A 288358-nucleotide genomic window follows, 5' to 3' on the forward strand; every position below is an offset into this window, starting at 1 on the left:
GGCGTTAACCTCTGATGTGCCGATAAATAGCCCTGTTTACATCAGACCAGCTGCTTTTATCTAAAACAATCGGAGCTTCTTCCCCCAGTTCCAACACCAGTGGCGGCCGGTCCATTATGGGCGGTGGGGCGCCGCCACTCCTATCAATTTTGCAAATAAAAAAAAATACTGTAGGGAGGGGGAGCGGAGGTGTAGGAGCGTGTCATTTTGTCTGCCAGCTTCATCATGTGCTGTAACAGCATCATAAATGTGTAGTTTTGTGCTTGGGGCGGCAGGAACAGCGCCCCGAGCATCTAATCTAACCAATGGCGCTCTACTATGGTATAAAAACGTCACTACATATCATTAATTCAACCAATCAGAGACGCGCAATAATAAATCCCCGATAGGCGCTTGGCCTCAGCGCCATCGGGGAATAAACAGGTGAAAGAGAGGAAGCGTCTCCTGTAAACAAACTCGAGGAGCAGCTCTGAGCTCACGGACGATTGGAGGAAAAACTTCTCATTTGAGAGACGGAGAAGCTTCGTGTTGTTTCCTGAGAGGAGGTGAAAGGATTTAGTCAAACCAATGAACTTGGGACAACTTTCTTCAGTCAGAAGTCACGTCTAAATGGACTTTCCTGGAGGTAGCATGACGATGCTAACTAGCTCGTCTGCTTTAGCTGCCGCTTGTTTATCTCACACTTTGGGACAAACACTCGCTGACTTGGACAGACATGTCCCAGGACGTGGACATTAGATGGAGAGAAGATTCAGGACCATGAGGAGGAGCTACAACAGGAGAGGGGAAGGTCATTCATTCACTGAGGGAAACAGAGGTGGAGCTCCAGGTGCTACAGGAGGAGCTCCAGGTGCTACAGGAGGAGGAGGACTCTCGTCTATACGTGAGCTCCACATTATTTCTGACGGATCATTTGTCTGACGGTTTATACAGGTTTAAACCTATGGCTCTGAGGCTCATAATGGAACCACAGCAGGTCTGGGACTAAAACGGCACATGAAATCAAAGAGGAAACACCTCCTGCCTTTGTTGTGATTCTGTTGGTACAAAACACAAATCAGTGGTGCACAAAACAAATATGTATAGTGTTCAAATGAGGCATTACACTGTTGCTCTCCAGTTGAGAAGTTAGATTTGGGGAATACTGAACTGGAAAAAAGTTGGTTCAGACGGGGATAAGACCTTTGTGTTTTGAGGGGTCAGACAAAGAGCAGTTGAGAAGCTCCTTATGAGAGACAACAGGCCCGGACAAGTGGAAGAGGGAGGATCGTCTGAAGTTCGCTCTCATCATAAATCTGGTTGACAAATACTTTACTGACTTGTACACGGTGCTTAATTTGATCCCCCGCACCTTTCAGTTTTTCAACATAAAGGATCCGGGAATTATTTTGGAAGATCCGACAAATATTTGAGATGATATAATAGTGTTTACTGAGAGTGTCCTGGCGTTAAGCACTGCCCCGTACACAGGGGCGGACTGACCAGTGGCCATATGTCCATCCTGGAAGAGCACAGAAGGGCTAATGCTCCGTCCACACCAAACTCGTTTTGGCGCCTCCAAAGCGTCAGGTTTACATTTAAAATACATAGAGGACGCGCCTCCGGGGGGCGTCAAGATGTCCCGCAGCGCGTCACGCGCCTCCTCCGCGGCGCGTTTTGAGGTTTTTCGCGCTTGGTGAGCGTTTGACGCGCCTCCAGGGCGTCGAGCGCGGCCGACGCTCGAGTTGGGAAATGTTGAACTTTTTGGCGAAATTCGCGAGCGTCGACCAATCAGGAGCTTTCTCCCCATAGTGACGTACGTTGTAGCTAAGCCACCGGGGCAGATTCTACGCCAGCCCCACAGATGTCAACAAGTCACAAGTTACGGACGTAGCTTCTTTGTGAACCGGAGCTACAGCAGCTCTGGGACTTTTTTTTTTTTAGAAAGACACATCAGTGCTTCTTTATCTAAACACCAGGATTAAAAGCGGCGGAAGCTCCTGGAGCAAATGGTGAAACTCGCCAAACTGAGAACGCCTTCGGACGATCTCATGAATCCAGACACGGCGCCGACGAGCCCGTAGACAACGTTGTCTGGCTTTATGAAGCAATAAAAGCCAAGCCACTCTCTCTATGTCATCCATGTTGATAACTGATAACTGACAACGGCAACAGAGATGCTCCTCCCAACGCGCTCCACGACGACGCTCTTCTCTTGACGCGCGTCGAGAGCGTCTTGACGCTTGGTTACGAGCGTCTGACTTCAATAAGCACAGGCATCCAACAACGGGCGTGACGCGCGTTTTTGACGCCCAAATTGAGTTTGGTGTGGACGGAGCATAAAGGTTCTAGGGCCACTGGTCTGGCCTCTCAGTTTTCTCCTGAAAGGGATATTTCAGGATTTTTGACATAGGGCCTCATTTCCTAGTTATCCAGAGTGTTGCTGATTTCTGGAGATATTTTTTTAAATTTATGCAGTTCTTATATTTGAAGAGTTTCGTGGTGCCAGGCTAGTGGAAGGCTAGCGCATGTCTATGGTATCAGCTAGCCTGCATTAAAAACAGCCTGACCCGCTACACAGAGCACCTGAGGCAAATCACTTATAACACCAGACTAACCATATAAATGTCTGTGTTGATAGAGTAATTTTAACCATTTTGCATTTTAAATAACTTATATTTGAGCAGCATCAGCTTCGTGGTTGTATAAGCTACGCGGCGGCGGAGTGATCTGCTAGAAAATAGTCCCTCAAAATGCGATCATTCATGTGATGCAGGTCAGTTATATTCCAAACATGATTCTATGGACACAGACATGTATATGGTTAGTCTGGTGTTATAAGTGATTTGCCTCAGGTGCTCTGTGGAGCGGGTCAGACTGTTTTTAATGCAGGCTAGCTGATACCATAGACATGCACTAGCCTTGCATTAGCCTAGCACCACGGAACTCTTCAAATATAAGAACTGCATGAATTACAAAAAAAAAGAAATATCTCCAGAAATCAGCAGCACTCTGCATAACTAGGAAATGAGGCCCTATGTCAAAAATCCTGAAATATCCCTTTAACTTCTAACCCCACGCCTTAACCAAGCTTTACCCAAATCTAAAAGCTTAAAAGCATTAAAACAGCAACGGAAATTAGGATGAAATTGGAACAAAAATGTGCCGGAAAAGCAACAAAAAAGTGACAAAAACACAACGGCAAAGCAATGAATAAAGCAACAAAAAAAGACACAAAGAGTGACGAAAACACGACAAAAAGCCAAGCAAAAAAGAAATGAAAAAAATAAATAAATGTGGCAACAACGTGACAAAAAGTTACAATCACTTTTGTAGGCCTTAGCTTTCAAATGAGGTGAAGCCTTTAGATTTGGGTAAGAGGTTAAAATATATCTTTGTTGAAGTGCGCATTTACACTAATTTGGGCCAGGCTGGTCAGAGTCCAGGGCCGTTTTTCAGTCCCAGTCCGTCCCTGCCCGTACAGATGTTTGTTCTCTGCATTTTGACGCATCCTTTTAGGCGGGCTCGGTTTGGTCAGGAGGGCTGGAGGATGAGCCTATTGAGCATGTTTTAGGTTTGGGAAAAAAACTAACCAGCCAGAAGACCCCGAACACATGAGGAGCAGGCAAACCCCACACAGAAAGGTCCACACAGAAATCAAACCCCTCCTCTAGCTTTCATCTTGTATTGAAAGATTCTCAATGGGGTTGAAAGATCTGGACTCTGGCCAATCCATGTGAGAAAATTATGCCTCACGCTCTCTGAACCACTTTTTGTCATCTTGGAATCGGCCCGTGCCATCGGGGAAGAAGAAATCCACTGATGGAAGAACCCTGGTCCTTCAGGATGTTCAGCCGGTCTCAATCTTTGGGCACACAGTAAACCAAGAAATCCTTTGTTTGCATCGAAGACATATTAACAATTAAAACACCCAACGATCCCAAAGTCTTTATACGCGGGAAATATCAGAAAATTGTAAGTGGAATCAGACAGTAAAAGTCTTTATAGAATGAGTGTTGGCTAAAAGTGTCCTTGTAAGACATTGGAGCGATGCTTTAGGCCCTAATTTAAGTGAACGTATGGATTAACTAATCATTTTTTGATTCTTTACCTGAAGCACAGAAGCCGCTGAATTACGCATGAAACTATAAATTGACCTGGAAAAGCGCAACTTAAGACAAATCCATTATTCAGAAACTTTTAACTGAAACGACTTCTTTAATTGTTTTCTTGTTCCGTCTCATTTTCCTTCTGCCATTTTTCGCCGGTCACGACTCCGGCGGCTCCATTCTTCTCCGGGCGCGGCGGCTCCGGTCTATCCATAACCATGCAGCACATTCATCAGACACTCACACCAACGTTATGACATGAGTTTGACTGTTGCCATGGAAACAAAGGCCTTTCTTCACAGTCAGCCCGCGGCTACTTTCTCTTCAGCGCTACAAAGTCAACCTCTGCATAATGGATGTGTTCAGTCTGCGCTTTGGAACTTTCTCTCGCTCTTATCTCTATATATTTATATCGTTCCCGTTGTTTCTTCTTCTTGGTAATGGGACTTTTTAAAGGCTGCGCTCACATGACGTCGCCACAACAGAGAGACTGTGATGCCGATACGATGCAACAGGAGGACAGGAAAAATAATAATAATAAATTAGAGATATCGATCCCCTCCCGGAGCCGCCACCTTAACGTGGTGGAGGGGTTTGAGCACCCGCATGATCCTGGGAGCTCTGTTGTCGGGGGCTTCGTGTCCCTGGTAGGGTCTCCCAGGGCAAACAGGTCCTATAGGTGACGGGTCAGACAAAGAGCGGTTCAGAAGCCCCTTATGAGAGACCAACAGGCCTGATTAATCGTGAGGACCCACCACCTGCAGGAGGAGCCATAAGGGGCTGGTGCAATGTGATTTGGGCCGATCCAACAGCCGCCCCCATGACCCGGCAATGGACAAGTGGAAGAAGACGGACGGATGGATGGAGGATGGATGGATGGATGGATGGATGGATGGATGGATGGAGGATGGATGGATGGATGGATGGATGGATGGATGGATGGATGGAGGATGGATGGATGGATGGATGGATGGATGGAGGATGGATGGAGGATGGATGGAGGATGGATGGATGGATGGATGGATGGATGGACGATGGATGGATGGATGGATGGATGGATGGATGGATGGATGGATGGATGGATGGATGATGGAAGGACGATGGATGGATGTCGATATCAATCTGATGGTCATTTCTATCACTCGTGGCGACATACAGTGAGTCTGACACTGAGACTGAGGAGAAATATAGACTTAAATCAGCACATGGAGGAGAGACATACCTCGCTGATATCAGGTTTATCCATTTTGCCTCCGTCCTCTCCTTTGCTCACAAAAGAGGTATGAAAAGGGAAACGTGTTCTGCCCAAGGTCGACCCAGAGTGCGTGAAGAGCCGCTCCGAGAGTAGCTGGATCCACACGGACTCAAAACTCATGCTCGGGTCTGCACAGTGGCTGTAAGAAGGTCCTGGGTTTGATTACCGGACCGCGCAAGGCCTTTCTGTGGGGAGTTTGCACCAAAAACATGCACAATAGCCTGGCTCCATATATGGAGATGGGTCCAGGGGTGTCTAAGGATGGGTCAAGTGTGAATTTTCCAGGGACAATAAAATATACCTTAACCTTAAAGGGACTATACAGAGTTTAAAATGTTAAAATGGTGTATTTTCCTTCCCCTACATGTTCCAGCCATGTCTAAAATCCTGCACTCTCACTCAAAAACGTGTTACTTCGGGTCTGAAGTTCCCTCATGCACGAGCTTAATACAGAAGGTGCAGTTACGAGCAAGACCTGAGGTGGCAGTAGTGAGTATAAAATGGCCAACTTGCATCTAGCCCCTTTAAAGGTGCATTATGCAACTTTTTTTGTGGAAAAAAAAAAAAAGTTGATGTTTGTTCTCATTTGACCTTGTAGTGACCCAGCAGCTGTATGAGAGGTCAGCATGGCACCTTTACCGTATTTTCCAGACTATAAGTCGCACTTTTTTTTCATACTTTGACAGGTGGTGCGTCTTATACTCCGGAACTTGCTTTTTTTAAATTCAAATATATAATTTCACATGCCGCTAGAGGGCACTGCAGGCTAATCAAGCAGCAGAGAGAAAGTTTGGAGTGAGCCAGAGAGCGGAGGTTACTCTTGGAGAAGAAACCAAAGCTAATCACTCACTAAAAGCTCGATGGCCACATTTAGAGGAATGGGTTCGTAAATGAGAGCTTGAAAAATGTGCTGCCGGGAGAGGCTTGTCAACGGTGCAGCTACGCCTCCGTGTACAAGTATTTGCCAAGGCGATTGATCAGAAGTGAGATGTAGAGTTTGGTTTGTTCTTCATGCTATAGTTATCTGAACTACTTATGTGACGCTAACATACCCGACACCTATTTAGTTTGTTGTTTATGCTTCATGTAGCTAACCATCAATGTGTGACGTTAGCATACCGTACGGCGTACGCCTATTCAGCCTGTTGTTTTTTTATTCATTAGGTATATTGTGACTGGTGCGTCTTATACTCCGGAGCGACTTATAGTCTGGAAAATAAGGTACTTTCCATCACAGTGGTCTGTAGGACGCTCGCTCTCACCAGAAAACTTACAAAACAATTCATCCTGGAGCTTTGTAGAATCAACTGTTGTTCTCACATCCATGATGGAAAGTAAAGACGCTGGGTCACTACAAGGTTTGATTCACATAAAAAGTTGCATCATGCACCTTGGTCAAAATCTCAGAATGGGCCATATGCACAGACGGCACCTCGTCATAGAAGGGGGCGTGGCTTCGCCGAGGGGAAAAAATGTTTCACTCTTTTTAGCCATTTTCTGGTGGAATATGAACTTATTTCTGACACATAAAGAAAGTCAAGTGTAAATCTGGTCCATATGGATATTTTCTCACAGCAGATTGTTCAGTAGAAGCGAATAAACGGCAGTTGTAGCTAGCGCTAGCTAACCGTTAGCACTAGCCCGATGCTAACATGAAGCATGGTATGGTATGGTATGGTTTTTATTGAGGCAGGGACAGTGCACAATTTAACATTGACCAAAAGGAAAGATGCACTGTGCCAGGTTATAGCAAAGATACTAATTTCCACCCGTAGTCCCTGGGCAGGTTGATGTTACAGTACAAAAACTGATTTTAAAAACATACATTTAATTTAAACAAGTTAACATTCTGTTAGCATTCTCTGTTATTTATGTATTTATGGGCTGTTGAACCACTTTGCTCCTCTCCATGTCTTCGTATCTTTATTTAGTAAAAACTATATTCATAATTCAGCATTTGTTAAAGAAGTTTTTGAATAATTAGAGACATTTTTTCCCCCCTTAACTGTTTTCTAGCATGAACATATATGGGCGATTCCAGAGATGCCGTCTGTATCTATATAACCATCGACTCACCACAATCCTATACGGAGACAATAGACTTTCATTAGACGGAAATTATGTTGGAGCCGTTATCCAACTAACAACTTGCATTTGATAGATTGAACATAGCTGTTTTACATTATGCATACACAAAGGAACCATGGCAAAGTAGTTAGAATGTGTGTGCAGTTTGTGCCATGTGACCCAGGAGGCGAAAGCTCAAATCCAAACTCAACCCTGCAAAATAAATATGCCACTGAGACAGAAGACCGGGGAGTGTCCGTTCCCTCCATGTGTACAGAGCAAAATGGATTGTCTATATGTCTTTGACGCTCGTGGAGAGGGAAGTGTGTGCCGGCAGGAGGTCCAAAGCCCTGCGCACATATCGGTTCATGTGAGCGGAGCTGCAGTGCACAGTGTAATGTAGTGTAATGTGTGATCCGGGTCCAGAGCGCAGCGGGACGCCTCAGAAACACTTCCTCACACCAGCCTCGGAAAAAGAAGAGTTTCCTGAGGACGTATTAAAGACAGTGTGCACTTAAGTGACCTCAGGAAAACAGGGTTGGAACTACAGCGTGAGACTTTTTTGTCTAGTTTTCCCTGGTTTAACTTTATTTTATGTTGTTGATTATAGTTCTTTGGGCACAGGAAGGGACTGAATTTCCATAACTGCTGTCGTGCAACTATATTTCCGGACTTTTCTCCACAAAATTGCCGCTTCACTGGTGGAAAACTGTGATGAACACTCGCCAGACGCAAGATCCAACCAAACAAAAGACATTTTTTGCAAAGAAAACATGAAAATATGTGAAATACGTGGAATGAAACCTTGCTTTTGCTGTATAACTAGTTCTTTATATTAAACCGATATGGATTCCAGCAAATGTCAGGCGGTCTCTCTCCCTCAGCGGAGCCGGAGCGCAGAAGGGTCAGCTCCCCACTCACATCATTAACCTTGCAGGTGTCCAGAGCCCTCGGCTGGGGGGGCCCACAGGGGGGAGGTCTATGATTATTGCTAATGTGGGTCTAGTGCTGGACCTCAGATCATTACTGACCCCGCAGGACTCAGGGAGGGGGAGGGAGAGGGTCATTCAGGGTCTATGATCTGATGACGTAATGTGGGGCTTTTCACTGTGGACTTTGTTCTAATGTGTCTGAGGGTTTTCTGTCCAAGAATAGCTACACTAACGAGAGATCTGAACGGCGTCTGTGACTTCATTCACACTTATTTTCTCAGATTTAAGGACACACTTCACAAATAACTCTCGACTTCATCTGCTCACCTGTTAAACCAGTGACAAAAGTGCAACAAAAAGCCCTAAAAGAGCAACAAAAAAGTGACTAAAAGAGAAATGTAAGCTGTTACTTCGGCTCTGTCACCTCTTTCATTCTTTCTGCTCTTTTCTATTATTTGTAAAAGGGCCAAAGTCGCCTCCACCTTCTGAGGAGACTGAGGTCCTTCAGACTGAGCAGGCCTCAGCTCAGGACGTTAATGACTCTGTGGCACCGTCCGAAACAAGCAGATTGGTAAGAGGTCTTACGCCAAACCGGATGTGCGTCAGCGTCCGCCATGATAAGAAGCGTCTGAATTGGTCTGTCAGTTAGGAAGGAGTTAGGGAAAGGAGCCTCAGTGCTAACTATCATAGCCACTTTAGCATAGGGACCTCTGGTGCTAACTAACCGGTGATTAGGAGCTATGTGCCATCCCATAAGCCACTGCGCCGCCAATAATAAAAAAAAATATTATGATTCTGCACAAGCCAAACTTTATAAAAGTGACAAAATCCATGTTGTCGTCACCACAGCTCAGTCACATGTCAGTGTTAAAGAGTAAACACTGAATGGTTTAAATGAAGACAGTTTGTGCTTTTGTTTTCATTTAGTAGAAACTTAAGCCACATGGATCATTTGCTGCTGTAGCTTTAAGAAACTGCTGTTAAGATAAAATAAGACTAAAGGGAAATGTGAAGGATCATTCTTATTTTTTTCTCCTTAAATGTCTTTGTTTGGACACTATGTTGTTGTTGGACACTGTACAGTAGGGGGCGACGTGCGCTTTTGTTTGGCCTGCTCCACCAATAACTTTAAAGAAGAAGAACAGCTGTTGGTGATGTCACTTCCCCTGGGTAAGGACGGTCGAATTGAGCAAATGCTGCTGAAGCTCTAGTTCACTAACTGCAGAGATCTGACAGTCGACCCCATGAAAGGTTAAGGATGAGTTGCTCGTGTTAGCGCTTAGAGGCGATAATTTGATGGTTTCGGACACAGCCTGTGATGGCCTCTGCTCTCCGCTGTGCTGCCGTGTGCTGGGCCCCGGGCCGCACAGAGCGGGACAAGAACAGACTGAACAAGCTGGTCAGGAGGGCCAGCTCTGGACTCTGTGGAGGAGCTGGGGGACAGGAGGGTGTTAGCCAAGCTCACCTCCATCATGGACAACACCTCCCACCCACTGCACGTGACTGTAGAGGAGCTGAGCAGCTCTTTCAGTGGTAGACTGAGACACCCTCATCCCCACTGCTGTCAGACTGTACAACAAGACTGTAAAGTAACATATGCAGTAACTCCTTTGCAGAAATACACACAATAATCCCTGTATTTAAGTCACTTTATCAACAACTTGCACTATGATGTAAACCTGCACTGTTATCGTCTGTTTCCTTAATTATTTACTGTTTATACTTTTGTCCCCACAAAGTCCTTGGTAGTCATTGTATATAAGATACCACTATTTACTATTTAACTGTTTTTTCCTCACATTTCCTGCCTGTTTGCACACACGTGTTTCTAAGAGCTGAATGTAACAAGTACATTTCTCCATTGTGAGATCAATAAAGGCTCATCTTATCAATGCCACAACAACACAAGGAAACGGATCCGCTTAGATGAGTTTTGTGGGTCTTAGCGTTCAAATGAGGCGTTACTCTGGCCTATGCAGGTAAATAAAAATGTTCATTTGTTTCTGTAATTCAATTTCAAATGTGAAACGAAAATGTGTGTAACAGATGATCACAAGATGCCTGAGGAAAACAAGCATAATACGTCTCCTATAATAAACTCTACACTTCCCATGGTCCAGCAGCTCTCTCCGCAGACCCCCCCCCCCCTGCGACCCCCCCCCTGACTGACAGTGCCCTCCTACACACTTAGCCCTGAACGGGTCTGTACTGCTGTGGCCAGTTGAGTGCCGCACGCGATGGCTGAGCGAGCCCGGGAAGACGGCTTTAGACTGAGACATCAATCATCTCACCCACCCTCCCCACCCTCGCCACAGCCCCCACCCTCACCACAGCGCACTACCTGTCCCGCTCCTGTCGGCTACTCCAGACCTGCCGGGGGGTAATCAATCAGTCACACTCCACCAGCTCCCGGAGACCAGGACGGGGAGAGCAGAGGGCGCCGGGTGAAACATTCATTAAAGGTCCCGCGTTCTGCTTTATTCAAGCTTTTACAATTAAGTTTGACTCCTTAGCCTTGGTATTTTCTCTGGTATAACTTTAAATATTGTAAAAATGAAGCCGTAATAACCCTCGTACAGGAAGCTGTGTAATCCAAATATGGTCATTTCTGAACTGAAGATAAAAACATGGGGCAAGGACCAACTTTGACCTCACAAAAACGAACTCATCTCAGTCCTTTCGTTTTGAATGTTTCCTTTTAAATTTCCTTCGCGGGTATTTTGCACTTGACATCAATTCAGTCCTAGATGTTTTTTTAATTTGTGCTGCCTTATACACCAAGGCTAAGGTGCTCAAAGAAGTTGAGGAAGGTGGAATAAAGCAGAATTGATTTTTTTATTTTTGAGTCAAAATGTTCAGTAAAATGTGCAGTGTGTCTGCTCACCTTTGTTAGTTATTTAAGATATGGAAGGACTTTACTGATCTCAACCTGGAGGAACTCAGCTCTTAGGAAAAGAGTCAGGAAAATGTGCAATCAAACCAGAACAGGATCATGTACAAGTAGGATTAATCAAAGGACTAGATCAGGGGTGGGTAACGTCAGGCCCGTGGGCCAAATCCGGCCCTCCAGCACAGAACCTCTGGCCCTCAAGATGATTTTGAGAAACATTATGGGCCAGATCTTGGGGTTCATAGCACAGGCTGTAGAGCAGACGACTGCGCAGACGGTGTAGCTCCTTGCAATCTTCAGTCTCATACCTGGAGCAAAAAGTGGGCAGGACAGGCGGGGGGGGCAGACTCGCATTGCGATGTTGTAGCGCCGCCCCCTCCCCATGCTTTCCCCAGACCTGCGGAAGGCGGTGGTTTGCGAGGGGGGGGTTCTCTTATAAACGCGTAACATGCATGATACAGCGCACAATGTTTAATAAAGATTAAAGAAATAAAAGTGTCCCTCCGCTGCTGCAGATCCAAGCTGAGCGGGCGGGACAGAGAGGCAGCAGCCTCACGCTGGACACCGCTCGAATGCGCAAAGTTACGAAATGTACAGGATTTAACTGATCAGAAACTGTCATATCGGCTGTGGAGGAGTTGCAGAGTTATGCAGTAGTTGCAAGAAAACTGTAGCGTATTGGAACATTTGCGCTACAGCTGCAGGATTCTTGGAGCGGCTGAATTGGAAAAAAAAAGTTGCTCTGCACCCTGTAAAATGCGCTTCTTTCTTTTGGACTGAGCTGTGGCTACACAAGGAGCAACATCAGGAGGTAAACACTGACACATGATGGAAATGTCTCCTTAAAACGCAGATTAGACCTGGTGTTGTGGCACTTGAGGGATGTGTGGTTTATTTATGGAAAACTATTGTTTTGGTGTTAGGTGCGCGTTGATCTACTGTATCAAAGTAAACCCGTGCGTAACCGACGCTCAAACAGACTTTTCAAGGCAATTTCGCTTTTGTTTTCAATGTGACGTCGATTCTAAGGAAGAAGACAAGGCAGCGCGATGTAAAGAGGAACATAATGTGAAGGTTGCCACAGAAGAGCGGCTCCAAGTGCTGCTTGTCATGAACCTCTTTTTCTTAAATAACGCCCTCTCCTAGAGGCGCAAAAGAGAAAAATTGGCCCTCCATTAAGAAAACTTGCCTACCCCTGGACTAGATGTTAAAACCCCGGGTGATTCAGCTCTGCCTTGAATTTGGAGAAACTCTTGATCCTGCTCAGGGTGTCATTACCTCTGCAGCTCATCGTCAGTTGTGAACCTCAACATCATACGGTGTTTCGGCCTTTTATCACAGGACACCCTCCGCTGAGGCAGGCCCACCTCAGGGTGATCAGACCTGGGCATGATCATTTTACCCCCGATGTCTCTCTCCTTCTCAACCAAAGCCAGTGACTGCTTTTTTCTGCAGCAGCGGCGAGTTCTTTGACTCTCTTCCTGTGAGCGTGGCCTCTGACACCCATTTCTTTCAGGAAACGAGTAAAACCTAGAAACCTAAAAAACCTAGAACAGAGTGAAACACAACTTTCATCACATTTCCACACTTCCCATAGCACGGACTCCTTGATTAGGTTCAAATATTGACACTGTATTGTCCAGTCTTTTAACCTCTTAACTCCCACCTGAACGGATCCCATTTTCTCCAGTTTGGCTTTACCCTAATCAAAAAGCTTCTTGGGAAAAAAGCACCAAAACAGCCACAAAAAAATGAGAAGAAAACAAGGATGTAAACGCAACAAAAAACAGACAAAAACTCAACCAAAAAGTGACAAAAATTTAACAAAAATGTGACAAAAATCAACAAAAATGTGACAAAAATTCAACAAAAATGTGACAAAAACTCAACAAAAATGTGACAAAAACTCAACAAAAAAGTGACAAAAACTCAACAAAAATGTGACAAAAACTCAACAAAAATGTGACAAAAACTCAACAAAAAAGTGACAAAAATTCAACAAAAATGTGACAAAAATTCAACCAAAAATTGACACAAATTTAACAAAAATGTGACAAAAATCAACAAAAAAGTGACAAAAATTCAACAAAAATGTGACAAAAACTCAACAAAAATGTGACAAAAACTCAACCAAAAATTGACACAAATTTAACAAAAATGTGACAAAAATTCAACAAAAAAGTGACAAAAATTCAACAAAAATGTGACAAAAACTCAACAAAAATGTGACAAAAATCAACAAAAATGTGACAAAAATTCAACAAAAATGTGACAAAAACTCAACAAAAATGTGACAAAAACTCAACAAAAATGTGACAAAAACTCAACAAAAATGTGACAAAAACTCAACAAAAATGTGACAAAAACTCAACCAAAAATTGACACAAATTTAACAAAAATGTGACAAAAATCAACAAAAAAGTGACAAAAATTCAACAAAAATGTGACAAAAACTCAACAAAAATGTGACAAAAACTCAACCAAAAATTGACACAAATTTAACAAAAATGTGACAAAAATTCAACAAAAAAGTGACAAAAATTCAACAAAAATGTGACAAAAACTCAACAAAAATGTGACAAAAATCAACAAAAATGTGACAATAACTCAACAAAAATGTGACAATAACTCAACAAAAATGTGACAAAAATCAACAAAAATGTGACAAAAATTCAACAAAAATGTGACAAAAACTCAACAAAAATGTGACCATATGACCAACATAAAAATAGTGACACAACACAGCAACAACGCGAGGAAAAAGATCAGTTTTGTGGGTCTTAGCTTTCAAATGAGGCGTTACACAGACCTATATAATAGCCAAAGAGGACAGAATGCATTTGGTTCAGGCGGGTGGTAAGAGGTTAAAAATGTCCTAACTCTAGAATGTGTCCACAACGCTCCTTGATTTTGAACCATCGTATAGGGAGGCCCATCTATTGAGTACTGTTACTGATTATTCTTACTGGTTTTCCATTACTCCTCTGCATCAAATGGTGTTGATGACTGAGTTACAGTATTATAAAAGGTTGGGTTGGATAAAAGTAACTTGTTGCTGTACAAAGTAATTACTAAGTTACAAAAATACTGCAAAGTAAGTAAGTAAGTAAATGACATAGTGTTCAGGTGTCACGTCCTGAGCTGCCAGACACTCCTCCTGTCTGTTCAGAAGAAGAACTGTCTGGACAGCTCCTCGCAGCCGATCATTTCACGATTTTACCCACATCGGTCCAATCACGCACCGAGAGGCGGGACTTCATTCCCCCAAGAGGCCGAAGCCGTCACCACACTCTACCAAAACAATAGACATGGCTTTTTCTTCTGCGTTCCTCGTAAATAAGGACGTTTTTGGACAGGCTTCCTGCCGCTCTCTTGTCTCCTCTGAAACGGTGCGGCGCCTCCTGGGATTGTTCATGTTTCAGAGCGTGGTGTCCCGCACTGGTCAGCTCCTCCTCCTTCCTCTTCCTCCTGCAGCTCCCTCCGCTCCACAACAGTCTTTCATCATCTCCTCGTTTGTTCTTTTTTTGTTTCCTGTAGCTCCCCCTGTGACACCTCCTCTGTCCCAGGCAGTGTTAATTTCGTCGACTAAAATATTTAGTCTTAATTTTAGTCAAAGTGATATTTTTGATGACTAAAATTGGACTAAAACTAAATAAGAAGTTTTTCATGAGACTAAAACTATGACTAAAATGTCCAGATATTTTAGTCGACTAAAATAAGACTAAATAAAAATGAAAAGGAGAGACTAAAATCATCCAAACTTCTATTGAGCGTCTGAAAGAGCCTCAGATCATGTAAATTCTCTGCCAAAGGATCAGCTCTGAGCTTTGTTCATGTGGAGCAGCTCCATGAAGCAGAGGAACAAGATTAAATATGATTATAATTAATATTATCAATGCAAAGTCGACTAAATTAGTCTTAATTTTAGTTGACTAAAACTAGACTAAAATTGAAAGGTTTTTTTGACTAAATCTTGACTAAAATCGAATTACGTTTTCGTCAAAAGACTAAGACTAAAACTAAATTAAAATATGTTGTCAAAATTAACACTGGTCCCAGGAGGAGCTACAGGAGCTGCAGGTGTGGGGGCTTTTGGTGTCCTATAGGTGACGGGTCAGACAGAGAGCGGTTCAGAAGCCCCTTATGAGAGACCAACAGGCCCGATGGATGGATTAAAAAGCTGCTTTCTTCAGGAACATTTTGGACTCTGAAAATAAACAAATCCACCAAACCTCCACCGAAAATAGACGTACAAAAGCATCCAGAAAAAACAATGTGGAACAGAAACCACGGTGCAGTTTGCAGAAAAAGGTAAAAAAAAAAAAAAACTGTACCAGGAGAGAGGGAGGCCGCTTCCTGTTTTCACATCGCCATGACAACAGGAAAAAGCGCTCATTCAGAACGTTGGAGCAAACAAAGGCCTGTTTTAGCCACAGAATCACTAAAGCTTCAGAAAACTGCACTGTGACTGTAATAATGTCCATAATTGTGCTGTCAAACAGGCCCTGGTGTGTGTCATGAACATGTGTGTGCGTGTGCGTGTGTGTTAGTGTGTTAGTGAGCGTGTTATGGCGACATGTTTCCACGTCCTCTGAGCCCCGGCTGCTCCAGCGCTGGGGCCCCGGGGCCGCTCATCTGTCATCACGGCGGTGTCTGCATGAGTCTGCTGGGCTGATCGTGATTGGCTGTCACGTCAAAGGCCCGGAGGAGGTCGCGCCTCATTGGCTCAGAGCGGGTCTGAGAGCGGCTCAAGGACATGATAAAGTGCTGACTCTGGATTCTCTGCAGATACTCACCCGCCGGAGCTGAAGGATTCACGGCTCTTCACGGGGAGACCGACCTTTGACCCGTAACTTTACACTGATTGTTTTAAAGCCACACTGCGGAACATTTCTATTTGTTACAAGAGCTGCTACTACATGACATAAACAAACATGCTGCCGGTAACAAGCCTTAAAGATTTAAAATTGTTTTAGAAAAAGAAAAGGAACTTCTCGGATGTCCCGCCCCCAAAACAAGCTACGAGTCAGGTGCTAGGAGAGAAAAAATGCAACAAAAACCATGAAAAAAAACATGATGAAAATGTGGCAAAAATGTGACGAAACATATAAAAAGCAATAAAAAGGAAGGTTTTCAAAGATTACAGATGTGTTTTGCAGGTCTTAGCTTTAGCCTACACAGGTGCTCGTCATATAATACTAGAATATCATGAAAAAGTACATTTATTTCTGTTATTCAACTTAAAATGTGGTCATACCGCCTTTGCGATGCCCAATCCCGTCTGACCTTGGAAGCTAAGCAGGGAAGGGCCTGGTCGGTACTTGGATGGGAGACCGTTTAGTAACACCAGGAAGCCTAGCGAATGGAGTGAGTGAGTGAGTGGTTGGTGGTGGTCGGAGGGGCCGATGGCGCAGACTGGTTGCCTCGCTTCCGTCAGTCTACCCCAGGGCAGCTGGGGCTACAATAGTAGCTTACCACCACCGGGTATGGAGTGAATGAATAATGCAATGTAAAGCGTCTTTGAGTGTCCAGAAAAGCGCTATATAAAACTGATGCATTATTATTATTATTATTATTATAAAATGTGAAACTAATATATGATATAGACTCACTACATGCAAAGTGACATATAAGACTTTGTTATAATTTTGATGATTCCATTTTCAAAATATTTTTATTTTGCATTTAATGAGTTTCATATATCGTAAATTCTCTAATACTGGCCTGTATTCCATTAGCGGCCGGGTCTCTAACAGTGCCCGGGTTCGTGGCTGGCGGAGGCAAATTAAAGCCGGTCTCTAAAACAGGCCGGGGCTTTTATTAGAAACTATAGCGGTAGAAATATTCCCCATGTTAGGAATTTGTCTCATACTCGTGTAAATGAAAACTCACGTGCAGGAAGTAAACAAACGGGAACCCGGGCCGAGGGGGGGCGCTGTGGAGGAGCTGATCCGAGCGTAACTTTGACACAGATTTAGCCACTTTTCAAACCTTCTGTGACTATATTTGGAAACAGGGCAACAAATGTTGTGTGACCCCCCAGGGTTTTAATAAAGTCACCATCGCGTCTTCAAAGCACGTCCAGCTGCTCCGTGTGCAGGTCAGTCCCACGCCTCAAAATAACTCCTCCCATCAGCGCGAGCGTCTCGTTTTCTCTCGGGTCCGTCTCATGATCGATCACAAACACAAACGCTCCGTCTAAACTCGCCTTTTACACAAGATAACAACAAATAATCCGGTCCGCAGTAAAAACGAATCAGAAACCTGCAGTGACATTGATGTCAATGCTCCGCTAACAGCAACGAAACACTGGCGTCAATGTTCCAGCCGCTGGGAGAGGGTTTGCAATGTTAATTAATAAATGAACCTAATATTTTAGGTGCAAATGGACACAAATCTCGTTTTTCTTCTTTTTCCTGGTCGTCCGTTTTGCTCAAATAGAAATAAAGGCCTGTCTCTAATTGTGGCCTGGTTCCAATAAAGGCCTGGTCCTAGATGCCCTTGAGTAAATAAAGGCCCCGGCCGATATTAGAGCATTTACCATATAACTTTCACAGTTTAAGTTGAATAACAGAAGTAAATGTTGGGGGTAAAGCTCTCGAGTTACCGATCGATCTACGTTCCCGCCCTCACCTATGGTCATGAGATTTGGGTAATGACTGAAAGGACAAGATGTCGGATACAAGAGGCCGAAATGAGTTTCCTTCGCAGGGTGGCTGGGCGCACCCTTCGAGATCGGGTGAGGAGCTCAGTTACCCGGGAGGAGCTCGGAGTCGCTGCTCCTTCACGTCGAAAGGAGCAGCTGAGGTGGCTCGGGTATCTGTTCTGGATACCTCCTGGTCGCCTCCCGCGGGAGGTGTTCCAGGCATGTCCTAGTGGGACAAGGCCTCGTGGAAGACCCAGGACACGGTGGTGGGACTATGTCTCCGAGCTGGCCTGGTGTCGCCTCGGGGTCCCCCCAGAACAGCTGGAGGAGGTCGGAGTCCCCTCAGAGCAGCTGGAGGAGGTGTGTGTGGATCGGGAAGTCTGGGCATCTCTGCTGCGACTGCTGCCCCCGCGACCCGGCCCCGGATAAAGCGGAAGAAAATGGATGGATGTAAATGGTAAATGGTCTCAAAGCGCTTTACAGCAAAGATCCACTCACCCATTCATACTCTCATTCATACACCAATGTACGCAGACACTGGGGGCAATGTGGGTGAAGTGTCTTGCCCAAGGACACAACGACAGTGTGCACTTTCAGGAGGTGGGATTCGAACCCCCGACCTTCCGATCATGAGACGACCCGCTCTACCATCTGTGCCACTGTCGCCCCTATTTTTCATGATATTCTAATTATATGACGAGCACGACAGGCACCTTTTAAATTTGGGTAAAGCTACACTGGAGAAAATGCACTTGGTTAAGGCGGGGGTTAAGAGGTTAAATAATGGACAGGCAATAGAGTATTATTATTAGCCATAATAATAACAATAACAATAATAATAAAATAATAATAATAATAATATAAAATTGAATGTGTTCACAGATCTTCTATAATAAGATATTCCCTCTGATCTGTGTCTCATAAACTCACAATAATTACAGTTCCTCAATAAAGGATCAGCTGATTTCCATCTGCTTACCCTGACATCAACGCAGAGCTGCATATGGTTCTTTTGGGACTCTTCCTTTGGCAACACACGCTGTCAAACAACGTTTTCAAATAAAAGATGGAGGTCGTCTTTTACATGACGTGACCATTGCTCCCTGACGGATGTGAAACCTGCTCACAAACCGCTCGTGAAGAGAATGTTTTCTTCGTGAATGAACAGATATCGCTCAGTCCGTGATCCTCTGTCTTTGATGAGTCAGTTCGGAGCCACAGCTGCCCTGGGAAAGCGTTGCTGAGGCAAAACAGAACAGTATTACTGCTGAGTCAAAAGCCACGCGCACCTTTGAGTAATCTCAGGATCTTCTCCAGTCGTTCCCAAAGTGGGGGTCGTGAAGTGGGAGTCGCAAGATTACAATATTGAGTTTGAAGTATTTTTGATTTGGGAAACCACTGAGTTGTGACAGTGACGTTTTTTACGTCATAGTGTGAAACAGGAAGAGCCCGACGTCTGCAATGTAACGTATTTTCATTATTTCTGTTGTAAGAAAGAAATAAAGTCCTGAGCCGCTGCACCTGAGCGCGCCGCCATTTTGGGCCGACCTGAACAGCGTGTTTTTGGAGGTCAGGTAAACCGGAGTACAGCCTTCAGTCTCCTCTGAAACGCTGCACCACCTCCTGGGTTTGTCCCTAATTCAGAGCGTGGTGTCCTCCTCCCTCCGCTGCACAACATCTTCTCTTTTGTCCCGTCCTTGTTTCCTGCAGCTCCTCTTGTGGCGCCTCCTCTGTGCTGCAGGTGTGGGGGCTCTTGGTGCCTCTTCAGTGTCTCAGAAGAAAAAATGTCTCTCTCTAAGCTGTTTGTTTACTGGATCCTTCATGGTTAGTACAGCCTCTCTGCAGTAAAAAAAAATCCACTAAACCTCACAAAAGCACAGCAGAAAAAGGCTTAAAACGCTGCTGCACCAAGAGAGAGGGAGGTGGCTGCTTGTCAACGCAAGAAGACCAGATGAAGAACAAACATGAAGCTCAGATCCCTCTCCCAGTATAAACACTAAAGCTCCTCACAAGTGCACCGCAAAGGTCCCCAAAGCAGGAGTAGTTTGGTCTTAAAGCAGTACTAAGTAACGTGTTTACCTTAAGAAATCCTTTCCGTAGTCCCTGTGGGGGTAATACAAGTGTTTATGGGATGATTGGAGGGTCTTTCATCTCCCCCTGGTGTCTCTGGCCAGAAAACCATGTTTGCAACTTGACTGCCACCGGTCCGGAGAAAGCAATACACACTAATGTAATCACGAAGAAGAAGCTAACATGCTAACGGGCAAAGCTAACTACTAACGTCACTTTAAACAGTATTTACAGCCAAGTTTGAGTGAAAAAAATATTTCCGTTGTATAATTGGATGCAAAGTAACCCTCTCTCCCTTCGCCTTTCCTGTCAGCGTCGTATTTACTCTCCAAGACAATTAAAAATCGTAACTTGCTACTACACCTGCAGTTGCGCTTATGGCCTCTAGGGGGAAGAGTTACTTAGTACTGCTTTAAAAGTACCGCACAGAGGCTGGCAGCGCCATGTGACGTTCCGAGAACCAGAACCACCGAGGCGAGAGATGTTTCCCTCACATCTGGTGGCACAAACAGGTCACCTTATCAGCCACGTTTAACTCTCCTGTCCCCTCGTCTCTGCCGACTCCCGCGGTGTGGATGTGCCTCCCTCTCCCTCCCGCCGCCGCCCGGCCACTCGCCATGGAAATGCACTTGACATTTAGGAGGAGATGCAATCAGCGCCCATTAGGAAGCAGCTGATTTCCCTCTTCAGAGCCCGCCGCCCCCCCCCGTCCCCCGCCTCCGCTCCATACCTCGCTTTCCTCACTCTTCTGTACGATCTGAAAATGAAACAACATCCACCCCTTGGTCTTTGTCGATCAGAAATAGACGCGTGATTTCTGTTTGCCCGTGCGGTGCAATCAACCCCCCCGCGGATCACAGCGGCGCGGCTTATTACGGCGAATCATGCAAAGCAGGCGGGGGCTCGGGCCGAGGGCGGCTGGTCGAGATGGCAACAGGACAACAAGGGGAAATTGTGAAAATGATGAAAATGTTGCCCCCGATTGCTTTAAGTAAGAGGTTTCTCAAAGACTGAGGTTCAGACAAAATGTAGATTTTTTGCCCGTAAGCTTTGTGGGACAGGACAGAGTGAAGGGGGCGCCATGTCTCAACTTTATTTGTTTGTTAAATGTTGAGCAACAGCCTGTGAGAGTTGTGAAAGAAAGACTACGAAGGAAAACTCACTGCTGGGCATAGGCGACCCAGGCGGCGAATAGCACTTAAATTGTTGAACCCCCAAGCTCCCGCCATCGACAACATCGAGGATTTTCGGACATAACAGGATCCCTCTCCAATAAAACTGTAGTAAGCACGTTTCATGATGTACATGTTGCTTTATTTAAATTAATGGATAATCACAATAAAATGTGTGCCTCGTCACGAGAACCAGGGACACAAGTCGGCAGCCCAAGTTTAGAGAAAAATGCAAAAGAAGTTTTTTTTTTTAATTGGTGAAAAATTCAGCAAAAAATGACAAAAATTCAGCAAAAAAAAGACAAAAATCCAGCAGCAAAAAAAAGACAAAAATCCAGCAGAAAAAATGACAAAAATCCAACAAAAAAATGACAAAAATCCAACAAAAAATGGACAAAAATCCAACAAAAAATGACAAAAAATCAGCAAAAAAAAGACTAAAATCCAGCAGCAAAAAAATGACAAAAATCCAGCAGAAAAAATGACAAAAATCCAGCAGAAAAAATGACAAAAATCCAACAAAAAAAGACAAAAAATCAGCAAAAAAAAAGACAAAAATCCAACAAAAAAATGACAAAAATCCAACAAAAAATTGACAAAAATCCAACAAAAAATGACAAAAATTCAGCAGTAAAAATGACAAAAATCCAACAAAAAAAATTACAAAAATCCAGCAGCAAAAATGACAAAAATCCAGTAAAAAAAAGACTAAAATCCAGCAGCAAAAAAATGACAAAAATCCAGCAGAAAAAATGACAAAAATCCAGCAGAAAAAATGACAAAAATCCAACAAAAAAGACAAAAATTCAGCAAAAAAAAGACAAAAATCCAACAAAAAAATGACAAAAATCAAACAAAAAATTGACAAAAATCCAACAAAAAATGACAAAAATTCAGCAGTAAAAATGACAAAAATCCAACAAAAAAAATTACAAAAATCCAGCAGCAAAAATGACAAAAATCCAGTAAAAAAAAGACTAAAATCCAGCAAAAAAAGTGACAGAAGATGATCCCAAGTGTCTCTTGGAGTCGGCCCTGGCCACCAGGGGGCGGTATTACAGCAACGTCAGCTCCCGACCATAAGGACCATACAGAAGCATGTTCCTCGCCCATGGGCTCTATATGCACAGTGACCCCACGTGTTTTCTGCCTGGACAGTAAACCAGACGCCGTCCTTTCTGTCCGCTCTCTCTTTCCATTGAAAATGAGCAGGTCCCACAGAAATGTAATCTGGTAAAGGACAGCGAGTAAAAGTTCAGATGTGACTAGAGCAGGTTTAAAGGGATATTTCAGGATGTTTGACATAGGGCCTCATTTCCTAGTTATCCAGAGTGTTGCTGATTTCTGGAGATATTTTTTTTTGTAAGTCATGCCTTTCTTATGTTTGACGAGTTTCGTGGCGCTAGGCTAGTTCTAGGCCAGCGCATTTCTATGGTATCAGCTAGCCTGCATTAAAAACAGTGTGACCCGCTCCACAGAGCACCTGAGGCAAATCACTTATAACACCAGACTAACCATATAAATGTCTGTGTCGATAGAATCATGTTTGGAATATAACTGACCTGCATCACATGAATAATCGCATTCTGAGGGACTATTTTCTAGCAGATCACTCCGCCGCTGTGTAGCTTATACAACCACGAAGCTGATGCTGCTCAAATATAAGGTCTTTTAAAGGAATAGGCCACCGTTTTTACATACTGAGATATGTTCTCACCTAACCTTAGTCGAGTTAATATATCCCCGTCTGGTCTTTGTCCGTGCGCTCTGTCACGCAAACAGAGCACATACGCAGCCTCTCCCACATGTCACATAGCTCCAAAAAAGCTCACGATAGAAGCTACCAAGCTCTTCCACGTGTTCCCTATTTAAATAAAGTTACGTGAAGTGTTTTCATGCGAAGTATATTTACACAGAAATGTAACATGTCGATTTTATAAGCAGATAATAAGGGGTACTATATTGTGAGGCGTAATGATACAGGAGCACAACGTCCGCGCAGTAACTCCTAAAGACTTCCCCCGCTCACTTCCGTCAATAGAAGCTGCGTGACTTGTACAGAGCCTTTTACAACAAGCAGAAAATATATTTTGGGAAAGTGCTGCGCATTCCTACCTCATGGTCGAGGTCCTGAGTCCTGTGTCGTCGTCCGGGGTGAGTTGGAAATCTGTGAAACATTACTACACTATATACTTTCTGCTTGTTATCACAGCCCGGTGTGATGCACGTAAAAGGCATTGTTCACAAGTTATCAACGCTTCTTCAACTGTTCTCTGCTAGCTCTCTACAAGTCACGCAGCTTCTATTGACGGAAGTGAGCGGGGGAAGTCTTTAGGAGTTACTGCGCGGACGCTGTGCTCCTCGTATCATTACGCCTCACAATATAGTACCCCTTTTTATCTGCTTATAAAATCGACATGTTACATTTCTGTGTAAATATACTTTGCATGAAAACACTTCACGTAACTTTATTTAAATAGGGAACACGTGGAAGAGCTTGGTAGCTTCTATCGTGAGCTTTTTTGGAGCTATGTGACATGTGGGAGAGGCTGCATATGTGCTCTGTTTGCGTGACAGAGCGCACGGACAAAGACCAGACGGGGATATATTAACTCGGCTACGGTTAGGTAAGAACATATCTTAGTATATAAAAACGGTGGCCTATTCCTTTAAATGCAAAATGATTAAAATTATTCTATGGACACAGACATTTATATGGTTAGTGGCAGAAAAGAGAAACCTCGGGGAGAAGGAGAAAACCACGAGGCCACCAACTCCCCCACTCACGAGGAGCCTCTTCGACCCAACCCCCACCTGATTGATCACATTGTATTGTGAGAATAGAACTCTGATTTGATCATTATCTCAGAAATAAAAGGTATCGGGGCTTCAACAACGGACGATTGTTCTAAATGAGCAAGAATGATCTCTATTTCTCTATTTCTTTTTATTTGTGTGCGGAACAATGCAAAATAATGAGCATTGTTTTCCTCAACAAAGAGATCCGCACGAAGAAAGTTTAGCAAAGAAAGTTCGATGTGGTTTCTGTGTCGCTTCCCTTTTCGCCAAGTGGAACGTGTCGTAGTAGTTTTGAAAGTCTGATTAAAGTACAGTACATCACAGGGCCTGTAAGAGAAGTGAGATTTGAAATTGCATACTGCACATAAACAGGCATTAACAGACCCGGGACGCCACAAACTCGTATTGATCTTATTGATTGGGTTCTTACACTGGAGCTGAAACACTCACCATCAGCATTTCCATTGAAACGTTATTAGTGTCTTGTTGAAGGTCACGTTTTTTTCATAGATTTTACTTAATGTAATATTGCATTAGTTGATTATATCTCGTGTCTTACATTCTACACTGGACGCATCATTTGTGGCAAACTTTGCAGTAACTTTGTGCTCCTCCTCTTTAGTGTGTTTGTATTATTTCCAGGCATAGGTTCTCACACTGTGCTAATTATCACTTTGTTTGGTGGATGAAAGCTGTGATATAATGTGTTTTAACGGTTTAACACATGTGTAGTGGCAACTGAAGAAACATGTAAGTGTAACACACCTAAAATTAGCACAGTATTAAGTGGTTGTATGCCTTTAATTTGAACGTACACGTGTATTACCGAATGTGCCCAGTAGTGGGTGCTGTAAGTTTTGCTGTGAGCACACCTCCATCTTGTGGAAAAGCCAAGACAGCACACGTAAGGCACTCGGTGAAAAAATGTGATAAAATCATTACTCAATGGTGTTCATAACCGTGTACTTTGGGTTTATAGAGGAAAGCTAATTGCCAGATGTACTGGAGGAGAGGATTTGTCCCGTTTTGTTTTTATTTTCTCTCCGGTGAGTGACATGTTCTGCTAAGCTATGCTATTTTTCTGCTAGCTAATGTGCATTGTGAGTTTATTTTTCGAGTGTCAAGATAGAATTGTTGAATGTATTTTCAAGACGATAGTGAACAAACAACAAAAAAACAACAACTGGAGAGTATGTACAACTACCGTAAATGCTCTAATATAGGCCGGGGCCTTTATTTACGCAAGGGCATCTGGGACCAGGCCTTTATTGGAACCAGGCCACAATTAGAGACAGGCCTTTATTTCTATTTGAGCAAAACGGATGACAAGGAAAATTTTGCACCTAAAATATTAGGTTCATTTATTAATTAACATTTCAAACCCTCTCCCAGCGGCTGGAACATTGACGCCTTTTATTTTGTCGGGACAACAGGAAGTGTTTCGTTGCTGTTAGCGGAGCTTTGACATCAATGTCACTGCAGGTTTCTGTTTCGTTTTTACCGTGGACCGGATTATTTGTTGTTATCTTGTGTAAAAGGCGAGTTTAGACGGAGCGTTTGTGTTTGTGATCGATCATGAGACTGAGCCGAGAGAAGACGAGATGCTCGCGCTGATGGGAGGAGTTATTTTGAGGCGTGGGACTGACCTGCACACGGAGCAGCTGGACGTGCTTTGAAGACGCGATGGTGACTTTATTAAAACCCTGGAGGGTCACACAACATTTGTTGCTCACCCTGTTTCCAAATATAGTCACTGGAGGTTTGAAAAGTGGCTAAATCTGTGTCAAAGTTACGCTCGGATCAGCTCCTCCGCAGCGCCCCCCCTCGGCCCGGGTTCCCGTTTGTTTACTTCCTGCACGTGAGTTTTCATTTACACCAGTATGAGACAAATTCCTAACATGGGGAATATTTCTACCGCTATAGTTTCTAATAAAAGCCCCGGCCTGTTTTAGAGACCGGCTTTAATTTGCCTCCACCAGCCGCGAACCCGGCCCCTGTTAGAGACCCGGCCTCTGTTAGAGACCCGGCCTCTGATGGAATACAGGCCAGTATTAGAGAATTTACGGTACACAGTCTTCCTAATGATTTTGGTGATGCAGTTACAACATCTCTCCATCAACGCTGAGTGGCGCTGTTCATCCCCATCCTGCTGCTGCTTTAGTGAGTCCTGGTTCCCTAATGTTAACTTATAATGAGCAGTGGACAAACTTTTTTACTCATGGCTCCACCAGATTATATTTCTAAAGTGAAACCAGTTTATTGTAACACTCTACATCAGTGTTTCCCGACCAGGGGTACGGTGACCCCTGGGGGTACTCGAGGACCTAGCAGGGGGTACTTGAAACTATTTCAGATTGAAAAAAGGGGAAAATTGAACATAATCTTTATAGGAAAAGCTATATTTTTCAGTAAAATGTGTTGCCGTGGGAGAATTTTAGGTTTATTTTGACTGCAACATTGTCCTTTTTCTTACAAATACCATGTTTAAGTAATTACTTTCTAAATAAACTGCAACACCCCTGAGGTAGGGGGTACACGGACGCCCATTGAAAGGCCCAAGGGGTGCACAAGGCAATAAAGGTTTGAGAACCACTGTCCACGTATGCAAAACACCAAAATAAAAAAATTCATTCATATTCATTCATTGTAGACTTTGGAAGGCCTAAAAGAGCATGATATTGGCTCTTTAACCTCACCCAAATGTGCTTGACAACAGCTGAAAACATCTGGATCGTTCATAATTTGCGATGTCTGATGGCTAATGCTAACGGCTATAGGAAAAATACAGGCTAATGCTAACAAACGCTAGATGGGGATACAGTCTGGAATTGTGTGATTTGAATCTCGCCGACTCAGGCAAAACCAAGACGAGCCAATCCCAGCACGGGAGGCGGGAGTTAACGGTATCTTCCGCTCTAGGATTACCCATCAGCCACTGCTCTTCAGGGCCGTAACCAGAACAGTGAAGATGGCGGCAGCGACAACGATCTTTTACCAGTGCCCTTTGTTCTGTTTTAAATGAGCTAGATTTTCTTATGTAGCATGTATAGAGTGAACCACTAAGCTCAATACAAGTACCCAGGAATCTAGGTTCTAAAGGAGGAATGAAGGTGAAATAAAAATAGAACACTGTTTATGATAAAGATGAACAAAGCCGGCATTTATTTTCCATTTCCACAAGTTCCAGAAGTTTCTTTTATTTACCCCTAACCAGTCCCCACAGTCCTTCGATCCTTGATCCAATTCACAAAACTCAAAAATACCCAAGAGGGCTCAAATGTCCATAAAAATAAAATAAAAAGAATGCTCAGAGCTCTGATTTACCACTACCCGGGTAGTATGACCTTTCTTTGTGCACAATATCTCAGCTTAATGGTGTACGATGGGACCCACGTCCACCAAGGATGTTAGAACGTCCAGAACGTCCTCGACTGAGGATCCAGAACTCCAGTCCAGGCTCACATCGAACGGTCCGACTCGAATCAGGTCAATCAAAAACCAACTTGCCTGGCAGGTAATATTAATCCCTATTCAGTATATGACAAAACATTCAATTCTGGTTTTACATCATTCACATTCAAAGTTAACAGTATAGTAAACTACATACCGTAAATTCTCTAATACTGGCCTGTATTCCATTAGTGGCCGGGTCTCTAACAGAGGCCGGGTCTCTAACAGTGGCCGGGTTCGCGGCTGGCGGAGGCAAATTAAAGCCGGTCTCTAAAACAGGCCGGGCTATTTTTAGAAACTATAGCGGTAGAAATATTCCCCATGTTAGGAATTTGTCTCATACTGGTGTAAATGAAAACTCACGTGCAGGAAGTAACAAACGGGAACACGGGCCGAGGGGGGACGCTGCGGAGGAGCTGATCCGAGCATAACTTTGACACAGATTTAGCCACTTTTCAAACCTCCTGTGACGATATTTGGAAACAGGGCAAACAACAAATGTTGTGTGACCCTCCAGGGTTTTAATAAAGTCACCATCGCGTCTTCAAAGCACGTCCAGCTGCTCCGTGTGCAGGTCAGTCCCACGCCTCAAAATAACTCCTCCGATCAGCGCGAGCGTCTCGTCTTCTCTCGGGTCAGTCTCATGATCAATCACAAACACAAACGCTCCGTCTAAACTCGCCTTTTACACAAGATAACAACAAATAATCCGGTCCGCGGTAAAAACGAAACAGAAACCTGCAGTGACACTGATGTCAAAGCTCCGCTAACAGCAACGAAACACTTCCTGTTGTCCCGACAAAATAAAAGGCGTCAATGTTCCAGCCGCTGGGAGAGGGTTTGAAATGTTAATTAATAAATGAAGCTAATATTTTAGGTGCAAATGGACACAAATCTCATTTTTCTTCTTTTTCCTGGTCGTCCGTTTTGCTCAAATAGAAATAAAGGCCTGTCTCTAATTGTGGCCTGGTTCTAATAAAGGCCTGGTCCCAGATGCCCTTGAGTAAATAAAGGTCTATTAGAGTATTTACGGTATATCAAGCGTTTACTGCAGGCTTCTGAATAACGGGTTGGTACATGGGGGCCCTTGACTGTTGGGGGCCCCAGCAAGCTACGCCTCATACACTTTATCCCACACCTGGGATGCCTTCCTGGAGAAGGCGTCAGTCAGTCGGGGGCGTAAGCTCTCCCTACTGAGCTGCCTACAAACACGTCAACACAGGAAGTGATCGAAACTAGTAAAATAAAGTTTCTGTCTCAATAAAAGAACAATCAGTAATAGTTTAATCTAAGACAGCATGAACCTTCTTCAAAGACACAACATTATAGTTTCACATTTGGCAAAATTCAATACTAATTTATTAAGAAATATTACTTATTATCTTTCATCCTGGAAGTTGAGACGCTCAGTTCCTCTGAAACTCCTCCACCCATTGCATTTTAATGCCTCATCATTAAACAGGCGAAGAAATACTTTTACAGCTGAACGTTACAGAGCCTTTGGTTTTAGAGGAAGTGTGGGAAAAAAATGTCACGGAACGTTCTGCATGTCGTTTCTACCTCTCGCTCCTTTGATTATCGAGGTGCACACGTTAACCACAGACAACCGCGCACGGCAGAAAAGTGTTCATGAATATATTGTACTTCATGGCCGTTCCCAAAGATGCCGCTTCTAGAATGGATTTGAATAGAATAAAATAATGTAATAACCGTCTCATTCACAGCAGCATTAGCTCGTAAACCTCCCCTGTATTCCCGTCCTGCTCTGCTCCCCTTCTCTCAGATCCTCACACCTTGTCACCGCGGCTTGTAAAGACTCCTGCCCTTTTCCTCCAGAACATCTCCTCTTCGTCTGAAAAGGCTGTGAAGGTCAAGAGCGTCTAACACTCAGCCCACGTCACACACGGCGCCTCCTGCCTCTGATGAGTCCGTCTCCGCAGCCGTCACTCGGACACGGTTTCCTCTGCTGTGACATCCAGAAAGCTTTGGTTTGTGGATTAGCTGTAAGTAAACAGGCTCTGAGTCAGAATTACAGGCGGCACGTGGCACTTCACACAGAGCGCGGCAGTGATGGGGACGGCTTCACTCAGATCTCAGGATTGATTGTCTTATTTCTGCTCCTCCTCTGAAAGGCTTTGTTCCACTGACTTCAGACACCAGAGGACAGGGCAGCGTCCCCGAATCAGCAGTTTTCCTCATTGGAATAGTTTTCCAAATACCTGAGAGAGTTCCTAGTAAAGAAATGCTGATATCAGGACTGTACACATTGGGGATGAATGTGTGGCATGTCTGAGATTGATTTTATAGAGTATTCAGACGGCAGCAACACTGTTTATGATCTGGTTACATATATTCATTAAAACATTTATTTATTATTAATCCATGTACAACTGTTAAAGAGGGGGTATTTATGCTTTTTTCAATCACATAGCACCAGTCTATATCACACTGCAATGATGACCAAACCTTCTGTTGGTCTGTAAATGCAGTAAATTAGAATAACTGCCTTGTATAAAATTGCTCTCTCAAAATGGCTGTAGTGAATGTCTTGAAATAGGCCTCTGTTTCTTTAAGAACCTCTGACCCTTTCAGACACGCCCCCCCCACACGCTGTCTGTGGCATCAGTGGGGAGGGGGTTCTGCTGAGGAGCAGTGGTTGGTTACTCGGCTGGTGACGAAAGCTTGGAGGCGTCTCCAGGAGGTGGGGGCGTTCCTAGGAGGACTCAGGCAAACCTATCCCTAAAATGGCCGCCATCAGAGTCTTTACAGATTACTCAAAAATACGTGAATGTGCCAAGGCAACACTTCAGGCATGTTTTTAATGAGGGAATGACATGATAACATGATGTAAAGCTTGAAAAAGTTGATTTTGCTTTAATACTTGTAGGTACTGCTAGTGATTCCTCAAGTCTCCATATTCACTGTAGGGGCAGAGCCTTTAGCTCCAAGCTCCGGTTCTATGGAACAAACTCCCAGCTGACGTTACAGAAGCAGACACAGTCCCTACATTTAAGACTAGGCTCAAAACATCCTCCGATCCTCCCGCGCCGCAGCTTCTTTATCACATCCACTGGAACCAATTAATCACCATAATGCATTTACACAATTATGCACTATCTGATCAGGCCCGGCGCTAATTCAATACAGATCCCCTCGTGATTTATGACGGGGGCAGCACAGTTATGTGGGGATGGAGACGAGAAAGACATGGAACATACTGGGGAGAGTGAGACGATTTTTAATGGTCTCATTATGTGTCAGATTTTCTTCAAGACGTGAAAACTGTGACTGTTTCGAGTGCACATCCTGGCTGTCAGAGGAGATCAGTAATAAAGTAATGTTTATGTGAAGCACGGTTAGAAACAGCAACATGGGTGAATATAGGAGCAGAATTTAAATACATTGAAATTGCTTCTCCTGAAGATACTTCAGAAACACATATAATTACAGCCTTACAAGTCGATTTGATTCACGAATCAAGTTCATTTATTTTTGATTCAGTTCAGGATGTCACGCGGGACCAATTTTACTTGGATATGGAAAACATTGTCAGAAGATCTAATGCTGTAGAGCAGACCTGGGCAAAATATGGAGATGATTCAGTCTGGCCCACGACTTGTACGGCATCATTTTTTAAATTGTTTTTATTTAACCTTTATTTAACCAGGAAAGTCCCACTGAGATTAAAAACCTCTTTTCAAGGGAGTCCTGGACAAGAGGAGAGAGAGAAGATAAATCCATAAGCATGTCAAAAACAAAAGAAAGTCTCTAGTCTAGCCCAATCCTGTGCAGAATACTCACTCCAGCCACAAGGGGGCACCTTAAACAAAAATAAAAGGGAAGAATTCCACAGGTGTCCAGCAGAGGGCACTGACAGAATGAAAGATCAGGATTTAAACAACACAGGAAAGATCTCAAAACGCCGTTTACGTGGCTCCGTTGTTACATTGTTTCCGCAACTTTTACTGAAACCATGACATCACAGCTCCAGAGTCTGTGATCCATAATCTACTGACCTTATAATGAGTTTTCCTCCTGGATCTGTGATGGTTTGACTCCGCCCCTCTTTGCTCCACTGCCGTCCACAAGCCACAGGTGACAAGTACAAAAACACGAGTCAGTCTATGTTTTTGGACCGACAGTAAAAGTCACTGACAGGTTTTTTACGTCTGAAGAATAAACTCTCCTCCTCGTCTCTTCTGTAGATCCTAAATCCTTCAATCACTTTCATTTTCTCTGTTTACATTCCACAAAACTTTACTGCACATGCGCCTCTACATCTGGTTCTATTATCTGTGTTAGCGTCACAGCGCCTCACACAGGCCTGGAAGAGGAATTGCGCCGTTTTCACAGACCTGACTAGACCCATGTGGATGCTCACATACTTACTAAACTGGCTTCAGGCTTGCAAAGGAAGTTTCTGAAAACATAAGCGTTTTGTCTTCGTGTGGATATAGTCAAAGTGTAAGTGTTTTTATGAGGCCACAGTCCCATTTATTGAAATTTATTGGAAAAAGAGGGTTAGGGTTATGAAATGTTAAGAAATGAGGATGAAAACGCAGTAAAAAAGCGACAAAGACTCAGCAAAAAACATGATGAAAAAGGTGACAAAAGAGCGGCAAAAGTGTGACAAAAAAGTAACAAAAGTGATGATTTAAATAAGTCAAAAAAGTGACGGCAACAATGTGAGAAAAAAGATCCGTTTAGATCAATATTGTAGCTTTGAAATAAGGCGTCACTCTGGTTCTCTCCAGTCGAGAAGTAAGAGGTAAATAATCGGTGCCACATCTACAACGGTTAACCTCTTACCGCCTGAATCAAATGCATTCTGTCCTCTTTGGCCATTATATCGGTCTGTGTAGCACCTCATTTGAAAGCTAAGACCCACAAAACTTTTTTTTGGTCACATTTTTGCTGAGTTTTTGTCACTTTTTGGTTGAGTTTTTGTCACATTTTTGTTGAATTTTTGTCACTTTTTGGTTGAATTTTTTTCACACTTTTGTTGAATTTTCGTCACTTTTTTCGTTGAATTTTTGTCAGATAGTTTTTGTCACTTTTTGGTTGAGTTTTTGTCACTTTTTTGTTGAATTTTTGTCACTTTTTGGTTGAGTTTTTGTCACATTTTTGTTGAATTTTTGTCACATTTTTGGTTGAGTTTTTGTCACATTTTTGTCACATTTTTGGTTGAGTTTTTGTCACTTTTTGGTTGAGTTTTTGTCACATTTTTGTTGAATTTTTGTCACTTTTTGGTTGAGTTTTTGTCACTTTTTGGTTGAGTTTCTGTCACTTTTTGGTTGAGTTTTTGTCACATTTTTGTTGAATTTTTGTCACATTTTTGTTGAATTCTTGTCACTTTTTGGTTGAGTTTTTGTCACATTTTTGTTGATTTTTTTTCGCATTTTTGTTGAATTTTTGTCACATTTTTGTTGCGTTTACATCCTTGTTTTCTTCTCATTTGTTTGTGGCTGTTTGGTGCTTTTTTCCCCAAGAAGCGTTTTGATTAGGGTAAAGCCAAACTGGAGAAAATGGGATCCGTTCAGGTGGGAGTTAAGAGGTTAAAAATGACTGTCCTAAACACTGTACTGTCCCCGTGGTCCCCGAGTGTAAGTGCTGTATTATAGAGTTTTTGATTCTATAACCTCATCATGTTCAGGTGTCCTCCCTCATGGATCCCGCCCCCCCCCTCATGGATCCCGTCCCCCCCTCTGGGCTGTGAAGGCGCTCGTGAGCAACATCTGACACACAACATGTCTGTCTTTATCTCCCGTGTCATGTGACATCACTGCAGCTCGGGGCCGTCCATGAGGGATGAGAGCCGAGCGCCCGAAAGGCTCCGCTCGGACATCCATCACCTTTACGAGCCCCCCTCTGTTTGCATATTTCAGCCACATAAGCAACATGAGTGATGGGCCGTGTAATGCGCCATAATGGAGATTTACCCAGCGCCGTGCAGAGGGGTGCGGGCGTGTTCCCAGGCCCCGCACCCGGGCCACAACCTGATTTATTTCATTTAATTAGAGCAGCCATGTAAAACAGCTCGCAGGGAAAAGGTAAGTGTCCACACGGGCATAAATAAACCGCGCTCGCCGGCTCTTTCGCTGCTAAAAGGGAGACATTATGTGAGGGTTTTAGTGAAGCTGTAATGTGTCCAAAACGGGCCTGGACATGTTTAAAGCAACACTGCGGAACATTCCAGGTCAGACAGATATGTACACATGTTTTTACAGGGTGTCGTCAAAGTAAATCACCTGGAAGAGGTAAAAATGTACGGAAACTTAAAGGGATATTTCATGCAGTTCTTATATTTGAGGAGTTTCGTGGCGCTAAGCTAATGCAAGGCTAGTGCATTTCTATGGTATCAGCTAGCCTGCATTAAAAACAGTCTGACCCGCTCCACACTAGGGCTGCACGATTATGGAAAAAATAATAATTACGATTATTTTTGTCATGATTGAAATCACGATTATTCAAACGATTATTTGTTGCCTATTTGTTGTTTTATTTCTAGATTCATTAATAAAACTGTTTTCTGAACAGTCATAAAAGTATTTCAAAGTTTGCCTCGATGAAGGAGAGGTCTCTGTTTCACACCTGCCCCCTGCTGGCCAGCTCTCACACCTGCACAAGTAAACTGAGCAGCGCGGCCTGATGACATCATCACACAGCGCTGTTTGTTATTATGTCAGTCAAAAGCATGAGCCATGGCACGTGAAATGCGAAGGGGAAATAATCCCAGCGCCGTGAAATAATGCAAGACTGCTTTGCAAAAAAAAAAAAAAAATCAAAATTAAAAATTAAAAATATATCGATTATGCTCATTTTGTAATCGTTTAGTGTAATAATCAAAATCACTTATAACGCCAGACTAACCATATAAATTGGAATATAATATATAATACAATATAATTTTTGGAATATATCTGACCTGCATCACAGGAATGATCGCATTTTGAGGGACTATTTTCTAGCACATCACTCCACCGCTGCGTAGCTTATACAACCACGAAGCTGATGCTGCTCAAATATAAGTTATTTTAAATGTAAAATGGTTAAAATTATTCTATCGACACAGACATCCATTTTCTTCCGCTTTATCCGGGGCCAGGTCGCAGGGGCAGCAGTCTCAGCAGAGACGCCCAGACTTCCCGATCCACACACACCTCCTCCAGCTGTTCTGGGGGGACCCCGAGGCGACACCAGGCCAGCTCGGAGACATAGTCCCACCAGCGTGTCCTGGGTCTTCCACGAGGTCTTGTCCCACAATCGACAAACAAAACTCTTCAAATATAAGAACTGCTTGAAATCTCGAGAAATCAGCAACACTCTGGATAACTAGGAAATGAGGCCCTATGTCAAAAATCCTGAAATATCCCTTTAATACAAAGTATCGAGATCCGGCCAAAAACCAATGGTTCTTCTGATGTTTTGGACCTTTCACTTGGAAGGAAAGAAATGGCCTCATCTGCACAAACTGGGCTATTTCTCATTTCAACATGAAATGACGAGATCTGACCTCAGCGCATTCAAACTGAATAACTTGTAAGTGTGGAGGTTGAAGCAAGACGAGACGAGAAGATACGAGTCTCGTCTATAACTTGTGAAAATGACCACGGCCCTCGTTAGTTCAGCGTGTATTTTCAATGCCCCGCTCACTGGCCCTGTCCATACAAAGCTGAGGACCAAACACAAAGATGTTTTATCAGTCCAGTGTATCGTCCATACGAGCCCGGCGTTTTGGGGGTCTGTAAACGAACATTTTCCAAACTAGGTCCCAGAGGAAAGATCTCAAAACACCGTTTACGTGGCTCCGTTGTTACATCTCCGCAACTTTTACTAAAGCGATGACATCACAGCTCCAGAGTCTGTGATCCATAAACTACTGACCTTATAATGAGTTTTCCTCATGGATCTATGATGGTTTGACTCCGCCCCTCTTTGCTCCACTGCCGTCCACAAGCCACAGGTGACGAGCCGAAAAAACTTGTCACCTCATTTTTACTGTTTACTGCACCCTCTACATCTTGTTCTATTATCTGTGTCAGCGTCACAGCGCCTCACACAGGCCTGGAAGATGAATTGCACCGTTTTCACAGACATGAGTCAACCCACCACCGCATCCTATTTTTGTCCCAATATTTCAGCTCTATGTTGTACGTGAAACTCACGCCCAGACATTCTCAATAGTCGATGTTCTTTTCTGAAGCCCCTGTTTTCAGTCACAGCTCAGTGAAGAGAGTGAAATGAGGGAGACAGTAGTGTTTCATAAAAACATTCAATATCTCCATTTCTGGAAAAACAAATCTTGATCAAAACTAGCCCCTGTTTAGCTTAGGATTTCTCAGGAACCGAGGAACATGGAATTAAGCAAAGCCACAGCATGTGTCCATATATAACATAGAATACGCTGTGGTGCCACAAATATCATGGATCGTTGGCACTCCATAGCCGAATCCACTCAGTGTGTTAACTTAACCCCCACCTGAACCGAGCACATTTTTTGGCTTTACCCAAATCTAATAATAAAAAGCATCAAAATAGCGACGTAAATGAGGATGAAAACACATCAAAAGAGCAACAAAAGACGTGCCAGGAAAGCAAGAAAAAGTGACAAAAACGCGGCGACAATGTGACAACAAAGCTACGATCACTTTTGTAGGTCTTACGTAGCTTTTAGATTTGGGTAAAGCCGAACTGGAGAAAATGCGTTCGGTTCGGGGTGAGGGGTAAGAGGGGAAAACCTCACGTTACATGAATGTTTCAGAAGTGAGTGGAAACAAACGTACTGACCAATAATAAAGGCTCACAACACTAATTCTTTTGCTAAAGTTGTTCCATTTGAAGTTCAGTTCATTTATTTATTGAGCTACATCAACATAATCCAATATGCGACACAAGACTGCTCTCCTTCTGCTCTGGAGGAGTGGGAAGACACAGTCAATGTTAGCACAGGATGATTAGAATTATTTTTGACTGATCCTAAAAAGTCCTTATTTCTTGCACGACTAGACATTTTGAGTCATATTCAAATGTAAACCTGGCTTTATCCAACTCTTCTGCCTTTCACACATTATTCCTGTATGAAAATATGAACTCACGCCGTACATTCCCCTACATTTATGTGAGTAATCCACAGGAAACGTTTGAATTCCCCTGTGTGTGGCCGTAAATGTGCCAATTCAATCACAGCCCATTGTGCTCCTCTGATTTCCTGCTGTACGCCTCGCGCCTCCCCGTGTGCCGTGCCTCACCTCGCTGTGGGCTCCCTGCAGAATAATGGGGAGGGTAAACACCTCATTAGGCTAAAAGGCCCACAGGAACTATCAGAGACGGGGAGGAGAGGCTGCGCTGCCTGTACAGGACGGAGAGGAATGATGGGGCTGCGTTTCAGAGCTACAGGTGTGTGTGGGGACAGATGTGTGTGGGGACAGATGTGTGTGGGGACAGATGTGTGTGGGGACAGATGTGTGTGGGGACAGGTGTGTGTAGGGACAGGTGTGTGTGGGGACAGATGTGTGTGGGGACAGGTGTGTGTGGGGACAGGTGTGTGTGGGGAAGGGTGTGTGTGGGGACAGATGTGTGTGGGGAAGGGTGTGTGTGGGGACAGGTGTGTGTGGGGACGGGTGTGTGTGGGGACAGATGTGTGTGGGGACAGGTGTGTGTGGGGACAGGTGTGTGTGGGGACGGGTGTGTGTGGGGACAGATGTGTGTGGGGACAGGTGTGTGTGGGGACAGGTGTGTGTGGGGACAGGTGTGTGTGGGGGCAGGTGTGTGTGAGGACAGGTGTGTGTGAGGACAGGTGTGTGTGAGGACAGGTGTGTGTGAGGACAGGTGTGTGGGGACAGGTGTGTGGAGACAGGTGTGTGTGGGGACAGGTGTGTGTGGGGACAGGTGTGTGTGGGGACGTGTGTGTGTGGGGACGGGTGTGTGTGAGGACAGGTGTGTGTGAGGACAGGTGTGTGTGAGGACAGGTGTGTGTGAGGACAGGTGTGTGTGGGGACAGGTGTGTGTGGGGGCGGGTGTGTGAGGACAGGTGTGTGTGGGGGCGGGTGTGTGTGGGGACGGGTGTGTGGGGACAGATGTGTGTGGGGACAGGTGTGTGTGAGGACAGGTGTGTGGGGACAGGTGTGTGTGGGGACAGGTGTGTGTGGGGACGGGTGTGTGGGGACAGATGTGTGTGGGGACAGGTGTGTGTGAGGACAGGTGTGTGGGGACAGGTGTGTGGAGACAGGTGTGTGTGGGGACAGGTGTGTGTGGGGACAGGTGTGTGGAGACAGGTGTGTGGAGACAGGTGTGTGTGGGGACAGGTGTGTGTGGGGACAGGTGTGTGTGGGGACAGGTGTGTGGGGACAGGTGTGTGGAGACAGGTGTGTGTGGGGACAGGTGTGTGTGGGGACAGGTGTGTGTGGGGGCGGGTGTGTGAGGACAGGTGTGTGTGGGGGCGGGTGTGTGTGGGGACAGGTGTGTGTGGGCCAGGTGTGTGTGGGGACAGGTGTGTGTGGGGGCGGGTGTGTGTGAGGACAGGTGTGTGTGAGGACAGGTGTGTGGGGACAGGTGTGTGGAGACAGGTGTGTGTGGGGACAGGTGTGTGTGGGGACAGGTGTGTGGGGACAGGTGTGTGGAGACAGGTGTGTGTGGGGAGAGGTGTGTGTGGGGACAGGTGTGTGGAGACAGGTGTGTGTGGGGACAGGTGTGTGTGGGGACAGGTGTGTGGGGACAGGTGTGTGTGGGGACGGGTGTGTGTGGGGACAGGTGTGTGTGTGGGGAAGGGTGTGTGTGGGGACAGGTGTGTGTGGGGACAGGTGTGTGTGGGGACAGGTGTGTGTGGGGACAGGTGTGTGTGGGGACAGGTGTGTGTGGGGACAGATGTGTGTGGGGACAGGTGTGTGTGGGGAAGGGTGTGTGTGAGGACAGGTGTGTGTGGGGACAGGTGTGTGTGGGGACAGGTGTGTGTGGGGACAGATGTGTGTGGGGACAGATGTGTGTGGGGACAGGTGTGTGTGGGGACAGGTGTGTGTGTGGGGAAGGGTGTGTGTGAGGACAGGTGTGTGTGGGGACAGGTGTGTGTGGGGAAGGGTGTGTGTGGGGAAGGGTGTGTGTGGGGGCAGGTGTGTGTGAGGAAGGGTGTGTGTGAGGACAGGTGTGTGTGGGGACAGGTGTGTGTGGGGACAGGTGTGTGTGGGGACAGGTGTGTGTGGGGAAGGGTGTGTGTGGGGAAGGGTGTGTGTGAGGACATCTGTCCCCACACACATCTGTCCCCACACACACCCCCACTTCCTGTGGGGAAGGGTGTGTGTGGGGGCAGGTGTGTGTGAGGAAGGGTGTGTGTGAGGACAGGTGTGTGTGGGGACAGGTGTGTGTGGGGACAGGTGTGTGTGGGGACAGGTGTGTGTGGGGAAGGGTGTGTGTGGGGAAGGGTGTGTGTGAGGACAGGTGTGTGTGGGGACAGGTGTGTGTGGGGAAGGGTGTGTGTGAAGACAGGTGTGTGTGGGGACAGGTGTGTGTGGGGACAGGTGTGTGTGGGGACAGGTGTGTGTGGGGAAGGGTGTGTGTGGGGAAGGGTGTGTGTGGGGGCAGGTGTGTGTGAGGACAGGTGTGTGTGGGGAAGGGTGTGTGTGGGGAAGGGTGTGTGTGAGGACAGGTGTGTGTGAGGACAGGTGTGTGTGGGGAAGGGTGTGTGTGGGGAAGGGTGTGTGTGAGGACAGGTGTGTGTGAGGACAGGTGTGTGTGGGGAAGGGTGTGTGTGGGGAAGGGTGTGTGTGGGGAAGGGTGTGTGTGAGGACAGGTGTGTGTGGGGACAGGTGTGTGTGGGGAAGGGTGTGTGTGGGGAAGGGTGTGTGTGGGGGCAGGTGTGTGTGGGGACAGATGTGTGTGGGGACAGGTGTGTGTGGGGACAGGTGTGTGTGGGGACGGGTGTGTGTGGGGACGGGTGTGTGTGGGGACAGATGTGTGTGGGGACAGGTGTGTGTGGGGACAGGTGTGTGTGGGGACGGGTGTGTGTGGGGACAGGTGTGTGTGGGGACAGTTGTGTGTGGGGACAGGTGTGTGGGGACAGGTGTGTGGGGACAGGTGTGTGTGGGGACAGGTGTGTGTGGGGACAGATGTGTGTGGGGACAGGTGTGTGTGGGGACGGGTGTGTGTGGGGACGGGTGTGTGTGGGGACAGGTGTGTGTGGGGACAGGTGTGTGGGGAAGGGTGTGTGTGGGGACAGGTGTGTGTGGGGACAGATGTGTGTGGGGACAGGTGTGTGTGGGGACAGGTGTGTGTGGGGACGGGTGTGTGTGGGGACAGGTGTGTGGGGACAGGTGTGTGGGGACAGGTGTGTGTGGGGACAGGTGTGTGTGGGGACAGGTGTGTGGGGACAGGTGTGTGTGGGGGCAGGTGTGTGTGGGGGCAGGTGTGTGTGGGGACAGGTGTGTGGGGACAGGTGTGTGGGGACAGGTGTGTGGGGACAGGTGTGTGTGGGGACAGGTGTGTGTGGGGACAGGTGTGTGTGGGGACGGGTGTGTGTGAGGACAGGTGTGTGTGGGGACAGGTGTGTGTGGGGACAGGTGTGTGTGGGGACAGGTGTGTGTGGGGACAGATGTGTGTGGGGACAGGTGTGTGTGGGGACAGGTGTGTGTGGGGACGGGTGTGTGTGGGGGCGGGTGTGTGTGGGGGCGGGTGTGTGTGGGGGCAGGTGTGTGTGGGGACAGGTGTGTGGGGACGGGTGTGTGTGGGGACAGGTGTGTGGGGACAGGTGTGTGTGGGGACAGGTGTGTGTGGGGACAGGTGTGTGGGGACAGGTGTGTGGGGACAGGTGTGTGTGGGGACAGGTGTGTGTGGGGACAGGTGTGTGTGGGGACAGGTGTGTGGGGACAGGTGTGTGTGGGGACAGGTGTGTGGGGACAGGTGTGTGGGGACAGGTGTGTGTGGGGACAGGTGTGTGTGGGGACAGGTGTGTGGGGACAGGTGTGTGGGGACAGGTGTGTGTGGGGACAGGTGTGTGTGGGGACAGGTGTGTGTGGGGACAGGTGTGTGGGGACAGGTGTGTGTGGGGACAGGTGTGTGGGGACAGGTGTGTGGGGACAGGTGTGTGTGGGGACAGGTGTGTGTGGGGACAGATTTCCAACACTTATTTTAACCTATTTTTTTTAAATGAAACTGACTAAAGCTAGACTGAAACTTTCTCATTTAGAAATAATAAAAATGTGACTAAACATCGGACTAAAGCCTTGAGCTTTGGACGGGTGTGTGTGGGGGCGGGTGTGTGTGGGGGCAGGTGTGTGTGGGGACAGGTGTGTGGGGACGGGTGTGTGTGGGGACAGGTGTGTGGGGACAGGTGTGTGTGGGGACAGGTGTGTGGGGACAGGTGTGTGTGGGGACAGGTGTGTGTGGGGACAGGTGTGTGTGGGGACAGGTGTGTGGGGACAGGTGTGTGTGGGGACAGGTGTGTGGGGACAGGTGTGTGGGGACAGGTGTGTGTGGGGACAGGTGTGTGTGGGGACAGGTGTGTGTGGGGACAGATGTGTGTGGGGACAGATGTGTGTGGGGACAGGTGTGTGTGGGGACAGGTGTGTGTGTGGGGAAGGGTGTGTGTGAGGACAGGTGTGTGTGGGGACAGGTGTGTGTGGGGACAGGTGTGTGTGGGGACAGGTGTGTGTGGGGAAGGGTGTGTGTGGGGAAGGGTGTGTGTGGGGGCAGGTGTGTGTGAGGAAGGGTGTGTGTGAGGACAGGTGTGTGTGGGGACAGGTGTGTGTGGGGACAGGTGTGTGTGGGGACAGGTGTGTGTGGGGAAGGGTGTGTGTGGGGAAGGGTGTGTGTGAGGACATCTGTCCCCACACACATCTGTCCCCACACACACCCCCACTTCCTGTGGGGAAGGGTGTGTGTGGGGGCAGGTGTGTGTGAGGAAGGGTGTGTGTGAGGACAGGTGTGTGTGGGGACAGGTGTGTGTGGGGACAGGTGTGTGTGGGGACAGGTGTGTGTGGGGAAGGGTGTGTGTGGGGAAGGGTGTGTGTGAGGACAGGTGTGTGTGGGGACAGGTGTGTGTGGGGAAGGGTGTGTGTGAAGACAGGTGTGTGTGGGGACAGGTGTGTGTGGGGACAGGTGTGTGTGGGGACAGGTGTGTGTGGGGAAGGGTGTGTGTGGGGAAGGGTGTGTGTGGGGGCAGGTGTGTGTGAGGACAGGTGTGTGTGGGGAAGGGTGTGTGTGGGGAAGGGTGTGTGTGGGGAAGGGTGTGTGTGAGGACAGGTGTGTGTGAGGACAGGTGTGTGTGGGGAAGGGTGTGTGTGGGGAAGGGTGTGTGTGGGGAAGGGTGTGTGTGAGGACAGGTGTGTGTGAGGACAGGTGTGTGTGGGGAAGGGTGTGTGTGGGGAAGGGTGTGTGTGGGGAAGGGTGTGTGTGAGGACAGGTGTGTGTGGGGACAGGTGTGTGTGGGGAAGGGTGTGTGTGGGGAAGGGTGTGTGTGGGGGCAGGTGTGTGTGGGGACAGATGTGTGTGGGGACAGGTGTGTGTGGGGACAGGTGTGTGTGGGGACGGGTGTGTGTGGGGACGGGTGTGTGTGGGGACAGATGTGTGTGGGGACAGGTGTGTGTGGGGACAGGTGTGTGTGGGGACGGGTGTGTGTGGGGACAGGTGTGTGGGGACAGGTGTGTGGGGACAGGTGTGTGTGGGGACAGGTGTGTGTGGGGACAGATGTGTGTGGGGACAGGTGTGTGTGGGGACGGGTGTGTGTGGGGACGGGTGTGTGTGGGGACAGGTGTGTGTGGGGACAGGTGTGTGGGGAAGGGTGTGTGTGGGGACAGGTGTGTGTGGGGACAGATGTGTGTGGGGACAGGTGTGTGTGGGGACAGGTGTGTGTGGGGACGGGTGTGTGTGGGGACAGGTGTGTGGGGACAGGTGTGTGGGGACAGGTGTGTGTGGGGACAGGTGTGTGTGGGGACAGGTGTGTGGGGACAGGTGTGTGTGGGGACAGGTGTGTGTGGGGACAGGTGTGTGGGGACAGGTGTGTGGGGACAGGTGTGTGTGGGGACAGGTGTGTGTGGGGACAGGTGTGTGTGGGGACAGGTGTGTGGGGACAGGTGTGTGTGGGGACAGGTGTGTGGGGACAGGTGTGTGTGGGGACAGGTGTGTGTGGGGACAGATTTCCAACACTTATTTTAACCTATTTTTTTTAAATGAAACTGACTAAAGCTAGACTGAAACTTTCTCATTTAGAAATAATAAAAATGTGACTAAACATCGGACTAAAGCCTTGAGCAAACGAGACTTCAGTTCAGGATTCGCTTCTGTTGCAAGTTCTTGATTTCATAATAAAAGCAGTTTTTGAGGAGCTGCATCGAACCACAGCTTCAGCCTCACATTTGAACTTATTTCAACTTTATTCAATCTGAAAAGTCTCCAATTGTTGGTTCGTGGTTCTGTGCGAGACCCACTTGGGAGTCAAATCCAAATTTCAAAAGATCCTCATTGATTATGTTTTGACAGAAAACGCCGCGGCCTTCGCTGTAAGAAGTGAAGGAGCGCCTGGACAATGCACTTGAATGTGAAAGCTTGACAACGCCGCGGCTGTGGAGCTAAGTGGAGCATATGTGTAAGCGATAAAACAGCGGAGGAGCGGCGTGTGCATGGGGGTGGGGGGGTTTGGTGGGTAAGGGGGCACAGGGGGCCACGCTGTCAGATAAAGCACTTTTACAGCCTGTTACCTCCGCACGGCCCGATTTACGGCTCTCTCCTCCGACAATCACTCAACATAAATCTGCCGGCGGTGGACATGTGAGCGCGCCGGCCCTCGGGACCGGAGCTACCGCGGCCGGCGAGAGTCTTCAAGCTGAGGTCAGTTTGGAGAGTGAAACAGCTGAGTTTGAATGTCACTAAATATCAGTAAAAAAAATAGACCAAACTCACCCTTTACATCGTAGACCATTCACAAATGCTGACACGTTTGGTATCCACGTGACACACGGAATCCCCCCGACAACACTGTAATGCAAATGTGGTCATTCCCTTTGTGGACGACGCCTGTGCAGAGAGCTTTAGGTTTAAAGCAGAACTAAATAGCTCTTCCCCCTAGAGGCCATAAGCGCAACTGCAGGTGTCGTAGCAAGTTACGATTTTTTAACTTATTGTCTTGGAGAATAAATACTACGCTGACAGAAAAGACGAAGGGAGAGAGGGATATTGTACATCCAATTATACAATGGAAATCATTTATTTCACTCAAATTTGGCTGTAAATACTGTTTAAAGTGATGTTAGCCCACAATTAGCTTTGCCCATTAGCATGTTAGCTTCTTCTTCATGATTCCATTAGTGTGTATTGGTGACTCTGACCCGGTGGCAGTCAAGTTGCAAACATGGTTTTCTGGCCAGAGACACCAGGGGGAGATGAAAGACCCTCCAATCATCCCATAAACACTTGTATTACCAAGATCACCAGGGTGTGTAAACCTTTGGTCAGGGTCATTTTGGTTTCTTTCTTCAAATACTCTGCCAGGGGTATGCAAACTTTGGAGCACTTGTATATATTGCAGCCCACAGAGCACTCACACAACCTGCTACTTGAACCCACAAACTCAGAACACGAGAGACTTTTAATGTTCTGCCACTTAACCACTCGACCACTCGACCACAGTCCACTTCACTTCGCCCGGATCCAACACTGTGGAGCCAAAGTTGTTTTAAAAAGTCTGTATAAAGCATTAGACTTTGTTTTGTTTTTTTCTCCCTGGAGTCACTAATATACGGTGTTGAATTGCACATATTTGAAAGTAATAAGCAAAGAGAGAAGCGCACATGATGAATGAGCAGAGCAGTGTGTTTAAAAAACAACAACAACCAGATAAATAATGTTTTGGTGTGTGACTTAAAGACCTATTGTTCGGTAGTCAGCACAAAAATCAATAGTGCTGCGTTCATGCAAACGAGGCAGTAATTCTATTTTCATTGGCACAGCTTCTGCTTCCATTTTTCTAACTTTGTATCGCCCTGACTCACTGGCACCGGCCCCAGCTGTGTTTTACCGTGTGCACTTTTTAACAAACGTCACCTTCTTATGTACTATGGGGTCATTTACTGAGCACCTTCTTATGTACTATGGGGGTCATTTATAAACACCTTCTAATGTACTATGGGGGTCATTTATAAACACCTTCTTATGTACTATGGGGGTCAATTACTGAACACCTTCTTATGTACTATGGGGTCATTTATAAACACCGTCTTATGTACTATGGGGGTCATTTATAAACACCGTCTTATGTACTATGGGGGTCATTTACAATTTTGCACAGCAAGGTAAATGAGAGACACATACTAATATAGTATTACAGTAAAAAGTACTGTTGTAAGACCACTCTGAAGTACAAATACTTCAAAAGGTAAAAACTGAATAGTTGTTGTGCAATAACCCACATGCAAGAACCTTGCTTGCTTCTTGAAGTTATTTTTCCTTGTGCATAAAACACCTTTATCCTATTATTATTACTTCTTTGTAGAGCTGCACGATTAACCTTTATCCAAGGTTTGAGCTACTGCAGTAACATAACCTCGAGAGGCTGAGGTTTTTATTTTTGTTTCCTGTCTTGTGCCTCCACTATTTGAGTGAAAGACATGTTCACCAATCACAATGATCGAGTCTATCAGACAATCAGAAGAATCATGTTTGTCTGGTCTGCCGTCTTTACAAACAAAGGCCCCGTCCGAAACCAGTAAATTGGTAAGAGGTCTTGCGCCAAACCGGATGTGCGTCAGCGTCCGCCATGATAAGAAGCGTCCGAATTGGTCTGTCAGTTAGGAAGGAGTTAGGAAAAGGAGCCTCGATGCTAACTCAGAAAATCATGGCCACTTTAGCATAGGGACCTCTGGTGCTAATGAACCGGTGATTAGGAGCTATGTGCCATCCCATAAGCCACTGCGCCAATCCCCCCACCCCCCTCAGCCCCACCCTGGAGTGATTCATGCACAACCACTGTTGACTGACAGGAGCACATTTAATAATAAAAAAAACAAGATTCTGCACAAGCCAAAGTTTATAAAAGTGACAAAACACATGTTGTCGTCTTGCTTCATTTGGTAGAAACTTGAGCCACATGGATCATTTGCTACTGTAGCTTTATGAAACAGCTGTTGAGATACAAAAAAAAGGCTAAAGGGAAATATAAAGGATCATTTGGATTTATGTTTTTTGCCTTAAATGTCTTTGTTTGGACACTATGTTGTTGTTGGACACAATACAGTCGGGGGCGACATGCCCTTTTGTTTGGTCTGCTCCACCAACAACTTTAAAGACAGCGGTTGGTGATGTCACTTCCCCTTCCCCCGGGTAAGGACGGTCGAATTGGGAAAATGCTGCTGAAGCTCTAGTTCACTAACTGCATAGAGATCTAACAGTCGACCCCATGAAAGGTTAAGGATGAGTTGTTAGTGTTAGTACTAAATTATTCTCACTGCTTGTAACAAACGAGGATTAGGTCACGGTGTCTCCGCTCATCACCATCCACACAGATCATTGTATTAAACAGCATCTAACTGTAGCATCTTCTGACGTTAATATGAAGCAGATATTCATAAAACAAGAAGCGTTTTGCAGCTTGTGTTTCGGAGAGAATGCTTTAGGGAGAAAATGAGAGTGTCACTTTTTTATAAGATTAAAACCAAGGATGTTTTTCTGACAACTCCATGAAATTCCTCTTGTCCCGTTTCTACATGAAGCTGTAATGTATTATATAAATACCATGATGTTTACCAGCACTTTTAGAAGGTTATATGCAGCTCAATTGCATGAAATATAAAACATATGTAACCTGGTAGAGCTGTATCCCCCACCTTCTCCTCTTTGTGTGTCCATTTAAGCAGCAGACTGTTCATGTGTGCTGGATCTACGGGCGTGGCTCTGGGAGGAAAGTGGGTCCCAGACAAAACCAAGGTCTGACAAAGAACCACAGTCACCGCTGCACGGCCTTGCCACTCGGACTGAAGAAATTGACCCAAACTCCTCCACCGACTCCCCCCCCTTGCCTGACAATTGCGCACACCTGCACTTTTGGATAAACCCCCCATTTTTAACAATACCTTTTTAACATTATAAACCTTTTGCAATAATAAAACTTAATCTTGTAAAAGCAGAACCTGGCTCTGCATTTTTGTGCACTACACTGGTTGGTCAGACAGAACTCTGGGCGTTTCACATATATTAATAGAATCACTATCACAATAGTAGATAGGTTTGCAGTTATGTTTCAGCCCTACTTCTTTACACATTTACCTTGTTTATCTTTTAATTCTCTTGCTATCTGCGCCCTGCTGTGTGCTTTAAGAGCCGCTGTCAGACACAAAGCCACGTCTTATCTGATTTCTACTCGCCTACGCACGTGTGCTTCATGCGGTACAGTACGACTTCAGACAAGGCCACTGCCACGCGTGAATCCCATTACACTTGGATAAAGCTGAGAAAAGAAGCTTCATTTTAGCGGGGCTCGCTCTTTCAAGTCGGGGAGCAGAGTCGTGTGAATAATCTGAAGCTATTATCTGGGGCTCGACAGTTCTTTTAACCTTTGTGCCGTTCTGAAAAGGATGAGAGTGAATCATCACGGGGGCTATTTTAGAAAGTGGCACGCTTTGGAAACTCATCAACCACTCGGAACGCTAATATCTTTTTAATAGTGTTTGATTAAATACGGCTTTGTAGTGGGGGCCGAGCGATCCACAGGAAAAGTGCAGAGTCACCGCGTCCGGGCACGTCATGGCGGAGCCGTCATCATGGCGGCCTCCGTCGCCGCTCGCCACAATCATCTGCAATAAAGAGAAAGAAAGAGTCGAGCCTTGAAAAAGTCACACGTTGTAAAGCAGCTCTGATTAGTGAATTAGCTGTGAATGAACTGAGGGATCGTTTAGCGCATTAGGAATAAATAGGAAAATGAGCGGCTTTTCAAACATCTGTGGAAGGAAAGATGAGGCTGTGAAATTAGCAGCACAAAAATATCCAAATGCAATTTATTCTTTCATAATTTGTGTATTTTTTTTACGATCTTATTTATTTGTTTATAAACTTATAATTTATTAACTATCCATCCATCCATCCATCCATTTTCTCCCGCTTTATCCGGGGCCTTCCGACTTCCCGATCCACACCTCCTCCAGCTGCTCTGACCCCGAGGCGACACAAGGCCAGCTCGGAGACATAGTCCCACCAGCGTGTCCTGGGTCTTCCACGAGGCCTCGTCCCACTAGGACATGCCTGGAACACCTCCCGAGGGACCAGGAGGTATCCGGAACAGATGCCCGAGCCACCTCAGCTGCTCCTTTCGACGTGAAGGAAACGTTACAAAAATGAGTTGAATACCCAACAGAAAAATGATGGGAAAAAAAATCTGATGACGTCAGGAAAAGGATCTTCTCGGTTCAGGCGGGAGTTAAGAGGTTAAAGAACAAGTAGATTCAAACTCCTTCTTACCCTGGAGGTCGTGAGCCGTGCGACTTCTGAACTTCGACCCTGCCGGACGCCTAGAAGATGCTGGGAGGGGGCGTGTCCACAGTGTTGGGCGGGGCGCGGTTCCACGGCTTGAGTCCGGACGCGGAGGCCATGCCGGGGTCCAGGGCGTTGCTGGACGGGGCGCGGGGCGTGGGCCTGTGGGGGCAGTGTCCCGGGCCGGCGCCGGTCTCCAGGGGGTTGTTGAGGGTGACGTTGAAGGTGCCTCTCAGGACGGTGTTGAGCAGACCCGGACTGAGCTGCGGAGACAACAGAGATCTGTTTTCTGTCACGTACTTCTCCCAAGGATCGGCTTCAGCTCGCTCGGATAAATTGCTTTTTAAAGATTACATTTTTTTTTAAACCTCTCGTCGCTCATCAAAGAGCTGAAGGAAGGTGCTGACACAAGCCAATTTATATATAGGGAGCGCCGCAGGGTATAATTAGATCAGCAAAAAGGGTATTATGCTTGAGGTATTACAGGTGGTAATGATCTCAAACACATCCTCATCACTATCTTAGACTTTGCTGGTTAGAAAATGCGATATTGATTGAAAACAGCTATAACAAACTTTCTAGTAGTGTATTCCAGGTAAACAGACTCTCATTGTTAATCGTGAGTGCAGATTTGATTTTCCAGAAGCAATTTTTTTGTTAAATACACAAATGTTTTGAATGTGGTGCAAGCAATGATCTCTGTTGGCAGTGTGTTTCACTGAACCCGAAAGCAGTTCTACTTTTTGAGACGCTGGATTCTCCCCTCGAAGTAGATCCATTTCATCAGCAAATAAAGTTATATAATGTGACCCATCAAGAGAACGGGGCGGGACAGAGCTTGTGAAAGTGTCGCCTCCAAATGTATAGTTTCCAACGATGTGTAGTGCATGGAAATCTGATCATATTTGGAGAAGATGTGGCAAGATGAATTTAGGAACTGGAAATATGTCAAAGAGAGGAATCGGCCTCTAAACTTTTGGGCTGTTCTCACCTCTCTGGGAGTGCCAATAGGGCTCATTTACATCTGATTTTTTTTTTAAATGTATTTATTTATTTGAGCATACATTTTGCTCAAAAGGAGTAGGCTGAAGCAAAAGCTTATGAGCGCCTACCCCCAACTCAAAATGATAAAACCTTTCATTTCTCATAGCACAATCAATGTAAACAAAACAACAACAAGGAACAATAGCAAAAAGATGAAGAACTCGTTTTTTAAAGCAAACCAAACTTACAACCACTGTTCACATATCAACCGAACGAAACACTATTACAAGAACGGTCTTGTTTCCTCTAAGATCCCTACAAAGCAAGTAACAAAGCGAGCAATAATATATTTCTTTCAGATGTTTACCAATGCCAAATATCACCCATACTCACTAGCTTTTATGACATAAGGGCACATTAACTCCGTGTTCTTGTTGCTCCAATTGTCATTACCAGGCTCAACACAATGTTAATCTATGTGCATTTTTATTGCATTATTCTTATTTATATATATTTTATTATGTAACTGCCTTGTATAAAATTGCTCTCTCAAAATGGCTGTAGTGAATGTCTTGAAATAGGACTCTGTCTCTTTAAGAACCTCTGACCCTTTCAGACACGCCCCCTCCACACGCTGTCTGTGGCATCAGTGGGGAGCAGTGGTTGGTTACTCGGCTGGTGACGAAAGCCCGGAGGTGGGGGCGTTCCTAGGAGGACTCAGGCAAACCTATCCCTAAAATGGCCGCCATCAGAGTTTTTACAGATTACTCAAAAATACGCGAATGTGCCAAGGCAACACTTCAGGCATGTTTTTAATGAGGGAATGACATAATAACATGATGTAAAGCTTGAAAAAGTCCATTTTGCATAATACCCCCCCTTTAACCCACAGAGGAGCCGTTAATAGCCAAGCTAAATTCCTGCCAGTGATCTATATCTAGTCTGCAGGCTGAGCTTAAACTTTAGTGTCGCTGACGAAGCCTTTTGGACGAGGCAAAACGTAAGATAAAAAAGTAAGAAAACATTAGCGTAGAAGATTAGATTTGTAGAATTCAGAATATATAGTTAGTATTTGATCATGGTGATAATGCCTGGATTTCTTATCACGGATCTTGAGCACATGTTGATTCAAGATGCCCCAGAACCGTTTCCCAGCCGATATAACGCACAATACAATAAATGTGACATCATAGAGTTTAGATACAAATTAGACGCCTTAGTGGGAAGATTTTCAAACGATCTCCCAATAAGTCCCTCCCACCCCCTTCCTCTTGCTCCCTTTAGCCTTTATTATGAGAAAACAACATTGTAACTTAGTAAAAAGCTCTAAAAAGCAGATTTAAAGTGATTCTATTGTAAATGTGTTGGCTCCGTTGGCTTTGTAGCTTTAACATAGACAGATGTGCGGCGGCGACTTGACTTTGGCAAACGTAGCGTGTTCTGTTTGGTGTCATGTCCGAGGAAAGCAACAGAAAAACTTAAAGTCTCAAATGACCCTTAAGTTTAAGATTGAAAGTCAACCCTTTACAGAAATCATTGAACACAGTGTGAAAGCCCGAGTTCATGTGTACATACGGCGTGTGAATCACCTGTCCTCCGCACTCGGCTTTAGAGTCCTCTTCAAACAAACAGGCAGTGGATAAATAAAGCAAATAAACCTAATGAACAAACAGCGGGAGTCACGCAGCAGTGGGCACGGTCCGGGAGCAGAGACACGTGCAAATAACCGGCGCTGCGGGTCAGTGAGCGCCAGAACTACTGCTCTGAGCTGGAAAAGTTGTGCATAAGTGTCATTTTAACCGACCAGGATATGATCTGTGATGTAACGTAAGAAGTGAGATATCAAGAAAAGAATGTAATGTAATGTAATGGTCAAAGACTGAAGAAAAATCAAGCGTCCATTATCATTGTCAGCAGGCCTTGGTGGCTCGTGTTATGTCAAGTTGTCTTGTCTTTCTTAAATCAAACTAAATATTTAGTTTGTGACTATAGATACAGACGGCATCTCGTCATAGAAATGGGCGTGGCTTTGCCATGGGGAAAATAAAATCTTTAGAGCAACACCATTTTTCACTCTTTTTAGACATTTTCTGTTGGAATATGAAATTATTTATCACACATGAATAAAGTCAGGTGTAAATCAGGCCCATATGGATATTTTCTCACAGCAGATTGTTCAGTAGAAGTGAAAAAACAGTAGTTGTATCTAGCGCTAGCTAACCGTTAGCATTAGCCATGTAACATGTAGCATGAGGTTAGCATTCTCAAGAAGTTTTTGAAAATTAAAGAAAGTTTAGATTTTTCTCCAAATTGTTTTCCCCTTAAATGTTTTCAAACATGTCCATATATGGGCGATTCCAGAGACGCCGTCTGTATATAGATACAGACGGCATCACGTCATGGAAGGGGGTGTGGTCTCGCAGAGGGGGAAAACGGAATCTTTTGGGAAGCACAGCTTTCCACTCTTTTCAGCCATTTTCTGGTAAAATATAAACTTATTTATCACATACAAATAAAGTCAAGTCTAAATCGGGTCCATATGGATGTTTATTCACAGCAGATTGTTCAGTAGAAGCAGAAAAAAACGATGGTCGTAGCTAGCGCTAGCTAACGTTGGCATTAGCACGATGTCAACATGTAGCATCATGTTAGCATTCTCCGTTATTTATGTATTTATGGGCTGTTGAACCACTTTGCTCCTCTCCATGTCTTTGTATCTTTATTTAGTCGAAAACTATATTCATAATTCAGCATTTGTTAAAGTAGTTTTTAGAGGAGCAAAGTGGTTCAACAGCCCATAAATATATGAATAACGGAGAATGCTAACACAGTGCTACATGTTAGCAGTGTGCTAATGCTAGCAGTTAGCTAGCGCTTGCTATGACTGCTGGTTTTTCACTTCTAATGAACAATCTGCTGTGAGAAAATATCCATATGGGCCTGATTTAGACTTGACTTTATTTGTATGTGATAAATAAGTCCATATTCCACCAGAAAATGGCAAAAAAGAGTGGCTTGCGTCACACTGACATACATTGTTATGTTGCTTCCTGTTGCAGACGGCATCTTAATCCAAGCATTTCAAATAACACATTTTCCAAACATTTGAAAGTTATAAAACTATGAAATACCAAAGCAGTTTTCAGAAGTATAAAGACAGAGTAAAGCTTTTCAAGGCTGCTCTGCTTATTTCCTCGTCGAGAATTACTGGCAAACACAGCAGAAAAAGACAATGAAAGCAAACCCGACACATACGTATTCTTCAGAGGCTGACCTCAACTTCACCTCCGACAAATGTCAAGAGCAGAGCGGCGGCAGTCTGACCCGCACACACAGGCTCCTCTCCCCGGATCTGCTCATCAGTATGCCAAAGACGGGCCGCCAGGATTTAGGCACGTCTGCGGGGCGCTCACATCTCCCTATTGATCCTAATGGGAACGGGGTTGGGGGTTCAACTCCGGGTCAGCCTCGGGGTTGCCCGTGAGGTCGGCGGGATAAGGAAGAACCCTTGGAAGTGGCGTCGGCAGCGGAATGCCAATGATAAGTGCAGCTTATGGGATGTTCCCGCGGGTCGGAGAGGGCAGGAGCGCCGCGTGGGAGATAAGAGGCTGTGTGTCAGACGCAGGCTAGCGGTGAGTTAGCGTAGCGGCGCATTAGCATTAGGAGAGGGCTTTCCCACGGCACACATGCTACATGTGCCACATACGAGGGAAGGTTATTTGGAGAACGCCATTCTACAAATAACATAAGGATATTCAAAGTAACATCAAATTACAACAAGGAAGATAAAACCAATCCATAAAACATTCATCATCCATTCAATACATTAACCTCTAACCGGGCACATTTTCTCCAAATTAGACCCAAATCTAAAGGCTCTTTGACTACAAGCCTATAGGCCACTGTAAAGGTGCTTCCACAGCACGCTTTTCGGGCGTCAAAAACACGCCTAAAGCCCCTAGTGTGTTCATCTTGGAACTACCTGCTGTTTGGGACAAACTAGTCTCCCTCTTTGCTACTACCATGTCCTATGGATCTTTAACTATGACCCCATGGTCAACGCGAAATCTCCCTAGTATCTAAGCCTATATCCAGCCCATACGATTGAATATGGGACATATTTTGTGCCTGTAGCAAGTGGCTATAGGCCCGGTTAGCCCCGTTAGGATGTTACAATCGTCAACAGCTCATTGCTGATTAAAAGTCTGCAATAAACCACAAATGCGTAAAGCCCGGCTCAGTGTGTGATCGTCATAAAGACTGCTCTGTAGTTACGGCTTTATTGACGTTATTAGTGCATAATGCTTTTCACGGGAGAAAACCAGAGCTTGATGCGAGCTAACTGAGCTAACAAGCTATGGTTTTCTGACAGAGCTAATTGTAGATGATGTGAGCAATGAACTACAAAATCAGCTCCGTGTGTGATCATTGTTAAATTGATGCTTTATATAGATGGTGGTTTTATTGACTTTATTTGTGCATATTTCTCGTTTTCACGTGAGGCCCGGAGATTTAGCTTGTAGCATTAGCTTTCTCCGGTGCTAATGCTACAACATGCATCCTCGAGGCCCAAACACATTCCCAGTGCAGATTCAGCCACTGAAATAAGTTTTCTTGTCGCCGCTTTTAATCCTGGGTGTTTAGATAAAGAAACACTGATGTGTGTCTTTGTAAAAGTCCCAGAGCTGCTGTAGCTCCGGTTCACAATGAAGCTAAACCTCTGTGACCTGTTTACATCTGAGGGTCGGCATCGCGTCTGCACCGGTGGCTCAGCTAAAGATCTCTAAATAGCTCTGAGATCAGATTGGATTTTCGGAAATTTGGAAAAGCAGCAGCTTGCAATGGGACCCCACTGCTGTCGATTGAAATTAACAAGCACTTTGGAGCTGGGAGTGACAGAGTGATGGAATTACAATGGAAAGTAACTGTTATGTACGACCTGGCAGCTCACTGTGGAGAAGGACAAAAGATGGACTGTATCTTGGGAGGAAAAGGGATAAACTGTGAAGGAACTACCTGCTCTGGAGAACTGAACTGAAGAAAAAATGCTCATTCATTATAAATGTATGAACTATTACTGGAACAATTTTCTTCCTCCTGAAGGTGGGGGTTTGAAGCAGCTGGACCTCTTATCTCTCCTATGCCGTCAACACTTTCCCTTCAAGGCCAAGCCAATGGGCTAAACCAGAGAAGGACTGAGCTCTCTGGGTCATATTATGCATAACACTGACTTTCAGGAGGCACATTGAGTTGCCTTGTGAACGAAATGCACGGTATAAATAAAGTTGCTTTGCCTTGGAGAAAATGTACTTGGTAAAAGTGGGGGTTGAGAGGTAAAAAGTGAATAATGCAGTTTAATAATAACTGTTTTCAGCCTGGATTTCAACTTTCTCAGAGTTAAAGGTGCATTAGGAAACTTTTTATACGAAAAAAATAAACTTTTGTGCATAATTGACTTTACTTTAATCTTTATTAACGGGACATAGAGACAGAGATGTACTGCACCGGAGTTTAGCGAAATCGCTAGTTTCCATCCGTAGTCCCTGATCCGTATTCCCTGACCTTTGTGTGACCCAAAGGCTGTGTGGGTGGTCAGCGTGGCGCCTTTACTTTCGATCACAGTGGCCTCTACAACGTTCCAAGATTGATTGATTCGTAGGTTTTCTGGTGAGCGGGTCCGTCATTAGTGAAAATTCGAAAAACAGTTGATCCTGGTGGTCACTGTGATGGAGAGTAAAGGCGCCATGCTGACCACTGGGTCACTAAAAAGGCCAGTACGCACTTATATAAGGGTTTATAATATGTAATGCACCTTTAAGCCCTGACTCAGATTCCAGATTCTTAACTAAATAAAACTGAAACACAGCCTTACCGTGTTTAGTCCAGGTTCTCAGAGCTGAAATGGTTCATATGGTCAGAGATGGGCTTTGGTGCTCGGCCATGAAGAGACTGTTTTAAAGTCTATTCTCTGAGTGACAGGAAGCCAGTGCAGATGCCTGAGCACTGGACTAATATGGCCTTATTTCCTGGTTCTCGTCAGGACCGAAGCAGCACCGTTCTGGATGTTCTGCAGCTGTCTCACAGGGAGCAGCTGTAACAGAAGTCTAAACTGCTGGAGACAAACGCTTGGATACGTTTCTCTTAAACGAGGGACACATTAGAGGAGATTTAGCCCGATCTGCCGTCTCTGTGTTCAGGAAGGCGTGGCCGGATAATCTGGTGTGGAGTCAGTGCGACTGTGTTTCAGCTAACTGTCAGACCGCCTCCTACCAAAAAACTACAATCAAAGTTCTTTTTTTTGGTCTCAGAATAAAATGTAGGATAAATCAGCATGACAAAACAGGGACCGTCTGTACCCACATGGGCGGCACGGTAGCGCAGCGGTTAGCGCCTCCGCTTCACAGCTAGAAGGTCCCGGGTTCGACTCCCACCAAGGACGGGGCCTTTCTGTGTGGAGTTTGCATGTTCTCCCCGTGTCTGCGTAGGTTTCCTCCGGGTACTCCGGTTTCCCCTACCACTAAAAACATGTGCAATAGGTGAATCCTCCAGCCAGGTGATTCTGACCATCAGCCTGGCTCCACATCATGGAGATGGGTCCCCGGGCGCGGCACTGCCGTCGACCACTGCTCCTTACGGGTTGCCCCAGCGGCATCGAAGGATGGGTTAAATGCAGAGAACAAATTTCCCTACGGGGACAATAAAGTTAACAAACAAACAAACAAACAAACATAGCCTACAACTCATAACATTAACCCACACCTGAACCGAGCACATTTTCTCCAGTTTGGAATTACCCACATCTAAAAGCTTCTTGAAAAAGTGTCAGAGTAGCAACGAAAATGAGTTGTAAACAAGGATGAAAAAATCAACAAAAAAGTGACAAAAATGTGACAAAAGAAACAAACCTTCAGTCTGACTAAAAGAACAATCATAGTTTAATCTAAGAAGATAGTATGAACCTTTTAAAGGAAATGTAGCTTGTGTATCGCTGCCTGTTTTGCCTCAGCAGTCTCCCAGAAAGGCAATAGCCATTTCATCTTTCGTATACTCTGACATCAGAACTAAGACGTTAAGGGAGAAACGGTAAATCCTGTGTAGTCTCGGGGGTTCAAAGTCCAATTATTGCGCTTTACACGTTTCTAACAGCTTTACATTATACTGCGGTAATCTTCTGGAGTTCCTATTCTGGAGAAGTCATGGAAACACCGAACACAAAACCGCCGAAGTACAAATCATCCACATTTCAGTCTGGCGAGTTCACTTACACGACGAGACCACTCGGAGTGAAGAAAAGTAAAAAGTTGTCCCAGACTGCACCCTCCCTGCGGCGAAACCTGGGGACTGCTGCGCTATGCTAATGGGATGTGCGACTGTGGAGCTGGCACTGGGGGATAAGGCGCTGCTCTGCCCCCGGGACATCCACTGCAGAAATTTGTTCCGCCGCAATTAACTCACGCCAACTCCCACAGCTTTATTATGACGGGAAATGCTACACTTTTGTCTATTGGAGCTCTTGTTTATTGGGCTCCTGCGTGTTGGTGTTTCATCATTCATACCTTGAATTCTTTCTATCAATGTTTGTGTTTGTGTTTTTGTGCGGTAGAAAGCTCTGTCTGCTCGATGCTCATGAATCATAATTGTAAAAGTAAAGATAAAAGTAGTAAAGTTTGTGTTTTGTTTTTTTTACTGCATGACGATCAAAGAAGGTACCGGCTGGGCGAGCTGGTCGGGGAGTGTGTGTCAGTGATGGGGAGGGGGTGGACTCTCAGTAACACTGCATTGACAGCAGCTTTTAAAACTGATTTTGAACTTTTATTGTCTTGAGAGTGCTTTATCAACATCAACTGTGCCAAGTTTGAAGCAAATCCAAAAAGGTGAAGTTGAACTGTTGTCCTAAAAGCTGTAACTTCACCATGGAATGTTCTCACAGGCCTATATGGACAAATGCATGAGAATTCCACAGCTCTGAGAGGGAACATGGAACACATTTTCTGTTATAGCTGGTGATCCGTTTGAGGTACTGAGCTCATCTTGGGCTTAATGTGGAGCTAATGAGTTGGGGCAGTTTTCTATTTACATTTGAAAAGGTAAAGATAAACACAAAAGACAATAATGCACTCATTTGTGAAGTGCTTTTCTTATCTATAGGACATTTGTTTAGCATTTTTGTAGATATATTGGTTAATATATGGAAAAAGCTAAAGCCCAAAACTGTCATATTCCTTTGTTCCTCATCATGTCAGCTTTCTTTGTTCTAAATGTCATTAATCTGTGACTCTGTATGTGACCACAGCACTACTTTGGATAGAATCACAAAGTTCCGTCTGAAGCCTGTTCTGTTAAAGTGGTTTTTGGGGCCCCACAGCCGAACGGGGCTGAGTTGCAATGGGGGGTCCCCACTGGTAATGACCCAAGATATACTCTATTGAAAGATACTAGTTTGGAAAAGGTAGCAAAAATGTGCCTGAGGAGGGGGTCTGGCTCCCGGTCTATTTGGTTATGGTGCGGACACAGCTGGGCACTTGAACCTCCCCAATTTGGGAGGAATAAAGCAACATCAAATGTATGGAAATCAATATGAGGAGGAAAAAATCTATAGAAATACACGGTACTCATCAAAAGTGTATTGTTTTTCCTTTTATTTCAAGACTATTTGTAACGTCTCTCTGAAGGTGTTCATTTAATATTCATTCATTTTACTGCCTAAGCAACAGCTCTGTGCTTTGTTCATGTGGGGGAAGCTCCATGAAGCAGAGGACCTTGATTAAGGACCTTGTATAAGTTGGTGATTTTCGCTTTTTTGCAGAGTCTTTTAGTTGAGCTCACAAAGAAGCCTCTCCAGGTTTTACATAACAGCATTGGTATATTTAAAAGCGTGAAATCTCATGGTGAAAAAGTCAGAGAAATAGTGCGCGCTGTGGGGGCGTGTCATTGTGCGTGTGTGACTTCAGGATTACCGTAAATTCTCTAATCCTGGCCTGTATTCCATTAGCGGCCTATTTAGTTCATTGTTTATGCTTCATGTTATTAACCAACAATGTGTTACCTTAGCATACCGTACGCCTATTCAGCCTGTTGTTTCTTCTTCATTAGGCAATGTTTGACTAATGCTCCGGAGCAACTTATCTATGTTTTTTTCTTCTTCATTACGCATTTTTTGGCTGGTGCGTCTTATACTCCGGAGCGACATATAGTCCGGAAAATACGGTAATATAACGTAGTCATTGTCCATGGCACTAATGACCATGTGTGTGTCTTCTTTCCCTCTGGTCACATGTGTGTGTGTTGGGATAATGTTGCTAGTTGTCATTGTGTTGCTAGTTTCTGTAGAGGTCGGCTCTATGGGCCTGTTTGCAAACCTATTTTTTTTTTTCTTTGATGGCACATGCTTTACAGCTTTACAGGGGGAACGGGTATGGCTTAACTAAGTGAGATGTAAATGAGCCCTATTGTCACTCTGAGCCGAGGTGAGAACAGCCCAAAAGTTTAGAGGCTGTTTTCTCAGCGCAGAGAAAATCTGAGAGTCTAGCTTCAAATCAGATTCTCTAAATATGATCAGATTTCCATGTGTTACACATCATTGGAAACCGTGGAGACAACACTAATCTATGTCTCACTCAAAATGCCCCAAAACCCAGTTGTGTCCTCCATTTCCGTGATGGGTCACATGATAGATATTGTAAATGCAAAGTTGACCAAATTTTAAAGATTGAGTCATTTTAGTCGACTATAACTAGGCTAAAATTGAAAATTATTGACGAAATCTTGACTAAAAGGAAATGACATTTTCATCAAAAGACTAAAACTGAATGAATATTGTCAAAATGAACACTGGTAGGGACGAGGCTAGACTTTGGTGCGAGCGGTCAGAAAAGTTTAGGCAGTGATCGCGAAGCCCAAACAGCACATCTGTCTATTTCTCGCTGCTGCTGCTTCGAACGAACTCCCTCAAAGACTCTAAAACAATAATAATCTCAAACTCTGTCTAAAGCCCTGTAGCAACTGTTTCTCCTTGTGCAGGTAGAACAACACTGCGCGACTCCAGCATGCCTCCAACGCCACGGAGAACAGCTTGAGAAGACGGTTGCGACTGAACTGAGGGGGGGTGAGTTTCTCTTGCATATTTATAGCTGGTAAAAAAAAAAAGCATCTAACCTCCGCGTGTCCTTGTCAGAAACAGCGTCGTTACTGAAGTGTCGTGTTGCGCTGAAGAGAAAGCGGGAAAAGTCCCCGACGCGAGGAGAGGGTCAGAACATGTGTCAGGTATGTTGAGAACAGTCGTCATCACAGGACGCCATCGAGCGACAGATCACAGCGGTTCATTAAAACACTGTGTGCGACGATCGTGAACACGCCTGTTGTAATGACAATGAAGCACAAATTCATCCACGACATTCCCGGGCTGCTCAAACGCCGTCTTTGCACAATGTCATTACTTCAGTATTTCAAATCTCATCTGAAAATGCAAATGTTAGACACAGTTAACACTTCTATGGCACTACTGTAACCATTTATAAAACAGATCTTTCATTATTTTTGTTGTAAGAAAGGAATAAAGGGGAAAAAGTAAGTGCCCAAGGCGTCTGCACTGCCCCTGCAAACTCGTGTTAGCGTGTGTGTGTTAGCCATTTATGAAACTGTGTTGCAGATGTCATCTCCTTGTAACTGCATTGTGAAGTAACTTCACTTATTGCTGCGATATACCGTAAATTCTCAAATACTGGCCTGTATTCCATTACGGGCCGGGTCTCTAACAGAGGCCGGGTCTCTAACAGAGGCCGGGTCTCTGACAGAGGCCGGGTCTCTAACAGAGGCCGGGTCTCTAACAGAGGCCGGGTTCGCGGCTGGCGGAGGCAAATTAAAGCCGGTCGCTAAAACAGGCCGGGGCTTTTATTAGAAACTATAGCGGTAGAAATATTCCCCATGTTAGGAATTTGTCTCATACTCGTGTAAATGAAAACTCACGTGCAGGAAGTAAACAAACGGGAACCCGGGCCGAGGCGGACGCTGCGGAGGAGCTGATCCGAGCGTAACTTTGACACAGATTTAGCCACTTTTCAAACCTTCTGTGACTATATTTTAGCCTGGCTAACACCAGACTAAAATCACAAGTGATATTTAGTCTGGGGACCACCAATTCATTTTCTCGTAGGAGAGGTGTGGTTTACGATCGTCCATACTCGTTTATTGGGCGATACGGAAAAAAAAAAAAAAAGTCTCATGCGTCTGCACGTAGCCATGGCCAATCGTATCATCGTATGAGATGACGTATGACGTACCCGCTGTAAACTTTTGAGCTAAATTATTTAGAACAAGGTCTAAAGCTTGATCAAAAAATACCATCGTGTCTGCTGCTGTCACGTTGGATCCGTGAATAAACTTTTTTTTTATTATCCGTAAATAAACTACAAGCTTCCATATATCGAATAGCGCGTCATCGTCTTGCCGTCCCTCCTCGCTCTGTGATTGGTTCCCAAATCCACCGGAGATTTCGGCCATGGTCCCCAGGCTGTTGTGCAGTTCGAAATAATTCGAGCGCACACAGCAGTCTGGTGTCAGCCAAGTTAACTATATTTGGAAACAGGGCAACAAATAATGTGTGACCCTCCAGGGTTTTAATAAAGTCACCATCACGTCTTCAAAGCACGTCCAGCTGCTCCGTGTGCAGGTCAGTCCCACGCCTCAAAATAACTCCTCCCATCAGCGCGAGTGTCTCGTCTTCTCTCGGGTCAGTCTCATGATCGATCACAAACACAAACGCTCCGTCTAAACTCGCCTTTTACACAAGATAACAACAAAAAATCCGGTCCACGGTAAAAACGAAACAGAAACCTGCAGTGACACTGATGTCAAAGCTTCGCTAACAGCAACGAAACACTTCCTGTTGTCCCGACAAAATAAAGGGCGTCAATGTTCCAGCCGCTGGGAGAGGGTTTGAAATGTTAATTAATAAATGAACCTAATATTTTAGGTGCAAATGGACACAAATCTCGCTTTTCCTCATTTTCCTGGTCGTCCGTTTTGCTCAAATAGAAATAAAGGCCTGTCTCTAATTGTGGCCTGGTTCCAATAAAGGCCTGGTCCTCGATGCCCTTAAGTAAATAAAGGCCCCGGCCTATATTAGAGCATTTACGGTATGTATATTTCTTACTGCTAATAATGCATGGGCGGATTACCTTGGAGAGAGGGGGCGGAGTTAACTGAATCGAATGCAAAAATACCCCCAGAAAATACTACATTTCTCACAAAAAATAGTACTCGTAGTAGAGGTACAATATATCTGCCAATAGTTTACTTTGGGATGGCTAAAATAGCATGACACAGATCCTTTCATGTGCATTTTGGAGGATGGAAACAGATTCACCGCAAAAAGTTAAACGTATAATAAAGTGAGGACAGAAGCAAAGAATAAAAGTCGTCTCATCAAAAGAATATTTTCTCCGCTGTCCCTGCCGCTGCTCACACTGAGTGCTATTGACCGAGTTGGCCAACTAAAAGTTTGCCCAGAGACGCTCAGGGAGAGTTATTTGTGTGAAAAGTGTTGCAAGACTTCAGAGTATTGTGTCACGTGAGTCGCCGGAATGAATCTTTACACGACATGTGAAACAGCAAACTTATTCCACCAAGATAATGAATGAAAGTGGCCAAAAACACAACAAAAACAGCTTGCACCTCAAGTCCAATCACACATGCACAGAGCGCCCACTGAAAGCTGCAACTGACTGAGGATAACGATAGAATCAAGCTAACGGTAGCGCTAAATGACAGCCCTGGGTGAAGTCGCGGCAATGATACGAGTCTCAGGGAGTTTACAGCTTTTGCCCCGTGATAACATGGAACTTTTCTCAGGTCTGCTGTTTTTGTACAACAGATTAAATGCTAACTTTTGCTATGCTGCTAGCGCAAATGTCTAAATCTATTGCTGTATTAGCCTACTGTTTTACTTCCATGTCTTTCTAATTATTAAAGTGCTTATCGGGTGGTTTATCCTTTAAAATCCACCGTTTATCTGGCTCTGAAAGACTTGTCCTTATTGGAAACATTTCATTTATTTGTTTATTTCAATGGGAAAATGCACAACTAGTGCTGTAAATCTGCCGGATTTAGCTCAGGGCTAATTTCCGTCCGCAGTACTACTACTGAGTACTACAAAACATAACATACAGTACACATATACAAAACATGACATACAGTAGCCACACATACAAACCCCCCCCCCCTCACACTCACAGCCCTACTCATGGTGAAATCATGCCCCTGTGAACATTACTGCCTCCTACTGGTCACAAGTTTGCTGACCAAGAAGCCATTGTTTTAGTTGTCCCTTAAATGAGACATAGGTGGTACATTCTCTAACAGTCACTGGTTCATATGTTGGAACAGCTCTTAAAGTGGGGGTATTATGCAACATCGACTTTTTCAGCTTTACATCATGTTATTATGTCACTCCCTCATTAAAAACATGCCTGAAGTGTTGCCTTGGCACATTCACATATTTCTATGAGTAATCTGTAAAAACTCTGATGGCGGCCATTTTAGGGATAGGTTTGCCTGAGTCCTCCTAGGAACGCCCCCACCTCCTGGAGACGCCTCCGAGCTTTCGTCACCAGCCGAGTAACCAACCACTGCTCCTCAGCAGAACCCCCTCCCCACTGATGCCACAGACAGCGTGTGGAGGGGGCGTGTCGGAAAGGGTCAGAGGTTCTTAAAGAGACAGAGGCCTATTTCAAGACATTCACTACAGCCATTTTGAGAGAGCAATTTTATACAAAGCAGTTATTCTACTGCATTTACAGACTAACAGAAGGTTTCGTGATCATTGTAGTGTGCTATAGACTGGTGCTATGTGACTGAAAAAAGCACAATACCCCCCTCTTTAAAGGAACAGGCCACCGTTTTACTGAGATATGTTCTTACCTGAGCTTAGACGAGTTCATTTGTACCTGTCTGGTCTTCACGCGTGTCCTCAGTCACGTAAACACAGCACAGAGGCGTTAGCATTTAGCCTCTCCTCCTCTCCATCTGCGCAGTAATATCTTCACTTTACTGTGCGGACGCCGAAATACTCCTTGTAATATTACGCCTCACAATATAGTTCCCCCTTTTATCCGCTTAGAAAATCCACATTGTTTAATTTTGTGTAACTATACTCGGATCGTGTAACACTTCACGTAAATTAAGGAAAACGTGGAAGAGCTTGGTAGCTTCTATCTTCACCTGGTTTGGAGCTATAGAGGAGGAGAGGCTAAATGCTAACGCCGTCTGTGTTTACGTGACTGAGGACACGCGTGAAGACCAGACAGGTACACATGAACTCGTCTAAGCTCAGGTAAGAACATATCTCAAGCATGTAAAATCGGTGGCCTGTTCCTTTAATAGAAAGCACATTTTGAGCAAACGCAGACTTTCAAAACAGCACTTCACAGTCCCCCCTGACTGTGGAGCGAGTGCTTGTGTTTTTAATTCATTCAGTTACAGGCGGTGGAGCCAGGCCGTTCGACACTCTGTACACAAGGCAATGCATATTTGTCTATTAAAACACATACCTGAAAAAAATAGGGCTTTATGAGCCTTTATGAGTCAATTGTGCTTTGAGATCAACAGCCATAACCAGGTAACCGCCGCGCCCATCCAACTCTTTGATGGAGACGCATGTAAATGTTCTTTTATTATGCGCATTATTTGATGGAAATACAGTGAATGCCAGGATCCTGTGAGCATGAGCTGTTATTTAGTGTGAGCAGTGCAGAACGCTGAGTCTTGCTGCTGTTTATGGCATAACGTTGATGTGTTTGACATAGCTGAACTTTTAACAGCTAAGGTTATAAAATAAGAGCAGTACATGCCATGGCAATTGAATGCGCGTCCTACGTAAGTACAGCAGCTTATTGAGCGTCTGTTTCTGAAGTCTCACACGCGTGCAATGCATACCTCCTCGCTCCGGTGCGTTCCTCCATTAGCCCCCGCCATTACCGCTTCCGCCGGCCGGCCCTCGGAACACATTTGAAAGGCGCTGAGTGTAACTAGCCTCTTCACTGCCTCCATTTGCTGCTGTCTGCGTGATCCGCACTTTGACGTATTTTTCTGCACTTTAGTTCTTTGTGGCTGTTACATCTCTCTCCTGTCATTACGCTGTCAATGCCACTCGACTCTCTGCAGCCACTTCACTTAAACTTGGCTCGCCGGCTGTTTTGTATGGATTTTCAGTCACATCGTTAAAGGCCTTATACAATACTTTACTCAGGAGCTGCACTATTGGACTTTTGGACTATTCCTCACCTGGTAGACCTTAAAACGGTGGCTCTCAACTCGAGGGTCAGGACCAAACCGTCACTGAGAAGGTTAGCGCCCCCTTTGGGTGTAACTAAAGTTCTCGTCCATTGAACTGAATAGGCAGAGATCGACTCAGAGCTTCTAATTTATGTCTGAAAAAGCTTTCCATTACAAATTAAATAGCTCCCAATTATCCCATGACAGTGATGTGTTCGCAACAGGGACTGGCCCACTGATCACTGGCTTAGAACAAGAAAAGATCAGAGATTATGTATGTGTCGTACTGTGTAAAAGGAGCTGTTTTCACACAAAGTGGGCAGGGACTCTGTAAAAGTGTCCTGATGTTGCTCCAATAAGGCTGTGTCTGGTTTCCCGATTGTGCTAAAAACTAGCTCGACTTACCGTGCATGCGTGCATTATCTCATTATATTCAGACAAACTCTGTCGAAATTATAGATAAAATATAATAAAGATGAGTGTGTCCCATTCAGCCCCATTCAATAAAAAGGTTCCCGAGTCCTGTGCGTAATTTAAAGGGGGGGTATTATGCAAAATCGACTGTTTCAAGCTTTACATCATGTTATTATGTCATTCCCTCATTAAAAACATGCCTGAAGTGTTGCCTTGGCACATTCACGTATTTTTGAGTAATCTGTAAAAACTCTGATGGCGGCCATTTTAGGGATAGGTTTGCCTGAGTCCTCCTAGGAACGCCCCCACCTCCTGGAGACGCCTCCGAGCTTTCGTCACCAGCCGAGTAACCAACCACTGCCCCTCAGCAGAACCCCCTCCCCACTGATGCCACAGACGGCGTGTGGAGGGGGCGTGTCTGAAAGGGTCAGAGGTTCTTAAAGAGACAGAGGCCTATTTCAAGACATTTACTACAGCCATTTTGAGAGAGCAATTTTATACAAGGCAGTTATTCTAATTTACTGCATTTACAGACCAACAGAAGGTTTGGTCATCATTGTAGTGTGATATAGACTGGTGCTATGTGATTGAAAAAAGCATAATACGCCCTCTTTAATGGTCTCCTCCTCCCCAGCCTGTTCCTTAAAAGGGCAAAAAGTCAGGAAGCCCTGCACTCACAGGTCGGGCGGTGCCTCCAGCTAGCCAGCAGAGCCAGTCAATGCACTGAAAATGCTTCCAAATTTGGGGCTGGTAAACAAAAACTAGCATGGTTAAAAATCTTTCACCTACCCCAGCATTGTCACATGGGTCAGAGCAATTTTTAGATAAAGAAAAACTCTTTGGAGACTTTTAATCCGTTCTTGGGACGTTAGAATCCCATTAGAATCAATGCTCCCAAGTGTCTCTTGCAATCGCCCCTGACCACCAGGGGGTGGTTTTACAGCAATGTCAGCTCCCCACCATGAGGACCATACAGAAGCACCTTCCTCGCCCATTGGTCCACTGTGCTCGCTACAATCAACTAGCATTTCCGTGTCAATTTCAGCAGCGGCACAGTAGCGTAGTGGTAAGTGCCTCCGCTTCACAGCTAGAAGGTCCCCGTGTCTGCGTAGGTTTCCTCCGGGTACTCCGGTTTCCCCTACCACTAAAAACATGTACAATAAGTGAATCCTCCAGCCAGGTGATTCTGACCACCAGCCTGGCTCCACATCATGGAGATGGGTCCTCGCGCGGCACTGCAGTCGACCACTGCTCCTTACAGGTTGCCCCAGCGGCATGGAAGGATGGGTTAAATGCAGAGGACACATTTCCCTGCGGGGACAATAAAGTAACAAACAAACAAATTAATAGTCGCCCAAACCACAGAATAATGGTGACAACAAAGCATTGTAGCTCTGGTTTGTGTCAGAGTGATTCAAGATACTTTTAACATGCGGAAATGCTCATAGTGAAGACAGCGCTGTCAATATCCAGGTCATTTATGCGGCTCCACTGACAGCAAAATCCCACATAACGTTTAGGCCCAAACTACAGCCCCGCGCCACACAAGAGGCAAACACCAATGCAAACTAATGAGCGAGTATAGCGACTTCACTCGAATCATCCAAATCTCTGGGTTATCCCACGCAAAATGTCCTCAAATTGGATCCAAACCGAGACCTAACTCCCATGAAACAATACCGAATCATTTTACTTTCTAGAGCGTCCATTCGTGGTTAAACATGTGGTAAATGCGCCAGTTCATGATCAGAATTATTCAGGCGTTGATTTGGCTGCAGTAAATGAGTTTGTCACTTGCTGTTGTTAAGATTAGCGCAGTTAGAAATGTTCTGTCGATAGTCATTTTACACGGCTGCTTAAGGACGATCAATTCTTTGTCTTCTCCAAGTCTGACGTGTGGAACCCAAGGCAACAAACAACAGTGAGTTGATATAGCCATGAACTCCCAGGTCAGATCTATCATTTTCTCTTTTCCACATTAGCAAATCACAATAAACACAATGTTCATTCAGGCTAACATCATAACAGCATGATCACATTTCCTACCTTTGCCTCTCAACCGATCACCGGCTATTCATTTAACTCTGTCCTCATTCTTCTTGCCAACCCACGTCCACTTCAGCAGTAGAAACACCCATAGACCCATAGAATTTTTCCATCTTTATACTGTCACTTCACTGGTGACTAGTACTTACCACTGGTCTTATCTTATTAAAAACATTAAACTCAATGAGGAGCAGACTGTCCCGTACGGAAAAAGTAATCTGGAAGAACAGGCTCAAACGCTTAGTCTCTGGTTACATCTGTTTAGAAAAAGTCATTCAGTGAAACCGCATTATTGAAGTTGGGATTTTTCCCTCCGAATCGATGTCACACACGGCTCAAGGTCAATGAAAGCCATCGGATCGGCTCACTTCACACAGTGTTCATTTCATCCACTAAAATATTACGGCTTTGTTTTTTTTGTTTGAATTTAAGCTGGACAGAAGCTACATTGACAAACTGTAATACAAAATTTAATTGGACCCATCACTGAATCTTGAGCCAGGCTAATGGCCAGACAGAACTATGGAAAACAGAAGAGGGGAAAGAGGGTTTACCTGGTACGTTCCCGGGCCCGGGATGGAGTTCGGCTGGACTTTGAAGCGCTCTTCTTTGGACACGATCAGAGCCTTGTGAGGGAGCGGCTTCACACTGGGGCTGTACTGGCCTGGGCCTGGTCAGAAGACAAGCACACAAACATCTACTGTAACACTTTAATAGATAATGCTTCATAGGGTCAGTGTTGTCATGGGGCTTTTCAAAGGTCAGGTCCAAAGCCAGTTCGGTGGCGGTAACAGCACCTGGACAATAAATAATTTTGTTTATTGTCCTTCAGTGCATTGTATAAGCATTGTTTGTGCTGTGCATCTAATCATAGATAAATTAAGTATTTGGCATATTAAGTGTATTTACTTGTGTATCATTCCATTAAGTATCTTTATCGATGGTGAACTAGCAGGCTGGTTGCTGTTTTGTGGAAGGCAAGGTCATTTTGTCCCCTGAAAGTTGTGTTATAAACTCACCGCTGTGTAGAATAGGAATGTTACCAATGTGTGAGGTCATTTAGGAATGAGTTTGTAACAATTTCAAATACACACGCTGCCTTTTTTATTTCTTGCTAACAAAAAACATTACAAAGAAAGATCTGTCTGGTCAATTTTCATCATATTAGTCTTTATTTGTTCTTAAGGCGAGGGGGACATTTTTAATTTACTGAACTTTAGCTGTAGATTAAAGGGGCTAGATGCAAGTTAGCCATTTTATACTCACTACTGCCACCTCAGGTCATACGTGTAACTGCAGCTTCTATATTAAGCTCGTGCATGACGGCACTTCGGACCCGAATGAACACCTTTTTGAGTGACAGTGCAGGATTTTAGAGGCAGTTGTGGTGAACAGGTCTGAGCTCAATCTACACATTAAGACATGGCTAGAACATGTAGGGGGTAGGCAACGTCAGGCCCGGGGGCCAAAACCGGCCCTCCATCATCAAACTCTGGCCCTCGAGATGATTTTGAGAAATATTATGCCCCAAATCAGAGATCAAATGCCTGTTAAAGTACTCTAGAAATGTGAAAAATACTGTAAATTCCTTAAAATGTCTCAACAGAGCACACTTTTAGGCCATAATCCTAAAAGAATACTCATCTATGGGATGAAAAGACTTAAATCTACTTAGAGATTAAATCAAACGTTTGAGTAGATTTGGAGCAGATAAGACCTATTCTTGCCAATGGAACAAGCACGTTTTGTTCAATTTTTTTCTTAATTCAGACTATTTTGTATAATTTCAAGTGATAAATAAACAATTTTTACAGTAAAATTTAATTTGTCTGATTTCCAGCGGGATTTCTATTTGTTCGATTGGCATTTATTTAAGCGATTTTAAGTAATTTATCTAATTTAAGATGAACATTTTCCCTGTGTATATGATGTACAACACTGGCATATGTAGAACGTTGCTTCAATTGGAGGGTCCGGCCCTTGGTCTTTTGACGATGAAGAAAACCGGCCTCCACCGAGCAAACTTGCCTACCCCTGATGTAGGGGGAGGAAAATCCATATATCTTTTTGATTTTTAAACCCCGTATAGTCCCTTTAATGATAAAATATTACAAAAGATGCATAGCAGGTTTTCCGTCATTTTATTTTATCATATGAAAAATAAGACATTTTATGAAGAACATTGGACAAAATGGCTGATGTTTTCTGCAACTAAATCTAAATAATGGATGGAGACAGGTTTAAATGTATGGTTTTATTTTGTTGATATATCAGTTACAAAGATTATCTCAGAGGGGGGTTTGGATCTTGTTTTTGAAGAAGCTGTTATAAGTGGGAGGGTGGGAACTAGATATTAAAAAAAATCTTGTTTAATCTTATACTCACCACTGCCACCTCAGGTCATACGTGTAACTGCAGCTTCTATATTAAGCTAGAGGCAGTTGTGGTGAACAGGCCTGAGCTCATTCTACACATTAGGACATTGTTGGAACATGTAGGGGGAGGACAATACATATTTTTATACATATTTTTAACATTTTTAAACTCTGTATAGTCCCTTTAAGCAGGAAACCAGTGAATGAATGGATTTATCATTACCCCGGCTCATGCTACATTTCTCATGCACCGCCTCAAACAGTATAACTCTGAATAATAGAAAAGGGCTTTACTCGCCATGAAATGTGCATATAAAATCTGCCAGCCATGCCCTAAAGTTCCTCGTCTTCGTTGCGATCTCCTCACGTGCATCAGCTCCTCCAGAGATGCAACACTTTTCTCTCCGAGTCCAAACCGCCTTTTTTATTTTATTCTATGTATTTTGGGATGAACAAAAGTTGGTTGACAATAAGCTGCGCCTCAGGGTTTGTTGTCTCCATTCTTTGAAAGTGTTCAGGACTTTTAGGCTTTTACAGCAGCCTCTATTTGTGTGGACTCCCTGAAGCAGATTGGATTTAAATATTTTAGTCTGTGGCCCCAGTGAGTCTGACCCAGAGCAAGTACAGTATCACCCACACATAATCGGAAAAATACAACTATCTGTATCTCGCTCTCGCTGTGAGTCAGATGGAGGTCAAACAGAAGAGAATGTTAAGAAGATGGAGAAGCTTACATTCACATCAAGACCTGTTAAAATGACTGGAATTAAGAACATTTCATTGCAAAGTGAGCAAAAAAAGTCAGTCAAGTGAACGAGAGGATTTTGTTAATTTGACTAAAATGACTGCAATGATATATTTAATCTTGTTTTGTTCGTTAAGTGCAAAAAATACTGACTAAATTGGCGCTTCAGATTGCTTTACCAGCTCAAATCAAGGTCAGACTCGAGAAAATGTTATTAATGTTTTGATCACTTTCTACTGTGTAAACACTTCCCTCGTGAAAACAAACCTGCTCATGGTGTGAAGCTGATGGAGCTCTGCTGTGTTTAAAGTCCAGGCAGATCCTCCAGACTCATGCGAATCACTAAAATGTAATCAGAAAAAGCCCAGTTCCACCTGCTTCTCAGAGGGTGAGTCCAGAGATCTTCTGTGCTCAGACACTGGAGGTCATGTTCTTTCCTGTTCTCCATATCAGTCCATTATACAGATACCAAGACTACACAGGACTGCCGACTTCCTAAAATATTATATTTAGACTTAGACTAAACTATTAAATGATCTACAATTAAAATGAAGAAAGGCCAATAAGCTGAATGCCCATCGCCTGTTGCATTATGGGTAATGGAATTTCTTTTGGCTACCAAACAATATTAAAAAAAGCTCTGATTTGGACCGTTTGAACCGCTGGAAAGGTGATGATTTAGAGCGTTTTTGTCTTTGTAGTGGAGCTCGTTACAATATTAGCTTAAAGTCTATTTTACACCAGAGCTGTGTACGGAGACAGACAGACACTGAAAGAACTGAACGGCCGTTCATATGTAGAGATGCTTGGTCCACTATGGTCCACTATGGTCCACTATGGTCCACTATAGTCCTCTATGGTCCACTATGGTCCTCTATGGTCCACTATGATCCACTATAGTCCTCTATGGTCCTCTATGGTCCACTATGGTCCACTATGGTCCACTATGGTCCACTATGGTCCTCTATGGTCCACTATGATCCACTATAGTCCTCTATGGTCCTCTATGGTCCACTATGGTCCACTATGGTCCACTATGGTCCTCTATGGTTCACTATGGTCCACTATGGTCCACTATGGTCCTCTATGGTCCACTATGGTTCACTATGGTCCTCTATGATCCACTATAGTCCTCTATGGTCCTCTATGGTCCACTATGGTTCACTATGGTCCACTATGGTCCACTATGGTCCACTATGGTCCTCTATGGTCCACTATGGTTCACTATGGTCCTCTATGATCCACTATAGTCCTCTATGGTCCTCTATGGTCCACTATGGTTCACTATGGTCCACTATGGTCCACTATGGTCCACTATGGTCCTCTATGGTTCACTATGGTCCACTATGGTCCTCTATGGTCCGCTCCTGCCTACGGAGCCGCCGCCCTGACTTTTCCCTCTTTTTCAAGATATTGACCAATGCCCGTGCACCTTACAGTTCACGGTTATGACTCATACACTTCAGTGTTCAGGCTCCACCTGAACTCCCTCATGAACGAGTGTGGACGACGCTGTTAATGAAAAATCTCAAAGTGATGATCAGAGGACGAGGAGAGCAGCCGCTTTTGGGAAAAGCGAAGTCACTTCTGACTTTTGTGATGTAATCTGTCCGTCAAAAACTTAATACAGCCTGTCAACCTTCATCCACATTCCCAACACTTAACACTTTACTTTTTGACCAAATTGATTTGCTGAAATATGCTACAAATACTAAATTCCTTTCTTTTCTTTTTTTATGAAACGGACTAAACCATTTAGAAAAGACTATAATGTGACAAAAACTGAAAGCATTTTTTCCCCCAAAGACTAAAACTTTCATGGTTCTTCTCGACTTGGGGAGAGGACTGCCAGGTCCACCTGACTGAAGCCAGGGTGACAGAAAGATTGAACTCTCCCCTTCCCTTGTTACCCTCTGTTCTGAACATGCAGTATTGATACTTCTCTGTTAAGTGTTTAATTTCTGTGAGTACCTTTATTTTGAAATTTCCAAATGTTTTGCTAATTTTTCAGTCTAATCTTTCATTTTGCCACAGTTTGACGAGCGTAGCTTTTCCTCCACAGTGATATCATGACCGAAATACTGCAGTATTCCACCGAGTACGGAATATTGCCTTGTTAGCCGTTATAGACTCCGCAGAGATGATGAGTGAGACAAACACAAGTGCCAACAGTCCAAAACCATTTATATGCAAATTGGATTTTGGGGGCCTCCTGGGGTGAGGCTGTGGGTGGAACGGGCCAGTCATAAATTATCCAAGTCAGTCATGAATCTATCAATTTTGAAACAACATTTTCAATGGGAATGTAATTGGGGTAAATATTAGGTTAGGGGGCCGCTGAGACTCGGCTAATTGGCCGGAGCGGCAGCACATCTTTTCCTCCACGAACGCACTGGTGTTACTTTTGACAAATCATTTGAATTGGTTTTAGTTTTACTGTGTGTTCGACACGTTCAAACGCCGCCCGTGGCTGTGGCGCAGAGGACGGCCCAGAGGAGGAAGCTCTTCTGTTAAGAGGACCAACGTTTTTCATTTTTAAACACATTTTCCAAAACAAAAACAGGGGCCAGTATGACGTGGTCAAACTAAATTCCCTTTGCATCATTTATATCGGAAACAATATACAGTGTGCAGATCTGAAGGGTTAAAACTATGATGAGGGCAGAGGGTAAAGGTGAAAAACACTATTCACTATATAGGAGGAAATACAGGTGCTTGAGCTGGTGAACATTGACTGGGGCTCCTCCTGCTGGCAGCTGCAGGAATAACTTATTAAAAAAGGAACAATCAGTTTTGATTTGCAGCGTGGTTTACAGGTTCAGCACAGCCTGATGAACGGCTCAGAACTGATATAATGTTGGATTATGGGCTTTAAAGACGTAGAGGACAAAACAATTATTACTTTCGGACATTTTGAAAGAATCTGAACATGACATCCATTTTTCTGTATCAGGTCAGGTTTTTGCCTTTTTGTGGGGCACTTGTTTGCTAAAGGATGCATCAACAATGCAAACCAAAGCAGTGGTAACTCCGCCCCGAAACAAAGCAAACACCTCCAGGAACACTCGTACTAGAAAACGGAAACACGCGACACATGACGAGCGTGGAAACAGGTGATTTTAGGAGATGTTTTGTTGACATTGCGAGACATGAGAGATCATCTCAAACACAAAATCCACCGTAATAAAAAGACACTAAACTTACAGTTTGGTGCAGTTTCGGTGTAAGATGCTTTGCGAGCGCTCGTAGTCCCGTACCTGTTCCCGAGTCTCAGTGGGGAAACCTTTCTCCTGTCCAAACTCTTCTCCTGTCTGGGGAGCCGAGCGGCTTCGTCCCGCTGTTTTGCAATCAAAGCTCTTCATGAGGAAGGGGCCCCAAAAGTCTGTGATCAATAAATCCACTTAATTCGATATTTCCCAGAGGAATGTTTGTTTATCTGGTTCCACTTCTGATTTCCTGGAACGTCTTGCCCATGCACGGCTACATTAGCGATTTTCCCAGGCAAAGAAAACATGGGAAGCTTCTGAGACACTGAAGGCACTGGGGGAGGTCCGTCAGTGTACATCGAATTCTGATTGGCTGATAATTCTGTCAGTCACTCATATGTGTGGCCTGACAACACTGGGCCTGAGGAGGAGCAGCTCACCAGAGGGGTTTAGGCACTTTTTGAGTTGGAAAGTACAGATACACGTCAACAAATTCAATATAAGCGACTCAACTGCACACTATATAAACAAATTCAAAATCAAACTTAAAACATTTTACACTTTTTCCCCCTCATTTAGCCAGGGCTAGCAGAGAAGGCCCTGCTGGCCCTGACACGCACACAGGTGCTTTGTATACCAGCACAAGCCCAGTCTCCCTCTAACTATGGACAGACAGGCACCAGGACGGAAGACTTAATACGGAAGACGTCCATTAAAGCAAAAACTCAGGTCGATTTTTAACCCTCGCGCTAAAAAATTAGCAAAACCAATGTGATTTTTGTATTCAGCTCATCAAAACAGTCCTAAGTCAGCTCACAAAACCTAGTCTCAGACTGGTATTACCTGCACAAACAAAACTCACTTGGCATCATTTGCTTTGTTTTTGAAGTTAGACAGGCTGGCGTTTGAAGAGTTAAAAGGGTCCAGACGTTGGCGCAGAGTCTCAGTTGTGAATAGAGCCTAAATGTCAAACAGATTTAGTCCTTTCTCCCTGCTCTTTACCCCTTTCTGCTGCCCTGTCTACTAAAACGACCAGGTCAGTAAAGATATCCCGTTGTACAATAAAACCCTGTATACTGTATGAGTCTGCAGTACCTGGGATGTCGGGGTCCGAGGGCAGGAACAGGTTCTGCCGGGGGGCCATGGACAGGAAGCTGCGCTGGCGTCTGCGGGCCTCTTCACTCCGCGGCTCGGAGAAGGACTGGGCCTTCTCCAAACGGCCGTACGCGTTGGGGGAGGGCGTGTCCTGCAGCGGGAAAGAGAAAATCAACAACACTGGACTTCACATGTGGACTTGAGCAAACTCTACGAAATGAAACAACTTGGTGATTCCAACAAATCACATCACAAAATTATTAACAAGCTACATGTGCCTCCTTTCACTCGGAGCAAATATGACGCATGTACAAAATTCTGTCTGAAATGTAAAAAGGAAACAGGAACTTATTTCCGCCTCACCTCTAATTGCTTCATTCTGTCTGCTGTTGTGAAGGAAATTGAAAAATGTTTTGGAACTCAGGGGCCAATGGATTAAAAATTGTGTTTTCTGGACGTGAATGTTATTCGAGAAACAAAAATGATGTCTGTAGTGTTAAATGCGGGTCGCCTTACTATACTTCTATACTATACACGTCTGGATGAAGGAACACCCTCCTACTTTAATACGTTGGTGTAAAAAACTCTTGTTACGAAAGACAGCATAATGTATTGGATCTGACACTTTTGTAAAGACTCTCTTGGATGTGAACGGCAATAACATTCACTAACATGATTGAAAATAAAATGTGAATAAGTATTGCACTATGACCCCCTTTTTTCATGTATTTCCACAGGCCATATGTGATAATGCTTGAATCAATGTTGCAGAGTTATGTTTGGCAGCTGATGTGTTATACATACATATATATTTATAAATGTCTTATGCCTTACTAAAAACTAAATCTAAAGCTGTGTTGCAACTGTGTAATAAGAACAAGCCCATCATTAGAGGACTAATGCAAAACTAACTAAGGGTGTATTCAGACCTGCACTGTTCGGTCCACTTTAAACGGATCAGGGTTTGTTTTGAACGCTGGTCCGGATTTTTTATTCAGGTGTGAAAACAACAAACGAATCCTGTTGCGGATCAAAGAACCGAGACCCACTTTTTCAGGTGGTCTCGGTCCGGCTTCCAAACGGACTCTGGTCCAGTTTGGTCCAGGTGTGAATATAAACCACTGTTGATCCGAAACAACTGCGGGAAACATGCGCCTTTTTGGGCTAAACGAGCCACCGTAGCTAAGGCACCGTGAGAAAAGTTATCCCTTCGCGGCTGCTAACGCTAATACTGGATGGATGCTACAAACAATGAGCCGTGGACAGACCTGGAGCCTCCTGAATATTTGGGCAGATGCACTAACCCAACTGCGTTTGTGTTTAGCGAGAAACTTAAAACTTAAATGAAAATACGAGACGCATTAAAGAAAAGTGGAGGATCAAGACCAACAGTTTGTCCCGTGGACATAATAGAAACAAACAGCTCAGCAGACGACCCTTCATCCACACAAAACTCCTCTTCCTCCAGCTGCTCCGGTGAAGCTGAGGTTAAAGGTCAGTGGTTTAGCCTCGCACGTTTCTTTTATTATCATAGTAAGCGTCAAATTTTCATTTTTATTTCATTTGTTGTGGTCCTTGCTGTCCAATGGGAGCCTCGATCGTCACACATGTGTATCTGTTTACAAAATATAGTTCTCTTGCAAAAAGTACAGTCTGAATACGAACTGCACCAAACGAAAAAAAAAAAAGTTTGCTTCTGATCCGGAACAAACAAGCGGAGCAAAGAACTTTTCTGGTCTGAATACACCCTTAAATACAGTAAAATAAGCCTTTGATAAAGAAATGTGTGTGTATGTGGAGGTACAATATGTGTACATGTATGTATGTATTGTACGCACGTATACATATATGGAATACATAAGTATGTGCTTTTGTGAGAGAGTGTATCGTGCTGCTAACTAGACTAAATGGCGTAACCGACCTGTAATTATAATTTCATTTTATTTTACATTATTGTTATTATTGACATTTTTTTCTTTTCTTGTTTTTGTTACTTTTACGTGGGTTTTTTGTGTTTTTTTTCTTTTTGCTTTAACCCCTTAACTCCCACCTGAACCGAGCACATTTTCTCCAGTTTGGCTTTACCCCAATCCAAAACTTCTGGAAAAAAGCTGTGAAAATAGCAACAAAACTGAGACGAAAACAATGATGGAAATGTGACAAAAAAGTGAAAAAAATTGATGAAGAAATGACAAAAATGTGACAAAAATTACAAAAATGTGATAAAAAAAGTGACAAAATAATGACAAAAAATTGATAAAAAATTGATAAAAAATTGACAAAAAATTGACGAAAAAATGTCAAAAATGTGGGGAAAAAATTACCCCAAAAAATGACAAAAATGTGACAAACAAATGACAAAAAAGTTACAAAAATGAGTTGAATACCCAACAAAAAAATGATGGAAAAAAAATTTGATGACGTGAGGAAAAAGATCCTCTCAGTTCAGGCGGGAGTTAAGAGGTTAAAGGGGCTAGATGCAAGTTTGTGATTTTATACTCACTACTGCCACCTCAGGTCATACGTGTTACTGCACCTTCTATATTAAACTCGTGCATGACGGCACTTCAGACTCGAATTAACACCTTTTTGAGTGACAGTGCAGGATTTTAGAGGCAGATGTGGTGAACACATTAGGACATGGCTGGAACATGTAGGGGGAGGAAAATACTTAGTTCTAACATTTTTAAACTCTGTATAGTCCCTTTAACACACAAAAACGGTCCATTGTTGCATCAAAACTCGGTTCTGTGTCTGCCAAAGAAATGCCTGTAAACCTGACGATTATAAAGTCCCATGGCGATAACGGAGATTGCAATTTCGATAATTAATTCTCCGATAAAACATGAATCAAGTGAAGTACTATGTTACTGACTCCCTGCTCTAACCATAGAACATGCCTGTCACAGTAAGGGCTAACCAGCTCCGTAATGACCAATAAAACAATGTCCAATCAAGTCAGAATAGGTTTTACAGGCACATTAAAAATATGGCTGAACAACATCAGGGGAAATATCGTGAATCATTTTTAAAGGATTCCAGAATCAATCCCATTTGAGAGAGGGGTGAAAAATGAAACTCACAGAGAAGCAACAGGTTTGACTGTCTTTGAAACCGCACCAACCGCTAACCTGGCAACTTTCTGAAATGTGTGAATTGACAGTGACATAGAACACGACTCCTCAGCCTCATCATCACTAATAACATCCCAGCAACATTTTTAATTACATCGGCGGCGGTGCCCTCGCGCGAACGCCCCGCCCGCCTCAGACCGCACACACTTCAGTCATGGCCGTCTCGCTTCAAACACGGACGGCGCCCATTAGCCCCTCTGTCATTTAGACCCGCTAGTAATTAAGTCGTCAGCGTTTGATGAGACAGGAGCGCGGGGCGGCGGAGATTCCTGTTGAGGGAGTCACGCGGCGTTTACCGGGGGACCTATCTGCTGCCTGAAATAAAAAATAAAAAAATCATTCATCCCAAACAAAACAGAAGTGCGATCGAGGTGCCCGTTTCCGCTCTAATTACACGGGGCTATTTTCCTCGCCGTGAAGGAAACAGCGGGACGAAGGAGAAGGAGTGATTCATGCGAGGGCGGAAATGTCAGCTGGATCAAATTGCCCTGATTTGCGCTTCACGCGGCCCAGGGTCAGTTTATTTCACGCGTAAATTGGTTGTTTTTAGATTGTGGATGACACGCGTCTGTCAGAGGGGGGGCCGAGCAGGTGCGACGACATCAAGACCCGTCCATTTGTAAACATTTGTAAACGCGCTTTTACAGTTTGATTTTGGATTTGATGTGGCTGAAATTTAACATGAAAGCTTAAAGGGATATTTCAGGGTTTTTGACATAGGGCCTCTTTTCCCAGTGTCTTATCCAGAGTGTTGCTGATTTCTGGAGATATTTTTTTTGTATTTCATGCAGTTCTTTTGAAGAGTTTCGTGGCGCTAGGCTTGTGCTAGGCTAGCGCATTTCTATGGTATCAGCTAGCCTGCATTAAAAACAGTGTGACCCGCTCCACAGAGCACCTGAGGCAAATCACTTATAACACCAGGCAAACCATATATATGTCTGTGTCCATAGAATCATGTTGGGAACATAACTGACCTGCATCACATGAATGATCGCATTTTGAGGGACTATTTTCTAGCAGATCACTCCGCCGCCGCGTAGCTTATACAACCACGAAGCTGATGCTGCTCAAATATAAGTTATTTTAATGCAAAATGGTTAAAATTACTCTATTGACAGACATTTATATGGTTAGTCTGGTGTTGTAAGTGATTTGCCTCAGGTGCACTGTGGAGCGGGTCAGACTGTTTTTAATGCAGGCTAGCTGATACAATAGAAATGCACTAGCTTTGCATTAGCCTAGAGCCACAAAACTCTTCAAATATAAGAACTGCATGAATTACAAAAAAAAAATCAGCAACACTCTGGATAAGTAGGAAATGAGGCCCTATGTCAAAAATCCTGAAATATCCCTTCAAGGCAGTGTGATTACGATTATTTGTTTATTTGTGCAGTTTACATTGACTTTTCTTTCAAAATTCATAACTAAACACTTATGGAAGCTCAGAATGGAGGAGGCTGAAAGCTTCTATGTCTCACTATATCTCACTATAAGGTCAGTAGATTATGGATCACAGACTCTAGAGCTGTGATGTCATCGTTTTAGTCAAAGTTGTGGAGACGTTGTAACAACGGAGTCACGTAAACAGCATTTTGAGATCTTTCCTCTGGGACCTAGTTTGGAAAATGTTCGTTTACAGACCCCCAAAATGCCGGGCTCATACGGACGATACACTGGACTGATAAAATATCTTTGCGTTTGGTCCTCAGCTTCGTATGGACAGGGCCTTCCCTTGGCATAAAAGTTAGCAGGCGCTAGTTTCAGCTTTTTTTTTCCGTGTTGAAAGGGAAAAACTCCACTACTTTCTATGACAGGAGGTCAGCATGTACTGTATGTATGATTGGTTTTGCGAAAGGTCAAGCCCTGGGAAATGACCACACCACAGAAACAGCAGATTTCCATGAGGCATTTTCACTGTCACCCATCAGAATGAAAGACAGTCTCCATGTCACCGGAAACATATTTTTGATACCACACTGAGGTATGGAAGTTGTGGCTTAGCCCTGCCAAAACGCACCTGCAGATCTTGAGCTGGGACCTGGATCAGGAGAACCTATAGCTGAAGCATGTTTAGATTTAAGGTATACTTAATTAATCCCTGTAGGGAAATTTATTCTCTACATTTGACCCATCCTCAATATCGCTGGGGCGAGCATGGGCCGGCGCTCGGGGACCCATCTCCATGAAGTAGAGCCAGGCTAATGGTCAGAAACACCAACCCTCGTACTCATTGCGTTTCGTACAAGGGTCTGGACCTTCACAATGGGGAAGGGTGAACTCCTTTGAAATGATTGGATCTGATTTTCTCTAGCGTTTGGTCGTGACGTGTAATGCGCCCGAGTAAGTGAAGCAGATATCATAACTCTTGGGAGCATTCCTTGCACATTCTAAGGCTTCAATTTTAATTTCTGGATATTTGGGAGCTGAGCCAGGACGGATTGAAGAGCTTCCACTTTTGTATCTGCCACCATTGCCAGACTACAGCCAGTAAATGCAAATGCCTGACGTCTCCTACAAGCCCCGCCTCCCCCGCTCGCTTAATGGTAGGTTGATATTCAACCGATGGAACGCGGACACTGAGATCAGACCCAGACGTACATGTAGGGAAATGATAATTGACCGGAGTTTACGGATGGCTAAGGCCAGGCTAGTCCACGGCCTGACTTCATATGGACCGGGCCTTAGTCACAGTCCTCTGCAATGACACACATTTGAACTCTCCTCACACATTCTAAGCATTCCCCGGGAAACTCAACTCAAAACTACCTTGTACAACCCACAAGTGTAGGTTATTTTCCGCTCACAAACCACACATACATAATCATTTTCCTGCATGTCAAAACCCATATCCCTCCCTGCCGGTGTTTTACAGAGACCTTTTGTTTTTTTTAGCGAAATCTGGATATCCACAGACCCTCCACCCCCTCGCCCGAAGAGACACCTGTCACCGATCTGTCCAGCGCCAGTGTCAGGCCATCACCCGCCCACGTGCACGCCACGCTCACGCGCCGCAGTCCAAGAGCCCGTAATTACAGGCTCGCCGCTGAGAGCTCCGGTGGCAGCGCTCAGGTGGGCTTTAATTACGCCACACTTGGACAGCGACGTGCACGTTAACAGAGCGCGTGAGAGCGCACGGCTCACATGTTGAACTGGGAATATGTTACACTGTATGTGAGGAGTCTGAGACAGTGCTGATAAAGTATGAAATAACAATGAAACTCTGAAAATATTGATTTATTTATGTCCAGCATTTACTTGGCTGCCTCTCTTGATGTGCAGATGTTTTAACCCCTTAACTCCCACCTGAACCGAGCACATTTTCTCCAGTTTGGCTTTTCCCCAGTCCAAAAGCTTCTGGAAAAAAGCTGTGAAAATAGCAACAAAACTGAGACGAAAACAATGATGGAAATGTGACAAAAAAGTGACGAAAAATTGATGAAAAAGAGGCAAAAATGTCACAAAAATGTCACAAGAAATTGACAAAAAATGGACGAAAAAATTACAAAAATGTGACAAAAAATGACAAAAAAAATTGACGAAAAAATGACAAAAAAATTGACAAAAAAATGACAAAAAAGTTACAAAAATGAGTTGAATACCCAACAAAACAATGATGGAAAAAGAATCTGATGACGTGAGGAAAAAGATCCTCTTGGTTCAGGCGGGAGTTAAGAGGTTAATTTAAAGGAAGGATGTTTCACAGACACGACCAATCTGTGACCCCAAATCTGAGGCTAGGATGTTGCAATTGTAATGTGTGTTTATTAATCAACATTAGCTGAGATCTGGGAGCTTATGTTGCATTGTTGGTTTGGGTTATTGATGGAAAAATTCAATTTTACACTTAATAATGTTCCATGGCCCAGCCTTGAGCTCGGTACAGACTGTTCATTCATCAGGATGTTTTTCTCTGTCTCGTATAAATGTGATAAGATTCAGCCTTTTCTGTAACTGTGGAGGAAGAACGGTTCATAGTTAGATAATAGTGAGAGAGTTTGCAGGACGACATCTTTTGTCCTTCAAGGTCTGAATTAAAAAAGAGAATTTGATTTAGTCTTGACAGAGTATTTCTCTGTTAAACTCCTCAAAATGGAGATTTGGCTCTTCTGTCATTCGTTAGACTTTAATCTGCATATTTGAGTTGTTATTGGTTTTCTTCATATTGTGCACAGTCTGTAAGTCTGTGATACAGGCCTCAACTCTGACTATGTTTAAGTCCAGGCTGAAAACACGCTTATTTACTGCTGCCTATGACAACTGACTGTATTTGAACACATTTTAATATATACATGTCTTCGCTTTAAAATGAAAAATGACATGTCCACATATTGTGCCTTTTAATTGAAACCACTAAAACTGCATCGTACGAACATGTGTATATTGAAATGTGAATCCTTTTTTGAGCATTTGAGCAATCCATCAACTCTGGGCAAATTGTCATTAGAAATTGAGCCATGATCTTGGTCAGGAGTTTGTAGCTGTAAGATTAGCCTACTGAGCATGTTTTGAGTTGATCCAGAAACCTTAGCTCAAAGTGGAACCTCACCCAGACACAGGGAGAGCCTGCAAACACAACACACAGTAAGGATTTACCCACGAGCTCCTTGCTGTGAGGTGCACATCCTCGTTAAAGTGAGTAAAGTGCTTTTTATCTGTCATTATACAATTGTAATTGCACAAATCAGATGGTGGGTTTGTCCTGAGCCGCCACGTGTTTTTATGATGAACACACATTTTTAAGTAAGTAGATAGAATACTATACATATATATATATATATATATATATATATATATATATATAATTAATTTAAAGGGACTAGACAGTAGGGATGCGCGGGTCGACCCGAAACCCACGGTCAACCTGCGGTGCCCGCGGATTCGGTCGGGTTGGGTATCTCAAAATTACGGCAAACTTCGGGTGCGGACTGCGGGTGGGTCGGGTTACAAAGCGCACTTTTTTGTTTTGTCCTTATATTGTTGGCTTACTACATACAGTGCATTCTTATCCATAAATGCCACAAAAGTCGACTGTGTTTAGTTGAATGTTTAGTTTTAAGGGGTAAATGTATCATTAGCATGTTATGTTTAGATGTCACCTGGACGATCGCTTCTGTATGACTTTGATCACCGCTACAAAAGCGTCACAATAGCCGTGCCCAAGCACCTAATGACACGCACATGTGATAAAAGTAATGCATCAACAAGAAGCAAGGTAGAACTAAAATCAAAGACACAGCATCTTACTGACCTGAGGACAGCCACTTCTTAGCGTCAGGTAAAGCTGCTCCACTTTAGTCCAAACTCCGTTTACTTGAAAGAGAGTCGTCCATGACGTGGTGGAAGTAAAGCCTCATGATAGTTTCTGCTCCTTGTTCCCTGATAAGTCCATTCGCGATTTCAAAGGTTCCTCAGCGGTGCAGCAAGTAGCAAAACAAAGCATCAAGTGCTAATTCTCCTGTAAACTCTGCGTCACGTGTCGCGCTCCCGTTTGAGTGATAGCCACATGCAGCGTGACTCATGCAGCAGTTTTTTAATGTGCGCGGGTCGGGTCGGGGTCGGGTCGGCAAACTAAGAGGCTTTTTTCCGGGTCGGGTGGGTTGGGTTTAAATTACAGTGGGTCGGGTTGGTGCGGGTCAGAAAAAAAGCCGACCCGCGCATCTCTACTAGACAGAGTTTAAAAATGTTCAAATGATGTGTTTTCCTCCCCCTACATGTTCCTCCATGTCCAAATGTGTAGAATGAGCTCAGACCTGTTCACCACAACTGCCTCTAAAATCCTGCACTGTCACTCAAAACGGTGTTAATTCGGATCCGAAGTGCCGTCATGCACGAGCATAATATAGAAGGTGCAGTTACACGTATGACCTGAGGGGGCAGTAGTGAGTATAAAATGGCTAACTTGCATCTAGCCCCTTTAACAGCACGATACCACAGCATGATGTTCTTGCAACCGCTACACAAAAACAGTAAAAACATTTTTTATTAAATTAAAATAACAAAATCATTATAGTTTTCAGGGTGTTCTACAAGGTTCAACTGTTGGCCCCACTATGTTTAACACAATCGTGTTTTCTTAAGATATTCCTTCAAAATGATGGGTTGATTACCTGACATACCATATTATACGGACTATAAGTCGCTCCGGAGTATAAGTCGCCGTTCCTCCAGCTGTGGCCATAGCTTTTAGCCCCCATTAGCTTTTTTTGTTTTCTTTATTGCAGTAAGAGGAACCTTTCTGCTGCTCGATTGTCCTTTATTGGCTGCATGTTTCACCACTTGCAGCTTGTAATCTTCAGAATATGAGTTTCTTTTTGGGGGCATTTGCGTCCAGACTTATCAGACACTGGTGCACAAGCCTATAGCGCCCTCTAGCAGCTGTCAGTGTGAACAAACATGTGAAATTACATATTTTGAGTTATAAGTAGGGATGGGTCCCGTTGGTTTTTTTTCGATACCAAGTTCTTTAACGATACCTGCTTTTCGGCTCCGGTGCCTTAACGGTACTTTTTTCTATGTCATTTTAATTCAATAAAAATAACGTGTATAAAAAAGTATAGTTCAGGAAAAAAATCCTAAAACAGCACAGCAGAAGCTACACAGGCCGCAGCAGCGTCACCTATGACTTTGTGTTTTGGGCACAATTTCCACTTAAGCAGCGAAAGAAAGGACATTATTACCTCATAAGCTGCAGAGACAGGACAGATCCACATCAGGACAGGATTTTTTTTCCAGCTTAACCTTTCTAAACACACTGCACTGTTCGACAAAGCGAAAGCAACTTCACGCGTCAAAGGCGTCACGGTAGCGCAGCGGTTAGCGCCTCCGCTTCACAGCTAGAAGGTCCCGGGTTCGATTCCCATCAGGACGGGCCTTTCTGTGTGGAGTTTGCATGTTCTCCCCGTGTCTGCGTAGGTTTCCTCCGGGTACTCCGGTTTCCCCTACCACTAAAAACATGTGCACTAGGTGAATCCTCCAGCCAGGTGATTCTGACCATCAGCCTGGCTCCACATCATGGAGATGGGTCCCCGGGCGGCACTGCCGTCGACCACTGCTCCTTACGGGATGCCCCGGTGGCATCGAAGGATGGGTTAAATGCTGAGGACACATTTCCCTACGGGGACAATAAAGTAAACAAACAAACAAAAAAAGAACCTTGCATGGTGTGAGCGCTCACTCTGCCCATGACAATTTACCAAAACTGGACCAAAAATGTCTAATACAGAGTGAGCGCTCGCTTTCAACAAAACATCTTTGATATTCCTCTCGCTGCAGCTGCTGTAAAGTTGTAAACAAGAGCACGTAAGCTCCGCCTCCGTGGATCTGTCGCTAAAGGTAAAGACGTCTTTCTAATTGTCACTGCTCTCTTTTGCTTTTAGTTTAGTTTAGTTTAGTTTAATTTATTTGAGCAAATACATTTACCTGATTTACAAATACACATATACAACCAGTCACAGATTTTCAATTTGACTAAAAGCTCAAGTTTCCTCTTATTTCTTCTTCAGTCCTGGTTTAGTCCTGGTTTATAACTGGTTTGGTTTAGCTCTGGGTTTTACAACCGGTGTAGTCAGTCCGGGTCACTCCTGACGCAGACCACGGCTCTGTCATCACTATTACAGAGGTTTAGCAAGTTATAGCTTTGCTTCGCTATAAGTTACATCTGTAAAATATATCTTTGCTTCGCTTCATTTGCGCTGAAGCCGCTCAGTATCTGCGCACACGTTCACGTACACATTTGTTTCTATGCATCACTGTATCATTTTAGAGACTTTTGGCACTAATGTATTCTCGGCTGTTGATAGTTGTCAGCACACTGCTAGTTTGGCGCAGCTACAGCTCAAATCATGCAAATTTAACGAGACATTTTTTACACAGAAGCCACAAAGTATCCATTTATGATAGTTTAAATATATTTATTCCTTGCTTTCAGTTTAGGAGGCAGCTAGCAGTGGCACTAATGACCAGTATTCTCCACACTGACCACACTAACCATGTGCCTTCGCGTGTTCGCTGACAGCTTTGACTAATGGCCGTCAGAACACATGTGCTGTTACCGCTCATCTTCTCATTACTGATAAAATAGCAGGAACACGGGGCTATTTTTACACAGCACATTTTCCCCGATATCTCACATCTTACGGACTGTACAGAGGCCAGTTAACGCATGTTTGTCACATAAAAGTAGAGGTGGGCATAGATTAATTTTTAAAATCTAGATTCATCTAGATTAATTTTGAAATTAATCTACGGTGGTAGTTTACCACCACCGAGAATGGAGTGAATGTTCAATTGTCTCATGTAAAGCGCTTTGTGACTATGTCTGTGAAAGGCGCTATATAAATAAAGATCTTCTTCTTCATCACTGTCACAACAATGTTCATGCTGCTGCAGCTATTGCTACTACGAGCTTCAACCTGGCGATAGTTTTGTCAAAATGGAGATAAACGTCGACAACATGAAGATGCGGGACGTATTTCTTTGGATTTGATAAGAAAAGGAAACGGGCCTCAGCCGCGAGGCGGAGGAGACAGAGGAGAGCGGAGAAAGAGAAGCTAACGGACTCGGAGAAAAGTAGCTGTAAAGTTCGTCTCCAAACTCAGTAAGTGTCGCGGTTAAACTCTGCTCGCTGTTGAAATGTAGCTGGAAAAGGCTCTCGTGAACTTTTGGTGATAAAGTTTTGTGCGTGGCTGTGGCCATGAAATGAGTTGTTTATATATATATTATGTCGCTGTTTCGAAAGAGGGAGGCGCTGCAGTGTTTTTCTGTCTTTTTTTCCACTGTCATTGGCCGCTGCTTCTGTGTGTTCGCTTTGGAGACGCTATATTCACTCACGTTTCTCCTGTGCGTCCGAAATTGGGCATAAAAGTCGTGTAATGTGTGCTGACCATAAAATATCACGGTGAAAGTCATCATAGCTTGCAGAGTATAGACCCAGCTCCCAACCAAGCTTTGAGAATAGATTAACGGCGATATTTTTTTATCGCTCGATAAGAGTCTCGCGTTAACGCAGCACGTTCACGCCGATAACGGCCCACCACTACATAAAAGATAACACCCACATTATCGTAGTGTGTTGAATATTAATAGGGTGAAAAAAGTTGCGAGCTTGCGATGATAGAATTACAGACAGTGCTGCACAACATATTATAGTTATGGCAACACAAGGCCACACATAATAGAAGAAGAGAGATTTAAACACTATTTTGCAACACAAGGTGAAAAAAAAAAAGAAACACAAAGCAACCTTTAATTATTTTATGACATTCTTCATTTTGTGTCCTATTTTAGCTTTAACACACTGCATATACATTTTAGTTTGAAATGAATAGAATACGGTTTGAAACTGGTTCAAGTCCTGCCTCGAGGACAGGACGTACTTTGTCAAAATGGGCAACTGTGTCTCAGACAAAATTGCAATGACCTGTAGAGTCCCCCAGGGCTCAATCTTGGGACCCCTCTTATTTAACTTGTACATGCTTCCATTGGGTCAGCTAATAAACAGCAACAATGTGTCGTACCACAACTATTCAGATGACACTCAGGTCTATAAGTCACTGATACAGGTGAACATGGGCCTGTAGATATTCTCTGTCACTGCATCCAAACAGATCAGTTTGTGGAGGCAAAACAACTTTCTCTAACTCAGACAAAACTGAGATCATTGTTTTTGGCCCGCAGACACAAAGACAAAGTGTGATCAGTCACCTTGAGTCTCTCTCTCCATAAAAAAAACAAAAAAACAGGTTCGAAATCTAGGAGTAATAATGGACTCAGACCTGAACTTAAACAGCCACAAAAAAGCAATAACATCAGCAGCTTTTTACCATCTGAAAAAACATGGCTAAGATCAGAGGAATCGTGTCAAAACCAGCCTTAGAGAGACTTATCCATGTGTTTGTCTCCAGCAGGTTAGACGACTGTAACAGCTGCTCACTGTTAGAGCTGCAGAACATCCAGAGTCAGGATATACGACCATATTAGTCCAGTGCTCCGGTCTCTGCACTGGCTTCCTGTCACTCGGAGAATAGAATTTAAAACAGCTCTGTTTGTTACAAGTCTTTTCATGGTTTAGCACCAAAGCACATGTTACAGCCGTATGAACCATCTCAGGGAGGGGTCTCCTGGTGGTTCCCAGAGTCAGGACTAAACACGCTGAGGCTAGAGCTAAAAAATCTGGAACAGTCCTCACGAGGATGTGAGACAGGCCTCAACTCTGACAATGTTCAAATCCAGGCTGAAAACTGTTCTTTTTACCCATGAATATGACTGAAAGTAAGAAAAATCAGCTTTAAGTGTCTTTCCCAACACATTAGTAATATGAAATACTAGTAGAACACATAACACTATACAAACTTGGGAATGACATTACTGTACATTGGACCTTATAACAAAAAGGAATTATCTTTGTATAATGTTTTTCACAAACCCAAGTCGTCCATAAAACTTCACAAGAGACAAATATCAGTTTGCTCGATACTCAGTGGTGGTGAGCTGTGTATGTGGCCCCAGCTCTCACTCACCCGAGCTACTTATACAGTGGGGGAAAAAAGTATTTGGTCAGTTTCACATAGACATTGTTTTGGATTTTGGCCAAATACTTTTTTTCCCCAGTGTATATAGCTGCTGTAGAGTGCTATTCTTCCACTCTGATTCAAACAAAGCCTGTGGCACATCAGATCTTGCACATGAACAAAAGAGGAACTTATCCGTGTGCTGCGGGGGAAGTGAGAGGTGGAGGAGACGACGGCTAATTAGCACAGCTGCTGTCAACTTAAAGGTAAACAGAGAAATTAACAAAGTTCTTTACAGTCGAGGGCGATGTAAATGCTGATATTCTCATTTACACATCCCTGATTTGGTGCCCACTTGAATAATGCCCATCTCGGGTCGCCCGTTGCATTATGGGTAATGGAATTTATTTCGGCTACCAAACAGTATTGATAGTTAGCGTAAAAGCAACAAAGAAAACTCTGATTTGGACCGTTTTAACCGCTGGAAAGTTGATGATATAAAGTGCTTTTGTCGTCACCGTGGAGCTTGTTACGATATTTGCATAAAGTCTATTTTTACAACCTCGGCTGCGTACGGAGATAGACAGAAACTGAAAGAACTGAACGGCCGTTCATAAGTAGAGCTGCTGTCAAAGTGACGACCAGTCCTTGTTCACATAGTTGGAATAACAATGTGAGAAAAACATTTCTGACCTTCGAAAGTGACTGTTGGACAAAGTGCAGGGTCTGAAACTGTGGCCTCAAGTCGCCGACATTCAGAACATTTAAATTGGACTGAGAAATAAACACATACGTACAAACAAGTTCTTTTTTTTTTGTCAATAAGTAGGTGGACAGTAAATGAAATCTTTTTTTTATTATTATTGTGAGAGAGAGATCCATGTACACATGCAGGCTAGGCCATCTGAATTGACTTTATTTGTATTTTTTCCGAGTGGTCTGATGGTACAACATGGCTAATCGATCACTAATTTGACAGACGGAAATGTACCCACTATATTTAACAACAACACTGTTTTGAAACTTTTCCCTGCAATTTCAAGACAAATTTAATTGATTTAAAAAGTGGCGGTGTCTGTGTCAGGCTGATCCCAGGTCCTGTCCGCTAAGGTCCACTATGGTCCACTATGGTCCGTTCCTGCCTACGGAGCCGCCGCCCTGACTTTTCCCTCGCTTTCAAGATATTGACAACATAAATATTTGCAAGAAATGTCACTTGAGACATATCGTCTTTAAACAAATGCCCGTAAGCCTTATGGGTCACGGTTATGGCTCAATACACTTCAGTGTTCAGGCTCCGCTACCTGAACTCGCTCACACATTTCAATGGCTGACTGGTTTGTTTGGTAGCTGAAACTAGGAGCTTGATTGACCCACGCATGCGCAGTCGAGATGGGCATTCGGCTTATTACACAGAGAAAAGTGAAGCAAGACTTGAAGAGCGAGACCTGGACACGAGAGACCTGCTACCTGTCGCTGCCCGATGAGCCGGGACCACCTCGAAAGATCTTGCGTCTCGGCGTCACGTTTAGCATCCATCCCTCCGCTCCCCACGGGTTCCCTCTCGAAGAGATACAAGCGTGTGTAGTGTTGAATAAAGCGATGTTTTGCTGGCTGTCGGTGCGATTGTGAGCACAGCTGCTGCCTCATCATGAGCATTTAGAGCCATCTGTGGAGGTAAGAGCTGGAGGTGATCGGTGGCGTGGGCCTAATTAGCTTCACTCAGCTCTACAATGCTAACACAATACTGAGCCGACCATATGGGGCTCGTCCGCCGCCTCCCTCTGTACTCTCGCTCTCGCAGTCTGACAATGCGCTGACAGGAGCGGGACGTAATTCATCACGCCGCCGTTTCTTACTCAAGTGCCTGCTTTAGGTTTGGATTTCATCGTCTAGCCGTGGTTTCTTGGGCTGGGTGCCATTAGAGGAAGTTGTTTTCGCAAATCCCATTTAGATAATGCTTAAGCTCTTAACTCCCACCTGAACGGATCCCATTTTCTCCAGTTTGGCTTTACCCTAATCAAAAAGCTTCTTGGGAAAAAAGCACCAAAACAACCACAAAAAATGAGAAAAAAAACAAGGATGTTAAAGCAACAAAAATGTGACAAAAATTCAACAAAAATGTGACAAAAATTCAACTAAATGTGACAAAAACTCAAAAAAATGTGACAAAAATTCAACAAAAATGTGACAAAAACTCAAAAAATGTGACCAAAAAAACAAACACAAAATAATGTGACACAACACAGCAACAACGCAAGGAAAAAGGTCAGTTTTGTGGGTCTTAGCTTTCAAATGAGGTGTTACACAGGCCTATATAATGGCCAAAGAGGACAGAATGCATTTGGTTTAGACGGGTGGTAAGAGGTTAACGGCAGTCATTTTCCTACACTTGACATTTTTGAACTTTTAAGCATTTTACAATGTTTTGGGCTCGTTTGTAGTGAAAACATACTGGGCTTCTATTTTGCTCATTGTGTATGTTGATTTTGGCCCACAGACACAATGACAAAGTGTTATCAGTCACCTTGAGTCTCTCTCTCTCTAAAACCAAAAAATCAGGTTCGAAATCTAGGAGTGATCATGGACTCAGATCTGAACTTAACCCCTTAACTCCCACCTGAACCGAGCACATTTTCTCCAGTTTGGCTTTACCCCAATCCAAAAGCTTCTGGAAAAAATGTGACGAAAAAATGACAAAAATGTGGCAAAATGTGACCAAAAAAATACAAAAAAATGACAAAAATGTGATAAAAATTTGACTAAAAAAATAAAATAAAAAATGGACAAAAAAAAAGACAAAAATGTGACGAAGAAATGACAAAAATATGACGAAAAAATGACAAAAATGTGACAAAAATGTGATAAAAAATGGACAAAAAATGACCAAAAAATGGACAAAAAATGACCAAAAAATGGCAAAAAAGTTACAAAAATGAGTTGAATACCCAACAAAAAAAAGGATGGAAAAAAAATCTGATGACATGAGGAAAAAGATCTCTCGGTTCAGGCGGGAGTTAAGAGGTTAAACAGCCACATAAAAGCAATAACATCATCTGAAAAAACATGGCTAAGTTCAGAGGAATAGTGTCAAAACCAGACTTAGAGAGACTTATCCATGTGTTTGTCTCCAGCAGGTTACACGACTGTAACTGGCCTCATCCAGAACCAGAAAATACGACCATATTAGTCCAGTGCTCCGGTCTCTGCACTGGCTTCCTGTCACTCAGAGAATATAATTTAAGTCAGTCTCTTCATGGTTTAGCACCAAAGTCCAAAACATGACAAAAATATGGCGACAACGTGACAAAAAGTTTCAATCACTTTTGTAAGTCTTAGCTTTCAAATCAGGCATTACACTATTGCTCTTCGGTCAAGATGCTTTTAGATTTGGGTAAAGCCGAACTGGAGAAAATGCACTCGGTTAAGGGTTGAATATGTATTTGTGGAAGTGTTGCATTTTACGCTAGTTTGGGCCAGGCTGGTCCAGAGTCCAGGGCCGTTTTTCAGTCCCAGTCCGCCCCGGGCTGGGCTGGACGAAGAGTCACTTTTACTAACAATTCAGAGCAGTACCAGAAATACTCTTTAGCAGCCAAAACATGTCAATGCTGAACAAATAATGAAAAATATTTGAAGGTAAAGGTAGCAAAAGAGAGCGCTGCACTGGGTCAGGATGCGTAGAGAAAAATAATGACGACGGGTGCTCTTCAAGGATAACGATACTGATAAAAGCAGATTAAATCACTCTCTTACAGCTGCTGATCTTTTTTTTCTGTTTACATTATCGACCGACGTGGTGACGGCTCGAGGTTTCCGCCCAAACCGATAGACCCAGAGTAAACACAGGGTTAGCCTCGTCATCTGCCACCCCCCTGCCCGGCCCGAGCCTGATGGGTCTGTGGGGACTCTAAACCCACACGCTTATCCCTGGGTCGGCTCCTGAGCTCCTCATGTCCCGGTTTAGCTTCCCCGCCTGGACCAGACCGTCTCCAGCTGGACTCGGTGTGGACTTGGCTCAGAGCGGCGTCACCTGCTCCCAACAGCTGTCTGCAGGAACCACAGCTGTGAGGGAGAGGGTGCATGTGTGTACTAAGGTATGGCAGCCAATGAGTTCATGCTTTAATGATGTTTGCATTGCACCCATCAGTGTTTATTTCATTTACTCAAATATTCAGCCATTTTAGTCAAGTTTTGATAAATTTTTTACACTACAAAAAGTCAATATGGACTAAACTTCTTAGCCCCCGCCAAACCCAAGTGCATTTTCTCCAGTTCAGCTTTACCCAAATCTAAAAGGTTGCAGCCAATAGGCCAGAGTAAGGCCCCATTTGAAAGCTAATTTTTTTGGTCGTAATTTTGTCACATTTTCGTCACTTTATTCTCACTATTTTGTCATTTTTTGCTCACTTTTTGTAACTTTTTAGTCAGATTTAAGTCAGATTTTGTCACTTTTTTTAATCACTTCGTCAGATTTTTGTCACTTTTTTATCACTTTTTAGTCAGATTTTTTTTTTTTTCCCATCACATTTTTTTCACTTTTTCATTATTTTTGTGTCACTTTTGCCTTGGGTTTTTGTGACTTTTTCATCCTCGTTTTCGTCTCATTTTACTTCACACTTTTTTCAACAAGCTTTGAGATTTGGTTAAAGTCGAACAGGAGAAAATGTGCTCAGTTCAGGTGGGGGTTAAGCGGTTAAATGACTTGATTTGTCTGTTTTTACTCATTTAGAGTTTTTTCTTGATCTGACCAAGTTTTGTTTGCTTGTTTAATGACATTTCAGACTGGTTCTGGCAATTTTCTTACCCCATTGGTAACTTGAAATAAGACAAAATATATTGAATCGACTCAGAAACATCTCAGAACTGATATAATCTCAGTCAGATGCCCCAAAAAATCCTAACTAGTCAAAACAATGGAAGTTTAAAGCAGTACTAAGTAACTCGTGCCCCTAGAGGCCATGAGCGCCACTGCAGGTGTCATAGCATGTTACGATTTTTTTACTCATTACTTGTCTTGGAGAGTAAATACTACGCTGACAGAAAAGACAAAGGGACAGAGGGATATTGTTCATCCAATTATACAATGTAAATATTTTTTTTCACTCAAACCTGGCTGTTAATACTGTTTAAGTGACGCTAGCCCACAGTTAGTGCCCGTTAGCATGTTAGCTTCTTCTTCGTGATTCTATTAGTGTGTATTGGTGGCTCCGGTCCGGTGGCAGGAATGTTGCAAATGTGGTTTTCTGGCCAGAGACACCAGGGGGGGGGGTGAAAGACCCTCCAACCATCCCATTAAAGGAACAGGCCATCGTTTTTCCATACTGTGATATGTTCTTACCTGAGTTTAGATGAGTTGATGCGTACCTGTCTGGTCTTTGTGCGTGCGCTCAGTCATGCACAAAGACCAAAGATGTTGTTAGCATTTGGCCTCTCCCAGCATATTCCTATACAGTGGTCCCTCGCTATAACGCGGTTCACCTTTCACGGCCTCGCTCTAACAGGCTAACGGGCAAAGCTAACTGCGGGCTAGCGTCACTTTAAACAGTATTTACAGCCAAGTTTGAGTGAAAAAAAATATTTCCATTGTATAACTGGATGCACAATATCCCCCTGTCCCTTCGTCTTTTCTGTCAGCGTAGTATTTTCTCTCCAAGACAATTAATAAGTTAAAAAATCGCAACTTGCTACGACACCTGCAGTTGCGCTTATGGCCTCTAGGGGCAAGAGTTCTGCTTTAACTTCTTTTTTCCATATTCACCTGCAGCATCTCGCCTCAAATGCAGAAAAAACATGAAAAAAATAGGTTTATTTCTGTCCCTTTGTTAACTAATAGTCAGATGAGAAATAAGAAAGTTTTCTAATTTACATGACTTTGTGACTAACCATAAGAAACTAAATATAAAGCCGCCGCCGTGACTTCGAGAGCTTTTCGTGTTCTTCTAATAACGACTCGTCTTCGCCACAGTGTCTTTTTCCCCGAGTTTCCAGCGTCGCCTGTAAAAAAGCCTTTTATTCGTCGCGGCAGCTTGTTTTTTGAGGAGGGCCCGTTTCTCAGTCGACTTGTTTTACGCCGGCAGACAGCAGGGGAGGTTCCCCAATAATCCCGGCTTCACGGCGAACAGTGGGAGCGGGGACGGCGAGGAGAGACTCAGCGTTTGTGATCCCGTCCTCCAGCCATAACTCACAAAGTGTCCACACATCATAAAACTGCAAAGTGCTACATCCACAACTTCTCCATCTGGCCACAAAAGTCTCGGCAGTGCAAACTTTTTTTTCTTTTTTTTTTATCCTTTGTGTTTGCTCGGTTCGCATCGGCGTTTTCGATCGCTCGACAGGTTGTTATTAAAGCTGCGCAGGGTTTAGAGAAGGGAAAAACAACGAGTCCTTCTAAAAGCCGTACGATTGCAGATAAATGCGGTTAGATCTCGACAGCTAAAGCCTCCCCCACCGTTCGATCGATTTATTCGAAGCAGGTCTCTCATTTGTGGGAGACGTTTTGTGTCAGATTTCCGCGTTCCAGGGCAAATATTTAACTTTCCTCCGCTCTGATTAGCAGCGCTCGGTGCTTCGCCGGTTGATTTGGCAGAAGTCCGAGTCCTCTGTGTGGTTTTCATTCATGAGCGTGTTTTTATGAAAGCGTAGGCCGTCGATCTTCATTTTGACACAGGGGAGGGGTGAAAGTTGGATGCGGATGATTATGAATGTTCAACAATGAGGCGAAGAAGAGAATGACGTTATCTCCAAAAGTCATGAAGATACAGAAGATGCTGTTTTGGGGATTTAGCTGTAGAGTGCCAACAATGAACAATTCATGATATTTGTAGCACCACAGCATATTCTGTGTTATAGCTATGGACACAGGCTATGGCTCGTTTGAAAGGGGAGACTCTAAGCTCTCCATAAGTGAAAACAGTTTAATTCTGACTAATCAAAAGCTAAACAGAGGCTAGTTCTGATCAAAATCAAAGATTTTTTTTCTAGAAACGGAGATATTGCGTGTTCACTCTCCTTTCTGATTAACTCCTCTCTCCTCCTCTCTTCTTCTCTCTCCTCATCCTCCCTCATCCTCTCTCCTTCTCTCTCCTTCTCTCTCCTCCTCTCTCTTCTCCTCTCCCTCATCCTCTCTCACCTTCTCTCTCCTCCTCTCTCTCCTCCTTCTCTCTCCTCATCTTCCCTCATCCTCTCTCCTTCTCTCTCCTTCTCTCTCCTCCTCCTCTCTCCTCCTCCTCTCTCCTCCTCTCCCTCATCCTCTCTCACCTTCTCTCTCCTCCTTCTCTCTCCTCCTCTCTCTCCTCCTTCTCTCTCCTCCTCCTCTCTCCTCCTTCTCTCTCCTCCTTCTCTCTCCTCCTCTCTCTCCTTCTCTCTCCTCCTCCTCTCTCCTCCTCTCTCTCCTCTCTCTCTCCTCCTTCTCTCTCCTCCTCTCTCTCCTCCTTCTCTCTCCTCCTCTCTCTTCTCCTCTCCCTCCTCCTCTCTCCTCCTCTCTCTCACCTTCTCTCCTCCTCCTCTCTCTCCTCCTCTCTCCTCCTCCTCTCTCCTCCTTCTCTCTCCTCCTCTCTCTCCTCCTTCTCTCTCCTCCTCTCTCTTCTCCTCTCCCTCCTCCTCTCTCCTCCTCTCTCTCACCTTCTCTCCTCCTCCTCTCTCTCCTCCTCTCTCCTCATCCTCTCTCACCTTCTCTCTCCTCCTCTCTCTCCTCCTCTCTCCTCCTCTCTCTCACCTTCTCTCCTCCTCCTCTCTCTCCTCCTCTCTCCTCATCCTCTCTCTCCTCCTCTCCTTCCTCCTTCTCTCTCCTCCTCTCTCTCCTCCTTCTCTCTCCTCCTTGCTCCTCTCTGCACAGACACTAACGTTATGTGAAGAGGCAAATGCCTAAATATCTCTATTTCAAGTCCATTTTCATGCATTTAAACAGCCTGGTTGATTGAAGACTTTAACAGGATGATTCTCAGTCGTCCTTGGACCGATTTTAACCATTTAAAAACTCAGAGAAATGTTAAAATCTCAACTGTTTTGATCTTTCATGGGAAGCCGCTCTTCTTTGTCAAACGCTCCAGAGAGAGAAACAGAAATGTCGGGTTTACAGCTGGTTGCTAACTTAACCCCCTTTTTCAAGAAGCTTTTAGATTTGGGTAAAGGCAAACTGGTTCAGGTGGTACGAGGTTCAGGTCTCGATTTTGGCACAATTGACTGAATGAATTGATCCTGATTGGCTGATCTGATTCATGGGGCTTGTTCTGTGACTCATCGTTTGTGTCGCCCTGAATGACCTGATGAGAGAAGTGCCGTTTAAAACAAATAACAGAAGGATATGTTTCTTCATGTAAACAAATGTGTCGTATCCTAAAAAGCAAAACAAAGCCTGTTTTCTTTCGGTGTAATTCTCTAACAACAATAAATGCTGGTTCTGCTGCATTCCAATAGTATATAACAATGGCAGCGCAGGTTCTGGGATAATCCCCGTCTCCAGCCGACACAAATCAATAGAGCGGTGTTGTGTGAGGTCAGAGGCAGTGTGGACTTTCGCTGCTGTTTGTCCAAAATAACAACTGCAAAATCCCACACGCGGCATCGCTATAGAAGACGGCAATTTAACAATAATTCAGCTGCAACGCGAAGATAAAAGAGACCAGACAGAAAACGAGACGTGGGGGTTGAAAAGGGTTTAGGCTTCAGGTAGAGTTAAAAATAAACAAACATTGCACATCCTGGGCTCACATGAAGAGCTAAGACTGAGCGGAAATGGGCGGGGCTGAATGAGGGTGAATACACTTTAATCTCTTAATCCGAACCCCAACGAAGAGACATAAAAAATGTGACGAACCGCGAAAAAAAAATGACAAAAAAGCAATTGAAAAAGTGGCAAAAATTGGACAAAATAAAAGTCAAAACTGTGACGACGACACGGAAACAACACAAGGAAAAAGTTTCCGTTTAGATCAGTTTTGTTGGCCTTAGCGTTCAAATGAGGCACTGGCCTATGGCTCTCCAGTCAAGAAATGTTTAGATTTGGGTAATGCCAGCCGAACTGGAGAAAATGTACGTGGTAAATTGTTAGTGGGTCCAAACCATAGATATAATATAATAAAGATGAGCGGGTCGTCCCGTTCAATCAATCAATCAATCAATCAAATTTTATTTGTATAGCGCCCAACAACAACCAGAAGGTGCCCAGAGCGCTTTCCAGGATAAAAACAAGAGTCATAGTAGACAAAAATAAATACAAAAACACATAAAAAGTTCAGTCCCATTCATTGAAAAAGGTCCTGAGTCGTGTGTGAGCCTTAAAGGAATAGGCCACCGTTTTTACATACTGAGATATGTTCTTACCTAACCTTAGTCGAGTTAATATATACCTGTCTGGTCTTTGTCCGTGCGCTCTGCCACGCAAACGGAGCACATACGCAGCCTCTCCCACATGTCATATAGCTCCAAAAAAGCTCACAATAGAAGCTACCAAGCTCTTCCACGTGTTCCCTATTTAAATAAAGTTACGTGAAGTGTTTTCATGCGAAGTATATTTACACAGAAATGTAACATGTCGATTTTATAAGCAGATAAAAAGGGGGACTATATTGTGAGGCGTAATGATACGAGGAGCACAGCGTCCACGCAGTAACTCCTAAAGACTTCCCCCGCTCACTTCCGTCAATAGAAGCTTGGAAGAGCTTGGTAGCTTCTATCGTGAGCTTTTTTGGAGCTATATGACATGTGGGAGAGGCTGCGTATGTGCTCCGTTTGCCTTACAGAGCGCACGGACAAGGACCAGACGGGTATATATGAACTCGTCTAAGGTTAGGTAAGAACATATCTCAGTATGTAAAAACGGTGGCCTATTCCTTTAATGTCCGCTCTGTGCCCTCCTACTCAGCCTGTTCCTTAAAAGGGCTAAAAGGCGGGAAGCCCTGCACTCGAGGAGTGGGCGGAGCCTCCACGGAGCTCCAGAGCTTGATTGACAGGCTCTGGAGCCAATCACTGCACTGACAATGCTTCCAAATTTCAGGCTGATAAACAAAAACTAGCGTGGTTAAAAATATTTCATCTCCCCCAGCTTTGTCACATGGGTCATAGCGGTCATAGCGATATTCTAAAAGCCTGGCTTTGGAGCCAGGCTTTTAGGCCATTTTTGGGACGTTTGAAGTCCCATTAGAATCAATGCTCCCAAGTGTCTCTTGGAGTCGCCCCTGGCTACCGGGGGGCGGTATTAGCAGTGTCAGCTCCCCACCATGAGGACCATACAGAAGTGTGTTCCCGCCCATTGGTCCAGACTCATTCCGAACTTTCCAAATGCATTACAATCAATAAAAAGTCTTTGTTATTAAATGCACAGTGCGCAATGATACAGTATAATGAAAGACAAAACTAGCAGTGCCGGAATTTCCGGACAGCCGCTACTGTTTTTCTTTTTAGATTTAGTTTGTGCGGCTTATGTTCAGGTGCACTCAATAGTCCGAACATTACGGTACTCAACTATTACTGTCTTTAACCCCCCCCCCAACCCAAAAAGAAACGTGCAAGTAAATTTAACTTGTGCGGGGAACTGTAAAAAAAAAAGTTCACTTGGCACAACACTTGGTTTTACCGATACCAGAAACAGAACAGTAATGTTCTGGTTCTGGAAGATATGCAAATGTCAAGAAATGTGTAAAAATGGGGAATAATTTGGTGAAAAAATGGGAGGAAAATAGGAGATATTGTGGCAAAAATAAGGCTAATGAAGTGGGGAGATATTGGGAATTTGGGGAGAAATATATAAAAATGGGTGAAATTGGGAAAATATTAGTATAAAAATGAGTAAATATGAGGGAAACAAATTGAAAAAACAAGAGAAAAGGTTAGGGGAAAAAATGGGACAAACACTGGGCAAAAATGTTTGAAAAATGAAATGAATGAAAGAGAAGATAAAATGGGGGTAAAAGTCATTTATTTGAGCTGAAACCACTTCCTTTATTGCTGTCCCTGGACCAACAGCATCAAAACAAACGTTTTTTTGGGGTACCTGCCTTCGATTTTTACATTTTTTCGATACCAATAGTACCTAAACTTTGTGCAAAACCCCGCCCTGATTTCATCTAACATGCAAAAACAACAGCAACAAAACAACAACAAAACAACAGCAACTATTTGCACAGAAAGCAAACCGTATATGAAATTCAATGTTCAGAACTGATTCCAGTGCATCGCAGAGTAAGAATGTAAGCGTGTTAGATGTATCTCTGCTCGGCACAAAATATCAATACGAGCGTTGTGGCTGATATAATTTCCCCCTCGGATCGATAGTGCAATATTAGCCCAGGCCTGTTTGTTTTTAATGCAGCGTTGTACTGGATTTCTGACTACAACATTTTATAAACGCCGTCTCTCGCATCCGTTTTCCTCGTACGACTGGCTGAAGGAAACGCTGAGAGTGAAGAGGAATCCGGCGGTGATCACGGGGGAAACAGGAGGTCATGTCTGTGATCTGCTTTTTTTTATCCCTGAGGAAATGAGGAGACGGAGCGGTCGGTAAGAAGCCGTTAAGCGAAAGAAGGAAGATGTAAGTTGTGTTTTCGGATTGGTTTGGCGACGTGATATTGTATCGGCTGAGAAAACGGAAAGTCCTTCTGAGGAGGTAAAGAGGTTAGAGTACAGTTAGACAAAGCTGATATGATGAACAAATGAGGCGCTAACTGGCCTATAAGCTGTGAATTTACGGATTTGGGTAAAGCTGAACTGGAGAAAATTCAGGGGGTTAAGAGTTTAAAATCGAAAAGTAGTGCTACAAGTAGGGCTGCAACTAACGATTATTTTGGTAATCGATTAATCGACCGATTATTTTTACGATTAATCGATTAATCGCTTGGCTGTGAAAGGTGCATGGAAATTGTATTTTTTTCAATTTTTTTTATCACATAAAGCTGAAGTGGCGCCGGTTGAGGACACGTGGATGGAGTAAACTTAAAGTAAACGTTTGTAGGAGGCTCTTTGTGCTAATTCTGCTTTGATTGGACGAGACAAAGACAGATATTTATGAAATTTACGATGTACAAAAAACTGCAGACCCTAACTTTAAAAAACAAAGTAGGTTTTCATCCAAATTAAATAATTGTCTTGTCTTTTTTGCTCAATTTTAGTCTGTGTTTACTAGAAAACGATTAATCGATTACTGGAATAGTTGACAACTATTTTAGTAATCGATTAGTTGTCGATTAATCGATTAGTTGTTTCAGCCCTAGCTACAAGTGAAAGGTTTTCTTTTCACTCTGATACCTCCCATATCAAATCACATTCCTTTTTTCACACCAGTGCTTGTTGAGAACAAATACTTGAAATTTGTTGCTGAAGTTCAAAGAAGTTCTGTCTGAGGCTTTTCTCCCTCACCTGTCGGTCTGTGGCAGACTGAGGAACAATGTGTCCCGAAGCCTTTTCATTGAGAATAAAGAGCACACTGTATTTAGTGTCATGTTATTACTGTCGCTCATGGGGCCGGATAGACTGTAGACTCTGCGCTGACAGGGAGGGGGCGCTCTGTGAAGTGTTCAGCTTGTCTGTTCATGAATTGCGAAACTAGACAGTCTAATACACCTTATGTGTGGTTTTGGAAGCTCTGTGATGAACAGAACTGAAATAAATTTGCGTTTCTTTTCTCTTTTTGAGGGGGGCGTGGTGTTAGTCTAAGGGGGCGTGGTGTTAGCGTGAGGGGGCGTGGTGATAGGTGTGTTTAAGATGCCGGGGGCGGAGAAAAAAGTCTGAAGCCCATCCGACCGCTCCACATGCAGAGAACAACGAGAGTACGTCTCGTTCAGATATCGCGTTCATTTAAAGTTTATCCTAGATAAAAGTCATTCACCTCCTGCTCTGTTTCCTTTACTCCAGAGACATCATTCTCTCGAGGAAACCTTCCCATTCGTTTGTTTGTTCAAGTTTGTGAGATAAAATACGTCCTTTTAAATCATGAGTTGTTTTGTAAGTACAACAAACATGAGCTCTATTATAGGGGCGATGCATAACTTTAATAGTTTCAGTCATAGTTTATTTGTTCAGATCTAAAGAGGAGAGAGGAGGGGGCGAGGAGCACGTTTGTGATCACAGCAGACTCGTATCCAATCACCTGAGCGTGAGCCGCGGACAGGTGGGCGTTTTCCCGTCATGCACGGGGCCGTGGAGCCCCTGCAGTTGCCTCTGGAGAGATGCAGCGGCTGATCAAGTCGGCTGCTCTCGTTGGGGTCTCATTATCTTTCCGTGCCCCACATGCCCGTGACATCAGAGCCCGTCTGGAGCAAGTCGGACAGAAATCTAACCGGCACCGTGCATCTGCAGACGGCTGTCAAAACTGCATCCGTCTGGCTCATCTCAAACACACCTATAAGTCTGAGGGGGCGTGGTGCTAGTCTGAAGGGGCGTGGTGCTAGTCAGAGGGGGTGTGGTGTTAGTCTGAGGGGGCGTGGTGCTAGTCAGAGGGGGTGTGGTGTTAGTCTGAGGGGGCGTGGTGCTAGTCAGAGGGGGTGTGGTGTTAGTCTGAGGGGGCGTGGTGCTAGTCAGAGGGGGTGTGGTGTTAGTCTGAGGGGGCGTGGTGCTAGTCAGAGGGGGTGTGGTGTTAGTCTGAGGGGGCGTGGTGCTAGTCAGAGGGGGTGTGGTGTTAGTCTGAGGGGGCATGGTGCTAGTCAGAGGGGGTGTGGTGTTAGTCTGAGGGGGCGTGGTGCTAGTCTGAGGAGGTGTGGTCTTAGTCTGAGGGGGCGTTTGATAAAATTATCTCAGAATCTAGAAAAAAATCAGTGATCTTGATCAAATTTAGCCTCTGTTTAGCTTATATTTCTCAGAAACTGAGGCATGTGGAATTAAACTGTTTTCACCTACGGAGAGTTTGGTGTTTCATCTTTCAAACGAGCCACAGCATGTGTCCTTAGCTATAACATAGAATATTCTGTGGTGCTACAAATATCATGAAAAATGGTCTGGATTGTTGGCATACAACAGCTAAATCCCCAAAACAGCGCAGCCTCAATGTGTTAAGTTGTGTTTCACTCAGATCTTACACATTTTTTAGAAACCAGAAGGTCTTGGCTTTGGGATTTGGACAATGCATCATTGGAGGAAAAAACTCGAACTCTAAACCGAACCGGTTACTGTATCTGCCATCTTTGGGCTTGCTAAACAGGTTAACCTCTTAACTCCCACCTGAACCGAGCACATTTTCTCCAGCTCTACCCCAATCCAAAAGCTTCTGGAAAAAAGGTGTGAAAACAGCAACAAAACTGAGACAAAAACAAGGATGAAAATGTGAAAAAAGTGTGAAAAAATTGACGAGAAAGTGACAAAAAATGTACAAAAAAATGACAAAATGTACAAAAATTTGACAAAAAAGTGAGAAAAATTTGACGAAAAATGGAGACAAAATTGACGAAAAAGTGATAAGAATTTGACAAAAAAAATGTGAATTATTTGACGAAAAAGTGACAAAAAAGTGACAAAAAATTGACCAAAAAAATAATTAAAAAAAGACAAAAAAATGACAAAAAAGTCACAAAAATTTGACAAAAATGAGATGACTGCCCAACAAAAAAAGTGATGAAAAAAAATCTGATGACGTGAAGAAAAAGATCAATTTAGTTTTGTAGGTCTTAGCTTTCAAATGAGGTGTTACACTGGCCTACAGGATTTGGGTAAAGCTGAACTGGAGAAAATGCTCTCGGTTCAGGCGGGAGTTAAGAGGTTAATAATGCACGAGGCTCCGCACGATGCTAACATAAAGAAGAGGAGAGCGAAGGGGTCAGCGCTGCGTGGAGCTCACACACCTCAGCCGACCCCGTTTTCCCGAAGCATCGCCCTCAGGCTGGTGCACTGTTGTTGTACTTCACGGTGTCTGACCTGCGGAGAGTAACTGCAGTCACTGTGAGCAGATTGGGCCCATATGTAACTCCAGCGGAAAACACAATCTGTATGTTGCTTCCCGTTTGTACCAGCACAACAAAAATGGCTGCATAAACCTCCTCATTCCCACTTCCCTTCTCTCTAAACCAGGGGTAGGCAACGTCAGGCCCGGGGGCCAAATCCGGCCCTCCAGCACAGAACCTCTGGCCCTCAAGGTGATTTTGAGAAACATAATGACACAAATCAGAAAGTACTTTAACATTTTTAAGGCTAAATGGGAGAAATACTGTCAATACACCCAATTAGGTCATATCATGTACAACTCTGGCATTTGTAGAAAGTGCACTGAAAAAATAATAATAATAATTACAGAAGAAATGACAGAAACCTACTTGAATGAAGAGATCTAAAGTTGAGTAGATTTGGTCTGGTCTTAGATCAGATAAAACATCTTATCGCCAATGGAACAAGTCATTATTCTCTTAACTCAGATTATATTGTATAATTTCAAGTGAAAAACAAATATTTTTAAAAGTAAAAGTTCATTTGTCTGATTTCAACGTGGGTTTTATGCTCGTTCCATTGGTATTAGCCTGTGTATCTTTATCTTAGATTAGTCCAAACAGACTCAAATTCAACATAAATAACCTTTTTTCAAGCAATTTTAAAGGGGGGGTATTATGCAAAAAATCGACATTTCCAAGCTTTCCATCATTATATTATGTCATTCCCTCGTTAAAAACATGCCTGAAGTGTTGCCTTGGCTCATTCACGTATTTTTGAGTAATCTGTAAAAACTCTGATGGCGGCCATTTTAGGGATAGGTTTGCCTGAGTCCTCCTAGGAACGCCCCCACCTCCTGGAGACGCCTCCGAGCTTTCGTCACCAGCCGAGTAACCAACCACTGCTCCTCAGCAGAACCCCCTCCCCACTGATGCCACAGACAGCGTGTGGAGGGGGCGTGTCGGAAAGGCTCAGAGGTTCTTAAAGAGACGGAGGCCTATTTCAAGACATTCGCTACAGCCATTTCGAGAGCAATTTTATACAAGGCAGTTATTGTAATTTACTGCATTTACAGACCAACAGAAGGTTTGTCATCATTGTAGTGTGATATAGACTGGTGCTATGGGATTGAAAAAAGCATAATACCCCCTCTTTAAGTCATTTATCCCATTTATCTAATTTAAGATGGTATTTTTTCCAGTGTCGTGCTTCACTTTGGCACTTGGTCCTTTTACAATGAAAAAAATTGGCCGTCCGTTAAGAAAACTTGCCTACCCCTGCTCTAACCCACCTGTCCTGTTTATGAATGTCTATAGATGAAGGTAGAGCCTGATTGTAGCGCCGTGTCGCCCGGGGGCTGAGGGGCCATTAAGCCGTGCACTTCCTGCCTGTCGCCACTTAACTGTGCACGTGTCACCATGTGTTTACGCCTCCGCTCGACCCGCATGCAGATCCATCGACATCTCCAGCGTTTACGATCATTTACGGCACGTACCCGGCTGCCTGCTCCTCCGCGGGCACCTCCGTTCCGCGCGGGACTCTCACGAGGGCGCCCGTCATCATCATCGCCCCGACGGCTGACAGCGAAATCCATATCAAATCTATAAGTCCATTTTCCTGTTTTTCTTCTTTTCTTTCATCAGCCCCGCTCCCCTGTCTGCCGTAAATAGAGGCTGCGCCGTGACACGCCATTAGCCGCCGCGCGGATATATCATAAAAATGCAATGAAATCTCCCGGACAAAAGTCAATATGTGTCAGCGACGGGGGCTGCGGGGCGAGCGCAGGCGGAGGGACTGGAAGGAGATGTCAGTCGCGCTGCCCCCGACACATTCAGACTGTAATATTTATCCTGTTGTGCTGTTGCATTTTATTATGTTACGTTTCCCGTGTGTTTTGTTACTACGGAGCGTCTGAGAGAAATCCAAAGCTGTTTCCTCCATCAAATTTTACCCGGAGGTGTTTCTTGTTTCATTCATGCCTATTGTCCCGCAAGTAAAGTAAGCAGCGTTAAACTTTAATCTTTAATCTTTAATAAATGTTTTCACTCCCTTCTGTTCCAGAGGAGGAGAAGCTGAGGTGCTTTGTAAAGGGCTGAATGTATGATGTAACTAATGGTTCTGATCTGGGGGTTCTGCAGTTGGCCGGTCTAGGTTACATAATTTTCACTCATGGATTGGCCAAGACAGAGTTCAGATCTTCAAGGGATATTTCAGGATTTTTGATATAGAGCCTCATTTCTCATTTTATAGTTGATTTTTGGAGAGTTTTTTTTTTCATTCATGCAGTCCTTATATTTGAAGAGTTTAGTGATGCTAGGCTAGTGCATGTCTATGGTAACTAGTAGCCTGCATTAAAAAAACATTTCAAAATCATGGGGTCGTCCTCCAAACGTTGCCATATCTGATTTGTTGAAAGCTCCTTTGTGAATTCCACGTAGGGATGCACCAATACCGATACCAGTATCGGGTATCGGGCCGATACCACATGCTTGTACTCATTCATGAGGTCCCGATACCAGAAACCGATACCATTTGACGTTCGGCCAGCGCAGCTACGAGGCGCAGCTACGAGGCGCAGCTACGAGGCGCAGCTACGAGGCGCAGCTCTCAGCTGAGGAGAGAAGAAGCAACAAACTGGAGAATTCTTTAGTGGAAATACAATGATCCACATAGAGCTGACTTTATTACAGACTGCGCTCTCTAAATCAGAGTCTGAGCTGGATTTAACCAGAGCTTAATGTTGTTCGTGCTGCAGCATCTGCAGTGTTTACAACAGACAGGCTAACGTTGCTAACTCGCAGCTAACAGTTTTGGCCATTCTGACGCCGTTTTATGCCCAGGGGTTTATTCATCTGAAAAACTAACCCAGCGACTAAAAAGTCCTCAGAAAATCCAAATTAAAGAGATGCAGCATGTTTATATTGAGCCAAAATGAGCTGCAGCAGAACAATGAAAACACTGTAGCTTCTCGCTAAGTTACTACAAACACTCGAGAAAATCTACAGGAGCTGAAGTAAAGACGAAAAGAGACCATTTAAATAACATCTCGATACTATTATTAAATAAAAATACATAAATGAATAAAGCACAGGCATTGGGAGCTTAAGGACATGGGCTTTTTTGTCTATGATGGACAGTGCAATAAAAATTAAAAATTGTATAGAATTAAAATAAAAATAAATAAATAAATGGCATCAGCACAATTCTAATATAACTGCTCTTAAATGTGTCGCCGACTTTACTTAAGGAAATGTACATGAGTAAATTAACTAATTACAAACCAATCTGCTGTGAAAAAAGTAAGAATGTTGACGAAAATGCCTCGTACTCGTATCGGTATTCGGTATCGGCGAGTACTTTAATCCAAGTACTCGTACTCGTATCGGTTTTAGAAAAAGTGGTATCGGTGCATCCCTAATTCTACGTGCAGTAATGCCGGCCGCAGGTAAATAAACTACTGTAGATCCGGTAACCGAGCAGATCACTCCGCCGCTGCGTAGCTACAACCAGGAAGCTGATGCTGCTCAAATATAAGTTATTTTAAATGCCAAATGGTTATTATTCAGTCAACACAGACATTTATATGGGTAGTCTGGTGTTATAAGTGATAGGTGCTCTGTGGAGCGGGTCAGACATGCACTAGCTTAGCACTAGCCTAGCGCCACTAAACCCTTCAAATAAAAATAAAAACATCTATCTGGATAACTAGGTAATGAGGCCCTGTGTCAAAAATCCTGAAATATCCCTTCATGGATGTGCTGGAGAAAGCTTTGCACTGTGGTCAAACTCTCCCATCATCAACACAAGATTGTACAAAATGAAAACAACACTGAATTCTATTGACATTGCAGAAGCTTCCAGAGGCAATGCAAAAGCAAACATGCTGTAATGAAACCCCAAAATCCCATGTTAAAGTATCTACTGTGTTGTATCGAACTGTATGGGAACCGCTCACCTGATCACACTCTCACGCATTTGAAATGGAATATATTAGATACCACTACAGAATGTACAATATCCTCGGGTAACACTGAGCCACCAGTTGTTTCAGAGATATTGAGCTAATAACATGGCTGAAACGGTTGTATAGATCAGGGGACTCTTTTGTTTTTGTTTACCCCACGAGCTACTTCTATTAAAACTGGCAGAGAGCTACTAATGCTTTGAAGAAACTCATGTGACAATGCATTTTTTGGTGGAGTCCATCTGCATCAAAAATGTGACTAATGTAGAAAAGCACAAAGCATTGCAAAGAGTTCTTGAAAAGAGTTGTCATGCTAGACTAAAGCGACCCCCTTTTTAGATGATCCACTGGCACGGTGGATCCACTATTTTGGGCATGGTCCAAGACTGTGTCCAAAACGCTGAGATTTATGCGACTTCTGGCAAATCCCATAAGAATAAACCAATCAGACGGCAACATGTCATACGAGGGGCCATGGCCTCTCCGAGGGGGAAGAAAACCTCTCACAGTAATCAGAATTATTCACTCTTTTTAGCTGTTTGCCTATGAACATATTTATCACACACTAATAAAGAAAGGCAAGCCAATATTGGGTCTTTATGGATGTTTTTAAAGGGGGGGTATTATGCAAAGTTGACTATTTCAAGCTTTGCATCATGTTATCATGTCATTCCCTCATTAAAAACATGCCTGAAGTGTTGCCTTGGCACATTCACGTATTTTTGAGTAATCTGTAAAAACTCTGATGGCGGCCATTTTAGGGATAGGTTTGCCTGAGTCCTCCTAGGAACGCCCCCACCTCCTGGAGACGCCTCCGAGCTTTCGTCACCAGCCGAGTAACCGACCACTGCTCCTCAGCAGAACCCCCTCCCCACTGATGCCACAGACAGCGTGTGGAGGGGGCGTGTCAGAAAGGCTCAGAGGTTCTTAAAGAGACAGAGGCCTATTTCAAGACATTCACTACAGCCATTTTGAGAGAGCAGTTTTATACAAGGCAGTTATTCTAATATACTGCATTTACAGACCAACAGAAGGTTTCATCATCATTGTAGTGTGATATAGACTGGTGCTATGTGATTGAAAAAAGCAGAATACCCCCTCTTTAACAGCTAATTGTTCAGGAGAAGTGATAAAGGGCACTCGTTGCCCATATTAGCATATACTGCTTCCTGGATAACATTGTCCCCTCCATGAGGGGTTTGAGCGCCCGAATGATCCCGGGGGCTCTGTTGTCGGGGGCTTGGTGCCCTTGGTAGGGTCTCGCAGGGCAAACAGGTCCTAAATGACGGGTCAGACAAAGAGCGGTTCAGAAGCCCTTTATGAGAGACCAACAGGCCTGGTTAGAATCGTGAGGGCGTCCTGCCACCTGCAGGAGGAGCCATAGGGGCTGGTGCAATGTGATTTGGGCAGATCCAACAGCTGCCCCCACGACCCGGGAACGGACAAGTGGAAGAAAATGGATGGATGGTTTGTTTTATGGGCTGCTGAACCACTTTGCACCTCTCCGTGTCTAGCAGAGAAATATATTCATAATTCAGCATTTGTTAAAGTAATGGTGGAGAAATGGGAGACAGTTGTTTTCCCCCTCTAGCTGTTGAACACACTGCAAAAGGTTAAATTTGTCAATATCGCTGCCTGGACTGGATGGGCAGCGTTAAGATGTTGAGACTGGCAAAGAAGAGAGAAGATTGGCATTCCATGGTCGCCTACGTCACATGATATGGCACGGCAAGAGAGGCATTCAAGGTTTGATAACCGAGTAATCCAGGTAGTGCGGCTTTAAAGGAACAGGCCACCGTTTTTCCATACTGAGATATGTTCTTACCTGAGCTTAGAGTTGATACGTACCTGTCTGGTCTTTGTGCCCGTGGAAGAGCTTGGTCGCTTCTTACTTCACCAGGTTTGGATACTGGGAGAGGCAAAATGCTAACAACATCTTTGTGAATATATTTTAGTATGAAAAAACGGTGGCCTGTTCCTTTAACCTCTTAACTCCCACCTGAACGGATACAATTTTCTCCTGGCTTTACTCTAATCAAAAAACCTCTTGGGAAAAAAGCACCAAAACAGCCACAAAAAATGAGAAGAAAACAAGTATGTAAACGCAACAAAAAAGTGACAAAAACTCAACAAAAATGTGACAAAAACTCAACCAAAAAGTGAGAAAAAATCTACAAAAATGTGACAAAAAATCTACAGAAATGTAAGAAAAACTCAACCAAGTGAAAAAAAAAAAAAAAAAAAAATATCAGCAAAAATGTGACAAAAATTTGAAAAAAAAAAAAAAACGGTGACACAACACATGCAACAACGCTGGAAAAGATCGAGGAAAAAGATCAGTTTTGTGGGTCTTAGCTTTCAAAGGCGGGTGGTAAGAGGTTAAGCTGGTTGTCCGGTAGAGGTGAAGAAACTGTACTTGAAGTTAGCCGTTAGCATGTAGAATGAAGCTATAATTAGCATCATGGTTAGCAAAAGGTGAAAGAGTAGCTCTGCCTTTCCTCATGGATAGATTACTTGAAATTAGACCCTCAAATAAAGCGTCTGTATCTATGGAGCCACCATAAAGTACAAGAGTTGAGTTTCTGATATTGTTATGGCTGACGTTGATCTATAGACTTTGTTGCCATGATTTTTCTAACCAGTTTCTATCTTTAACCTCTTAACTCCCGCCTGAACCGAGAGGATCTTTTTCCTGACGTCATCAGATTTTTTTCCATAATTTTTTTGTTGGGTATTTTGTTGAGTTGAATACTCAAAATGACAACTTTTTTGTCATTTTTTTTGGTCATTTTTTGTCACATTTGTATCAATTTTTTGTCAATTTTTTTTCACATTTTTATCATTTTTTTGGTCATTTTTGGTCGAATTTTTCTCACATTTTTGTCATTTTTTGTAGCATATTTGTCATTTTTTTGGTCAAATTTTTGTCATTTTTTTGGTCATTTTTTGTCCACTTTTTATCACATTTTTGTCATTTTTTTTGTAGCATTTTGTCACATTTTTGTCATTTTTTTTGGTCACATTTTTGTCATTTTTTGGTCATTTTTAGTCACATTTGTATCAATTTTTTGTAATTTTTTCGTCATTTTTTTGTCAATGTTTTCTCACTTTTTTTTTTCACATTTCCATCATTGTTTTCGTCTCAGTTTTGTTGCTATTTTCACAGCTTTTTTCCAGAAGCTTTTGGACTGGGGTAAAGCCAAACTGGAGAAAATGTGCTCGGTTCAGGTGGGAGTTAAGGGGTTAACTCCACCATTTCCATCTCCCTCCGTCCCCAGCTCGAGTTGATATGACCCCGTGAGAAGGCACTGCTCTGACTGCATCTCATTATTCCCTCTCATATCATCACTCATATCCCCCCCCCCCCCCGGTTTGTTTGAGGCTTTGGTGCGATAAATGCGGTGTTTAGCTAACGCTCTGATCATCACAGCTGGATTTAATCAGAGGGATAATCATACAGATCATGTCCTCCTGCCAGCGTCGGTGTCACTCCTCTGCTGGATATGTTTCCGAGCACTCGTGGCATTTATGATGACGAGTGGCAGCGCGAGCAGCTATAGGCACCGAACACATGCCTCCGACGTCCCTCCGTTCGGCCGTAACGCAGACGGATGCCGGTGCACTGTGTGGGCAATTCGTTTTCGTTATGTCATTCCGTCCTCCAAATATATAAACATGCGGAGATGAGTAACCTGGCAAGAGCGAGACTGATACGGCAGAGCTTAACAACGTTAGGGACTAGGGCTAAACAATATGAAATGACTATATTTGATAACTGCCTTTTACTTAACCTCTTAACTCCCGCCTGAACCGAGGGGATCTTTTTCCTCACGTCATCAGATTTTTTTTCCACCATTTTTTTGTTGGGTATTCAACTCATTTTTGTAACTTTTTTGTCATTTTTTGTCACATTTTAGTCATTTTTTCGTCAATTTTTTTATCACATTTTTTTTTCTTTTAATTTTTTGGTAGTTTTTTGTCTTTTTTTTTGGTCAATTTTTTGTCTTTTTTTGTCACATTAAAAAAAAAAAATCATCAATTTTTTGTAATTTTTTTGTTACATTTTGGTCACATTTTTGTCACATTTTTGTAATTTTTTGGTCAAATTTTTATCACATTTTTGTCATATTTTTGTAATTTTTGTCAATTTTTTGTCAATTCCTTGTGACATTTTTGCCACTTTTTCATCAATTTTTCATCACTTTTTTTTTCTTTTAATTCTTTTGTAATTTTTTGTCAATTTTTTGTCAATTTTTTTGTCATTTTTGTCACATTTTTTTTAAATTTTTTCATCAATTTTTTGTAATTTTTTTGTTACATTTTGGTCATATTTTTGTTTGTTTTTTGTCAATTTTTTATCACATTTTTGTCATATTTTTGTAATTTTTTTGTCACATTTTTGTCAATTTTTTGTCAATTCCTTGTTACATTTTTGCCACTTTTTCATCAATGTTTTCTCACTTTTTTTGTCACATTTCCATCATTGTTTTCGTCTCACTTTTGTTGCTATTTTCACAGCTTTTTTTCCAGAAGCTTTTGGACTGGGGTAAAGCCAAACTGGAGAAAATGTGTTCAGGTGGGAGTTAAGGGGTTAACTATTCCAGCACTAATTCAATGCGCTTGCAAAACTACGAAGCAAGCAGATCATTTGTTGAAATGGCCACAAACAGATGTGTCTCTATTAACATTTGCAGGTCCTAAATGATCCATAAAGGAGGAAGTGAGAGGTTAAATTAGCACAGTGTTAGCGCGGTTTACGTCTCAACTCTGTCTGGCTCTGAACTCCGGCTGAGACAAGCTTCTAATTAACCTTATTTCAGGTCATTTTCTTTGCCAATGGGGTAAGAAAATTGGTCTTATCTCATTGGCAATTTTACTTTCTCATTTCAAGCGAGATTTACCTTAGAACCAGTCTGAAATCAAACACGCAAAGTAAACTTGGTCCGATCAGGAATAATGTCTAAACTAGCGAAAACCGCTACAAACAAGATACATTTCCTCCATTCAAGTCATTTAAGGCAATGCTTGATATTTACTTTTTGCAGTGTATTTTCTAGCAGATCACTCCGCCGCTGCGTAGCTTATACAACCACGAAGCTGATGCTGCTCAAATATAAGTTCTTTTAAATGCAAAATGGTTAAAATTACTCTATGGACACAGACATTTATATGGTTAGTCTGGTGTTAAATATCTCCAGAAATCAGCAACACTCTGGATAACTAGGAAATGAGGCCCTATGTCAAAAATCCTGAAACATCCCTTTAAGTTTCGTCTTGTCTTGCCTTCGGAGAAACATATTTGCAGGAGATATGCCCAAAAAGAAAATGTATGTGATATTTAAAAATGTTTTACTAAGTTTAGCTTAATTACCGGCAAGTTTAGCTTTTGAGATGCTAACTGTCAAATTCAACGAAATGCAAATGAGTGATAAAAGACCATTTTTATCCCCCCTTTCCCACATAAAAAACATAAAAACCACATGAACACAAACCGACTGGGGACAAAGGCGTCACATCTCGGGAAAAACGAGCGCCCGCATAATGAACCAGCGACTTTCCCGTCGGGATTATCTGCGCGCACTTCTTCCCCTATTTGTTTTCATCATTCTTTTTTTTGACTCGTCGCCTTTATGAATCTCGCTCGCAGTCACTGTCGCGTAATAAAAGGCACGTTTTAATAATGTCTGCCTCCGTCACGCCGATCATGCGGAGACGAGAGAATGATGGAGCCTCGGTGTCGCGGATATTAGTGTCGATAGAGAACATTTGTTTGACAGGCGCTCGCATTATTGGACTGACTCGCCGTGATTCATAATGTCCAATAATGGGGATTGTACGAATGAGTCTGTGTTTGGAGGACATGATCGCACTGGTGTATGTGAAGGAGGCGTATTAAATCAACATTATGGTATTTTGGGGTTTTACTGATCATTTCAAAAGCAGCTCGAGGACTATCTTACATTTATCTAAAACAGTGCTATGCATAATTGTTGCTTATAAATCTGCTTTTGGGCACATCAGCAGTGATATTTTACGTTTTATAACTGGGAATCATTTCTGCTTATGGACAGGGGACTCATCACGAAGGGCTGTGTTGGTTTGTGCCTCACAGTTTGGTTGGAATTGAACAATAAAAAACGATACACGAGCCATTCATGGAGTTCAAAAATGCTGAGGAAACTTTCAGATTCTCTGCAACATAATCCAGGAAATATACAATATACTTCAACTGTGGAGGATGAGACAAGCTAGAGCAGGGGTAGGCAACGTCAGGCCCGAGGGCCAAATCCGGCCCTTCAGCACAGAACCTCTGGCCCTCAAGATGATTTTGAGAAACATTATCACACAAATTAGAGAGTACTTTTAACAATATTAGACTTAAATGGAAGAAAAAAAGGTAGAAATACTGTCAATACACCCAATTAGGTCATATATTATGTACAACACTGGCATTTGAAGGAAGTGCACTGGACAAAGAATAATCGTTTTGAGGAAGAAATAACATAAATCTACTTGAATTAAGAGATTAAATCTAAGGATTGAATCTAAGGATTGAGTAGATTTGGTCTGGTCTTAGATGAGATAAAACCTCTAGTAGTCGTTATTCTCTTAATTCAGATAATTTTGTGTAATTTCAAGTGAAAAACAATTGTCTGATTTGAAGTAGGTTTTATTCTTGTTCCATTGGCGCTATAGCATTTGTATCTTGGATTAGTTCAAACCGACTCAAATTCAACATAGAAGAACTTTTATTCAAGCAATTTTAAGATGGTAATTTTTCCAGTGTTTTGCTTTACTTTGGGCTAATAATAATCGGCTTCGGCCCTCGGTCCATTTACAATGAAGAAAATCGGCCCTTCGCCAAGAAAACTTGCCTACCCCTGAGCTAGAGGAACAGGATCACGTATAAAACGGCGTGAATGATGTTTCTTTATTTGATATTTTGGTGGGTTTTACATGAGGTTTTAAACACAATCTAAGTTGCATGATATGGATAAATGGTCAATAACGCCATAATCAGTTATACAGTTGCTTCTCCATGAACTCCTTTGTTTCAGATAATCAGGTTAAAAACAAGTGATTTCTTTGGTCACGACGTTTATATTAATAGCCTTTGTCTGAGTGTCTGATCTGTATGTTGTTCAGTAATGATTTCTATCTAGGCTGTGGTCAAAACATCTTTCATATTCTGTGATGTTTCATGGCTAAATGCTAACGGCTATAGAATAAGTACATTGAACAGGCTAAAGGGTTCTGAAAAGATTCCAGGGGGGCCGACTTGGGTGTTCACAGTTTGGAATTTTTTACATTTCTGCCTAAATTGGTCATAAAATATGGACTGATCTTTATTAAAATCACACAAAATGAGTAAACAGTGTCTGCTTAAAGGGACTAGATGCTAGATTGTTTTTATACTCATTTTTATACTCACTACTGCCACCTCAGGTCTTACGTGTAACTGCTAGAAGGCCCGGGTTCGATTTCCACCAGGACGGGGTCTTTCTGCGTGGAGTTTGCATGTTCTCCCCGTGTCTGCATAGGTTTCCTCCGGGGACTCCGGTTTCCCCTACCACTAAAACATGTACAATAGGTGAATCCTCCAGCCAGGTGTTTCTGACCACCAGCCTGGCTCCACATCATGGAGACGGGTCCCCGAGCGCCGGCCCACGCTGGCAGCTCACATTGTCGATGGGTCAAATGCAGAGAATGAATTTCCCAGCGGGGATTATGCCTTAGCCTTAGCCTTAAGGCCTATTCATACTCCACAAGACGCAAGAACTTTGTTCTCGCACCCAGAGCTGCGAGAACAAAATGACGTCATTTTCTTCTCGCAGCTCCTGTTCGGCAGGTCTTGCTGACGCATCAGCTCAGCAGAACTTTGTTCGGCAAGGCTGCGAGAACTCTGGCTGTGATTGGCTGGATTTTTTTGTGGGCGGGGTTATTTTGGCGGAAGCGGGAAGCGAGAATCCAATGTTTACGTCCTAACACCGGTGCGGAAAACGGAGACAACATGGATAGTTTTGCGGCACCGCTCGCGGCAGTAAAATACTTCGCTGAAGGACAAGGACACGCAAATGGCAACAAAGTCCTGGGGCGAAACACGCGGACGTTTTGGGCGAGGACGAAGAAGAAACAGAGGAGCCTGGCGCTACCTGCGTGAAAGAGGCGAGTGATAAAGAAAAAAGTGGTTCAGGCTTGTGGACAGAGGAATACCAGGCTTGTAAACCTTAGACCCTTTCATCAAACACCGGGAAACGTCACCAACATGTTCAGTGAAAGTTCTTGGATGGACAAACCCGCACTGAGCTACACAGACGTCAAACAACATGGTTTTACCGAGTGACACGGAAGTAAGCTTTTAACGTTAAAGCTAACGTTTTTTAACATAATAAACCAGCGGGAGATGTGGCTATACATTAAGTCAATCTTCAACATGTTTGCAATATCGTGACTGATATATTTTCTAATAGTTTGAAGTCAAATAGCTTGTTTTATTTCGGTCATTCCTTGTTTGTTTTGGCTGCGGGAAAAGGGGGCGTGGCAGTTCGGCAGAAACACGTCTTGTGGAGTATGAAATGTCAGAGCCCAGACCAACTTTGTTCTCGTTCTTTTTGCCTCAAGAACAAGAACAAAGTTCTCGCGTCTTGTGGAGTATGAAGAGGCCTTTAGCCTTAGCCTTAGCCTTAGCCTTAATGACAGCACTTCAGAACCGAATCAACACCTTTTGGCTGGTTCTGGTACTGGTGAACAGGTCTGAGGTCAACATTTTTAAACTCCGTCTAGTCCCTTTAAACTAATACCACCCAAACATTTACATTCTATCATATTTTTCTTGGCCATAACATGTAAACATTCACAGGAGAGCGTGGAATAAGAGAGTACACCCCCTGAATCTTGCTGAACTGCAGCAGTTTTGTAAAGAGGAATGGTCCAAGATCCCTCCTGATCGTTGTGAATCATTGTTCTAATCTGCAACTACAGAAAACATCCGGATGAAGTTATTGCTGCCAATACAATGGTTCACTTACTTATTCACATGCTGTTGTGAATGTCTTAGGTTTTTCTGCAAAATATCGTGACAAACTTGTGAATTCATTTTTCCATTGATGATAGTAGGTTCTCCAGGCCACACCGTGATGCTCCTGCTCCAGACTTTGATGTTGGTGCAGTTCCAGTTTTCCTCCACACATGACGTTGTGTGTTCCTCCCAAACTATTCAACTTTGCGTCCAACAGTCCACTGAATATTTGTAGTGCTGTGGAGCCTAAGTCTAATTGATACAATGTAAATGTTTGGGTGGTATTAGTTTAAGTGTGTACTCATTCTTGTGATTTGAATAAAGGTCACACCGGTGAGGCGAGGGTCGCTTGGTGGCCATATTTACATTTAAAATAGGAAGTTTAATCAGAATACGCCTTGTTCAAATATGAAACTATCTGCAAACCCAGCTTTCTTTTTTATTACTTAGAAATCAAAGACAGTGAAAAGAAGTCACACGTCTAGAGAAGAGACTTTAAACACACCACAGTGAGATTTCCGGATGTGCAGGAGCGGAACTTTCCAGTGTGTTTAGTGTCAAACACAGAGAAAACACACAGAAGCACTTCCTGCCTTCGCTCGCTCGCACAAAAGATTTAAAATCGAGCGTTTACAACCGTTCAGAAAAACCTCAGCAAACAACGCCCGAGCATGTGTGGGCGATATGAAAGACAATGATTGCTATTTGATTAACGGTAATGAAGTAACTCCCAGCAGTGACAGTAAAAGGCAGCTCAGTCGGGTCTCTCCGGTTGCCGTGGTTACACAGCAGCCTCTTGAAAACTGTCAATCTGCCGCGGACCCCTGACGGAGAGCAGGAGTGGACACCGTCAACCGTCAGCAGGTTCCCGACAATACAAAGAAGCCGTCTTATTACACTTTCCTGACAGCCTTAAACACCCCCTGTGCTGTTGGAAAAAGGAAAATCCATCTCCAAACTTTCACGGTGAACCGAGCGGGGAGTATTTGCAAAAGCTTACGCAACCTTACAACGTCATGTGCCAGAATTCTACTCAGAGAAGAGCCTGCACTTCAAGATTGTGTTCTAAACAAGGAGGAGACTGAACACTGCCGACGGCACATGACACATACGTGTTTCAGTCGTGTGAATGTTGTTGTTTTGGCCGCCATCTTGGAGAGCTGTGGCTACCATTGTGTCTCTCCACTTATCGAAGTTTCGGTAACACTTTACATTACGGGCCGGTAAGTCCTTGGTACTTACAGAGGTAATTCTAGATACTTATTGTGGTACTTACGGTGGTACTTACAGTGATGCAGTGGTAATTCTAGGTATTTATTGTGTTACTTATAGTGGTACTTATGGTGGTACTTAAAATGGTACTTATGGTGGTACTTACAGCGGTAATTCTAGGTACTTATTGTGGTACTTAAAGTGGTAAATACTAGCAATAAGAGTGGTACTTATAGGTGCTTATTGTGGTGCTTAAAGGATACTATAGTGAGAATTACAAGTACTTCTAGATACAGTGGTAACTCTTAGTAACAAAGGTTGTACTTCTTGTTTTTCTCTAATGCTGATTTATGTTGTCTTATAGTCACACAATCCTAGAAATTACTTCTGTGTGTCGAAGTACCACATTTACTACCTATGAATTGCTGCAGTAGTGAATTACCAACAAGTACCATAGACGTATCACTGTAACTACTAGAAACTATCACTTAAAGTACCAAAGTAAATAGAAGTACAACCTTCATTACTAAGAGCATTACCACTGTATCTCTTAGTAATGAGAGATACAGTGGTAACTCTGTCTCCCTAACCCCAAACCCTAATGACTAGTAATTACCACTTTAAGTACCACAATAAGAACTAAAAATTCCCACTGTAAATGCTAGCACTTACCACTTTAAGTACCTAGAAGTACCACGGATTTACCGGCCCGTAATGTAAAGTGTTACCGAAGTTTCCCCTACCCCCAAAAACATGCTGGTCAGGTTGGCCCATAATGGCGGTGCGCTCAACATCTGGACATAATTTTGTTGGACAACTGTAGAAAGACAAATAAAGCGCTTAACTTAACTTAACAATGTTCTCGAGTTTAGGAAAAGCTCTGAACAACACTCCAAACATCTAGGGCCCGATCTTGTGTTTCTAAACACAGGCTATAGACAGGTGGCGCTATGTGGAATTTTCAATTTGGATTATTATACAATCAAGAAATAAAGATCATGGACAAAAGCCAGCCCACTATCCTCACTGCAATATTCCTGAGATGCATAAACAATTGGCAAGCTGTGCCTCCTCAAACTAATAAGATAAGATAATCCTTTATTGATCTCCCAATGGAGAAATTCACTCGTTACATTCGGCTCTCAAGAAAAACATTCAGGGTGTGCAAAATAGACAGGAAATGTGCAAAATATTCAATAACAATCTTGCACCTGAGCCGCTCAGTTCATTAATACAGAGACAAAACAATAACAGAGTCACCAGAGGCTCTTTCAGTCACAACTGTACGATTCCCCTTAGCAAGACTTCATTTGTAATCGTTTCCGGATTGATTTCAAAACTTTAATGTTTGTTTTTAAAGCTCTTCGTGGTCTCGCTCTGTGATATTTCACTGAGTTGTTGACCGTACATCACCCCAGCAGAGCTCTCCGGTCTGCCAATCAAATGGTTCTGGACGTGCCCAGGTCCGAGTACACACAGTGGGCGATCATTCCTTCAGCAGCTGCTCCTCTGTCTGCGTGTTCTCAGAGATCTGTCCCTTTTTAAATCCAGATTAAAGACATATAATCCAAACCAGGTTGCACTCCTGTACATGCACACTATGATATTCTCACATATATCATACTGTATGACCGCATGGGCACAGGCTGCTCCTTCAGTCACTAAACATATTGGATCATTATACAGCCAAGCAATAAAAATCATGGACAAAAGCCAATCCGCTCCACAGGGACGTGCACAGATAGAGCCCAGGTGGTGTTAAAGGTCCCTTTGGCCTGTGCCCTTTAAGTGCCCATCTCAAGACCAGTTTTTTTCTTTCCCCAGTATTGAGGAGTTGTTACAGACCATCTCTATGAGACGTGGGAGTAAAGTAAACTGAGTAAATTCAATAAGTTTATGAACGAGCCAGCGCGACACGACTGGATTATTAAGGGGAAAGGAAACGAAAGGGCCGACGGGTCGAGGAAGTCAGCGCTGCGCACGTCGAGACTGACCGGACAAAGTCAGTGGTAAGAAGTCAGTATCTTTAGCGGTTCTATTTGTCGCGCTATAAAATGGTCTGAAAATGAGCTGTAAGAGAAGAAGAAGAAGAAGAAGAAGAAGAGAGAAGGGTGAGGAGGTGCCTGGGTTCTGGACACTGTGCATCTGTGGGAGGAGCACAGGAACATGAACAGCCCAGTGGATTATTAAGATATTTTTGACATGGACAAAGCAATGATATTGACAAGTCAGATGTTTTAAGTGTAGGCTATAGTACCTTTGCATTAGGTCTATTCATTTGTATTTGTGCTAATCTCAAGTGCAGAGCCTTGTGATAGTCCTACGTCGTCCTCTAAAGTCCAAATAATTGGACATTTTATGTTGCTGTGTTAACCTCTTAACTCCCGCCTGAACCGAGAGGATCTTTTTCCTCACGTTATCAGATTTTTTTTCCATCATTTTTTTGTTGGGTATTCAACTCAATTTTTCTCATTTCTTGTCACATTTTTGTCATTTTTTGTCAATTTTGTATCACATTTTTTTCCCTTTTTTGTCATTTTTTTGTTAATTTTTTGTCACATTTTTGTCACATTTTTTTTATCCCATTTTGGTCATTTTTTGTCACATTTTTGTCATTTTTTGTCAATTCTGTATCACATTTTTTTCCAATTTTTGTCATTTTTTTATCACATTTTTGTGATTTTTTGTCCATTTTTTGTCAATTTCTTGTGACATTTTTGCCACTTTTTCATAAATTTTTCCATCACTTTTTTGTCACATTTCCATCAATGTTTTCGTCTCAGTTTTGTTGCTATTTTCACAGCTTTTTTCCAGAAGCTTTTGGACTGGGGTAAAGCCAAACTGGAGAAAATGTACTCGGTTCAGGTGGGAGTTAAGGGGTTAATCAATGGTCTGTTAGTCTCACTTCTTTATTTGTTTTTGGGTTTTTTTTTTTGGGGGGGGGGGTTTGCCCTTTTGTCTTGGTTGAGCACCTGCCCCTCAAAATGTCTGTGCACGCCACTGCCGCTCCATCACTGCAAAATCCTTGAGAAGCATAAAGTGCTAAGCTTTGAAAACTTTGGCAAGTTGTGTCTTCTCAAACAAATATTCAACTGTGTCAATAATCTTGCACCCGAGCCTCTCAGTTCATTTATACAGAGACAAAAAAGTAAGAGTCACCAGAGGCTCCATCAATCACAACTGCACTCAGGTCCCAAGCTGTGGATCTCATTACCCACAGAACTTAAAACCACATCCGAGTTTCAAATGTTCACGTCTTAGGCTGAAAACAAACCAGAGCCGAACCCATTTGTAAGAAGCACTGAGTCTGTGAAAACAAAATCATGTGTTGTACTCCCCTTTTTGTCCCGAAGCGCCGCCCCCAGGCTGCTGGCGAAAGCACTGGCGCGCCGTTGTTTGTGCGCGAGATACCATCGCCTTGAGCGACGCCGTTGTTGCGTCTGGCGGAAGATCAGGCCCCAAGTCTTGGATGCAACATGAGACGGAGGTAAAAACATCGACATCAACCACGGGGAGCACAAAAGCATCAACCAATTAAGTTGTCAGGGTGATGTGAGCGCTGACATCATCATTCATCTTTGGAAGGGTAACACAAACATAATACAGCGAGGAGCGGTCATGTTGTCATGTGATTCAGATCCTCAGATTACAGATGAATATTACGTTTGTCTTTTGCTCTTACTGCTCTGATTATCTTTCCTTTAGATCCTCGTCTTTTTTGAGGCGATTCTGAACGGGTTAGACCTGGTTTCTCATCGTTATTCTCCCTCTTTTCTCTTTTCGCTGCAGTTCTGTGATAATGACCTTTTCTTTAGGAGGTCATGTGATCGCCTAGAGCAGCGCTGCGGGAGAAAAATCCAGGAATTTCATTAGAACGGCGAGCAAGCCCCTGGCATTAAACTTCCTCCACCATCTGCACATCCTTGTGTTTGTGTGTGCACGCTAGAGAAGACCTATTCGGGCTGTTTCTCTTTTACTTGTGGACGCCTTTGCATTAGGGTTTTACATGTAAATAAAGTGATCTGTATATGGAGTGATCGTCAATGCCATTTGCATAAGGGAAATAATGTTTTTGACAGACACTATGGGGTTCAGGCCCAGACAGTGGCAGTGAACAGGAGAACGTAAATCTATTTAGAAATCTATTTGAAACATCTGCTGTAGATTACTGATATAACTATGAGGGAAAACATGTATTTAAGTTTGCATTAAAACAAAATCATGGTGGGTGGGTGGATGGATGGATGGATGGATGGATGGATGGATGGATGGATGGATGGATGGATGGATGGATGGATGGATGGATGGATGGATGGATGGATGGATGGACTTTACAAATATGTCCTCACTCTGCTGGTTAAAAAGTCAAACTGGTCCTCACAATGTCGTTCAAGAACATACACACACACACACACACAGATCTGGGCTCTGTCTCTCTCATTCTGCTCCTTTTTCTTTCCAACTAGTTGAAATATATTCTGGACTTACATTAGACTTCAAACCACATTCTGAAATACCAGCGGTGAGGCCAGCACTGCCACTGACAATGTATATGGACTGTAGGTTAAAACCACTCAGTTATATTTCTCTGCACGGTATTAAACGTAAAAGAATGATTCAAAGTGAAAACAAGACCGGCTTTTTGAGGATGATACGTAACAGGCGAATCTCTCAGGTGCTTATGCTGTGAGTCTGTGCCCTTTAGTCAGGGACCCAAAGTCTCAAAATTGGGTTGAACGTGACATGGTTTGCTATACTTTTTATTTGTGTTGTTTCTTTTAACTTTGACCCTAAGGACCAATAATTGGAGGGTCAGGAAATATCACAAAGTATTTTTATCAGAAAAATGTGAAAAACTATTTTTTTCCCTCAAATCCTCAGTGGGTTGGGTAGGCTGTCAATAAATGCATTTCAGATACACATAACACATGTACTGATAACATCCACTGAAAAAATAGCTCTTAAAACACATTTCTAAACATTTTTGCATCAATTTAATGGCGTTTTCTCACTTTTTTCCCTTCATTGACAATCAACTATTCCACCCAGTTATGGCATCAGTCAATATGCCATTATTTTCAACAGACTGTAAACACATTCCACAGAAAAAATGATCAAAATCCGACCAAAATCAGTGGATCTGTGATGATTTAAATTCCAATAGGTGATCAACAGACTCAGAACCTCAGAACTGTCAAAAGTCACTTTTGACATTGGTCCATATTTTGGTTTCGGCCATATCCAGCCCATTAGATAATGATTTACACCATTGTATTTGATATCATTGTAATGATATAAAAATATTTTTTCACATTTTTCTGATAAAAATACAGGGTGCATACACGAAAATGGCCACAATTTTTTTTCGAGATATTTCCAGCAGAGCAGACCCTCCAATTATTGGTCCTTAGGGTCAAAGTTAAAAGAAAAAACACAAATAAAAAGTATAGCAGACCAGGTCAGGTTCAACCCAATTTAAAGAGCTTTTGAGACTTTGGGTCCCTGACTACTTGTATGCACTTTTGCAATATTGTGAGAATACATTTGAACTTAAAATTGAGCTTTTTATTGGAATGGCTCACTGTAAGGAACATTAACACAGCTAACAGGGACTGCAAATTGTATCGTGCTGCAGTTTTGACTTTATAGTGCAGTTTATACAACACCAGCTGCCAACATCACCACACATCACGGAGCGCCACAAACCACCATCACCCTCAGTGATGAGTCACGACCCATAAGATAATTAGCTCTATTTGAATCCAAATCTATGGCATTCTATCTAAACTTTCTATCTATTTCTCTGAGCATGGATCAGAAAGCTGACATAATCAATTCTACATATATTCCATGTGCTTTGTCTTTCACGAGTCGAGAACCAACTACCGCCGTTGAAGCGGAGCGTGAGCATCCTTTCAGGGGGAGACGGCCTCAGCAAATGAAATTACATGTGAATCAAACTAAATATTGTTCCACATGTGTCTAAGGGTCGAGAACGCTCCTGAAAGAGAGGAGTCCATTTAGCCCTGACAGGTCGCAGCGATTTGTCCGTCTTCCAGGCTTTTGAGCTCTCGGTCGATTGAAGCTGGTGCGGGGGTTAATGGAGGTCCCGACTGACGGATGGTCAATGCGCTGAACAATGGGGCATTTACAACAGCTTAATGCAATCGCCCACCCGTTTGCACCTGAACGCACCGCTTCCGCAGTCTTCAATGGGAGCTGGTGTTCCTCGACTAATAAACTGGTCAGCCTTCCAATACGGCGGATGGAAGGTACAGGAGGACGCCGCTGAGGTCCGGTCCACTTGCAAAAAGGATTATTGCTTTTCTACTTCAGGAATAAGAGGACGGGAGCGGCACAGGGGGTGAGAGATGGCCCAGGCCCAGCAACCTCAGGGTGGACGCTTCAGATTTCACTTCAACTCAGTTTGTAAAGATAACATACGAGTACAAATACTTTCCCCATTTTGATCAATCTTAATGCGTAACATTAGAATCAACAGTAGTTCAACAACCTGCAGAGTCATTTGCAGTTCTGGTCCAGCAATCACTTGCTACTTGACTGGAAGAATATGATAGAATACACACACTTTAAAGGGACATTATGCAACTTTTTATGTGTATTTGATTCTGTTTGGCGCCTTTGCTTCCATCACGGAGACCTCTAGGACACTCCAGGACCAATTTTATTTATGTTTTACTAGGGTTTTCAGGATGGTACGTATACGTAACCATGGACACGATCCATGAAGAGTGAAAACCTCCCTGAAACTCTAGAAAACACTTGGTCCTGGAATGGCCACCGGGATGAAAGAAAAGGCGCCATGTTAAGAAAAAGTTGCATACTGCACCTATAAATTACAAGGTAATGCTAACGAGATACATGTCTGCTTTACCTTTCTTTGGTGACAACAGTAAATAAAATAGTAGCCTGGCCGGCCATTCACACTTCCTTGTCTTTATATTTGATCTCCAGTTCAGAATAAACTCAGTTTAGAATAAACAGAGGAGAGTAGCCTGGCGTGTCAGGCTAATAAAATACGGGAGGAAAAGCTAAGCAGCAATGCTACATTAAAGGGACTAGATGCAAGTTGGTCATTTTTATAGTCACTACTGCCACCTCAGGTCTTACGTGTAACTGCAGGTTCTATATGCACTTCAGTCCCGAATCAACACCTTTTTGAGTGACAGTGCAGGATTTTAGAGGCAGTTGTGGTGAACAGGTCTGAGCTCATTCTACACATCAGGACATGGCTGGAACATGTAGGGGGAGGAAAATACTTAATTTTTATGTCAATTGTCAATGTCAATTGTATTTATAAAGCACATTTAAAAACAACTATAGTCGACCAAAGTGCTGTACAAGAACAGTAACAATATGTACAATAAACACAATAAAAGTTAAACACAGGTAATATATAAAGGCACAAACTGTGTCTGGTCTACATGGAACCGAATGCCAAAGCAATTTATTTTAAACTTTTTAAAACTCTGTATAGTCCCTTTAAAGCAGTACTAAGTAACTTTTGCCTCAAACTTGGCTGTAAATACTGTTTAAAGTGACGCTAGCCCGCAGTCAGCTTTGCCCGTTAGCATGTTAGCTTCTTCTTCGTGATTTCATTAGTGTGTATTGGTGGCTCCGGTCCGGTGGCAGTCAAGTTGCAAACATGGTTTTCTGTCCAGAGACACCAGGGGGAGATGAAAGACCCTCCAATCATCCCATAAACACTTGTATTACCCCCACAGGGACTATGAAAAGGATTTATTAAGGTAAACACGTTACTTAGTACTGCTTTAAAGATAGGTATTTACAGTGCCAGAGGAGAATGTGGCTTTGTTGTTGTGGCGCGAGTAAGATAAAGAGAATGAAGATTGAACGCTAACTCACCCAAAAAGCAATTTAATATTTAGAGAGATGCACGAGGCTGATGCAGCAACAGCTTTCGGCATTCGTGCTAAAGTTAGCATTTGATCTGCTGATAATAATAATAATGGCGTACACCTGTATTACGCTTTACAAGCCAATATTACCAAGTTTCCAACCACTCACACACTACATTAATTCTGGCCTATTAGACATGTTTTCAGTGGCACAGGAAACCCCAATGAACTTTGCTTGTTACTAGTTGAGAGATTAACTGTGTTTTATCTGTTAAACTCTTAACTCCCGCCTGAACCGAGAGGATCTTTTTCCTCACGTCATCAGATTTTTTTTTCCATCATTTTTTTGTTGGGTATTCAAATCATTTTTGTAACTTTATTGTCATTTTTTGGTCATTTTTTGTCACATTTTTGTAATTTTTTCGTCAATTTTTATCACATTTTTGTAATATTTTTTGTCAATTTTTTGTATTTTTTGGTCAATTTTTTATCAATTTTTTTTTTTGAAATTGTCATTTTTTGTCACATTTTTGTCATTTTTTTGTCATTTTTTTGTCATATTTTTTATTTATTTTTTGTCATTTTTTTTTATCACATTTTTGTCCATTTTTTGTCTATTTTGTCACATTTTTCTCATTTTTCATCAATTTTTTTGTCACTTTTTTGTCAATGTTTTCTCACTTTTTTGTCACATTTCCATCATTGTTTTTGTCTCAGTTTTGTTGCCAGAAGCTTTTGGACTTGGGTAAAGCCAAACTGGAGAAAATGTGCTCGGTTCGGGTGGGAGTTAAGGGGTTAATAATTAGTGTGTGCTGCTTTTACCAAGAGCCCGCTCGACTGGAACCGGAGATAACTGTGCGGGTTGTGGGGTTAACGTGAGCTCCATTCTAACATCATGCACAGAGACAATTTTAAGGAAGAGGCCAAACCGCCTTCCTGTTTGGTTGAGAAGGGAAAGAAATTGATTTAATTTGAAGTGTAGATTAAAAAAAGGCGGAAACTGTATCGGGAAAATCATTGAACACACTAAAATCAAAGGTTGGATATGAGAGGTTCTTTACTGTAGTGGCAAATGAAATCTCAGCTCATCACTTCTTTTCTACAACAGGAAAACTGAACAAGAGGCGTCCTAAAGTCAGCATCTCTCCTCCAAGACGCTTTGTCAAGTCTGTATTGACAAACATCTACACAAACACTTTAGGAAACCTTTTTGTTATCATCAAATCACCCACAAAAAAAAAGGATTTATTTTCCCAGGATGAAGTATTTCATAGTATTCACAGACGGCTCCTCTCATTTCAACTGACATTTTCCCCATCTCCCTCATCCATCTTTTTCACTCGAACACTCAAATCCAACCCACCGGCAAAGCTCTGCAGAAAATATGGCGAGAACTGCACTCGGGCCGGAAAATAAATCACACTCGAGTCAAAAATCACAATTTGAAAGGTTGGCAAATTTGCGAAAGCTGTAATTATTTATGGGTAATGTGAGATCCTGTGGAGAGACCTGAATGTTCCTGTAGCTGCGTTTCATGTAAGTGACGAGTGATGGAAACGCCAATTAGAAGCCTGAATTTGCATGACAAGTTTATCCGCTAGCTTGAGGTGTTAATGATTTCTGTGAAGAAGCGCTTGTGCACATTTTGTTCCATCCCCATACAAATGAATAGGGAAAATAGGCGCAATGCAACGTATGGGGAGCTATGTTTCATCAGTTTCATGGGACTTGTATCATTTCTGTGGCTTCTTTATCATTATTATAAAGTACTGAAGTTTAGTGGCCACTGGATGTGTATGCGACATCACAAAAAGCAAAAAACCTCTTAAACGCCACTTGAACTGAGCACATCTTCTGCAGTTTGGCTTCACTCGAAACTAAAAGCTTTCTGATAAAAGTGTCAAAAAAAAAAGCAAGGACGCAACAAAAAAGGTGACAAAAAAGCATTGAAAAAGCATCAAAAACACCACAAAGAAGTGACACCAACGCGGCAACAACATGGAGAAAAATCTCAGACGAGTTTTGTAGGTCTTCGCGTTCAAAATTTGCTGTACAAAATGAAAGGTTGAATGAAACGCTGTGTGATGATGTCATCAGGCTGCGCTGCTCAGTTTACTTGCGCAGGTGTGCGGACTGGCCAGCAGGGGGCAGGTGTGAAACAGAGACCTCTCCTTAATCGAGGCAAACTTGAAATCATTTGTACTTAAGATAAGATCAGATAAGCCTTTTTTACATTCTGCTCTTAGAAACACTCACGGTGTAACCTGGCTAATGTCAGACTGCTGTGTGCGCTCAAATTATTTCGAACTGCACAGCAGCCTGGAGACCATGGCCGAAATTTTCGCATGGATTTGGGAACCAATCACAGAACGAGGAGGGACGGCAAGATGATGACGAGCTATTCGATATACGGAAGCTTGTAGTTTATTTATGGATATAAAAAAAAACACGTTTATTTACGGATCAAACATGACAGCAGCAGACGCGATGGTATTTTTCGATCAAGCTTTAGGCCGTGTTCTAAATAGTTTAGCTCAAAAGTTTACAGCGGGTACGTCATACGTCATCGGATACGATGATACGATTGGCTGTGGCCTGGTGCAGACGCATGATAGACATTCGTAAACCACACCTCTCCTACGAGAAAATGAATTGGTGGTCCCCAGACTAAATATCACTTGTGATTTTAGTCTGGTGTTAGCCACGCTACGCTATTCACGGTGTGCAAATAGGCAGAAAATGTGAGAAAAATAAACAAAAAACAATTAAATTGTAAAATAGTGGTAAAAAAAAGTATCTTATGTACAATGACTACCAAGGACTTTGTGGGGACAAAAGTATAAACAGTAAATAATTAAGTGAACAGACTATAACAAAAATGTTAAAGTCAGTATCAGCAGTGCAGGTTTACATTATAATGCAAGTGGTTGATAAAGTGACCCAGGTAAGTGATTTATATATACAGGAATTTCTTTATTTAAGGATTTCTTTATTTAAGGATCCCCATTAGTCTTTACCAACGCAAAGACTACTCTTCCTGGGGTCCATGGAATTATTGCATGTATTCTGCAAAGGGGTTGTTGCACTGTTATGACTGTTCAGAAAACAAAATAAAACCTTTTTTTTTAAAGGCAACAAATAGTCATTTGAATAATCGGGATTTCAATTATTACTAAAATAATCATGCCGCCCTGGAGCGTGTAAGCTGGGTAAAGCCGAACTGTACAAAATGTGATTGGGTCAGGTGGTGGTTAAGAACTGCATTTGAGTTAGCATTTAGCTCAGAGGCCACTTTTAGACACTAATTTGTACCTAAAGTAAAATGTCAAAGGGTCTGTACATTAATGATTTCTAACTAGGCTTTGATCTCACCTAAATATGGTCGATGGGTTGACAACAGCTGAAAACATCTGGATCGTTCATAATTTGCGATAATTGATGGCTAATGCTAACGGCTATAGGAAAAGTACATTGAACAGGCTAATGGACTACTTGTTAACCGTCCGCATACATTCAGATCAAACGCCGCTTTTCCTTTTTCCCACATTTTCCCGCAAGTAACTGCACGGCTCATCAAAAAAACAGCAATAACTTCTTTCTTCATATCACGCAGCCTTTAAAAGCACCATAAAGACAGTCTTAGCAACCCTTTGTCTTCCTCATCTCCCTCCGATGCTCCGATGATTCCCTGATTAGAAACTTTTAATTTCCGTCGCAGCATGGGGGGGTGGGGGGGCAGTTTCCACGGATACGAGCCGGGCGTCGCGCAGCGTGGGGCTAACTGCTACAGCTAAGGCGCCCCCGGGTGATTTTTCATTAACTGGTCATGAAGGGGGGCTCGGTGTGAGGCCGTGGAGTGTCCTCAGATCAGCTCGGTGCAGGCCCAGTGTTCGGAGCTCCGCGGTCGACAGCGGAGGTGTTATTGCTGCCAGCGGGGGTCGCCCTGGCACTCGACAAGCTAACATTAGAGCTTCTTATACGATGCATTAAGCCTGAAGAAGAGGCTGCTTTTTTTACACAGTTTTCATCTGCCTATCAACAATGCAGGTACAGTATTATAAATGACTGTGCTTCACATTCTTGATCCATCAGAAGAACAGGGCTTTTAACGAGGCACTATTTCCAGTGGATTTAGTAAGACAGACAGGAATGCTGGACTGCCATCACCCCCTTGATGAAGAAGTAGTTTTGTGTGGTTTGGCGTGGCTGTTGTTTAGTTGTTTGTGCCGCTGTTATGAGCTGATGCGCTTTGTTCACATTTGGGCTGGTAAAAGAGCCCACGCTTGTCCAAAACTGGCTTGATTCGGTGCAGAGTTGGGTTTAGTCGCGTCTTTCTGCTGAACACACTACACGATTTGAATGCGAGTCGAGTTGTTGACCCCCCACACTACGAGACACGAGCCGCTGCGACTGCCTCGACCACAGACATGTTATTAATTGACCGTTATTACTCACTCCTCCCTGTTTGTCATAATGACTACGTTCGATTAGGAAATCATGGCGGATTTACAGACTCCTCCTCCCCAGCTCTGTCGAAGCATGTTCCTAAAAAGGGCATAAGGGCGGGATCTTCACTGTAGACTCGGCCCTTGCGTGATGTGTAGTTCGCTCCAAAGCTAACAGTCCGGCCCTCATTAGTAGAAGATAAACTGTTTCTTAACCTCTTACCCTCCGCCTTAACCGAGCGCAGTTTCTCCAGTTCGGCTTTACCCAAATCTAACAAGTTCTCACCAGGCGCTTACAGCGTATTGGCCAGAGTAACGCCTCAGAGCCAACACATACAAAACAGATCCTTTTCCTTGCATTGTTGCCTCGTTGTTGTCACTTTTTCACATTCTTTTTCATCTCATATTTGTCAGCGTTTGACACATTTTTATTGTTTTTTGGTCACATTTTTAATTTATTTTTTGTGACATTTTTCTTTTATTTATTTTTTTCTTCATTTTTCTTTTTTTTTTTTTTACACTTTTTCCAATAAGCTTTTCCATTTGGGTAAAACCAAACTGGAGAGAAAGTGCTCTGTTCAGGTGGGAGGTAAGAGGTTAAAGGGAGGTATTATGCAAAATTCCCGAACGCCAGAAGCTGTGCATGCGGACCAGGTCGTCGAGGCACCCGGCCTCGACTGCCACCCAGTCCTCTCCGCACCCGACCCCTATAGATCCCTCTGCGGGTGGTGAGTCCACAGGAGGGCGGGCCCACGTCGTCCCTTCGGGCTGTGCCCGGCCGGGCCCCGTGGGCAGCTCTCGATTTACCGATCGATCTACGTTCCCGCCCTCACTTATGGTCATGAGATTTGGGTCATGACCGAAAGGACAAGATCGCGAATACAAGCGGCCGAAATGAGTTTCCTTCGCAGGGTGTCTGGGCGCACCCTCCGAGATCGGGTGAGGAGCTCAGTTACCCGGGAGGAGCTCGGAGTAGAGTCGCTGCTCCTTCACGTCGAAAGGAGCAGCTGAGGTGGCTCGGGCATCTGTTCCGGATGCCTCCTGGTCGCCTCCCGCGGGAGGTGTTCCAGGCATGTCCTAGTGGGACAAGGCCTCGTGGAAGACCCAGGACACGGTGGTGGGACTATGTCTCCGAGCTGGCCTGGTGTCGCCTCGGGGTCCCCCCAGAACAGCTGGAGGAGGTGTGCGTGGATCGGGAAGTTTGGGCATCTCTGCTGAGACTGCTGCCCCCGCGACCCGGCCCCGGATAAAGCGGAAGAAAATGGATGGATAAATGGATTATGCAAAATCGACTTTTTCAAGCTTTACACCATGTTATTATGTCATTCCCTCTTTAAAAACATGCCTGAAGTGTTGCCTTGGCACATTAACGTATTTTTGAGTAACCTGTAATAACTCTGATGGCGGCCATTTTAGGGATAGGTTTGCCTGAGTTCTCCTAGGAACGCCCCCACCTCCTGGAGACGCCTCCGAGCTTTCGTCACCAGCCGAGTAACCAACCACTACTCCTCAGCAGAACCCCCTCCCCACTGATGCCACAGACAGCGTGTGGAGGGGGCGTGTCGGAAAGGGTCAGAGGTTCTTAAAGAGACAGAGGCCTATTTCAAGACATTCGCTACAGCCATTTTGAGAGAGTATAACAGGGCAGTTATTCTAATTTACTGCATTTACAGACCAGCAGAAGGTTTGGTCATCATTGTAGTGTGATATAGACTGGTGCTATGTGATTGAAACAAGCATAATACCCCCCCTTTAAGGAAACCAGTATGGTCCCTTTAATTGTAGCTAACCCAGCATTATCACAGCAGCAATACCTCGCTGTAGAAAGTTTTAATAGACTGACAGAAGCGAGGCTGCTCCCATCTGCGCCAGCCACCAACCACTCACACATAGGCATTTGGTGAAGTGTCTTGCCCGACGACAATCTGCACCTGCAGGAGCCGGGATTCAAACCCTTGATCTTCTGATCATGAGCCAACTTGCTCTACCATCTGTGCCACTGTCGCCCCCAAGGCTATGCAATGTTGTAAACTAGCTTGTTCTGCTGCGACTATACGGCACTACAGCAATGGCGGCGGCGTCAATCACTGCTACAAGCGGCCATTGGCCTCGCAGAGCAAAATTGGGCAAAATAAAGTGTACTATGTCGTCAGCTTTAGGCAATTTAAATTTTAATCCTGTACTACATTATTGCTAAAATTACTTAATTGATTTAACCTCTAACCCCTCTTACACCTTAACCGAGCGCATTTTGTCTGGTTCGGTTTTACCCAAATCTAAAAGATTCTCGGCTACAGCTTACAGCCTATAGGCCAGTGTAACACCTCATTTGAAAGCTAAGACCAGCAACGCATTTTCATAGGTTTTCTTTGTCACTTTTTTGTTGCCTTTTCATCGTTTTTTTTTTATTATGTTGTTACTGCTTTTCTGGCGTGTTTTTGTCTCTATTTTGATGCTTTTTTTTAAAGATGCTTTTAGATTTGGGTAATGCCAACCTGGAGAAACCTGCTCAGTTCCGATGCAAAGATGTTTCTAACGCACTGTGCAGAAACTCTACATCCACAAAGAATTCCAAAATAATTCCCCTTTTATCTTCAGACGCCGTAGTGGAGGCGGGCCGCAGCCGTCCCGCCGGGCCGCCCCGCCGCCGCAGTAAAGTTCCACAGTGATATACTCCGGGATTTAGTGGCGCAGGAACAGTGAGGTTCCCCTGCACCATCCATCAGCCGGGTATAGTGCGCGGTGACAGTCAGCTCCAGCAGGCATTGTGGAGAAAAATGGCACCGAGAGGCTGGCAGATGTACGCCGCGACGACTGTTAAAGAGGTGATAAGCATCGTGAGCTCTAATGGGGGACGATCGCCTCGGTAATGGGCCTCATCACTCCTGCTCCGGATGATCCCAAAGTGAGGGAAGACAAGTCACGTTTTCCCAGCGTGTAAACAAAGCCGCGCTAATGATCGTGAGACAACATCACAAGAGTCTTTCGGAGGGAATACATTTGTCCAGGGATGTGTATTTTTTTTTTTAAAGTCAATGTTTTGGTGAAATGGAACTGGAAAGACTTTGCGATGGTTGGAACTGAATCGGAAAGAAAACGTAAATGATCAAAATTAGAACAGCTTTAACACTTGTAGATCTTATACATGCGTTTCCTGTGACGTCACGCGTTGTTGTGGCCGCCATTTTGAATACCAAAGCACCGAACACCGTCTCAAAAAAGGGACTCGCTTTCTACAAGTTTCCTAAAGACCCAGTTCGTCGACAGAAATGGATGAATTGCCATCAGGAGAGACCACTGGACTCCAACAGCCGACTCCGAGCTGTGCAGTGAGCACTTTGGTTCAGGTAAGTGAAGCAAGGTGGAAACATTGCAACGCAAACGAGGCTAGGCTACAAACAAACGCTAGGCTGTCTGTTTACAAATGTGCTTGGTTAAGGCGGGGGGTAAGAGGTTAAAAGGAATAGGCCACCGTTTTTACATACTGAGATATGCTCTTACCTTAGCTTTGATGAGTTCTGTAGGACCTGTCTGATCTTCACCCGTGCCTTCAGTCACGTGAACACAGCGCAGACGGCGTTAGCATTTAGCCTCTCCCCCTCTCTCCACTATAGCTCCAAAACTGGTCAAGATAGAAGCTACCAAGCTCTTCCACGTTTTCCCTATTTAAATATGGTTACGTGAAGTGTTACACTACAAAGTATAATTACACAAAATTAAACAATGTGGATTTTCTAAGCGGATAAAAGGGGGAACTATATTGTAAGGCGTAATAATACCAGGAGTAATTTGGCATCCGCACAGTAAAGTGAAGATTACTGCGCAGTAAAGTGAAGATTACTGCGCAGTAAAGTGAAGATTACTGCGCGGATTTCGAACTACTCCTGGTATTATTACGCCTTACAATATAGTTCCCCCTTTTATCCGCTTAGAAAATCCACATTGTTAAATTTTGTGTAATTATACTTTGTAGTGTAACACTTCACGTAACCATATTTAAATAGGAAAAAAGGTGGAAGAGCTTGGTAGCTTCTATCTTGACCTGTTTTGGAGCTATAGAGGAGAGAGGGAGAGGCTAAATGCTAACGCCGTCTGTGCTGTGTTTACGTGATAGAAGGCACGGGGGAAGACCAGACAGGTCCTAAAGAACTCGTCAAAGCTAAGGTAAGAACATATCTCAGTATGTAAAAATGGTGGCCTATTCCTTTAAAGTATAGCCGACTGACCCGGGAGAACTGCCCCTTGTGGAGAGCAACATAAACACACTTCTCTTGTTAACGTTACCCCGATCCATAGCTGATAAAACCATAAACTATCTATAAAACACGACTCATAGGAGACTAAAACAAAAAAACAATTCTCATAGCCACATTTGCAAAAGGCAACCAGATACGCTTATTTGTTTATTACATACCCTTCCTGTGTCCAAGAACATTTTGCGCCTCTTCACTTGATGTATCTTGGCATCCCCAACCCATCCTGAGATAAAGCAGTGATAGTCCGGCTTCACCGGTGTATGGATAGAGATCATGGACCACATAAATGTTGATAGATGTCCGCAAATATTAGATGCGGCGAACTGTCACTGGTTTTAAGTGGCGTTAAAAAAATCTCCAGACAGTTGATAACGATAAAATCCCATGGTTTCGATCTTCATTGTGTATCTGTTCAGCTCATCTGCTCAAGTGCGCAATTTTTTGATGTAGCATCCTGAATTCAACTAGTTTAGATGCAGATAGATACTGTTGCATTAGCCAGCGGTGTTCAAAATGGCGGCTAGAACTACAGATGTCACGTGACTGAAACGCATGTATTGTCTCCATGGGGAAGTTCTTTTGTCGGCAGTGGATCTGTCATGAGCAGGAGGCAGTGGATCTGTCAAATGGTTTAAAATACAGACTATGAAATGAATGACGCCAGTATCATAGAATTGAGGTCTTGCATGTGTTGATTTGTTGGCTTGAGGGGAGTTAAAAATTCTAAAGCTTTACCCTTTCAAAGTTTTTAACAACTTTACAACACCTTCAGGCAAACTGCACAATTTTGGCAGTCTGAGATCACTCAATCTTGTCAAAAAAAGGAAGTAAACAGAGATTCAAGCAGGTCGTACAGCAAGACATAGAATAAAACACCAGTGAAAGTCACACACACCAGAGCACCAGGCACGAACGGGACCTTATTTTTCTTTCCCTGCACATTTCCGGAGAAATTAACACCTCTTGCAAACCACACCAGCGTCAGCTAAACACATGCCGCCTGGAGCCTGAAACTCAACAACAAACTGGTCAGTGACTCTTGGAGACTCTGAAACAGCCTTCCCCTAAGTGTTAAAATGCACTGGCCTGGAACAAATTATTATTAATTGCACTTTATAATCTTTGTTGTACAGCACTTTGGGCAGATGTAGCTGTTTTTTAGTTTTCTGTTTTTGGGCCAAATTGATCTCTGAAGCTAAAAATATACCTAATCATCACAAAATTGCACAGATTCAATGTTTCTCCATTGATTTATGTAGGAAGTCTAGAAAATAATAATCACGATTATTTTGGTCATAATTGAAATCCCAAACAATTATTTGTTACCTTTAAAAAAAAAAGTCTATCTTTATTATATTTATTTATTAACCCCTTAACTCCCACCTGAACCGAGCACATTTTCTCCAGTTTGGCTTTACCCCAGTCCAAAAGCTTCTGGAAAAAAGCTGTGAAAATAGCAACAAAACTGAGACGAAAACAATGACGGGAATGTGACAAAAAATGACGAAAAATTGATGAAAAAGTGGCAAAAATGTCACAAGAAATTGACAAAAAAATGACAAAAATGTAACAAAAAAATGACAAAAATTTGATAAAAAATTTGACAAAAAAATTACAAAAAATTGACGAAAAATTACAAAAAATGTGACAAAAAAATGACAAAAATGTTATTTAAAAAATGAACAAAAAATGACAAAAAAGTTACAAAAATGAGTTGAATACCCAACAAAAAAATGCTGGGAAAAAAATCTGATGACGTGAGGACAAAGATCCTCTCGGTTCAGGCGGGAGTTAAGAGGTTAATAAAAAAAATATGCTGAATATTTCATGCTTTTTGAACAGTCATAAAAGTACAAATGATTTCAAGAATGCCTCGATTAAGGAGAGGTCTCTGTTTCACACCTGCCCCCCGCTGGCCAGCCCTCACACCTGGAAACTGAGCAGCACGGCCTGATGACATCATCACACAGCGCAGTCTGTTTTTGAGCCATGGCACATGAAATGCGAAGGGAGAATAATCCCAGTGCCATGAAATAATGTCTGCTTTGCAAAAAAGAAATGTTTTTTTTTCTCATTTTCCGGTTATGCTAATTTTTTAATCGTTTAGTGTAATAATCGAAATCGTCATCGAATTTCGATTAATTGCACAGCCCTATTTCAGACAGTATCTCCACGTCAGGATCACATACAGACTTCCTACACATGTTTCTACTAAAAAAAAGTCTTATTATAAAACTAACAAGATCCAAAATCACCTCTGAAAAAGTCTTTGTAGCAAATATGTCAATGAAATAAAACAATAAATTTGAATCTGGCTCAATCCGTTATTCAGATTTTGTTGCCAAAGTTTGGGCATTTTTTTCTACAACAAAAGTTACAAACTGATATCTTTAAATTGAACTCTCTTTTCCCCCATTCACCTGCAGTGTCTTAAATGTGCTATATAAATAACGCTGACATTGGCATAGCAACAATTCACTCTTTGAGCCATTGCACAGTGGAGACGAGTGCAGGCTCAACATTTTACATCTCCACGTTCTGCGATGTAACATCTGAAAAAGGCAGAAACAAATCGATGTCCCATTAGTGGTGAAGCTAATCTGAGTAAGTACTGTAGGTACATTTTAAGGCGAGAAACTGCAGGTGAATAGGCAGAAGCAAACTTAATTGCTCTCCTGGGATAAATAAAGTTTTCTGAATCTGAATCAAAATGCCTCAAATATTTGCCGACAAAACCTGTAAACTGGATAGAGTCTGGTTTAAACTTTATTTTTTTGACATATTTGTTACAAAGACTTTTTCAGGGTGGATTCTGGATATATTGGATAAAATATGAAGAAGAACTTTATTTATATAGCGCCTTTCACAGACATGGCCACAAAGCGCTTTAAATGAGATGTAATGTACATTCACCCCACACAGAAACACACTGTTCCTCTGACCACTACACATTCACACACATCATTCATCCAGGCCTATTGTACATGTTTTAGTGGTCGGGGAAACCAGAGTAACCGGAGGAAACCTACGCAGGCAGGGGGAGAACATGGAAACTCCACACAGAAAGGAACTAGATGCCATTTGATGTTTTTTAGTGGAAAAATCTGTAAAAATAGACATTTCTCCAGGGTAGGAACTAGATATTAGTTAGCTCGCATTGAGCTCCGGTTTTCTCCCATGTAAACAAGCATTATGCGCTAATAACGTCAATGAAGCCGTAACGACATAGAGCAGCCTTTATGACGATCATACACTGAGCCGGCCTTCACGCAGTTGTGGTTTATTGCAGACTTTTAATCAACAATGAACTGTAGCAGGTACTGTATATTTCAGGCAAGAGCTGCTTCCAAGATGGCTACGAACACACTCTGAGCTGACGTGTGGCCAGAGATTCTGATGCTCGGTGACATTTGTGACAAGAGTCTGACTTTAGTAAGCACAAGTGTCCAACTACGGGCTTGAGGCGCGTTTTTGACGCCCAAAACGAGTTTGGTGTGGACGCAGCATAAGACTGTAAAGTTTAAAGTCTGTAGGAGCTCCTGCTGTGGAGATACTGTCACCACAATGTGAGAAAATGGCTCTTGAAATTAGACTTCCACATATAAATCTATAGAAAGAAAAATTGAGTCAGTGCAATAAGTAAACGTTTTATTGTGATGATTCCAGGTGAAAGTTTATATGTTAATAGAACATATTGGCCCAGAACCTGAAAATGAAAATTAAAAAGCCTGTAGTTTCTCCCCTTAATCTACACAGCCCTTTTACCACTGCAAGGTACTGCAATAAACAGATGCAAATAATCAATCACCATCCATGCAAATGTTATTAAGCCCAAATCTATGCTCTTAATTCCATGCTGTATCTTTTTATCTGATTGCTTTTGTGACAAGTCGTGCTGTTCCCGTGTCCTACCAGGCAGTTAATTGCGTTCTGTGGCTTTGGGAGGTGTAAATCATGTGCTGATTAGTGCAAGGGCAGAAAATCAGCAGGAGCTCGGTGCTGACGGGGCCCACGGAGGAGCGCCGGGTGCAGAAACACGAGTCAGAGCGAGAGGAAGACATGTCCTCAAAGAGCCTCATCACACGGCAAGTTGTATTACACAGAGGGATTTATCAAAAACAAGATGGCTGTGTGATGGGGAGTGAGGCGAATAGCTGATAGAGACACGGCTTTGTTTGTAGACACCATCCCGAACAAATGATGAGGTTCGATGTGTGAGAATTTAACATTAGAACAGGGTCAAGAGAGTCTATTCTGGATCATAGTAGGCCCTTTAAAACAAGATAAGAACTTTATTAATCCGTTTGGAGCTTCACTTGTGGAGCAGCTTTGCTTTTAACAGTGCACAGAAAAAGTAAATGAACAATGAACAGTCAGTGTTGTAAATATCCTTTGGTGATTCCTGTTCCTGTCCGATTGTTTTACTGCTCAGCCTAATGATTTGGTGGCGCTGAGGGATCCAAACCAAACTGTAATATTAAAAGTTACGACTGACTGAATGAAGCATTTATAGAAGGCCGTGAGGACTGACTGATAGACTTCACGGAGTCCTGCGAAAATAAAGTCGTTGCTGTCGGGTTGAAATGTACGTTTGTGATCTAATGTTGTATCGAGATATTTGTAAGCTTCAGCACGTTCTAATGCAGACCTGGGCAGATCACGGTCCGCGGGCCGGAGGATTGAATCCGGCCCACGACTTGTAGGGCATAAATTCCTGAGTATGTCACAAAAAAGTAAGTCTCTAGCCCATACCTTTGCAGAGTTATGATTTATTAAAGAGGGGGTATTGTGCTTTTTTTCAATCACATAGCACCAGTCTATAGCACACTACAATGATGACGAAACCTTCTGTTGGTCTGTAAATGCAGTAAATTAGAATAACTGCCTTGTAAGTAAGTTTATTTATGGAATGCCCCTTGAGATGTTCCATCTCGTTTGCGAGGGGGTCCATTAAACTTGTATAAAATTGCTCTCTCAAAATGGCTGTAGCGAATGTCTTGAATGTCTCTTTAAGAACCTCTGAGCCTTTCCGACACGCCCCCTCCACACGCTGTCTGTGGCATCAGTGGGGAGGGGGTTCTGCTGAGGAGCAGTGGTTGGTTACTCGGCTGGTGACGAAAGCTCGGAGGCGTCTCCAGGAGGTGGGGGCGCTCCTAGGAGGACTCAGGCAAACCTATCCCTAAAATGGCCGCCATCAGAGTTTTTACAGATTACTCAAAAATACGTGAATGTGCCAAGGCAACACTGCAGGCATGTTTTTAATGAGGGAATGACTTAATAACATGATGTAAAGCTAGAAAAAGTTGATTTTGCATAATACCCCCCCTTTAATGAGTATAAGAAGTTGAATAAGCTAAATAATGATGACCACACATGCTTGATATGGCTTAACATTTTCAGAAAATAATAGTCCTACTAAATACCAGTATCAGATATTCAAAATACACAATTTAGTGTAATGTACAATACGATTAAGTTGCAGAATACGCTTGAGTTATTGTTGGTTATTATTTATTGACCTTTAGTCCCACTGAGATTAAGAATCTCTTTTTCAGGGGAGTCCTGGCCCCAGAGGGGAATCTATTGTACATGTTTTTAGTGGTAGGGGAAACCGGAGTACCTGGAGGAAACCTACGCAGACACGGGGAGAACATGCAAACTCCAAACAGAAAGGCCCGGTCCAGGTGGGAATGGAACCCGGCACCTTCTAGCTGTGAGGCGTGAGCGCTAACCGCTGCGCCACCGTGCGGCTCCGACTCAATTCAGGCTTCTTATGTGGCTCCTTATGAAAATTAATTGCCCACCCCTGTTCTAATGCACCATTGTTCAGTGTGGTGGGCTATGATGCCCCTTACGGATGTCTATTACCAGTTCTTTTGTTTTCGTTTTGTGCTAGCACCTGTAAATGTAAATGTAATGTAATGTAAATCTGTAAATGTGTCCATTTCCTTTTGTATCTGTCCATCTGTGTTGGTTGTGTCCATTAAAACTGCGTCATCGGAGGATTTAATGTATGTGATCCCAGTGCAGGTGCGCAGTCATCAGTGCACAGTGTGAATAAAGCCGGAGAGAGTAGGGATCCTTGCGGTACGCCTGTCTGTGGTGTGCTGAAGAGTTCATTTACTTTAACTCTCTGTTGTGGATTAACGTCCATGTGGAGAAGATTTTGTCCCATCAGATGAGGCTGGACTGTATAGATACTCAAACAAATTAGTCTTTTTATGATACCAAAACCTATTTCGTGTTCTCGGCAAAAATAATCAAGGTTTTTTTTTCAACATTCACCATACAAAAAGAAGCTTTTAAATACAACTACAGTGACCTGTTTTTGGCGCAGATACTGTATGAGCTTTATGCGCGAGAGCAGAGAGAGGGGAAGGAAACAGGACCCCTGGCTGAGCGGAGATGTCCCAGTTAGTCCAGGGCTGGCAGTGGAATCGGGGCTTAAGTATTGAGAGGAGAGAGAGATGGATGAGAGAAGGAAAAGAGAGAGGAGACTTACTGTAGCCTGCAGCGGCAGCACCAGGCGCTCCGTGGCTGATTTAAAGACCGCTGTGCTCCGTTTCTTGTACGGCTCCTCGCTCCTCCACTCCGTCTGAACGAGGACAGGAGCAGACTTTACACAGTGTAGCTCAGGTGAGGATTTTTACCAAAGAGATTGTTTGTGAGAAGAATAAAAATGCTTTTGTTTTCGCTACACAGTGTTGCTACTTGCGTTGTCACAAATAATAGTTTGTCATTTTGGTTTGCTTGCTGTGTGACGCCTCCCTCTCGTTTAGGTTTGTCCACTCCTGTGATTTGGTCTGTAGACAGTGTCTTTGTTCATCGAGCAGCAGAGCAACATCCGAACGTTGGCGAAGCAAAGCTATAACTTACTAAACTTTTGTAATAGAGATGACAGAGGTCTGCGGCAGGACTAAACCAGGACTTACACCGGTCATAAAACACAGAGCTAAACTAAACCAGTTATAAACCAGGACTGAATAAGAAACTATAGTCTTTAGGCAGAGAGCAGTGACACTAAGAAAGACTCTTTACGTTTAGCGACAGGAGGAGGCGGAGCTTACGTGCTGTTGTTTGTAAATTTACAAGCAGCTGCAGTGAGAGGAATATCAAAGATTGTTTCTGTTGTGATCACTCACTCTGTATTAGACATTTTTGGTACAGTGTTGGTAAATTATTAGTGGCAGAGTGAGCGCTCACACCATGTAAAGATCTTTGACGTGCAAGTGCCTGAAACCATGTCCTGATGTGGATCTGTCTCTGCAGCTCAGGGGATACTAATGTCCTCTCTCTCTTTTATCGCTGCTTAAAGACGGGGTATTATGCTTATTTCAATCACATAGCACCAGTCTATATCACACTACAATGATGACCAAACCTTCTGTTGGTCTGTAAATGCAGTAAATTAAAATAGCTGCCTTGTATAAAATTGCTCTCTCAAAATGGCTGTAGTGAATGTCTTGAAATAGGCCTCTGTCTCTTTAAGAACCTCTGAGCCTTTCCGACACGCCCCCTCCACACACTGTCTGTGGCATCAGTGGGGAGGGGGTTCTGCTGAGGAGCAGTGGTTGGTTACTCGGCTGGTGACGAAAGTTCGGAGGCGTCTCCAGGAGGTGGGGGCGTTCCTAGGAGGACTCAGGCAAACATATTCCTAAAATGGCCGCCATCAGAGTTTTTACAGATGACTCAATAATACGTGAATGTGCCAAGGCAACACTTCAGGCATGTTTTTAATGAGGGGTTGTTATAATAACATGATGTAAAGCTTGAGAAAGTCGATTTTGCATAATACCCCCCCTTTAAATAGAAATTGTGCTCAAAATACGAAGTTACAGGTGACGCTGCTGCGGCCTGTGTAGCGTCTGTTACGCTGTTTTAGGTCTTTTTCCTGAACTATACTTTTTATACAGGTTATTTTTGTTCAACTAAATTAACATAGGTATTGGAAAAAGTACCGTTAAGGCACCGGTACCGAAAAGCAGGTATCGTTAAAGAAAAAAATGAATGATACCCAGCCCTAATAAGGAGAGCTGAAGCATAAATATGTGCTCTTTGACTGTCACAAGCAGAGGTTTATTATTTTTTATCAGATATTTTAGTAATTCATTTGTTTCTCTTCTCATAATCCTGAGCACTTCCCCTCTTACTGGATTATCACTCTCAGCTGGTTTAAGTTTGATTTGGTTTACATTTCTGAATGAGAATAAATGAGCTTAGTCAGCGTTGAACAGTTCACATTTCTCAGGCTCTGCCGCAGTGACATTTTTCACCTCAAAAATTAGCGCCTTTACAATGTAGCCGACAAACACTGTGTGATGCAAACAAGGAAGTGTGTGACTCACACCTTGAGGAATCCTCTGCCGATCAACACTTGAGCTGTTGTACTTTCCGCAGTGAGATCACAGTTAGCTCATAGCCATTTCAATTATTGATTGACTGCGGAATTCTTCCGCAGTCAATAATTGGTTTTCATGTTCTTTATTATTATTATTATTATTATTAATCTATGTTTTTCCCGTTTTTCAACAGCTTTCACAGCTTTCACAGTTTCAGCAATTTCAGCAAGTTATACATTTAAACGTTCCGCATGTTTGGGAGAATCCTGCGATTACTTTTGGGAATTCAGCGATTTCCGGTTTTTCCGCAATCGGCCGATATTTGGACGATTTTTCCCATTACTTATAATGGGGCTTCCTCAAATTCACAGATTTTGCAGTTTTTTCCACAGTTTCAGCAATTTCTGCAGTTTGTGCTTGTTCAGCTTCCGCAGCTTGTCAGTTTTCTGAAAAAATTAGAGTTCTGCAGTTTTCCAGTTTTTTTCTGCGGGATCGGGAATTCTGCCATTGATTTGTATGGGGAATTCTGCCCATTCATTTTAATGGGACTTCAGGTACATTCAGGTCTTTCAGCCATTTCTGCAGTTTCAAATACTTCTGCAGTTCAAACACTTCTGCAGTTTCAAATACTTCTGCAGTTCAAACACTTCTGCAGTTTCAAATACTTCTGCAGTTCAAATACTTCTGCAATTTCAAATACTTCTGCAGTTCAAACACTTCTGCAGTTTCAAATACTTCTGCAGTTCAAAAACTTCTGCAGTTCAAATACTTCTGCAGTTTCAAATACTTCTGCAGTTCAAATACTTCTGCAGTTCAAATACTTCTGCAGTTCAAATACTTCTGCAGTTTCAAATACTTCTGCAGTTCAAGTACTTCTGCAGTTCAAATACTTCTGCAGTTCAAGTACTTCTGCAGTTCAAATACTTCTGCAGTTCAAATACTTCTGCAGTTCAAATACTTCTGCAGTTCAAGTACTTCTGCAGTTCAAATACTTCTGCGTTTCAAATACTTCTGCGGTTCAAATACTTCTGCGGTTCAAATACTTCTGCAGTTCAAATACTTCTGCAGTTCAAATACTTCTGCAGTTCAAATACTTCTGCAGTTTCAAATACTTCTGCAGTTCAAATACTTCTGCAGTTCAAATACTTCTGCAGTTTCAAGGATTGGGACCAAGACCCGAACCAAGACCCGAACCAAGACCCGAACCAAGACCCGAACCAAGACCCGAACCAAGACCCAGACCGAGACCCAGACCAAGACCCAGACCCAGACCAAGACCCAGACCAAGACCCGAACCAAGACCCGAACCAAGACCCGAACCAAGACCCGAACCAAGACCCGAACCAAGACCCGAACCAAGACCCAGACCAAGACCCAGACCAAGACCCAGACCAAGACCCGAACCAAGACCCGAACCAAGACCCGAACCAAGACCCGAACCAAGACCCGAACCAAGACCCGAACCAAGACCCGAACCAAGACCCGAACCAAGACCCGAACCAAGACCCAGACCAAGACCCAGACCAAGACCCGAACCAAGACCCGAACCAAGACCCGAACCAAGACCCGAACCAAGACCCGAACCAAGACCCGAACCAAGACCCAGACCAAGACCTGAACCAAGACCCGAACCAAGACCCGAACCAAGACCCAGACCAAGACCCAAACCAAGACCCGAACCAAAACCCAGACTAAGACCTGAACCAAGACCCAGACTAAGACCTGAACCAAGACCCGAACCAAGACCCGAACCAAAACCCAGACTAAGACCTGAACCAAGACCCAAACCAAGACCCAAACAAAGACCCAAACCAAGACCCAGACCAAGACCCGAACCAAGACCCAAACAAAGACCCAAACCAAGACCCGAACCAAGACCCGAACCAAGACCTAGACCAAGATCTGACCCAAGACCTGGACCAAGATTCAAATCAAGACCCGAACCAAGACCCGAACCAAGACCCGAACCAAGACCCGAACCAAGACCCAGACCAAGACCCAGACCAAGACCCAGACCAAGACCCAGACCAAGACCAAAAACCACAGAAGCCAGGTCAAGTCCAGACCAAGTTACCATAGTAACCTGAATTAAAACCATAACCAGGTAAACCACAGAAGCAAGGCCAAGTCCAGACCAAGTTACCATAGTAACCTGAATTAAAACCATAACCAGGTAAACCACAGAAACCAGGCCAAGTCCAGACCAAGTCCCCATAGTTACCGGAATTAAAACCATAACCAGGAAAACCACAGAAACCAGGCCAAGTCCAGACCACATTTCCATAGTTACCGGATAATTTCAGGAGTTTCAAGTATTTCAGGAGTGGTGAGGAATTCAACAGTGTTAAGGATTATAGGAATTTCAAGGTTTTAACAGTTTCAAAGAATTCAGGAGTTTCAAGGTTTCAACAGTTTCAAGGTTTCAACAGTTTCAAGGTTTCAACAGTTTCAAAGTTTCAAAGTTTCAACAGTTTCAAGGATTTCAGGAGGTTCAAGGTGTCAACAGTTTTGAAGATTTCAGGAGTTTCAATGTTTCAAATCTTTCAAAGACTTCAGGCGTTTCAAAGAAAGTATTTTAACAGTTTCAAGGCATTTTCAAGGATTTTTCAGGTGACTTCTGCATTAGATCTATTCCGCAGTCAATCGCAATTGCGCAGCAATTGCAAAATTTTCTAGTTATTATTATAGTATTTTTTTCCAAATTTTCTGCAGCTTTCACAACTTTCACAATTTCAGCGATTTCCACAAGTTATACATCAAAACGTTCAGCATGTTGGAGAGAATCCTGCTATTACTTTTGGGAATTCTGCAACTTCCGGTTTTTCCGCAATCGGCCGATATTCGGCCGATTTTTCCTATTCGTTATAATGGGGCTCCCGCAAATTCACAGATTCTGCAGTTTTTTCCACAGTTTCAGCAATTTCTGCAGTTTGTGCTTGTTCAGCTTCCACAACTTGTCAGTTTTCTGAAAAAATTAGAGTTCTACAGTTTTCCAGTTTTTTTCTACGGGCTTGGGAATTCTGCCATTGATTTGTATGGGGAATTCTGCCCATTCATTTTAATAGGATTTCTGATACAGTGAAGTCTGTGAGTGATTTAAACAGTTTATACAATGTTAAGACTTTATACAATGTCAAGTTTCTGCAATTTCAACAGTTTTTACAGTTTCTGCAACAAAATAGGGATTTTTGCAATTACAACACAATTATGCAACTAAATAGGGATTTTCACAATAAAAGCACTATAATGCAACTTAATAGGGATTTTCACAATAAAAGCACTATAATGCAACTTAATTGGGATTTTCGCATATAAAGCACTATAATGCAACTTAATAGGGATTTTCACAATAAAAGCACTATAATGCAACTTAATAGGGATTTTCACAATAAAAGCACTATAATGCAACTTAATAGGGATTTTCACAATAAAAGCACTATAATGCAACTAAATAGGGATTTTCACATATAAAGCACTATAATGCAACTAAATAGGGATTTTCACATATAAAGCACTATAATGCAACTTAATAGGGATTTTCACATATAAAGCACTATAATGCAACTTAATAGGGATTTTCACAATAAAAGCACTATAATGCAACTAAATAGGGATTTTCACATATAAAGCACTATAATGCAACTTAATAGGGATTTTCACAATAAAAGCACTATAATGCAACTTAATAGGGATTTTCACATGTAAAGCACTATAATGCAACTTAATAGGGATTTTCACATATAAAGCAGTATAATGCAACTTAATAGGGATTTTCACATATAAAGCAGTATAATGCAACTTAATAGGGATTTTCACAATAAAAGCACTATAATGCAACTTAATAGGGATTTTCACATGTAAAGCACTATAATGCAACTTAATAGGGATTTTCACATGTAAAGCACTATAATGCAACTTAATAGGGATTTTCACATATAAAGCAGTATAATGCAACTTAATAGGGATTTTCACAATAAAAGCACTATAATGCAACTTAATAGGGATTTTCACAATAAAAGCACTATAATGCAACTTAATAGGGATTTTCACATGTAAAGCACTATAATGCAACTTAATAGGGATTTTCACAATAAAAGCACTATAATGCAACTAAATGAGGATTTTCACGATAAAAGCACTCTTATGCAATTATGAATTTTTTCACAATTTTTATGCATTTTTTGCCATTTCTGCATTAGTAGCCTAGGATTCCGCAGTCAATCGCAATTGCGCAGCAATTGCAAAATTTTCTAGTTTCTCATACAACTCACTCATTATTGTATTCATGTGTCAGTACTTTTGATGAATGAAAAAAGGAAAAACAACCTAGATTTTTGTTTAACTTGTCGTGTAATAAGGAAGTACAACATGTAACAACGTGCAGCTACGTGTCGATGTCTAGTAAAGGTATTCATTTTCATTTTTTAAATTTATTTCATTCAAAGGTGACATAATATAATCAAAACAAAACCACCAAGCCAATACAGTATGAATGAAATGGAGCAATTCATGGTACTGAGCTGTCACATAGTTGTGGCAAAAGGGAATGTGGTTTTGTGCAAACATTTTAAGACATGACCCCAGGCATTTTTATTGATTGTTCTTTATTTTTTTTATAGTGAAAGTAATTACACATGTAGGTTCTCTTACTTGCAGAGCCGTGGGAAGATATTTTGGTTAGGGGTGCTGAGGGACAAAATTTACCCCCAAAATACTTTTTCTGTGCATAAATCCTATTTATTAACCTCTTAACTCCCGCCTGAACCGAGAGTATTTTCTCCAGTTCAGCTTTACCCAAATCCAGTGTAGCACCTCATTTGAAAGCTAAGATCTACAAAACTCATCTAAATGGATCTTTTTCCTCACGTCATCAGATTTGTTTCCATCTTTTTTTGGGGGGGTATTCAACAAATTTTTTGTCATTTTTTTGTCATTTTTTTGTCTTTTTTTCATTCTTTTTTTTTTGTCATTTTTCGTCATTTTTTTGGTCACATTTTTTGTTCTTTTTTTGTCTTTTTTTTGTCTTTTTTTGTCTTTTTTAGTCATTTTTTGGTATTTTTTGTCATTTTTTGTCATTTTTTTGTCATTTTTTGTTCTTTTTTTTGTCATTTTTTGGTATTTTTTGTCATTTTTTGTCATTTTTTGTCATTTTTTGTTCTTTTTTTGTTCTTTTTTTTTGGCATTTTTTTCGTCACTTTTTTGTCAATGTTTTCTTGTGTTTTCTTACTATTTTGTCACATTTCCATCATTGTTTACGTCTCAGTTTTGTAGCTATTTTCACACCTTTTTTCCAGAAGCTTTTGGACAGGGGTAGAGCTGGAGAAAATGTGCTCGGTTCAGGTGGGAGTTAAGGGGTTAATATTGCCTGCAGTTCACAAACTATCCACCAGGGGGTGCTGCAGCGCCCTCAGCACCCTGGGTTCCCACGCCTTGCTTACTTGTGACTGCAACAAGCAGAAAGAAGAGTGAACAGAGAAAAATAAGAACAAGCGTCCAAAAATGATCACGCTTAATGATAATTTCTAAGTCAGACGGAGCCTTTCTGTGCTGATGTGTGACCTATAGGAATTGAACCTGGGACCTTCTAGCTGTGAAGTAAAAGCACTAACCACTGCATCATTATATCACATGTACTTATGGCGTACGTGCGCTTTGATATTGTGATCATTTTTGGAGACTTGTTCTGCTTATTTTTTCTCTGTTCGCTCTTGTTTCTTCTTGTTAAAGGCAGCGGTGTCTCACTATAAAAAATAAACAACAATCAATAAAAATGCCTGGAGTCATGTCTTCTCTTTCACAACAGTAATACTGCCGTCCTGCAACATTAAAGTGAATGCACAATTTATAAAACCACATTCTCTTTTGCCACAACTATGTGATCGCTCAGGACTATTACAGGATATCTGCAGAGTTGGACAAGTCAAATTTCAGACTTTTTAAGACCTTTTTAAGACCACAAAATCTCAAAAATAAGACCTGTTTTTGAACGCGCAATATAGAAATGGACTGTAAAGAAAATCACTGTCACAAAAATCCAAGCGTCAAACTGTTGTTTTTGATTTCACAGTGGGATGTACAAATGTAAGAACTTCATTTTTCACATTAGGCATTTCAACAACCAAGTTTTAACAACCTCATCCCATAATAAGAATATTGAGATTGAATAATTACTCACAATTATCGACTGAATGAAAGAAAACAACAGATATTTAGATTTTGTATTTAAAATGCTTTGTAATACTTGAGCTGGTAAACATTCACTGTTTCTAAAAATAAAATATATTATTATTAGGCCAGAATCTAGTCTAGGTTTTCTGTTTTCTAAACTTGTTTGTCAGATGTTTTGATGAACAAACTGAGAAACGTGTTTCTAAAGTAACAGGACTTTCATTTCCTTCTGTCCCTGAGCAGAGGAGCGTTCGCTTTGTGTTTCCCAACATTTGGACAAACTTTATTGTGAATTATGCCGTTCATTACCTTGAGTTGGATATTTACAGCGAAGGATTATCTCCACGTTGTTTCATATTGGACGTGTCTTTCCCCCGACAGCAGCATTACGGATCCATCAGCCACACCTTGCTCATGTTTTGGATTCCTAAACTCTGCTGACTTCAGTCGTTTTTTTGGGCGGATAAAGCTCTGAAGGAGAGTCCTTCTGCCTCGCTCGACTATAGCTGAGTTTCCGTTGTTTGTGGCGGCGGCCAGTGCGGCGGCCAGTGCGGCGGCCAGTGCGGCGGCCAGTGCGTCAGCGTCGCTTCGCCGGGCGGCTCCTCATCGCTGCTTCTGGGCATTTATTTGTCGACTTTTTAAACTAAATTGTGCGCAAATAATTGGGTCGTTGAACGTTAATTTTTAAGACCAGTTTACCATGGATTTAAGACCAAATAGGCAGAATTGTAGACTTTTTAACCTCTTACCACCCGCCAAAACCAAATCCATTCTCACCTCTATGCCATTGTTGTCAATTTTTATTTCCCTTATGTGTTTTTGTCACTTTTTTATTACTTTTTTGCTGCTCTTCTGTCACTTTTTTGCTGGATTTTTGTCATTTTTTTTGCTGGATTTTTATCTTTTTTTTTGCTGGATTTTTGTCACTTTTTTGCTGGATTTTTGTCACTTTTTTGCTGGATTTTTGTCATTTTTTTTGCTGGATTTTTATCTTTTTTTTTGCTGGATTTTTGTCACTTTTGTTGCTGGATTTTTGTCACTTCTTTTGGTCACTTTTTAGCTTTTTTTGTTGCGTTTACATCCTCATTTTCTTCTCGTTTTTTGCCTCTGTTTTGAAGAAGCTTTTAGATTTGGAGAATTTGGAGAAAACATGTTCAGGTGGGATTTAAGAGGTTAAGGCCTTAAATTTGGATTCTTGAATTTTAGACTTTTTAAGACCCCGCGGATACCCTGTATTAATTGCTCTTTGATTATCTTTACTACACCTTGACACGTAGTGACACGTTGTACTGCCTTATTACACATTGTTCCCCTTTGTTACATATGTAGGAGTACCTATGCTTACACATGTGTAATTACTTTCTTGTTACCCGTACTTACACCTGGAGCGCGGGCTGTATTTTAATCACAGACTGAAGGAGGAACCTGAGGCATTGGGAAACGACCGCCCCGCTCGGAGGCGAGGGTTAAACCAGGGTAAGTTCTGTCTCTGTAGTTGTCAGAGGAGCCGGTGAGTTCCACTGACCTGGTACTGCCCTGGACTGGGCCCCTCTGTCCACCGTGAGTTGAAGATGGTGCTGCGCTGAGCGTTGGAGCCAAACCCTCCTTTAGTTCTGTCCAGGTAGGCCTTTTTAAAGCTGTCCCGCGCCATGCCATGCTCAAACATGTTATAGGAGCCTGGGCCTACAGAAATACACACACACGTTAGAATATATCCTTTCACCTAAAAGAAAGGGTCCTAAAGTAGTGTTAAAAGCAAGAATAAAGCATAGGGTAGGGCAATATTGTTGACATTGGAGATAAACTCGATATCGTAAATTTGCACATCTTCCAAACTGCAATTTCGATATTATCTTGTAGATGGTATATTCCCCACCTCTACATTTGCAACTAAATTGGTCACACTCCAGCGCTTTACTGTGGTTTTCTTTAATTAAGTCAATGCTTAAAATCTTTCCAACTCTTTACCTGATTTCCTCCATGTTGTCACAGAAACACTGTCTTGTACCTGGCAGAGAGGTTCTACAATAGTCAGGGCTGAAGCGCGCGGCGGAGCTGCAGAACGGACTGTTCTTGACTGCAGTGGACTTCCTTAGCACCTCGAGTGCGCTGCGCGGGTCGTCATACGTTCCTACAGGGGGCGCCACCTCTCTCACAGGGCTGAACCTCTGTCAGAGAGAGAAAGAAAAGAAAATGCTGTGGTCATCCTTCAGTTATTGAGCCTTTAATTGATCAGGAGTCACAGATTCAGATTCTCTTTTTCTGGGGAGTCCTGCTGGCCCCAGTGTCCGTAACTTCCTGTTGGCCAGTGTGGGCTAACGACTACTTCCTGTCCACATTTTTACCTGAAATTAAAAACAAAATAAGGTTGTCTCAGATTGTCTCAGATTGTTATTTTTATGTCTGTTTGCTTCAAGGCTAAAACACCTACATTTATCAATGAAGGTGTGAAGTATTTGCATCCTGAGAGGAGTTTTTAACATGTTTTTCACGAGTGATTATCCCCATCTGCGTGGTTTTGTCACGTACTGTTTATTTATTCCAATGAGACACAGCTAACTCCTCACAGGAATAAATAAACTAGGGCATGAAATAGTGGTTACCTTAAGGACAAAGGTAAAATCCCACCGCCACCTGTCCACATTAAGTCCGGCTTGGTCTCCGCTTGGTCTTAGGCAGTTGTGCCACAAATACTATTTGTTGTCCTCAACCTGTGAGACGTTTCTATGACACCCTACAATGTCTCCAAGACATATACCAAGGAGTAGTAGAAACCGTGTAGACCTCTCGAAGACCATGCGCAAACTCCGTCGCGCAAAATCAGTCCCAGTCACAGCAATCTCGGCAACTCTCTCTGGTGAGAGGTGAGATAGGCCCTTTAAATGGTCACGTGACCTGTTCTGAGCAGTTCTCCACTCAATGTGTGTTCATCAGTGATTAGCATGCCATTAGCTAACATTGAAAATCACAGATGCTCTCAGACCAGCAGGCAGTGACCAGGAAAGCCACCCTGATCCCTGCTGACCCCGGACAATTCCAACTGCTCCCCTCAGGCAGAAGGTACAAGGTCCCACTGGCAAATAAAAACACTCACAAAAAAACATTCATCCCATCTGCAGTAAAGACCAAAGCATCAGCTTTATTGTACAGTAGCCTTTATTTGTATTTGCATTATGTGTAAATTGGTCTGCTTGTTTTAAATAATTGAACGCCTTTTAAGCAGTGCTAAAGATTAGCTTCTGCCTCTACTGGGACAGACAATTGCCCCAGGTCAATTTGAAATCCTGCCCAGCCCAGTCTCTCACTTGTTTGTGTCTTTTCCATACATAGCCCACATTTCAAATGATAAAATGTAAAATGTCAAGGCTGAGGCGCACAAAAGAGTGTTTATAAGCATCAAAAGTTGACCTGAACAAAAGCGCGAGCTACATACAGTCTCCTTTAAAGAAACTGTGTAGTCAAAACATTCTCTCGCTGTCTGAGCATTAACATTCAGCGAACAATTTCGAGTTTGAAAAGGCGAGACATAATGTTTTTGAATAGCATGAAGCGCAGACAGTTCAACAGCCTTTCACGAAGACTGCATTGAATCTCCCCGGCTATATGGAGCAAAGCGAGGGCCTTACGAGCCTTCACATAAATGATGAATAAACACGGGAAAAACCTAAGGAGACTAAGCAAGTGTTTGAGCCCAGGACAGAGGAGACGAGACAGGATAAACAGCCTATTCATGATGTGCATAGTCAGGTGTGTAATGCTCTCCGGGCTGATTCAGCACGGCGCCCACTTCCACCAAATAAATGTGTCTTTATTGTAAGACAGAATGAGCTCCGTTGGGGACAGGCACATTGAGGCGTTGAGGATGGCTGTCAGAAAGCACCAGACCAAAAGACGGCTATAGGAAGTTGTTACACAGACCGTGGATGGACACTGTTTCTTTGGACGAAATCAAATTGAAACAGCAGTTTGGACGGTTGCAATTACCATATCGCGAAGGCAGCGGATATTTCAGCCACGTAACGTCCTCTGCAGAGATGGAAACACACGGTCTCCCCTGGGTCCTGGGGCAATAAAACCAACTAACCCTGTAGTTGAGCCCTCTGTATGAAACAATTGAGAGGAAATTGTTCCAGACACAGGACTTTTATTGTAGACAGCCTAAGGCACACCATACGGTCTAATCAGCATCTTGATATGCCACGTCTCGGAGATGGGATGGATTATTCTGGCAAAGGAGAAGAGATCACTCGGGCTGCAGGATTTTGACAAAAATCCTTCAGTTTGCAATTTTAATATTTTAAACACAGCGTATGTTCTATATTTCATGCAATTGAGCATTGAGTTGCATATATACTTCTAAAAGTGCTGTTGAGCATCACGGTGCTCGGTTATTATGTTTCAGATTTATGCAGCAAAAAGACACAAATCTGCGAAAGACAAAGAGGCATTTTATGGAGTTGTCAGAAAAACATCCTTAGCTTAACACATTGAGGCCGCGCTGTTTTGGGGATTTATGGACACATGATGTGGCTCGTTTGAAAGGTGAGACTCTAAGCTCTCCGTAGGTAAAAACAGTTTAATTCTATGTGCCTCGGTTCCTGAGAAATCAAAAGCTAAACAGAGGCTAGTTTTGATCAAAATCACGGATTTTTTTTCTAAATTCGGAGATAACGGGGGTTTAATGCAACGCTCTCCGTTCTGATTAACTCACTCAAGTCTCCTCCTCTCTGGACGGGCAATAACGTTATGTGAAGAGGCAAATGCCTAAATATTTCCGTTTCAAGTCCATTTTCAATGACAACATTGTTGACACGTTTTGAAACACGCGTGTTCTCGATCTCTTTTTATGGCGTGTGCATTTAAACAGCCTGGTTCTCGGATTGAAGACTTTAACAGGATGTTTCTCAGTCGTCCTTTGACAGATTTTAACCATTTAAAAACTCAGTTAAAATCTCAACTGTTTCGATCTTTCCATGGAAAGCTGCTCTGCTTTGTCAAACGCGCTCCAGTGAGTGTCGGGTTTACATCTGTTCACTACACAACACCACGCCCCTGCGGACTAAAAAAATAAAATAAACGCAAAAATACATACAAAATGTCCAGATCAGAAGCTTTTGATCGTCATCTATTTCAGTTCTGTTCATCACAGAGCTACCAAAACCACAAATAAGGTGTATTAGAGTGTCTACTTTCACAATGAATAACAAAACAAAACAAAAAAAACGTGTTTTTCCGTTTTCGGCACTCAATGTGTTAAACATCATGGTACTCGGTTAATACATTTCAGATTTATGCAGCAAAAAGATCCAAATCTGTGAGAGGCAACGAGGCATTTTATGGAGTTAACATCCTTAGTTTGAATCTAATAATCTAATCTAATAAACGTGGCATTCTCTTACACTTCTGTCTCCCTATTCGGCTACATAAATGCATTCTCCGAATCACAAGCTGCAAAACGCTGCTTGTTTTATGAAAACCCGCTTCATATTTACGTCAACAACCAAAAGGATGTTGACCACCTCAACCAGCTCCACGATGAAATGAATATTCTGTGACCTAAGTAAACAAGGCTCCAGAATTCTGAAGGACAAACATGTCTTTCACTAAAATGACGAAGGCGCAAGGCAGTAAGGAAAAAAGAAAAACCTCATCCCCTTGAAGTTAGGTTACTGGAGTAGCAAAAACCTCAATTTCAATCCGATAAATATTAATCGCGCAGCACTAGTGATCGCTAACAGATTTGTGAACAACATTTGAGAGAAATGGGCCTACTGTGTAGCGAATATGTTTCATATCTTTGAGTTCAACGCATGAAAAATGGGAGCGAAAACAAAAGAAATGCATTTATGTTCTTGTTCGAGGTCTTTACAAGCAGACAACACAAGAAGAAGCATCATGTTGCCCCGCCCTGCAGACATCGGCGGGGCATTTATTTGGCGTGAAGCTCCTTAAACACAGCGACAGAGACCAGCCAAGAAATGCCCATGTTATAGCGTCATTTATTTTCCCAGATCCAGCGAACAGGGGCTGTGGAGAGCTCTTCTACCCCGCACTGGAGCAGCGTACAGGGGCCCATCTGTCATCCCGCCTTCCCCTGGCCTTCCCCTGGCGCTGCCCGAGTCTCAGTCAATACGGTCCTTGCACCGCCCGCCCGGCCACGCGCGCTTTTGTGGACTCCTCACATGAACGCTCCATTTATCTTTGTTTGGAGCCCTTTTTAGCTGTCAACACACAAATGACAAGCAGAAAAAGAGCATATTTATAAAATTCCAGCGCGGAGCCAGCGTGTTGTCAGACGTGGGGGGCTGTGTGCACGCTCGCTGACAGGCTCTTTGCATGTGTCACGCTGGATTAATGAGGCCATGCTGTAGGGAGCGGATTCAAACGGAATTCCCCTTTCATTTCGAGCTCAAACACAAGTTTTGAAGGGATTTTTGGAGTGTCACCTTTTCAGAAATCTATTTCCTCAGATCTTGTGCTGACATATTGGGCAGAGCGTTTGAGCAGGAGACCACCCGAGAGAGAGAGAGAGAGAGAGCGCTTTCGGAGCCTTTCTGTTACATTATGCAACTTCTCATGATGTTGATCGGGTTTGAAGCTGGTGTTTTTGCAAATTGACAGCCTTCCATTTTTGTTTTAAATTAAGTTAGCTTTATTCTCAATTCTATCTCATGTAGAGCGCATGCAAGGAGGAGAAATTGCTACTCTGGTGCAAAAAGGACAGCAGAGGGAAGGAAGGGGAGAGTTAAGCTAACCCTAACCCAGAGATTACACGAAGAACTGGAGGAACAAATACTCAAAGGAACCAGGGATGACGTTGACAATGACCCGACAAAGGACACGGGAAACATGGAGGTATACAGTAAATACATGCAGAACTGAGGCCCACATCAGGGCGGGGCAGGCAATCAACACAGGACCAGAGACGAACCAAAACAGGGGACAGAATACACATCATGACAAGTTCTGACTGTCCCGATTACTGGTGAGCCAAAAACACAACAGGCTTACACAAATTGATGTCCAAAGAGCAAACAATGGCCTCTACTGGTGAGGACAAGTAGATCAGCCACTGGCCTGGCTCCTGTTTCTCCCACATGTTATCTGTCACACGCTTGAAGTTGGTAAGATCTGAAGCAGATGAAATTCCCATAACTTTTCCTCATGATTCAATTTCAAGTCTAGAAAAAGTGACACTCTCCAGTCCACAAAGACGTGACGAAACATCCCAAAAATATCCCAAAACGTGTAACTTCTTGGGCCAGATCTGGTGCTTTGCATAAGTGCAAGTTCCTAGTTCCGTATAGTCCCTTTAAAGGAATAGGTCACAATTTTTACATACTGAGATATGTTCTTACCTTAGCTTAGACGAGTTCATGTGTACCTGTCTGGTCTTCACGCGTGCCCTCAGTCACGTAAACACAGCACAGACGGCATTAGCATTTAGCTTCCCCTCCTCTCCTCTATAGCTCCAAACCAGGTGAGAAGCTACTAAGCTCTTCCACATCGACATCCGCACAGTAAAGTGAAGATATTACTGCGCGGATGTCGAACTACTCCTGGTATTATTACGCCTTACAATATAGTTCCCCTTTTAATCCACATTGTTTAATTTTGTGTAATTATACTTTATAGTGTAACGGCGTTAGCTTCTATCTTCACCTGGTTTGGAGCCATAGAGGAGAGGAGGAGAGGCTAAATGCTAACGCTGTCTGTGCTGTGTTTACGTGACTAAGGACACGCGTGAAGACCAGACCGGTACACATGAACTCATCTAAGCTAAAGTAAGAACATATCTCAGTATGTAAAAACGGTGGCCTGCTCCTTTAAGCATTATAGGCTCTCACAGGTCGAACGAAAAACTGTATTAACTCCATCGTGAGCTAAACAACCCCTCTCCCTCCCCCCTTCCCGGCCGTGGAGTCTGGTTGGAGGAAAAGGCTGTTAAGCGCAAAATGTGTCGCTGTAGTCTGCATTTAGACGCACAAGTTCTGGCCCCTTGAGTTTTCGAATGCAGAGACAATAAAAGATTCTCTGGTACAATGATATTTTGTTTCCATCTCCTTCTAGCGTCAAGATTTTTCAGAGTTTTCAACCTGTGTAATAAAGTCTAATGAAGGAAACATACTTTTTTGCACTAATAAATGCCACACAAAGAAGCTACAGCAGCAGTATTGAAGCTCTTAAAATGTCCAACAAAACCAATAGTGACCGAAAAGCCACTACTGCGCACAAAGCACTGGAACCGTTTACTCGGCGTGACTGAATTCAGGGAACTGCGCTAAATAACAGCTGCTGCCAAATCCTACAATCAGATCTGAAGACTTCTGCGGCCATTTTGTGGAAAGTGTTCACAGTGGGACCCGAAATCCCAGCAACCGACGGCAAAACAAATCAAATGTTTGCCCGTTTTTGCAGAAGTATTTAGTGCAACAGCTCCATTAGCTCACACGCTGTCAGACTAAGGCATAATCCGCAAATTAGGAAACATAATATATTTTTTGGAGTAAGGTTAAAGAATTGCCGAGGAAGTCCTGGGCGCGGGGTGAAACGGGCTCGAGTCGACACGGGGAAGGCGTGTTTTTGAGCCGAGCCCCAGACGGATGCTTTGATTTGGGGGGGGGATTGCGAGGAGTCGGGAGCGCGCCGCAGACTTCCAGCTGTTCCTCTTATCTTTCCTTCCTCCCCTGCTTCCTCTCTCCTCGGTTCCTCTCCTAGTTTCCCCGCCTTTACGTTCGGCGGGTGGCAAGTCAGAGGGAAGTGGGCCCACGGGGGGAGGCAGGAGACAGAGAGACGGATCAGAAAGAGCCGGAGCTGTTTAGGACGGATAGATTCCTAGAGTAGTTTTATCACGCGGTACTTTTCAGAGGAGGGATCGGGGATTGGAGTCGAGCAGGGACACGTAGCAAAAATCAAATCAACCGCCGCTACCTTTCCGTAATGAGTTTACAACAATCTTTGCTCCGTGGAGTAAGAGAAAGCTGGTCTGCTCTTATCACGCACATAAACTTTCACAAAGTTACTGAAAAGTGCCCCGCATACAAACGGCTAAGTCCTGTCTGGAAGTTTATGTCATACTCAGGAGGAAAATAATGTGCTTTTCCGATTGAATCAGAGCAGAGAGAAGAGAGGAGACTTGGCTGTGGTCAAGTAGATGCTGAGGGGTGTTTTCCGCTCCCCTGTCCGGCAGGTGCATTTTGCTACAGACCTGAGCAAAACTATCCCCAGCAGTGGTGAAAAATGAAATAAAAATTACTATTGAAGAGTAATGTGTGTCTTATTTGAATGCCTTAAATTCATTCATGGGGCGGTTTGCGGCCGAGTGTGGAGCGGCCGGGATGAGGATCAGCACCTCAAATCCGAGGCCATGGTTCTCCACCGGAAAAAGGCGCTTCCCCTCTACAGGTCGGTGGGGAGTCCTTGCCTCAAGTGGAGGAGTTCAGGTATCTCGGGGTCTTGTTCATGAGTGAGGGGCGGATGGAGCGTGAGATCGAAAGACGGATCGGTGCGGCGTCGGCAGTGATGCGGTCGCTGTATCGGTCTGTCGTGGTGAAGAAGGAGCTGAGTCGGGGGGCGAAGCTCTCGATTTACCGATCGATCTACGTTCCCACCCTCACCTATGGTCATGAGATCTGGGTAATGATCGAAAGGACAAGATCGCGAATATAAGCAGCCGAAATGAGTTTCCTTCGCAGGGTGGCTGGGGGTGAGGAGCTCAGTTACCCAGGAGGAGCTCGGATTAGAGTCGCTGCTCCTTCACGTCGAAAGGAGCAGCTAAGGTGGCTAGGGCATCTGTTTCGGATGCCCTAGCCTAGGATGGATGGATGGATGGATGGATGGATGGATGGATGGATGGATGGATGGATGGATGGATGGATGGATGGATGGATGGATGGATGGATGGATGGATGGATGGATGGATGGATGGATGGATGGATGGATGGATGGATGGATGGATGGATGGATGGATGGATGGAAATTCAAAACTGTGGGGAAACCAGACCTGTGTGACACACTGGGAAAGGTGCACTGTTAGCTTGTAGGTACAGGCACTTTTGGACTTATCTTTTGGACAGATGGAATTAACAAACGAACACAAGCCGTGAGGATGTCCGTGAGTAATAGCCTCTTCTGTGCGTTTTTAGTTGGATCTGTACAAGTCAAGCTGGAAAGTCATCAGGACTGACGTACCACGAAAGACAAATGGCATTGTCTCCCGTCTCAGATGAGGGATTTTGGCCTCTCGGGACAGCATCCCGCGGTGGATCTGTAGATTTATGACGATGGAAGTGAAGTGGCTGTAAGATGCAGATGCTACAGTGTCGCACAGATGTCATGCCATGGACATTGTAGGATCTGTCCACATAATCAGCACAACAGAGCACAAGCATTTCTGTATCATATTAAGCAAGAACGAATGGTTGAAAATTGCAGCACCTCCGACTATAATTAAGCTGCTATTTTCATAAATAATCCCCCAATGGCCATGCATCACTGTATGCTAATGAGCTACAAACCGCAAACCGCGGTATTGAGGCACGCAAAATCCACCACAGGGAATTTCCTTCTCTGCAGCAGCTCTAATTAACAGCAGAAACCAGATGTTTACATACACTTTATAAATAGACACATTTGCAGTTTTTTTTTCTCACTGACATGAAACCAGAATTAACTTGAACTAACTTTTTTAGGTCAATTAGAGTCTTTAAAATGATTTCTATTTGCAAAACGCCAGAAGAATGAGAGATAGATTTTGTTACTTTCTACAAAGTCAGACGTTTACATACACTAAGATTACAATACATTTATCTTTAAACAATTTGGGAAAGGCCAGATGATGATGTCATGTCCTTGGAAGCACAAGTCTGATTCATCCTTGGGTGCAATTTGAAGGTGCTATAAACCAGTGGTTTCCAACCTTTTTTGCCTCGCGTACCCCTTGAGTCGTGGATTTATACTCTGAGGATTTTGGCAATATTATTACAAAGTGACTATTTAACAGTGTGTTGTGTTCAAAATTAAGCAAAAATACTCTCAAAATCAAACCATTTACTGAAAAACATAATTAAAACTAACTTTCCTTTGAAATTCATAGTGAAATACTATTCAGTTTCACCTTCTTTTTTTTATATTAAATAATTCCAAGTACCCCCTGCTAAGTGCTCAAGAACCCCCAGGGGTCCCCGTACCCCTGGTTGGGAAACACTGCTATAAACAATTACACACAAGTATAAAAAAGAAAGAAGGCGGGATCTGTGTCCCAGAGATGAACGTGCTGTGTCTGAAATGTGAAGGTCAACCCAAGAACAAAAGCCCTGGTGAAGAAGCTGAACCTGGTAAGAGTTTGTCATTATCCAGAGCGAAACAAGTCCTGTACCGACATGGGAAAGAGAACTCTGCCAGGAAGAAGCTCTTACTCCAAAAGAAACATGAAACAGGCAGGGACTGGTTCACTTCACAAAAGAGATAACATCATGAAGAAAGAGCTCTATATTATGTGGAAATATTGGGGCAACATCTCAAGACATCAGCGAGGTTACAGAGTGGCTTAAGGAAAACAAAGCCAATGTTTTGAAGTGGTCATCATAAAGTGTGTATGGGCAGAGCTGAAAAGGCATAGGCACGCAAGGTGGCCTACAAATGTGTCTCGGTTACACCAGTTCTGTTTGGAGGAATGGACCAAGCTTCATCCAACTATTGTGAGAAGCTTGTGGAAGGAAATCCAAAACGTTTGACCCAAAATACCGTAAATGCTCTAATATCGGCCGGGGCCTTTATTTACTCAAGGGCATCTAGGACCAGGCCTTTATTGGAACCAGGCCACAATTAGAGACAGGCCTTTACTTCTATTTTAGCAAAACGGACAGAAAATGAATAAAAACGAGATTTGTGTCCATTTGCACCTAAAATATTAGGTTCATTTATTAATTAACATTGCAAACCCTCTCCCAGCGGCTGGAACATTGACGCCTTTTATTTTGTCGGGACAACAGGAAGTGTTTCGTTGCTGTTAGCGGAACTTTGACATCAATGTCACTGCAGGTTTCTGTTTCGTTTTTACCGCGGACCGGATTATTTGTTGTTATCTTGTGTAAAAGGCGAGTTTAGACGGAGCGTTTGGGTTTTTGATCGATCATGAGACTGACCCGAGAGAAGACGAGACGCTCGCGCTGATGGGAGGAGTTATTTTGAGGCGTGAGACTGACCTGCACACGGAGCAGCTGGACGTGCTTTGAAGAGGCGATGGTGACTTGGAGGGTCACACAACATTTGTTGTTTGCCCTGTTTCCAAATATAGTCACAGGAGGTTTGAAAAGTGGCTAAATCTGTGTCAAAGTCACGCTCGGATTAGCTCCTCCCCTCCCAGCTCCTTCCTGTTTGTTTACTTCCTGCACGTGAGTTTTCATTTACACAAGTATGAGACAAATTCCTAACATGGGGAATATTTCTACCGCTATAGTTTCTAATAAAAGGCCCGGCCTGTTTTAGAGACCGCTTTAATTTGCCTCCGCCAGCCACGAACCCGGCCTCAGTTAGAGACCCGGCCACTGTTAGAGACCCGGCCTCTGTTAGAGACCCGGCCACTGATAGGGACCCGGCCGCTAATGGAATACAGGCCAGTATTAGAGAATTTACGGTATACAGTGTGTCTCATTGTATTTCATGTTCATATTTTTAAGTACTTTTTGAACAGAGCTTAACTGTCATAAGGTCTTCAATAATATCCTCATAGCTCAGTACAGCATCACGATACTTTACTATGTGAATATATCGAACTTTAGGCCTATGAATAAGGTGAATGGGCCTGAAATGACAATATTAGATCCTCGGACTCTCAATCACGTTAGTCTCAGAGCTTGGTCACGATCAGATACTGGATCAAACTACAAATACACAAAGGGGGAGGGTTGTCACGGGCGCGCGCACATGCACACTCGCGAGCGCACGTACGGGCAGACGTGGCTCGGTGGGAGAGGCTGACGACATCACCGGGCTGCGGCGCCAGCCCAGCGTGAGGCCACGAAATGAGGTCAGAACAGGCATGGAGCGCGTCAGACGAGCCCCCGACTGTCAGCCCTGGCAGAAATATTTCATGTTGGCAAAGTTATTACCGGGACATGATGACTTTGGAGTGCGGCAGGAAGCACGCTCATCTGCATAACGCCCCGACGTGCAGATGTTTGGAAGGCTCCCACTGAACACAAGTTTTCTGTCATTCAAAATTTGGGCCTTTTATGGGTAAAAAAAAACACCTATTTCAGCAACAAAATCTCCAAAAAGTCTAAAACACACCAGACAGGTCCGGGATAAAGTTACTGAGAAGTATAAAGCTGGGTTAGGTTATAGAACATCTCTCAAAGTGCAGTTAAATCCACCATCCAGGAATGGAAAGAGTCTGGCATCACTGCAAACCTACCAAGACCCGGCCGTCCTCCTAAACTTACTGACAGAACAAGGACAGCACTGACCACAGCTGTCACCAAGAAGCCTCTGATGACCCTGGATGAACTGCAGAGAGACACAGCTCAGGTGAGGGAAACTGGACACAGAACAACTATGTACACTGCACAAATCTGGCCTTTATGGCTGAGTGGCATTTTTAAAAGAAAACCATAAGAAGTCCTGTTTTCCGTTTGCTTCTCAAAGTAAGAGTATTGAGAGATTATAACCCAGCTTTAAACTTCTCAGTAACTTTATCCCGGACCTGTCTGGTGTGTTCTTGGACTTCATGATGCTTCTGCTCCACAATAGTCTCTTCACAGACCTCTGAGACCATCACAGAGCAGCTGTATTTGAACTGACATTAGAAACACACAGGTAGACTCTATTTAGTCATTAGGTCAACATGTAATCATTCAGAAATCATCAGGAAACTTGCACTAAAAGTTAAAGGGGCCCTGTACTTTAACACATCACACTTTCCAGATTTTATTTATCTAAAGGGACTATAGGGAGTTTAAAAATGTTAAAATTAAGCATTTTCCTCCTCCTACATGTTCCAGCCATGTCCTAATGTGTAGAATGAACCCAGACCTGTTCACCACAACTGCCTCTAAAATCCTGCACTGTCACTCAAAAAGGTGCTACTTCGGGTCAGAAGTGCCATCATGCACGAGCTTAATATAGAAGGTGCAGTTACAAGTATGACCTGAGGTGGCAGTAGTGAGCATAAAATGGCCAACTTGCATCCAGCCCCTTTAAACAAATCTAAATCATGTATAAATTTCATTTCACTTCGCGATTGTGTGTCACTTAGTGTGTGTCTTTCACATGAAATTTCAATAAAATATATTTATGTTTATGGTCCACAGTATGGCAAAATGTTGAAAAGTTAAAGGGGGGCCCATACTTATTCATACCACTGTACGTTCTGTATGTGTGTGTATACACTGCGTTCCAAATTATTATGCAAATGACATTTCTCTAAGATTTTCTAAATTGTCAACTCAAATGAGAGTCAGCATAATTTTCAAGTCTTTACCTGGTAGAGGATCATTTAAATGTGGTGGAAAAAATCTCCCAGTGAAAACAGTATTTTTTGCAAAAATAAATATAGTAAAAACCTCAAAATCCACTGTTCCAAATTATTATGCAACTCATCGTTTCAATACATTTTAAAGCTTGTAATTAACTGAAAATGGTCATTTGTTGAATTTGTCGCATTAGGAGGTCATATTTACTGAAATCAAAAGCTAACAGTTTAAGGGAGGCCCGGACAGAAAGATTATGCACAACTGCAGCCTCTGGAGGGTCCTACACCTTGATGTTCGGGAGACTCCAGAGGCACCAGCAGCTTCAAATACCTGTCTGCTGCTTTGTAGCATCTGTTCTCTTAATCTGATGTGTTTGTCTGGCAGAAACGTCCATATTGTGCCTTTATCTGCACAAACTCAAGTGTGTCTGAATCATCCACAAATCTGTTATCAGTACGATGATTACGCTTAATCTTTCATAAAATATCGAAGGTTTTCATACCTAGACCGAGGCATTCAACTATTTCATGCTTTTCATCAGCAGAGAGACCCTTTTTCTTTCCCATATTGCTTGAAAATGATGATCTGCGTAATAATGTGGAACATCCTTTTTCAGTAGTTTTTCCCTTAACTGGGCTTAACCTGAAAACTAATCATCCCCGAGACACGATACCATCCATGAGTTTCATTATTTTATTTTATTTTTTTACCTTTTTGATACAAAAATACAATTTGCATAATAATTTGGAACGATGTTAATGGAGAAAAGTAGCCAGAATCACACAGGGGCTGCAAATAGTTAAACATGTGCGATCAAAGCAGAAGAAGGTAAATGAATGCTTGTATTTTATTGAATTGTCTGGGATGAAATGTTTTGCATGTGTGGCCTCATGCTCCGGCACACAGAGAATTGTTAAAAATGTCCTTACAGTATTTCTAATCTGATCATATCTGACTCCTCCATACTGGGGCTCCAGTTCGCCTGGAGCTATAGCTTCCCGGCCTTTGTCTCTCGGGTCTGCAGCCTTTGTGTGTGTGAGTCCCTTCACATCATACGTGTGTGAGTGATAATTAAAACATCACTCAGCGCGAGCCGAGCTGTGAGAGAGTCCCAGTGTCACTGAGGAGTCGAGGTTCTTCTCCTCTGTCACCCGTCAGCCTGCGGGCTCCTAATAGGCCCATCGCCTTCATCTCAGCGGGCTGCCTTTCAACCAGAAAACCCCATCTGGATATGCGCCACTTCACCGTCTCAAACACGCCTCAGTGTTTAGGGCAAAAAAACGGAATAGCGATTTTTTTGTGTGATTGTAATTACATTTGCGATCTGCTTTCACATGTCTTAGTCCATTTCTGAGTGAGTTTGCATGAATACAGACGGCAAAGCACAAATCCCAATGTTTCACTCTTTTTAGTCGTTTTCTGGCAGACTGTAGATATATTTATCACACACAATAAAGTCAAGCCAAAAATCGAGTTCATGTGGATACCATCAATATTACTGAAACTCAACAGAGAGTGACTGAACCTACTTATTTCTCAGACTCATTAGCCAAAAATGCTGCTAAAAAAGTAATTTTTTAATAAAGTTGCTACTTCCGGGGTTACCGTAGCTGCTGCGCCGTTAGCATTTTTCTCCGCTAAACCCGGATGTACCGATTTTGGTAAATATTGCTTTTATAGCAGTAGGTACAGCATATTTGGCTAATGGGCCTGATAAATAGGTCTGTTCAGTAACTCTCTGTTGAGTTTCACAAATATTGATTGTGGTATTAAAGGGTTTGTTGTAGTTTCTCGCACATCTGCGAACCCGGAAGTAGAGCTGTGACGTCACCACTTAACAAACGTATTGTTCAGTAGAAGCAAAAAACGGCACTCGTTGCTAATGTTAGCATATGTAGCATAAAGCTAACATAGTTTCCTGGTTAGCATTGTCCGTTTTCTTATGTATCTGTGGGCTCTTGAGCCACTTTGCTCATCTCCATGCCTCTGTATCTTTATTTAGTAGACAAAATACATCCTTAATTCAGTTCTGAAGGCCTATATTAAATTATTTTGTTTTTGAGGAAATTTTTGGTCTTGTACAGAGAGATCATGGACTCAGTGACTGATATTAATGATCTTTTTGTAATTCAGACATTTTCTTTTTAGATATGACTTGTATTGTCGTTGTACGTCACACATTTTTGTCACTTTTTCGTCACTTTTCTGTTACTCTTTGGCAGATTTTTTGTGGCATTGTTGATACTTTTTTGTCACTTTCTTGTTGTGTTTCTTTTTCATCATTTTTTCGTCTCATTTTTGTCGCTATTTTGACCCTTTTTTCAAGAAGCTTTTAGATCTGGGTTGTGCCAAACTGGAGAATTTGTGCTCGGTTCAGGTGGGGTTTATGAGGTTAAAGTCATTGTGGAGAAATGGGAGAATAAATGTTTTTTCTCCTTTGTTTTCCCCCTCTGGCTGCTTTGAACATGACCATATACCATATACTGTGCATGGGCAATTCCAGAGTTGCCGTCTGTATCCATGTTCTCCCAGTGTCTAATTCCCTGCTGCCCTACCGACCTCGCTTGTAGAGGTGTAAACTACAGGGTCAGGAGGCTTTGTGTGCATAATAAACAACCAGAGCAGCTGCGGTCTCGAAAGCTGCAGAGGGCGATGTCTGACCTAAATGATGGCAGTCTTTTTGGTATGGAAATTGGGATGATTCGATGTGTAATTTCGATTTGATGGCGATGGATCTGTATTATGAGATCCCTCTTAGCGCAGGGTTAGGAAGATTAGTCAGGCAGATTCTCTCAGTAAGCCTCCGTTGTGTCTGGGACATGAGTGTGATCCCATTACAGTATTTACATTTGGTTAAAGCGTGATCATCCCAGAGGCAGAATCAGCGCTGATGTGTGTGGCCTCATCATCTTCACACACAATATGAGAATGATATTTCTGAGTAGAAGCGCGGCAGCTGCTGCTGGTTGGAACAAGAGGAATACCACTAATATGTTTCATTTGATTACACACTGTTTTCACACTATGAGGCTGCGGAGGGATATTGTGGTTTTAGCGTGTTCACACTCGTCACGTCGCCACATAAAAGCTGTTTACTTGACAGTTCGTTTTGTCCGATAACAAAAAATGTCACAAGCTTGTCCACAAACCTTAGGACGAGCCCGGATTGAATTGGGACATTTCCATAAACGTCCGCAAAGAGCAACGTTGGCCTTGTTGGCGCATCAAGCGGCAAAGTTACTGGATGTGTAGTATGCTGTCGGACATCGGCGCTAGAATCAAATACTCAAAACCTTTGCTGCTCTGTTAACCTCTTAACTCCCGCCTGAACCGAGAGGATCTTTTTCCTCACGTCATCAGATTTTTTTTCCAGCATTTTTTTGTTGGGTATTCAACTCATTTTTGTAACTTTTTTGTAACTTTTTTGTAATTTTTTTGTAATTTTTTGTAATTTTTTGTCAAATTTTTGTCATTTTTTTGTCACATTTTTGTCATTTTTTTGTCATATTTTTGTCATTTATTCATCATTTTTTTATAAATTTTTTGTCATTTTTTGTCATTTTTTCGTCAATTTTTTCATCAATTCTTTTATCACATTTTTGTCATTTTTTTGTCAAATTTTTATCACATTTTTGTCATTTTTTCGTCATTTTTTTCATCAATTCTTTTATCACATTTTTGACCATTTTTTTTCCATTTTTTGTCACATTTTGTCACATTTTTGTCATTTTTTGGCATATTTCTGTCATTTTTTCGTCCATTTTTTATCAATTTTTTGTCAATTTTTTTGTCATTTTTAGTCACATTTTTGTCATTTTTTGTCACATTTTTGTCATTTTTTTGTCATTTTTTTGTCATTTTTTTGTCAATTTCTTGTGACATTTTTGCCACTTTTTCATCAGTTTTTCGTCACTTTTTTGTCAATGTTTTCTCACTTTTTTGTCACATTTCCATCATTGTTTTCGTCTCAGTTTTGTTGCTATTTTCACAGCTTTTTTCCAGAAGCTTTTGGACTGGGGTAAAGCCAAACTGGAGAAAATGTGCTCGGTTCAGGTGGGAGTTAAGGGGTGAACTGCTCTGCCAATCTGCACGGGGTGTGATTTCTTCGAGTTCCTCATGGGCAGGATTAACGAGCATATAAACCAATCAGAGAAAAGCCAGATCTGGCACAAGTGGCAAGGAGGAGGTTGGTTGTACGAGGCAATGTGGACCATCTATACCATTTTTGCCACAAAAACTTAAGTACACAAGGAGTCATTAGCAACTGGTCAGATTTTTAGTCGTAGGAGAATAAGCCAAATCAGTATTGTCAGTAGCATGTGTGGTAATATTCTGGTCAAAGTTCACAACTACCCACAGTGTCAACAAAGCTCATTAAAACCAGACTATCATAGTAGAACAACCGGCTATTTAGTGACTATTACGTCGCTCAAAGTGGTTTTACGGCGATCTGCAGGTTCACATTGATCCTCCATTGCAGTGTGACCGTCCACGTGGGCTTAATCAGTCTGTGGAAGAGGTTTTCCATATTCACGAGTGCAATAAAGGAACCTCAGTGTTGTATATGGAGCCACCATACGAGCTCATCACATTTCCTACTGAAAGAAAAGATCAAGAACCCGAATGGATAATTTTAGTAAGTTTGACATATAGCTAGTAATGCTATTTGTAACCAATACATCTATTTACTTAAAAGGATATTTCAGGATTTTTGACATAGGGCCTCATTTCCGAGTTATCCAGAGTGTTGCAGATTTCTGGAGATATTTTTTTTTTGTAATTCATGCAGTTCTTATGTTTGAAGAGTTTCGTGGCGCTAGGCTAGTGCAAGGCTAGTGCATTTCTATGGTATCAGCTAGCCTGCATTAAAAACAGTCTGACCCGCTCCACAGAGCACCTGAGGCAAATCACTTATAACACCAGACTAACCATATAAATGTCTGTGTCCATAGAGTAATGTTTGAAATATAACTGACCTTGCATCACATGAATGATCACATTTTGAGGGACTATTTTCGAGCAGATCACTCCGCCGCTGCGTAGCTTATACAACCACGAAGCTGATGCTGCTCAAATATATGGTATTTTAAATGCAAAATGGTTAAAATTATTCTATCGACACAGCACCACGTAACTCTTCAAACATAAGAACTGCATGAATTACAAAAAAAAACATCTCCAGAAATCAGCAACACTCTGGATAACTAGGAAATGAGGCCCTATGTCAAAAATCCTGAAATATCCCTTTAACATAACAACTGTTTTTTATTTAGTTCTTTTTCTCTTCCCAGTAACACAGTGTAACAATTTCTTACAGAATTCTTTTAAAACATCGATTTTCAACGCTCAATATATTCAACATCTGTCTCACACTCGGCCATGTTAACAGTTTGGGATACGATCTGGGCAGGCCTGAACCTTTAACCTGGACCAGCATGCTTTGCGCTCGGTGAGATGCCGAATCCACTTATTCCAGCAGGTCAACTCGAAGGTGCGCAATGTACGTTTGGAACGAGACAAAAATACTTTAAAGAAGAAAATCCTCTTGAGAAGATGAAGCATAGAGCAATAAAAGAGAGTAATCAAAGAAAACACAGAGGGAAGAAGATTCATCATCGCTCCTCACCCTCTAAGTCCAGAAAGCGTTTTACAAGTGGTTTCTGCTGCCTTCATGTGGACTGGGAAGCTTGTTTTCCTGAGTCTTCATGTGGGGTTTTCATTACACCAAATAAAACGCTCCTTTATCACTGATTAGGGTTTAACGAAGCTAAAAATTGTTATTTGGGGTTGGCGACGTAAATGCTAAGCTATGGTTTGTTGGTTTTATAAAATATCGTGCAAGTTTGCGGTTTTATTGCAGGCATTAATGTCAGGCGCTTCTCTCGCAATGATGTTTCTCTGAGGACGACGGCTCACACTAAACTCAAGAATGTAATGTTCTTTAACCCCTTAACTCCCTCCTGAACCGAGCACATTTTCTCCAGTTTGGCTTTACCCCAATCCAAAAGCTTCTGGAAAAAAGGTGAGAAAATAAGACAGAACTGAGACGAAAACAATGATGAAGATGTGACAAAAAAGTGAGAAAACTTCGGCACAAAACGGACAAAAAAATGACAAAAAACGGACAAAAAATGGACCAAAAAAATGATGAAAAAGTGGCAAAAATTAACAAAAAATTAACAAAAAATTAACAAAAAAAAATGACAAAAATGTGATATAAATGTGACAAAAAATTGACAAAACAACTGACAAAACAAGGACAAAAAAATGACAGAAAGTGACAAAAAATGAAGAAAAACGTACAAAAAATGACGAAAAAATAACCAAAAAGTGGCAACAAAAAATTACAAACAATTTGACAAAAAATGTACAAAAAAGTTACAAAAATGAGTTGAAAGCCCCCCAAAAAATGATGGGAAAAAAATCGAATGACGAGAGGAAAAAGATCCATTCAGATGAGTTTTGTAGATCTTAGCTTTCAAATGAGGCTGGCCTACCGGATTTGGGTAAAGCTGAACTGGAGAAAATGCTCTCGGTTCAGGCGGGAGTTAAGAGGTTAACTAAGAAGCTCACGTTAAACAAAAGCCGTGTTCATTTTGACATTAACATCTGAACGTATTTTAAGTTTTGTTTAGTTTTAATTTTAGTGGAGATTTAGTTGAATAATTTCTCTTCAATTTTAGTCTAGTTTTACTCGACTAAAATTGCATGTAAACCTTTTAACCCTCACCTGAACCAAGCACATTTGACCAGTTTGTCTTTACCCAAATCTAAAAGCTTCATAAGAGAATGCAAAAAAAAAAAAAAACATAAAAGTTCCGATCACTTTTGCAGGTCTTTCAAATGAGGCATTACACTGTTGCTCTCCAGTTGAGAAGCTAGGAGGTTAATGCGAGTGAATTTCAGACGAGTTTTGTCAATTTTGCATTTGATTGCATGATTGACACATATGATTTGTTAAAGGGACTATGCAGAGTTTAAAAATGTTAAAACTAAGTATTTTCCTCCCCCTACATGTTCCAGCCATGTCCTGATGTGTAGAATGAGCTCAGACCTGTTCACCACAACTGCCTCTAAAATCCTGTACTGTCACTCAGAAAGGTGTTACTTCAGTTCAAAGAGCTTAATATAAAACCTGCAGTTACGCGTAAGACCTGAGGTGGCAGTAGTGTGTATAAAAATGCATCTACATAGTCCCTTTAATGATATTTCACCAAATTTGTCAATCATATTATGATTAATGATATTTATCCCCTCCTGGAGCCGCCACCTTAACATGGTGGAGGGTTTGAGCCCGAATGATCCTGGAACTCTGTGGTCGGGGCTTCGTGCCCCTGGTAGGATCTCCCAGGGCAAACAGGTCCTGGGTGACGGGTCAGACAAAGAGCGGATCAGAAGCTTACGAGAGACCAACAGGCCCGGTTAACCATGAGGCCGTCCTTCTGTGGACCCACCACCTGCAGGAGGAGCGACCCGGAAACGGACAAGTGGAAGAAAATGGATGGATGAATTAATGATATTTATCATTATATGATTATATACTGATTCATATCATTATATAATCATATTATAGTGATGTTAATTACTATAATATGATCAATAAAATAATCATATTATAATTATGATTGTAATATTCATTGTAATCATATTTAATCGAGGTGCTCTGCTTCATGTTTGTTCTCCACACTGCCAGTTCCTTTGGCAGAGAATGTAAATATGAGGCTTTTTCAAACTGTCATTGGAAGTTTGGACAATTTTAGTCTTTTTTCATTTTTATTAAAGGAATAGGCCACCGTTTTTATAGACAGAGATATGTTCTAACCTTAGCTTAGACGAGTTCATGTGTACCTGTCTGGTCTTCACGCATGCCCTCAGTCACGTAAACACAGCACAGACGGCGTTCGCATTTAGCCTCTCCCTCTCTCCACTATAGCTCCAAACCAGGTCAAGATAGAAGCTACCGAGCTCTTCCACATTTTCCCTATTTACGTGAAGGTTACGTGAAGTGTTACACTACAAAGTATAATTAAACAAAATTAAACAATGTGGATTTTCTAAGCGGATAAAAGGGGGAACTATATTGTAAGGCGTAATAATACCGGGAGTAGTAAAGTGATGATATTACTGCGCGGATTTGGAATTCCTCCTGGTATTATTACGCCTTACAATATAGTCTTAAAGAACTCGTCAAAGCTAAGGTAAGACATATCTCAGTATGTAAAAATGGTGGCCTATTCCTTTAAGTCATATTTTAGTCAACGAAAATATCTGGACATTTTAGTCACAGTTTTAGTCTCATAAAAAAAAAAAAGATTTCGTTTTTGTCCAATTTTGGTCAGAAATTATGACGTTGACATATTCTAGTCAATAACACTGAGAATAAGTCAGCAGATTTCTGTGCCAGGCTTGTTTTGATCCAAGTTCCCCAGTTGGCAAATATGTCAATTTAACCTCTTAACTCCCGCCTGAACCGAGAGCATTTTCTCCAGTTCAGCTTTACCCAAATCCTGTAGGCCAGTGTAACACCTCATTTGAAAGCTAAGACCTACAAAACTAAATTGATCTTTTTCCTCACATCATCAGATTTTTTTTCCATCACTTTTTTTGTTGGGCAGTCATCTCATTTTTGTCAAATTTTCGTGACTTTTTTCGTCAAATTTTTCATTTTTTTTGTCCATTTTTTGGTCACTTTTTTGTCACCTTTTCGTCAAATTATTCGCATTTTTTTGTCAAATTCTTATCACTTTTTTGTCAGTTTTTCGTCAACTTTTTGTCAGTTTTTCGTTAATTTTCTCTCAATTTTTCGTCATTTTTTTTTATTTTTTGGTCCATTTTTTTGTCACTTTTTTGTCACCTTTTCGTCAAATTATTCGCATTTTTAGTCAAATTCTAATCACTTTTTTGTCACTTTTTCGTCCATTTTTTCTCACTTTTTTCCACATTTTCATCCTTGTTTTCGTCTCAGTTCTGTTGCTATTTTCACACCTTTTTTCCAGAAGCTTTTGGATTGGGGTAGGGCTGGAGAAAATGTGCTCGGTTCAGGTGGGAGTTAAGGGGTTAAGAGAATATAGCACCGTAAACTGTGCTCATAGTTATAAATTTAGTTATAAATTTACTGGGAAGGATAAAGCGATAGAGACAGACATTGAGCAAACTTTGACGTTGCAACACCAAGGCAAGCTGTCCTGTATCTGCACTGAAACCTGACCTAACAGTGTGCAGTGTAAGTTTTGACAAGCTTGACTTTGGGGGGGCTCGGTGGGTGAAAGTGTGTGCCAGTCTGGTACCTCCGCCTGTGAGATGAAGGGGCAGGATCTGGGAGAGCCGCGCCTGGACCTGACAGGCTTCTCAAACTGACTGCGGATGTGGTACTGGCCCGGCCCGGGAACACCCTGGAGCAGAGAAACAAGGCAGCAGTTGACAACACATCACAACGGAGATGAGAGGGGGGTCACAGTCAGGGCTGGGGGCAGTTTCACACACACAGACACTAAAGTGCAAAAGCAGAATGGAAACTAACAAGATGTACAGGAGCATGGTTTGAAATGTCTGGTGGTTTTTGTTCCGCAAGACGAGTTTATTTGTAAGGCACAGTTTGTAAGTTCAGAAAAGTGTGTGTGAAAGGCAAATAAAATGAAGGAAAACACAATCATTTAACCTCTTACCACCCGCCTAAACCAAAAGCATTCTGTCCTCTTTGGCTATTATATAGGCCTGTGTAACACCTCATTTGAAAGCTAAGACGCACAAAACTGATCTTTTTCCTCGCGTTGTTGCTGTGTTGTGTCACCTTTTTTTGTGGTTTTATTTTTTTTTTGTCACATTTTTGTTGAATTTTTGTCACATTTTTGTTGAATTTTTGTTGAATTTTTGTCACATTTTTGTCACATTTTTGTTGAATTTTTGACATTTTTTGGTTGAGTTTTTGTCACATTTTTGTTGAGTTTTTGTCATTTTTTTGTTGAGCTTTTGTCACATTTTTGTGACATTTTTGTTGAGTTTTTGTTGAATTTTTGTTGAGTTTTTGTCACATTTTTGTCACATTTTTATTGAGTTTTTGTCACTTTTTTTTTGAATTTTTGTTGAATTTTTGTTGAGTTTTTGTGACATTTTTGTTGAGTTTTTGTGACATTTTTGTTGAGTTTTTGTGACATTTTTGTTGAGTTTTTGTGACATTTTTGTCACTTTTTTGTTGAATTTTTGTTGAATTTTTTGTTGAATTTTTGTCGCATTTTTGTTGAATTTTTGTCACATTTTTGTTGAATTTTTGTTGAATTTTTGTGGAATTTTTGTTGAATTTTTGTTGAATTTTTGTCACATTTTTGTCAAATTTTTGTCACATTTTTGTCAAATTTTTGTTATTTTTTGTCACATTTTTGATGAATTTTTGTGACATTTTTGTTGAGTTTTTGTGACATTTTTGTTGAGTTTTTGTCACATTTTTGTTGAGTTTTTGTCACTTTTTTGTCACTTTTTTGTTGAATTTTTGTTCAATTTTTGTCACATTTTTGTTGAATTTTTGTCACATTTTTGTTGAATTTTTGTTATTTTTTGTCACATTTTTGTCACATTTTCGATGAATTTTTGTCACATTTTTGTTGAATTTTTGTCACGCTTGTTGCATTTACATCCTTGTTTTCTTCTCATTTTTTGTGGCTATTTTGGTGCTTTTTTCCAAGAAGCTTTTTGATTAGGATAAAGCCGAACTTGAGAAAATGGGATCTGTTCAGGTGGGAGTTAAGAGGTTAAATACAAATGAATCCGATATTAAAATGTTTTTCTTCCCTAAAGTAGCGTAAGACACATTAACTTTATACAATGGGGTTGTTTACATGTACATTTTTGGGGTCCCAGCCATAAAGGTTAGGGAAACACTGCTGTAGCTTATATCATTCATACAGGCAATGGGAAACAAGTGTCTTGCTTAAAGACACAATAACAGTATGAACCAGTCAAAGTCAATATTTGTCACTGTAAACCACTGATGATAAATTTGCAATGGACTTTCCCAGAACAAGACATCACCACAGTCCACAAACACAGACTCAGAAAGGCAAATAAACCTGCACCATAACAAGCTTTCCCCTGACTATCTTATTCCAGGGGTTTAAGTTTCGGACCCTATTGTTGTAAGCAGCTTAGACCCCAGTGGAAAGTATATATATTCAGCATAGCACAGCATGTCTTCCCCCGGTCCTGCCTCATTCTTATTCATGAGAATCCACTATACTGTCCTCCCCTCAGAAAAACACCGCTGTCCTGAGACTCCAGTGTCACATCCACCAAACCTGCAGCTCACAGCAAACCGCTCTGAGGTGAAGGAATAAATGTGCGCATATGGAACCCTTGGTATAGATTTGATGGTATCAGACCGGCGGAATAAGGAAAACCGCTCTCACTTGTTTTTGCGACTCACGAACCCTCACCGCTCTGATGGCTTCGGTCCCGATGGAGAGCGGAGAACACTTTTTGGGAGTTGACCGACACGAGCAGGTTTCTGTCCTCCACTGCAGCATCTACAGTGTCTGGGCTGATTCCATTTCTAAAACTACAGGACTGCTGACAACTTTTCTTATTGGTTCACAATCTTTTTCGATTTTTGGAAAGCTTTCAGTTGGTGTTCGAGTGTTAACCCTAGAACACTATTGCCGAGTGGTTTTCACCCGAGCAAATACATTTGATACATGTGATTTTAATGCTGAGTTTATCTGAGTGTCCTGGGTCTCTGGGCTTCAGCTTTGTCTTTGCCTGGGTGTTTTCCTCCAAAACACACTTTCTCCTACAGGCACATGTTGCAATAAATACAGACGGCATCTCTGGAATCGCCCTTATATGGTCATGTTTGAAAACAGTTAAGGGGGAAAACAATTTGGAGAAAAATCTAAACTTCCTTTAATTATTCAAAAACGACTTTAACCTCTTAACTCCCGCCTGAACCGGGAGCATTTTCTCCAGTTCAGCTTTACCCAAATCCTGTGGGCCAGTGTAACACCTCATTTGAAAGCTAAGACCTACAAAACTAAATTGATCTTTTTCCTCACATCATCAGATTTTTTTTCCATCACTTTTTTTGTTGGGTAGTCGTCTCATTTTTGTCAAATTTTCGCGACTTTCTTGTCACTTTTTAGTCCAATTTTTCGATTTTTTTTCGGTCAATTTTTTTGTCACTTTTTGTCACTTTTTTGTCAATTTTTTCTCAATTTTTTGGTCAAATTTTTCTCACTTTTTTTTTAATTTTTTGTCCATTTTTTGTCCATTTTTTGTCCATTTTTTCTCACTTTTTTCACATTTTTATCCTCGTTTTCGTCTCAGTTTTGTTGCTATTTTCACACCTTTTTTCCAGAAGCTTTTAGATTGGGGTAAAGCTGGAGAAAAATTGCTCGGTTCAGGTGGGAGTTAAGGGGTTAACACAAATGCTGAATTATGAATATAGTTTTCTACTAAATAAAGATAAAAATACACGGAGAGGAACAAAGTGGTTCAACAGCCCATAAATACATAAATAACAGAGAATGCTAACTTGATGCTTCATGTTAGCATCGTGCTAATGCTAACGTTAGCTAGCGCTAGCTACAACTGACGTTTTTTCACTTCTACTGAACAATCTGCTGTGAGAAAATATCCATATGGGCCCGATTTACACTTGACTTTATTTCTGTGTGATAAATAAGTTCATATTCCATCAGAAAATGGCTACAAACAGTGGAACATTTTGTTTCTCTGAAGATTTTATTTCCCCCTCGGCGAAGCCACGCCACCTTCTATGACAAGATGCCGTCTGTATCTGTAGTAATAGAAGGTAGGGCAGGGTTAGTGTATTTAATCAGGCTCTTGTTCCCTTTCAAGGTTGACATTCAGGGCTGACACATTTATATCTTTGCTCCTGTCTCAGAGTTCGTGTCTCTGGCCTCACAGTAAGTGAGTAACACGGAGTCATTTTAGTCAAAATCAGACATATTTAGTTTCTCTCTCCTGTGGCTGTCTGTGCCGTGGACACTGAGCTTCACCAGAGAAGTCTCACATATCCCAGGAATGGCTGGACCAAAAACCAAGTTTACATCTTCATTATTTTATTTTTTAGGAATTTTTTGTTCCCAACAAATCCCAACTAATTTTCCAGTAATTTTGCATCATTTTTATCTGGTCCTCTCATGATGCTTTTCTTTCATTTTTCATCTTTCATGTGTTGTCATGTTTTGATAGATTTTGAAGTACTTTTTATCAGGTGTATGATCTCGGGTAAAAATCACCCGGCGTTAGTGATGGTGTTTTGAATTCGAGCGATAGTTTTCTAGGACAGAGGTTCTTAAATTGGCACAGTGAAAACGCTTGGTTTCAGCTGTGATTGATGAAGAGAGAAGAAGCCTGATTCCTTTTGGACGTTATTTTCAGTGAGTTGGATTCACAGCAAAGGGATGAAGGATTTGGCCCCTGCATTGTTTCTTGGTGAGTTTTTTTGGTTTGTTTTATATCCGAGACAGTCCACTAGAGATTCACTAATCTCTTTATCCTTTAGTTTCCGCTGTCGCCAGCCAGCACGGCTCGACTTGGCACATATTTACCTGGCTTTTGGTCTCTTACATTTGTTTCTAACATCTTGGACCAGCCAGGTACTATTAAAGAAGCGAGCCGACCTGGTACACAACATGACTTTAGCAGGACTTAAGCCTTCTGGGGGCGCATGTGTGAATGTGGCTTATCACAAGCTGCTCCTTTCCTTGTATCTTTGCTCGACATTTCAGAATAACTTCATAAACTCGATGACTGACTTCATTGACGTTCTGGCTGCGACTCGTCTGGGGTCAATGTGTATCGAGGGCTGGCACTGGACAACCGACCAAATGCTTATTGAGTTATATATCTTTCAAACTCCACTATATTATAAGTACGCTGAAACCACACACTTAAAACATGTGCTCCTGGCTCTGAAAATGTCGTTCGGAGGCGTTTGGAGCTGAGCAAACAGGCAGAAGACGTGGAATTTGGGCGTAACTGTGCGTAACAAGACGATGCGCCCAAAGAATGAGATGAACGTCCTGAATGACCAGGTTATTCCAAGATGACGATGCCAGGATTCATTGGGCTCACGCTGTGAAAGAGTGGTTCAGGGAGCATGAGATGGACTGACCACCACAGAGTCCAGATCTTAAGAAACAGGCCACCATTTTTCCATTTTTCCATATATTCTTACCTCAGCTTAGACGAGTTGATGCATAACTGTCTGGTCTTTGCGCGTGCGCTCAGTCAAGCAAATGTTGTTAGCATTCAGCCTTTAGAAGCTACCAAGCTGTTCCACGTTTTGCCTATTTAAATACAGTTACGTGAGCCTTAAAGGGACTGTACGGAGTTTAAAAATGTTAAAACTTAGTATTTTCCTCCCCCTACATGTTCCAGCCTTGTCCTAATGTGTAGAATGAGCTCAGACCTGTTCACCACAACTGCCTCTAAAATCCTGCACTGTCACTCATAAAGTTGTTACTTTGGGTCTGAAGCGCCATCAGGCACGAGCTTAATATAGAAGGTGCAGTTACATGCATGACCTGAGGTGGCAGTAGTGAGCATAAAATGGCCAACTTGCATCTGGCCCCTTTAAGAGCCCTTCGACATCGAAGTGCTTCTATGTTAGTAAGCCTTACAACATAGTTCCCCTTTTATCCGCTTAAAAAATCTACATGTTTAATTTTGTGTAACTAGACCTGGATCGTGTAAAGCAGTGGTTCCCAACATTTTTTGTCCCACGTACCCCTTGGAGCATTCATTTATACTCCGAGTACCCCCTAACTCGAGGATCCCGCCAATGTTTGAACAAAGTGAGCATCTTAACATAGATATTTCAGTATTTAGTGTTAAGTTTCAGATTACAGCTAAAACACTCTAAAAGTCAAACATTTTACTGAAAAACATATTTAAAACTAACTTTTCTTTTTGAAATTCTATTCAGTATCACCTTTTAAAAAAACAAAACAAATCGGAGGTAATTCCAAGTACGGTCCTCTGCAAATCGCCTAAGTACCCCAAAGGGTTGCCATACCCCTAGTTGGGAAACACTGCTGATTAAAGGCTCACGGAACTGTATTTAAATAGGGAAACCGTGGAACAGCTTGGTCGCTCAGACCTGGGCAAAATACGGCCCGTGGGCCACATCTGGCCCGCAAGATGATTCAGTCCGGCCCACAACTTGTAGAGCATGAATTCAAAAGTATGTAAAAAAAAAAAAGTCAGTCTCTAGCTCATCCCTGTGCGGAGTTATGATTTTTTTTATTTTATTACCAGAATACTCACTCCAGCCAGTAGGCGGCAGATTAAATAAGAATAAAAGGAAAGAATTCTACAAGTGTTCAGCAGAGGGCACTGACATAATAAGAAATCAGGATATAAACAACACATTGTGTGACTTGCAAGTGGGAAATGGACAGTCTGTGGCTATAATAGCTTACTACCACGGAGTGTGGAGTGAAATGAATGAAAATGAATTGCCCAGCCCTGGTCTAACTTCACCCCAGTTTGTGGCTATACCTACACTAGGAGAGGCTGAACGCTAACACCATTTGCGTGACTGAGCGCACTCACAAAGACTAGACAGTTACGCATCACCTCGTCTAAGCTCAGGCAAGAACATATCTCAGTGTGTAAAAACAGTGGCCTGTTCCTTTAACCCCATTGATGATGTTTGGGATGTGCCGGAGGAGGCTTTGCGCTGTGGTCACAATCTCCCACCATCAAAACAAGATATCGGTGAAAAATGAATGCAACGCTGGCTCTTTTGACAGTGCAGGAGCTTATTAGTGTTGCAGTCAAAGCTAAAGACGCTACAACTAAATATTAGAGCGTGTAAGTACAGTATATTCACAGACTGAAACAAAACCAGGATGTTTGCTGATGGATGGGGGGGGGGGGGGGGCACTGTGGTCAGAGTCCGCCCTGGCCACAGTTAATCACAGAGTAAATATACTTGACCACTTCGTATAATTGCCCTCACTCTCCCCAAACACTTTCTCTCATTCTCGCTGATTAGCTTTGATTACTGTAGTGAAAGAAACTCGGCAAACATATATAAAAAATTTAAAAAAAAGCGTGAACATTTCCAACTGCCAATTTGCATTATTCATCATCGTACATTAGGCTAATTATCGGGCTGTTTATTTAAATGAAATCATTAAAGAAAAGCTGAGTTGCTTTAGGATACGTTATTTCTTTCCCCCGCAGTCCTAACTCATCCAAACGGTGCATAAACACGAGTCCCGAGTTGACAGATGGGTTACAGTAACATTCACCTGCACTGGATCAGGCACACGGCTTAGGTTACACTGCCCTCTGTAGGTCAGACTGAGGAACGTCATGTCACTCCATAGAAGGCAGTGAAGAAAAGAAATGTAATACAAAGGGGTTAGATTTAAATAGAACCTTTGGCCAACATGATGTAAAACACTGCAATGTAACGAGAAATGTTTTTCACTGGTACTTATCTGTGTAATAATTGAAAGAAATAATAATAACAAGATGGAGACTGGTCATTTCAGTTGGGATTGGTATTTGCTAACATCAGGTGTAAACTTACTAAATACTAAATGACCACTGACTTTTGATATTGTTATACTTGATCAAGGTGACTCTTTCACCTTTCGCCAGCACACCAGGTGTTCAGATGTAGCGTATGCTCCGAAACTGGTGCTGAAATACTTATTCTACATCATAAAACATTAAATACCAATGCAAAAGGATGCTTTGTGGTGTTTAGTTGTATAGCTACGGCCGGCAAAATATCGAAAATATGGCATTTGTTCCATAATTGAAACTTATGGAACTTCACCAAGAAAAAAAAACAGCACAAATTTGACAAAACGTGGCCTTTAATGTGGTTTAATAGAATAAATAGGTAACAGGATATTAAACCAGTGTGGAGTGGAATATTACGAAGAGGAATATTAGATGCATGTGCTTATTTCCGCTCTGAATTCCCAGCTAATACAGAGCCCGAGGCAGAGAGGAGAGAACGCCATCGGCACAAGAACTCATTTAGGGCAATGAAACGTGAGCATGTGGATATGTTCGCATGTAAAGTGCCTGTTCTTTGCCACATGGGAAAAAAAAGGGTAAACAAACACCAGCAGAAGTTGTAACCAAAAAGCAGTGGGTAAGTTGTGAGTTTTCTAATGTAGTTTAGATTCGCTAGAAATGATTTATTAGTGCAGGAGTAGACGACCCACCTTCTTGTGCTCCTGTAAGGGCAGCAGCTCGTGGTATCTGGGGATCATGAGCTCGGCGCGGCCTCTCTGCTCCTTCTTCAGGTTCACGTTCTCGTACTGGGCCTCTATAGCTCTGCACACAGCGCGAGGACAACAGGTTTCATGCCACAGGGAAGAAAAATAATACAAACATGCACAGAGAGCGCCGCGACTCGGGGAGGGACGATGCAGAGAGAAGAGAGGGAAATTATAGTGGGAAAACGACAGACTGAACTCAAATGCAATTGACTTCGAAGTTTGTGTAATTAATTTTCTCAGTTAAATCATTTTGGTAATGATTAGGTGTAATAATCCGAATTGTAAACCATCCAATTAACTGCACAGCCCCAAAAGGCTCAGTACACAGAACGGGCCATGGCAACATGCTGCTAACGACTGTTTTCTGTCATAGATTTGTCCTATGGAGAGTTGGCCTTGTAAAGGGGCGACAGTGGCACAGATGGTAGAGAGGGTCGTCTCATGATCGGAAGGTCGGGGGTTCGAATCCCACCTCCTGAAAGTGCACATTGTCGTTGTGTCCTTGGGCAAGACACTTCACCCACATTGCCCCCAGTGTCTGCGTACATTGGTGTATGAATGAGAGAATGAATGGGTGAGTGGATCCTTGCTGTAAAGCGCTTTGAGTGCCTAATGTAGGTGGAAAAGCGCTATATAAGTTGAGACCATTTACCATTTACCATTAATGTCGAGATGAATATTTAAACAGGACGTGGCACAAAGCAAGCAGCTGTTCAATAATTACTTACAACATGTTAAACACTTTACTCAGGGTATAAATACTTCACTGGAGGAGACTTCTGTGTTCAAAACTTCAAGTGTTTTAGCCCTGAAGCTAAAGGCTAACGGTAATTTGACGCTAACAAATGTTAAAACAGCGGCACCTGAACTCATTTTTATGAAACACACTTGGCTTGACGTCCTTGATGCTAATGTTAGCGTTAGCCTCAAACACAGAGACGTCCTCGAGGCTAATGTTAGCACTAGCCTCAAACACAGAGGCTGTATCCGAATGTCCACACTAGTCCCTAACCCCTCATTCACTACATAGGCCCGCACAATACAGTCGACTATATGGTCACTGATTCTGTTGGCGATTCGGACAGAAGCCACGACTTTCTCCGCGTTGCGTGACGTCACGCGCGCTGCGGCTGCAGATATGTTTTTTTTTTTTTTTTATCTGAATTTATTTATTGTTACAAACGTTTATTTTATGAAACAGAACGACTGTTTTGGCACTTTTACAGGCGTTACTATCATCACCAAAAAAGGAAAAGAAAAAAAAATCACCCCAGCGTGAGCTCAAAAGACGTGCCGAAAGTCGGTCAGAGCCCGGTGTCCGAAGCGCCAGCAGATTGAGTGACTACATCTGCTAAAAGTTCGCGAAACTCCGGGAATGAAGTATCTCTGCGATAAAGACCAGACTCATGAGACAGTGGAATATTTATGGATTAATACGAGACAGATACGATTTTACTTCACATGGATTTTACATGAATGGCTTGGATTATTCGAGAGGAAGCTGTCGGTCATTTAAAGCTCAAGCTAAAGGTTAGCAGCTAACGTTAGCATCTTTTCACCGTAACCGTTTATATTTAGGTTGTTTATTCATGACAAACACAAACACACGACTGAAACAGCTGATTTACTTCAGTCGTGTTGTTTAGTTCAAAGACCTGTCGCTGTCAGGCTCTTCTCCGACTCTCGCAATGCATTGTGGTCTATATTGACCCGTTTAGTGACCATCGATGCTCACTACTTTTCGAGATGCATTGTGTGAAATTTCAAGTGCACTACTTTTTTCTCTCTGGACATTCGGACACCCCTACAACATGAAAGTGAGCACTATATAGTCACTATATAGGGAATAGTGTAGACATTCGGATACAGCCGTATCCTTGATGCTAATGTTAGCGTTAGCCTCAAACACAGAGACGTCCTCGATGCTAATGTTAGCGTTAACGCTCCAGCCACGCCCACTCTGAGCCACAATAACTCTAACCTTGTCAGGATAAGAAATGGCGCTTTGATTTCTGTTTACAACACTTAAAGGCACTGTTTTGGTCAGGAAGTAGTCTTTACCATATACTGGCAAACAGGAAGTTAGCCAAAAACATTCTATGTAAGATTGGGATATCATAAAGAGTTATCTTTATATTTCCAGGGCAATTTGAAATCTTGACCAGCCCAGTCTCTCACTCCTTTACATAGGCATTATTCATATCTTAAAACGTGTTAAAATATGTCCATTCTTAAACAAAGCTCCAATGGTGAGGATATACTCACACTTCAGGGTAATACTGCCCCGGGCCGGGCATTTCGTCCACCACAGGCTCACTCCTCCGCCCCGTCCGGTTCCCAAAATGGATGCCTCGGTACTTCTGAGAGGAGAGCTCTTCTGACTGCACACAGACATCACATCATTCGAATCAGGGTTGCAAAAATATACCATCCACACTGGGTAGAAACATGAAAAGGTCTCTGGACAATATCATGGATCTTTGCTGTTTGTCTGCTGTTGTTTGGTGTCTGCTGCAACTGTCCTTAAAGCAGTACTACCGTAAGTAACTTGTTTACCTTAATACATCCTTTCCGTAGTCCCTGTGGGGGTAATACAAGTGTTAATGGGATGATCGGGGGAATTTTTCATCTCCCCCTGGTGTCTCTGAACAGAAAACCACACTTGCAGCTTAGCCTGCACCGACGCGGAGCCCAATACACACTAATAGAATCACGAAGAAGAAGCTAACAGGCTAACGGGCAAAGCTAACTGCTGGCTAGTGCCACTTAAACAGTATTTACAGCTAAGTTTGAGTGAAAAAAATGATCTCCATTGTGTAATTGGATGTACAATATCCCTCTGTCCCTTTGTGTTTTCTGTCAGCGTAGTATTTTCTCTCATGGGCAATTAATGAGTAAAAAAACGCAACTTGCTACGACACCTGCAGTTGCGCTTATGGCCTCTAGGGGCAAGAGTTACTTAGTACTGCTTCAAACTAATCGAAACTAACTCGAATCTTAACCATAACCTCTTAACTCCCGCCTGAACCGAGAGGATCTTTTTCCTCAGGTCATCAGATTTTTTTTCCATCATTTTTTTGTTGGGTATTCAACTCATTTTTGTCACTTTTTTGTCATTTTTTGTCAAATTTTTATCACATTTTTGTCATTTTTTGTCACATTTCTGTCATTTTTTCGTCACATTTTTATCACATTTTTGTCACTTTTTTGTAATTTTTTGGTCAATTTTTTTTTTTTTTTTTATTTTTTTACTTATATTTTATTGAACTTTTTTAAAATGAACAAAAACATTAACATGACTGGGTTTTACATCATTAATTACTTTGCTTGTACAGTGTCCATTTTTCCCATTTTTTCCCCCATTGTGGTTCTTGTAGTCTCAGTCTGTATGTTATTTTTTCCATTAGGAATATGTCCTCTATTGTGGTAATCCATTGCTCCTTTGATGGCACCGTAGCGCTCCCCCATTTCCTTGTGATGGATTTTTTTGCTGCTATCAACATTATTTTTACTAAATATTCATCACATTTATGAATAGCTCCATCACCAAATTTACATAAATATAACACTTCAGGTTTCAAAGGAATGGTATACCCTAAGACTTGACTAATGACATTACAAGTATTTTTCCAAAACTCCGAGAGTTTCTGACATTTCCAAAAAATGTGTGAATGGTCCACATCTGTCTCCCCACATTCTCTCCAACATAACTGTTGCCTCTGTAATTGTTTACTTTTTAATTTGGGTGTAATAAAAAATCTTATAAGATTTTTCCAGGCAAACTCCCTCCATGTCCGGGAGCCGGTCGTCGTATGATGCAATTTCCACATGTCTAGCCAATCCGTATCATCAATTTCTATGTTAAATTCTTTTTCCCAATTTAATTTCACTTTTTGAGTTGTGTGTTTATCGTTTTTTAATAAGGCTTTATATAATGCAGAGATTATCCTAATACTGCTGTCTTTGTAAGCTTTTGCCATTATTTGAACGACACCGCTCTCTTCTATGGAGGGATCCACTTGTATCTCTCTCTTATAATAGTCTCTCATTTGAAGATAACGAAAAAAATCTTGTTTGCCAAATAGATATTTCAGTGTCAAATTTTGGAAGCTCTCCAACCTCCCATTGTTCTCCAAAACACACCAAGCTGTGACTCCCTTAGTTATCCAGTATTTAAAACTGTGGTCTATTTTAGCCGGCATAAATTTATTATCATATGCTATCCATTTTAATTTTGCTGCATGTTTTTGAAGTCTATACCTTTTAAGTATTCTATACCAGACACTAAATGTATGTTTAGTTATTACATCTAGACAGCTTTTATTTTGTTCATATGCATCTTTATCTCCTAGTAAGTTTTGGATTGGCTGTTTCATTGTCCCTGTTTCAATAGCTTTCCATTTACCTTCATAATTTGGATTACACCAACAATATACATATTTCAATTGAGCCGCATAATAATAATCTCTTAACTTTGGTAATGCCATCCCTCCTTCTTCTTTGGGTAGTTGAAGAGTTCCATACTTTACCCGTGGCCTCTTACTGTCCCAAATAAATCTGGATATTATTCTATCCCAAGTTGTAAATTGCATTTGAGTGACCTCTACTGGGAGTGCTTGGAATAAATATAAATATCTGGGTAAAATGTTCATTTTTACTATTCCAATCCTGGAACTAAAGTCTAAGGGTAACGTCGCCCATCTCTCTATATCCTTTTGTATATTATCTTGAACTTGCTTGTAATTTTTATTGTTGATGTCGAGAAAGTCCTGTGTTATTTCTACTCCAAGATATTTGATTGATTCTGTTTTCCAATTAAATTTGTAGGATTTTTTTATCTTTTGAGAAGGTATATAATTAAATCTCAGAATTTGAGTTTTAGAAATGTTCATTTTATATCCGGATAAATATCCAAAAAATTCCAAGAGATTCATCAATTTGGGTAATGATATGTTTGGTTCTTCTAGGAATGCTATCACATCATCGGCAAAAAGCCCAATTTTGTGCTCTACTCCATTTACTATAACCCCTTTGATTTCTTGACTTTGTCGTACTGCTTGTGCCAGAGGTTCGATAAAAATTGAGAAGAGCGTAGGTGAGAGTCCACATCCCTGTCTAGTGGATCTTTGTAAATTAATTTTGTCTGTAAGATTTCCATTTATTTTTATTCTGGCAGTTGGCTGACTGTATAGTGTTTTAACCATTTCAACTGATTTATCATTAAACCCCATTTTTCCCAAGATTTGATACAAAAAGTTCCAATTAACACAGTCGAATGCCTTTTCTGCATCAATACTGAGTAAAACTGTAGTCCTTTTCTCTCTCTGTGCCCTCTCTGTGATATGTAAAGTTATCCTAATGTTGTCATGTGTCTGGCGCCCACGTATAAACCCCGTCTGATCTTCGTCAATTAGTTCTGATACAAAGGTATTTATTCTTCTGGAAATTATTGATGTATATATTTTATAGTCAATATTTAATACTGAAATTGGCCTATAATTTGCGCAGCATTCCCTGTTTTTACCTGGTTTGGGAATAACTGATATTATTGCTTCTGCCCATGACAATGGCATTGAATTTTCTTTTAGGGTCCAGTTCAAGGATTTAGATAGAATTGTTATTAAATCATTCTTAAACATTTTGTACCATTCGGCGGGGAAACCGTCGCTTCCTGGTGACTTACCATTTTTTAATGTATTTATAGCTTTAAGTATCTCCTCTTGCGAGATCTCGGCTGTTAATGTTTTGTTTTGGCTAATTCCAATTGAAGGGAGATCCAGCGATTGGAGAAAATTTCTCATCTCTTCTTCGCTTGCAGAGGGAGGTTGTGTATAGAGTTTTTCATAATAGGTTTTAAAAATATTCTCAATTTCTTCTGGCTTATGAGTTACTGTATTAGTGTGTGAATCTTTAATTTTATAAATGGAACTTTGTTCTTTTTGCTTTCTTAATCTTTTGGCTAAGAGTTTTATGGATCTCGGTCCCGTCTCATAGTAGCTCTGTCTAAAATAGATGTGTTTTTTTTCCACTTCTTCCTCTAATATGTTATTGATGCGTCTTCTAATGTTTAGAATCTGCTCATGAATTTCTGATGTTTTCTTTTTCAGGAATTGCTGCTCCAATACTTTGAGCTTTTCACAACAGTCCTCGTACAATTTTATTTTATTTTTTTTCAACCAAGCCGTCTTGGATATCAACTTCCCTCGAAATACCGCTTTAAAGGCATCCCACACCACTGTTGGGTTCACCTCGCCATTATCGTTTTGTTCAATATATTGTTTGATTTCTTCTTTTATTTCCTGTACTACTTCCTCGTTGTTCAAAATACCCGTGTTCAATCTCCACAAAGTTTGTTTTTTCCTGCTTGAAATGTTAATTTTTAAATATAAAGCATTATGATCTGATACGTCTGCACAACCAATTTTACATTCATCGACTTTATATCTATCGAATTTATTAACAAAAAAATAATCTATCCTCGAGTGTACATTGTGACTGGAAGAATAGTGGGTGAAATCTTTCTTTAAAGGATTTAGATTCCTCCATATGTCTGTCAATCCTAATTCTTCCAGCGACAGTTTAACAAACCTGGTCAAATAATTTTTATTTTTCCTAACACTCGTTGTGTCCAGTTTGTGGTTTAAGATTATGTTAAAGTCCCCTCCACAAATTAGAGTTCCTTCTGCTTCAGTTGCGATAGTATTAAACAATGATTTAAAGAAATGCTTGTCACTTACAGGGGGAGCGTATACATTCACGATTGTGACCATCTCGTCCTCCAACTTTCCTTTTACTATAACATACCGGCCTTCCTTTTCTTTAATCTCCTTTTCAAAGTCAAACTTTGTAGAATTAGATACCAGAATTGCCACTCCTCTTTTGCGACCCTGTTTAAATGAACTGTAGTATGTATTTCTAAATCCCATTTTTTTTAATTTCTCATGTTCCTCGTCATGCAGATGTGTCTCTTGTAGTAAAGCAAATTGTACTTTTTCTTTTCGTAATTTTTGTATTACCTTCCCTCTTTTTCTTGGGGTAGTTAGACCATTCACATTCAATGACACAATATTTAAGACATGCATCTTATTATTTTTAGATGAATAAATGTGTACCCAGCCAGACAATAACAAATCAACAATAAATGAACAAGTAAACAACACTGAACACGTGACTTCCAAGAAAGGGATGTCTCTAGACCTCTCCCATTCCCCCTGTTGGTGGGTAGGCAGGAGATCCCCACTACAAGTGAGGGCCCACCTCTAGACACATTAGAACATCCTTGTGGATTCCCTGGTCTAGCAATGTCCAACATAATCTTTATAGCTCCCCTCTGTCGGCATTTATGTATATGTAGGCGTGACCATTTTGAAAGTCCTGGGCTCTTGTATCAGATCAAGTCATTATTAAAAAATAAACATTAGCCCAATTGACTCCACATTATACCGGGTCCCCTGGGGGAACCGTTACCTCAGTGATTCTGTCTTTGGTCTTGCTGGAGTCTCTGATATTCCCGTAGCTTTTCCCGTGTGCGTTCCTCCAACGTAGCTCCACCGCGACCGACTCGCTCCCATCCTGTAGCTGCTTTAATGCGGTTGTTCCCTCCACCACTCTCCTCCGGCAGATTCACGTCGTATCCCCTGGCTCTTAGGTCCAACGCAGCATCCATGGCATTGTTGTAGCTTTGGGTGCCTTCTTTCCAAAAAATCCGCATTTTAGTGTAGGGGGTCTGGAAGCGAACGCCTCGTTCCTTCAGCACTTTTTTAATGCCCACGTAAGCGCGCCGTTTTTGTACTATTTCCGTGGGGTAGTCGTGGTCAAACTGAATCGGCTTATCTGCAACTCGTACTTTCTTCTCCCAGGCTTTCTTCAGAATCATCTCCTTGGTTTCAAACTCCAAAAAGTTGACCACTATAGCCCTGGGCCGCTCTCCTGGCTTTGGCTTAAAAGGAGGGGTTCTGTGTGCCCGTTGAATGTGCAGCTCGGTGTCTTCCGGTAGATTCAGCTCTCTTTTAAACAGCTGGTCCAAATACGTCACCGTAGAATCCTTTTCACTTTCTTCCAATAAACCAAATATTCGGATATTATTCCTCCTTGACCTTGCTTCAAGCTCTGTTATCTTGTCTTGCATGCTTAGTGTGTGCGTTAGCATGCTCCGAAGCGAAACATTAGCCTCCGTACTCCACTCCTCCAGCTCCACGATGCGGGCCTGGGCCTCAGCCAGGCCAGCCTTTTGGTCTTCCAGCACATTGGTGTTTTCTCTGAATTTCTGTTCCATGTCTTGACGAAGTGATGTTATGTCTTCTTTGAGATCGGTTTTGAATAAAGCTAGTTCGTGTCTCATGGTTGTTTTGAAATCGTGTATCTCGCTGCTAAGCTTAGCTAGCCCCTCTAGCATTAGCCTAGCATGGTCTGGATTATCCTCGTTCATAGTCTCGGCCTCTTCGTGGTCACTTCTAGGGTTTTCAGGGACTCCGGTCGTTTCTTTTTGACTTCGCAGGCCTTTCCGTGATCCTGCTCCACTCATGCTATGTTCTCCGGATTTTCTGTATCGAAGTTTCGAGTTTTGTGGAGTTCTAGTTCACCGACTTCGGAGAGCTATTTACTATGCGTCTGTCTCGTCCGCCATCTTGAGGGAAGTCTCCAATTTTTTGGTCAATTTTTTGGTCAATTTCTTGTGACATATTTGTGACATTTTTGCCACTTTTTCATAAATTTTTCGTCACTTTTTTGTCAATGTTTTCTCACTTTTTAGTCACATTTCCATCATTGTTTTCGTCTCGGTTTTGTTGCTATTTTCACAGCTTTTTTCCCAGAAGCTTTTGGACTGGGGTAAAGCCAAACTGGAGAAAATGTGCGCGGTTCAGGTGGGAGTTAAGGGGTTAAAGGAATAGGCCACTGTTTATACATACCGAGATATGTTCTTACTTTAGCTTAGACAAGTTCATGTGTACCTGTCTGGTCTTCACGCGTGCCCTCAGTCACGTAAACACAGCACAGACGGCGTTAGCATTCAGCCCCTCCTCCTCTCCTCTATAGCTCCAAATGAGGTGAAGATAGAAGGCGTAATAATAAGCCTCTAACTACTCCTGGTATTATTACGCCTTACAATATAGTTCCAAAATCCACATTGATTTGAGCTATAGAGGAGAGGAGGAGAGGCTAAATGCTAACGCCGTCTGTGCTGTGTTTACATGACTGAGGACACGCGTGAAGACCAGACAGGTACACATGAACTCGTCTAAGCTCAGGTAAGAACATATCTCAGTATGTCACAAACGGTGGCCTATTTATTTAAGGATAGTGGAGTTCACTGAAGCCATCTCATAGAGCTGAATCGCAGGACAAAAAGTGGAGGTGACATCATTTCCTCTGGAGCTCCACGACCCACTTGACTCTCCTTAAGCTGGATTCAGACACTTTCAAAATTGTTAGGAGCATGTGTGACCTCTTGACCTTAATTATTATGACATCAATCATTTACCCCGCCTGAACCGAGCACAATTATCTCCAGTCTGACTTCACTAAATCTAAAAGCTTCTTGAAAAACAGTGTCAAGAATGAGACGAAAACAAAAATGAAAACGCAACAAAACAATATCAAAAAGCAACCCAAAAAAAACATGTACATGCAACAAAAAAGTGACAAAAACTCAACAAAATAGTGGCAGAAATTAGATGAAAAAGAAGAATTTGAGCTGTAAAGCTGCACTGGAGAAAATACACTTGGTTAAGAGGTCAATGACTTTTAAAGGGGGGGTATTATGCAAAATCGACTTTTTCAAGCTTTACATCATGTTATTATGTCATTCCCTCATTAAAAACATGCCTGAAGTGTTGCCTTGGCACATTCACGTATTTTTGAGTAATCTGTAAAAACTCTGATGGCGGCCATTTTAGGGATAGCTTTGCCTGAGTCCTCCTAGGAACGCCCCCACCTCCTGGAGACGCCTCCGAGCTTTCGTCACCAGCCGAGTAACCAACCACTGCTCCTCAGCAGAACCCCCTCCCCACTGATGCCACAGACAGCGTGTGGAGGGGGCGTGTCGGAAAGGCTCAGAGGTTCTTAAAGAGACAGAGGCCTATTTCAAGACATTCACTACAGCCATTTTGAGAGAGCAATTTTATACAAGGCAGTTATTCTAATTTCCTGCATTTACAGACCAACAGAAGGTTTCGTCATCATTGTAGTGTGATATAGACTGGTGCTATGTGACTGAAAAAAGCATAATACCCCCCCTTTAACCTCTTAACTCCCACCTGAACGGAACCCATTTCATCCAGTTTGGCTTTACCCTAATCAAAAAGGTTCTTTGGAAAAAAAGCACCAAAACAGCTACAAAATGTGAAAAGAAAGCAATGTAAACGTGACAAAAAAGTGACATAAATTCAACAAAAATGTGACAAAAACTCAGCAAAAAATTGACATAAATTCAACAAAAATGTGACAAAAACTCAACAAAAAATTCAACCAAAAAGTGACAAAAAATTCAACAAAAATGTGACAAAAACTCAACAAAAAATTCAACCAAAAAGTGACAAAAAATTCAACAAAAATGTGACAAAAATTAAACCAAAAAGTGACAAAAATTCAACAAAAAAGACAAAAATTCAACAAAAATGTGACCAAAATGAGGCGTTACACAGGCCTATATAACAGCCAAAGAGGACAGAATGCATTTGGTTTAGGCGGGTGGGTTAATGCCCTGCAGAAACTTAACTCACACCTGTCTATTACACAAAACATCCAAGAAATAGAAATCAAACTGCTTCAAACAACCACAGTGAAAAGGGTTCACCCATCCACACATCTTAATGCTAATTTCAGTCCGCTTACATAAGTACCGCGGCTCAGAGTGTGATAAAATACAAGTCCACTGCATAATCATCCAGCACGAGCCGCGTTTTATATGCGTGCGATCCCCCGTCTTTGCCGAGGTCAGCGGAGCAGCGGAGATGAAGTCTTCAAAAGTATTTTGGGCCAAACAAAAGACCATTAAAATATAAGGACGGCGGCGGAGCTGGAGCGGGTCACAGTCGGTTTAGCTCCGACAGATCCTTAATTCTGCCTCACACTTTTGAACTCGCCGCGCTGTGGGGAGGCGCTGGATGGAGTTTAACACCGCGCCAACTTTCACAGCTACAAAAGCCGCATTTATCAAAGCAGACCGGGGTGAAAAGGTATCAGAGAAATGGAATAAACAGATGGAAAGTTGTGGAAAAGGGCGTTACAGATGCTAGTTTAAACTCTCTGCTTTGTGAGATGAAACAAACGATATTAAATAAGAGGCCCATATTCTAACAAACGAAAATAAATAAGCTTTATTGATATGGTGCTTGGTGATCAGTGCGACGTTGCTACTGTTGGACATCGGTGCTAGAAAGCTGCTCAGGGGGATATGAAAAGGACAAGGATGCTCTAAATACTTCCCGCGAGAGACACTGTTAATATAAATAACGATTAATCCATTATGCAAGATTGACTCTAGGTATGTTTTTGATGAGGTAACATTCTAACATGGCAGAATGGTGCACAATAATTGTTCTTTAGATAAGAAATAAGAATTTAATATGCTAATGATTATATTGCATCAGGTTTTATATTGCTGTCGTTTTTTGTAGGGATGTAAAGTAAGGGATATGTACTATATCATAGTAGAACAACCGGCTATTTAGTGACTCTAATGTCGCTTAAAGTGGTTTTATCTGCAGACGACCTCACACTGACAGAGCTTCTGATGGGCTCAATGCCTGGTCTGATGCAGAGGCTCTGGACTCTGTGGATTAGCGGGGTCAGGAGTTTTCCCTGCCCTCCCCCGCCTGAAGTTGGTGGTCAGGCAGTAAGCAGAGTCACCACCTTCAAACTGCTTGGTGTCCAGATATCATCTGACCTCTCCTGGGATGCTCATGTGCGGTACATGCTTTCTAAAACACGCCCCAGGATATACTACCTGAGTGTGGCCAGGAGAGCTGGACGTCCCTCGGATGTCCTCAAAATGATCTATCTGACTTTCATCAGACCTGTTCTAGAGTATGCCAGTCCTGTGTGGGTGGGGCGGCCTCTCTAAGAGCCTGTCAGGGGAACTGGAGCAGGTGCAAAAGGTGCTGCAGGATTATTGGTATCCCACCATCCTCCATCCAATCTCTGAGTGAGAGGCGGGACATGGCCACACTGCAGACCCTCCAGAGTATCCTGAAGGACAGTTCCTCTCCTCTGCACCTTCATAACTCAGGCCCTCCATTGGAGACCAGCTCAGGCACCGAAGACCATATGCAGCCAAGAAGAGCAACACAAAAAAAATTGAAATGTCTTTTATTCCTCGAGCATTAACGTTGTTTAACAAATCTGTTTTATAGATGTTTTTATTCATTTTTTCGTATATTGCTGTTTTTATTCTATTGTAATTGACACAATTCAGGTTAAACATTTTGTTCTTTCCTGCAATGTCAAATTTCCCTAAACTTATAAACTTATATGCCAGGTTCGCATTCAAAGCGTTGTATATGGAGCTCATCACATTTCCTACTGAAAGAAAAGATCCAGAACATCGTGATGAATGGATTATATTAGTAAGTTTGACATATAGCAAACTAGTAATGCTATTTGTAACCAATGCGTCTATTTATTTAATACAACAACTGTTTTTTATTTATTTATTGGTTTAGCAATAAGGGCCACGAGTTCTCTTTCTCTTCCCAGTATCACTGTGTCCCCGTTTCTTACAGAATTCTTTCAAAACATCGATTTTCAACGCTCAATATATTCAACATCTGTGTCACACTCAGTCATGTTAACAGTTTGGGTACGATCTGGGTAGGCCTGACCTTTAACCTGGCCCAGCATGCTTTGCACACGGTGAAATGCCGAATCCACTTATTGAATGCTTTTTAATGCCATTTTAAAGCCTAAATACAACATTTTATTGCCACAATGACATGTGTGAACCTTCATTGAACAGGAGAATGAGGAGAAATGTTGATGTTCAAAACCAAACTGGACCCAACGGACAACTTTGCAGCAAAAGTTTGTAAAATTTCAATACAATATACACAATAAAACTTAAACACAGGTCATATACAAGGCACAAACTGTGAACCGAAGGCCAAAGCAAAAAGGTGGGTTTTTAATTTGGTTTTGAACTCCAAATTAAACTAAAATATTCTTGGTTTAAACATTACATCTTAATCTTGATGCACATTAAGATGCATCCTTTCTGAATCGCACCTCCAATTGTAATCAAATGGAATCTTGCGACGCTCATAGATTCTTAGTTTAAAGAGTTTCCATAATACTCTGCCTTAAATATGGAAAAAACTGCAGAGAAGGACTGCTATTTAGTTTGAACTCAGAACTGTTCATCCAAAGTGGACCAACGCTCATATCACATCAAGGACACTGTGGACTCCTGGTCATTAGCACATAAAAGATGGCGTGAGACTGAACTGCTTTGTTTAAGTGGAGATTGTAATATGGCAGAATCATTCCTCACGGCGGCCGCGGCGGCTGCTGCTACTGGTGGTTGTTGGCGTGTGAAATGGATGAGTCTGGTGCGCGGGAGCTGCATTCATTACGTATGGAAATGACTCGGTCTGAGCCACTCACTAATGGACTCCACACGCACTTCTTCCACAGGCAATTTTCATTTGTTGATGCATAATTTCCTTTAACAAAAGATTTTGGCAGAAAATATGAATATACAGTATGGGTACGAGCGTGCTAGCGAGATACGGTAGATTTAGAGTGAAAACGTGACCAAAGACACCTCTATGTGCTCTACATTTCATGGAAACAATTAAAAATCCAGACCCAATACCAGCGTCTGCAATGTCTGCGCAGGTACGTTTGTTTGCCTTTTTTCTTTTCCCTCATCATCGTCATCTTAAACGGTGAAGTTAGACGAAGAGGGAAGCGCGAGCCACGGCTTTCGTTGGTCGGCCGAGACTAGCTCTTCCCTCTCGTGGTCAGTCAGGCTAATGTCGAATGTCTGATTAGCCGTTTTGAACCTAAAAGTTTACGCTTTAAAATATACCAACACTGCAGCTTAAAGATGGAGAGGCTTCTTCATGGCTTCAACTGAACGATCCTGCAAAAAAGCGTCCCTGGTTCTCACGACGGGGCACATATTGCTGGTGCGGCCAATGTAAGTTTCTACTAATATTTGGGCATCTCGCGCTGTCACCGTCGCTTATAAATATTAATGAGCTAATTTGATGTCATTCACGATCAGCGCTTTGTCGTGAGTGGGCAGGTTTTACTTTGGCGTGGAGTCATGCTGCTTCACACTTACAAACACTAATAATATTTATCAGCATTGCTTTGTTGTTTAGCTAAATGTTGAGACTTGGCTGTGACTGTGAATAAAACAAGGAGCAATTATCCTGCTAAAAATGGAACAATGTATCTCCCACACAAGCTCAGATTGGCATTTTCTGGTCTCAACAAATCAATAGTCTAGCAAAAAAAATCTGAAGAAGGGCTCCGTTAACACTTTTGTGGTTCCGGTGTGTTAGGGGTTGGCAACCTTGTTCTTATGTTAATATAAAATGTTGGGAACATATTTCATGAATATGTCAATCGCGTATCGCCTTTGTTTGTTTTTTATTAAAGAAATAAGAAGAGAATGTTTACCAAAAAGTCGCCCCTTAAGTCATGCACTATCTGTCAGATAAAATGAAATATCTGCAATATTAAAGAAGATTTTTTCATGAAATGTGCACTGTATGTGTAGATTGACAATATCTCACTTCACAGGAAATCTTAGATTTATAGATTTAAAAATAAACAAATTATGTCAGTTTTTTCATAGTGGAAACAAGATGGCTGCCATAACTGAACTGGCTGATACTCGAATCTTATTTTATATTGAAGATATTTAATTTTATGTGACAACAGTACATGATGAAATGAGCCATTTTGGTTAACATTCACAGATTAAATTTCATATATATGAAATAATAATTATGACATGATTAGTTTAATTTTAAACCTATAAAGCAAACTACACATACAGTGCAAATTTCATGAGAAAATCTAATTTCATGTTGAAGATATTTCAATTTATGTGACAATTTATGTAATTTATTGATGCATTAACCGATGAAGAGGTAATGTTGCACACAGCATTAGGTTGATATAGTGTAAATACACTGTAAATTATTTCAGAAAATCTGTTCGAAGTTGAAGATACAACATGGCAGGTTATGGCAGCAACATGGTTATGGCAGCCATCTTGTTTCCACTATGAAAAAACTGACATAATTTGTATTAATATTGCAGATATTTCATTTTATCTGACAGATAGTGCATGACTTAAGGGGCGACTTTCTCTTCTTATTTCTTTAATAAAAAACAAACGAGGGCGATACGCGATTGACATATTCATGAAATATGTTCCCAACATCTTATATTAACATAAAACAAGGTTGCCAACCCCTAACATTCCGGAACCACAAAAGTTACAATTTCAGATTTTCGTACTAGACTACAAGTTGTAATTTCCTTGCCTATTAGGTTATTATTTAATTCTTCCGGGTCATGTGCGGAGAGTAAAAGAGTAAAAAGCCCATTCCTGCTGATGCTCCCCCCTCTGTGACCGCCCTGTGCCTTCACCTGTACTGTGTTGTAGTAGGCGGGCCCCAGGGTGCCGTCTCGGGGAGGGGGCTGCTGCTTGAAGAGCCTCCCAGATCCATCCTCCTCGTAGCCGTAGGCCTGACCCGGAGAGGGGATGGACGGGACCTCCGGGAGCCCTGGCACAAGCAGAGTCTTGACCTGGAGGATTCAAGCACAGAACGTCAGAGAGAGAAAGCGGAGGACACCACATGTAAGAGCCTCACAGAGAAGAATGAAGGAGGGAGAATCAGCTCAGAGCTCAGGGATGTCCTCAAAGGTCATGAAAAGGTCACGAAACGGCATTCAGACTTTTCTAAAGTTTCAAATGTTGAGAGTTTAAAGGCGGAGCAGACAATCAGACACACGGTTACAAGTTACAATACTTTTATGAGTAACTGTACTTCTGTAGTTTTATTACACATTAGTTAATTTTTCTAATTATAGCAGGGGTAGGCAACGTCAGGCCCGGGGGTGAAATCCGGACCTCCAGCCGAGAGCCTTTGGCCCTCAAGATGATTTTGAGAAATATTATCATACAAATCAAAGTTATTTTAATCGTTTTAGAGTTTAACCTCAGCCAAGCACATTTTCTCCAGTTCAGCTTTACCCAAATCTAAAAGCTTCTCGACTGGAGCTACAGCCTAAAACTGATTTTTGATTGACTCTTTTTTTTTCTTCTTTTTTTTGCTGCGTGTTTGTTGTGTTTTTGTTATTTTTGTTGTCTTTTTCGTCACTTTTTTCAGATTTTGGGTTTTTTTTGTGTCACTCATTTAATTCTTTTTTTAAAAAAGCTTTTTAGATTTGGGAAAGGTCGACCTGGAAAAAATATGTTCAGTTAAGGCAGGGGGTTAATTACTGAAAAAATGTGAGAAATTCTGTATATTACTTTAAATTGTCCAAACAGAAAACTAAATGAGGTCATATATTATGCACAGCACTGGCACTGGTAGAAAGTGGTGCTTTAATACTGGCTAAAATTGTCAGATTTGGCCCTTAGACTATGTACAATAAAAAAAAAATCGGCCCTCCTCCAAGCACACTTGCCTACCCCTGTATTATAGTATTATAGACCTGAGTAAAACATTTGGTTGGTAAACATAAGTGACAGAAGCTTCATGAGACATCTGAAAACAAAACAAGGTCTAATTCATTTAATTTGGGGAGGAAACAATGGCTCAGATGGTAGAGTGGCGGTTTGAATCCTGGCTGTTGTTGTGTCCTTGGGCAAGACTCTTCACCCACTGCCTGCATTGTGCACTCGGCACTGTCCTCAGAGGTTGGGAAAGACTTTTTTTTATTTATTATTTTATTTTTTATAGAGTTCCAGTTGTCAAGTTGGGAAGTTTCATGACATCCCGATACAGAGTTCATGATACGATTTGTATTGCGATTCAAGTGTATCGTGACAGAGTGACTATAATACAAGATACATTTTTCTTAATATTCTGAATGTATCTTGTAGGTGTTTATTATGCTGAATAAGCTCAGCGAGTTTAAGCCTTTTATTTCCTGTCGTGTGTTACGATATGATATGCATATTGTCACATACTCCGTAACGATATATTGCTGATAAGATCTAGTTCAGCTCTAGAAATAAATACAAATAATTTAAAGGGGGGGTATTATGCAAAATTGACTTTTTCAGGCTTTACATCATGTTATTATGTCATTCCCTCATTAAAAACATGCCTGAAGTGTTGCCTTGGCACATTCACGTATTTTTGAGTAATCTGTAAAAACTCTGATGGCGGCCATTTTAGGGACAGGTTTGCCTGAGTCCTCCTAGGAACGCCCCCACCTCCTGGAGACGCCTCCGAGCTTTCGTCACCAGCCGAGTAACCAACCACTGCTCCTCAGCAGAACCCCCTCCCCACTGATGCCACAGACAGCGTGTGGAGGGGGCGTGTCGGAAAGGCTCAGAGGTTCTTAAAGAGACAGAGGCCGATTTCAAGACATTCACTACAGCCATTTTGAGAGAGCAATTTTATACAAGGCAGTTATTCTAATTTACTGCATTTACAGACCAACAGAAGGTTTGGTCATCATTGTAGTGTGATATAGACTGGTGCTATGTGATTGAAAAAAGCAGAATACCCCCTCTTTAAGCTACGAAGCTGGTAAAAATAAGACAAAATATGGCCCGAATTAGTCACGTGACAAACAATTATTTTACATATGCACAAAAGCAAAAAACGTTCTAGAGAATGTACAGGTAAATACATGTATATATCCCCCACAAATACAGGCAGTAGCATTCAAAAAACCCTCATAATGCATCAAGTTTACATATAAAAGGAAACATTTTTTCAATAATGATGAAATGATGAAATACCAAATGTACCATCACTAACACTCCCTCAGGAGCCGTTTGCAGCACTCGCCTCTCAGTATTTTTCAATGTTACAAATCATTTGGACGGCACAGTCGGTGGACGTCTTTTCTAATGGTGGAACTAAATTTGTTTTGTCCTCCTTTAGTATATTGCAAACTCAGACACTGAGCATCTGATTATGAAGCATCAATTTCATGAATTTACAGGTTAGTTTTCTCGCACTTCTGTGAACGTGACGCTGAAGGTTCATCTTGTAAGTCGTGGGAACAAAACGTTTGGAAAGTTAGGAATTCGACCACAACTCTTTCATTGTTTTTAATTTTTAAAATAATCAGGTAGAGGACCTTTAAGAACTGATTTGTTTGTCTATTTTCAAGGGATCTTCTTTGGAAATATCAGAATTTGCCCATTCTTTTATGTTTTGTCTTTATTTACAGCCCTTTATTTAACTGATGGGTATTAATTTAAAACAATAAAATCTAGAAATGTCTCGTTCTTACTTGTGTCATTAGTTGGGTCACTACTTTTTACCTGAACTTGAGGTAAAATCATTTCAAAGCAACTTCACTTTCACTAGAGTAAATATTCTGGTAAATATTCAGCTTTAATGAGAATTGTTTCCGTCTGCAGAGGTGTTACTGTGCACTCTACAGAATACAACAATAGGGAAGAATGGAGTCAGGGGTTTCCTTTTGAATGTTACTTTATCCTTTAGCTCAGTTCGTCTTGTGACCTAATAATAATCACCTTTCTTACGGAGACAAGACCAGAATAGCTTCTCCACTCATTTTGCCATCCCTACAACCCACATATTTCTATAATATTGCTGTGATAAACAGATGGTGTTGGTGCTAATAAGACTCAGGAGGAGGCACAGTGTGAATTTTCCCACTAAAGTCAAAAATAGAGCGGCATGTGCCACAGCTCTGAGCCACACAAACGCATCGTACGGCCCGAAGAATCGTCAGTTTTGAACAAAAGTGCTGTTCCCCACATCAACATTACACCTTTCCCCATTGTTAAAGGCAGAAGCGGTACGTTTTTATTTAGCTGCGTGATAGGAAGCGCCTCATTCACTCTCACTTCAGTTTCCAAACTTTGTACAGGTTGTATGCACGTGTCAAGTTTGCACATTTAAGCAGAATAGACCTCTCACCCCTCTCTGTCCCATCCTCGAAGCTGGTCCCCGTTCCCTCCTCTTCTGTCCTGGGGGGGGCAGCACATCGTACGTCCCGGGGCCTGGTACCCGCGACACTGGGTCCTCGAAGCGTCTGGAGCGGTTCTGCAGACTGCTGCCACCGGGGATGTTCGACTACAAGGAGAGGAATCACATTTAGAAACAAAAACAACAAACTAAACTCTATATACTGCATTGTTCCGCTTTTTATACTGACAGAAAGGGAGCAAGTCAAGTTTGAATTGTTGATTTCTTACCATTGTGACGCTCTACCAACATGCCACTTTTGCTCGAGGATGAATTAAACTGCATAAGAATTGGTTTGAAAACTGGGAAAATCCAGTACAACTTAACTGGAATTGACTGATTTATGTTTGTTGTTCATGTCTCAACACACTGAGGCTGCGCTGTTTTGGGGATTTAGCTGTTGAGTGCCAACAATCCAGACCATTTTTCATGATATTTGTAGCACCATAGCGTATTCAGTGTTATAGCTATGGACACAGGCTATGGCTCATTTAAACATTTAAACATGGCTAAACAGAGGCTAGTTTTTTTTAGATAATTACTGTTTTATGAAACGCACTCCTTTCTGATTAACTCCTCTCTGGACGGACACTAACGTTATGGAAAGAGGTAAATGCCTAAATATATTAGTTTCAAGTCAATTTTCAACGACAACATTGACATGTTTTGAAACACCGCGTGTTCTCGATCTTTTCTTATGGCGAGTGCATTTAAACAGCCTGGTTCTCGAATCGAAGACTTTAACCGGATGTTTCTCAGTCGTCCTTGGACCGATTTTGACCATTTAATAACTCAGAGAAATGTTAAAATCTCAACTGTTTCGATCTTTCCATATGAAGTGTCGGGTTTACAGCTGTTCACTACACAACACCACGGACTAAAAAAAAATGACAGAAACGCAATAATATATATGAAATGTCCAGATCTTAACTTTTTACCAGATTTGATTGTCATTTATTTCACTTCTGTTCATCACAGAGTTACCAAAATCACACATAAGGTGTATTAGAGTGTCTAGTTTCATAATTTAAAAAACAAAAACGTTTTTGGCACTCAATGTGTTAACCTCTTAACCCCCACCTGAACTGAGCACATTTCCTCCAGTTCAACTTTACCCAAATATAAAAGCAACAAAAGGCCGATAAAAAAAACATAAAATCGCCAAAAGAGTGACAAAAAATAGCGACAAAAAATAGCGACAAACTATCAATTTTGTAGCTCTCAAATGAGGCGTTACACTGGCCTATAGGCAGTAAACTTCAGTCAAGAAGTTTTTAGAGTTGGGTAAAGCCGAACAGGAGAAAATGCTCGGATCAGGAGGGGGTTAGGAGGTTGACTAGTTACTTGGGCCTTGATTCATTCTCGAACTGTTTGTATGTAAAAGTTAACCGAAAAGGCTATGATCGGACGTATATGTAGCTTTGGTGCGACGAGTACTTTGACAGAGGAGGAGTCGTACTGTCCCGGCCCAGGGAGGCTCACGCTGTCCGGCTGTGTGACTGCAGTTTGTCGGCTGGTCATGGACAGGAACGGGGCAAAGCCATCTGCATCAAACAACTGAATTAACACAATATACATTATACGTCAGCTGTGACTGAACAGACACAAGGGTTGAGTTGAGTTTATTCACCTTATTCCGCCCCGCCCACTTTTGCCACTTTTTGCGTTGTCTCGGCACCTCGTTTTCCAGACACTTCCGGTCGAGTGCGAAGCCCGTTCATTTTAACGGAGGACAAGGGAAAATATTCTCCGCTCAAATCTGATGTTTAGTCGATTGATTTGGGTAAAATGGCCAATGTTCATTTGCACCAACATGTCAACACTGCACTGTTTCTCTGTGCGGCCTGAAAACGGCTTTGTTTTCCTGTAGTGACTGATTTTATGTGGACTTCTCCAGTCCCATGTTAACACATAGGAGAAAAGGGGCGGGCACAATTCATGGCGGCGCCTATGCGAACGGCGGAATAAGGTGAATACACACACATTTCATAACTTTAGGGAAGAAAAGTGTCATAGGGATTCACATTCTGCTCAATTCCATTAATCGATTAACTGGTTATTACACTTATCAAACAACTATCGTTTAACTGTTGTCATTGTATGGGACATTTTATATTAGCAAGATTGCAATCCTGGTATCGTCATCTTGGAATATACCATATGTTAGACCTCTGATCAAGGTTGTAGTCAAGGTTTTCACTCATGTACCACCTTACGAAACATTCTACCTTCACAAAATATATGACCTGCCAATAATCACTAGGCCCAGATCAAATCAAATCAGATCAAATCAGGTGTGAAAAATGTCTGAAATGGATCTAAATTGGACAAAACTGTGTTGAAACTGAGTGTAAAACATTAATCATGTGATCAAAATCCATCAGGTGTAAAATTGCAGATGATGCCAGAGCACTCGGGGAGAGTGGGGTAAGATGAGCCACTTTTAGCTTTGGTGGTTGTTGTAAAAACAGTATAAAATAGATGGAAATTTTTACTCTTTGCATTTATGGATGTTTTCTAGTTGTTAGCGTCCTCAAAAATCGTCTGGAAAATATAGTTTTAAAGAAGTTGGTAAAACACTTTTAATATATATACATTTTTTAAGTCAGTCTGGTTATTTTAATCCTTTTTTGTCTGGCAAGTTCTAATTATGTAAAGATTAAATCCATTATACATAAAAGTAAAAATGTTTCATTTACAAAATATAAGGGCGGTTCAACTTACCCACCCAAGCTAATCGCAGATGCTAGTCATGCGTAGCATTTGGGGAAAAATACCTAACAACAATAAACATAGCTATTTTTTTTTAATGTCAGAAGATTCTGCTCTATTTTGTGCAGTATATCACGTGTTTTCTGTGATTCCAGTTATCGTTCATGACAGTAATGAGTGAGAAAGGCATAGACTGTACATATAAAGGTAGCAGCTACTGGCGTTTGTTTACATGTGCGACGTAACCCCGTTTGTCACGTGAACAATTATAACTTTTCCCGACTGGTTCTGTTTTGAATTACTGCTGCCACAAAAATGTTTCGTTATTTGTTTAATTTCCATTTTTAGATTCCGCAGTGGGCAGCTTTTTCAGAATCAGTTTTAAGTTTGTAAAGTTCGCGGGTGTAGCGGAAGTGGCTTTCAAAATAAAAGCAACCAACCGGAAGTAGAAGACGTATAAAGGAGAATAGCATAAAAAACGACAGAAAACATAAGAAAAACAACGACTGTTAACATTATTGACATTGTATGAACATAATTCTTACCATATGCTGAATGATTGCTTTGGGAAACCTCGTAGGAACCGGGACCAACTGAAGGAGAAGTTGTGCCGCCTGTCATTAAAGTCACTCGTGGAGCTCGTGAGTACATTTTCCCCGGTGCCAAACAAAAACACGTGTTAAATGGAATATCAGTAACGTGTCTTTTAGAAAGGACACAGGGAGATAATGGACAAAAAGTTTAGCCCACACCAACCATAGAAATATATAACAACGCGTCCCTTCGCTTTCTTCACGGTCTCAAGTCCGTTGCCTGGAAACCAAGTCTCGTGCGTGTCCTCCCGTTACCAACACTTGTAGTTTTTTTTATTTCTTTTTTATTTTTATTTTTTTTTATCAATACGAAAAAACGCTTGAAATTTGCCTGCAGCATTTTATTTTCATGTTTCATGTTTTTGTAATTTTTTGTTACTTTTTAAACGTGGTCGGTATTATTGGTGATGTTTTTTTTTTGTATTTTCATCCACGTTTTTGTCGCTATTTTTGACACTTTTTTCAAGAAGCTTTTAGATTTGGGTAAAGCTGAACTGGGTAAAACGTGCTCTTTTCAGGCGGGGGTTAAGAGCTACAGATGCAAAGAGGTATTTTTGGAGGTATTTTTCCACCAATAAAAACAACTAATGAAAGTAATGCTTTTATTTTTATCTCATCATTTTTCATTCTGTTATATGAATTGTCGGTTTGTATGACTTGAAGGTGACAGTTTTGTAACTGGTAGTTCACCTGGTCGGCCACAAGATGTCAGCAGAGATCTTTCTGTGAGTCAAATTCCCTTTAAGGAAACAAAACACGAGAGAGCGCTCCCATTTCAGTATCTGTGCTGAATAATACTTCACTACAAATGGAAACTTTTAATAAACAGCTTGCTTTATTAACATACATTTTTGTTATACACTTAGATGTTAACTGGAAGACATGAGACTTAATAGAATGGAACGTTGCCATAGAAACAAACAGTAACGTCACGACTTCCGCTTCCGGTTACTAGCAGACCGGCAAATATGCGAGAAAAAAAACATTAAAAAAAAAAACTCTTAAAAACAACCATCAATATTTCTGAAACTCAACGGAGAGTTACTGAACATACTTATTTCTCAGACTCATTAGCCAAATATGCCGCACCTACTGCTATAAAAGTAATATTTACTAAAGTCACTACTTCCGGGGTTAGCGTAGCATATATCTAGCATTTATCTCCGCTAACCCGGATGTACCGATTTAGTACATTTGTAGTTTTTTGTAGTTTCTCGGTCTATGCGGATCCGGAAGTCGAGCTGTGACATCACCACTTAACAAACGTGTAGATCGCGCTTTTACAAAGTCCTGCTGGTAAAAAAGCAAAAACATCTTGTCCGCTTATAAATGAGCACAGAGCTTCTCGCTGCTCTTCGGTCAAAGGTGAAATAGTCTTTATTTCTGCTAAAACTGCATCTACAGCAGCGGCGACGCGTGACATCTCGGGCGGCGCCATGTTTGTTTGTTTGTTTGCTTCTGGGATTTTCTTCTTCTAACAGCTTTAGGTAGGCTCTATACAAGAGTTGTATAACGCTGCCCCCCCATAGGTAGTAACAGGTATTCATCTAAGTTTTTGTAATGCAGGCCAACTATTTATGTTTTTGTTTTGTTATTTATTTCACTTATTTCAACTTTCCTATGTAGCCTAAATGAATAAATGTAACTCCAAAGTCTCCAAACTCTAAAATTATTATTATTATATTCTCACATTCAGTATTTCCACATAAAGTAGCATCTCCAGACTCTAAATTCGCTTTGTTTTTTCCTTGTACATTTATTTTTTATTTTTTTCCAAGGCAAATTTGTTGGTATCCAATTCCTCCCTGTATTGAGCTTTCAACCTGGAACACATTTTTCAAACGTAGTTTTTAGCATTAATTAATTGATAAACATACACTGTAATAAGTGTTTCCTTGAATAAAAGCAATAAAATTGAGTTAAGTGGTTTCATTTGCCTTTTTGCTTTCACACAACTTATTTTTCAGCCTCTTCAGGGTGCCAGTTTTGGTCCGGGCATTTGGACGCAATTGAACACAAGGGGGCGCCCTTCCAACCTTCTGTAAATGTGAACTGACTTTAGTTAGACTTTAGGTCAAACACCGCGAGTGACAGTCACATGACACTATATACAGTGTGCTCTTTGTTTCCAGTGAAAAGGCCGAGGCCTCATTGCACTTCAGTCACAGACTGAGAAGTGAAGAAAGAAGTCATGAAGATTCTGCTTTAGACAGAACATCCGTACTTCTGCTGGATGTAAGAATAAGATATGCATTTAAGTAGTCTGTGGTATGAACATTTTTGCTATAAGATAAGATATTCCTTTATTGATCTCACAATGGAGAAATTAACTTGTTAAATAATAAAAAGAGGTATTTTATGTACAATGAGCAACAACAAAAAGCGTCAAGTTCAAGCGTCAAGAGAAAATAACAGAACAGACTATAAAAAGGAGAATATAGATACAGACGGCACCTCGTCATAGAAGGGGGCGTGGCTTCGCCTAGGGGAAAATAGAATCTTTAGAGAAACACAATTTTCCACTCTTTTCAGCCATTTTCTGGTGGAATATGAACTTATTTATCACATAAATAGAGTCAAGTGTAACTCAGGCCCATATGGATGTTTTTTCACAGCAGATTGTTCAGTAGAAGTGAAAAAACAGCAGTTGTAGCTAGCGCTAGCTAACTGTTAGCATTAGCCCAATGCTAACATGAAGCATCATATTAGCATTCTCCGTTATTTATGTATTTATGGGCTGTTGAACCACTTTGCTCCTCTCCATGTATCTTTATATAGTAGAAGCTTTATTCATATTTCAGCATTTGTTAAAGTAGTTTTTGAATAATTAGAGAAAGATTAGATTTTTCTCCAAATTGTTGTCATATCAGAGTCAGTAGAGTGGGTTTCTATGGCAACGTTCCATTCTATTTAGTATCATTCCATCCCGAGCTCATTTGAAAGCTGTTATGTAATCACTTCCTTATATGGAATTCTTAGCGTGTGACATCATCATGTGGAACAGTCTATGACACGCCCACAGGCAGCATTCTGCATCAGAAAGACCGTCACGTCTGCAGGGAGTGCCCTGAATGTTGTTAGGGAGCACTTAATCTACAAATTTTGGGGTCATTTTCTCTTTAAACATAACTTTGTAGAGATGGATGACGATAGGAAACTACATTTGAATGCTAGTGAGACTCTGGAAGCACAGAAAATGTCAGAAACAGCGCAAGTCATTCTGGGGGAATGCTTGACTGCGCTGGCTAGCGAACTTCTGGACCAGCAAAGTACCTTACTTCTTCATATAGATGAGAAGGCCGAAGACGCACAGCATTTAAAACGAGAAATACAAGAAACAATGTCGTGTTTAGGCATCGCTTGTACGGCAGACAACCCCCAAAACGTTGGCGAAGAGAGGCTCGAAACTCAAGGCCTTAATTTGCAGCGATCAGAGGTGGAAGGAACTACGTCGATTGTCGGGGAAAGCTTTGATCAACCTGAAAGCGCCACGTTGCCTGAAAAATATTTGGTCACTGATCTTTTGCATGTGCAACATTCGGAGCAGAAGATCCCACAAATAATATCCCAGATGGATCAGACATTGTTGCAAATTGAGGAGATACAAGAAGGCATGGACACAGAACCAGGAGTTCCAAGCAACACTGCCGACAAATATACAGTTGAGCTGAATGAAACCAGGGTTTCCGAACTCCCAGCCTCTTCTGAAAACACGGAGACGAGTAACACATCCCTTCTTGCCGAAAACAATGCATTGAAGAAGAGGTTGGCTGAGCTGGAAATGAAAGTTAAACAAAACTCCAGAAATGAGCTTGAACGGGAAACCAAATACGCTGAGGAGAAAGCCAAAAGTCAGAGAGAACTGGATGGATGGATCAGTGCCGTAGAGTATCAGAGAGATCAGCTGCTTATCCTCTCCAAACATCACTGCTATCAGGTCAAGGAACTCGAAACTCAGAAAAGTCAGCTTGTGGAGAAAAATGCAGAAGTTGCAGATCTAAAGTGTCAATTGGAGGTGGCCAGGTTGCAAGCTCAACAAAATGACTTTGCAGAACTACCTGAGGAGGAGTGTCAGTCCAGTGATGATTGTGCGGCTGCTAATCTGACTTACAATGTCGCTTCAAGAAGATGTGAGGAGGAAAATCTGTCAATCTTGACTTATGTCATAAAACAGCACGATGGCAAGTCTGCGCTGGATGAGAGCTGCGCTGCTAACCTGACTTACAATGCTACCTCAAGAAGACAGGGTGAACTTGAAACTACTCCAACCATTAAGTCTTTGCCAGAGTCTGACCATGGGGACTTCAAACTTGAAGACGAAGAAACCTCAGCTGATGATACTTCAAGTTTTATATCAGACAGCAGCTGGGGCTCAGACATCTCCGATTTGCCCTGCGACTACTGTAATATGCCCTCTTGTTTCTGCCCACCTGGAGGTCCACCAAAAAATTCCGCAGAAAAAGCTGATGCTGGTTTGGAAAAGGAACCATCAGACACATCATGCGTCAAAGAACTCTCACTTGCCATCAGCGGCCGTCCTGAATCGACCTCGGAGGGTCCTGAAGATGAGAGAGAGAACAGTGTGGATGGCAATGACAACGATTCCAAAATGCCAAGTATATCGTGCAAAATCCCCACACCAGCGGTTTCATTATGTGAGGACTTGAACGTCGCACGTTTGGAGAACACGTTGAGCTGTGATGAACAGGAACCAAGCAACGAGGAAGATGCAAAGTCCTGGAGAGCAGATGAAGCAGAAAAGCCAAGAGAGTGTTCGACAGTTGATGAGAAGGAGACAGAGAGCTGGGCAGCAGATGGAGAAAAGCCAAGAGAGTGTTCGACAGTTGATGAGAAGGAGACAGAGAGCTGGGCAGCAGATGGAGAAAAGCCAAGAGAGTGTTCGACAGTTGATGAGAAGGAGGCAGAGAGCTGGGCAGAAGATGGAGAAAAGCCAAGAGAGTGTTCGACAGTTGATGAGAAGGAGGCAGAGAGCTGGGCAGAAGATGGAGAAAAGCAAAGAGAGTGCTCGACAGTTGATGAGAAGGAGGCAGAGAGCTGGGCAGAAGATGGAGAAAAGCAAAGAGAGTGCTCGACAGTTGATGAGGAGGAGGTAGAGTATTTGGCAACAGATGAAGGAGAAAAGCAAAGAGAGTGCTCGACAGTTGATGAGGAGGAGGCAGAGTGTTTGGCAACAGATGAAGGAGAAAAGCCAAGAGAGTGCTCGACAGTTGATGAGGAGGAGGCAGAGTGTTTGGCAACAGATGAAGGAGAAAAGCCAAGAGAGTGCTCGACAGTTGATGAGGAGGAGGCAGAGTGTTTGGCAACAGATGAAGGAGAAAAGCAAAGAGAGTGCTCGACAGTTGATGAGGAGGAGGCAGAGTGTTTGGCAACAGATGAAGGAGAAAAGCAAAGAGAGTGCTCGACAGTTGATGAGGAGGAGGCAGAGTGTTTGGCAACAGATGAAGGAGAAAAGCAAAGAGAGTGCTCGACAGTTGATGAGGAGGAGGCAGAGTGTTTGGCAACAGATGAAGGAGAAAAGCCAAGAGAGTGCTCGACAGTTGATGAGGAGGAGGCAGAGTGTTTGGCAACAGATGAAGGAGAAAAGCCAAGAGAGTGCTCGACAGTTGATGAGGAGGAGGCAGAGTGTTTGGCAACAGATGAAGGAGAAAAGCAAAGAGAGTGCTCGATAGTTGAGGAGGAGGCAGAGTGTTTGGCAACAGATGAAGGAGAAAAGCAAAGAGAGTGCTCGACAGTTGATGGGGAGGAGGCAGAGTGTTTGGCAACAGATGAAGGAGAAAAGCAAAGAGAGTGCTCGACAGTTGATGAGGAGGAGGCAGAGTGTTTGGCAACAGATGAAGGAGAGAAGCAAAGAGAGTGCTCGACAGTTGATGGGGAGGAGGCAGAGTGTTTGGCAACAGATGAAGGAGAAAAGCAAAGAGAGTGCTCGACAGTTGATGAGGAGGAGGCAGAGTGTTTGGCAACAGATGAAGGAGAGAAGCAAAGAGAGTGCTCGACAGTTGATGAGGAGGAGGCAGAGTATTTGGCAACAGATGAAGGAGAAAAGCAAAGAGAGTGCTCGACAGTTGATGAGGAGGAGGCAGAGTGTTTGGCAACAGATGAAGGAGAAAAGCAAAGAGAGTGCTCGACAGTTGATGAGGAGGAGGCAGAGAGCTGGGCAGAAGATGGAGAAAAGCAAAGAGAGTGCTCGATAGTTGATGAGGAGGAGGCAGAGTGTTTGGCAGCAGATGAAGGAGAAAAGCAAAGAGAGTGCTCGACAGTTGATGAGGAGGAGGCAGAGTGTTTGGCAACAGATGAAGGAGAGAAGCAAAGAGAGTGCTCGACAGTTGATGAGGAGGAGGCAGAGTATTTGGCAGCAGATGAAGGAGAGAAGCAAAGAGAGTGCTCGATAGTTGATGAGGAGGAGGCAGAGCGTTTGGCAACAGATGAAGGAGAAAAGCAAAGAGAGTGCTCGATAGTTGATGAGAAGGAGGCAGAGAGCTGGGCAGAAGATGGAGAAAAGCCAAGAGAGTGCTCGATAGTTGATGAGGAGGAGGCAGAGTGTTTGGCAACAGATGAAGGAGAAAAGCAAAGAGAGTGCTCGATAGTTGATGAGGAGGAGGCAGAGCGTTTGGCAACAGATGAAGGAGAAAAGCAAAGAGAGTGCTCGATAGTTGATGAGGAGGAGGCAGAGCGTTTGGCAACAGATGAAGGAGAAAAGCAAAGAGAGTGCTCGATAGTTGATGAGAAGGAGGCAGAGAGCTGGGCAGAAGATGGAGAAAAGCCAAGAGAGTGCTCGATAGTTGATGAGGAGGAGGCAGAGTGTTTGGCAACAGATGAAGGAGAAAAGCAAAGAGAGTGCTCGACAGTTGATGAGGAGGAGGCAGAGTGTTTGGCAACAGATGAAGGAGAAAAGCAAAGAGAGTGCTCGATAGTTGATGAGGAGGAGGCAGAGCGTTTGGCAACAGATGAAGGAGAAAAGCAAAGAGAGTGCTCGATAGTTGATGAGAAGGAGGCAGAGAGCTGGGCAGAAGATGGAGAAAAGCCAAGAGAGTGCTTGATAGTTGATGAGAAGGAGACAGAGTATTTGGCAACAGATGAAGGAGAAAAGCCAAGAGAGTGCTCGACAGTTGATGAGGAGGAGGCAGAGTGTTTGGCAGCAGATGAAGGAGAAAAGCCAAGAGAGTGCTCGACAGTTGAGGAGGAGGCAGAGTATTTGGCAACAGATGAAGGAGAAAAGCAAAGAGAGTGCTCGATAGTTGATGAGAAGGAGGCAGAGAGCTGGGCAGAAGATGGAGAAAAGCCAAGAGAGTGCTCGATAGTTGATGAGGAGGAGGCAGAGTGTTTGGCAACAGATGAACAAAAAGAACCAGGTGAGTGTTCGATGGTTGATGATGAAGAGGAAGAGTATTGGACAGCTGCCGAAGAAGAGGGAGAGTACTGGATATCTGACGAAGAAGAGGGAGAGTACTGGATATCTGACGAAGAAGAGGAACCAGCAGAGTACTGGACAGCTGATGAAGGAGAGGAACCAACAGAGTACTGGACAGCTGATGAAGGAGAGGAACCAACAGAGTACTGGACAGCTGATGAAGGAGAGGAACCAACAGAGTACTGGACAGCTGACGAAGAAGAGGAAGAGTACTGGACAGCAGCCGAAGAAGAGGGAGAGTACTGGATAGAAGAAGAGGGAGAGTACTGGATAGAAGAAGAGGGAGAGTACTGGACAGCAGCTGAAAGCAAGACACTACCCAACAAAGACTCTGCTGACTCTCCTCTATCAAACGAGCACAAGCAGAGGTTAGAAACTATGCCAAACTCTTGCCAAACCTCTGCCCGTCGACTTCTCAAAGCGGCCGCTTGGGGAGCGCTCTTCTTCGGGTGTTGGGCAGCGAGCACCTATGCAGGCATTGCCATAGGTGCCAACACCGTCGATCAAGTCAGTGTCCCTGCGTGGCCTGATTGTCAAGCGTACAGCCACTCAGCAACGCCAGAGTTTCTGCCATATTTTTAAAACCCCAGCTGCACGTAGTAAGTGTTTCCATGAAAAAAAGCAATACAATTGAGTTAAGTGGTTGAATTTGCCTTTTTGCTTTCACACAATTTATTTTTCAACCTCTTCAGGGTGCTAGCTTTGGTCCGGGCATTTGGACGCAATTGGACACAAGGGGGCGCCCTTCCAACCTTCTCAGTGTAAATGTGAACTGACTTTCTTCAGAGTTAGACTTTAGGTCAGACACCATGAGTGACAGTAACATGACGCTAAATACAATGTGCTCTTTGTTTGCAGTAAAAAGTCTGAGGCCTCATTGCTCTTCAGTCACAGACTGAGAAGTGAAGAAGGAAGTCAGACGTTTTACTGTAAACAAAGAGCACATTGTATTTAGCGTCATGTTACTGTCACTCATGGTGTCTGACCTAAAGTCTAACTCTGAAGAAAGTCAACTCACATTTACACTGAGAAGGTTGGAAGGGCTCCCCCTTGTGCCCATTTGCATCTAAATGCCCGACCAAGACTAGCACCCTGAAGAGGTTGAAAAGTAAGTTGTGTGAAGGCAAAAAGGCAAATGAAACCACAACTCAATTTTATTGCTTTATTCAAGGAAACACTTATTACTGTGCGCTTTGTGCCATTGGGCATGACTGTGTGACTGCAAATAAATAAATAAATAAAGTGCAAGTGCATAAACTGAATTCTTAGTTGTGTCTGAAGTCATTCCCATCTTTCCTCTCATTTCATCCCAATTCAGGGTCACTGCCACAGAAATGTTTACAAAAACTAAATCCTGCAAGTTCATGAAATTAATTCACATTCTTTAACATTAGATGCACATTTATTTTCTCACAAATGTCTTGTCTAGTGCTCAAGACAGAGCGAGTCAAAACAAGACTTAAAAATGCATATAACTGAAAGTATTTCATCTGCACTCTTGCCTCTTACTGTAATTAGTTAATTCTATGTTGATGTTTTTATTGATTGTATTTGTTTTCTTGTATTTATGCAACTGTGAAGCACTTTGAATTGCCTTGTGTATGAATTGTGCTCTACAAATAAACTTGCCTTGCCTTGTTTGCGATATACTGAAGGAGGACAAAACACCTTTTGCTCCATTACAGGATATCACATAAATATCAAGTATGGAGCACTTAAAAAGCCGCCCATTTATGCGGCTTAACTGTGGACCTGGAAACCCTGCCTTGTGCTCCTTCAGGTCTTCAGGAACCACTCAGTAGTGAGTCCTTGTAGAGACACATTTTGTAATAATTCTGCATTATGTAATACCAGTTCAAAATGTAATAACATTTCTTAAAGGGATATTTCAGGATGTTTGACATAGGGCCTCATTTCCTCGTTATCCAGAGTGTTGCTGATTTCTGGAGATATTTTTTTTTGTAATTTATGCAGTTCTTCTGTTTGGAGAGTTACGTGGTGCTAGGCTAATGCAAGTGTATCGGACAGTTTATTTTGAAGTTTTGTTTTCCGGTGTGGAGCGCTTCCTGTTTGGGAGGAAGTAGGAAATGTTCAAATAGAATAGGGCGGGTGGGTTTGCCAGACGTCCTCACAATGGTCTTGGCCCTGGCTGATTGGGGAAATAAGGTATGTTTTTATAGTACGGTCGATTCTTTGTGATACAGTATGATTAATTCACTGATATTTTTATATAGCTCTTACGGTGGTGATTATGGAAATAAAAGAAAACGTGTAAAGGAAAACCCACCTGTACGCTCATTCATTCAGCTGGGAGCTAATGCAAGGCTAGTGCATGTCTATGGTATCAGCTAGCCTGCATTAAAACCAGTGTGACCCGCTCCACAGAGCACCTGAGGCAAATCACTTATAACACCAGACTAACCATGTAAATGTCTGTGTCGATAGAGTAATTTTAACCATTTTGCTTTTAAAATAACTTATATTTGAGCAGCATCAGCTTCGTGGTTGTATGAGCTACACAGCGGCGGAGTGATCTGCTAGAAAATAGTCCGTCAAAATGCGATCATTCATGTGATGCAGGTCAGTTATATTTCAAACATGATTCTATGGACACAGACATTTATATGGTTAGTCTGGTGTTATAAGTGATTTGCCTCAGGTGCTCTGTGGAGCGGGTCACACTGTTTTTAATGCAGGCTAGCTGATACCATAGACATGCACTAGCCTAGCATTAGCCTAGCACCACGTAACTCTTCAAATATAAGAACTGCATGAATTACAAAAAAAAATATCTCCAGAAATCAGCAACACTCTGGATAACTAGGAAATGAGGCCCTATGTCAAAAATCCTGAAATATCCCTTTAATACAATCACTTCTTTAAGGAACAAAACCACATGTTGTAATAAAATGCTGCATTTTGTAATTATTAACTTATATAATGTGATAAAATGTGCGATAACACTTCTAACACATCTAAGCCTCTTCCTTGTTATGATTGTCGTTTTTGGTTGTGTTTTTATTTATCATGTTTTGTTGCTTCTTTAACATGGCTTGATCACAGTTACACAACACTACAAAAAAACGGACAAAACATGGCAAAAAAGCAATGGAAAAAACGCAACAAATATATGATATATAATGTAAAACAGTGGTTCTCAGCTGGGTTGGGACTCACGAGCCTACAGGGAACTTTTTTTCAATATGTTCCATCTGAAACTACACAGAAACACACTGGAGTCTGTTTATTCACATCATTGGGTTGTTTTGATCATAATTTCAGTCTTGAAAGGAAATCTACGGCTTGTTCTATAAAATCATGTGGTAAATACAATGTTTTATACGATATGTGACAAATTACAGTTTTATTTGGGTCGCAGCTTGTCATGAAGGTAATTGAATCTTTAGAATAGCTTAATATAGAAGGTGCAGTTACACGTATGACCTGAGGTGGCAGTAGTGAGGATAAAATGGCCAACTTGCATCTAGCCCCTTTAAATTTAGGCTACACTGGTGAGGTTTGGCCCTTTGGGTTTTGGCAATGATGAAAATCGACCTCCGAGACACAAACTTGCCTCGCCCCGGCCTATTGGCTGTAAACTCACCAGTCGAGAAGCTTTTACATTTGGATAAAGCTGGAGAAAATGTGCTCGGTTCAGAGGTTGACTTAAAGGGATATTTCAGGATGTTTGGCATAGGGCCTCATTTCCCAGTTATCCAGAGTGTTGCTGATTTCTGGAGATATTTTTTGGTTGTATTTCATGCAGTTCTTATATTTGATGAGTTTCGCGGCGCTAGGCTAGTGCTAGGCTAGTGCATGTCTATGGTATCAGCTAGCCTGCATTAAAAACAGTGTGACCCGCTCCACAGAGCACCTGAGGCAAATCACTTATAACACCAGACTAACCATATAAATGTCTGTGTCCATAGAATCATTTTTGGAATATAAATGACCTGCATCACATGAATGATCGCTTTTTGAGGGACTATTTTCTAGCAGATCACTCCGCCACTGTGTAGCTTAAACAACCACGAAGCTGATGCTGCTCAAATATAAGGTATTTTAAATGCAAAATGGTTAAAATGATTCTATGGACACAGACATGTATATGGTTAGTCTGGTGTTATAAGTGATTTGCCTCAGGTGCTCTGTGGAGCGGGTCAGGCTGTTTTTAATGCAGGCTAGCTGATACCATAGACATGCACTAGCCTAGCACTAGCCTAGCGCCATGAAACTCTTCAAACATAAGAACTGCATGAATTACAAAAAAAATATCTCCAGAAATCAGCAACACTCTGGATAACGAGGAAATGAGGCCCTATGTCAAAAATCCTGAAATATCCCTTTAACTTGGCACTTTTTAAAAACCATACCATTATCTCATCAAGACACGCCCCTGTTTTCAGCCATGAGTAATCCTGCACACCCTGTTATGAGCAGCACAAAGGTCAGGTCGAACATAAAGCCACCAGGACTTATAACTCTGATAGTTAACCACATTGTGTCATATTTCTGTGTAACTAACAGTGAATGAGTGCAGTATAATTAACAGATACACTAAAGTTGGAGTGTTTTCTGCCCCTGTACTTCTTCCTCAGTGGTACTTGATACATTTAGTTTCCCAGAGCTGAGCGAATTTTCCCCAGTTTGGCTTTATCCAAATCTAAAAGCTAAAGAACAATCAAAATAGAGACGAAAATGAGGATGAAAACACGCCAAAAAGTGACAAAAAAGCAGCAAAAAAGCAATGATAAAGCAACAAAAATTGACAAAAACATGACAAAGATTAAACACGACAAAGACGTTTAAAAAATGTGACAAAGAGTTATGATCACTTTTGTAAGTCTTAGCTTTCAAATGAGGCATTACACTGTTGCTCTCCAGTGTCCTTTCAGATTTAGGTAAAGCCGAACTGGAGACAGAAAGTGGTTCAAAACAAACACAGAGATGCGGTAACTCGGCGCGTGAGAAAACTGAAATAGTGACAACTCAAGAGAACAGACTTTTGCAGTTTATTTAAAGCCACACGGTGTAGAATTTACCCCATAAAAAACATTTAAATACAAGCATTTATTTTCTGACATATGTTTTCATCATTGTAGAAGTAGATGCAGCTGAATTTGAGATTTAAACAAGTTTCTCATCCAAATCCATTCGCTGATTACCAACTGCATGTTTTCTTTTGCCGGCAACATAGTCCAAAATGTTACGCAGTGTACCTTTAAGGTTTGGGGACAGAAAATGCCACACAAAAGCAGGTCATAGTGTACAGTGATTCTATGATTGTGCACAAGTTTTCCCATCATTCACTTTCAAAATCGTCATAAGACTCGAACAAACTAGTTTTAACCAAATCTAAAAGCTTCTCGACTGGTGAGTTTACAGCCTATAGGCCAGTGTAACGTCTTATTTGAAAGCTAAGACCTGCAAAACACTCTAAGCTTCTTCCTTGTTTTTGTTATCATGTTTTAGTCATTTTTGTGACGTTTTTAATCATGTGTTCGATGCTTTCTTGTCACGTTTTTGTCACATTTTTGTCATATTTTTGTCATATTTTTGTCATATTTTTATCACATTTTTTGTCAAATTTTTGTCATATTTTTGTCACATTTTTGCTACATTTTTGTCATATTTTTGTCATATTTTTGTCACATTTTTTGTCAAATTTTTGTCATATTTTTGTCACATTTTTGCTACATTTTTGCTACATTTTTGTCAATTTTTTGTCACATTTTTGTCACATTTTTGTCAATTTTTGTCACATTTTTGCCCCATTTTTGTCAATTTTTTGTCAATTTTTTGTCGCATTTTTGTCACATTTTTGTCAATTTTTGTCACATTTTTGTCACATTTTTGTCATATTTTTTGTCATATTTTTGTCGCATTTTTGTCACATTTTTGTCACATTTTTGTCACATTTTTGCCCCATTTTTGTCACATTTTTGTCAATTTTTGTCACATTTTTGTCACATTTTTGTCACATTTTTGTCACATTTTTTGTCGCATTTTTGTCAATTTTTTGTCATATTTTTGTCGCATTTTTGTCACATTTTTGTCTTTTTTTGTCATATTTTATCACATTTTTGCCCCATTTTTGTCAATTTTTTGTCAATTTTTTGTCGCATTTTTGTCACATTTTTGTCAATTTTTGTCACATTTTTGTCATATTTTGTCACATTTTTGTCACATTTTTGTCAATTTTTTGTCAATTTTTTGTCACATTTTTGCCCCATTTTTGTTACATTTTTGTCACATTTTTGTCACATTTTTGTTTAGTACGTCTTAGCTTTCAAAGGAGGCTGTAAGCTCCAGTCGAGAAGCTTTTAGATTTGAGTGAAGCCGAGCTGGAGAAAATGCACTGACTGATCTGTCCATTACCAAAACGACAGAGGTGCTATTGGAGCTGAAGGAAATGTGCCGTGTCTCCCGTGTTGCACCAGCCCAGTCCCAGTCCGGTGTAGAGGGGCAGAGTGAACGTGGTCTGGACCCTGTGGAGGAGCGTCATGGACGGAGCGCAGTAAAACGACAGGACCCCTGCGCTGTGGTCCAGGAAAACCCCGATTCTGCACGTCATCGGACCCGGGACCTCGGTCATGACTGAGTTGAAACGGAACGAATACCCGTTTCTGTCGCAGTACAAGGCCCAGGATTTATCGTTGGATCCGAACAAACACTCTTCGGAGTCTCCTTTCCTCTGAATGTCGCCGTAGGACAGGGCTATGCGGACCCACTTGGCGCTCCGCTCCACCTCCCAGTAGCAGCGTCCCGTAAGGGCCTCTCTGCTCAGGACCTGCCGGAACACGGTGAACCTGTCCGGGTGGTCAGGGTAGCTCTGCTGGGCTGTGACTGTGACCCTCGTGTTCCCCTCGGACAGAGACAGCAGTGAGTTTGCTGTGTTCGGGTCCAGGGTGATGGTTGTAAAATACTGTAGGAAGTCCTCTCTGGTGCTGAGTCTGGCGGGTGACTGTAAAACACGGACTGGACTTGGAGCCAGTGAGATGTTGGTCAGGTCTTCCTTCAGAGTGAGCTCCAGTTTGTCTCTGAGCGCGGACACAGCTGTGGTCACGTCCTCAAAGTAGCGCTGGGTCCCTGTCCTCACCCTGACCGTGTCTGTGGACACTGTCAGAGGGGGGAGGAGACCCTGGTCAGGTGTGAGGGACAGTGTGTCCAGCTCAGAGATGTGCCTCTTCAGCTCAGTCACGTCCCGCTGCAGTTGGTCCTGAAGCTCCTGGACTTGTCTCAGTTGGGTCTGCTCCTCAGAGCGGATCTGCTGCTCCACCTCAGAGCGTCTTTTCTCCAGGAGCAGGGCCATCTCTGTGAAGCTGTCCCCACTGCGCTGCACTGCGGCCTGGGCAGAGCGGCTGATGTCCTGGGCCTCCTGTTGGAGTCTCTCCATGTCTGTCTCCTTGTGCTGGAGTCTCTGGACCAGCAGAGCTCTCCTCCACTGGGCCCTCTCTGCACCCTGAAGCTCAGCAGGGGGCGCTGTGGGCCCAGTCTTCAGCTGCTCCACTAGCTCAGTTAGCATGATGTTTTTGCCCAGGACAGGCCGGGGGCTGAAGCCCTCTCTGCACTCGGGACAGCTGTACCTGAAGCTCTGCTGGTCCCAGTGCAGGTTAATGCACCTCATGCAGTAACTGTGTCCACAGGGAGTGGTCACAGGGTCCTTCAGTAGATCCAGGCAGATGGGACAGGACACAGAGTCCAGCTGAAGTCCTCTCTGAGCCATGGCGAATGTGAGTCTCCTCTACAGATCAGCGGAAAGGGAAAAGAGAAGTCCTGTCACAGTGTACACTGAGGTGGAACATGCTCCGCCCCCTCCGTGTCAGGTGGAACATGCTCCGCCCCCTCCGTGTCAGGTGGAACATGCTCCGCCCCCTCCGTGTCAGGTGGAACATGCTCCGCCCCTCAGTGTCAGGTGAGGACACTGTTTATGACACTGCATAAAGGGACACGCCTTCCAGTCAGCGGCTCACGTACACGAGTCTGCTGTGATGAGAGACGTGCTCCTCACCCCCTCCTCTCCTCAGGGAAACACTTTAGATCAGGGGGAGGCAAGTTTTCTTAACGGAGGGACAATTTTATTCATTGTAAAAAGACCGAGGGCCGAAGCCGCCAGTTTTAGGCCAAAGTAAACACTACACTGGAAAAATTACCATCTTAAATGAGATAAATGACTTAAAATTGCTTGAATAAAGGTTCTTTATGTTGAATTTCCGTCTGTTTGGACTAATCTAAGATAAAGATACAAATGCTGATGCCAATGGGACGAGCATAAAAAACACTTTGAAATCAGACAAATGAACTTCTACTTTTAAAAAGATTTGTTTTTCACTTGAATTTATACAATATAATCTGAGTTAGGAGAATAATGACTTGTTACATTGGTGATAAGATGTTTTATCTGATCTAAGACCAAATCTCCTCAAACTGTAGATTGAATCTCTTAATTCAGGTTTCTGTCATTTCTTCCTTAAAATTATTATTTTTCCAGTGCACTTTCTACAAATGCCAGAGTTGTACATAACATGACCCAATTGGGTGCATTAACAGTATTTCTCCCATTTAACCCTAAAAATGTTAAAGTACTTTCTGATTTGTGTCATAATGTTTCTCAAAATCATCTTGAGGGCCAGAGGTTCTGTGCTGGAGGGCCGGATTTGGCCCCCGGGCCTGACGTTGCCTACCCCTGGTTTAGATCTAAACAAATAAAGTATGAAATTATTAAAGTTGTGTATTTCCCCCCAAAAACAGACCTCATGTTTGATGCTTTTCAGATCAAACTCATGATTTAGAGGAAATACTTTATCTCACAAACTTCATCCAGCCCGAACGAGCCTATTGTTTCTACCCCCGGCTTATCGTCAGCAACTGCCAGTGGTTAAAGTCCGGTTTCTATAGTTATTATCTTTGATTCCACTTGAAACAGCCGAGCACAAACACAGCAGCGTCATCGACGGCCTCGAGAACAGTCGTTTTTTCTCAACTTACAATAAACACAATCTTTGCTTAACCTCTTAACTCCCACCTGAATGGATGCCATTTTTCCCAGTTTGGCTTTAACCAAATCAAAAAGATTCTTGGGAAAAAAACACCAAAACAGCTACAAAAAAATTAGAAAAAAACAAAGATGTAAACGCAACAAAAATGTGACAAAAACTCAACAAAAATGTGACAAAAATTTAACAAAAATGTGACAAAAAATTAACAAAAATGTGACAAAAATTCAACCAAAATGTGACAAAAATTTAACATAAATGTGACAAAAATTTAACAAAAATGTGACAAAAATTCAACCAAAAAGTGACAAAAATGTGACAAAAATGTGACAAAAATTTAACAAAAATGTGACAAAAAATTCAACAAAAATGTGACAAAAATGTGACAAAAATGTGACAAAAATTCAACCAAAAAGTGACAAAAATGTGACAAAAAAAATCAACAAAAATGTGACAAAAAATTCAACAAAAATGTGACAAAAATTCAACCAAAAAGTGACAAAAATGTGACAAAAATGTGACAAAAATTTAACAAAAATGTGACAAAAAATTCAACAAAAATGTGACAAAAATGTGACAAAAATTCAACAAAAATTCAACAAAAATGTGACAAAAAATTAACAAAAATGTGACAAAAAATTAACAAAAATGTGACAAAAAATGTGACAAAAATGTGACAAAAATGTGACAAAAATGTGACAAAAATTCAACAAAAATGTGACAAAAAAATCAACAAAAATGTGACAAAAAATTCAATCAAAAAGTGACAAAAATGTGACAAAAATTCAACCAAAAAGTGACAAAAATTTAACATAAATGTGACAAAAATTTAACAAAAATGTGACAAAAAATTCAACAAAAATGTGACAAAAATGTGACAAAAATGTGACAAAAATGTGACAAAAATGTGACAAAAAATTAACAAAAATGTGACAAAAATGTGACAAAAATTCAACAAAAATGTGACAAAAAAATCAACAAAAATGTGACAAAAATGTGACAAAAATGTGACAAAAATTCAACCAAAAAGTGACAAAAATGTGACAAAAAAAATCAACAAAAATGTGACAAAAAATTCAACAAAAATGTGACAAAAATTCAACCAAAAAGTGACAAAAATGTGACAAAAATGTGACAAAAATTTAACAAAAATGTGACAAAAAATTCAACAAAAATGTGACAAAAATGTGACAAAAATTCAACAAAAATTCAACAAAAATGTGACAAAAAATTAACAAAAATGTGACAAAAAATTAACAAAAATGTGACAAAAAATGTGACAAAAATGTGACAAAAATGTGACAAAAATGTGACAAAAATTCAACAAAAATGTGACAAAAAAATCAACAAAAATGTGACAAAAAATTCAATCAAAAAGTGACAAAAATGTGACAAAAATTCAACCAAAAAGTGACAAAAATTTAACATAAATGTGACAAAAATTTAACAAAAATGTGACAAAAAATTCAACAAAAATGTGACAAAAATGTGACAAAAATGTGACAAAAATGTGACAAAAATGTGACAAAAAATTAACAAAAATGTGACAAAAATGTGACAAAAATTCAACAAAAATGTGACAAAAAAATCAACAAAAATGTGACAAAAAATTCAACAAAAATGTGACAAAAATTCAACCAAAAAGTGACAAAAATGTGACAAAAATGTGACAAAAATTCAACCAAAAAGTGACAAAAATTCAACATAAATGTGACAAAAATTTAACAAAAATGTGACAAAAACTCAACAAAAAAAATTACAGAAACTCAACAAAAATGTGACCAAAAAAACATTAAAAAGGTGACACGACACAGGAACAACGTGAGGAAAAAGATCAGTTTTGTGGGTCTTAGCTTTCAAATGAGGTGTTACACAGGCCTCCATAATAGCCAAAGTGGACAGAATGTATTCGGTTTAGGCGGGTGGTAAGAGGTTAAAATAGTCAACACGATTATATTTACGATTTTGCTAAAGATTGTACCCAGCTTTCTTTGTGATGTTTATAGTTTCACTTCCTCACTGGACGCCAACAGGAAGTGACATAGGAGAAGGTAAACCATATCAAACTGTTGCCGTGCCGACCATGTTAAGTCAATGGGAAATGAGTCAAACAGAATAGTATTGCATTGTACTTACCGCTGGCGTTTCTTGTACTACTGGGGTTGACCATCAGGTGGCAGCAGAGACCTGTGATTGAGACTCCTCCAGATGCGTTCACTGCTCCTTGTAATTTTGTGACTGGGCTCTTTTTACAGATAGAACTTTATGGATCTCTCGATGGAGAAATTCACTTTTTTCAGTCCACACATGGCCATAAGTATCTGTACTCTTACTTGAGTAAAAATAATTGTAATTTTTTTACTATGAGTAAATATTTAAAGTGCAAATGACACAACACAATTATATTTAAGATTTTGCTAAAGGTTGTTCCCAGTGTGATTTTTATAGTTTCACTTCCTTATTGGACACCGACAGGAAGTGACATAGATAGAGGAGAACCGTTTAACTGTTGCCGTGCGAAATGAGTCCTTTATCTGGCTTTATCTATGTCACTTCCTGTCAGCAGCTTAAAAATACAAATAAAAATACATTTTCTGCCCAACATTTATTCATTAAAATTCCTGCTTTACTGAAATGAAATGACAATTATGCCACTGAAGTTACAATTCTAATTAAGTCATGTGTGCAGGACGACCGTTTGAAACGAGCACAGTGATAAATCATCTTTTTAATGTAACTGTACATTAAATAAACTATTAAATAAACTAAACTCAGCTAAAACAAAATATTTTCAAGTGCCTCAAAGGAACAGGCCTCCGTTTTTACAGACTGAGATATGTTCTTACCTTAGACGAGTTCATGTGTACCTGTCTGGTCTTCACGCGTGTCCTCAGTCACGTAAACACAGCACAGACGGCGTTAGCATTTAGCCTCTCCTCCTCTGTAGCTCCAAACCAGGTGAAGATAGAAGCTACCGAGCTCTTCCACGCTTTCCTATTGGAGTTGTTCCACGGCTATTTTCTCCACTTTTTATAGAGTTCGGGAAAGGTTAGTGCTAGATCGTACGCTCCGGAGGGACGGTCTGCTGTGAAAACGTGAGATATCATGACACAAATTAAGGATAGGGCCAGGGAAATGGTTAACCTCTTAACTCCCGCCTGAACCGAGAGGATCTTTTTCCTCACGTCATCAGATTTTTTTTTCCAACATTTTTTGTTGGGTATTCAACTCATTTTTGTCATTTTTTTGGTCACATTTTCACATTTTTGTCAATTTTTCGTCAATTTTGAATCCATTTTTTGTCACATTTTTGTCATTTTTTTAATCATTTTTTTGTCACATTTTGTCATATTTTTGTCAATTTTTTGTCAATTTTGAATCCATTTTTTGTAGCATTTTTGTCACTTTTTTATCACATATTGGTCATTTTTTCGTCAATTTTGAATACATTTTTGTCATTTTTTTAATCAATTTTTTGTCATTTTTTTGTCACATTTTGGTCAATTTTTCGTCAATTTTGAATCCGTTTTTTTGTCACATTTTTGTCATTTTTTGAATCCATTTTTTGTCACATTTTTGTCACTTTTTTTAAATCAAATTTTTGTCATTTTTTCGTCAATTTTGAATCCATTTTTTGTCACATTTTTGTCATTTTTTGAATCCATTTATTGTCACATTTTTGTCACTTTTTTATCTCATTTTTGTCATTTTTTCGTCAATTTTGAATCCATTTTTTGTCACATTTTTGTCATTTTTTTAATCAATTTTTTGTCATTTTTTTGTCAAATTTTGTCACATTTTTGTCAATTTTTTGTCAATTTTGAATCCATTTTTTTGTCAAATTTTAGTCACTTTTTTATCACATTTTTGTCATTTTTGAATCAATTTTTTGTCATTTTTTGTCACATTTTTGTCATTTTTTTAAATCAATTTTTTGTCATTTTTTTGTCAATTATCAATTTTTTGTGACATTTTTGCCAATTTTTCATCAATTTTTCGTCACTTTTTTGTCACATTTCCATCATTGTTTTCGTCTCAGTTTTGTTGCTATTTTCACAGCTTTTTTCCAGAAACTTTTGGATTGGGGTAAAGCCAAACTGGAGAAACTGTGCTCGGTTCAGGTGGGAGTTAAGGAGTTAACCTTAAGGATTAGGGTTAGGATCATTAGTATTTTTAGACAAACCAACCCATAGATCCATACAAAATCACAGCAAACCGTCCCTCCGGAGCATACGATCTAGCACTAACCTTCGGGAAAGTCTACAGTTACCATGGAGATCGGCCATCTTTGCAGCCGCTAGCATACATTTCCATTGACTAACATTAGCTAAAAACAGTTTATAAAGTGGAGAAAATAGCCGTGGTACAGCTCCGTTTGCTGCTGAGTTACTGTTGGTAGATACGTCCAACTCACTGTGGTGTCCAAGTGTTTTAATGTGAACGATAACTCCAGTATTTTAACTTCTAAAATCTCCATTAGTTTATAATTGCTGCTAATGCCATAATGCTTAGCGATATGACGTCACATTCCCGAACTCTATTAGCTAATGTTAGTCAATGGAATCTCATGGAAAAATATATGGACACTTCCCAACAAATTTCTGATAACAAATAAAGTAAAAGAGGTTTCGTACAAAATCATCCATAAATATTATCCAGTTAATTCTTTTATGACTAAATTAAAAAGGGACATTGACGTGAACCGCTCTTTTTGTGGAGATCATCCAGAGACAATACAACTTTTTTTTTTGGACATGTTCTTATCCCAAGAAATTCTGGAAGGACTTATGTAGTTTTATAATTGGACATCTACACGAGGACTTTACATTGAAATGGGAAAACGTTACTTTTTGTTTCTTCAGAAAGCAAAAGAATTAAGACGTCTATTTTGTTATTAATTTACTTATCCTTTTGTCCAAATTGTATATTCACAAATGTAAATATTCTAAGCAGAAACCCAACTTTGCACATTTGTTTAGTGATACTCTCTCATATATTAAGATTTTGGAAGGTTCTGATAACATAAAGGCTCTAAAAATCAGTATTTACTCAAAATACAATATATTTGTAACTGAATAATTGTATTGTACAATTCTGTTACCCCCTGGCATACTCTGTATATTCGTATACTTTCCAAGACAAAAAAAAAGAAAAAAAAAGAGAACGAGAACGAGAGTGGCCTTAGATCACGCAGCGTCTCGTTCAGATATCGCGTTCATTTAAGGTTTATCCTAAATAAAAGTCATTCACCTCCAAAAAAAATAAAAAAATAAAATAGCTAATGTTAGTCAATGGAAATGCATGCTAACAGCTGCAAAGATGGCGGATCTCCATGGTAACTGTGGAATTTCCCGAACTCTATTCCTCTTGAAATAAATAAATGTCAAATAAACACACACTTTTTGTTTTACCTTTACTTCAGTCATTATTTTTATTCACTTGACATTTATTTTTAATTTAAATTATTCACCATAACCTCACCCTTACTCTTTTAAAAGTTAAAATACTGGAGTTATCGTTCACATTAAAACACTTGGACACCACAGTGAGTTGGACGTATCTACCAACAGTAACTCTGCAGCTAACGGAGCTGTTCCACGGGTTTTTTCTCCACTTTATAAACTGTTTTTAGCTAATGTTAGTCTATGGAAATGTATGCTAACAGCTGCAAAGATGGCGGATCTCCATGGTAACTGTGGACTTTCCCGAACTCTATTCCGCTTGAAATAAATAAATGTCAAATAAACACACACTTTTTGTTTTACCTTTCCTTGCGTCATTATTTTTATTCACTTGACATTTATTTTTAATTTAAATGATTCACAGTAACCTTACCCTTACGTGAGCGGCTCCTCTGCCCGCAGCCTGTTCCGGAGCGACCGCCGGTCCCTGAACGCCTCACAGTCCACCCCCATCCCCGCGTCCGCAGCGTCCGCCTCATCCTGCTCGCACAGCGGTGTCGTTCGGCAGCTCAAGGCTCGCTTCTCCTCGGATCCCTTCGCCATGGACAGACCTCGGTTGTTCCTCGTCTTCGCGCTGCTCTCCCTGTCCGTCCTGAGCGCCTCCGAGGCGGCCCGGAGCGGCAGGAACGCGCCGAGCAACAGCTTTCGGCGAGCGGCTAACGGGGTGTACCAGACCCTGAGCAGCATCTTCGGAGAGGACAACATAAAGGGCCTGTACAAGGTGATGCTCCGAAATCAGAAGCAGAATTCAAATCGGTTTATGTTTAATCGGTGTGTTTTTGTGAAGAAAAAGAGCAAGGAAGCATCACCAAGCTAACATCAGGGCTAGCGGCTAACATTAGGATTACGCGTTTGCCACTTTGATACAATTAGCCATTCACTATATGATGTGTTTTTTTTAATCTGATGGGTTTATTTAAGTGCTGCAAGGAAATAGGAGGTGTTATTATAGCACATTAGCCTTTCTTTCATTCATTCTGTGCAGGGAAGCTAGTGAAATAGCCAATGCTAACCCCCTGCGTTGTGCACTAGGATGTCAGAGTAGTGGCACCTTACCCTTTTTTTCTTTTTTGTGCATAAATTAGCGGTTTTGACATTCAGTGTTTTGACACAGGAAACGCGGACTTCCTTGTTTGAAACCGTCTTCCTGTCTGTAGTGTCAAAGTAAAGTTCGAATATGTTTTGTCATGAAGACACGTGACCACACTACAATGGCATGATGACCCCAAAAAACACGATTGTTTTATATTAGTGGTGGGACTCCGTGTTAATTTTGACAACATATTTTATTTTAGTTTTAGTGTTTTGACTAAAATGTAATTTAATTTTAGTCGAGATTTAGTTGAAAAAATCTTTTCAATTTTAGTCTAGTTTTAGTCGACTAAAATTAAGACTAATTTAGTTTAGCATTTATAATATTCATTATAATCATATTTAATCTTGTTCCTCTGCTTCATGGAGCTGCTCCACATGAACAAAGCTCAGAGCTGCTCCTTTGGCAGAGAATTTACATGATCTGAGGCTCTTTCAGACGCTCAATAGAAGTTTGGATGATTTTAGTCTCTCCTTTTCATTTTTATTTAGTCTTATTTTAGTCATTTTACATTTTAGTCATAGTTTTAGTCTCATGAGAAACTTTTAATTTAGTTTTAGTCCAATTTTAGTCGGAAAAAATAACACTTTGACTAAAATTAAAACTAAATATTTTAGTCGACGAAATTAACACTGGTGGGACTCGACAAAAAATGTTTAATTGAGTCAATTACAAGTCGGTAATTAATTAACCCCCGGTCGATTAATCGCATTTTATTTTATTTTTTTATCGCATTTTAATCGAAAAACAATTTTTTAATTTCCTAAATTATTATCAAGCCGAATGCCCATCTCGGGTCGCCCGTTGCATTATGGGTAGAGGAATTTCTTTTGGCTACCAAACAGTATGGATAGTTAGCGTGACGCAACAAAGAAAGCTCTGATTTTGAGCGTTTTCACCGCGGGAAAGTTGCTGATTTAAAGTGTTCTTGTCGTTGTAGTGGAGCTTGTTACAATATTAGCTTAAAGGGATATTTCAGGATTTTTGACATAGGGCCTCATGTCCTAGTTATCCAGAGTGTTGCTGATTCCTGGATATTTTTTTGTAATTCATGCAGTTCTTATGTTTGAAGAGTTTTGTGGTGCTAGGCTAGTGCATGTCTATGGTATTTGCAAAATGGTTATAATGATTCTATTAACACAGACATTTATATGGTTAGTCTGGTGTTATAAGTGATTTGCCTCAGGTGCTCTGTGGGTCACACTGTTTCTAATGCAGGCTAGCTGATACCATAGACATGCACTAGCCTGCATGAATTACAAAAAAAAATATCTCCAGAAATCAGCAACACTCTGGAAAACTAGGAAATGAGGCCCTATGTCAAAAACCCTGAAACATCCCTTTAAAGTCTCTTTTTACAACCAGGGCTGCGAACGGAGATAAACAGAAACTGAAAGAACTGAACGGCCGCTCATATGTAGAGATGCTTCAAAAGTGACGACCAGTCCTTGTTATCATAGTTGGAATAACTATGTGAAAACTTTAACTAGAACTTTTACAAATGTATAAATTCAGAGCATTTTTTGGCTGGTTTGCATTAAAATGTGTCTCAGTCGGATGAAGACTTTAGTGAGGATGTGATAAGTTGTGGCTTCTTGCAATACGGATAAGATAAGCCAATGCGGTCAAAATAGACAGGAAATGTCCTAACAATGAATTAGTAAAAGTATCTTATATACAATGACTACACAACTTTAGGCGGTAAAAAGTATAAACAATAAAAATGAAATAAACAGATTATAAGATGTCAGTATTGGCAGTGCAGGTTTGCAGTCACAGTGTAAGTGGTTGATAAAGTGACGAAGATACTGAGATTATTGCACATAGTTTTGCAAAGAGGTTATTGCACATGTTACTTTACAGTCTTATTGCACAGTCTGACAGCAGTGGGGATGAAGGACCTGAGGGTGCCTCAGTCTTCCACTGAAAGAGCTGCTCAGCTCCTCTACAGTCCTGTGCAGTGGGTGGGAGGTGTTGTCCATGATGGAGGTGAGCTTGGCTAACACCCTCCTGTCACTCACCTCCTCCACAGAGTCCAGGGGGCAGCCCAGGACGGAGCTGGCCCTCCTGACCAGCTTGTTCAGTCTGTTCTTGTCCCGCTCTGTGCGGCCCGGGGCCCAGCACACGGCAGCGTAGTGGAGAGCAGAGGCCACCACAGAGTCATACGAAGGACCTCAGTCTCCTCAGAAGGTGGAGGCGACTTTGGTCCTTCTTGTACAGGGCGTTGGTCCAGTTTATCGTTGAGGTGAACATCCAGGTGCTTGAAACCATTCGTTTTTAAGATGGTGCAGAAGAAGAACGTTTTCCCTCGAATGACTTGAATTGTTATATATTATCAGATGTTTGACGCTCACTGACATTATCACTGACCATCTGTTTGTAGTTTTTCTCCAAAACTACGGAGCGTTTTGTCCATGGAGTGGACTCTTTCCTGGACACACTTTGGAAGGTCTGGTCCGACCTGTTGGACGTCATGGGCATTGACTGTAAGTAAAAGATGATTACCGTAAATTCTCTAATACTGGCCTGTATTCCATTAGCGGCCGGGTCTCTAACAGAGGCCGGGTCTCTAACAGAGGCCGGGTCTCTGACAGAGGCCGGGTCTCTGACAGTGGCCGGGGCTTTTATTAGAAACTATAGCAGTAGAAATATTCCCCATGTTAGGAATTTGTCTCATACTCGTGTAAATGAAAACTCACGTGCAGGAAGTAACAAACGGGAACCCGGGCCGAGAGGGACGCTGCGGAGGAGCTGATCCGAGCGTAACTTTGACACAGATTTAGCCACTTTTCAAACCTCCTGTGATTATATTTGGAAACAGGGGGAGAGTTGTGTGACCCTCCAGGGTTTTAATAAAGTCTCCATCGCGTCTTCAAAGCACGTCCAGCTGCTCCGTGTGCAGGTCAGTCTCACGCCTCAAAATAACTCCTCCGATCAGCGCTAACGTCTCGTCTTATCTCGGGTCAGTCTCATGATCGATCACAAACACAAACGCTCCGTCTAAACTCGCCTTTTACACAAGATAACAACAAATAATCCGGTCCACGGTAAAAACGAAACAGAAACCTGCAGTGACATTGATGTCAAAGCTCCGCTAACAGCAACGAAACACTTCCTGTTCTCCCGACAAAATAAAAGGCGTCAATGTTCCAGCTGCTGGGAGAGGGTTTGAAATGTTATGAAATGTTATTGAAATTAATAAATGAACCTAATATTTTAGGTGCAAATGGACACAAATCTCGTTTTTCTTGGTTTTCCTGGTCGTCCGTTTTGCTCAAATAGAAATAAAGGCCTGTCTCTAATTGTGGCCTGGTTCCAATAAAGGCCTGTTCCTAGATGCCCTTGAGTAAATAAAGGCCCCGGCCTGTATTAGAGCATTTACGGTATATATATTTATTTTAGGTGTTTACATCATGTTTTTGTTGCTCTTTTCTCACTTTTTTGTTGTGTTATTGTTGCTTTTGTTGTCGCCCTTTAGAAACTTTATGGCTTTTTCATCACTTTTTCCATCACTCTTTCGTGCACTTTTTTATCCTTTTTTGTGGCGCTTTCGTTACTTTTTTTCATTGCATGTCCGTCGCTCTGTCGTCACATTTTTGTTGCGTTTTCATCCTTGTTGTTTTGACTCCTTGGTGCCTTTAGATTTGGCCAAACTGTAGAAAACCTCCTCCGGTTCAGGTTCAGAGGTTTTGTTTCCGTGTTTGCTGACCACCACCTCCTCCTCTTCCGTCCACAGCCTCTAACCTGACGCACTACTTCAGCCCCACGTCGCTGAGCAGCTCGCCGGCCCGCGCGCTGCTCCTGGTGGCCGCCGTGCTGGTGGCCTACTGGTTCCTCTCCATGTTCCTGGGCGGCTTCTTCTACCTGCTGCACGCGCTCTTCGGCCGCTTCTTCTGGGTGGCGCGCGTGGCCCTGTTCGCCCTGTCCTGCCTCTACATCCTGCAGAAGTTCGAGGGCGACCCGGAGAAGGCCGTGCTGCCGCTGTGCTTCATCATGGCCGTGTACTTCATGACGGGCCCGGTGGGGGCGTACTGGCGCAGGGGCGGCGGCCAGGGCTCGCTGGAGGAGAAGATCGACCACTTAGACACCCAGATCCGTCTGCTCAACATCCGGCTGAGCAGGGTCATTGACAGTCTGGAGCGCCCCGGGGAGCAGTAGGGAGCGGGAAAGGCTGTCGATATGGGCTTTTTTTAATTTTTGAGTCCGTCTCATATCGAGCTCCGGGTCGTGTCGTCCGGGATTCCTGCTACAGTCCATGATAATCAACCAATGCAGATTTTAAAATATAGAACACTTTAACCTCTAAACTCCCGCCTGAACCGAGAGCATTTTCTCCAGTTCAGCTTTACCCAAATCCTGTAGGCCAGTGTAACACCTCATTTGAAAGCTAAGACCTACAAAACAATATTGATCTTTTTCCTCACGTCATCAGATTTTTTTTCATCACTTTTTTTTGTTGGGCAGTCATCTCATTTTTGTCAAATTTTCGTGACTTTTTTTTCCATTTTTCGTCAAATTTACCTCACTTTTTTGTCAAATTTTTCTCACTTTTTTCACATTTTCGTCTCAGTTTTGTTGCTATTTTCACACCTTTTTTCCAGAAGCTTTTGGATAGAAAATGTGCTCGGTTCAGGTGGGAGTTAAGGGGTTAAACCCAGATTTATTTACCAGTAACGACCAGGCATTTATATGTTAGTATATGTCAGGGGTAGGCAACGTCAAAACCGGCCCTCCTTAATCAAACTCTGGCCCTCGAGATGATTTTGAGAAATACTATGACCCAAATCAGAGCTCAAATGCCTGTTAAAGTACTCTAGAAATGTTAAAAACACTGTAAATTCCTTTAAATGTCTTAGCAGAGCACACTTTTAGGCTATAATCCTAAAAGAATACTCTAAGAATATCCCCCTGGTGTCTCTGTCTAGAAAACCACCCTTTCAACTTCCCTCCCTCAGAGTCGAAGGCGCAATACACACTAATGGAATCACGAAGAAGTCAACAGGCTAAGGGGCTAAGCTAACTGTGGGCTAGCACCACTTAAACAGTATTTACAGCCATGTCTCTCCTTTTGTGTTTTCTGTCATCAAGTATTTACTCTCACGGATAATTAATGAGTAAAAAAACGTGCAGTGGCGCTTTTAGCCTCCAGGGGCATGAGTTTGTCTTTGTCCATAGAGTAACATTATCTAAAAACACGATTGGTACATGGATAACTAGTCCGTTGGTTCATTATTTTTAAGGAATGCGGCAGGAATCCCAGTCCTGAGCTCTATCACGAGATCCTTCTCCCACATACTCCCCGTCTGAACATGGAAACGCACATCACGTCGTGCTCGGGTCAAATCGGGCTTTGTGTGGACACTGCTGGAATAACCCGCCATCATCATGTTCCCAGTGTTTTTAATCCAAACGGTGTCCATTCAAACCAATGCAGCTCTCACCACGGCGACTTCCCAATCGTCAAAAAGGACTGAATACAGTATTTTACCTGCAACATGGTTTTTATTAACATTTTGGATTGTTCATGTTTCCTTAATGGTTTTTTATTTTGTTTTCCTCTGTCCCCAATGCTGTCCAAATGAACCTTTTAACCCCCCACCTTCACCAAGTTCATTTTCTCTCTGATCTTCATATCAGCTTTACCCATCATTTGAAAGCTAAGACCAACAAAGCTCATCTAAATGGATCTTTTTCCTCACGTGTTTGCCGCGTTATCACTTTTTTTTTTTTTTTCCATCACATTTATTCAGATTTTCTTTACACATTTCTGTGGCTTTTTTGTAACTTTTTCATATTTTTTTTTGTCCTTTTTGTGGTGTTTTCTAAATTTTTTGTTGAGTTTTCTTCACTTTTTTTCCAAGATGCTTTTAGACTCGGGTAAAGCCAAACTGGAGAAAATGTGCTCGGTTCAGGTCGGGGTAAAAAGCTAAGGAAAATATTGTAAATCTGTAAATAGGCTGAGAATTAAGGCCAGACGCTGCAGGTGACGAGGAAAAGAAAATCCAGGGTCATCAATTTGAAACTGTTTGGGAGAGGATTATTTGAAAAGTCTGTAGGTGCTACTTTAACACCTCCTCATGTAGATTTGACTTGACTTTGTGTCCAGGTGAAAGAAAACCACACCAGCCCAAAACATAAGGGGGAAAAAAAACAGTTTTTCCTGCAGTGTCTCCCCTTTAACCTCTTAACTCCCTCTATAATGTTCAGCTTTCCCCAAATCTGAAAGCTTCTTGACTGGAGAGTTCAGTTTATAGGCCTTAATGCCTCATCTGTAAGCTAGACTGGGTCGTTATTACAGTGACATTTTCTTTGCTCTATTTATGTCACACACACTTTTCCTGCTTTTTTTCAGCTTTTTTTGGACAATTTTTTTCATATTTTTTAACCATTTTTTCCAGCTTTTTTTAACCATTTTTTTCAGCTTTTTAACCTTTTTTTCTTCTTTAATGACAATTTTTTTCTGCTTTTTTTTAACCTTTTTGTTTTCATTTTTTTTTACCATTTTTTCTGCTTTTTTGACAATTTTTTTTCAAATTTTTTAACAATTTTTTCTGCTTTTTTAACCATTTTTTTTCTGCCAGTTTTTTCTTACCAGTTTTTGCCACTTTCTTGTAAGTGTTCTATGGCGTTTTTGTAACTTTTTTTGTTTGTTTACATCTCGTTTTCATTTCGATTTCGGCGCTTATTTTCAAGAAGCTTTTAGATTTGGGCAAAGCCAAACTGGAGAAAAAACAACTTGAACTTGTCCTTTTTTATTTTTGAAGCCGGGTCCACACAGCGATTTCTGCTTCTGAAGATGTCGAACAGCGATGATCATATATGTATTTATTAACTGAATCATGTAGTTTTCCGTCTCATAGTGTGTAGTCAGGGGGACCTCGGTGTTCGAATGCTAGTAGAGAATGTTGTCGTTTTAAATGAACCGCACTGAATATGAAAATGTAATTAAAGTATATTAAAGAAAGGCAGCAAAATCTCAGGGACGCAACTCGGAAAGAATTGGTTGACATAGTTTTTTTTTTTTTGCTTCATTCGCGCAGTTTTGAGTAATCCTGTTTGCTTCTACTCCTGAAGCGGTATTTCCTGGATTTTGTCGAGTAATGGATAGAACCTGGAAGTGTCCTCTACATTTTTAAAAGTTCATAGCCATCATCAGACGAGAGGTCGACGGATATATTGGCCGGCCGATATTTGGGGATTTTCCAATATTGGTTATCTAGCGCTGATAAAAAAGCCGATATCTCCGGGACCGAACGCGATAGGGACTTCCTGTTTTCTGAAAATTTGGTTAGCTACAAGTTCGACTAAAGTTATTTTCGCAAAACCTCGGTGAATATGGACATGCTGCGTACCATTTCGAAGCACAGAACCTGGAGAATTCAATCGCTGAGTTAGTTTTAACCTCCGCAATTGTATTTTCGATCGCCGCGCAAAATACCGCGGCTAGGAACGGTATGCTAATGCTAATGAGATACCGTTACCATTAGCATATTGTTGCCAGCCATTCTGCGCGGCAACAGTATGCTAGTGTTAATGAGATACAGTTCGCATTAGCATAGATACAGATGGCATCTCTGGAATCACCCATATAAGGTCAAGTTTGAAAACAGTTAAGGGGGAAAACTATTGAGAAAAAATCTAACTTTCTCTAATTATTCAAAAACTGCTTTAACAAACGCTGAATTATGAATATAGTTATCTACTAAATAAAGATACAAAGACATGGAGAGGAGCAAAGTGGTTCAACAGCCCATAAATTCATAAATAACGGAGAACGTGCTAACACTAGCTAGGGCAAGCTTCGACTGCCGTTTTTTCGCTTTTACTGAACAATCTGTTGTGAATAAACATCTATATGGACCCGATTTAGACTTGACTTAAATTTTAATGAGTTTATATTTTGCCAGAAAATGGCTGAAAAGAGTGAAAATATTCTGTTTTCCCCCTGGAGAAGCCACGCCCCTTTCTATGGCGCGATGCCGTCTGTATTTAACCTTTTGCTAGCTGCGGCATTTTGCGGCTAGCAACAGCAACATTTTGGGACAGAAACTATGATTGAATCACCAAAAGTAGTAAAATAAAATCGGCCATTGCTGGAGGGGCGAATAATTTTATTTCACAGGATTATAGACCAGACATTTGGAAAAATCGGCCAAAGATATCGGCCGTGCAAAGTAATCGGTCGACCTCTACACCAGACCCTTCCTGAGCAGTTCTGTGCTGAAAAACAAATTGTTTAATTTGTTAGCATGCCGTTGGCTAGAAACAGTGGCTTGATTCGTGTGTCTTCAATGCACGTAATAGGTGTAATTAAAACATTTACATTAATGCCGAGGTGCCCCAAAAGCGTGTTGAGTAAATTATGCCCCCTTTTTTTTAAATCTAGACCTTTTTCCGATTTGTATGAAAATGAAATTTAAATTTAGAGGTTTGAAAACTTACAGGCAAATGATTCCAGGTTGTTGCTGAGGTGCCTTGTTCCTGCAACTCTTACCACTTATTGCTCCCAGAATTGAAGTAGCTGATTTTTACTTAGCTTTGCTTGTTGTACGTTTTTTTTAAATATGATTTCTTTGTGTCTAATTTTTGTTACTGTATAAACTAATTTCTGCACGCCTAATTATACTGATGCCATATTCCTTATTTCACACCAGTTTGTGACCTAACGCTGTGCACATTTGAAAACCGTGAGCAGCCTACTGGCGTTTTATCAAGTAGTCTTAATAGATTTGCCCAAATTAGAATATTCTTAATGTTGTGAATGCCTTTTATACAAACAATGATGTAATGTAGCTCTTGTAGAGATTTTTTTCCAACATGTTTTAACAAAAAAGCTAATTCTGGAGTTTAAAAGCCCCGCCCACCTCAAAACCTCATCTGGTTCCAGAAACAAATGATCCATTCATTTTATGCATAGGCTGTTCAGAAAGCTCCAAAAGGCCAAAGTTAAAAGCCCAACTAGATACAGACGGCATCTCTGGAATCGCCCATATATGGTAATGTGTGAAAACAGTTAAGGGGGAAAACAATTTCTGATTATTCAAAAAATACTTTAACAAATGTTGGAATATGAATATAGTTTTCTACTAAATAAAGACAGAAGCAAAGTGGTTCAACAGCCCATAAATAACGGAGAATGCTAACATGATGCTACATGTTAGCTTCGTGCTAATGCTAACGGTTAGCTAGCACTAACTACGACTGCCTTTTTTTCACTTCTGAACAATCTGCTGTGAGAAAATATATGGGCCAGATTTGCACTTCACTTTATTTATGTGTTGTAAATAAGTTCATATTCCACCAGAAAATGGCTAAAAAAAAAGTTGAAAAAGATATTATTTTCCCCCTCGGCTAAGCCACGCCCGTCCCTTCTATGACGCAATGCCGTCTTTATCTGTTCAGTTTATAAAGTTAAGTTTAAATTGTTAGCTGTGGTCCAAACTTACTTCTAACTTTCCACATTCCTATCGTTTCAATATTTACAGGAATTGATTTTTTTTAAAGCACTTTTTTTTTTTGGTAACATTCAGGGAGCAAAGTGGAGCAATTGTGTAACACATTAACGAAATGCTACTCCCGGGTTAATGATAGCTTAAAAATTTTCTTTCCCTCAAATCTCTGTGGATACATTATTCTGCAATTTCACTTGTTTTGAAGTGGGCGGTCACTGCTGAGCTCCACTTTAAAGCTGCACTAAGTAACTTGTTTGCCTAAATAAATCCTTTCCGTAGTCCCTGTGGGGGTAATACAAGTGTTAATGGGATGATTGGAGGGTGTTTCATCTCCCCCTGGTGTCTCTGGCCATAAAACCACACTTGCAGCTTTTCTTGCACCGACCCGGAGACCCAATACACAATAATGGAATCACGAAGAAGAAGCTAACGGGGAAAGCTAACTGTGGGCTAGCGCCACTTAAACAGTATTTACAGCCAAGTTTGAGTGAAAAAAAATGATCTCCATTGTGTAATTGGATGAACAATATCCCTCTGTCCCTTTGTCTTTTCTGTCAGTGTAGTATTTTCTCTCACTGACAATTAGTGAGTAAAAAACGTAACATGCTACAACACCTGCAGTGGCGCTTATGGCCTCAAGGGGCACGAGTTACTTAGTTCTGCTTTAAACCTTTCAGAATTTACATTTTTATTCTCTGAGACCAAGATGTGACTTTTACTACTTAGTTTTTTTTTTAAAAGAGCCTCTGACCATTTTTCATGTATGTTTTGTAGTTAGCCTATCGCATGCTGTCATGTACACGATGTCGACTAAAGTCTTACGAGCACTGTCCAAATAATTAGTTAAATATCTGTGTGTACATTTCTTTCTTTTCTATTACTGGGACTGATGTTTTTTTAAGAGAAAATTGTCCGCTGGACCAAAGAAGAACTAAATTGTTATGAATTTACGACGTTTGTGTCTCTACGTCTCTACACAAACTGTTGTTACTACTGAAAACTCCTGGTCCCACTGTCCTGAAAGCTCAGGTCATTCCCTCTCTTTACCGTACTCAATTCTACGCATTGCCAGATTTGTTTTTATGTGCCAATGATGTTTATGTTCTCACTGATTTGTATTTGTTTGTGACTTTGTGTTGACTCTTGGGGATTGTGTAGTGTTGGCGTAGTCGGCAGGATACCGTTGTCTGATCTGTGTGTTTATTGGGGGAAATGTATGAAGTGAATTGAGGTCCATATTTAAATAAAATACTGTAAAGGCTGAATGTTAAACTTGTCATTTATTATACTACAGAGCAGAGTTTGACAAAGCAGAGCGGCTTCCCATGAACAGATCAAAACAGTTGAGATTTTAAAGAGGGGGTATTATGCTTTTTTCAATCACACAGCACCAGTCTATATCACACTACAATGATGACCAAACCTTCTGTTGGTCTGTAAATGCAGTAAATTAAAATGACTGCCTTGTATAAAATTGCTCTCTCAAAATGGCTGCAGCAAATGTCATTATTACACGAATCAGAGAATACTTTTAACATTATCAGAGTCAAATTGGAGGGAAAAAGGTAGAAATACTGTCAATACACCCAATGAGGTCAAATATGATGTACAACACTGGCATTTGAAAGAAGTGCACTGGAAAAAGAATAATCGTTTTAAGGAAGAAATTACATAAATCTACTTGAATTAAGAGATTAAATCTAAGGTTTGAGTAGATTTGGTCTGGTCTTAGATGAGATAAAACATCTAGTAGTAGTTATTCTCTTAATTCGGATAATTTTGTGGCATTTCAAGTGAAAAACAATTGTCTGATTTGAAGTAGGTTTTATTCTTGTTCCATTGGCGCTATAGCATTTGTATCTTGGATTAGTTCAAACCGACTCAAATTCAACATAGAAGAATTTTAATTCAAGCAATTTTAAGTCATTTATCTCATTTAAGATGGTCATTTTTCCAGTGTTGTGCTTTACTTTGGGCTAATAATCAGCAGCTTCGGCCCTTTTCCATCATTTTTTTGTTGGGTATTCAACTAATTTTTGTAACTTTTTTGTCATTTTTTTGTGACATTTTTGTCATTTTTTTCGTCAATTTTTTTGTCACATTTTGTCATTTTTTTTTGTCATTTTTTCAACAATTTTTTGTCAATTTCTTGTGACATTTTTGCCACTTTTTCATCCATTTTTCGTCACTTTTTTGTCAGTGTTTTCTCACTTTTTTGTCACATTACCATCATTGTTTTCGCCTCAGTTTTGTTGCTATTTTCACAGCTTTTTTCCAGAAGCTTTTGGACTGGGGTAAAGCCAAACTGGAGAAAATGTAATCGGTTCAGGTGGGAGTTAAGGGGTTAAGAACCTCTGACCCTTTAGACACGCCCCCTCCACACGCTGTCTGTGGCATCAGTGGGGAGGGGGTTCTGCTGAGGAGCAGTGGTTGGTTACTCGGCTGGTGACGAAAGCTCGGAGGCGTCTCCAGGAGGTGGGGGCGTTCCTAGGAGGACTCAGGCAAACCTATCCCTAAAATGGCCGCCATCAGAGTTTTTACAGATTACTCAAAAATACGTGAATGTGCCAAGGCAACACTTCAGGCATGTTTTTAATGAGGGAATGACATAATAACATGATGTAAAGCTTGAAAAAGTCCATTTTGCATAATACCCCCCCTTTAAAGTTTCTCTCAGTTTTTGAATGGTCAAAATCGGTCCAAGGACGACTGACAAATATCCTGTTAAAGTCTTCAATTCATAACCGGTCAGTTTAAATGCATACGCGATAAAAAGCGATCGATTTGCGGATACACGCGGTGTTTCAAAACGTGTCAACAATGTAGTCGTTGAAAACTGACTTGAAACGAATATATTTAAGCATTTGCCTCTTCACATAACGTTAGTGTCCGTCCAGAGAGGAGAGAGGAGTTAATCAGAAAGGAGAGTGTTGCATAAAACACTAATTATCTCCGAATCTAGAAAAAAAGCTGTGAGTTTAATCAGAACTAGCCTCTGTTTAGCTAAGATTTCTCAGGAACCGCGGCACGTAGAATTAAACTGTTTTCACCTGCAGAGAGCTTAGAGTCTCGTCTTTAAATGAGCCATAGCATGTGTCTATAGCTATAACATATACAGGGGTAGGCAATTTCTCTTAATGGAGGGCCGAAGCCACTGATTATTAGCCCAAAGTAAAGCACAAAACTGGAAAAATGACCATCTTAAATGAGATAAATTACTTAAAATTGCTTGGATCAAAATTCTTCTATGTTGAATTTGAGTCGGTTTCAACTAATCCAAGATACAAATGTTTAGCGCCAATGGAACAAGAATAAAACCCACTTGAAATCAGACAAATAATTGTTTTTCACTTGAAATGCCACAAAACTATCCGAATAACTACTACTAGAGGTTTTATCTCATCGAAGACCAGACCAAATCTACTCAAACCTTTGATTTAATCTCTTAATTCAAGTAGATTCATGTCATTTCTTCCTTAAAACGATTATTCTTTTTCCAGTGCGCTTCCTTCAAATGCCAGTGTTGTACATAATATATGACCTAATTGGGTGTATTGACAGTATTTCTACCTTTTTCCCTCCAACTTAACTCTGATAATGTTAAAAGTACTCTTTGATTTGTGTAATAATGTTTCTCAAAATCATCTTAAGGGCCAGAGGAGCAGTGCTGGAGGGCCGGATTTGGCCCCCGGGCCTGATATTGCCTACCCCTGACATAGAATACGCTGTGGTGCTACAAATATCATGAAAAATGGTCTGGATTGTTGGCACTCTGCAGCTAAATCCCCAAAACAGCGCGGCCTCAATGTGTTAGCATTAATTACACATTTTGAAAAGAAGAACGAATAGTCCAACATGGACAATTAACATGACAAAAAACGCCCGGTAAATACAAAGATGACCATTGCAGGATCCATTGGCCTCAAATGGACGAGAGACATTTTTACACAAACCTTAATCTCATTGAAAATCTTTGGGATGTGCTGGAGAAGGCTTGTGCACAGGGGTCTGACTCTCCCATCATCAAAGATCTTAGTGAAAAGTGAACCTGGAAGGAAGAGTTTCAAAGCAAACAAGGAAATATAACCAGTCAGAGTAGTTCTATTAATATAAAATGGGGTTAAAAATAGAGAAAACAATACATCACTAGTCACTACACAGCAAGTCAATAAAAGACAGTTTCATATTTTATTTCAAAGTAATTACTGTGGCCGTCATATTGCATAGTGATCATTAAAACATTTGACGTTAGCACAAGCATCATCAGGAATACAAAAGGATTACAGATTCTATCAAATGTTCTCACAAATCTACAAAAGTTTTGTTGTGAATTAAACTATTCATATTTTTGGTGAACTGAACATATTTGTTACAAACTACACAGTTTCAGTAAAACATTTTTTTTTTTCCACAAAGTGCTTTGCAATAGTTCTACAGTCAGTCTTTAAACATGTTTTTGCTGGAGCTCGGCCTGTCACAATAACTACACCTTTGTGGGGGACGGCTCTTTCGGTAACTTTTCATCCTTGTTTTAGTCTCATTTGTGTTGCCATTGTGACACTTTTATTTTCAAGAAGCTTTTAGATTTGGGTAAAGCCAAACTGGAGAAAATGTGCTCGGTTAAGGTGAGATGAACTAAAGATACTCGCCTGCACCTGCTACACACTTTACCTTGTAGTAACTGTAGTAATCTCTATATACTTACAAGGTACTGTGTATAGAGATGGACTACAGCAGGGATAGGCAAGTTTTCTTAACAGAGGGCAATTTTATTCATTGTAAAAAGACTGAGGGCTGAAGCCGCCAGTTTTAGGCCAAAGTAAAGCACTACACTGGAAAAAACACCATCTTAAATGAGAAAAATGACTTAAAATTGCTTGAATAAAGGTTCTTTATGTTGAATTTGAGTCTGTTTGGACTAATCTAAGATAAAGATACAAATGCTGATGCCAATGGAACGAGCATAAAACCCACTTTGAAATCAGACAAATTAACTTGTTTTTCACTTGAAATTATACAATATAATCTGAGGTAAGAAAATAATGACTTGTTCCATTGGTGATAAGATGTTTTATCTGATCTAAGACCAGACCAAATCTACTCAAACTGTAGATTGAATCTCGTAATTCAGGCAGGTTTCTGTCATTTCTTCCTTAAAATGATTAATTATTTTTCAAGTGCACTTTCTGCAAATGCCAGAGTTGTACATGATATGACCTAATTGGCTGTATTGACAGTATTTCTCCCATTTAACCCTAAAAATGTTAAAGTACTTTCTGATTTGTGTCATGATGTTTCTCAAAATCACCTTGAGGGCCAGAAGTTCTTTTCTGGAGGGCCAGATTTGGCCCCCGGGCCTGACGTTGCCTATCCCTGGACTACAGATGCTCAGATACTCTACCAGATACTCACTTCCCCCTCTGACTGTACACACTTTACCTTGTAGTATCTGTAGTAATCTCTATATACTTACACGGTAAAGTGCATAGAGATGGACTACAGATACTCGCCTCCCCCTCTGACTGTACACACCTTACCTTGTAGTATCTGTAGTAATCTCTATATACTTACAAGGTAAAGTGCATAGAGATGGACTACAGATACTCTCCTGCACCTGCTGACTCCACATTCTTTATTCCCCTTGTCCCCATGCCCAATCACACACATACCGGTATTATTTTCCAATTTAAATAAAGATGCTTTGTTTGTTTTCACACCGATTGGCATCGCAAGAATGAGGTGACTCAGGGACTTGACTCTGGAGCGTCAGTATCTTTATGCTTTGGGTATTTAATATATTATTACTTTTCTTAATCAGCATTACTCTATTTTAGGGGGGAAGAGACATAAGAATATCGCTGTGGAGAGAGCAGACTCTACTGCCCATGTCGAGTGTCTACTCATACTTTAGATTGAATCTCTTAATTCAAGTGCATTCTGTCCTCTTTGGCTATTACATAGGCCTGTGTAACACCTCATTTGAAAGCTAAGACCCACAAAACTGATCTTTTTCTTCGCATTGTTGCTGTGTTGAGTCACCTTTTGTATGTTTTTTTTTTGTTTTTTTTCATTTGTCACATTTTTGTTGAATTTTTGTTGATTTTTTGTCACTCTTTGGTTGACTTTTTGTCACATTTTTGTTGAATTTTTGTTGAATTTTTTTCACATTTTTGTTGAATTTTTGTTGAATTTTTGTTGAATTTTTGTCACATTTTTGTCACATTTTTGTCGCGTTTACATCCTTGTTTTCTTCTCATTTTTTGTGGCTATTTTGGTGTTTTTTCCCAAGAAGCTTTTTGATTAGGGTAAAGCCAAACTGGAGAAAATGGGATCCGTTCAGGTGGGAGTTAAGAGGTTAACCAGGATACAGTTACTCAAAATGAGTAATCTAAATACATGTACTCAGTTACTCCCCAACACTGTCTGTGATCTGATCATTCAGTATCATCATAATATTGAACTTCTGGTTTGTTACTGCGACAGGCCGAGTGCTTCATGGTCACTAACACAGGTCGAAATGCAATACTTAAGTTGCAACAGTTCAGGCGCTCTGGTAAACTCCAGAGGTGGGCAGTAATCTGTTACATTTACTCAAGTACAAAGTCTACTACCTCACAAACATTAAAGTATTTAGCTGTGCTTTATTGGCCCCATAGGAAATGTGTCCATCCTCCAATGCTGACCCTTCATTTAGCTGGAGGATTAACCTAATGTGCATGTTTTAGGTTGGTTGGGAAAACTGGTGCTCATGGTAGAAGTCCTACATACAGAGAACATACAAACTCCACGCAATCTGGGAATCGAACTCAGGACCTGTTTCAAAAAATGTGTTCTGATGACAGCTGCTCGTTTCCTGTCACGTCGTACAGTTTAAATATTTCTTTATTTCAGTGAGACGCGGCTAACTCTCCATAGTAATAAAACACAAACAAGAAACCGCAGTTACCTGAGGAAGTTACGGTGCGTTCAAGGCAACTGGTATCTTTCCCACTTGAACATTACGGCGTACGACCTCTGAGCGTTCCAGGTGAATAAAGGTGAACAAAACGGCTAACGCTACAACAGTTAGCTCATACGATGCTAACGTTATGTGTTATATGTTTGTTAACATGTCACATTTTTGTTGAATTTTTTGTCACATTTTTGATGAATTTTTGTCATTTTTTTGTTGAATTTTTGTCACATTTTTGTTGAATTTTTGTTGAATTTTGTCACATTTTTGTTGAATTTTTGTCACATTTTTGTTGAATTTTGTCACATTTTTGTTGAATCTGTGTCACATTTTTGTTGAATTTTTGTCACATTTTTGTTGAATTTTTGTCACATTTTTGTTGAATTTTTTGTCACATTTTTGTTGAATTTTTGTTGAATTTTGTCACATTTTTGTTGAATTTTTGTCACTTTTTGGTTGAATTTTTGTCACATTTTTGTTGAATTTTTGTCACATTTTTGTTGAATTTTTTGTCACATTTTTGTTGAATTTTTGTCACATTTTTGTTGAATTTTGTCACATTTTTGTTGAATCTGTGTCACATTTTTGTTGAATTTTTGTCACATTTTTGTTGAATTTTTGTCACATTTTTGTTGAATTTTTTGTCACATTTTTGTTGAATTTTTGTTGAATTTTGTCACATTTTTGTTGAATTTTGTCACATTTTTGTTGAATTTTTGTCACTTTTTGGTTGAATTTTTGTCACATTTTTGTTGAATTTTTGTCACATTTTTGTTGAATTTTTTGTCACATTTTTGTTGAATTTTTGTCACATTTTTGTTGAATTTTGTCACATTTTTGTTGAATTTTTGTCACATTTTTGTTGAATTTTTGTCACATTTTTGTTGAATCTGTGTCACATTTTTGTTGAATTTTTGTCACATTTTTGTTGAATTTGTGTCACATTTTTGTTGAATTTTTGTCACATTTTTGTTGAATTTCTGTCACATTTTTGTCGCGTTTACATCCTTGTTTCCTTTTCATTTTTTGTGGCTATTTTGGTGCTTTTTTCCCCAAGAGATTGATTAGGGTAAAGCCAAACTGGAGAAAATGGGATCTGTTCAGGTGGGAGCTAAGAGGTTAACAAACGTATACGTAAAACATGTGACAAAGCGTTATGTTGAAGCTGTGTCCAAAAGTAACGCTCACGTCACTGATGCAGAGGTTTTGTTACAGTTTCATGATTAGCTGCTCCTCCACTGGGGGGCGCCGTTGCTGTCTTCATCTGTATCTGAACTCACAGCTCTCTGGAGGTTTCCGAGTTGTAGTTACCATTTCAAGCGGCTCCAAGGCAATTTTTCCAAGTGGGAGGTGGGAAATTTACCAGTTACCAGTTGTATTTGATGAAAGACTTCTTGAGTAATTTTTGAATCACTTTTTACTTTTTGAATGACTTCTTGCTTCTGCAGTAAACTGTATTTACTCGAGTAAATATTTAGACTTCTCTGCCCGCCTCTGGTCAGCTCCACAGCAAAATCCTACATTCATCTGCTCATTCTAAAAAGGCAGTCATCAATTTTATGCAATAAAAACTCTCCCCTTGTACCAGAACTTCAGCTTGAGGGCCAAACTGTCCACGTGTCCATCAGACCCTGTTCATTTCCACATTTCCAAAATCTTCCCATCTCACTTTGGACCACCACAGAGTCCAATACAAGGCGTGTAGAGGTCCAACCCGTGTTACGTAACAGAGCTGCACAAGTCAAACAAATGCTCCTGGACGTGTTTAAAATCTACATAGAGAGCTGAATCTTGAATAAAATTAAAAAAAAAAGACAGAATTGTGCAGCTCTACATTTTCCCAGAGTGTCAAAAACGGGCCACCACCCTGATGTCCATGCCCCCTGAGGCGGCCCCGGACCCCTGCGGCTGCGGGGAGCCCTGGCCCAGCTGGAGGTGGTGCAGACCTGAGTTGAAAGTGGCACAGATCACATTGACGGGATCGCTGGGAGCCAAGGACACCAGAGGGCCCGCTCCGTCCAGGGAGAGGGTGCCCAGGCAGGCTGCAGGAGACCACACATACAGGGTCAGAACACACATATCCTCAGCACAGCACAAACACTGAGCTCTACTGTCTAAAATGTGAAATACGTGGTCAAAACCTGCACACAGTGAAGGTATAATACACTGCCGATATAAATGTGAATAACAAATATCTTCAAAAAGAACCTTTAGGAGAGCCGTTATGAAAGATAGAGTCAAGTGTTTTAGTGTTGTTTTTTCACTGGACAATAAAGTTTCTGTGTTTGTGCAACCCAATAGAGCTCCACAGTCCCGCCCCTTGCGGTCTTGTTGCTCCGGTCCGGAAGCAAAAAAATCCCTGTCTACACGACCGTCGATTTTCCAAAAGTTCAAATATAACGAGTTTAACGTCACCGCGAAAGCTAATCAGCTATGTAGCAATTCGTGACTATAAAAGGTTTCATTTCAATCCAAAAAGAAAACATAATGTTGAAGAAAAGGCAAAGGTACAAGGCTGTGACATAATTCACTTCATGACTATAGAAACTCCGTATCCCAAGAACCTTTGCGACATCGCGCCCGCTGGTCAAGGCAACGAGGTTTTCAGCAAACACGGCGAGTTTCTTTTACTTTGCAGACAAAAGTTCTATATTATTTCACTATTAAACAATCTGAATCCTGCTAATTGGAATAAAATGATCGGTGGTTCGTTTAATTGGATCGTTGGGAACATTTTTTTGACGTTTTTCTTACTATCAGTGTTAGACATGGATAAAACGTCAACTATCTGCCTGCATTATGTTTGAATACATTGTTTATAATATGTTTTCTACGTTACAATAAATAAACACGTGCGGGAACGTGAAGCTCCACCAATCAAAAGCCTCGTAGTAGATAATGGGACTCCCGAGCATCCTGGGTAATGTAGTTCTAGGACGAAGGCTCGCAGTTAAACTGTATTTTTTCGTAAACTAGATGCATCTCAGACGTGCTTTTTTCACCTGCGTCTGACTTTGCGGTCGCTTTAGAACCACAGAGCTGGATTCAGCCCAAGCTGACGGAGTTACGGAGTTAAAGACTTTATTCCAAATCAATACAAAGCAAGGGGAGTTTTACTTCCGGACCGGAGAGGAGGCGGGACTGTGGAGCTCTATAAAAGACTTGACTATTTGAGTAGTCCTTTTAACAAAGTTTATTAGTTTAATTGTTTAGCGTAACACCTTTCCCCACCTCAGCACTAAGTACAGGTGACGGCTTAAGAAAAAGAGAGAAGAGTTCGGAGAAATGTGTCCAAAGTTATGCTCAAGGTTTTCAAACGTCACCCAGAAAGGAGTTCAATTTTCCGAACTACCATGAACCCAGCGCATGAGCCGTCACAGCACTGGTGGTTTGTTTACTTCTCAGGATCTGCTGAGACTTATCAGGAAACAAACAGCAGGAAATGTCTCAAGCAGTGGGCGAGGAAAGCCCTTCTCTTTGGTCCTGGATTCTAATGTAGCTTTGGGCCTCCTTGAAACTGCTTAAAATCCTGGCTCCAAAAAGTTAATATTATTATTTATTTTTTATTGCTATAACCCATGTGATAACACCGGGGTATGTGTCATATTTTTAACCACGCTGGTTTTTGTACATCAGCACTAAAAAGTGGAAGCCTAAATCTATGATTGACCCTGCCTTTTTGCCCTTTTAAGGAACAGGAGATAGAGCAGCCATGTTAATATCACAGACCTCTCGGGATTAGGGATGGGCGGATCGATACCAAAGTATGTCGATATATCGATACCAAATGGCTATTTTTAAAGTATCGATATGGGCTATATGCACAGTTTCCCCACATGACGTCTTCCTGGACAGTCAGCCAGACGCAGCACTTCCTGTCGCTGGTCGTTTACGTTCACAATTAGCAGGTTCCCACACAAAAATAGCGATAGCTCAGGATCTGGTTAAGGACAACGAGTTACTGATGGACAGTCACAGCAACGTATTACAAACATCATGTTCGCTGTGAATCCAGCACCCAAAGGAAACGCCAGCGTTCGTAAGGTAGGAGCTTTTATCTTAGAGCTAAAGGCTAGTGTTGAAAAATGATAATATAACATGTAAACAAGTAAATATTATTTAAACTACTAACAGGACAATTCTTTTTTGCGCAGGCTCGTTCAAAACTTTGCGCTAGTTTTATTTTTTATTTTGTTAGCCGCGTTAGCTTCAAGACAAAAACATCCACCGTTATGAACACGGAGGTTTCCTCCAGTGAAGTCGTTGCGTCTCACGAAATATTTTTTAACCTGCTCCAGCCACATCCGAACTTTTACTCGCCGTCCTTTACCAAATCTTAAGCTATTGCTTCATTTCTGTGGGACCTGCTAATTTTTAATGGGAAGAGATGACAGACAGGAAGGACAGCCTCTGGCTGACTGTCCAGGCGGAAATCACGTGGGGTCACTGTGCATATAGCCCATTGGGCAAAAAGTATCGATACTAATTTGCATATGTAAAAAGAAGGCGGGGCAGCAATTATCAACACAAAAGGATGTTTTTATTTTGAGCCAAAACATTCCACAACAGCAAAGGATTGAACTGAGCCGGGCATATCATTCTGGTTTAGGTTCTGTTTGTCATTTAAGTATTAATTTATAATTGTGTTTATGTATTTAATTTCACATTAGTATTGTTTAATTAACCAGTTAAAGTAATATAATTTTAATTGACCAGTTAATTATATAAAATAACCAGTTTTATAAATGTATATTGATTGAAATACATTCACCCATATGAAATGACCAGTATCGGTATCGGTATCGACAAAAATGACCCTAAAAGTATCGGTATCGTATCGATTCCAAAAAATGTGGTATCGCCCATCCCTACTCGGGATCATTACTCTGACTAGGGCTGAATGGAACCCGTTGATCTATATTAATTAGATCTATGGTCCCAAGGCTTCACTTTTTACCAAATCATGCACAACATTTATTTTCTGTCAAATCGGACAAAAGTTTGAACCAAAGTAGCCCATACACAAACTGCCCGTCAGCGTGAAGGTGCAGAGTGGAACGCCAAACACAGTTAGTCTATAACTTTCTTATCATCATTATTCAAATGGGCTCTATTCCAATACAAACAGCGCGTGCTACGATCCGTCTCCCCCAACATAACAGCTCCATCCACAGCAGTGTGAGGCTTAGTAGTTTTCACATTTAATGTGTTAAACAAGAACAAATAGCAGAGCAGCAGTGACTCGTGTTACCTGCAGTGTTCTGGTCCCAGATCTTGACTGAGCCGTCGTGGGAGGACGTGGCCACCAGAGGGCTCCCCCCGGTGGTGGACGGGAGGAACACGCAGCAGGCCGTGGTCTGGAGGTGCCCCCTGTACTCGACCACCTTACAGCCGGGCTGGCGCAGGTCCCACAGCTGCGGCACACAAGGCAACAGCGGTTCTTATTACTTTCAAAACATGATCTGTTTTTTTACAGAGAAGACAAGCAGGCATTTAATCATGTGGAGTCAGTGTCTGAACATGTGGAGCACGTTTGATGTCGCCGGCATGTTTGTTTTGCAACACTTGCTCTTGTGGCGAAGCAATGTATAACTGAGAATGTTCCGCAGTGTGGCTTTAAATAACTGTATGAAAACATTGATATCCTGTGTTCTTAACCTCTTAACTCCCGCCTGAACCGAGAGGATCTTTTTCCTCACGTCAGATTTTTTTTCTCCATCTTTTTTTTGTTGGGTATTCAACCCCTTTTTTGTTAACTTTTTTGTCATTTTGTTGTCAAATTTTTGTCATTTTTTGTAAATTTTTTGGTAATTTTTTGTCAATTTTTTGTGATTTTTTGTCAATTTTTTATCACATTTTTGTCAATTTTTTTGTAACATTTTTGTCATTTTTTGCCAAATTTTTGTTATTTTTTCGACATTTTTTTGTCAATGTTTTCTCACTTTTTTGTCACATTTCCATCATTGTTTTCTTCTCAGTTTTGTTGCTATTTTCACAGCTTTTTTCCAGAAGATTTTGGACTGGGGTAAAGTAAAATGTGCTCGGTTCAGGTGGGAGTTAAGGGGTTAAAGAGTGAAAAACAAAAGGCAGCCCAGAGCGATGCGAGGGTGTAGGCACGGAGCATAAATATGGAAAACCAGCTGCTCAAGAGTGAGGAATGAGACGGTATCTGGCAACAAGGCTAAACTGCATCACTCCTACTTCCAGAAGACTGTACAAGTACATAGGAGTGAGTTTTGGAGGAAGTAAGTGAGGGCACAGTGGTAATAGACAGGTAATAGTTAGCTTTCTACCCACTCACAGATTCTGAAAAACTTGACTTAAACACTGTACTGTATCTCTTAAAACTGGGGTATCTGACTTTTTGTTGTTGTAAAGTTAAAAGGATTGTTGCCACCAGAGAGTTTGTCGTAAAGACAGCAAAAAACAGATGTTGCTGCCGTGTCTTCACCCAATTTTTTATTGAGCAATGAAAGACAGAAGTAGAATCTAAATTAGTGCAATTTATTTTTCACTTTGCCACGGCTCAAAGCTGTACGTGGACATGAAACACGCATATAATTAATTTGCTTTGTACCATGGTCTGGGTGAATACTGGATTCTGATTGGCTGGTGCATTATTTTGGTCTAACCGCACACGTAGTCCGGTAGTTAAATCACTGGGATATCACTCCGCTGTGGGCGTCGCCATAGCAACGCATGACACAGCTGAATCAGATAAAGGCGTAATTAGTGACTGACAGGAACGTATGAGATGGATTTTGTGCTAATTTAACGTTTTTGGCCAAAACAAAACGTTTGATAAATGTTTGTAGAGGAGAGTGAGCAGCTAGGTTAGCTACTGTTAATAACATATGAGCTTTACATTTCTATTGAAAACGGTTAAGGCTATTCATCATTTTCAGGCGTACATAAAATGATCCTGCATTTAAGCATATTTGTCTGGATTAGTAAAGTCAAACATAAAAGTTTCAGTTGGGGGGGCCCAGGTGTGAGCGACTCCACCGCAGCTGTTTCCATAAACAGTTGAGCTGGTTGAGCTAGCTAGCTTTAGCTTCAGGTTAAACAGCGTAAAAGTGAAATAACTCCTGCCCACGAGTGCCGCATATCGGTGTTTACTTCCACGGAAAAGTGTTTCCGGGTTAGTCCTGTTGTGTTGTGATTCTGTGCTGATGTTGTGTCGTTGAGCCTGACTGAGATCCTCGTAATAGCTGCGGAGAATGACTCGCTCTGAGACCAGCCTTCAGTGACCGGCTAATAACCCACACAAAATAGTCCCGGTAGTCTGGCATATTTAGTGACTTTAGTAAATGAAACAAATATTTATTATAAATGTTACGTTTGTGGGACCATGGTATAAGCGGATTAAACAACTCGGAGCCGTGCACTAGACTCCGCTGCGCGTCGTGGTGTTCTTGACTCCGCGTCGTGCATTATAACCGTCTAATGCACAGCTCCTCGTTGTTTAATCCTTACTGAACAATGCGGGTGTGCAGTAGGGATTGTGACAGCTACAAATGAGTTTGGGCCAAAACTATACATTTACATTTTTAGCAGGTAAAATCAGGTACCCCAGCTTTAACACCCACCTGCATCGAGGACATTTTCTACAATTATTTGACTAAATCTTGACTAAAATGACATTATATTTTCGTTAAAAGACTCTGAGCTTTGACGTCCTCACACGGTGATTAGGAAGAAGCCTCCAGATCGAGTTGTGCCTTTTTAAACCAGTAAAAGCATATGCCCCAATTCCTTTTAAAGCATAATGTAACTGCAACTCCCAGTCGGACATTCTAACCCAAAAGGTGGAGCCCCAGAGGTCAGAGTCTCACCGTGGCCTCGCAGCCCTGTCCTCCGAAGCCGTTGCTGCTGGACACCAGGTAGTGTCCGTTTGGAGACACGTCACAGTGGGTCTGGATGTACTGCTTGGCCGGGAACGTGTTGGTCACCTGCCACGCTCGGCTGTCCCATATCCTGACAACACCAACGACAGAAGTCAGTTTGGAAACAAAGATGAAGCCGGAGCAGGAACAATTTCTGTTTCTTTAGATGCACCAAGAGAGACATCGTGATGGTCATTCCTGTCATCAGCATATTATCTTTTATGATTATTATTATGTGACCTGCTGTGTGGCTTCAAAAATAACTTCATATTAACTTCCGCTCAACTCCATTCATTCTCCTCCAATCAGCAGCCACTGTGATATAATTAGCGGAGATGGTGGATGAGGTCGTGTCACAGCCGTCTGAGACTCAAACTGACCTCAGACTGACTTCTGTGTCTCTAAAGTTCAGAGAGTTTAGTTCAGCTGTGACTTCATGAACAGTATGTGGAACGATGACTGTAGGGGTGCGTCCCAAATGGGCAAATGGGTAAGAGGTCTAGGCCGAAACCGGACGAGCGTCAGCGTCTGCCATGATAAGAAGTGTCTGAATATGTGCCTGTTTACTTCCTATCATAGCTCCTGTAGCATAGAGACACGGAGGAGAGATATGAGGAATCCCACAAGCCACGCGCTTTAAAAAGATGGAGAACATTTTTGTGTTTGTCCAATTACGTAGTATAACCCAGGAAGTAGATATCCATGGTAGAAGAAGAAACAACCAAATGAGCAGGTTGACTACTCAAATCTGCATGAATGAAGAGCTCCTGGTCACACATTAATGGTATACAGCTCAAAAAAGGAAAGGTCCTATATCATGCAAAATCGACTTTTTGGAGCTTTTAACCATGTTGTAATGCTATTTCCTTATGAAAAACCCCCAGAGTGTTTTTTGGCTTCATTCACGCAGTTCTCAGCAATCCTCCTGAATCCTGCTCTCTGAGCAGCTGCTGCGCCCTCTGCTGGAAAACCACTGAGTTGTGACACTCTGACGTTTTTCACAGGAAGAGCCCGACGTCTGTAATGTAATGTGTTACGGCCTGGTTTTAATTATTAAACCGCTATTTCATTATTTCTGTTGTAAGAAAGAAATCAAGGGAAAAAAAAATAAAAAAGGAAGTGCCTGACTTGTCAGCGCTGCCCCTTCAGAGAAACCCCCCCCCCCCCCCCCCGAGCGTCTGAACAGATGTCATGTTTGCACTGAAAGTTGTGAAGAAGGAGCTCTTTCTAACCTACTCTGGACACGCCTGTTCTTTTACCTTACGATAATGTCACGGAGGAAAAAAAAGCGTGTTTAGCTACGAGGACAGGACTTTATTCAACCTTCCTAAAGAAGAGGACACTCGCCAGAAGTTGGAATTTCTCTCCGGGATTCAGTGACTTTCACCAAAATAGTGTTTTTCTGTGACCGTCTCTGATGGATGTTTGTGAATCTTCACCAGAATCAACGTGGATTCACTTTTATAACCAATGAGAGTCCCATAATGTAAACACACGATGGAGCGACCAGGACAGAGCGGTGAGTCACTCAAAACGTGTTTGTTAGCGTGTGTGCTAGCGTGTGTGTAAGCGTGTGTGTTAGCTTGTTTGTTAGCGTGTGTCTTAGCATGTGTGTTAGCGCATGTGTGTTAGCGCATGTGTGTTAGCGCATGTGTGTTAGCGCATGTGTGTTAGCGCATGTGTGTTAGCGCATGTGTGTTAGCGCATGTGTGCTAGCCGTTTATGAAGCTGTGTTGCAGATGTCAACTCCTTATAACTGCATCGTGAAGTAACTTCACTTATTGCTGCGATTTATTTATTATATTTTATCATGTTGCATGGGCGGATTGGCTCGGAGAGAGGGGCGGAGTTAACTGAATCAAAGCGTTGTGTCTTCCAGGTTTGCAAAATACCCCCAGAAAATACTCTCACAAAAAATAGTACTCCATAGTGGTAGAGGTACAATATATCATATAAATGCCTATAGTTTACTTTGGGATGGCTAAAATAGCAGGATACAGATCCTGTAACTTGTCTCTGTCTCCCTTTAAGACGAGCTGGTGCTTTCAGGAGCTGCCAGTGTATTTGCAGTCACCTGATGGTCTTGTCCTCGGAGGTCTGGGCGATGGAGGAGCTGCCTGCGATCCAGCACACATGGGTCACCTGCACACGGTCACAGAGCACATTCAACATGCCTGAAGATATCGAGTTATTTCCTCACACTCGGCTCCGCTCACCAGGTTCCTGGAGATGTTGTGGCGCTGTTCACATTTGGCAGATTCGATGTCCCACAGGCACATCCAGTTGTCACGGGAACCGCTGCACAGTTTCCTCCCATCTGCCACAAACAAAAACACGAGGACATTGTTCAGAAGTGATTAAATGGGACGATCCCCTGGCGGTGCAGAATCAAAAGTCTTACATTTTATTGGATTAGTTTAGGTTTTCTTTATGTTGAGTTATTGACATGGTGGAATTTCCCTTAGAAATCAATGTCTTGTGTAAGAAACCAAAAACGTAAAATAATTGACTGTTTACTTTTGTGAACTGTATTCATTACACACATAAGCAGCTCGTGACTTGGGATTGGATCATCAATTGGCAGCTGGACAACAAAGGATTAACCCTTAATACTCAAAGATAACAAGTCACAGCGAGTCAAAAGACTACACTGGACCTAACAACTTCACTGGAGACTGGGACGTTAGTTCAGTTCAGTTCAGTTTATTATGAATATACAGTAAAAACATTTACACATTCATTCATGGAATAATGCATATTCAAATGGGACACCCTTGAAGCAACAGTTTGCTTATATATGTAGTGAAAATCAAAATAGTTTTGAAATGAAAAAAATAATATAAATGCATTGTCTTAACATTAAATGGCACACGATCATTTTAGCACAATTGAAATGGAAACTGTAAAAGGCATAGTGAGTTAAATAATGTCGGCTATTGGCCATAATCGGACGATAAAAAGGGCTCAGTCAGAGCTTTAAAATGAGCCCCCCCACGACCTCCTAGGCCTCAGGGGGCGGAGAAACATGGCAGTGAAAATTGTTTGTACCCCTATTTTACATATTTTAGTTTATAAACTTTTTGTAAAATTTCAGAACCATAAGAGAGACTTACCGTTTTTGTTTTGGAATCTACTGATTTTTGTCTTTCAAACAAGCTCCCTCTGAAGTAACTACTAAACATGATTATACAGCGCCCCCTGCTGTCACAGTTCAACACTGACACATTTAGAAGCTTCATACACAGGATTATTCACCTTATTCCAGAGCCTCGCGTGGGCGCCACCATGAATTGTGCCCGCCCCTTTTCTCCTATGTGTTATCATGGGACTGGAGAAGTCCACATAAAATCAGTCACTACACGAAAACAAAGCCGTTTTTCGGCCGCGCAGCGAAACGCTGCAGTGTCGACATGTTGGTGCAAATGATCATTGGACATTTTACACAAATCAATCGACTAAACATCAGATTTGAGCGGAGAATATTTTCCCTCGTTCTCGCAAAAAAGTGGCAAAAGTGGGCGGGGCGGAATAAGGTGAATAGACAGTTCTAACATTTGGTCAAAAGTAGCTTTACCAGACCCTCGTACTAACTGCGTTTCGTACAAGGGTCTGGATCTTCTCTATTGAGCTCTGTTATCAGGTGGGAGGGTGAACTCCTTTGAAACGATCTGATTTTCGCTAGCGTTTGGTCGTGAGTCGTGACGTATGTAATGTACCCACGTGAGTGAAGCAGCCATTATAACTCCATCATCATGACTCTATCATAACTCTTGGGGGCATTCCTTGCACATTCCAAGGCTTCAATTTTAATTTCTGGCCGAGCCAGGATGGATTGAAGAGCTTCCATTACTTTCGTATCTGCAACCATTGCCAAATTACAGCCCGCAAATCGGGGCAAATGCTTGACGTCACCTACAAGCCCCGCCTCCCCCGCTCGCTAAATGGTTGAAATTCAACCGATGTAAAGCAACCACTGAGATCAAACCCAGACGTACATGTAGGGAAATTATTATTGACCGGAGTTTACGGATGGCTAAGGCCAGGTCTAAAGTATCAGTGGTGCAAACCGGCATCGGCCAATCAAAACACCCGATAATCATTTAGTTTAGTTTATTGAAAGGTCAGTGTGCAGTTACATTAACAAGATGCTGCACCAGATTTAGCTCTATGATAATTTCCATCTGTAATCCACACATCGACCGATATTTCTATATATTTCTATGATAGAAACCTTTACCATAATAATAAATGCTTAACTTAAAGCGATTTGAGAGATTAAAAAAAAAACATCAAATTAAATTACTTAAAATATCGGCCTTTATATCGGCCATGCCAACCCCCTTCATATCGGTATGGGACACAGAAAACCCACATCGGTCGTTTGTGTGCACATGTCTCAGTATCGTTGTTGCAGTTACCTGGGCTGACCGCGATGCCGTTGACCACCAGCTCGTGCCCGCTGAACTCCTGGATGGGCTCGTACCCCTGGTTCAAGTCCCACATCAGAACAGTCTTGTCCCGCGAGGCGCTGAAGAGCCACGTGGTGCCGGGGTAACACACCACCTGCCACAGCGAGTCCAGTCACATTAAACACAACACAAGCGAGCACTGGCCGTACGACACTCATAACGTTCCAGGCAGTTCTTCTCACAGTATAGATTCAGTTTGGATTGGGGGAACTGGTGAAAACAATGGCAGGAAGAGTCTCATTAACCTCTCAGTCCCCGCCTTAACCGAGCACATTTTCTCCAGTTTCTGCAGCGTTTTCGTAGGTTTTTGTCGCTCTTTTGTTGCTTTTTAAATCACTTTTATTTGAAGGGAGACACTGCAATTTCATATACACACATGAACAAACATGGTAAAAAACCACCGTGGCCACCGTTTTTACATACTGAGATATGTTCTTACCTTAGCTTTGACGAGTTCTTTAGGACCTGTCTGATCTTCCCCCGTGCCTTCAGTCACGTAAACACAGCGCAGACGGCGTTAGCATTTAGCCTCTCCCTCTCTCCTCTATAGCTCCAAAACAGGTCAAGATAGAAGCTACCAAGCTCTTCCACGTTTTCCCTATTTAAATATGGTTACGTGAAGTGTTCCACTACAAAGTATAATTACACAAAATTAAACAATGTGGATTTTCTAAGCGGATAAAAGGGGGACTATATTGTAAGGCGTAGTAATACCAGGAGTAGTTTGGCATCCGCACAGTAAAGTGAAGATTACTGCGCAGTAAAGTGAAGATTACTGCGCGGATTTCGAACTACTCCTGGTATTATTACACATTACAATATAGTTCCCCCTTTTATCCGCTTAGAAAATCCACATTGTTTAATTTTGTGTAATTATACTTTGTAGTGTAACACTTCACGTAACCATATTTAAATAGGGAAAACGTGGAAGAGCTCGGTAGCTTCTATCTTGGCCTGTTTTGGAGCTATAGAGGAGAGAGGGAGAGGCTAAATGCTAACGCCGTCTGTGTTTACGTGACTGAAGGCACGGGGGAAGATCAGACAGGTCCTAAAGAACTCGTCAAAGCTAAGGTAAGAACATATCTCAGCATGTAAAAACGGTGGCCTATTCCTTTAAGGCACAAAGTACTGTGACATATTAAAAGCACACGAAAAACACATGTTCAAAAGGCTATGGCGGGGTAGGCAACGTCAGGCCCGGGGGCCAAATTTGGCCCTCCAGCATAAAACTTTTAGCCCCCAAGAGAATTTTGAAGAAACATTATTCATAAATCAGAGACCAAATATGTGAAAAGGATTCTAAAATGTGTAAAATACTGTCAATATTTTCACATTTCCCAGCAAAACACCTGATTAGGTCATATATTATGTGCAAAACTTAAATTTTTAGAAAAAAGGTGCTTTACTTTGGGCTACAATAGTGAGTTTCGGCCCTTGGTGTTTTGGCATTGAAAAAAATCGTCCCTCCATGACACAAACTTGCCGACCCCTGGGCTACGGTATCAAAACATACAATACAGCGCAATGGGCTCGGCTTTTAATGTGGGCAGACATACATGTTAATGAGACAAATTTTCCTTTTTTTTTGTAAAGGCCTTGTAAGTGGTTCGCTGTTTAACCTCCTCAGGTATTGAGTACAACTCAGCGGCGCCCCCCACTGACCAGGCCGAGCGACTGAAAGCACTCCTGCACAGAGGGATGACACAGTCTCCTCTTACAGAGCCTCGAGTGACGCGCTCAGAGCGGTTTCTTTGGCTGATGAACTCTGTCTGAGGAGCTGGGGCCAAATCATGTGTTACTTTGTATATGAGAGTCAGATCTGCACATTTCTGAAGACTGTCCCAGTTTAAAGGAACAGGACACACTTTTTCCATCCTGAGATATGTTCTTACCTAAGTTTAGACGAGTTGATCCGTACATGTCTGGTCTTTATGCCTGTGGAAGAGCTTGGTCACTTCTAACTTCACCCCAGTTTGGAGCTATAGGAATATACTGGGAATAATTTGACGCTTTTCGATTTGGGTAATGCCGAACTGGAGAAAATGTGCTCGGTTAAGGCGTTGGGTGAGACATTTAACACCATTAGAACATCTCAAGTCTTTGCCAGATCCTCCAAAATAGTTCCTGGATCCTTTACCCTGAAAAGCTGAAAGGTGGGGGGAAACGGGGACTCAAACTAAGCACTGGTATAGATACAGACAGAATCTTTGTAATTGCCCATATATGGTCATGTTCGAAGCAGCCAGAGCGGGAAAACAAATTACCAAAGCAAAGTGAGCAAAGTGGTTCAACAGCCCATGAATACATTAATGCTAACCGGGAAGCTAACAAAGCTAACGTCAGCTTCATGCTACATATGCTAACGTTAGCGACTAAACAACAGAAAACGGCTAAAAGGAGTGACAAAGACAATCCCGGTCACTGGAAACCTTGAATATCTGCAGTTACCTTGGTGATCTCTCGAGTGTGGCCCTGGAAGGACTGGCACACGCGACCCTGAGTCCAGTCATAGACCACCACGGCCTGGACACAGGGGAGAGCGGGGTAACGTGGATAATAAACAAGTTATTACAATGTTCTAGACAGGGATTTTGTCAGTACTTTACTTCACTCAACAACACTAGTCTGGTATAAAAAAAAATAATATTCAAGTTTTGATGTTGTTGGTCATTAAGGTAAAAAAAAAAAAAAAATTGGTGAAAAAATGAAAAACACGTTGAAAGAAAAAAGTGGAAGAGATTCTAGAATTTTTTTGAACATTTGGGGCAAAAGTAAAAAAAATAAAAATGTGTGAAAAATGTTGTGAAAAAAACTTGAAAAACTTAAAATGTGGGGGGAATACAAAAAACGTAGAAAGTGTTTTATGTCATTAAAGGAAGTTTCTTGGTTGTTTCACCTTAAACAATTGATACAAATGCAAAATAAATCAAATGAAAGGGATATTTCAGGATTTTTTTACATAAGGCGTCATTTCCTAGTTATCCATGATGTCGTTGGTTTCTGGAGAGATTTCTTAATTTAATTCATGCAGTCCTTATATTTGAAGAGTTTCGTGGCGCTAGGCTAGTGCTACGCTAGTGCATGTCTATGGTATCAGCTAGCCTGCGTTAAAAACAGTCTGACAAATCACTTATAACACCAGACTACCCATATAAATGTCTGTGTTGACTGAATAATAACCATTTTGCATTTAAAATGACTTATATTTGAGCAGCTTCCTGGTTGTAGCTACGCAGCGGCGGAGTGATCTGGTCGGTTACCGGATCTACAGTAGTTTGTTTACCTGCGGCCGCCATTACTACACGTGGAATTCACAAAGGAGCTTTCTACAAATCAGACATGGCAACGTTTGGAGGACGAGCCCAAGATTTTGAAATGTTTTTTAATGCAGGCTACTAGTTACCATAGACATGCACTAGCCTAGCACTGCTAAACTCTACAAATATAACGACTGCATAAATAAATAAAAAAACACTAGGAAAATGAGGCCCCATTTCAAAAATCCTGAACCACTCTAATATATCTTTATTTACTCAAGGGCATCTAGGACCAGGCCTGTATTGGAACCAGGCCACAATTAGAGACAGGCCTTTATTTCTATTTGAGCAAAACGGACGACCAGGAAAATGAAGAGAAACGAGATTTGTGTCCATTTGGACCTAAAATATTAGGTTCATTTATTAATTAACATTTCAAACCTTCTCCCAGCGGCTGGAACATTGACGCCTTTTATTTTGTCGGGACAACAGGAAGTGTTTCGTTGCTGTTAGAGGAGCATTGACATCAATGTCACTGCAGGTTTCTGTTTCGTTTTTTCTGCGGACCGGATTATTTGTTGTTATCTTGTGTAAAAGGCGAGTTTAGACGGAGCGTTTGTGTTTGTGATCGATCATGAGACTGACCCGAGAGAAGACGAGACGCTCGCGCTGATGGGAGGAGTTATTTTGAGGCGTGGGACTGACCTGCACACGGAGCAGCTGGACGTGCTTTGAAGACGTGATGGAGACTTTATTAAAACCCTGGAGGGTCACACAACATTTGTTGTTTGCCCTGTTTCCAAATATAGTCACACGAGGTTTGAAAAGTGGCTAAATCTGTGTCAAAGTTACGCTCGGATCAGCTCCTCCGCAGCGTCCCCATCAGCCCGGGTTCCCGTTTGTTTACTTTCTGCACGTGAGTTTTCATTTACACCAGTATGAAGCAAATTCCTAACATGGGGAATATTTCTACCGCTATAGTTTCTAATATTAGCCCCGGCCTGTTTTAGAAACCGGCTTTAATTTGCCTCCGCCAGCCGCGAACCCGGCCTCTGTTTGAGACCCGGCCTCTGTTATATATATTAGAGACCCGGCCTCTGTTATATATATTAGAGACCCGGCCGCTAATGGAATACAGGCCAGTATTAGCGAATTTACGGTATCCCTTTAATCTAGTTTGATATGACTAGTATTGAAAAATGTATCGTTTAGGGATCGATATCAAAAACCAAGTATTGCGTTTTGTTGTAACACATTTGTAATTGTTGTAACTGCGGCATCCTCCCCCTCCTCACCTGGTCGCTCCCTCCGGACACGCAGGCTTCTGGGCTCAGGCTGACCACAGTGTTGATGGACCCCTGGTGGGCCGGCTCATACTGCACCACCTGACTGTCCAAGGCACAGTCCTCCTTCTGCCCCTGGGACGACCTGCGAGCGAGGTTCAGGGACACGTTATTGTTCCAGTGGAGAACTTTGCATCTGCGGCAAACTGTTAGTGAGGAAACCGCAGTGTAGCGCCCGTCCTACAGCCGTCATTATCCGGACCTTCCAAAAACCCAAGTTACAGTTCAGCGTTTAGCCATGAGGGGCAGTACACACATCCTTTTAGACGTCACATAATGTAGTGGCGTAAACGGCAGGGGGACAAATGGGCTCAGTGTTTATAATATGGTATAACTTGGTTTGAAGTGAGTAATAAATATTGTACAAAAAAAACCACACTATGACAATTGATGATCAAGATGATCTGATCATTTACAAAAACAAAAACATATTTTTCACACAAGCACCTTCAATGGTAGTCAGTAGACATTCTCTTATCACATTAACCTCTTAACGACCCGATACTCACTTTTTAGTTAGCAAAAGTGCTATTAACCTCTAACCGAACGCATTTTCTCCAGTTCAGCTTTACCCAAATCTAATTTCTTCATCTCGATTGGAGAGATTATATAGGCCAGTGGAAGGCCTCATTTGAAAGACCTACACGATTGATCCAAGATCTTTTTAGGGCTGCCAACTTTGGTCGACCGAAGTCGACCTGTGGCAGTTCTATCTTTTACCTCATATTTCATTATAAAAACAGTGAAACTAAAGTGAAACTACACCGTCAGACGCAGCTCATGGACCCATGGACTTTTTCAGAGATAAATAAGACGAGGAGCTCCGTGTAACGTGAACAGATTCATCACTACACCGTGCAGGGGAACCACGAGGGCGGAGCATTTCACAATAAAGCACATGGCACGTGTTTACACGGCGAAAGAGAGACAAGTCAGAGACAATGTCTGAGGACATTTGAGAACAGGGACGATGATGGATCTACTGCTTTACTTGGATTATATGGATGTATGGACAGCACAGGGAGCTGGAGTCTGAGATTAAAGGCAAAGGTGAGATTAATGTGACTTTTTACACATAAATGCACCGTGGCGTTGACACTGCTTCCATGTATAGCTCATATATCCATCCATCCATTTTCTTGCACTTGTCCGTTGCCGGATCGTGGGGGCTGTTGGAGCTGCCCAAATCACATTGCACCTGCCCCTTATGGCTCCTCTTGCAGGTGGTGGGCCCACAGAAGGACGGCCTCACGATTCAAACCGGGCCTGTTGGTCTCTCATAAGGGGCTTCTGACCCGTCACCTAGGACCTGTTTGCCCTGGGAGACCCTACAGGACCCTACAGAGCTCCAGGATCATTCAGGTGCTCAAACCCTCCACCACGTTAAGGTGGCGGTTCCAGGAGGGGTAGCTCATATATAGTGGGGAAAGAAGTATTTGGTCAGTTTCCCATAGACTTTTTATTGGATTTGAACACTTTTTTCCCCACTGTAGTATTTACAGCACAAGCTCCCAAAGTTTTATGTCTTGAGTGCAGTTTGGGTCAGAAAAGTTGTAGTTTTGTCAGCGCCGTGCCACGCCCCCTTTTAGACGACTAATCGTTGGTCAGAGCATGTGTTTGGTCGACCAAGAAAATCTAGGTCATTGACAGCCCCTCTTTCTAAATGTTTTTCACTTTTTTATTGCCTTTTTGTTGCGTTTTCATCCTCATTTACGTTGCATTTTTCTCACCATTTTCACACTTTTTTCAAGAAGCTTTTAGATTTGTGTAAAAACCGAACTGGAGACAATGTGCTCTTTTCATGTGGGAGTTTTAACTGTGGTATTTTACGAATCAATCTGAATACATGCAACAGAGAGTCGTGTTCCTCAGCACATTTTCCTGGATCGACACAGATCTCTGACACCAGTATTATCAGGAGAAACACTGCCTGAGATTCTATTGTTGAAATTCAATTAATCTGGTAATTGAGCAGCGAGATGAAGCTAGAGATTTACAAGGACAAAAAAAAGAGAAGAAAGAAAACCATTATGTTGGTGGTAAAGTACCCCTGGTCCCTGGTACATTCCTGCACTTTGTCTTACAGTAAAAATGCCGTCACTTTTCACTCTAATTTGCCGACGCAGTGACCCACAGGAGGTGCTAACACGCTCATTATCACCGCGCCCCTGGAGTCGGCACTGAACCTATTTAACAGTCCACATCATCTGAACAATACCAGCTATTCTATTGATCTGCTTTCACTGCGTTCTGAATAGGAAGCCCAATTACTGTAGTAGATGATTCAAACTACATATGATACGAATATCGCAAAACATGAGAGAAACACACAGATGTGGTGAGGATGAGGTGAAGCCGCACCTGTAGATATCCGACCTCTTGCGAAACTTGCTCTGTAGTTTGCCCATGTCCTCCGAGGAACCTAAGGAAAGAGACGGTGAGACGGTTTGAAGAAAAAGCCATTGTTGTGTTGAAGCGGCTCTTTTGGTAAACGATAAGGCTACATCCACACGAAGACAAAACGTTTATATTTTCAGAAACTTTCTTTGTAAGCACGAAGTCAGCTCAGTAAATGTGAGCGAGTCAGGTCTGTGAAAACGGCGCAATTCATCTTCCAGGCCTGTGTAAGGCACTGTGACGCTAACACAGATAAAAGAACAAGATGTAGAGGCGCATGTGCTGTAAACTTTAGGCTGTATCCGAATGGCCACACTATTCCCTATATAGTGACTATATAGTGACTATATAGTGACAATATAGTGACTATATAGGGGTCACGCCATTTTGTAGGGGTGTCCGAATGTCCAGAGAGAAAAAAGTAGGGCACTCGAAATTTCCCACAATGCATCTCGAAAAGTAGCGAGCATCGATGGTCACTAAACGGGTCAATATAGACCACAATGCATTGCGAGAGTCGGAGAAGAGCCTGACAGCGGCAGGTCTTTGAACTAAACAACATGACTGAATGAAATCAGCTGTTTCAGTCGTGTGTTTGTGTTTGTCATGAATAAACGAACTAAATATGAACGGTTACGGTGGAAAGATGCTAACGTTAGCTGCTAACCTTTAGCTGGAGCTGTTAAATGACCGATGGCTTCCTCTCGAATAATCCAAGCCATTCATGTAAAATCCATGTGAAATAAAGCGTATCTGACTCGTATTTATCCATAAATATTTCACTGTCTTTCACTGAGTTTGGTCTTTATCACAGAAATACATCATTCCCGGAGTTTAGCGACTTTTAGCAGATGTAGTCACTCAATCTGCTGGCGCTTCCTTTTTTTGTGATGACAGTTTTAATTTTAATTTAAATGACAAATAAAACGCCTGTAAAAGTGCCAAAACAGTCGTTCTGTTTCATAAAATAAACGTTTGTAACAATAAATGAATTCAGATAAAAAAATTAAAAAAAAACATATCTGCAGCCGCAGCACGTATTGACCCCGCAGCTCGGAGAAAGTAGTGGCTTGTGTGAATCGCCAACAGAATCAGTGACTATATAGTCGACTATATAGTGCGGGCCTATGTAGTGAATGAGGGGTTTGGGACTAGTATGAAGAAGAAGAAGAAGAAGATCTTTATTTATATAGCGCCTTTCACAGACATATAGTCACAAAGCGCTTTACATGAGACAATTGTACATTCACTCCATACTCGGTGGTGGAAAGCTACGTTTGTAGCTTCAGTTCCCCTGGGGGAGACTGTCAGAAGCGCTTTTGCGACTACACACGTCTGCACCAACCTCTGACCACCACCATTCACTCACACACATCATTCATACTGGCCTATTGTGCATGTTTTTAGTGGTAGGGGAAACCGGAGTGCCCAGAGGAAACCTACGCAGACACAGGGAGAACATGCAAACTCCACACAGAAAGGCCCCGTCCAGGTGGGAATCGAACCCGGACCTTCTAGCTGTGAAGCGAGAGCACTAACCGCTGCGCTACCGTGCCGCCCGTATGGACAATCGGTTACAGCCTTGGTAATATGTCCGTCCATCCATCCATCGATTTTCTTCCGCTTTATCCGGGGCCGGGTCGCGGGGGCAGCAGTCTCAGCAGAGATGCCCAGACTTCATGACCCACGCACACCTCCCCCAGCTGTTCTGACCCCGAGGCGACACCAGGCCAGCTCGGAGACATAGTCCCACCAGCGTGTCCTGGGTCTTCCACGAGGCCTTGTCCCACTAGGACATGCCTGGAACACCTCCTGAGGGAGGCGACCAGGAGGCTCAGAAACAGATGCCCGAGCCACCTCAGCTGCTCCTTTTGACGTGAAGGAGCAGCGACTCTACTCCGAGCTCCTCCCGGGTAACTGAGCTCCTCACCCGATCTCGAAGGGTGCGCCCAGCCACCCTGCGAAGGAAACTCATTTCGGCCGCTTGTATCTGCAATATCGTCCGGTCATTACCCAAATCTTTTGTGGAATGTAAACAGTGAAAATGAAACTGAATCTACAGAAGAGACGAGGAGGAGAGTTTATACTTCAGACGTAACGGGACTAAAGCAGAAAAACCTGTCAGTGACTTTTACTGTCAGTCCAAAAACACAGACTGACTTGTGTTTTTCTACTTGTCACCTGTGGCTTGTGGACTGCAGTGGAGCAAAGAGGAGTCAAACCATCACAGATCCATGAGGAAGACTCATTATAAGGTCAGTAGATTATGGATCACAGGGGCCTTTCCGAAACCGTTCCCTCCTCCCTTCCCCTACACCCTTCCACTCAGGCCTCAGTGAGGGCAGTGTCTGAGGTTCACTCAACAGAGTGAACCTCTGAGCTGTGACTTTCAGACGCACTCTCCCTCGCCCCCACCGTCCTCACAGCCCATAATGTGGCAAAAATCACAAGTTCAACTGATCATACTTTTAAATAAATAAAAGGTTCTTATGAGTTAACAAAGTAATTCAGATTCAAATATGTCGTATTTACATTATATAATTTAGCTTCTTCAAACTCACAAGCGAGAACTTTTCCTCTCCCAATAAAATCATAATAAGTCTCACTGTCACTTTCTTTTTCTTTAATAAAGCACTAAGATGCTCCTAAGTAAATGCGGAACTGAAGTTGTTTGGTGTGTTGCTCGTGGGACTGCTCTCTGGTGTAACACACACCTGTTAAGTGTGGTGTCGATGCAGACTCGCTGAGAAGGAGCTTTTCTCCCCCTCAGTGAGGGGTCCGTTTCGGGCAGAACTCCACTCCGTGGGCACGAGCACATTGAATGTTAGGGAGGAGGGCGCGGTTTCGGAAAGGCCCACGGACACCACTCTGGAGCTGTGATGTCAACGTTTAGTAAACGTTGTGGAGACGTCGTAACAACGGAGCCACGTAAAAGGCGTTTTGAGATCTTTCCTCTGGGACCGAGTTTGGAAAATGTTCATTTACAGACCCCCAAAACACCGGGCTCGTAAAAATAATCAGATTAATCGCAGCCCTAGGTTATTTCAATAATCAATTTGTTGTTTCAGCCTTAAAATGAATACATTTAACCGCAAAAATAAACAAATATCTAATACACCGTCAATTCAATTAACCTCTTCACCCCATACGTGTCGCTTTTGACTCTTTTTTTCCCCAAGAAGTTTTTAGATTTGGGTAAAGCCAAACTGGAGAAAACGTGCTCGGTGAAGGCGGGGGTTAAGAGGTTAAACCCAGTGTATTTTCCTTGTAATAATTTTATTTTCCCATGACATTTTAGCGAATGCGCTTTGCTTTTCCAGGCGACCTCCTCCAACACCAGGCAGGAAGAAGAAGAGCAGGAGTCCAATCCTATTAGAGCCGCATCATTACTGTCACCACTAATCAGTCAGTGGAAAACACCTGTTACCAACGGGCAGGCGCACGTTATCAAACCAAACATCGCACGCGCTGTCCAAAAATGTGGGAAAACCCCCCCAAAACTTTAATCACACAATAAAAAGTCAGTTCCAGCGACGTTACTGACCTGTCACACAGCAGGCGTGGTCGATGCGATGCCGAGCTTGAGGTTATCTTGCTAGCATGCTAACTAATCTTTATCTGTCACGCGGAGTTAAAAACAACGCTCCGACGCGCGGGAAAGACGGTGAAAAGTGGCGGCGCTGGTTCCGAGGTGAGGGGGGAGAGTCCTGGACGAGCTGCCATCGTAACCCGGGCCTCTGGTCATCTGGGGGAGTGAGAACAGGAGGTTTCCGAGCGGACAGTCCCGCGGAGGAGAGGCATCCTCCGCACCGTAGCGACAGGAGGCGCAGCGACGCTCCCCCGTAGCTAAGGGAGGACCGGAAGTGGTGCGAACGCTTCACTCACCAAAGTAAAAGCCACGACAAATGTTTTGTTTTTGTAGACAATTATTTTTCCCCTTATTCTTCTGGGGCGTCTTAGAGAAACATAGCTCAAGAAGACAAAAGAAAAATGTCAATAAAATGCAAACGTGTCTCTTTTCTCTCCAAAGCTCTTAAAGGAACAGGCCCCCAGTCCCACCCACTCCCGGTCACGTGTCGGGGGCCAACATAAAAAATCCATGGATCTAAAAATCCCATGTGTTATTAGCATTGACTTTTCGAAAAAGTCAATTATTAAGAGTTCGTGTTGCCTTCGCGGGTCTTTTAGACCCGCTGGTATGTTCCGGGCATTTGGATGCAAGGTGACACAAGGGGGAGCTCTGCCAACCTTCTCAGTGGAAACGTGAGTTGACTTTCTTCAGAGTTAGACTTTAGGTCAGACACCATGAGTGACAGTAACATGACGCTAAATACGGTGAGCTCTTTGTTTCCAGTAAAAAGTCAGAGGCCTCATTGCTCTTCAGTCACAGACTGAGAAGTGAAGAAGAAAGTTGTGGAGTTTCTGCTTTAGACAGAACTTCAGACTTCTGCTGCATGTTACAGTCATATTACATCATATCGAATGTTGTAATCTGTAAAGCACTTCGTGATACCTTTTGGTATGAAAAGCGCTTTATAAAGTTTGATTGATTGATTGATCATATTCTGAAACTAAAATCTGTAGTAGAAACATAATATATGGAAAATTATTATTACAATTACAAAAAGAAAAATATTTGAAAATCATGTATCTAATCTAAATCTAAAATTATTATTTTTTTAAATTTACTCTCATTCTAAAAAAAAACAAAAAAACAAACCCAGGTCATTTGTATCTGCTGTAAAGTCATGTTTGTCCCAGTTCCTCTGAGTCGTGGTGCAGCAGGACTGATGTGGACAGATGTTACAGAAGAAGCTCATGAGGTTCATTTCTTCAACAGTTACTATAGTAACTATTTTCTCCAAAGTAAAAGTAGATCTACCACAGTCCTGTCCACATCTGTCATGGTCCACCAGGACCCACCACAACTGGGACAAACATGACTTTACAGCAGATACAAATGGTGAGGATTTGTTTGGGTTTTCTTATTTAGAATGAGAGCAAATAAAATAAAATAAACTTTATTTGATTAGATACAGGATTTTCAAATATTCTTCTTTTTGTAATTGTAATAATAATTTTCCTTATATTATGTTTTTACTACAGATTTGAAAATGATATGACTCTTACATGCAGCAGAAGTCTGAAGTTCTGTCTAAAGCAGAAGCTCCATGACTTCCTTCTTCACTTCTCAGTCTGTGACTGAAGAGCAATGAGGCCTCAGCCTTTTTACTGCAAACAAAGAGCTCACTGTGTTTAGCGTCATGTTACTGTCACTCATGGTGTCTGACCTAAAGTCTCACTCTGAAGAAAGTCAACTCACATTTACACTGAGAAGGCTGGATGGGCGCCCCCTTGTGTCACCTTGCATCCAAATGCCAGGAACATACCAGCGGGTCAAAAAGACCCGCGAAGGCAACACGAGGGTTAAGAGTAGCATCACGGCACCGGCTAATCAGCTATGTGCTAACTCAAGGACATGAAACATACAAGGTGAAATCAAAGATTTGTCTAAATATCTAATAGTATATTACGTTCTCGAACTTTCTAAAACATAGCATAGAGTTCGGGAAATTCCACAGTTTCCATGGAGATCTGCCATCTTTGCAGTTGTTAGCATACATTTCCATATACTAACATTAGCTAAAAACAGTATAAAAAATGGAGAAAAAAAGCCGTGGAAGAACTCCCATTAACTACTGAGTTGCTGCTGGTAAATACACCTAACTCGCTGTGGTGTCCACAGTGTTTTAATGTTTTGTTTAATGTTTTAATGTGAATAATATTTTAACTTTTAAAATCTCCATTAGTTTACAATTGCTGCTAATCCCATAATGCTTAGCGATATGACGTCACATTCCCGAACTCTATTGCTTCCTACATCATCAAAATGCTTTACAGTTACTTAAACTGAATTAATTATGTGTCATATAGAAATTCGAACAATAAATTGTTACAAATAATGACTTTTGCTAAAAAAAACACACTTTATTTTACCCGGCAGCGTGCACGGATTGCACGCGTGCATGTGTAGCTGTACCCCCCCTGCCAAACCAGTAAACCTAGGGGAAACACTGAACAGGGTTCGCAGGTAAAATAGATTTTATTTAGTTTAATTTACAGCACTCGTGCGTTACAGCTCGAAGGTCCCGGGTTCGATTCCCACCTGGACGGGGCCTTTCCTTCTGGAGTTTGCATGTTCTCCCCGTGTCTGCGTAGGTTAGTGGTAAAAACATGTGCAATAGGTGAAGCCAGGTGTTTCTGACCACCAGCCTGGCTCCACAGCATGGAGACGGGTCCCCTGCTCCCACAGGTCGCCCAGAGACACTGAGGATGGGTCAAATGCAGAGAACACATTTCTCTAGAGAGATTTCTCTTCAGAGAATGAAGAGATGAATAAAGTATAACTTAACTTAATTTTTATCTGATCTTTGTTTCATTCTTGAGGAATCATTGAGGGTAAACACTCATGTACAAGTTGAGATATAATACAATTAATCACACCGTTTTTTAGTTTTTTTAAATTCTGAATTGTGTGTTCCAGTGTGTTCCAGGTGGCTTCAGCCCGAAACACTAAATGCCATCTCGCCGTCCCCAGACTATTGTGTTGTAAAATGATCATAAGATACAGCAAAGAGTTACGATACTGTGGCACCATCTTACACATAAAGGAGTCCTGACCAGGTATGTTCCAGCTCATACAGAATACAATCATGTGGCATCTGCCAGTGATTTATTTGAGAGCATAATAATAAATTAAACTTCTTAACCCCCGCCTTAACCAAGCGCATTTTCTCCAAATTTAGCTTTACCCTAATCCATCAATCCACCAATCCTCCTCTAAGATTTTAATGCACGAAAAAAAGTGCGCAGTTCGCACCCATGCAACGATACTGACGGACAGTGACTAAAAAGAGTTATTCTGTGGAGCGCAGGGTGACGGAGGGGCCAGACCCCGTTATGGTCCAGAAAGAAAGGCCAGCAAACAGCGGCTCAGTGAAGGCATCAGAGAAACTCTGGAGGAGAACCAGCCTGTCTGAAAGCACCAGGTAAAAGGCCAGGAGCCGAGAGTCCGAGTCCACATAGACCCCGAGAGTGTTGGAGCCACAATCCGAGTCTGGAACCCTGGACATCACGAGCCGCCGGTCGTTGTGCCAAACTGAGTAGTATCCACTGGAGTAGTAGAAGCCCCAGGAGATGCGATTACACCCGAATTTACCTATAATACATTTTCCTTTTCTTGAGATGCCTCTGTATGAAACTGCAAGTCTAACAAGGCCCCGGCACTCCAGCTCCAGGAAACATCGACCAGTCAAGGGCTCCGCAAACAGCACCTGCAGCAAACAACCACCATCATACAGCAGACACAACAAGACATGGTCATCAGAGGTCAAACGATGGACCTTCTAAACCCAGCAGACACAACAAGACATGGACATCAGAGGTCAAACGATGGACCTTCTAAACACAGCAGACACAACAAGACATGGACATCAGAGGTCAAACGATGGACCTTCTAAACACAGCAGACACAACAAGACATGGACATCAGAGGTCAAACGATGGACCTTCTAAACACAGCAGACACAACAAGACATGGACATCAGAGGTCAAACGATGGACCTTCTAAACACAGCAGACACAACAAGACATGGTCATCAGAGGTAAAACGATGGACCTTCCAAACACAGTACACACAACAAGACATGGACATCAGAGGTCAAACGATGGACCTTCTAAACACAGCAGACACAACAAGACATGGACATCAGAGGTCAAACGATGGACCTTCTAAACACAGCAGACACAGGAAAACTGGCAATGACATTATTTAGCACCAAAATAAGTTTTTGCCTTTTTCAAAGGCCTGTACATTAATTGTTCCTGTGAACACTATGACAGGATCTTGTAAAGTTTGAACTCTTTAACTGTTGCCCCAACTGATTCCTAACTTTACCTGTTTTACCTGTGCCCAATGTTCGAAGCGGTCCTGATGCGGAGGATATGGACGCTCATGCTCCTCACACCACACTGTTCTGAGGTCCGCCGACACACGCAGTTTTGGGTGCATGGAGTTTTGGTCAGGACACGGCACAAAAAGGTCTGAAAACAATAACATCCCACTTGAATCAACTCTGGTTTAATCTGGTTTAGTCCTGTTTTAGTACGTCAAGGAGCACGAGCATGTGGAGACCGAAATATGATCTCCTCAACTAATACAGGAATCACATTTGTTTCTCGTCATAGATATACTACATAGATATATTGCATTTTCCAACCAATAAAGTGAAAGACAGTGATAAATATGCGTGTGAAATTATTACCAAATACCATAGCAAATTTGTTTTGATCAAAAAGGGTCTTTGGTCGTTCACACTTACACTTGTTCAGACCAGGTTTCAGTCGAAGTGGTCCACTGTGGTCAGTCCTGACGACAAAGACAAGAAACAAGACGACCAGTAAGCGTTCCTGATCTTTTACACAGTCTTTTTTCGTCTCCATCTGCCAGTACCTGAGCGTGTGCAGGCTGCAGCAGGAGTCTGCGCTCAGAGCCTGCAGCAGCTGGAGCCCCGTCTCTCCTGGGTGGTTGTAGCTCAGATCGAGCTCCCTCAGATGACCGGGGTTCGACCTCAGAGCCGAGGCCAGAAGTTCACAGCCAACTTCTGAGACCAGGCATCCAGACAGACTGAAGTCAAGGAACAAGGTGCACAGTTAGGAGCCGTTCTTAACGTGAAGTTTCAGTTTAATCGTATATATATCACATGAGAGTCTGCAGCCTGCAGGTGGTGCTCCTCAGTCCAGAACACAGCTGCTCCACTCCTGAGTCCTGCAGGTCGTTGTTGCTGAGATTCAGGAGTGTCAGACTGGAGGAGCTGAGGAGTGAGGCCAGAGGAGCACAGCTGAGAGCGGACAGGCCACAGTTCTCCAGTCTGCAAAACACAGCTCATATAAACACTGAAAGAAATAAAATACAGGTTCATGTTGCATATGGTTTTAGAGTAAACTCTCCCGGATGGTGGGGGTACATACGAGAGGAAAGGAAGATTGTGCGTATCAGAAAATTGCTCTTCGTGTTTTTTTGTGTGTTTTTTTTAATATTTTATTGCAGGGGTAGGCAAGTTTTCTTGGCGGGGGGGCGATTTTCTTTATTGTAGATAGACCGAAGCCACTGATTATTAGCCCAAAGTACAGCACAACACTGGGAAAATGACCATCTTAAATGAGATAAATGACTTTAAATTGCTTGAATTAAAGTTCTTCTATGTTGAATTTGAGTCGGTTTGAACTAATCCAAGATACAAATGCTATGACACAAAATTATCTGAATTAAGAGAACTACTACTAGAGGTTTTATTTTGTCTAAGACCAGACAAAATCTACTCAAACCTTAGATTTAATCTGTTAATTCAAGTAGATTTATGTAATTTCTTCCTTAAAACTATTCTTTTTTCCAGTGCATTTCTTTCAAATGCCAGTGTTGTACATAATATCAATCAATCAATCAATCAAACTTTATTTATAAAGCGCTTTTCATACCGAAAGGTATTACAAAGTGCTTTACAGATTACAACTTTAAAACAATGCGCCTGGGACAACCTCCCATATATATACATTTTATATATTAGGATTAAATAAATAGATTAGTCAGTTAAAGGCTAAGCTAAAAAGGTGAGTCTTGAGCTGCTCTTAAAAACATGAACGTTCTCTGCAGCCCTGAGCTACTCCTAATCGGGTGTATTGACAGTATTTCTACCTTTTGTTCTCCCATTTAACTCTAATAATGTTAAAAGTACTCTCTGATTTGTGTAATAATGTTTCTCAAAATCATCTTGAGGGCCAGAGGAGCAGTGCTGGAGGGCCGGATATGGCCCCCGGGCCTGACGTTGCCTACCCCTGCTTTACTGTATCTATAAATGGGATTCTTCTGGGAGTGGTTTGGTTCATGTGAGGCTGTGAAAACACTTCCCAAACTGCTCCAGGATTAGCCTTAGTACCGTACTATAACCATATTAAATAACTGTAGTCTTGTCAGTGAGCTAACCTGAGCTTTATCAAGGCTCCCTTCAGAGCAGCAGGGACCAGACTCTTCAGTCCTGAGTCCTGGAGAGCGTTGTTACTCAGATCCAAATCCTCAACCAAGTCCAAATCAAGGACTGAGGACAGGGGAGCGCTGCAGCTCTGCGTCAGCTTACACCCGGCCAGTCTAAGAAACAATACAGACTGCCCGTCTATGAGGAGGTGGTGGCTTAGACTTCACCAAAGGGGGACTAGTTTGAGTGAATGGTGTCCTTCACCTGAGGGTCTGCAGCCTGCAGGTGGCGCTCTTCAGTCCAGAGCACAGCTGCTCCACTCCTGAGTCGTGGAGGTCGTTGTTGCTGAGATCCAGGAGTGTCAGACTGGAGGAGCTGAGGAGTGAGGCCAGAGGAGCACAGCTGAGAGCGGACAGGCCACAGCCGTTCATCCTGAAACAAGATACATCATCAAGTCCCCACATGTGGTGCTTTTCTCTGCGGATAAGGCTGGATAATAATATGTAATATAAATGTAAAATGTATAGAAAATCTCAGCAAAACGCCTGATAGACTCTGTTTTAGACTTAATGATTATAAAAAGTGCCATATTGCTGCCTTTGCGTATATAAAACAGACTGTCCCTGTTTACTGTGAGGTGAAAAACTGCCTTAAGCTCAGGACACACAGCGGCATGGTACACAGTGAGCACTCCTGCTTCACAGCAGAAGGTCAGGGTTTGATTCCCCTCAGGGACGGGGCCTTTCTGTGTGGAGTTTGCATGTTCTCCCCGTGTCTGCGTAGGATTCATCCTACACATAAAACATGTACAACAGGCCAGGATGAATGAGAGTGTGTGAGCGCATGGGGCTCTCTCCGCTCCACAACAGTCTTTTTTGCCTTGTTTGTTTCCTGTAGCTCCTCTTGTGATGCCTCCTCTGTGCTGCAGGGGGGGCTCTTGGTGCCTCTTCAGCGTCTCAGAAGAAGAAATGTGTAGGTAACATTCTGGATTCTCTCCTTAAACCCTGTCATAGCCTTGGACTGATTTATTTTAGAAACATAAAGTCATTTTTTTGCTGATGAGTTGCAGATCTATTTGCCACTAAAGTACAGCTCTAAGGATGGATCTGTGGATGGAGGCCAACTTTTTTATTCTTTTATTACATTCATTGTGTCTTCTTGAGTAATACACTTTTTTTGGTTTCTTTTTAAAAGACACTAGGTTGGAACAAACAAAAGCTGTTCAAATTACCTTACGCGTTTCGACGGACAAGGAACCACTTCCGTCTTCGTCAGAGGCGTCTCCCGACGTGCATGATGCGTCTCTTATTGGGAAAGTTGTAGTTCCCAGGCGTGGCCACACTGACATAAGCAATAAACCTGTCAGTGTGGCCACGCCTTCCGCCGTGTGCTGGTTAGTGGAGAAGTGCGTCCCATGTGTGCGCCAGGGTGAAGGCGCCCTCATCTCTGTTGATGGATCTTATTCCTCGCTTTCTGATTTCTATGGCCTCCCGGATCCAGCGCTTGTATTTGTGCTCTTCTGTGCCCTTCGGAAGGCGTGGCCACACTGACAGGTTTATTGCTTATGTCAGTGTGGCCACGCCTGGGAACTACAACTTTCCCAATAAGAGACGCATCATGCACGTCGGGAGACGCCTCTGACGAAGACGGAAGTGGTTCCTTGTCCGTCGAAACGCGTAAGGTAATTTGAACAGCTTTTGTTTGTTCCAACCTAGTGTCTTTTAAAAAGAAACCAAAAAAAGTGCCAACTTTTTAAGTCTAAACAAAGATAAGACAGAATTTTTAATTTTTGGAAATTCTAATTCAAATGTTCTTGAGAATTGTGACGGAGCCATTGGCCGTCTGGCCTCCTTCTGTCAACCTTTTGCAAAATATCTTGGTGTGTTTGTAGACAATGATTTTATTTATTTATTTATTTATTGCAAGAAGTGTAAAAAATTAAAAAAGAGACAAAACCAAACACACATGAGGTATGACATAGGACGGGGTAGGCAAGTTTGCGTTGTGGAGGCCGATTTTCATCATTGCCAAAACACCAAGGGCCGAACTTCAACATTATGGCCTGAAGTTTTTTCATGCCAATGCCAAGTGGTTCTCAAGTGGTTTTGACTTTGGGACCCACCATTACCCTCAAATGACAAGCCACGACCCAAATACAACTATAATTTGTCATATATTGTATAAAATATTGTATTTTAAACCATTTTTTATTGAACAAGCAGTAGATATGCTTTTAATAGATCAAAACAATCCAATAATATTCATTTTAACAGACTCTGGTGTGTTTCCATGCAGTTTCAGATGGAAAATATGGAAGAAAAAAAAAGGTTCCCTTGACCCACTGAAAATGGTTACGCGACCCACTTTTGGGTCACTGTTTTACGTCTCCTTACAGGGACCAGAAAGTGACAGCGCATCGACCCTGTGTCAGCTGCTCTACATTGGCTTCCTGTGTATTACAGGATGAGGTTTAACCTTTTACTTGTAGTTTTCAAATGTCTCACTGGCACAGCTCCTCTGTATATGTCTGAGCTCCTGGACGGGTTTAATCCCTTCACTCCCACCTGAACCGAGCACATTTTCTCCAGTTTGGCTTTACCCCTAGTCCAAAAGATTCTGGAAAAAAAGCTGTGAAAATAGCAACAAAACTGAGACGAAAACAATGATGGAAATGTGACAAAAAAGTGAGAAAACATTGACAAAAAAGTGACGAAAAATTGATGAAAAAGTGGCAAAAATGTCACAAGAAATTGACAAAAAATGGTCGAAAAAATGACAAAAATGTGACCAAAAAATGACCAAAATGTGACAAAATGTGACAAAAAATGGATTAAAAAAATGGACAAAAAAATGACAAAAATGACAAATGTGACAAAAAATTGACAAAAAAATGACATGTGACAAAAAATATGACAAATTTGACCAAAAAAATGACAAAAATTTGATAAAAATTTGACAAAAAAAATTGACAACAAAAAGACCAATTTATAAAAAATGGACGAAAAAATGACAAATGTGACAAATGACAAATGTGACAAATGACAAATGTGACATGACAAATGTGACAAATGACAAATGTGACAAAAAAATGACAAAATGTCAAATCTGATGACGTGAGGAAAAAGATCCTCTCGGTTCAGGCGGGAGTTAAGAGGTTAAAAGTCACACAAACTGAATCTCACCTGAGAGTCTCGAGACCAGAGTTCAAACCCAGTCCAGGACAGATCCTCTTCAGGCCCTTGTCCTGCAAAGTGTTATTGCTCAGATCCAGGACTTTAACAGCACAAGGTCCCCAGCTGTCTCCCGACAAACCACAGCTCGCCAGACTGGAAGAGACAAGAGAATAAAGTATTCCTTATTCTACCACAGTTTGGTAAAGAGAGTTTTAACATATGATCTGGCCTTTGAGAAATCCGCACTATGGCCAGACCCGCCAGACTTTTCCTCTTCTTTACAAGGACGTGTAGTCTGGGAGCGGGTCCGGATGGGCCTGATCGACAGATGGATTAACCAATCAGAGAACCCATGGTTACTCACTCCACTGTTAGTAATAGATGTAGTTTGTATTTTGTGTCAGAATTATTTCTTTTTATTACTTTTTTCTTTAGAAATGTTAGGAATTTCCATGTTTTATTCTATGTTATGTTTCTCAACACTGAAATATAGATCTTAAGTCTCAAGTAGCATTTTCTGCAAGTACCTTTTTACTCTTTCTTGAGTAATTATTTGGACCACTTGAGTGAAATGAATATAAACTAACATTGTACTGTTTACCCGCTCTGAAGACATGAAAAAAATAACTAATAAAAATCACACCACAGACTGAGAAACAGCCCATCTTCTGCCAAGTCACCAGGCGACTCTTGTAAGTTTAGGTGAGAGATGTTTTAAAAGTCATTGAGCGACAGATACCTGTGTTTGGATCAGTGAAACACAAACAGAAGTGATGTGGCTGTGAGAAGATTAAACAGAACTATTGCTCTAATATAGAAGATACCTGTACATGTCGCTGACTTGCATCATAAACATGAATTATACCTGAGTGTGTGCAGGGCACACTGGGGCAGATTCTGGATCAGTGCTCTGGCTCCGAGGTCTTGGATGAAGTTGTGTTTTAGGTCCAGTTCCCCGAGACGGCTGCTCCCAGATCTGAGAACTGCACTCACAAAGGCCCCCGTGCCTTCAGACAGACCGCAGCAGCTCAGCCTGTAATGACAGAGTTAGGCCTCTGATGGACAGTGTGCAGTGAGTTTGAGATGTTTTGAAGCATAGATTTGGACCTGAGCGTCTCCAGGGGACAGCAGCTCGTCTTCAGCCCCTCACAGAGCAGCTGCAGTCCCGAGTCCTTCAGAGAGTTCCTGCTAAGGTCCAGTTCCTTCAGCGACCAGTCCAAGGAGACAACAGAAGAGAGAAGGCCAGCGCTCTGCTCCGACAGTCCACATCCGCTCAACCTACAACCAGACAGGAGTGAACATATGTCAACTCAATACTACTGAGTTCACCACCTCGATGAGGGGAGTCTCGTAATAACCTGAGGGTCTGCAGCCTGCAGGTGGTGCTCTTCAGTCCAGAACACAGCTGCTCCATCCCTGAGTCCTGGAGGTCATTGTTGCTAAGATCCAGGAGTGTCAGACTGGAAGAGCTGAGAACGGAGGCCAGAGGAGCACAGCTGAGGGTGGACAGGCCACAGCCACTCAGACTGAGGAGAGAGATGGACATGAGAGACGAGAGTCAGGATTCAGTTGTTTAAATCCCGTCTGGTTCAACATAGTCAGGACTCACATGGCTTTGGTGGAGGCTTTGACGACCGGGAGCAGCCTGAGCAGTGCCTCCTCTGAAGGACAGAAGTTCTTCAGGTGGAACTCCTCCAGGTCTGAGTCAGAGGACAGGAGGATAAAGACCAGTGCTGTCCACTGGGCGGGAGACAGAGAGTCCAGACGCCCAGAGCTCAGACTGAGCTGGAGCTGCTGCAGCAGAGAGTGTTCGTTCAGCTCGTTCAGACAGTGGAACAGGTTCAGGCTCCTCTCCACAGAAGTACACCTCTCTATCCTCTTCTTGAGGCACTTGACAATGTCCTGCCTGCTCTCAGCACGTTTCACCTGATTTTGCACTAACCCACTCAGCAGCCTCTGGTTCTGCTCCACAGACAGCCCCAAGAGGAAGCGGAGGAACAGATCGAGGTGTCCGTTTGGACTCTGCAAGGCCTGGTCCACAGCAGTGCGGTACAGACCCGGGGGTTTGAACATGCCACTGAACAGAGAAGAAGCCTGGTCCTCCAGCAGCACGTTGATGCCTGTGGTGTAGAAAGTCAGATGCACGTGAAGAGCAGCCAGGAACTCCTGCACACTCAGGTGCACAAAGCAGTAGACCTGGTCATCATAAAGTCCACTCTCGTCTCTGAAGACATCGGTCAACACTCCGGAGTACACTGAAGCAGCTGCAGCGTCCAGGCCACACTCGCTCAGGTCACTCTCGTAGAACATCAGCTTTCCTTTCTGCAGCTGCTCAAAGGCCAGCTTTCCCAGAGAACGCACCATCTCCTTGTTTTCCGGAGACCAGGCCGAAGCCCCCTCCAGCTTCCCGTCGTATTTCACGTTTTTCTGTTTGAGCTGCACTACCAGGAAGTGGATATAGAGGTTGGTGAGGGTCCGGGGCAGCTCCAGGCCCTCTGTGTGCCTCAGAAGGCTGTCCAGGACAGTGGAGAGGATCCAGCTGAAGATGGGGATGTAGCTCATGATGTGGAGGCTTCGGGACGTTTTGATGTGGGAGATGACGGCTGTGGCCTGCTGCTTGTCTGTGAACCTTTTCCTGAAGTACTGCTCCTTCTGCTGATCCGTAAATCCTCGCACCTCTGTCACCATGGAGATGCAGTCAGCCGGGATCTGATTAGCCGCCGCGGGGCGTGTGGTTATCCAGAGGCGAGCGGAGGGAAGCAGGCTCCCTCTGATGAGGTTCACCAGCAGCTCCTCCACTGAGGCGCTCTCAGTGGGCTCAGTCAAGACCCGGGTCCGGCTGAAGTCCAGAGGAAGTCTGCACTCGTCCAGACCGTCAAAGATGAAGAGCACCTGCTGGAAGATGTGGAGTCCTTTGGTTTGACTGAAGCAGTGGTGCAGCAGTCCCACCAGGCTGTACTGTTTGTCTCCAAGCACATTGAGCTGTCTGAAGGTAAAGGGGAACAGCAGCTGGACGTCTTGGTTGGTTCTGCCTTCAGCCCAGTCCAGACTGAACTTCTGAATGAGCACCGTCTTCCCCACACCAGCCACGCCCCTGGTCAGCACGGCTCGGACCGGCTCTCCAGTCGGGCTCAGGCCTGTGAAGAGGTCTGTGCAGAGGAGCGAGGCTTCAGGGTTAGCACTGGCCTGGATCTGATGGACCTCATGCTCGGACCCGTGTTGGTCTCTGGTCTCTGAAGGGCTGAGGTAGAGATCCGTGTACACATCTGAGAACAGTTTTGTACTTCCACTTTTGGACACTTTTTCACAGATTTTTTCAAACTTCTCTTTGAGCTTGGCCTGAAGTCTGCGCTGGTACTGGGTCATAATCTCTGCAGACAAGACAAAGACAAAGCCATGTTTTTTTATGATGTTCTGTCACTTTTTAGAAAACTGATACGTGTACGAGTACTTTGAACGTTATTCAACTGCATTAACAAATTTTTAAAAATATGATAATCGTATTGAGATGGTTACCTCTTACTGCATGATGTGAACAAGCCGTAGATTTCCCTTTAAGACTGAAATCATGATCAAAACAACCCAATAACATTAATCTTAACAGACAGTTAGTGTTTCTGTGCAGTTTCAGATGGAAAATATTGAATAAAAGTTCCCTATAGACTCGCGACCCACTGAAAATGGTTCCGTGACCCACTTTTGGGTCCTGACCCCCCAGTAGAGAATCACATTATATATGACCAAGTGGGATGTTCTGACTGGACATTTTTAACCTCTTAACTCCCGCCTGAAGAGAGGATCTTTTTCCTCACGTCACCAGATTTTTTTTTCCCATCATTTTTTAGTTGGGTATTCAACTCATTTTTGTAACTTTTTTGTCATTTTTTGTCACATTTTTGTCATTTTTTGGTCATTTTTTTAATCAAATTTCTTTCATTTTTTTGTCACATTTTTTTCCCATATTTTTTTTAATTTTTTGGTCATTTTTTCATTTTTTTTGTCCTTTTTTTTTGCAATTTTTTTGTCACATTTTTGTTACATTTTTGACATTTTTTGGGCAAATTTTTAATGCATTTTTTGTCATTTTTGTCACATTTTTGTCATTTTTTCGTCATTTTTTTAATCAAATTTTTGTCTTTTTTTTGTCATTTTTTGTCATTTTTTCGTCATTTTTTAATCACATTTTTGTCATTTTTTGTCATTTTTTGTCAAATTTTTGTCAATTTTTTTTCCTTTTTTGTCAAATTTTTGTCACATTTTTGTCCAATTTTTGTAATTTTTTCGTCATTTTTTTAATCAAATTTTTGTCATTTTTTGTCACATTTTTGTCATTTTTTCGTCATTTTTTTGTCAATTTCTTGTGACATTTTTGTGACATTTTTGCCACTTTTTCATCAATGTTTTCTCACTTTTTTGTCACATTTCCATATTTTTTTTGTCTCAGTTTTGTTGCTATTTTCACAGCTTTTTTCCAGAAGCTTTTGGACTGGGGTAAAGCCAAACTGGAGAAAATGTGCTCGGTTCAGGTGGGAGTTAAGGGGTTAAAATACTGACTATTTCTCGCATTTTAAGAGTACTTTAACAAGTATTTGACCTCTTATTTGCATAATAATATTCCTCAAAATTGTCTTGGGGGCCACAGGTTCTGTGCTGGAGGGCCGGATCTGACGTTGCCTACCCCTGCGTTAAACGATACCAACATCATCCGACTGGAAATAAATCATTGGAAATGGAAAGTGTTGATGCCTGTTGGTCCAGGGACAGCACTGAGGAAAAATAAATAATTATGGAGTAAATTCACATTGTTTTGCTTTCTGGTTCTAGATGACAAATACAGGTATTGAAAAAGGTGATATTGATGTCATTGATTTCATGAACCAAGGATCAGACTCAAAAAAAGGGGGAATCAGCACAACTGGACTTACTTTTTAAAACAGAGCTGACAGTTCCATCCAACCATAAGTTGTGAGCGTCAGTACTTCCTGTTTGTATTCATTACCCATGGAGATTAGCTCAGACTCACTTGAATAATAATATTTCCTAAAAATCCGGTTGTGGCCAGTGAGTTCCCACTTATTCCCTTTTATGTTTATTTCTCATTAGTATGAATGTGGTCTGCTTGTAGATTTAACCCTTTAACTCCCACCTGAACGGATCACATTTTCTCCAGTTTGGCTTCACCCTAATCAAAAAGCTGCTTGGGAAAAAAAACACCAAAATAGCCACAAAAAAGGAGAAGAAAACAAGGATGTAAACGCAACAAAAATGTGACAAAAACTCAACAAAAATGTGACAAAAATGAAAAGAAAAAAAAAGAAAAAAAAAACATTAAAAAAAAGGAGACACAACACAGCAACAACGCCAGGAAAAAGATCAGTTTTGTGGGTCTTAGCTTTCAAATGAGGTGTTACACAGGCCTATATAATGGCCAAAGAGGACAGAATGCATTTGGTTTAGGCGGGTGGTAAGAGGTTAATAAGGCCATTTTTTAGTCACATCATTTCCATCCATCCATTTTCTTCCACCTGTCCGTTGCCGGGTCATGGGGTTAGTCTGTCACGATAACAAATTTGAAGTTCGATATATTGAGGCAGGAAAGTATCGCGATAAACGATATTATTGACTCTAACGGTACTAGGCATAAAAATGACAGTAAACCTTTGTTCTAAAAGTGCATCATCATATCCTAAAATACCACACAAGCTGCAATAAACATGAACTATAATGAAACTCAATTTGTTTCTGTTAGAAATCTAAGGGCCAGATCTTGTGGTTCTTAGCGCAGGCTGTAGAGCAGACGACTGCGCAGACGGGTGGAGCTCCTTGCAATCTTCAGTGTCAGACCTGGAGCAAAACGTGGGCAGGACAGGGGGGGGGGGGGACAGACTCACATTGCAATGTTGTGGTGCCGCCCCCTCCCCATGCTTTCCCCAGACCTGAGGAAGGCGGTGGTTTGCGAGGGGGGGGTTCTCTTATAAACGCGTAACATGCTGATGCAGCGAAATGTTTAATAAAGATTAAAGAAATAAAAGTGTCCCTCCGCTGCTGCAGATCCAAGACGAGCGGGCGGGACAGAGAGGCAGCAGCCTCGCGTTGGACACCGTTCGAATGCGCAAAGTTACGAAATGTACAGGATTTAATTGATCAGAAACTGTCATATCGGCTGCAGAGGAGTTGCAGAGTTATGCAGCAGTTGCAAGAAAACTGTAGCGTATTGGAACATTTGCGCTGCAGCTGCAGGATTCTTGGAGTGGTTGAATTGGAAAAAAAAAAAAAGTTGCCCTGCCCCCTGTAAAATGCGCTTCTTTCTTTTGGACTGAGCTGTGGCTACAGAAGGAGCATCATCAGGAGGTAAAGACTGACACACGATGGAAATGTCTCTCCTTAAAACTCAGATCAGACCTGGTGTTGTGGCACTTGAAGACGTGTGTGGTTTATTTATGGATAACTGATGCTTTGGTGTTGGGGTGTGTGTGTTGATCTACTGTATCAAAGTAAACCCAGACTTTTCAAGGCAATTTCGCTTTTGTTTTCAATTTGACGTCGATTCTAAGGAAGAAGCCAAGGCAGCGTGATGTAAAGAAGGTTGCCACAGAAGAGCGTCTCCAAGTGCTGCTTGTAATGAACCACGCCTCACTCGGCCTCTTTTTCTTAAATAACGCCCTCTCCCGGTGCAGCCTTTAGCGCCACATGCAAAATCGCCAGTCACAAGATCTGGCCCTCTGTTTGACAAACGGTTGGTGAGTTTCGTGATTCAAAATCTCGTGCAATTAACACAGAACCGCTATAACGCCACGTCACCAGCAGACGTCCGCCCTTCGCTGATTGGTTTACTCCCTGTTTGCTCGCGCATGCACCGCTGTGGAAAAGACTCAGTCGCCGGTGAGTCTGGTTTCTGACCTCACCTTCAGGCTGGAAGGGGAACTGCGACAGCTCCAGTGCCATGTGGTCCATGTTCATTTTAAGGAGGATGCTCTGGGCGACTTGGATGCAGTGGAGGCCGTACACCTTCATGATCTGGTCAACTGTCTGTACCCGGTTTGCGGACTCCAGTCGGCTCACTGGGACCCAGGGCAGGCCCTCCAGGATCCCCCTCTGCTCCAGGAACCACTTAAACACCTGGAAGTCTTCAGATTTAAGATCCTCAAGGGTCTGGAGCAGGACCTCGCTTGGGGTCAACATCTGTAGCAGGAAAAAAAACATCCACAATATTTTAGAGGTTTAAAAATGGCAAATGAAAGCTGAACCTCCAAACTAAAAAGGATCTGCACAAGTACAGGGTAGACTGGAAACTGTTCTGAGTCTGTGAAGTGCATCGATACAAGGCAACAGGCAAAGTGTGTGGGTCATTCTACTTTCTGATCTGAGGATCAGCTTGAGAATCAAAACAGACTTTTACGTCATGTAAAATGTTTTTGTTGTTATTGTGTATTAATCAACTTTACAATTGTCAGTAAAATCAACATTTAATTGTAATGTTTTTTATATCTGGGAACACAGACACAGTAGGACAGGGGTAGGCAACGTCAGGCCCGGGGGCCAAATCCGGGGAGATGTTCCCTGTCAGAACATCTCGCTTGGTCATATATAGTGTTAAACAGTGATTCTCTACTGGTGGGTCGGGACCCAAAAGTGGGTCATCGAACCATTTTCAGTGGGTCGCGAGTCTATAGGGAACTTTATATATATTTTTTGTGTCTTTTATGTATATTTATTGTGTCTGTTAACATGAATAACATTCACATTCACTCATCATTCATCATAATTTCAGTATTAAAGGGAAATCTACTGCTTGTTCAACAAACACCTGTGTGTACAATATTTTATATGATATAAAACCAATTTATTTGAGTCCTGGGCTTGTCATCCGAGGGTAATGGTGGGTCCCAAAGCCCTGACACTTTACAACCACTGATGTAAAACATTGGCATTTGCAGAAAATAGTTCTTTACTTTAGGCTACGATGTTGAGGTTCGGCACTTCGGTGTTTTGGAAATGATGAACATCGGCCAGTTCTACACGGCCATCATCGAGTCCATCCTCACCTCCTCCATCACCGTGTGGTTCCCGGCACTACAGACCGGGACAAGCATCGACTGCAGTGCATTGTGCTGCAGCTGAGAAGGTGAGTTGGATCACAGCTGACCCTTCTCACCCTGGACACGGACTATTCCCCCCTGAGACAGGAGGGGAACAGGCTCATGAACATAAGAACCTGTTCCATTGCAGCAGCACATCATCAGTGAGGTCAAACTAACCTGTCTCACTAGGGTCTAAGCCCAGCTCACATTCCCCAATAGTGGGTGAACAATCCAACGCTTGGTGGATTCTGCTTCACAGTGACAGGATGAGACGTCACTATGAGCACTTGGCCGCCACAGGCCAGTTATCCCTGAGCGCTGTGTGGTGTGTCCACATTCTTACTCCTGTGAATGCACTCACACTGTTGGTCTAAGTCAAGTGCTACTGTCTTCACTGTAGTTTAAATGTAACCTTCTTACGCATTATCATTGCTGTTCATAACCACTGTTCTGATTCTGATGTGTAAACAAGTTACAGCACGTCAAAAAATTTGAAATTTAGAACATTAGAAGACAAGTTTAAACAAGAAGCTAGCCTTATGCATAGAAAAGAAGAGCCTGTTTGTATTTTAGCTGCTAAAATAGACCCAGTAACATATATTGAAATGTGCACTCTCTTGTAAAACTGTACTTCTGCTTTGTTCAGTAACGGAAGTGCCAGGCATTTTCAACAACAACCCAAAAAGACTAACATGCAAAGCCCCTTTGCTCTGTTGCAGTGATTTACTCAATGCATTTACTGTTTGTCCCCCCCCCCCCCCCCCCCCCCAATGTAAACTGTTTTATTACCTTGTTCTTTGGTTGGTTTGGTCCTCCTCTGTCCCCCACACCTGAGGCTCAGGAAGTGTGTGCAGTTTATAAACTTCCTCACGCAGAAACCAGACACCCGCCTCAGACTGAAGGGGCGGCAGGAGAGGGAGAGCTGCCAAAAAGATTTAAAGGGGGATATTATGCAAAATCGACTTTTTCAAGCTTTCATGTTATTATGTCATTCCCTCATTAAAAACATGCCTGAAGTGCTGCCTTGGCACATTCACGTATTTTTGAGTAATCTGTAAAAACTCTGATGGCGGCCATTTTAGGGATAGGTTTGCCTGAGTCCTCCTAGGAACGCCCCCACCTCCTGGAGACGCCTCCGAGCTTTCGTCACCAGCCGAGTAACCAACCACTGCTCCTCAGCAGAACCCCCTCCCCACTGATGCCACAGACAGCATGTGGAGGGGGCGTGTCGGAAAGAGTCAGAGGTTCAAGCTCTTCCACGTTTTCCCTATTTAAATATGGTTACGAGAAGTGTTCCACTACAAAGTATAATTACACAAAATTAAACAGTGTGGATTTTCTAAGCGGATAAAAGGGGGAACTATATTGTAAGGCGTAATAATACCAGGAGTAGTTCGAAATCCGCGCAGTAATCTTCACTTTACTGTGCGGATGCCAAACTACTCCTGGTATTACGTACGGAAAACGTGGAAGAGCTTGGTAGCTTCTATCTTGACCTGTTTTGGAGCTATAGAGGAGAGAGGGAGAGGCTAAATGCTAACGCCGTCTGCGCTGTGTTTACGTGATTGAAGACACGGGTGAAGAAAGCTAAGGTAAGAACACATCTCAGTATGTAAAAACGGTGGCCTATTCCTTTAAAAATCTCAAGTGTCCAGGCCAAGATTCTTTAAAATCAAAATATGCAATAATTTGCCACAGAAAGTAAAAGTACCCTTAAAGGAATAGGCCACCGTTTTTACATACTAAAATATGTTCTTACCTCACTTTAGTCGAGTTAATATATCCCCGTCTGGTCTTTGTCCGTGCGCTCTGTCAGGCAAACGGAGCACATACGCAGCCTCTCCCACATGTCACATAGCTCCAAAAAAGCTCACGATAGAAGCTACCAAGCTCTTCCACGTGTTCCCTATTTAAATAAAGTTACGTGAAGTGTTTTCATGCGAAGTATATTTACACAGAAATGTAGCATGTCGATTTTATAAGCAAATAAAAAGGGGGACTATATTGTGAGGCGTAATGATACGAGGAGTAAAACGTCCGCGCAGTAACTCCTAAAGGTTATTGACGGAAGTGAGCGGGGGAAGTCTTTAGGAGTTACTGCGCGGACGTTTTACTCCTCGTATCATTACGCCTCACAATATAGTCCCCCTTTTTATTTGCTTATAAAATCGACATGCTACATTTCTGTGTAAATATACTTCGCATGAAAACACTTCACGTAACTTTATTTAAATAGGGAACACGTGGAAGAGCTTGGTAGCTTCTATCGTGAGCTTTTTCGGAGCTATGTGACATGTGGGAGAGGCTGCGTATGTGCTCCGTTTGCCTGACAGAGCGCACGGACAAAGACCAGACGGGGATATATTAACACGTCTAAAGTGAGGTAAGAACATATCTTAGTATGTAAAAACGGTGGCCTATTCCTTTAAGACATCATTATGAATAAATTATATATTTACTTACAGCCTGCAATTGCATTTTTTTTCTTTATCAAACAACATTAATGTGTCATGTTGTCTTTATCAAACAACAGAAGCATCTACGATTTCAAAATTGGTTCATAAGAAATCAAAAGATGAAATAACTCGGTTAACGTCTCACGTTCGTTGAGTTGATCAAATCAATCTTCCCAAGACCGTCGTATATCCGTCTTTACCAGCAGAGGGCGCACTATCACGGTGGATTCGCTTCACGGTAATTCTGTCTCGGCTCCGGGTCTGCAGCTTTCCCCTACTCATATTTCAAGATGATTCCTTTGCTCTACTGCCCCCTCATGTGGACAAAACGATGTAATACATGCAATGCATTTATACTGGAGTATCAAACAAAAGAGAAAATGAAAAAGTGGATTATTTGTGTTCTGTTTTGTGTCTTTAATGCAAAAAAGATTTCCAAAGAGCAAAATCTATACTTTTGCACTATGTGAGCTATTTATTTGTTTTGCCTATACCTTTATTCCAGGGGTTCTCAACCATTTGGAGCCACGACCCCCTTTATAACAGTTAAAGGGGTTCGTGACCCGCCGCCCGGGTCACACCGTGAGGATTCGGAACATTAGCCTACATAATTCTTAAAAAACAAAGACAAATGGCTAAAATAAAATTCATCAAATTACGAACATATAATAGCACACACATGTGACGATAAAATATTATAATATATGCTAAAAAAAAAGTATGTATATTTTATCTACGTGATCTGGCGACCCCCCAAATTTATCTTGCGACCCCCTTGGGGGTCCCGACCCCTAGGTTGAGAACCACTGCTTTATTCAACCAGGATAAAACTGACCGAGATTACAGATGTCTTTTTCCTGACCGACATGCAGGGGAACTTTACTCACAAGTTATATTTGTACAAAATTAATCAAACATTGACTAATTAAATGAAAGTAACACACTTACAGATACGTGTTTGAAGAATGGTTTATTTGAAAAGTGACCTATCGGAGGAATTTGTTTTACAGAATCACTTCTACAGATAATTAGCAAATGTAGGAGAAGTAATAACAATGTGTACTTTTTTTAAATTGTTTTTTGTTTGTTTGTTTTTTTGCTCAAATACTCAGAAATTAGGGTCTGGGAGTTGAGGTTTTGGTTGTTTTTTTTCTAGGGGCTGGTGCAATGTTGACCCGGCTCTCGCTCAGTCTCACCAGAGTATTTGGAGCAGCGCAGGTTAGGGCTGCTTGATTATTGAAAAAATAATAATCACGATTATTTTTGTCATAATTAAAATCACGATCAACGATTATTTGTTCCCTTTAAAAAAAGGTCTTTATTTTATTTATATATTTATTCATAAAAACAAACGATGCTGAATATTTTCTGTTTTCTGAACAGTCATAAAAGTACAAATGATTTCAAGTTTGCCTCGATTAAGGAGAGGTCTCTGTTTCACACCTGCCCCCTGCTGGCCAGCCCTCACACCTGCGCAAGTAAACTGAGCAGCACTGTTTGTTTTTAAGTCAGGCAAAAGCATGAGCCACGGCATGTGAAATGTGAAGAGGAAATAATCCCAGCGCCATGAAATATGCAAGTCTGCTTTACAAAAATTAAAAATTAAAAAGATAATGCTAATTTTGTTATAGTTTAAGATAAGATAAGATAAGATGGTACTTTATTGATCTCACAGATGGAGAAATTGCATTCGATGAGAGAGCATCCGGCAGCAGCACCCATTCAGTGCGCACCACTCTTTTTCCACTCTTTTTTTTCTTTGGTGAAAGATCGTTGTGTCGCGGCCGCCATCTTCACTGTTTTGGTCACAGGAGGAGCACTGGTTGATGGGAAATCCGTAGACGATGACCACGGCGGTGGAGCTCTTGCGCTTGGCCCTGATGTTCTTGGCCACACAGGTGTAGTTGATGATCAGGTTGTGCTTGATGATCAGGTTGTGTCCACGGTGATGTAGAAGTTCCTGTCCTCGGCCGGGTCGATGATCTCGTTGTCCTTCAGCCACTCCACCCCATGACCTTGGAGGATGGAGAAACTGTAGCTGCCCTCTGTCTCCTCTGATCATCTGAAACGGTGCACCGCCTCCTGGGCTTGTCTCCGTCTCAGAGCGTGGTGTCCTGCACTGGTCAGCTCCACCTCGTCCTTCCTCTTCCTCCTGCACAGCTCCCTCCACAGTCTATCACCATCTCCTCGTTGGTCCCTTTTGTTGTTTCCTGTAGCTCCTCTTGTGACGCCTCCTCCGTGCTGCAGGTGTGGGGGCTCTTGGTGCCTCTTCACTGTTCAGTGTCTCAGAAGAAGATGTTTGTAGATCTCAAATGGGTTTAGCTGATAAGCTAGCAGTTTGTTTACCTTCAAAAACTGCTTTCTTCAGGACCATTTTGGACTCTCAAAGTAAACAAATCCACCAAACCTCCACAAAAACACGGTAAAGACGTACAAAAGTATCCAGAAAAACAACGTGGTTCGCTGAAAAAGGCAAACAATTCAGCTGCACCAGGAGAGAGGGAGGTCACTAGTGGAATAATCGAAATTGTAATCGAATTTCGATTAACCTCTTAACTCCCGCCTGAACTGAGAGGATCTTTTTCCTCACGTCATCAGATTTTTTTTCCATAATTTTTTTGTTGGGTGTTTTTGTCATTTTTTTTGTCATTTTTTCACATTTTTGTCACATTTTTGTCATTTTTTTGGTCATTTTTTTGGTCATTTTTTCTTCAATGTTCTCTCACTTTTTTGTCACATTTCCATCATTGTTTTCATCTCAGTTTTGTTGCTACTTCCACAGCTTTTTTCCAGAAGCTTTTGGACTGGGGTAAAGCCAAACTGGAGAAAATGTGTTCGGTTCAGGTGGGGGGTACGGGGTTAGTTGCACAGCCCTATAGCACAGGTTAAAGAGTGACTGACCTGTGTGTGGCCGTCCCTCCTCGGAGCCGCCTGGACTCACAGGTCAACTCAACTCCCTGAGCAACAAATCTGGGACACGTTTGTAACGACCTATCTCCCAGCAGCTTTCACACTGAATCTAAAAAGATCCTGTAGCTCCAAGTTTACAGTTACTATAATCCAGCAGATTTGTACGTGTCAGGACAGATGATGTTTGAGTTGAAAGCGCATGTTCACTGGGTGTTATGAGAACACAATAACACTATGAGACTACTGTATATAATCGTCTAATGATCGTTAGTCATAGTGTCATTTAGTCTGGGCGAGCGAGCACTATTCCATAACCAACAAAACTGTGGGGCCTTTCCATGTGGACCTTTCCTGTCCCCCCGTGTTGGGTTCTTCTGGGTGTTTCCCCTAACACTAAAAACATGTGCACTAGGGCAGGGGTAGGCAAGTTTTCGTCGTGGACTATTCAGTTCGAAATCCGCGCAGTAATCTTCACTTTAATGTGCAGATGCCAAACTACTCCTGGTATTATTACGCCTTACAATATAGTCCCCCCTTTTATCCGCTTAGAAAATCCACATTGTTTAATTTTGTGTATTTATACTTTGTAGTGGAACACTTCACGTAACCATATTTAAATAGGGAAAACGTGGAAGAGCTTGGTAGCTTCTATCTTGACCTGTTTTGGAGCTATAGTGGAGAGAGGGAGAGGCTAAATGCTAACGCCGTCTGTGCTGTGTTTACGTGATTGAAGGCACGGGGGAAGATCAGACAGGTCCTAAAGAACTCGTCAAAGCTCAGGTAAGAACATATCTCAGTATGTAAAAACGGTGGCCTGTTCCTTTGAGACAGAGTGAAATAGTTCTCAAGACAGAGCAAATCCAAACAAGACTTAAAAATCTACACACTTGCCTCTTACTGTAATTGATTAATTTTATGTTGATGTTTTTTATTGATTGTATTTGTTTTTCTTATATTTTATGCTGCTTTAACTGTGAAGCACTTTGAATTGCCTTGTGTATGAATTGTGCTCTCCGTGTTTTTTGTTGTGTTTTCCTCGTTTTTTTGTCACATTTTCGTGTTTTTTTAGTC

The 288358-nt window shown here is 42.2% G+C and overlaps 5 protein-coding genes across 7 annotated transcripts; 1 reads left to right on the forward strand and 4 right to left on the reverse strand.

Annotated features, from left to right (window-relative positions):
- Positions 1 to 46914: 46914 nt before the first annotated feature.
- Positions 46915 to 201991, reverse strand: stpg2 (sperm-tail PG-rich repeat containing 2). The gene is made up of 14 exons (XM_079552425.1): positions 201853 to 201991; positions 200033 to 200139; positions 198548 to 198703; positions 195060 to 195212; positions 181719 to 181834; positions 179397 to 179508; positions 171477 to 171581; positions 149724 to 149883; positions 149241 to 149398; positions 139711 to 139803; positions 73947 to 74097; positions 67080 to 67195; positions 47790 to 48074; positions 46915 to 47124 (listed from the first exon to the last, which is right to left on the reverse strand). The coding sequence occupies exons 1-13, from the start codon at positions 201956 to 201958 to the stop codon at positions 47850 to 47852; spliced, it is 1758 nt and encodes a 585-aa protein (XP_079408551.1). The 5' UTR covers positions 201959 to 201991; the 3' UTR covers positions 46915 to 47124; positions 47790 to 47849.
- Positions 201992 to 215723: 13732 nt separating this feature from the next.
- On the reverse strand, positions 215724 to 217104 carry LOC306977334 (E3 ubiquitin-protein ligase TRIM65-like; the record flags this gene model as incomplete). Its single annotated transcript, XM_079575618.1, has 2 exons — positions 216522 to 217104; positions 215724 to 216470 (listed from the first exon to the last, which is right to left on the reverse strand). The coding sequence occupies exons 1-2, from the start codon at positions 217053 to 217055 to the stop codon at positions 215724 to 215726; spliced, it is 1281 nt and encodes a 426-aa protein (XP_079431744.1). The 5' UTR covers positions 217056 to 217104.
- A 7111-nt stretch (positions 217105 to 224215) lies between these two features.
- Positions 224216 to 229038, forward strand: bri3bp (bri3 binding protein; the record flags this gene model as incomplete). The annotated part of the gene is made up of 3 exons (XM_079553005.1): positions 224216 to 224508; positions 227264 to 227366; positions 228617 to 229038. Exons 1-3 carry the CDS (start codon positions 224329 to 224331, stop codon positions 229036 to 229038), a joined length of 705 nt encoding a protein of 234 aa, XP_079409131.1. The 5' UTR covers positions 224216 to 224328.
- Positions 229039 to 242694: 13656 nt separating this feature from the next.
- Positions 242695 to 260657, reverse strand: wdr31 (WD repeat domain 31). The gene is made up of 9 exons (XM_079552850.1): positions 260601 to 260657; positions 258192 to 258324; positions 256088 to 256162; positions 253589 to 253733; positions 251387 to 251487; positions 251245 to 251312; positions 249120 to 249261; positions 246536 to 246698; positions 242695 to 243326 (listed from the first exon to the last, which is right to left on the reverse strand). The coding sequence occupies exons 1-9, from the start codon at positions 260645 to 260647 to the stop codon at positions 243133 to 243135; spliced, it is 1068 nt and encodes a 355-aa protein (XP_079408976.1). The 5' UTR covers positions 260648 to 260657; the 3' UTR covers positions 242695 to 243132.
- A 6881-nt stretch (positions 260658 to 267538) lies between these two features.
- On the reverse strand, positions 267539 to 281022 carry LOC306959627 (NACHT, LRR and PYD domains-containing protein 12-like; the record flags this gene model as incomplete). Of its 3 annotated transcripts, XM_079551784.1 has the most annotated exons (13): positions 267539 to 267970; positions 268603 to 268739; positions 269018 to 269064; positions 269149 to 269322; positions 269399 to 269566; positions 270679 to 270840; positions 270932 to 271099; positions 273850 to 273993; positions 274706 to 274873; positions 274948 to 275118; positions 275199 to 275366; positions 275450 to 277211; positions 280746 to 281022. In XM_079551784.1, the coding sequence occupies 13 exons, from the start codon at positions 281020 to 281022 to the stop codon at positions 267554 to 267556; spliced, it is 3963 nt and encodes a 1320-aa protein (XP_079407910.1). In that variant the 3' UTR covers positions 267539 to 267553. The 3 variants fall into 3 exon arrangements, with proteins under 3 accessions (XP_079407910.1, XP_079407911.1, XP_079407912.1); XM_079551785.1 differs by lacking the exons at positions 269399 to 269566; positions 270679 to 270840; XM_079551786.1 differs by lacking the exons at positions 267539 to 267970; positions 268603 to 268739; positions 269018 to 269064 and having other exon boundaries at positions 269154 to 269299.
- Between the last annotated feature and the right edge of the window lie 7336 nt (positions 281023 to 288358).

This window comes from Gobius niger (genome assembly GCF_951799975.1).
Source record: "Gobius niger genome assembly, chromosome: 1".
NCBI classification, from domain to species: Eukaryota; Metazoa; Chordata; class Actinopteri; order Gobiiformes; family Gobiidae; genus Gobius; species Gobius niger.

What these genes read in the sequence shown, in the direction of transcription:
- stpg2 (XM_079552425.1), bottom strand. Translation starts at nt 201,958, where the DNA reads ATGTACTCACGAGCTCCACGAGTGACTTTAATGACAGGCGGCACAACT. An exon ending in TTGTAGAACCTCTCTGCCAG is followed by an intron (nt 149,399 to 149,723) that starts GTACAAGACAGT and finishes GTATTTCTGTAG; the next exon opens with GCCCAGGCTCCTATAACATG. An exon ending in CCAGTCCAGGGCAGTACCAG is followed by an intron (nt 139,804 to 149,240) that starts GTCAGTGGAACT and finishes GTCCTCGTTCAG; the next exon opens with ACGGAGTGGAGGAGCGAGGA.
- wdr31 (XM_079552850.1), bottom strand. Translation starts at nt 260,647, where the DNA reads ATGGGCAAACTACAGAGCAAGTTTCGCAAGAGGTCGGATATCTACAG. An exon ending in CGGCATCGCGGTCAGCCCAG is followed by an intron (nt 251,488 to 253,588) that starts GTAACTGCAACA and finishes TGTTTGTGGCAG; the next exon opens with ATGGGAGGAAACTGTGCAGC. An exon ending in GACAGGGCTGCGAGGCCACG is followed by an intron (nt 246,699 to 249,119) that starts GTGAGACTCTGA and finishes TGTGTGCCGCAG; the next exon opens with CTGTGGGACCTGCGCCAGCC.